This window comes from Centropristis striata, chromosome 9 (genome assembly GCF_030273125.1).
Source record: "Centropristis striata isolate RG_2023a ecotype Rhode Island chromosome 9, C.striata_1.0, whole genome shotgun sequence".
Lineage (NCBI taxonomy): Eukaryota > Metazoa > Chordata > Actinopteri > Perciformes > Serranidae > Centropristis > Centropristis striata.
In genome coordinates, this window is record NC_081525.1 from 23,379,171 (window position 1) to 23,600,682 (window position 221,512).

Sequence of the window (221,512 nt, forward strand, 5' to 3'; positions counted from 1 at the left end):
ATAATTATGCAAGAATTTTCAGTGCATGGTGAGTTTACAATAATCTGCTTGTACTAATACATAAATCCTCATTATCAACACTCTTACATCACAAATCTAAAGTAAGTGAAAGTGCCATAATCCAGTTTACTGTCAATAAATTAGCCCTTTTGCAGGATTGATCTTAACGACTTGTTGCTACAGTTAGATTTTAAAAAAATCATCACATCAAATAATCTGGATAATTTGGTTTATCAAGAGTAAGGGTCACCTCGGCGACGTCAACAGGTGTGGGTCATTAGTTATTCTGACGTCACTGATTGGAGGGCTGCAGGTGCCTTCGACTTTATGCACCTTATTATAATTATTATTTAATACACTTTATTTCGTAAAGCTACATCGTTATTTAGGTGTAGTTACTTTTTAAATAAAAAGAAACTAGCTGTAGCACATAGCTTAACCATAATGATTTTGCTATGACAAGCTAACTTGTTAGCATATCCAGGAGAGGAGGGGGACAAGATTGGAGTCGTGTCAATAAATGTAAATTCAATATTCACTCAGTTTATTCTTTCTCAACCAACTTAAACCTTTTACTTCTAAATTTGCGTTAAATTTGCTTACTTTTTTGGTTAGCTAGCTACTTCGTTTACTTGCTAGCTAACGTAAGTTAGCTACCTTGTTAACAACTTGCTTCTATCATGGCCTTCTGGATAAAAAATGCTGCTTGTTGTAGGCAGGAATGGGTTTTGATAAGATTCATTTACAATGAAAACATTTAGCATTAATGTTAATTAATAACACAAATAATGAAAAGCTCTTGTTATTAGTCCCCTTTTTTGCTGTCATAAGAATGATTACCATTAAGTTAACAATGCTTCATAGATTTTAATGTGCTCAAAGATCTTTTAAAATATGTGATGATTTAGCGTCAGGAAAACAAAGTTAGCTGTAAAGATCAAATGAGATCGCTCCCCATCTGGGGACATCTCATTTGACATCTGGGGCTGCATGCAAATTAGAACATGGCACAGGGGCAGGAATTTATTTATTTACCTAAATCTTTCTTATTGTAATCTTAATGTTAATTAATTTCATTTGCACAGCAAACAGAAGACAGCAGAATCACAATATTTTTAAGGGTGTTTTCAGTTTTGCTGTTCAAATGTAACAAAATTTACCATAGTAATTTGTCTGAACTTAGTTTGATCACATACTGATTAACTGCCCCCCCTCCCCATGGACCTCATTGGACAAGAGCTTCTCTTCTCAGAAATCCCAGTTTGACCCCTGCATGTGGTAAATGTGGCAACTGAGTTGTTAGATAGCTTAAAATAGAAGTGTTTGAACGTAAAGTGCAGCAGCCGAGAAGTAATGATTTACATGATGTTTGACCCACATAGTGAAGCTGAAAAGTTTTTTCCAAGCAATATTTGTCAACCATCAACTAGCTTTGACCAGAAAATGCTGAATTATACCGACCTATAAATAACCTTGTTAGTGTCATTTAGCTGACAATTTATCTCACTTCATTAAGGTTGAAACAAAATTGCTATTGTTCATATCAAGGGCACAAATGTTGCTAATTGTGTTTTTCTATTATCTTTAGGGCCGCTTTGTTCTTGCTGTCGGAGGTCATGGAACAGATCACCCACAAACCGCCTTGCACACAGTAAGCCCGGGAGATTATCTGCAGGGGATTTTGTTTGTGTTGTTTCGATACCTGTCCCAGTAATTACATTTACTGACAGCAGAGTAATACTGTCTGATGCCTCTCCAGCCTGTATTATTCTCTTTTGGTTCACACAGGTACATTTAGGACACAGACACTCCAAAAACACTGCTCTTCAGAGGCTTTTTGGCCTTGTTTGGAGAGCATATTTTTAATGACATGGAGAACTTTCTGCTTCTGGGATATTTGTCTGACCCAGTAGTTGGAGAGACTCATTTTCAACACTGGCATACACTGCTCTGACCATCCTTCTATGATGATTTGAACGGGAATCTACTCTCCTTCAATTTCTATGTTTAGAGCTTTTTGTAGTCATGGAAAAAAATCATGCTTTTTTCCTGTAAATCTAATTTGTTGCTGTCTTGGTAAAACTCAAGAAATCCTCCCAAGTAGGGTAAGGCGATATGGACCAAAAGTCATATCCCGATATATTTAGGCTGAATATCGATATACAATATATCTTGATATTTTTATCCCAAAGTGAGAGCAAATGTTCAGTCAAAGCCAAATATGACATAACCATAGTAAGGTCAGCATTTATATATAAAGAAGGAAAAAAATTGAATTATATCGATATATGCCATAGACAGGTACATCTAAAAAACTTTTGTCAATTATTTCAGAAAGTGTAACTCGTATATTATATAGATTTATTACACATAGAGTGAAATATTTCAAGCCTGTATTTCTGGTAATTTTGATGCTTATGGCTTACAGATAATGAAAACCCAAAACTCAGTGTCTAAGAAAATTAGAATATTACATAAAAAAGGATATTTGAAACACAAATGCTAGGCTTCTGAAAAGTATGTATATTTCTATACACTCAATACTTGGTTGGGCCTCCTTTTGCATGAATTACTGCATTAGGCTAATACAACGTGGCATGGAGGTGATCAGCCTACGGCACCATGTTGCTTTGATATCGTCCTTCAGGTCATCTGTGTCTGGTGTCTCTCACCTTCCTCTTGACAACAGCCCATAGATTCTCTATGGGGTTCAGGTCAGCAGTGTTTGCTTGCCAGTCAAGCCCAGCAACACCATGGTTATTGAACCAGATTTTGGTACATTTGCCAGTGTGGGCAGGTGCCAAGTCCTGCTGGAAAATTAAATCAGCATCTCCAAAGAGCTTGTGGAAGCATGAAGTGCTCTAAAATTTCCTGGTAGATGGCTGCTATGTTGACTGTGGACCTCAGAAAACACTGTGGACCAACACCAGCAGAGGACATGGCCCCAAATCACCACTGACTGTCTGTGGACTCCAATATTGAACTTTTTCACAATGTTCAAATTTTCTGAGACACTGAGTTTTGGGTTTTCATTATTTCTAAGCCATAACCATCAAAATTACAAGAAAAACAGGCTTGAAAATTTACAATTTATGTGAAATTAATCTATATAATGTATGAGTTCACTTTCTGAAATGATTGACAAAAAATATTGAACTTTTTCATGATATTCTAATTTTTTGAGATGCACATGTAGTCTAATTCCATATCACCTTTAAAAATATATCCATATATTTTTATATTGATATATCACCCAGCCCTACTCCCAAGTTAGTTTATTCTTCTTCTTCTTTTTTTTTTTTTTTTTACCCCTGATTCAAAAAATAGGACATCTCATAGTAAAATGGCCTTCAGACATAATCTGCTCTTTGCTCCACAAGAGGGTTTTTCAGTGTGTTTCAAGCTGTTGGCTGTAGGTCATGCCATTTGTGGGTGAATAGTGGTACATACTGCCTGGAAGACCCTATCAGTTATTCATGAGGTCCTTTCTGTACATACAGTGTTTCCTGCCAGGGGACCTCATAAACAACCACAGATGGAGAGAAAACATGGTCACAACAATGTAGCATGAGGCTGCTTTGGTTTTTTTTGGGAGGGAAAGAGCAGTATGTTGTGTTTTAGTGGGGTTTTTTTCTTTTATGAAACAAAACAAAAACCAATAATACAATTTTAAGTTGAAGTTTACATCACTTTCACCTTGTCTGATGATATTCGATATTATTCTGGTCAGAAAATCCCACAAAGAGACCAAAACCAACAATTATCAACATCTAGTGTAGTAAATGCGTTCATTTTTAACAGCTATATAGTTTCGGGAATGTTATAGATCTAATAGATCCAAGATGAAATTGACACGGCAGGACTTGAAAATGTCACAACAACAAACCCACCTGCTACTTGAGCACCACAGACAACGCCGTGGATTAATCCTCAGTGGGCATCTCCCCTTTGGTTACACTATCTATGTTGTCAGATCTCATGAGGGTGTGTTGCTGAGACAGACAAGTCTTGTACAAAGTCAATTTTCTCCTGATTTGTCCATCTGAACGCGTCGCCTGGGAAAAATGTGTCCAGTATTTACTTTGGTAGTCAGAAGTCTCCTAAAGGGGCGTGGCAGTAACTAAACACAAATGACACAGATTTATGTTCTCATTAGGAAGAAAATAAGATTGGGCCTAAGTGCCACAGACAGCCTGGAAGTAGAAAATTATTAATAGAGGAACTTATACATTGTTGGTTTATCTTTTCAGGGTTTTTTTTTTTTTTCAGAAAAACTTGGACTTACTCTATCCACACCGAAAAGTAATGGGCTTATGTATAATTTAATGATCATTGGGACACCGAAATCACTTTGCTGCAGATTTTTGCACATATAATGTGTATAAGGTAGATTCTACATCTATCTATTTAACATAAGGTACATCAAAATGACTAATATGAAACTAGGTTGATTGATTGATTGATTGATTGATTGATTGATTGATTGGTTGGTTTTGTTATACTGGATCACTTTGTGTCTCTGCTACAGTATATGACACAGCCATCAGTGCGGTTAAAAATATTTTATATTCTTATATTGAAAGAGAAACCTAGACTGTTTGTAGCTTATGGAAAAGATTTACTCAGAGAATTAGAGCATCTGCAAAATTGCGAGGCTCTTTCTCTTCTTTGATACTTTTTCATCTCGTCTTTTGAGGTCTCATGTTTTATTTAAATTAATTATAAACTAGGTAAGCATGGTGGTGTATCTCTGTTGTAAGAGAAGGTCATTTAGTGCAGCTACGTAAATTGTTTCTCCGTGAGGTTCAAAGTGAAAATAAAGAGGGGCATGCAGGGCTCTCAGTTTACTGAACATCAGCAGGGAGGTAGATCAGCAATGAGCTGAAGGAGAGAAGGAGCTCTTCCTGCGTCTCTGTCAGTCCGCCTGTCGCCATGGCCCATAAACCTTATCAGTTTGTCTGCATTCACTCATACCTCCCTGACATTTGTCTAATTTTTTTCCACTGTCACTCTATCTCCTCTACTCTCCCTGTTTCTCCCGAGCTGTCTGCTGCTCCCTGCCAGAGAGATGCTGTGAATTAGAGCACTGAGCTCGGTGTCCAAGCACCCTCGGGTCATTTCAGTCATTCTTCGCTCTGCCAACTAGTACAGCAGACATGCACTAGCAGCATATTTTGTGCAGTCCAGAGTCCCAGTTTCCCAAATGCATTTTAGCAGTATACGATCATCTTAAGTCAATTTAAAGCACTTTGAAATCTCTGTGACAGTTCTTTCTAATGGGTTTTTTGCTAAAAAAAAAAAAAAAAAACAATGTGCAAAATGTGTGCAAGAAAGAACACAACTTAAATCTTACAGCAAAATCTGCTAAGGAGAGATTTGAGCAATATGTTCTGGACAACTTTACAGTTTTAATACCCAGTTAACAAAATTAACCTTTAGAGAGATCAAAGCATTTAAAAAAAGTACACGCTTGGGTTGAAAACAGGGTTTATTCATGTTAAAATAGATGCAACTTTCTCATTAGAGATTCACTTGCAGGCCACATAACAATAGCTTTCCTGACTGGTGAAGGGGTAAGCTTATGACCACTCTAATTAGGACAGGAATTGGGTAGGGATCTCTTGTGCATATTGTCCCCGTGTGGTTCAGGTCAGCTGTTTTTAGTAGGTCACATGTCCCTTAATCTCCTCCATGCTTAAAAGAAACAAAGCCACAGCACCGGACTGAATCTGTGATCATTTATGAGAACACAGCAGCAGCTCAAAAATGCAGGGAGAGTCTACAGTCTAGGATTGCAGAGTGAGATATCCATAATCATACAGGAAATGCAAACACGTATGTACTCACCGTCAACTCCCACACGCATTGAACCACTTTGCCATTTAGGGTTCAACCCCCCCTCGTCTCCCATCCTCACGCCTACTGAGCTCATCCCAGGTGCCTGCTTTGCCCGTTCAGCCACTCTGCCTACCCACGCACTCACACTCTCAGTCCCAGCGAGCAGCAGCGAACGTTTTCCCGCTTTCTTCTTCTCCTCTCTACTCCCACCCACTCCAAAAGGCTGTGAATCACTGGCTGACACACTGAAACACCAGAAAGGCTCTTGTGTTTTTACATAGAGAAGGACTAACATCTCTTTCTCCCTTGGTTTGTGAAGCATTATTGTGGGGTTTAACTTGCACATAGGTACAACGCTTTTAAAATATCCAGAGAATGCACACCTGCACTGTAGGCCGACATTAGTTAATGCATGTGCGTGTATGCGTGTCAGAGTGTGTCTGTAAGTGTAATATGGCATGCGTTTTGCCAGTGGGACTGAGAGAACAAATTAATTGTTCTCTCATGGAAACGTTGTTTAGCACTTAGTGGAGTGATTCATGCATCGCCAAAATCAGCCTGTGCAAGTGACAGGCAAGTCCTTGCTGTCTTTTCAGAGAACCACTGCTCAATGATTCATGTCCCCCAATCTGTCAGCAGGCACAGACTATTGTATGAGCTGCAGTTGGATCATAAACTGACTTCTCATGAATGCCTTCTGAACGTGTAAAAAGGTCGTTTCAGCTGATTGCATTAATTGGATATAAAAACATCTCTTGCATATTCATGGAATGAATGCTGGTCAGGAGCATTTCTCACATTTTAATTTGCAAGAGGACATGAGTGTGGGATTTGTATTTCATGTAATGCTATGAGGAGATGACAGAGTCTTAACAGGAAAGAGCCAGCCCCTGTGTGCCCATGTAGCCTCATGTAACAGGAGCCAAGTTAAGCCCTGAGTTTTTCCTGTAAAATGGTGCCCACTGTTTTTTCCGTGACCCTAAGAGGATTTTGCTTTTCTAACAACAAAACTACATTGCCAAATATATTTTGAATGATATTTTCTCCCCGAATATATTTGTTTTTTAACAAAGCACTAAGATGTTTCTATTCAAAGCCTACAATTATACATCCAGAAGAGGTTGGAGTGAATGGACGGGTCAAACAAACACTGAACTCTCAGCCAGGAGACCACTGTTCATGTGAAACCAAAAGTCAACGTTGACTTATTTTAATTACTTGAGTGTAACTCAAGTTTGTGATGTGACAAACATACATACTATTTTTCTAAGCCTGAAACATGTAGTTTTTTTGCCTAAATCTTACCAAACTGCAATAATTTCACAATGTAAAACACGTTAAAAACTAGGACCATATCCCGACTGTAAGAAATGCTTTTCTTTTCAAACATATTTGTTCGGAGGCAGGGTTACCTCACATGTTGTTTTGACACACCAACAGCAAGATTTTATTGGCTATCTGACTCAGTAGAGCAGCAAGTCTTTAACAGAGAATGTCTGGTGTTTTTGCTTGAAAAATGACTAAAATGAACCTACAATCAAAATAGTGAAAGATTTATTTTCTGTTGATAACGTAATTGATGAATCAACTCATGGTTAGAGCTCAATCGTCCATTTCATCAAGTAATCACATTTATTTGCACTGCATCCTGAAATCCTCTTAAAGCTGGCATTGTTGCATTTTGGAGGTAAAGTATGTCCTTGTAAGCTTTTAATTTGCAGCAGGGCATGTGACTTGGACTTCTACTAGATTCTTGAATCTTTCACAGTGGAAAAAAATGCTGTTCATCTGTTTGAAACGACATAAAATGCCCTTTTCCTTGGCCTCTCCGCTCTGGAGTGGACTGAGCGTAAGCTTGATTGAAGTGTTCATCCAAACGGTCCATATACACTCGTAGTGTGTCAGTTACACTGGTTCAGCCACTTGGCAGAGTGAGATCATTTTCACCCACTGACAACTGTGATTGTCTGGACTTGGATCTGCCAAGAAACGCTTCACACAGATGGCAAGAGAGAGAACATGGAGGTTGGATGATGGAGGTTGATTTCACTGTCTCTTACAGGTCTCTGCATAATCACGCTCTAAATATTTCCTTTAGTGGGTTGATGTGTGCGATTGCTGTCATGTTTTGTGGGCCTACATGAGTGTGAATGCATCTTATGAGCGTTAGTTTACGGAGTGTGTGTCTGTCAGCGACTCATACAGCCTGCGGAAGCTACATCGGCATTGTGAGGACTCGGCAGGGAGCTCTGTTCCCTTTGTGTTTGCCAGGAGCAGCTTTCCACCCACGGTGGGCAGGCTTGCAGGCTCGGTTGGCTGCTAGTTTGGCATTCACTGGATGACTTGGGTAGAAAGGAGGGAAGGCACGCAGCCATTCATGGCCACATTATGCACATGGGGAACGGGAAGGCAATGGTGGTTTAGAGATACTCTCCAATGAATGCCTTCCTCTCTCTGTCTTTGACCAAAAAATAGATAAATGTGTTAATTGGGCTGCAGAGCAAAAATAAGAACTGAGTTTCTTTTGTGCTTAAGCTTGTGCATATATTTACCAGCTCACTGCCGTCTGCAATGAACTGTACACAGTTTACAGAGCATCAAACACTCGGCTGACTCAACATGTGGATGATGATCTACTCACTCAAATCAAATAACATTGATGTCATGCAACAAAAAAACCACCCTAAAACAAACAAGCAGCATGCAGTGTAGTTGACCACACTAAAGCTACACCCACTTAACAAACTACAGTACATGTGATGGTCTGCTGTGGATATTGAGGATCTTAATTGGCTTCTATACGTTCAGCAGACAGTTGGGGTCGCCAGGAGTCCACGAGGTGCAGCAGCATGCCGTGCTAGAAACCGTGCGAGCTGCAAACTGCCCATTTAAACAAGTAGTTTCACATATTCGCTACTGCATCATGCTCAGTTTTGCAAATAAATAACGCATGTAATGGAATAAAATCCAGCTAGTTGCAGTTTCGCTGCGCATCATTCAACGAACCAGACCAAAGGGTTTCACAAGTTTAGAGATGGCTATATAAGCGACTATACAAATACATAAAAGTTAAAATAAAATGAATATTTGCTTTAAGTAATAATGCATACGTTTAGGAATAAAGGAGTTGTCTTTAGTCTTTCAAAAGGCCCTTTCTCTGCATTTTACTCGGGATGTTTTACCTTTCACTCGCTCTTTTTCTCTTTCTAACAGACACACCTCCCACCTGCTCTCTCTCTCTCTCTCTCTCTCTCTCTCTCTCTCTCTCTCACTTCCCTCACACTTTTCACTCAGCTACCCAAGATGGCGGCAGCCTCATCCATCCAGCCGCCGAGCGTTCACTCTTCTCTAGCCGGGGAGAGCGCACTTTCCCCGGAGATGGACAGCCCCGAGAGCCGGCAGCCGGAAGACGAGGAGGCGGCGGCGGCAGCGGCAGCGCAGCCCCCCGACTCGGAGATTTGCCTCCGCGACCTGCCGGACCTGGAGCCGGAGGAGATCGAGAGGAGGCTGGCCAAAACTCGCCAGGAGCTGAGCAACAGGAGGAAAATCCTCATTAAGAACCTGCCGCCCGACACCACTAACCAGGTACGCGTTAGTTTGCCAAAACTAAAAAAAAGTAGCGTGGCTCACTCAGTTTTTAGTTTTTACGCATAAAGAGACGCATTGTGCGCAATAGTTTAGTTTGCACTGACTGTCGCACTTTTAGAATATGCGTTGGTTATTGTTTGGTGAAGATAGAGACCCGGTGTCTGATGCTCTACACTGATCAAAGTGACCCCATGTTAGGCCATTTTTTAAATCTCATACAATAAACAAAACCCTCATCTTTATAAGAAATTATAGATAAATAAACTTAGTTTGAATAGTTGTTTAATTGACTGTGGCTCCTGGCAAACAGGCTGTTATTTGTTTTCCAAAATAAATAACAGCCGGTTTGTCATATGTTAAACACCATGTCACTTTTTGTTGTGCCTCATTAATGCAAGGAAAGGGATGTCCAACTAATCTGACATGACATTCAATAATCGCTTGGCCATATTTATAATAACAGCTCTCATTGCTAAATTTACTGTTGTACTTACAACCTTTGTTATATTTGCTAACAAAACTTAAACCATTACTAATGTTTTCTGATTATCTGAATAGTCCCTGTACTCCAAAAACAATATGTTTCGTCGGTTAATGATTGTGTCTGCTGCTTTCCTTATAACAAGAGTACATTCTGCAGATAAAGTCCCTTGTCTCTGTCGTACAGATTTACCCATCGCTGTAACTTATCCATGCACCTGTTCTTACATCGAGAACAAGCGAGTTAAATTAAATTGGTCAAGTCAAAAAGCAGGATTGCTTTTTGTTGATGTGGGTGCTTGGCATTTTAGTTTATCACCACTACTTTATTGAATATTTCTCTGCATGGAGCAGAGCATTGATATGCACATATGTTTTTGCCATTGTCAGGTAGCATCTGTTGTCATTCTGCTTTTTCCTTCTCGAAACTTCTTGCTGCATGAATTTTAGTATAAAGCATACATAATGCAATCCCAATCAACATTGTTAGTTAAAGTCCTCACCCATATCAATTGTTTTAAACAATGTAAACAAGAGTTAAAACTTTTTCAGCTCTGATTATGTTTCGTCATATCTGACTTAACACGTTGTTTGCCATAGTTAGATTCCTCTATAGCAGATCAGTCGGTTTTTCTTTTATATCTAGTTTACATGCATGTATGCATGTTTTTTGTCAAACACCACAGAATGGCTTCATTGTTTATAACCTATAGACCTTTATGGTTTCTCCTACTCCTAAGTGTCATTCATTACTTCAGTCAGCATGCAAGCTTTCATGAGGCAGAGTGTCGTAGGAGCTGACGGTGTATTCCTTCAGGGTTGTAGCACCAAACATTCTTAGAAAGAGGCACACTGCCAAGGAGATCCAGCACTCTGCCTGGTGTGTGTGTCTCTGTGTCTCTGTGTGTGTGTTTTAGGGAGAAATGTAGGGAGAGGGAGTGTGAAAGAGTGCAACTGCATGGTGTTTGTGAGAAACAAGAAACAGGAGAGAGAGAGAGAGAGAGAGAGAGAGAGAGAGAGATATTCCACTTCTGTTGCTTCACCTGATCCAAGTGACTTTTCCTCTCTCTCTCTCTATCTCTCTTTCTCTCTCTCTCTCTGTCTCTCTGTCTCTCTCTCTCTCTCTCTCTCTCTGTATTTTCCACATTATTCATGTGTCAGATTGAGTGTGAGCCTGAGCAGAGCTGCATGAAGCCCGCCCTACTGAACGCGCCACACAAATTTGTCCATTTAAAGGAGTAGTTCAGACTCTTTGACATCACATGCTAGGAGTAACTGACTGGTAGTGAACAGTATATTTGAAGATGAATTAGTCATCCGGCAGCTTGTCAGAAATGAATGATTTACAAAAAGCTTTTTACACACATCACAGCACTGAAATGTATATCAACCATCAGAATAAAACATTGGTGTGGATAGTTAACATTTTTAAAGGTGTTTTGTGGTTAAAAATGTTACAATTGCTGCAGTCATTCCTGTTTGAAGAGTTGAAGATTTGCTGAGAAAATGTATCATCACAGGATCTACATCCTGAGCTGATGACTATATATCTGCATCAGAGCTTAAAGGCTGAATACATCTGCATTCTTTTTTCAAATATAAACGCCCACTCAGCCGTTATCAAAAAGTAGTGACGTTGGTTTCCACAGAAAGCTACTAGATAATGTTACTAATTTCTGATTTTTTGAAGTCATGTTGAAGGTGCTAATTCATAGTAATTTAGATGGCTGTTGGCAAACTCCCAGTTTATTGAAGCGGACCAGAGTATCGGCATGAAGCCAAGCTGCTGTGAACTCCTGTTTTCTGCGGTGCAAAATTACTGTTTATGTCAAAGGAGTCTGGTGGTTTTGAAGAGAATGATATAACTGCTTCAGTTCCCCATCAGAAAGGACAATCTAACGGCAAGGTTAAGGGCCGAAAATATTATAAATATAGTATAAATATCGGTTTAAAGTAACCCTTGAAGAGATGGGCTAATATTCATAAAATCAGCATCACTCAGCTTTGCTGCAATTTCTTGCTAATGATGGTAATTCTGGCACAAATTTAGTGCGTCATCTGTCAGCTGCTTATGCTAACCAGCTAACATCATCATGCAGAAACCTACATCAAGTCATGTGGAAAAACATTTTGGGAGGGCTTGGGGAAATAGCTTTTTGATGCTTAAACATACGATATAAAAACCTCAGAAAACCCTCAAAATGATGGACCTGCCCTGTAAAAGATTAGTTGATTATGTGATTGACAGGAAGAAACTAACATATTGATAATAACGTTTCTTTTCCTACACAAATATGTGAAACATTTTCTCGTTCTAGCTTCAAATGCAAGGCTGACTGCTTTTCTTGGTTTTATAAAGCTGCAAATTAAATATTCTTGATTTTCCAGCATTCGGTCGGACTAAAAAAACTGTTTGAAAACCACACGGGGCTCTGGGAAGTTGCTTGATCCTGTACAGGAATCCAGTGATAATTATAGAGCTGGTGTTGACATTACGGTATCTTTCATAAGGTTATGGATTTATGTTGTAGGAAAGTCCTCGTCACTGTATATATAACCCTGTCTGATGGACTCAACAACACCCAGCAGACTCCATCTTCCATTCCCCTCATACCCTCTGGCCCATTAGTGAACACTATATCGTAGATTGGATATATGTGCGTGTGTGTAGAGTCCATGGTGCACTGTGTCAAATATATGGCCCCGCTGACAGTCTTCATGTCAGAGAGAAGTGGGGGGATGGGAACAACGGACGGAAGAGAGGAATGAGAAAGGAGAGATGGGAATTGGGCAGAGTTGGTTGAGAGGAGAGGAAAGAAGTGAGGAATGAAAGAAGAGCATAAAGGGAAGAGAAAAGAAAGAGGTTGTTGAGGGGAAGGCAGAGAGAGGCATTTAGTGGGGAAAATGTTTGTGCTATCTTCAAATAGGAGCCATTAATGATGCTCATCCTACAGCATTTTGTCAAATCAATAGTTTGCTAAAATGCTTTAAGTAACATTTTACTGAATGAAAAATCTTTTTAATTTATCACAAACTGAACAAATTTATCACAAACTGAACTTATTCATTTTTAGGTTTTCCACATTTTCAAGTAACTCGTCATTAATTTCTAGAAACTCAAAGATTCAATTAAGAAGTGTGATCAGTTTTTTTTGGCTGAGAAGGCAGAAACACTGCAGTTTTCAGTGGCAGTTTAATTCATGTTCATATATGCCTCTCACGCATTAGAGTTACATGTGTAGCATACTAATCATTCACATGTTATATTTCATGAGCTACCTGCTCTAATTCTAAAGGTCCTAATTTAGAACCACTAATTTGATAAGATTAAAATACTGATACTGATGTGCATGAAAGCTGAATTTAGAGATTATACTAAATCGAGACACGATCACCAAGTTTCTAGTGTTCATTGTACTGTGGTGTTACATAGTGATAGTAAGACCATCCTATCACATGAGCTCAACAGTTCTGTTGGCTCTACATGCTCCCATTCGTTTCCAGTGGTTGTTATTGCACCTATTTTAGTAATACATGCAGTTATGGCTACTTTTTTTGTACTAACACTAGCGTTAGCGCTGGTTCCTCTAGGAGCCGCCATTAATGTTTGGCAAGCAGAGGCATTTATTTCAAATCATTATTTACAACTCACTTTCACAACTTTTTTAACTCCTCAACTCCAGATTTGTTTTTCTTGTCTTCAGCTCAATCGCTAACTCAAGTGACAACACATTCTTTAGGCTGCCTCAAAACCACAAAAGAAACAACATTTAAACATTTTAACTGGTGAAAACTGGCATTCATCGGAGCTAAACGGTTTGAAATGAAAATATGATTCCAATTAAGCTTGGAATTGGAATTCATGGAATTACAACTCATTCCTACACATTATCACCGGTTTCTCATATGAAAAATGAAACAAATTGGAAGTAGGATTAGTGAGAGTTGAAACCCCTGTGCCCCCTCTAGGACTCTAGTTGGAATTTGCAAAAGGACAAGCAATAATGTTTATTCAAATCCAAGCACATAGTGTAAAAGCATATTTGAGAGATGCACTGGAGGGTAAAATAAATGTGGGTTGTGTGTCTGTGTGCACGGGGAAGAGGTTAGCTTCCAAGGACTTCTGCTAAGTTCCTGAATTATTCAGAGTTTCTCAGAAACACACAAAACTTCTGCAAGTTGTGCATGTGCACATGTTTATATGTTCTTTGAACACTAGGCACTGGTTAGTGTGTATGCATGTGTGTGTTTGCACAATTGTGTTTGCATATGTACAGGTAAACACAAATACATGTAAATGTCACAAAGCAGCATGTGCCTGAGCTTTTCTCCTCCCACCCACCTCCTCCTCTCGCTTTACATGCTGTGTGTGTTTCTGTGCTTGTGTGTTTGTGTGTGTGTGTCAGTAGCAGATGTTCATGAAATCTGCCTCTTCTGACAGTGGGCAGCCTTCAGCACCTTCGTCACTTACTAGCCAGCGTGCACACGTTGTTGAGATTTAGCTGTTTACTGGAGCATTAGTCACCTCAAAGTTTTGCAGATGTTTGTGCTGCAGGCGTAAAAAAAAACACACCTGCTTGACTGACTACTGTTGGTAAAACCAGGGCATGCAAAACAGTTAATAGTCTATTTATTAGGAGGAATTAAGGCATGATGTAGGTGACTTTATGAAGGTGAGATGATGAAATCGACTTGAGATGAGCTGTGACCTCTAATGCCGAGGCGATGGTGAAGAGTAACCATGTTAAATACAATATTAATAATAGTATTTTTACATACTTTTGTGTGTAGAGGGAGACTTAAACAATATCATATATATATATATATATATATATATATATATATATATATATATATATATATATATATATATATATATATAGTATAGTATAGTAAGTCAATATAAAACTACTGAAAAATCGTCATTGTAACTGCACTTATTTGAGAGGAAGGTCATTGTTGTGTGTGGGTAGTGTGAGACAGAGCAGGTGGAGGGGCGTTTGACCCTGTTCAGGATCCTGCTGGTTTCCCTGTTTACTAGATTTCTGGATCTTTTATGTTCGTTTAGCAGCAGCAAACACAGACAACTGGAGTTCAGTGCTTTTCTTCCACAAATCAAATGAGATGAAGTGAAACCTCAACACCTCATCATTACACAAAAGATGCACATTGAAATTAATAATAAAGTCCTTATAAACATAAAATCCAGGTAGTGGCAGCTCTGTGGGGGCAAACGCCTCAGAAATGATAGAGGTCAAACAGGAATAACAAGAGAAAGTCATGCCAAGTTCCACCCATGAACAAACAGGCACGCAGTAACTACAGGAGGTGATGACTGGTGTGTAAATACTGCTTATGTCTCAGTCTGATGGATTTCAATTTCTCTTGCAAGATGCTGGTGGCAAAGTCAGAGTTATCAGCATGAACCCATCCATCCTCCCTCATGTCAAGGGTTTATTTTCATAAATCACTTTCAGGAGTTTTATTCTACCCACAGGGAACAATGGGATCTGTCATCCTGTTGGGGGAAAAAATAAAAAGGGGCACAAATGTCAGTATTGTAAGCCTTTATGGAATACAAAAAAAGAACCTTTCTTACCCAAAATGACTTTATTAATCGTCCACCTGTCAAAATGCAAAATGGTTCTATATGTATGAAAAGCGCTATATAAATAAAGTTTGATTGATTGATTGATAGCTTGCAATACAGTATGTCATTTTAAAGTATTCGATATTCATATGACATTGACATTGAGTCCAATGAACAGAAACATTTATGTACTTAATGCAGGTCTGCCATGGTTTTCGCGTTCAGTTAACTTATAAGTTATTTTGTCATTTATGGCTCATAAATTACAATAATAAGACAATAATAAATTTCTCCTTGGTTTGATTTAGATGGTGATGATTTAAATATACTGCATTTCATAGTTGTGTTTATAATTATAATGATAATAAAAACTTTATTTATGTAGCACCTTTTAAAAACAGCATTAAAGTGCTTGACAGACATGGCCAAGCAAAAAGAAAAAAAAATTGCAAGTTTAGTTGCAGTCCATTAATGTGACTCTTTGATTGTTAAAATCAGTAATGAAACAAAAGTGTGTAATGCAAGTGCAGAAGAAAACATTAGTCCTCCCATATCCAGCCTGATGATATGCATTTTGCTTTCACTGGCGCCTATGAGTATAAATGACTACAAGAGGCCATTTAGCTTTTACGTCTGAGAGCTTCTCTGCCAGTCTCCACACATCTCTGCAGTTGCAGAGCTGCAGTAAAGTGTAGTTTTCTGACATGAATGCAAAGCCACACTGTGGAGTAAGTGCTGTTACATGCTGTAAATAGATAGAGTGTTCAACACTCAGGTACAATAATCATTTTAGGATGTTTTATCTAGTTTACCCAAAGGCAGGATTTACCACATTTCAAGTGTACACTGCTGATAAATACAGCTCAAATACTTCACTATCATGGTGTAAACACTTGCACACACTTTAATTTATATTCAAGCAGTAACATCTGGGCCTGGAAATTGAAGCCAATGCAGTGCATTAAACCTGTATTCTTTCTAATGACCAGCAGGGGGCGACTCCAGTGGTTGCAAATAGAAGTCCTACTTCTCACTTGATTTATTACCTCAGTTAATATTTTCTTCATGACTTTATAGTCTTAGTTGCTATTTTGAAGTATTGTTCAGTTCAGCAAAATGTTTTTTCTTTGTAAATAGATGAAGCAGGGCATGCTTTTGCTTTCGATTGACAAGCCTCGACCACATAGCTCTTTGACCCTTTCTCAGTGTGTTTTCAGTTCAAAAGAAGTTAATGGAAACACATTGGTTGCCACAAATGCCATCATTTAGTTGTACTAAGACTCGAGGAGACTAGGAGTCGGCTATTGATACCTGAGGTCCACTTTCTTGTTCAAAAATGGTCAGTTCCGGGTCCAAAAACCAACATAGCAATGAACAAAATGCAAAACTCAAGGCTTCAAAACCGTAGAAAATAAACCAAGATGTCATGGTGGCTGTGTCAGCTTCTTTTATACAGTCTATGGTTATTTCATGTGGCAAACCCCACAAGCAAACAAAAATAACAGTATTCTTTAATCATGTTTTGACTTGAAGTCTATAGGATTCTGTTGATATGTAAGGAGGGACTGCTGGCTCAGTTAGGAGAATGACCTCCAATCTGAGCCCTGTGGCTTCAGGGCCAGTGCCAAGCGATGACGGGTGGGTGTGGATGGGGAAGGGAAGTGGGGTCACACTGGGTGCCAGCAGAATCGGTCCTGTCTTAGGGCAAGCCACCTGCTTCCCTCAGCCCTCTGCTTTTATCTGTTCTAAAATCAGATTAAATATGTTCTTAAAATAAGTCAAATGGACAAATAGCGACAGCAATGGTGCTGTCCTTTGAATATTTTCTATCTCTGGCAAAATAGAAGTGACATTGAAAACACTGAACTTCCCAGATGAAATATAAAGAAAAAAAAATTCCCCCACACAACAAATTAAGTCTAAATAGGTTAGTTCATTTCCTCTAATGGGTGTCTTGGTGATTTTTATATTGTTTTATTGAGGCGTTATTAAGGCGTAAAGAGAAGTCTATTTTGTTTTGTTTGACTGAGTTGATCACACTTACGATGATGACTAGCTTGTGCCACCACTGCTCCGACCCACATTTCTCCAATTTTTGTTCCTGAAATTTTATTTTCTGACTCCAGTAACCGATAAGGATGTCACCGTATGCTTTATTGAGCTCCAGGCTTCAAAACATTTACTCAGAAAGTCATGAATAATGGCAGAGATGCTGAGGCCAAGCTCCACTGAAAAAGCATTATGTCAGTTATTTCATAGCATGATGAATCTTGTATATTTTGGTGTACTGTGGACTTAATATATTGACAATGTTTCAGGTTCAAATTATTTATAGGTTTCTGCATATAGTACCAGATCTTTTGCTCCAATTTATGGGGCCTAAAAGGTGCTAAGCATAGCCACTGACCACAGTTTTTCTATTAATTAAATAAGTTAATTAGTCCTGTAGCTTAAAAGTGAAATAGATTACGAACACTGGCAAGTAAGGAAACAGTTCATGTAGATCCTTGAGTACCATTTTATTTGAAGAGGTTTACATAAGACTAACATAACACCATGAACATGTCATTAGGAGTCTTTATGACTTCATAAAACATTCATAAATGTTTCTACATCTTCATGACAGGTGCCATGCAGGTGTATGGTAACTGTCAAATTTAGTGGTGATCTGATCCTTGTACATTCAGGGAGGTCATTCAAGTCAGCTCGCACTGGTTGATGTAGGTGTCACAGTTGTTCCATCTCACCAGGGTGAAAATAATATGAGCTGGTAAACCAAAAAAGTGGCCCAATCACATATGTAAATTCACAGTTATTTGCATAGCATTCCAACCATTTGCACTAAGAGATTCACTGTAAGGTGGTGAATACTGTGAAAAAAATGACAAATTCTGAGCTGAGAGCCTGTGTTTGTAGTGTACTGCTACATTAAACGTGCACAGTGTACCCCTGAGACCCTGTGACGGCCGAGGCTGGATATGGGTTTGAATCCAAGTGGGAAAAAAAAAAAAGACTGAATTAATGTTTATTGATAGAAAACTTCACATCCCTGTTAACCATTAAGTTATGAAAAAAAGAGAAAGAACATCATGCATCTTATTGTGTCCTTTTGTTCCCCGTCACCTCCTAGATGATGGTAACATGAAAATGTAACCAGGCAGCCAGTGTTTAGTCCGGCAATGGAAAAAAAGCAAACGCAGGGGAAAGCAAGAGGAAACAAATGATGGGGAGGAGAAAGGAGTCTTAGGAGAAGGCACAAGGACAGGAGAAAGAGGAAAGGAGGCAGAGAGAAAAGGAGGGAGATACCCTGGATGAACAGATAGCATTATTGAGAACAGAAGAGGAGAGGATTCAAAACAAACTTGTTAAATTCGTCCAGTGGAGGGAGAGGGTGTTAAACTAACATTCAGGGTGTGAAAACTCTGAGACTGTGCATAAGAGAGACAGAAAGAAGGAGAGAAAGGAAAAAACAAAGTCTGCGTATTTATGCTCGTCTGTTCTCAATATGTGAGCGTGCACGTTTTCTAAGAAGCTCTCCTGGTCCTGGCAGGCATTCGATAGGCCAGTGATCAGTGCTGTGCAAGGCTTGAGCCACCTGTCTCACACACACACACACACACACACACACACACACACACACACACACACACACACACACACACACACACAGTCACGCACAAAGCTTGGCTCGGACCAAATATGTAAAACAGTGTTTTTTGAATCTATTAGAGATGCATTGTTGTTATTTCCAATGAATAAGTAGCAAATTGTTAAATTATGTGTGATAACGGCATGCCTCTGTTAGATGTTTTATGTCTGTTTCGAAGCAACCACAAACAGCAACATTTTACACAGTCTGATTGATTCCATTCATGCATTTATTATTGACAACTTAAGCTGTTTTCCATCAAAGTTTGTTTGACAACCACTTGGAAATGGAATGAGTGGAAAAATGTCATCAATTATATTTGCATTCAAGAGGTCGGAATTTTGTTTGTTTGAATCATCATCAAATATCAAAATCTAGGTTTTGTAAATACCAAACAAAGATTTGGGTTTACTTCACTGAAATGCAGCTTACAGTGCTCATAAAAGTACAGGACTAAAATCACTTGTATGAATGCAGTGCTCGTATTACTTCTCTATAAATGTGAACAATAACACCTTTTGTTTTTGGAGTCTATGACTAATGTGGCATCATATTAGTTTGAAGCAAAACAAAGCTGAAGTGGGAAAGGGGAGAATGGCGGACAGTCTGGGGACACAGACCTTTAGCAACTGTAGCATCTGGGTTTCAGCTAGTGCAAGCCCCAGCAGCGGGGCTCTGATTCCAGAACGCTGGATGCTAACAGGTTAAATCCAGTGCTGTCTGGATTCTAATTGCTACTGCTGCTAACTCTGGAGCTTACGCTCACTGTCCTCCACGCAAAGTAGTCTGATCGGTGGGGAGTGAGGCAGAGGGACTGTGGGGTGCACTAGCTTGTTAATTCTTGTCCCATTTGTTGTCTGATAAACGCAGAGAAGGGTCAAGTTCGGGGCAACAAGAGGCTGAACAAATCAAAGCACTGCATGCAACTCTACTGTGATATAAGATATCCTTAAATATTATTTTATCGCCATTTTAAATAGTAAAAATAATAGTGTAGTTGATGTTATGGTGAACAGCGAAAATAAATCAATGGATAGGAGGTCAGCAGTTCGAGTTTACTTCATTCATTATCCTTACTCGAGTCGCGGGGGGTTGGAGCCGATCCCAGCTGACATTGGGTGAGAGGCCGGATACACCCTGGACAGGTCGCCAGACTATCACAGGGCTGACACACATATCGCTCTCATTCACACCTACGGGCAATTTGGAGTCACAAATTTAACCTAAGTGCATGTTTTTGGACCTTGGGAGGAAGCCAGAGAGAACCCATGCTGACACAGGGAGAACATGCAAAGAAGAGCCGGAGTCGAATTGGTGACCCTCTTGCTGTGAGGCAAGAGTGCTAACCACTACACCACTGTGTTTTTGGAAATATGCCTCATAGTCTCTAGAAGTGTATGATTCAACTTTTTTCCCATAGTCTAGTGTTGAAAAAGAAAACAAAATGTGTCGTTATAGTGTCAAATCAGGAGAAAGCATATTGTCCCAGCCCTAGTTTGTGTGTGTGTGAGTGAGACAGACGCAGGCTTCATCCTCTGTTCTCTCTTTGTTGCATACAGTATATCACTCCATCAGTAGGTCAAGGACACAGTTCCTGCCGGTAAGGAGGCCATGCAGAGTGTGTTTGTCCCCTAATCCCCTCCACTCCTCTCCCTCTCGCTCACCCACAGACATATCCACAGAGTTGGAAATGGTAGCTCACTTTCCCATTTTGACCCTGTTTGTGTTTGTAAGCCATCTAATTTATGAGAGCAGGACAAAAGAAGAGAGATAGACAGAGAAAGAGAGTGTAAGTGTGTGTGTGTGTGTGTGTGTTTTTGTAATGGATGAACAGGTGTCAGGATATACACTGTTCTCTCCCCTTTATTTCCTCTTCGCCTGTTGGCTTTCTCACCTTAAATTTGCATCACCTTGTACTCTCTCCACTGCCGAGAATATGATTCACTTTAGAGTGTCTTACAGAGTGCAGCGGAGGAATAAGAAATATCTGAACTGGCAAACCAGCTGACAGATAGAAGGGTCAAAACAACACCAAGACCATCTGAAAGCCAATTTGCTGTCTCTTTGCTCTTTGCAGGAAATTGACTGTAGAAAGTGGAAGCACAGTTGCTGCATGAGATTCGCCATTGCATTGATAGTATATTAATCTAACCATCTGATTTCACATCTATGGGATGTTTGAAATACTTAGACTGCCGCTAAGGATATCTTGTTTAAAGACACTGAAGCAGGGTGGAGGCCAGGTGGATGTCATCTGTTTGAATGAAGGTCTCTAACTGCTGTCATTTGATGCCCATAGCACAGAGCGGATGTGAAAGTGAAAAAAAAGCTGCTTTTCAGGAGCAGAATTCTGGGAAAGTATCTTTTTGTTTTTGTCAGGTTTTTCATCTTGTCAACAAATACACATACAACTCCGCCCCTACATTTTAGCTTAATGGCAGCACTTTAGTCCGAAACAGTGTTGTTGTCTGTTTCAACAACGGCAAATGCAATTTGGTTTGTTTTAATGGTTCTGCTCAAGGCACCTTTCTTGCCCAATTTACATTAGGCAAGACAAAAGATGTAATGTGTAGCTTTTGGGCTAGAACAATGTTCTTGGGCTGCATGAGCACAGATGTCTCTCTGAGATGTTTACGTGACTATGCCTTTAATACTTGTACTAACGTATGAAGTCTTCTCCCAACAGAAAGCTGGATTAAACTGACATTACATTTATTCATTTGGCAGATGCTTTTTTCCAAAGCGGCATACAAATGAGATACAAAGAGAAGCCTTCAAGAATAAGTGCTGCTGCACTCAGTTCCACGTTCCACCTGAAACAAATGCCACAAGGCTGCAAGGTGATTATAAGTGCATGGCAAGCAACAATTCTTTTTAATATCGAGAGAGAGAGAGAAAGGAAGATTGATAGAAATAACATATAAGAGGAGTTAATACTCTCAAAGAGGTAGGTTTCCAAGCATTTTCTTAAGATAGAGAGGGATTCGGCTGACCAAATCAAGTTCATCACAGGAGAACAGTCTGCATTGAGAATTAGTGAATGAGAAGGCTTATAAACCTGGATGAGGGAGTCCAGACGAGCATTCGTGACTTGATATTAATTCAGGCAGCAGCAGGGAGCCAGTGGAGTCATGAAAAGTGGAGTGACAAGCTCTTTTGGCTGGTTGGTTTGAGCGGATTTTGGTTTTGGAGGTGGGTGTGCCGGTGGGTGTGTCATCTCCGAGCCTCTCCAACCTGTAACACCCTTCACTGTATAGACACAAATGGTTGTGTGTAGGTTCTTCTGTACCTACACTTGCTATTTTGAGTGCATGAAGTGTGTTCACACATTCGAAAAGTGAGGTGCAGAAGGCTGGACACTTCTCACCCTCAATGGTCACCATGCATCATTGTTACATACCGGTACCCTTGTGAAAATGGCAGGAATAGCAAATTTAAGTTCTATATGTTTGGGGTTTTTTTTTAATAGTGGGATAGAAGCCATTATTGGGTTAAATTTTCAGTCTGATTTGAATAACTTCTTATGTGCCTGATGTTCGTGGTTTATTATCAACAGCTGATCTCCCAAGCTTCCAGTTAGTAAATAATGGGAGTGAAGGATTTGAGACAACATTAACTTACAGGTAGGGCTGGGCGATATGGCAAAAAAATTATCATAATGTATTTTTTCAAATCGTCCGATCTCGATTATTATCATGTTTTTAAACTGCCAGTTTTAAAGCATCTGTACTTAAAACTAAAGAAACTAGAGATTACTCAACAGTACAACAAATGTAAAAAAATTTATAAAACAGTGGTATGCAAGACCCAAAATAAACAAATTGTGAGCCTAATTTTCTCCTCGTTTTCATATGTCCCACGCTCTTGAATGCACCATAGCCGTTCCGATGCTATTGAATGCACCATACATGTGTCTGAATTGCCATGCTGTGAATGTGAGTTTTCTCTCTATACAGCTGCGGATCTATTGTGATTACTTTTGCTCTTTCACAACATTCACCTGTACCTCCTTGGTTTATTGCTCCAAGTCATGGCTGACATCTATTTCGCTGCCCTCAGCTCCGTATTTAGCTCTACATTCGGTCTTTATGTTTACTTCTCCGGCAACTTACAAACAGTAGTGGAGCAAGAAAAGGTCGACTCTGATTGTCACACATATTTCAGACATGTTTGATCAAGTAAATATGCTCACTATGCTGATCACTGCAATATGAAATTTATCGTGATCACTAATTGCGATCATATAATAGCCCAGGCGATTTTTTTTTCATACTGTCATAACTTCTGACATTTCACTGGGGTATACACTACATGACAGTATTTGTGTTTGTGTGGAAACAATACACAGACTCAAAGATCAGTGTCTGTATTTTTGATGGTATTGAAAATAATTCGTCAGGATGTCTAAATACCATGGTACATGGTAGTACCGCCCAAGCCTTTGTACAGACTACAGTTGGGGCATCACCAAAGGCTGACAGTCATTAACTACTGAGCCCAACATTGTGATTTAAAGTCCCCTGGCCCAGTCCTCAGTCACGACAATTATGCTACTGTAATGCATGAAGTTGGAGGTTTGTTTTTCACATCTGGAGGTTGATTAGCGCATATTTTGTACATTCACATCAATTTTAGGGAGGAAAAATGGCAAAAATAATAATAGTGATTAGTATCCAATAGGGCTGGACGATATATCAATATAAAAAAAATATATTGATATGTTTTTGTTTTTTTTTTCCAAAATATTTTTATTGAAAAATACAATACAAAAAATTCCAATTACAGGAATACAATTATCCTTTTCTTATTTTTTATGTACATGTAAACAGTCACATATACACATACACAAACGAAAATGAACAAAAACACTGATACAATTGTAGAAGAAAAACAAAACTGCGAGTTTGAAAATAGCAAAATAGATGATTACAAGGGAGGCCGTAGCGAGACGACAAATACCCTTGTCACGCCATATTGAAAATGTTGGGTCCGAAAGTGATGGAGGAAATAAATGCTTGTTATTGATAGGACTTGAGGAAGATGCAGCTACAAATTTAAAATGCCGCCTAAATTGAAACCAGATTTTAAGTGTGTTAAGAACTGCTTGATTCTCAATATATAAAGAGGGTTTTATAGGTAAAGATGAATAAAGTAAAGCAGGTATGGAAGATCTCTTACAGGATAATAGTTCCAATTTACACCAAGAGGGTCCAGAAGATTTTAACCAGTAGCAAAGTTTATGGATGTGAGCATTGATATGTTTTTAAATGTGATATGGAATTAGAACATACTGCATATATCAATATAGTTTAAAAAAAAAAGTATTTTATTTTTTTTATAAATGATGCCCTTACTATGTTTGGCATTTTTAGTTATTTTCTAATGTTTGTTATTCCCTTCTCAAATAAATATATTTATTCCAGTAAAGATTGGCCTATTTGATTTCATAGGCTATTTTTATTAAAGATATTTTTCTATTTAAATGTACACTTTATAGAGCTTTGATTTAAAAAAAAAAAAAAGGTACTCCTGTTGTTATACGGTATTTATGTTCACTTAAATAAACGGTTTCAATAAAACTACTTCTGACATGTTGTATTTGGCTTTGACTTTGATATTTGTTCTCACTTTGCGCTAAAAATATCAGGATATATATTGTATATCGATAATTAGCCTAAATATATCAGAATATGACTTTTGGTCCATATTGCCCAGCCCTAGTATCCAACACGCGCACATAAAAGTTTGCAAACAACAACAATATCATCCATCGCAATGTTTCACTGTGGACATCATCATAAGCCTTCAGCAGATAATGCCTTCTCTGTCATAGAGATACAGAAGCTTGACTCAGCTTAAATAAAATGTGTGTGGACAGCAGCAGTAGCTTACAGTTAAGTAAGAAGCTAGGTGAAGGCCGGGGAGGTGGGTGGTGAGTTTGCACCACAGCCACTGGTCAGTGAATAACAGTAGGCAGCAGCAGGGTTCAGCAGGTATGGAACTGAAAGCTCACAGTTCCCAAATGTTGACACCTGTGAAGCTGATAATCGGCTAATTCCACATTCTTTCATAAAACTGCACTATGAGCCCCATGTACTCTTACCAGGTGTCAGACTAGGCTGCTATCACATTCCTTATCAAACCCTTCCTCTCAGGGCAGAATGATTTAATACTACACCATGTGTGTATATGTGCACAAACTGGCCCTGGGCTTGAGGCTGGTGCTGGGGTACTGACTGGACTTGCTGGAAATGTTCTCAAAACACTAGAACACGCAGTGGGACCAGTATAGCACAGCATGGAACAGAATGGAACAGAATGACATGATAAATTAGATTACAGAACAGCTTGACATATAGAGGAGCGTTCAGTTGAACAAGCTTGAACAGGAAACAGCTCGTCCTGCTGTTTCTGCCCACATATTGCCCAGGTTCTGCATCTATTCACTGTCGGTCATGAAGAGTTGCAGAGGGGCAAGACAGATGTCTTTTTAAATGTGTAATGATGTTAAAAGTCTGTCAAGGTTTATTGTAACTGTATCCATCTCAACTGTGGCAAAAGGAAAGAAGTGTTGCTCTATTTTTCTCAAAATATTAAATCAGGGTTTTTCAGTTTGTGGAGTACGAGTGTTTCCTCACACCGTCTTCTTCCTAAGCCCAGTGGCTGTTTGGAAACACTCGTCGCTTTGCTATTATGGCAGTGTTAATTAGGAAGCTGTTGAAATAGCGTAGTGGGAATCTCAATGAAACAAAGTGGAACATCGTAGAACAGCATGAAGGGATGTCATGAAAGTAAAAGAACATTAAAACATGAAATGTAAAAAGGAAATAGGGCGAAACTAACTGGAATATAATAAAAAAAAAACGTGCTGCATGGTGTGCTCAACTGGTAAATTGTGTGACTGAGAAGAGAGGCGGGATTGTTTGAACTCCTAAAAATAGTCTTTAAGTGTCTTGTAATGTGCCAGTGCTGTGAGAGACAAACGTTCAGCTCGATTTGAGTGCAGGATAGCACAGGGACGAGTGATAAAACACCATCAGAGAGAGACTGAACACTGAGTGGTATAATTCAACCTTGTCTAACTGAAAGTACTCTGCATGTCTGTGTCCTGTGCAGTACAGCAATAACTATAATTTAGTGGAGGGAAAATCTGGTAGCAATTTCTTGGGTTTTTGCACACCACTTTACTTGATTTCTCATGTAAATTCTTGTTCTGTCGCTTGTTTGCTTCACTCATTATTTCTTGCATGAAGCTCAGGATCACCCCCACCTTCACTCAGGACAGAGAAAGAAAGCGAGCATGGGGGAAAACCAAAAAATTTCATACAGTAGAAGCACAAAGCATCAAGAGACTAGAAACGTGGATGCACTGAAACAGCGGGATAAGCAGATACTGAGGAAGAAAGGGAGCTTTGGTTGGCAATAACCGTTTAAAGCACTTTGCTTAAATCCTCACACATTAGGTACAGGCATGCTTTGATCTAAATAGTTTAATCCTGTTTTATTCTTGTTGTATTTGCCTTGTTGTTAAATTGTCTACAGCCCTGTATCTTAATGGCATGAATGCGTGGTGGCATTGTAATAGCTGGAAATTCCCTTAAAACTTGTAATTTGGGGAAAAAGTATATTTTTTTAAGTCATTCTTGACTGTAATTGATCCCTTAAGGGATCGTTTTGGAGTTGTATAGTTGTCAAAGTAGGGTTGTATAAGGTACTTATCCATATTCGGTGTATTTCTTACAGTAGATGGCATTCAGCACGCCCCCAGTTTGGAGAAGCTGGCTGGGAGTACCAGCACAGAAGCTATGCAAAGTGCTGCTGTGGTCGGGGGCAGCAGCAAAACGTATTTTACCCACCTAAAAAAAATAGAAATAAAAATACAAGATCAGTGGTGTAATGTCATTTTTAGAGTATTTTCACCACTTGGTCATCAGACAACCCTTTCCAATGGGGAACTGAAGCCCTTAAACCAATCTATTCTCTCTTCAAAGTCAGACTTCTTTGAATCACACAATAACATAACCAAGTAACCGATGGATGCAGCAGTAGAGCAGCAACTTCTGTGAGGTAAAATTATTGTTATTATCATATCGCATGAATAAAATTCAGCTCATATTATCCACAAGAGTCACAATTTTTGCAGTTCCAAGACTGTTAAGTGACAAAAATACTCAAATACAATAGGAGACAATAACACATTTTAACTGCATGGTAAGAGCAAATTTCTCTCCCAAACTTGGATTAGCATGGAGTAAGTGTCTATGTAAAGTGTACTGGGGTACATGGGTACTAATAGAACCAATTTTTATTCAGATATCTTGAAGTCAGAGGGGCACCCATTTTGCCCCTTCCTGGCATTAAGTGTTTCGTACCAATGGATCTTATAGTTTAATATGATACGAACATCTTTTCCATATCGCTAAAACTGAGTCTGCTACAGCCTCTGAAGTTGTGTTTTGATTCTAGTGCAGCAGCCCACTTTATTCCACCAATTTCTGTTAGTTGAAATATTCTCTACTCAGTAATCGCTAATAAATTATATGAAAAACATTTTTTTTCATTGTTTTGGTTTCAGGGACTTTCTTTTCTAATTCTGCTTCTGCTCTTATCGCTTCTCTCTCTCTCTCTCACTCACTCACTCACTCACTCACTCACTCACTCACTCACTCACTCACTCTCTCTCTCTCTCTCTCTCTCTCTCTCTCTCTCTCTCTCTCTCTCTCTCTCTCTCTCTCTCTCTCTCCCTCTCTCCTTCTCTGTCCCTCTCAGGGATTGCAGCTCGCTCTGCTCAGATTTTAAGGGCAAGCGAGCTTGACCCTCTGCGTGGGCTGCCTTGCATGGCCTTCACTGATATAGAACATGCCTGCTCCCTGTGTACATAAGTGGGTCGGATGGCTGTTAGAAAGAAAGGGCGGGAAAAAGAGAGAAAATGTACATATTAGAACACCTGATCACTGTGTGACCACTTGAAATAGATTGAGTCTTTATAAAAATGATGTGACAAATGGGATTGGAAATGTTTCTGTGTAGCATCTGAACACTCAACCTCCTGGAAATGTCAAAGCTGCTTTCACTCTCATGTGAAAGGTGATAATTGTATCACTACGAGTTGTTGCATGACACGACTGCAGAGTTCATTTCTTTGTTTTCATCTATGAATGGAAGCATAAAACATGAGCAGCAAGAGCTAAAAATGAATAAAAGCACAGGATTTTTGGTAACATTCGTTGACAATACCTCCCAAATCCGTAATCAATTCTTTAAAGACTGTTTCATTTTTATTTTATTTTTGTTCACATTCATGCCCATTTATTTGCTTTGTACCAGCTTTATTACCAGAGTTATTTACTGTGTTTCAAAAGTTTTAATGAAATGGATGTTAACATAATGAGACAAAAGATGAAAAGTAAAGAGGGACAAAATGTTCATTGTGAGTTCAGTGTGTCGTCAGCGCAGGATAAACAGTTTGGAAGTCCTGTCTGATGTAGACTGACCATTACATCTTGTCTCTGGCGCCACTTAACAATAATTGCTGTATGCTGAAGTGACCTTTCCAGTGCCACACAGTTTAGACTGTGGCTTGCAGGTTGTTTTAGCGCTTTGGCTGCTGATTTATTTTTTGTTTTGTTGCTCATTGCTCAGTCCTTGCACCTACACTCACTGTGCTCCTATTCAATCTGGAACAGTCGGACAGGTTTCGACTGTGACTGGATCCACAAGGTTGCTCATATCACAGGAGGATATCTGCAAAAACACTTGTTGCCAAGCTCTGAACATTTTGTGCTGTCTTTTACTTGAGTGCAGTAGAGACCCTGTGCGGCTACATAATCAGGATGGTACCAAGGTGAACAGTTAGCAGTGGAGTTCATAACACACTCAGACAGGCTGCGAGGATCTCTTCCTGAGCTGTTGCCTCTCTCACTTCATTATAGACTTTCACTGAAAAGACAATATAAAACGTCTCTTCAGGAGAGTGGACAACACTCTACTTTAAAAAATAAGTTCTATATTTATTACTTTGATATGCAGCTGTGTGTGTTCCCCATGTGGATTGAAGTGAAGTGTGGTGGGCTGATATGATTATGAGCCTGACAGGAGACTGAAAGCTTTTCATCTTAAAAATAGACTTTAAAATAAAAATACGACATAATTACCAGTTAGAGACAAATTACTGCAATTGGGGAAGTCTTTGATCAAAGAGTTTACTGTGAATGTAAAGAGTTCTCTCAAGTGTCGGAAAATAAGGTTTCATCAGTTTGATGAGCAAAACTAATTTTTATAGGATTGATCTAAACTCAAGTTGTCATAGTGAATATATGAATACTTATTATTGAAAGCAGTTTTTAGTCAATAAACACTGTCTTTCAGTTTAAATACTGTCATGAGTCAGACTAAACACCTGACAGTAACTAGAGTTGTATTTACTACTTGTATTTAATTGCACATTTAAGGTAAAAGTGATGCATCGTCTGTTGGTGAACTCATTATTTGATTTTTTTTTTTCATTGAAAATACTATAATTGACAACTTAGATCAAAATTCAGGATATAAATATAAGGACCTCAATTTTTAAATAGTCCAATTTTTTAATAACTTTTTAACTTTTGTGACTAATTACTTACTTTAAAGACTTTAGCTTGGTTACTTGTGGCATTTGTCATTAATTTTGACAAATTAAAAACAATTTTGGATAAAATCCTGGTTTAGACTTTGAATGTGCTTTTGAAGATTTGGTTATTCTGGCGTTTTGATGATCTTGCTCAAGTCTTATGTGTTTCTCTCTTTCTGTCTCTTCACAGGAAGTCCATGAGATTCTGAAAGAATATGAGCTGAAGTACTGCTTTGTTGACCGCAACAAAGGCACAGGTAAAACTCAATCCTCACCCCACATACAAGCACACGCTGGTAATCCTAAACTTGTGAGGACGCTGACCAACATAATACATTTCATAATCCTTACTTAAAATCATCTCAACTAAAGGCCTTACCGTACATTTAACAGTTATTTCTAACCCTAAAATAACCGATTGAAGGATAGAGGACCATCAAAAATGTCCTCACATGGCTTGGATGATATCTGCTTTTTGATCAGGTTACATGGTACATGATGTATGGTGGTGTAACCATTCCCTCCCCATAGTTTCATTTGGGAGATGCATTTGAGTGGCTACTTTTAACAAGTTCTTGCCAAACAAGGAAATATTCTTTCACATTTTCTTAAAACATAGAAAAATACAACTACACACTATCTGAATTCAAGTTTTATCATAGTTTCATACATCTCAGTAATTTAATTCAAACAGAAACTGAAAGAAAACTCACCAAACCAGTCTTGGTTGCTCTTTCCACTCCTCTGACAAAGATGTGAAAATATAGTGGCTTTACATGTTGTTAATGATGATCAGCTGTCCGCTAAACAGCATGCAGTGGCATTTTTTTCTTCTTCTGGGGCAGATCGTAACATTTTTTTAATAAAATGCCAAAATTTGTCCCAAGACAGCTTGGGCTGTGTTGGCAGGCTTAAACCCCAAATACTCCCAATTGGGGCAGAGGCATTTCACTTTCTCAACAGTAACATTACATTATCGCCACCACTTGTAATCGACATCTTTCGCAACTGCCTGTTCCACCGGTACAGACTGACCTCTGGTGGTGCTGTGCACTACAATACAGTGTCTCCCTTTCAGTTTAATTGAAAGAGTAGCGTCTATATTTTTTATATTTATTTAATTGAAGATCATATGGCTGGAACTTCTAAAAACCCTGGTATAGCAAAATACTGTGACAAGGTCCAAGCCTATTATTAGGGTAAAACCCCAAGTTGTCCTCACAATGGTATATACACCAGACACATACACACACATTCAGCTCAAATGATCCTGTAAACCAAACCCTAAACATAGCTAAGTCATATCTGTCATTACAGATTTGTATTTATAGTCATGACAGTAGTGCATTAATAATATCTGCAGTAGGATGCATGATTGAATAACTTACATATACATACTGTAGAAATCGTGGAGAGGTCGGGCTGAAGGATGGGCAGATACTTTGATCCTGGTGACCAAGGTCTGTTTACAGAAGTCATTCAGTGTAGTTTTCTCAACTTTCCGCCTCTTAATTCAAATCTTGGACTTCAAGCTGGTTCTGCAGCGATTCAAGTGACTGCTGGTAGAAGTGACTGCTGAATTGACAGGTGATTTGAGCATTGGAGAACCAATGTGAGGCGTCAGTGAGTCAATTTAAATTGTTTTACAATAAATAACAAAGGTTTTAAAGCATTTGATTGGCAGCTTGGTGCTTGCGTTAAAATGGACAACATTCAAATAGTAAAACCTTTTTTTACAATCTTGACATATTCATAACATGTAATAAGTCATGTAAACATAAAACATTAACATCATCTGTAAATTAGCTGCAGATGAAAGTGAGTGTCTCTTTTTATAGGGTTTTCCACCTCCTACTTATCTTCCTCAGTACATTGGTCTAAGTCTTGAAACACACACACACACACACACACACACACACACACACACACACACACACACACACACACCCCTGGCCCTAGAGTGTGTCCCTTTCCAGGGAAATCTTACATAGTGCCTATATTTAGTTGTTGCCGTCAGCCAAGCACCTGAAACATAACGCTTTCAGAAGGCAGAGGGGAGCTGTAAACAGCTGAGATATCAAAGCACCCGTCTGTCCAAAAGGTTAATGGGGTTTAGGAGCAAATGAGAGCCTGATGAAACACAGGCCCTCATCGGACCGGTAGCTGCGGTACTCTACTAATTAGCCCGTTGTGGTAGCGTTAGGTGTGAGGCTCTGATGTGCTGAGGTGGGTGGAGTGGGATGAGAATCCAGCATGAAGAACATCTAGTTGAACATCATGTTGAAGGAAAAGCACAGTTTTTCCTAACAGACATAGTGATGGAACCACATTCCTTTCTTCTCTCGTTTAATGCTCTTTATCTCTCTCTCAGAGGGAGAGAAGATCAACAGGGAGACACTGAGTAACACAGAGGGAAGCATCGATACAGAGAGCGTTTTCAGATCATATTCCAAAAGCGTGCTGTTCAAGCTCAAGCTCCAAAAATATTGAAATTCAGTGAGTTTCTTCTTCTTCCACTTTCAAAACTGCATTACCTCCATCCTCTGGTTCGAAGTGGGTCGGAATAGATAAGTGTTTTGACAGATGCAGACACTAGGTCTCTGCAGGTTAAGTCTCTGGGGCTTTTTTAAATATCACTGTAGTATGTCTGTCAACCTTCTCAGAAATGCATGTTATCCCATATTGATACAAAATGAGTGAGAGTCAGAGACAACAGAAAGTAATTTTTTTAAAGGAATAGTCTGAAATTTAGGAAAATAGAAAGCTAGCCTGGCTCCGCCCAAAAGTAACACAAAATAAAATAGCATCTTTAAAGCTCACTGATTAACTTGTTATATCTTATTAATTTAATCAGTTAAAGACCTTCATGCAGCACTCTCGCCTGCGGCTCTTCTGTGTGGAGTTTGCATGTGTCAGTGTGGGTTCTCACCAGGTACTCCAGCTTCCTCCCACAGTCCCACAGTCGAAAAACCTGCACATAGGTTTAATTGGTGACTCCAAATTGCCCATAGGTGTGAATGAGAGGGTGATTGTCTGTATCTATGTGTCGGTCCTGTGATAGTCTAGCGACCTGTCCAGGGTGTACCCCGCCTCTCACCCAATGTCAGCTGGGATCGGCTCCAGCCCCCCGCGACCCAAGTGTGGATAAGTGGTTAAGGATAATGAATGAATGAATGAATGAAGACCTTCAGGCTGCAACCCCATGTTAACCATGCAGATATAAGAATTGTGTTGATGTTCTGATCTCACTCTTTACTCAAAAAGCATAAAATCGTATTTCCCAAAATGATGAAGTGTTCCTTACATTACCATCAACCTCAGCAGCAGCCAACTATGTGCCATGAAGAGCCAACAATCTGCACGGTTTTCCTCAGACGGCAACCTCCTGCTCTGAGCAGTGAAGCAAACGCGGAAGTGCCTTAAGCCTGCATCCTTTCATAAGTCCAACAGAGGTCGACAACAGCGGTTGGAAAAAAAAGGTCCGGTCCTATCAATCTCAGTACAAAATGAGACTACTTCTCTACTTAATTACCTCAGAAAGAGTTCTTGTTGCAACAAAATAGATTATATAGCAAGGTATGATTTGTGGCGTGCCCACCTTGTGATTGACAGGCTGACACGACGAGGTATTATCATTAATCGCCTGTTTTTAGATACAACCATAGCTCCACCCCTCTTTTCTCCACAATTCAAATATGGTCTCTCTCGGTTTAATAAAAGGAAAATGGCGATGTAAGTAAAGCAAGATGGTGACAGCCATAACGTCGAACTCAACGATACGAAAGGGCAGTCCACAAACCAGTGGGTCACTACGTACATAATTTATATACATTTATATAATCTATGGTTTTGCTATAACTCAAGAGCTAAGTGGAAAATAATTTGCCAATAAGGACATGAACACTGTTAATTCTTTATGCCACATTGTGGGCCACCCTGGCTGCACTTTATCATTTTACAAAAAGATTTTCTCCTGCTATGCAACACAAGGCCACCATTATGAAATGAACCCACTTTGGAGAGCATTTTCATATATAGAAACATCAAACAAAAGTTTTCAGTATGCTATAACTTATTTTCACTTCAGTCCATTATTGCAGAAAACAACAAGCTAAATCACTGGTACTCATGAAAGAACTGATTATTTTTTAAACCTTTGAATCTTCTGTAGCTGTGCCTTTGGCTGTCTCTTAGTGTTTTCTGTTTAGTCAACGTGGACAAGCTCCTCCTGCAAGAACAGCTAAACTTAGTGACACTGCACATCACCACTTTCACCCTAATGAAACAAGTACAAATGGGATTTTTTAAGGCGAGATGCTGCCTCAGCATGCAGGTTGGACAGTGTGCACTCAGCTGGTACAAGTGTGTGTGTGTTAGTTGTGTGTGTGTGTTAACATGTGGGGTGGGAGATCCCCGACTGCCTCAGTTAGAAGTGCGGAGGATTGATTTCAAGCCTCTGTAGCTTTACACTTTATGTTTGTGTGTCCGTGTGTGTGTTCGAGCTGAAGGGTTGAATATTTTCTTGATCCGGTAACCCTGTGGCTTGTCGCCTCTTTACTTACCCCAAACAGACACACACACACACACACACACCAACACACACACGCACACACACACACACACACACACACACACACACACACTATCAAAACTCATCCTCTGTGTGAATGTTCTGGTTGTGTTTCTGTGCTGATATATACATGCCTGTGTGTGTATGTTTAATTTGTGCCACAACAAATGTAAAGCTGTGTTCCTGTGTGTAAGTACTGTTGGTTGTGTGTGTGTGTGCGTGACACTGCGGTCAGCTGGAACTTGCTTGCCATCGGATCAGTTTTCATGGCAGCTGGATAACATCACCCCAACCAAGTGTTTACAGTCTGACTCACTCTCTCCTTCCTCTCTCTCTCTGTCTCTTTTGTCTCTTTCACCTCTCCTGCGTCTTAAAGTCTCACAGCTTTAAAAGAAATTGCAAGATTTCATGTTTCTGTATTTCTCTGCCACCATGCAACAGCCGAGAAATTTGAAGTGAAGCAGTCTGTGAAATGGTTTTAAATGAATGAGCTGAAATGTGTTAGAGAGTTCAGAAATGAAAGCTTTTAAAGCCCCGACCCTCAGCACTGCTGGGAACACATAGTTGAATATATTTTCCATTGTTTACCAACAGGGAAAGATGTCAAAATTGTATATGGAGATCTGGACAGACTCTGGGCATATTGTTTTGACTATTTCCACTTGGGTAAGGACAGTAAACTCAGCAATTTAAAATTTGTGAACCAGGAAAAAACAAGTGAGGGCAAAAGTAAAATATTCTGCAAAACGTTTTTCGTCATCTGTTAATTTCTGAGAGTGTGAAACAGACTGTTCCTTCACTTCATTATTTGTGCTACTTTCGTATCTCAAAGGCTTCTCCTTGTGTCTCTCCCTCTCTGCTTCATTGATGTTTACTTGAGTAAGACCTTTTTCTGCAAGGTGCTCTCACTGCTGAGGTATTTCTGAGCTGCACTGAGCAGAGATCACTTGTGAATCACACTATGTGCCTTAATCTGCCATCCTTTTCGGTTCAATAATTTTAAGTTCCTGCTGGCGGCTCTCCCCCTTTTGACTGTTAGGGGATGGCTGTTGTTGCTAACGCTAACCACACAGCATTTTCTCTGTTCATTTCAACAAAGTCTATGTTTGTTGTTGCTGCAACTGTGAAACAGAAAATGTCTTCTGGGAAACATGACTTGACACAAGAGCCTTAGAAATCAGGATATAGTCTGAATTGCTTTTGTGTAGTATCAGCTGTTGATAAAGAGTAGCTAAGGATTGCTTCTGAAGCTCCTGCACACTGATATACACAATCTTCCCTCTTCAATAGAAAGACCATTGAGCCGTTATGGGAGTTGAATTAACAATCTACTACTTGATACATCTTCATATCAACAGAATTAGGATAATTATCATGAAATTAATAATGTTATGTTAGCAATTATTGAAAACATATCACATGAGTCGTAAGCTGTGTTTCCATCAACAAATTTCTATGCACATTTTGAAGATTTGCATGTGAAGAGCTTGATGGAAACTCCAAAATTCAATAAAACTTCCGAAAAGGCACAAACGTTTTGACGCTCGTCTGAGGTGATTTTTGTGGTTTTCGGAAAAAAGTGAACTCGCTAAACGGGAGGTGAAAAGGTTTTTTCTAAATAAGTTTTGACTTAGTGAATATTTAACTCACATGACTGATAAGGTTTTCCGCTCTGCCGGTCAAGATGTGCTGACATGAAAGAACAATTATAAGTTGCCCAATTGAATCCAATTCCTGAAGACTTCTCTACATTTTCTCTCGTTAAGTGGCCAAAGTTGTCAGATTAGAAACCTCTTCTCCTGTTTTCTGATGGCTTAGCCTACAGCATCACATTACACTGCCATCTTCTGACCAAAGTATGTTTATGCAGCTTTATTTATTTGCTCTTAACCAGTTGATGGAAACGTCTCAAACTCACATTTTCTTCTTAGATTTAATTTGCTTCGACTGTAATGGAAATAGTTGTGAAATGCAAACAAAATATTCTTTGTTGAATTCATTTAGCTTCTCCTTATTTAAGTGTTTTTCTTGTTGTCTGCATGCAGGATAAAGTATTGTACTGCAGTACAATACTTTATCCTGTAATAAAATGTGCTCATTTATTTTTTGGTAAAAAGACAAGGCAGTCTGATTTCACTGACCAGCTTAGAATATGGACATGTTTTTATTCAAGCCCAAATCTTTTAGGTTCAGTTTACTTGTGTATACAAACAGAAGTTAAGCAGAAGTGGGCTGGTACTCTGGCTCAACAGAAGGTGAGAGCGAGAGACAACAAAACAGAGGGAGTTAAATTAATCTCAGCTCATATTGTCGCTTAGCTCTCAGGAGAGAATTAGTCAGGAATTAGCTTTAGCCGATCCTGGTAATCTGTCCATCCATTTCACAGGACATAGCTGGCTTTAATGTAATTTGTTCATCTTAGACAAGGCAGGGCAGCAACAGGTCAGTGGGTTCACCCACATTTCCCCGCAAGGCTGAATTATAAAAATGTTAAATTTTTTATGAGGTGGAATTATTTGCCTGCAAATTGTGCTGCATGGTTGATACTCTTGTATTAAATTCAAACTGTGCACACTTGAAGAATTTACACAAATATACACAGAAAGATTATTTTGTTATCTTGATATTGAGCGGAAAATGGTCAAAAGAAGGTCTGTTTTGTCATTGTGAGGCAGAACTACAGCAGAACACAGCTGTTATCAGTCAAGTTAGCTTAAAATATGAAATTCGTTTTATATTGGTTTTTTATATCTTTCTGCTGTTGCCCCTAGGCTGTGTAATAAACTCACAATGGGATATTAATCATATGAAGGGAGTGAAAGTTCCCCATGTGAACTTTGTTTTATGATTTTCACACAAGGGGTTTTAGTGTCATCAGATAAATTAATCTTCTGAAACTTTGAAGGATTAATGTTTTATTAAGGGATATGTGGCCCAGTATTGTATTGTTTGGTTTTTGGTAATTCTTAGATAATTGAGTTGTAAAATAGTAGTCTTCTTCATTCTGTCATTCATCAACATGAGCTCATTTAGATCATAAAACTCTTTAAACTTAACCAATATGCTGGTATAAGATGGTATTTAAGCATCCTATATGGTTCAGGCTGTGCTATCGTGAAGGTATAGATCAAAAATGGCAAAACTCCCCCGGGGAACAGATAACGGCTTCGTGATTTTATTGTGTGCAGAGAGGTTTTTATAATTAGTGTGAAATGCTCACATATTCCCTGAGCTGAGTGTATCACATATGCAGACACAAAAACACAGTCAAGCATGCACAGGACTGAAGAATATCCTGAATGCTAACATCGTCACTTGGGAGTGTAAGTGTCTGTGTGTTTGTTTTAAAGGTAAAGTGCGTGTGTGTGTGTGTGTGTGTGTGTGTGTGTGTGCGTAACACAGAAGATTGGAGGATTTTTACATCTGTTTCATTTTCACTTTGAATACATGAAGTGATTATTAGACACATCAGACAAATTCACATAGACTTTAACAGACACTGTGGAAAATACTGCCATACTTCTTAGCTTTCATTTTCATAGATTTTTCCATCATTTGGTTATGAAAACATATTACTGAGATATGATTCCTAATATCCTGGTTGTTAAGTTTCCACTTCTGACAGTTACTAATGATCTGTTTGTCTATGCCTTTTTTCAGTTATTCCTCATTCCATATGAACTGATTTTACACTTTCATGGACAGGTGTCCTGTACAGGTCAACCCGTACTAGCTTAGCCAATACATTAATTTCTTAATGCCTAATACAGTATGTATATTAAGGCTGACCCCTAAAAAACTATGGGTCGTATCTGACAGTGACCCCTAAATCGACTTGAAATTCTTCAAGTTGAGCTGTCTTTCATATTTGTCAGTCAGTGTGCATTAGTTTAGATTTTTCTATTCCGCGGAGCGAGCCAGCATGTGCCTCATTAGTCCAACAAATCCATATGGTTGCACGACATTATATGTCGGCAAATCAGTTGGACTGCAATTTAAATCCTGCATCATATGCAGCTGTCTTTGATTCATTTTTAAATGCTCATAATATGTTTCCCATGGCTACATGTTGCATTTGATTATGTTGATGTGGTCGAAAACACGCCAATGGTAATATGATTGCCAGATGGAAAAGGAGTAAGTATTCAAATCTTTGTATTGTACAGCTAAATCTATTTTGAATAAAACTCTATATATATTAAGGCTCCTCAGGCTCCCTTAAATTAGTTTTTGTAGTAATTGTGACTAGGGATGGGCGTTTGGAAGAAACCTCAATTGATTGATTATGCACTATGCATACATGGGTAAAATAAAATATATTAGATAGTACTGTGCTAAAGCCTGTTTTTACAATGGATGCTTTTATTTTGAAAGGACAAAAAGGGACTTGATCCTGTCAATCGTTAAACAACATAAAGTGAGATTAAACTGTAAAGATTACACCCCACCACATTATTAGTAACTCATGACAGGCCACAGGCTATTATTTGTAAAACTGTGATGATGAGCAGGAGCTTTGTTTAATTGTCTCCTGTAAAGGTTTCATGTACCAGAACTCCTCTCAACCTTCATACTGCTGCTACTTAACATAATCTTAATAAGACTCACCATTGTGTTTTTGTTTATAAATGTGATTGAGTCACTTCAGTGTTGGAGTCCTTTTCCTTGAGGTGTATGTGACTTGCTTTGATATAGGTGTTCATTATACCAGATAATTCTTCCTGTGGATGCATTAGTTAATTTGACCCTGTGGTAATTTTCTCATAGTACACATTTCTAATTGAATTTCCTGAGTGTAACAAAAGAGATTGCCATGATAAACTGTCAGTCTACAACCCTCCACGGTGTTTTTCTCACTGTTTGTGTGGTAACTAGTTAGTGGAACCTCTCCTGGCTCATCTCCGGCCTCTGCTCTGATTGAAACGTACTGTTCGGAACAGCTTTGGCATGAATCTGCACCTCATGACCATATCAGTTCACTGAGCCGGCCTCCACTGTTGGACTTATTAGGTCATACTGATGGGAGTGTTTATGTGTCAGTGTCTGTCAGTGTGTCCTGCAGTGCACATATCTGTGAGTGTGTGTGTGCGCGTTCACTTCCCTCCATGTCTCCATTTGCGGCTTTGCTTCAGGCTGTTGCTTCAGCTCCTCGGATAATGATGATTTTTCCTAAAACACCCACCCTCCGAACACACACACATACATGCCAAACACAAGCAGGGTAGCAGCACCTCTGTTCCTCCTGAGCTCCTGGTGTGTGTGTGTGTGTGTGTGTGTGGTTTTTTTTAACTATAACACTTTTCCTAGCCAAGACATCCCCTCAAAAAGTATCTAATCCTCTCACCGTCCTTTTGATCTATACTTCCTTCCCACATCTTATTGCCTCCAGCCTCTCAATCTCTCCTGCCCTTGCTTCTCTCCTTCCTTGCGTCCTTTCCTCACCATTAGCAAATTGGAGTCACTTCACCAGCAGCTTGTTAGCTGGCCCATGGCCCGTGTTCAAGAAGTTAAGCATCCATCATTATCTGTCTCCGGGCTCACATTACTATGTGGTGGGATTGCCAGCGCTGGATAAAATCTCATTATCAGAGCAGATTATGTGTTGGCTGCACATTTGGCGCATTCAGACTCCAGCTCTGTTGATGTGTGATTACAATTTTTCGGCTTCACATCCCAAATGTTTCAACTCACCTGTTGCCAGACACCTTTAAGAAATTATGTTGTGCGCCTGTCAATAAATCACCCGGTCCACTGTCTTGATTTCAATACAGTAGTTCTGTCGGAACGAGCCACGTGATATTCAAATTCATAGCTTAATGAGTTTTAATTATTTATTTCTCATTATCAAATATCTTACATGATCCATTTACACCGCCAATCACTTCCATGTCCTTAGGCAGTGATCTGTGTCATCAGTTTTAATCAACTAATTATTATTTATTTCCATAACTCTTTGAGATCACAGACCAAAAGAAAATAAGTTTAGCTTCACAATAATTCTTCTCTCAGGAGCAACACATTTGACATTTAAAATGCATATGACTTTTGGGCAAACTTTACTTTTTAAATACTGAATATGGAATACGTTTGTGGCAGGTCTCTGATTCAAGAGATTTAACTCAGCTCTAAATTGAAATCTCAGCCAGAGAGGCAGACGCGCAGCTCGACAGGCACACAGATGCACACATTTACATATGTACCCACAGACAGGCAGATGAAGCTGTCTGCCAGCCTGTTAGGAATCTGCAGGCATCAATCCATCCAATCATTCACCAAGCCAGCCAGCCAGCCAGCCAGCCAGCCAACCAGCTGCTTCCACATGAGGCCACCAGCAGTACAGGTCCAGAGGTATGTGTACTAATTCGGCAGTGCTGCGGAACCAGGGATCTGGGAATACAATGGCGGGGTTTATCCTGGGAATCCCGGCCTTTCAATGGGGGCCTTTGTGTTTGTGGCTGCACTGTCCAGTAATGAAGACAACACATGCTGGCAAAAAGCTCATTGGCCTGTCACTTTGTGTGTCTATGTGTGACGGTTTAGATGAAATGCACAAGCTGAGGGTCAAGTATGGGTTCACTTATCACACGCAGACCGTCACAGAGAAGCTGCATTGCCAGATGTACAATTATTATCAGAATTGTATGATCATTTTGGCCTCTGTACGGTGTAAGAAAATGCCACAAGTAGTTTGTTTCAGTCTGCGCTATCTTTTTGTCAGCTTAATTTCCCGAAATGATCAGGATAGAAATTATGGATCCTGCGTCTGTGTTTATTAGGGATGGGAATAATTAATCGATGATCGATTAATGGTCGTTAAGAATTTGGTCTATCACGTGGAGTATTAATTTGAGCAAAACTAGCTTACTGTATCAAACCTAGCACGCATTACTAGGTTACTAGCTCTCTAAAAGTCTATTCATTTTTTGTATTGTAAAATTGCAAGTTAATTCCTATATGTCCTCGTGGTAATTTACTTTTGTATATGATGGTTTAACATTTCCCATCTGGCAAAGCTGTACCAATATATGTAATTGTAATTGGTCATGTAATTGCAATCAGAAAACTACTGTGATGCAACGGATACCACGATTTGTCAGTTGAGCCGGTAGGCAGAGGAGGAGCAATGTCAGCAGTTCAGAGATTTTTTTAGAATAATCAATGACTACAAATTGTGTTCTGCTGAATTCTCCAGAGTAGCGATGAAAAATAGCTTCTTCTAACACAAGCAATTTCATAAAACATCAAAAGAAAAAACAACACAGAGTTCAAGGAGTTTTCTAATGTTAGCTGCATGATACAGCAACAACAGACTTTACAGCCACTGCTAAAAAAACAAAACAAGAGAAAATGTTTTTAAAATTAAGAGAAGCTCACAAAATGTGGCTCTTGTTAGTTGTACTTCTGTGGTATTGAAATCCACTGAATGAGTTCCAGGTAACATTTAGGTACATGGCAGTGCTGTTACATCATGTTGTATATTTAAATTGTTACAGTAAGAAAGTGAGCAACATCTTATGAGCAGAAAACACATTTTCAAAGTTATTGTTACAACTGTAATACAGTTGCAAGCTTCGGTACTCTGTATCGACAGGTACCTTAATGAAAATAGTTGTAATTGTACCTGGTCTGAAAAGCGAGGTATCAACGCATCCCGACCATCCATCACTTGTTCTGTTCTCAATGTCACTTTGCCATTAAAACACTCATTTAGCTGCTCTTTGTTCTTCTTTTCATACTGCTGCTTTCTTCTTTTCTCTATTAACATTTACATCAATAAGCTATTCTCTTGCCTTATTTTTTCACCACTCGCTACAAAGATAAATGTCTTTGTCTTTGGGTTGCTGTTGCTTTGTGTTTTTCTCTGGTAATGACGCTGCTGAATGGAGAGTTGATTAGCTTGGCAGTTAGTTGTTTGTGATGTCTGGAAGGCTGCATTTTGTTCAGAAAGCACAATGTAGAAGTAGACGGTCAGAGAAATGGCTGTGATTCACTGCCTTGGGGATTTCTGCAAATGTCTGGAAAAGCATTAAGCTCATTACATGCAGCATCACTAGGGTTTGAATGCAGGTTTTGAATTCAAATGAATTGTAACTATATAAGGTATTTTCTATAAGTCTCAATTTTGATCATCCTAAATTTCACTTTTCATTGCAGCTTTGGACCGACCGCACTTCCCTTTACAATGGCAGTTATGTGTGTCTCAAAGTATATTACATAGAATGAACAATTTGTGGCTAAGCTTTACAAAATTTAGAGCTAAGAAGGCAAAATATGATCAGGCACAGAAACCATTTTAAAATATGTCAGACATGGTGAAATGAACAGAATAAGCCTTGCTGCTTTCATGGACCATGACTCTTTTGCACACTTTTGAATTCTGTATGGCAGCATTGAATATTATTTTTTTTTTTTACTGTTTGTTTCAGTTTTCCTACATATGACAACATTATTACATTTCACTTCTTTTAAGATTTAGAACAATAACAAAAAAAGGACGATGAGATGGTAGCAAGGCTGAAAAGATTGCATTTTTTAAATTACAGCTAAAGCAAATTATATTCAAACCTACAAGTTTATCTCACTTATGGTTTATTTCCTTACATGTAATACAGTGTAATAAAGCATTCTAACGTCAACCACAATAAACACATTACACGTTCCTTCATGGTTATGTTAGACAGCTTTTTTAAATGTAGCGCATTTCACACATAGAGGCAATTCAGGAAAAGAAAAGCACTGAAACTATATTGCAAAACATTAAACAATAAAAACCAAGATATTCTTGCAAGTCTTGTGTAAACATCCATAGTTTTGCTCTGTAACAATAACACTAAAGAAGATTTTGCTTGAAACAAAATCTGAAGAGTCTGGAGCATTCATATTCTGCACATTGGGAGTAATTATTCACATAAGGACATTAATAATTGTAGTTAAAGATTTGACCCTTTAGTCAGTGCCTGTGTGTGCTTTTCTTTGTATGTATGTGTGTTTAGGGTTGTCCCCACAGGACTACACAACCATTATGAGATTCAACAATACTCTTTTCTCTTTCTCACTTTTTTGTTCTCCATCTTACTGTTTAAGTGACAGCAGCCGAGTCCGTCTAATTGCTTCCCTGGACAGCAGCTTGTCACTACTCTCTCTCTCTCTCTCTCTCTCTCTCTCTGTCTCTCTCTCTCTGTCTCTCTGTCTCTCTCTCTCTATCTCTTTTTCTCCCTCTCTGTCATCATCTGTCCATCTGTCTCCTTATGAATCACTAAATGTAAATCAGCACAGGCCATGCAAATGTGATCCGGCTGTTATCTTTGATCACACTCAACACACACACACACACACACACACACACACACACATTGCACTCTGTGTTTCTGTACTTCTTGCTGTCAGGCTGACTGAATATGTGAATATGTCATATCATGTTTCATGTTTTTGCGTGTTTTTTCCTTGTGTGTATATGTGTGTGTTCATTATTAAATCCTTCAGAGGTTCATTAGGCCAAGTGCACTGTGGGTAGCTAATGAAGCGATAAGTACCCCCACGCACAAGCCTCAGCTTGTTAAAAAAAACCTCTTCATGTTTCGCACCAAGAAATGGGGAGAAGACGACGAGTGACGATGATGATTGCGATGGTTCTCTTTACTTTGCTGGTTCTCACCAGCATTACTGTTCCCTCATTACACGGCGACTGTCAGTAATGGTGCCCATCACATTTGTGTCTAGGACAAGAAGCTGCCTCATAATTCCTGTTTTTCACACCCACTAGTTGCACTTAACACTTAACACTTCAACTAGAGAGACCACAGAGATGTGCACACTTACAAATGCATTTGTGTATACAGTGGTGTATTGTTACTCATGCTCAAAGACTTCAGACTTGGCCTAATTAAGTCAGGGGACTTTTTTTTTTTTTACAGTATTTATTGATTCCACCACAGTTTAGATATTCATTTAAACATACAGTATTTCCTTTGTGTGGAGCATTGGTTCTTAACCAATGGGACGCAGACTTTACTTTTTATTGGCAGTAATTACTTGCACTGCTTTGATGCATCTTTTGTCATGACTCTTTTCTCATGCTACTATTGCAACTAGGTAGCTTGTATGAGTAAAAAAATAAACAATATTCAGACTACAGTTAGCTTGAGAGGTAGATTGTTAAGACTTCTACTCTCTATAGTAGGGATGGGCATTTGAAAGAAACCTGCCAACTCGATTATCTATAGTAATGATAATGATCAATTAATAGCTGCATGCAAAAATGGGTAAAATAAAAAAAATATATATACAGTTCTATGCAAAAGCCTGTTTTGATAACAGACACTTTTATTATGAAAGGACGAAAAGAGACTTGATCATGTCAACTGAATCAACTGAGATTATACCTTAAAGATAACGTCAAGGAGTTCAATGTTTTGTGTTTTAGCCCCCCAAAAGGCATGAGGTTAGTTTTCACAGTAATCTTGCATATTTAAATGTGTTTTGTGTTTAAATACGTTTTTTTATTCCAATCCCTACTCTCTTGCTTGTAAGTGCTAAATAGGCTAGCCAATCATACATTAAATAGGCAGTAAATCCTGAATGTGAGTGTTTCTTGGATCTGCCTTGCAGCTGCATCATTTGTGTGCTTTCATAGCGCTCTGCAGGAGGCAGCGGTGTCAGGTAGTTGTGATGGATGACTGAGTGGTGATCCACAATGAAGCTTAACAGTGAGCACCCACCTTCTGAACGGCTCCGGTTCTGGAAGTTAATCTCCCATACATTCACTCCATTAATTGACGATTTAGAAAATAGTCATTATAAAGATAGCCTGGAACTAAGACAACCAATTATGAGATAAACTTTGACCAGAAAACATTTGAGTCAGAGCAAAAACAAATAAATGAGAAAAGGGAAAAACTGCAAGACTGCACCGGGGCCTGTGTCCGGAGTCGTACAGTTTAACAATCAGACAATCAGTCGTACAGTTCAGTGGTAACAGTAATGTACTTGTCATTTGCTTTTGTGGTAAGCATTTGTATGGTAACTGCAATCTCCAGCAATCAGAGACTCACTGCTACGCTTAAGGATTGTGGGTAGTATAGTACCTCTCCATGACACTGTAAATAGGGCTGGGCGATATGGACCAAGAGTCACATCCCGATATATTTAGGCTGAATATAGATATATGATATATATATCCTGATATTTTTATCGCAAAGTGATAGCAAATGTTCAGTCAAAATCAAAGCCCAATATGACATGTCACGAGTAGTTTTATTGAAACTGTTTATTTAAGTGAACATAAATGCTGTATAAAGACAGGAGTACCTTTTTAAAAACAAAATCAAAGCTCCTTGAAGTGCACATTTAAATAAAAATAGCCTATGAAATAAAATAGGCCAATCCTTTTCTGAAATAAATATATTTAAATGAGAAAAGAATAACGAACGTTACAAAATAACTAAATATGACAAACCATAGGGCAGCATTTATTTATAAAGAAAGAGAAAAAATTTAACTCTATCAATATATGCAATATGGTCTAATTCCATCAATCAATCAATCAATCAATCAATCAATCAATCAATCAATCAATCAATCAATCAATCAATCAATCAATCAATCAATCAATCAATCAATCAATCAATCAATCAGTTTATTTGTATAGCACTCACATTTAAAAATATGTTGATATATTTTTTTATATCGATTTATCTCCCAGCCCTACTGTGAATAAAACATGGTAAGTTGATATAGTACTGTGGCTTCAACAACAGCAGGTACTGTCGTTTCACACTTTCACACTACCTATCATGGTTTTATGGCTAATCAACAAAATTTTAATTAAAAGATGAATGGGATTTTAAATTCCATAACCACACTGCTCCATGAGCAACAAGTTTGGAACCTGGCAATAGGAGCCGAGATGGCAAAGACCTGCAGCTATTGTGCGCTTCAGCTGCATCCTTATTACTGCCACCTGGACAGATTAGAGCAAAGGGTTCACTGGTGGCTGACAATAAATAAAAAAAGCCTTCTGTCAGCTGGTCTGTGGTGGCCTGTGTCCTCTCCGGACAGAGGCCCCAGTGCAGCTGGACTGGCTGCATCTCATGTCATATATTTATGCCACTGGCAGTGGGTCACATTCAGTTATGGTTTCAAAAATAGTTGGAGTCCATTATGGCCTCCAACCATAGGTCATAAGTCTTTTTCAACTTATATTACCCTGCCAAAGCTTGCTGTGTGGTCAGCAATGGCAGCATATCATTTCAATACAACAACTCTAAACTAGACCTAGAAAAGTACAATTATGGTGTGTGAACAAATTTAAGTGATATGTGGATCTACTGCTGTAGAAATCATGTAAATAACTTGAAACCAGCTGTGGCAAATAAACAGTTTTGTAAGCCTCCCGTTGACAATCAGAAATAATGTTTTTAGAACAATGCAAGCATCTCTGAAATATGTAAAAATATGCAATGTCTCATTAAGTCATGATCACTTACTGTGTGTTAACCCTCAAGTTTCTCTCTTTAGTAACCAGAGTTTGTGTCAGAAGTGTTTGTCTTATCTGTTGTTCACACCAATGCACCTGAGATACGCACACACACGGACACACATGGTCTCACTCTTCTGGTTGCAAGCTTCTGTACGTATCAAGACTGTACACATTGATACACACGTGCACATAATGTTAGTGTCTGAAAGTTCTAGTCACAGTGTTATCACAGCTCTCAGCCTTGCTTTCTATCTTTAAGGAGCACACAAATGCACATAAAAGATAAGAAGAGCTTATGATAGCCAGCTGAAACACACACACACACACACGCAGCTGTTTGTGTGTTGAGCTGTTCTCAAGCCTTCAGAGTGCAGCAAAAGAGGAAGTCTCGCCTCCCTGAGGTATTATCTTAATGCAATTTTGAATAGCATGTTTCCTGATGTCTTCTTGTTTCTCATGCGTGAATGAAAATTAAAGAAATAAGATATAGACAGGAGAGTTAGAGACCAAATGAGCTACAATTGTTTAGGTTATTTTAATGTAATAATTTAAGGACGTTGTCAATTTTTCATTACCAAAGCATCTTTTTTTTTAAATCTTGAATTGATTCACTTTTGTTTTAGTTCTGAGAAAAGACAACTTTCTGATTCCATTGGTGTGAATCTGAGCGCTTTGTTTGTTTTGTCAAACATTTAGTTTCACTAATTGGAGTGAGAAAATGAGATTGAATCATGTTAGGGATGCAACTAATAATTGTTTTCTGTATGGTTTAATATGCCATTTACTTTTCTGATTAATCAAATCATTCTTTGCCAATAGAGAGTCAGAAAAAAAGGGCCCATTGTCATTTGGTCCAGATTTTTTTGTAAAACGTCTCGAATAAAAGCAGGCAGAAAGGAAGGAGAGGCGTGAAAACCACCTGAGGAATGGGTGGTGGTAGGATATTAAGGAACTGAATTGATGGATGGAGGCTGAAGGTTAGGACTGACTGAAAAATGAGTGTTTGACTGATAGTAAAAAAGGAGACAAACAGAGCGAGGGGCGGGACGGAGAGAAAAATGAGAGAAGAGATCTACAGAAAGGATCAATAGATGATGAATTGATGATACAGTGGCCGACGGGGGCGGGATCACAATTAAAACGTATCATCACTGCTATTTTTTTCTATTATCTCAAAGTATTTGGTGAGAAACTTTTTCTTCAAACTGCAACCTGCTTGAATAACTTTTTTTTTTAAATCATTTGTTCCAATTCAGATTTAAATCTTAATCAGGAGGTACTATTATTTATGTACCTGTATAGTTCCACTAGAAATGCAAATTTCCATATATTTATAACAAAAATGCATAAAAGCACGCACGATTACATTTGTGGATATGTTAAAAGATGCATCAATTTATAGAGAGAATTCAAAGAGGGACAGAGTGGCGGAGTGAACAATGTAGCTGTGAGCGGGTGAGTGGGCGGGTGGTTCAAGAGACGCCGAGTGGTAGATCCACTCAGCATTGCCTCTTATGCATCTCATCCCTCCACTTTTTCATCTCTCTGTCCATCTATACATCAAACACCCACCCACCAACCTCCATACACCTTACTTTAATATTTAAATATTGCTGCTACATTGGATATCAACCGTCACTTCTTTGTAGTCATGTTTTCCTGTCAGAAGTTACTTTTTTCAAAGGTGATTTTACATCGTCATACATTTGGCAAATACTGTATTCCTGTTGCAGTCACATTTCAGTTACTGCTGTGCTGCATGACTGCACCTTGCTCCACACTTGTTACATTTCAAGTACCACAGGTGTGTGGTGTTGTTTTGGTCTCTGCACAAATCTGTTTCTGACACTGTGCAGTGTGGAAGTATGAAACGTTGCTGCAAGATTTCAGATTAGTTTAACATATCCTGGCAACGTTAAAGCAAACTGCAGTTTTAGTTAGAGCGTCTAAAATATGACTATACTAATATACACTATGGTTGCGTGTTGAAGAGTCAAATATTTTAAGATTTTTTGTAACACCAGATTTTTTGTAACAGCCAGTTTGACATCAGGTTTGAGAGTTTCTGTTGTTTGAGAATAAACCAGTTGATGCGGATGTTTTAAAAACTCTAACCTTGGTGTAATTTATACTGCAACAACGTAGCCCTCCTATTCAGATCATACCAAACCTAGTCACATTCAGTGTAAAATAAGCTGTATAGGCCAGTTGAATTCATTTATTTGATACAACGGCCATAGCAGAGACCATTTCAGTTGAGTGCAAGACAAGTCAAAGCTAGAGCAGCGTTGAGTCAAAAGGGTCTACGTATATCACATATAACTCACTACAGCCCTTTGTGTTTACAAAAAGTTGCTATACTGTCACATAAAGGCAAAAAGCCCAAAACATTATTGTAAAAAAAAAAAAAAAAGGAATAACATTTTCTTACACAGTGAAATAAGGGTATCATGTTGTAGGGCTAGACTATATGACTAATACTTTCTATTCCCATATAGGTCATTTCAAATCTTGATAAAAATATAGATCATGATATAGCATGTTTTCTGGTTATTCAATAAAGACATTGTCAAGCCAATTTTTTTTTACAAAAATTGCCTCTAAGTTTCCCTCCAGCTTCGCTGCCATGTGCAGATGTCCCAAAAAATATTTTGTCACACAGTTTTTTTTCACTGTTTTTTTTTGACACAACAATAGAAACAATATAGAAAAAGATGTACGATTGAGATTTTTATGTTGTCGTCACAACGCTCAGCTCTATCGTTCCACGCATTTGTGTAAACTATGAAAAACAAGCTTTATCAGTTCTTCCAAATGACAGTGACTGTGATATTTACATTTTTTTTACCTCTTATGGGGAATTGACAGCTGACTGACAGCCGCTCCAGTCTGCAGCAGAAGCAGCCACCAGGCAGGTCCAGACAAATCAAAATTCACCATCACTAAGACAAGTTGAGATAACAGAAAACTGAGTGACCCAGTTTGGACTGGCCTTGCTGGGTTTGTCAAAAATATATATGGCAATGGTACCCATTCAAAGTGCTACATTCAGTTGCATAATCAGTGATATTTTTCAGTAGTTAGAATTATAATTAAATTCTACCGAACCCCTAAATGTTTAAGCCCTAATGTCCCCTCGAGGACTGTAGTGGAAGTGGCAACAGGACTGCTGGGAGGACTGATGGTTGGAAACAATGATAGAGACGAGAAAAAGGGAGCAGAATCAAGAGGAGGTGGTGATGATGAAGAGGAGAGTGTGGGAGGGCTGACGTGTTGAAAGACAAAGGGCTCTGAGGATGAGAGGACCACTGGAGAGAGCGAGGAGAGGATGAGAGAGGAGGATGCAGCTCGTCTGAAGTGTTTACTCATGTAGATGCTGTAACAGAGTGGCAGGGAGGAATATAAAGCTGCAGAGATGCAAAGCAGGATGAGAGTTTATTGGTGCTGCAAAACTAAGAGGCACAATCATGGCTGTGTCATAGCTGTTATAGTGTGTGTGGTGAAACACCAGCAGCAAGTAGGTTGACAGATACAAGCACAACAAACAGTGGAAGGCAAAGGAGCCACTTATCATTTCTCTCCTCTCGTCCAGTTTTTTATCTTTTATTTGTGAAATCTTTATTGTAATGTGTAATGCCTTTCAGACAGTGCAAATGTTTGTGTAGCCTTTCAGAATAAAGCCATGCTGCTTCAGCTCAAAGATGATGTTTGCTGTGATCTCTGGATTTATACACTTTGCAGTTAGCAGTCAAGAATATCCTTGGGGGGGACTTGAATGGTAAGATGATTCAGAGGAGACTCAGTGCTCTTTGCTGGGGTGTATAATCTGTGTGTGAGTTCTTGTACATCCTACAGAGTGAGGACCAGAACAAGTTTTTTTTACCAACTGACGGTCCTCACTTCTTCAAAGGCCTGTTTGAGAGTTAAGTCTTGGTTTTAAAGTTAGGTTAGGTTTAGGATTAAGGTTAAGTGTTGAGGTTAGGCATTTAGTTGTGATGGTTAAGGTTTGGGTGAGGGACAAGGGAATTCATCATCTAAATGAAGGTCCTCACAAAGATAGAAGTGCAAGGATGGATGTGCGTGAGAGAGAGAGAGGAACAGCAGATCCATAGAGATCTCACCCTTCCCGGCCTTCCAGCTCACACTCTCAGATAATCTTACCTTCAGTTCAGGTTGAAATTGCAATGATGATGTAATTTCTAAACACCATCCTCGGATCCCTGGTTCCCTCTTATCCACCTTTCATCTCTAAAGCAAATTGAAATCTTCAACATCATTACTCAAGCAACTTTTCCCCTTAAGCACAGAAGAAGGATCTGTGAAATGGATAAAATTATAATTTTCCCCAGTTGATGCTCTGTTAGGGGATGAAGGTATCATAAATAGATAATAGATGAATTACAGGCTGGTTGTTGGTGAAATTTCTCTTTTAAATTGTTCTGTAATGTTGCCCTTGGAATTTTACACTTTACTGATAAAATGATCTGTCTTGTTAAGTGGAAAACCTTCAGATGAAAAAATTAAATATTAGCTGGTTTATATATTTTTATTGAAGGTCAACATATTTTTTTAAAGTCGTAATTCATTTAAATCCTTGACATAAAAACTTCTGTCACTGTTTTACTGAATGTCAAAAGAAAAGTTCAATAAACTGAAGATATTATTTAAAACAAGACTGACTCCACAGTCACAGTGTCTCTGCCAGACTGCATTTAGTGGAGTGGTAGAAAAAGATAACATTATCAACTGACAAGTAAATATAGTTTTATGATACCTGAGTTGGTTAGTATTTTATAATACTGCTAATTGACACAATTACATAATACACGGTCGCCCATAAAGTTGGAATCATTTTGTTTCCAGACACAATCCTCTGTTTATTTGATGTTTCATTTTCATTGTGATTTGTTTGGAAGAGATTGATTAATACAGTTTTGAGAAGATATACACTATCAAGAAAAAATAACATTATCACAATCATCTCATGGAAAGAGGTTAAAAAATTTTTTTTTCCAACTTTATGGGCGACCGTGAAGCCATTAAATTTGCGTTTAGCTATATTGAATGACAAAGTTTGCCTGACTTCCATATGTAACACTGATATTATATGAAATGGTAAATGGTCTGCATTTATATAGCACCTTTCTACCTTACTGGACAAAGTGCGCCTCTTTTTTTTTTTTTTTCAGCATATCAACATTTTACACATTTTTTATTCATTGCTATAAAGCATTTGTTTAAAAAAAATCCCAAAGCCCTCTTGTTTCCATTCCATTTAGGGCCATTGAGCCCGATAAAGACAATTCTGGATCAAAGCGTTGGAGCCGTAGACCAACTGACATTGCCATCCCCACAGCAACACTGCTTGCATGCCTAAAAATGGGTCCATCTTTACGTGACAAAATAACATTAGGGTTTGCTCATGATCTAAATGGGGGTGAGGGGGAAATGCCATTCAATTGTTTTATACTTATAAATCAATTCAAGGAGTTACCATGCATTTTAAAGTCATCAAGACAGCATTCACATTTTGATTGGACTTGGAGCATTTTCCCCCGCCAGCCCATTTGTTTATTTCCGTGACACTTCTCTCTCCACCTGAGACTTTCATCTAGGCCTTGGGGCTGAGATGAAACAGCAGGACCACCTTTCCTCACAGCATGGCAACCAGCCCCTCGAGTTTCAGGGGTCCGCAGCGGCGTTCCAAACTCCCCTGTTTTTAATTAGCTCCTTCAACATAACCATGGCAGCAGAATTGCAGCCTTCGAGCTGATTTCGACGGAAGATTTTCTTTTCTTTTCCTGTGCCTCTACACACTCATAGGAACATGCAGAATAATCGACATGTTCAGAAGCGGAGACCCATAATTAACACGTAAGCGGTCTTGTGATTTTTTTTGTCTTTCTCTTTTTTTTGTTGACAAAGTTCACTTGGCCCACTCATTGATTGCCAGGTTGTGAATTATAAGATTATTTTGTAAGCTATTTAAGTGTCTTGGAGTTCTCCTTTTCACTGACAGAAAAAGTATTGAGCAGGATTTGACGTCAGCCCCCGATTGTTGGGCTGCACAGTGTCATTAAAGGCAATGGAAAGAGAGAGAGCTTAAGCATAAAGCCCAAACCATATTCTCTCCATCTCCTTGTAATGCCTAATGTTAGGTAGCGTACTTAGCGGGTTAAAACCAGATTAGGCTCTCAGCTTAGTGTAAGAGATCCATTACAGAGTGTGTGAGTGTGTATGTGTGTATGTGTAAGAGTATTAGATGGGGTTTGAGGTAATTGATTTGGGTGGAGGCGGTGTCTGAATACAGACATGGAAATGGAGATAGAGAAACTGGGAGCAAAGTGGTGAGAGAGACCAAAGGACAGACGGGCATAAAGCCAAAAGATATGAAGAATACAGTAGTGAGAGAACAGTAAGGTGGGAAGAAAAGGCACGAAAAGACAAAAACAGATAGATCAATAGAGATACAGATGCAGTAGAGGGAGAAAGAGAAGTACAGGCAGGGTGATAAAGATTCAGAGAGGTGGGGATAGATTTTCTATGTGTTAGACTGATTCTGACCTTGCATTAGATCTGCCTACATTGATGTTTCTGTGAAAACTAAGACGCCTGTGGAGCAGATGTCCCAATTGTTGCTCATTTTTTCCATCCAAGAATCCAGCGCCTACCTTATCTGCACATGCACTGAGTCACAGATGCTTGCACATATAAAGGAGTAGTTTGAACAAGTGTAGCCTTTGCAATGTATTTTTAACCGAACAATGTGTCCCTGCACATCTCTATGTTAAAGGATTGGTCGATGTGCAAATACCAACTGTATATGTAGCTTTGATGTGAGATTAATCTCCTGTCTGCTCTGCTTGTATATTACTGTGAAATACAATTTGATTTTACAGCCTACCTGCTCTGATGTATATCTTCAGATTTCTGAGAAAAGTGACCAAAGTTGTTTTATGTTTTCTTTCATCAAGACATAAAATAATCAACTGATTTTTATTTTTTATGACTTTTTGAGCTGATGTTAGAATTGCAGGAGAAACGCACGACACCTAAGTTTGACACTGTGCAGACCTTCCAGTACTTTAGAAACTGATTTGTCTAAAAGGAATATGATGCCAAAAACTATCTTCTGGAATTAAATATGAACCTTTTTTTAAGGTTTGAAAGGTGGGTCTAAAAGTTAAATGCTCGCTCCTGTGAAGAACGGCTGCTTTAGTTTGTGTGGATTTACAAACTGATTTCACAGCTGTACAGAATACTCTGAACTGTTTGGTCTACAAGAGGAATCTTACTCAGGAGTGGTTTGTGAAGTTTCTGATTGGGCTTCTTCTGCAGGGATAACGTATTTCAGTCGGCCAACCCGGACGTTGGCATCGTTCTGGTTCCCTTGACAGAATGCCAATGGGATTTCTCTACTGAATTTTGGATTATGACTGAAAATAAGCCCTCAACAAAAGTTTATGATACATTTTTTGCTCAGCAAGATAATTTTCACAAATAAATACCACTTTTATGAATTTAAAAGCACAAATGCAGTCGCCAGAAGTAGAAAGCTGAAGTTCAGGCATCTAACCAAAAACAATTCAGACAACCCATTCATTTCCAGACAAGGGAACAGGAAGTGCTAAAATGTTTCCAGGTTTTAGGTCTTTTATTCGGAAAAAATTTCACTTTCTTTGGGATACTCTCAGGCTGTGAAGGAGCTGAACTTGCTTGCTTGAAATCGGAACCACATGGATGAAACTAACTTCCACTGACTAATCGTAGTTTGTGATTGAAGCACCATTTTTTCACACCAAAAATCACTCATCATTCTGATGTTATCTGGCTGTGTTGCTCCCCCTGATGAGTGGCAGAGACACCAGCTGCCAATGTTTTCATTTGAATAATTTAACAAACAATCACTGAGTGATTTGTGGGCCTGGAACCTAAACTCCAGCATTCAACTTTCCATTTCCCGTGTAGCCTGAGTATTTATCGTGCACTTAGGATCAGGCATGGAACTTGGCATTATGTGATTTCACTTTTGTCGCCAAGGTGTGTGTGTGTGTGTGTGTGTGTGTGTGTGTGTGTGTGTGTGTGTGTGTGTGTGTGTGTTAGGTAACCAAAGAGTATACATCTTTTACTGGAGTTCGTTGTAATCATGTGACCACAGAACTTGTACACACTGACACACAGCAGGCTCGAACACAAACACATACACATGCATTAATGCAGATTGGAGAGTGTAGGCGGTTAATGACCTGTTGTCTGGACTTTAGTCTGAAATCGCTAAAAAAACAACTTTATTTGGCCTACTTCGGGAATAGAAGCACATTTGCATACCTTAATTTTTTTTCACTTGTTGTCGCTGAAAATGTGCCAGAGGGGTTGTAGTGGCCTTTACAGTTCAGTCCAAAGACAAAACTTAGCAGTGAAAAATAATCAGTGTAGGCATAGTTTACCTTGTAATTCATGTTCAGGTCACTGGTGATATCTATAATGTTCCAAATGACCCATACAGTCATTTTATACTTGTATATCATATCATTTTGAAGCTGGAAATATGTTTTTTATTTAAGTCCCACTATATACGTTCATCGCGGTCATAGTCTAGGTTTCTAGTTACAGACTCAGCTTCGGTCTGTGTTATTTAAATAAAGACTCAGTATTTGAAGATGAGGCCTCTTTGGTTTTGTCTACCTGAATAATGCCAAATTTGAACTGCCTGCTGTATTTGGCTTTTCTATCTCATCAACAGTAATGGAAGACAAGAGCTACAAGTGATACTCAACTTGTCCTCCACACTACCAGTTATCAGGCTTTTACTTTTGCTTTCAACATGTGGCATCACTACTGGGAACTCAGAAATGGGATACTTCAAAAACCATAAAGATGAAAACATGTCACTGTTTTTAGTTTCCTTTACACAACTTTTTTTTAATAAAAAAGATGACTGTAAAGTTTTATAGTTGGTGGAGCCCACTGATCGGAAGGTCAGTGGTTCGATCCCTGACCATGGCAGCCTACATGTCGAAATATCCTTGAGCAAGATTCTGAACCATGAATTCCCAATTGTGGCAGGTGGCACCATTACGGTAGCCTCGGCCCCCAGTGTATGAATCTGTGTTAAAAGTGAATGAGTGGTATGTGTATTTCTATAAGTGCATTGAGTGGTCGCAAAGACTTGAAAAGCGATATGTAGGTGCAGTCCATTTACCATATACATGTTATCTATAGTGATTTATCAATCACAACAGTTCCAGATGTTGTAAACACCACTTGGGTGGGGTACAGTTAACATTTGACACGATATTGGTACCTGGAATTCAATACAGGTACCCAATACCTTTCTTTGGTACTTTACTCTCTCTGTAAGAAAAAAATCTAATTTCAACTGTAGAAAACAATTCGTAATTAAATCTCTCCCAACCTTCTTCTCCCCTCCTAAAGCAGTTCCTACAACCTCCAGCCCGTCATGGTCTGTAACCAGGGCAGAGCGCGATTGTCTCTCTACTGACAACAGTATTACAACAGCTCCAATCGCAACAGTAAAACACTCGTCAACATGAAATAATCTCTATTGTAGATGAAATTCTCTCCCCCAGCACTAGCCAATTTCTGCATGGTGGGAGCTGGTATGTACAGTGATGAAACACTGTTTTAAAAACAACATGTGCAGGACTTCAGGGTCAGAGTAACAGCAGGTGAGGTTGGGGCTTTGATAGAAGACATTGGGTTGTGTTCAGGTACATGATCACAGGGGCATTGTCCGGAGGCAGTGATATTTTCCTCCAGGTCGAAAGCTCACAGTGCAGGGGCCTGCACCTGTCTAGTGGTTCAATGTGCCCTTTAATGGATTTCTCCAAAATCTTAAAAAAAAATGCTTATCCTGTTTAACTTTGATTAGAAACATTTTGACCACCTCAACCCTGAGCTCCGGTCAAACTGGCACAGTCTTTTTTCAGCATGCTTTTTCTTTTTTTCTTTTTTTGAGTCTTCTTTGGGTACTAAAAAGTGATGAAATTCAGTTGAAGTCTGAACACTGGTTTTGGGAAAAGATGCTCATCACAAAGCATTTTAACTTCATCACCATGGTTACACTGGACCCTCAAAGTTGTTGTTTGGTATCAAATAGCATTTTTAGTTATATGCTTGTTTATTTTGCCCTTACTCATGCCCTGTTTGTTCTCAATACATGGTTTACAATTCAAATGAATTCTCTTTGTCTTTTGACACTTCAGGGTGCGAGAATTCGCTGTAGTTATTTTTTAACTGCTCATTCTCAGCAACGCCTGCTGAGTTTAAATAGTCAAACCTCAGAATTGCATAATGCTATTCCACTTTTATACTGCCAGGCTTTTGAGCAGGTCTAGTGGGGCAGCAGAGACACTGGGCTTCGCTCAGTAGTTTCAACATAACTTGTTTAGGGAGACATTGGAAAGTCTCATCCATATTTTCCTCGCTGTCATGCAAATGAATGAATCTCTGGTCAGAAGTTTCAGCTGATTTCACTGGAAAGTATTACCTGCTGAGAAGTTATTTGACTTTTTGGATATTTAAGTTCGAGTTTAAATCTTACAGCATTGTGTACATTATGGATTGGGTCATTGGTAAATTTCTTGAGTTTATATAGGTCATTCTTGTCCAGCAAATGGGCAGAAATCCCAGTTGAGAATACCAGGGTACTTTGAAAGTCTGATGGAATGATTTCCAACACCATCAACAATACAGACTCTGTCCTTGCATGTATTAATCTGATAGAAATTCTGTTTTTTAATGTATAGTGCACAGACTCCACCAGAGGTTGGTCTCTATAGGTATAAGAAAGAAACACGGCATGTTACAGGACTAAAAAAAATTAAATGTCTCTCCTCGTGTTTTATTTTATATAGCAAATTTAATGGACATAAAATTGCTGTGGTGCTGTTCAGTGGACAGCTGAGGAGGAAGGGGGTTGTTTTCACACAAACACACCATACACCCCAGTGAAATGTCAGAAAAATATGATGGTATGAAAAAACAGATATCTCCCAAGACTAGTGTATATCGGTTTAAATGCTTTGACCCTGTTGTTTTTTATATTTCACATCAACATATAGTATGTTTTTCTTTGTATTATTTTCAGCTATCTTATTAGCACACCTTTTCTCTTAAAAAAAACAAACTTTTCATTGTCAGTCACAATGACACACAAACATGCATTGAGTTTTTAGCTACATATTGCAGATCAATTTATTACCACCTCATTTCACAGCCCATTAATTCGTCCCTGCCTGTTTTCATGTGAAGCTGTTCAAGGCTTTATAGACGTCTAATGTTCTTTACATTCACTCTGTTTCTCGCCTTCCACGTAATAACACAGGTTTCTTTATGTGTATGTGTGTGTGGTTTCATCAATGGGCCTTTTTTAATCATTGAGTTAGGTATCACTTTAATAGGAAATTAAGCCTATTGGGAGTTGTTACCAAGGCTTCACTGACTGAATAAATATCAAAGCCTCCTCAATAGACTTACAGGACATAAAGTAGGCCTTTCTCATTTATAGGAAAAAGCTGAGAGCGTCTATAGGTGAACTTTGTTGCCTGAGAGTGACTTAAATTAAATGGGACTTTAGATACAGCTGACATTTTCAGTTTCAGGAAAGTGAGATGGAATAACTAAAGAAAACATATAAAATGGGCAGAGAGACCACTTGACCTTTGTTTCAAGTCTTTTTGAAGGCTATTCCAATGGGAGTGGAGCACATAAAAGCTTCCCCCAGTTAGGTCCCTTCACTTGGAACAGACATCAGAACATCAGAAGAATCTGACTAAATTTAAAATCATCCTGCATTTGTCCACAGCTTCAGTGAGTAAGGGACAAGCACAATATATCTCTGTATCTTCCACATAAAAATGAATGTTGGCACTATTCACCTTTTGACCTTAACTATTAATATAGATAGAGAATAGCAGTGGACCGAACACATAACCCAGGGGTACACCATGACAAATGTTTAGCCCAATCACCAATGGAGGTGAGCCCATCAAATTGGAGACATTGAGACTTTTCTGAGAGGTAATTCACAACTTTCCCACTGCCTACAAGAGAAAAATAAAAAAATAGCAGTGATGATTGGCAGTAATTGTGATGATAATGTGACATTAAGAAATATTATCACTAACAGGAGGGTAACATTTGTTTTATCACAATTACATTTCTGTAGTATTTTATCTGTATTCGTCAGTTTTATTGTCTCTTTGATGCACATATCAGTTTTCAAATAAGATAAGATGTATATGTGTGTGTGTCACAGTGGATTCCCCCTACATAGTGGCTCCCTATTGGCTTTCTAGCTAATGTGTTGTCTTTCTCTCTGTGTATCTGTCTGTCTGTCTTTATGACTGTCTGTCTGTGATTTTGGTTGTTTGTGCCCAAATTTCCTCTTTCTTTTTTTGTCACATTTGGCCTGTCATTTATTTTCTTTGCTTTTCATGTGAGTTGTTTTGTGCATGTTTTTTTTGACTGTGTGTCTCCATCCTGCATTCTCCACACACTGCTTTCTGCCTGTTTTTGAATGTGTGCTTTAAATGTATGTTTGTGTTTGTCTCTACCTGCTCGTCTCTCATGCGTCCCCGTCTATTTATGTCCGTGCGTCTCTTTCTTTATGTCTGTTCTTGTCTTTGTCCGTCTTTTCCTCTCGTCGCTGTCTCCATAATGTCCCCTCCTCCAGCCTTTGTGACTTTGCTGAACGGGGACCAGGCTCAGGATGCCATCCGCTCCCTCCATCACAGCACTGTCCGGGGACGCTTGATCAACGTCACGCTGCAGCCCACCGACTCACTGCTCTGCCTCACCAACCTGCCCCACACCTTCACTGCCCAGCAGTTTGAGGAGCTGGTACGCGCCTATGGGAACATCGAGCGCTCCTTCCTGGTGTACAGCGAGCTGACGGGTCACTCCAAAGGATATGGGTTTGTTGAGTACATGAAGAAGGATTCTGCTTCACGGGCCCGTTCTGAGCTGCTGGGCCGACCTCTGGTATGTTAGAGTGGTTGTTATAATCATCATGTTTGAGTATTTGATGTTGTTGCTACATTAATCTATAACACTAAATGATGTTGTTACAAAAGGATATAACAAATAATGTTTATTTAAACCCATTTGGATGAGTTCAGAAAATGCATTTTAGTTGGCTGGGCTAAATTGGCTGTACTTTACATTTAAATTTATATGATTTTACTTGATTTAAGTTACCTGATTGTAACAAAGGATTTGATACTGGATTGGACTACTGGCCATCACATAGCAAGTTATATATTTATATAGCGACCAGCTGGCCTGATTTAACTCAAACATAAAAGTGAGCAGAAAAGTTATTTACTTCCACAAATCTCTAAGTTACTGGTCATAAAGAGAACAATGAATCTTCAATAAATCGGCTGACTATCAAATATGAAATTGCTGAACAAAAAAAACATCTCCTCGTCTTCTCAGCGCAGTTTACTTTAAATTGTACAAAAGATTGTCTGACCCCGCATTTCTGATCAGTTCAGTCAGTTAAAAAAAAAAAACTATAGATGAGAGTGTGCAGCTGAAGGGCTGATAGGCTCAAATCGGCACTTTAGAGCCAAGAGGATGATAATCACAAGTAACGATTGTTTACTAACATTTCCTTATAATAAATACAGAATTTAGAGGGTACTAATGCAGTGTAGGAGTGTGAAGCAAGTTCTGCATTCAAAATACCGAACTCTGTACTACTCTGTACTCTTGTTGTGCAGGATGATCGCTCGTTGATGGTGCAATGGATGGATGTCAACCAGCTGAGCCAAGAGGAGAACCTGCACTCCAAGTGTCTGTGTATAAACCGTCTGCCACTGGACCTCTGTGACTCTGAAGAACTGACCCAGCTCTTCTCAGAAACCTACAAACCTGTCTTCTGCCAGGTGAGTGTGTGCATATCCGTGTGTATGTGTGTCTTTGCATTCCAGGTGTATTGTGTAAAAAGCTATAAATTGTTACCATTTCATAGTTTGTTAAAAGCTGAAACGTCTAAACTTGACAGGCAATTTAGCAAGTATAATAACAGCCTTACAAAAAGGTGGCTGGGCCTTTAGTTTTCACATCTCGTTCAAGCAAACTCACATCTGCAAAATTATGTATCCAAGAGGTTACGGCTCATTGAACATGTCTGTGCAGTGAAAACAAGATTTCAGATAAATGTTCCCGAATTCTGTTTTTAATTTTTTCAGAGCCTCATAGTGTAGCAGAAGCTTTAACCCTCACAACCCCAAGCAGTTTGAGGCTTGTTGGTCCTGTCACATTTAACTCACATTGGCCTCATTTTTCACAGCATTATATAAGTTCTGCACATCTAACAGTACAAACACAGCTAGATGTAGGGCGGACACAATTTTAATGCCATGAATCAAGAAAAAAGAAGAAATGCTATTTTAAGTTCTTATATGAAGGATCTTTTTTTCAACACTCATTAAAATAGTTCCCTCCTTCCACACAAATGCCTTTATCAATTGAAACACCACCAGGTTAGAGGTGCTGATATAAAATCCAGGGGTCAGCGTCCCTATTGGCCAATATCGCAGTATCACCAAGCAACTGTTTCCATGGTGAGGTGTGGCTGCTGTGACAGCGCCCCACCCTTCAACTCCCTCCCTCCCTCTCACTCTGCTCTGTTTCAGTTCAGCTGTGTTATAAACCACCCTGCCCCATTACATCCACAGCACCCCCACATTCCCATTTAGACCTCACTCAATGGGTATCTGTCATCCGCTGCATTTCCCGTTTTAGCTCCACCCCTCTGCCCCACTCCCACATAGAAATCAATACACCCACATCATCCTGGTCCCAGGATGCTTTGTGGGTGTTTAGCTCATGTTGCTTCACTGTTGCAGAGCCAGCAGGCTTTGACCTATGGTTCAGCATTTTTTATGTACAGTACAGTATGTGCTTGTGAGTGTGTGTGTGTGTGTGTGTGTGTGTGTGTGTGTGTGTGTGTGTGTGTGTGTGTGTGTGTGTGTGTGTTGCTGCAATTCAGCATGTATGCACTAGAAATACTTAGGCACAAATCTTCTGAAGCCCTCTACATCATTAAACAGGATGCAGAAAAACATGTCCAGGGATGCAAAGACATACAAAGTATCATTCAAATGAGTAGTCACAGAATTATTTTATTAACCTGCCTGTATGGGAGAGTGCTTTAAAGCCATTTTAACTACAGCTGCTGCTTTGCATTCGTTTGAAACAGTATTCCAAAGCTTATCAGCTGGTCAGGTGTGACAGAAACACTGTTCGAAAGTGATGGACCTGTTTTAATGGGCATACCCAGCTGGTTGATGCAGACTGTCTAGTTTACCATTTTCCACCATGCAGAATGATATGTTTGTGCATCCAGGAGGTGTTGTAGATTCTGACTGTATAACTGCAACATCTCCATTTAAATGACATGCAAACCTTGCTATTATATGTTTGCTTCTTTGTTTGCTGCATAACTTATATCATTACCGTATGTCATGCTGTCGTTAGCAGCAGTCTGTCTTACATAAATCATCTTCCTCCTCTGTGCTCATCGGCAGAACTCAGCTGCTGTACTGTTACTTTTCCTCTGTGCAGAGTGCACTTAACCTGTGGCCTTGGCCCTGAGCGCTATAATTCTGCTACCCACGAAAGGGCCCTCCAGGCAGCACTTTAGCTTAAGTCAGCCAGGAGAGATGGAGGGAAGCGAGGGTAAAGAATGTCAACCATATTAGAGGGAAGGACAGCAGGATGGAGACAGGAAGGAGGGTTGGGAAGGAGGGAGGATGCTGCTGAGAATGCCAGACCTATTAGAGAGAGGCAGGAGAGGGCTGACAGTGTCAGGCCTAATAGAGGGAGACGGAGAGGTGGAGAGCTGAAGTGAAATGGTTAGGAGACTGTGACTGTCAGTCACAGTGAGGAGGTTGTTGGCATATTTGTAAATGTAATAATGATGGCTGAGAGCAAGTTAAAAACACATTTACTAGGAGGCAAATTTGGTCAGTAATGTACTAATATCTGTAAAAAAAAAAAATTATGTAAAAGGCTTAACAGACTTGGGGAGAATGGATGGGTGTTACAGAAAAGGGGTTAGGATTGAGACAGGTTAATTAATTCAATACTATCCACTCTTTAAACGCCACAGGGCAAATTAAAGACAGACTGAGCGTAGATGGTTAGTCTTGTCCCACTCTGTAAGGTTGCCCATGTCATGTGACATACAGCACACACACTGGATGACACCCCTCATATATTTGTTTTCTCATTTCCTGCATGTTCTTCAACAACAGCTGGAACCATTTGTTAGTGCAGCAGGTTTCGTATTGCACAGGCAAGCTCTGATAAGAGATTTATTGATGTCGACCTAAATACCCGAGTTAGTTATTGGTGACAATTGGGAGAATCTATTCAGTTCAATTCTATGTTTATATACTATATACATTATATACTGGAATTTTTTATTCCTTTTTAGGTTTTGGCCAATTTTTTGCCACGTTTTCCAGCAAGTTGCTGATGATGATTACGGTACTATTTTAGTAATTAATTACAATTCAGCAACTGATTTATTTTTCTCACTTTCCCACAGCTTATTAATCAAACATTAGTATGTGGTATCACTCAAAGCCCAGGTACAGGTATGGGTATCTGGATTGAAAAGGTTGAATTGGTTTAACCATACTGATAAGAACAGAAATGTAATTCTGGTCAGGAGCTTATAATATTCCAATTATACATAATAACTATGTCTGTATATGATATTGGATATACTGGATATAATGGTACACCTTTACAAAAGTTACAGTAAAGTAGTGGTGGAATCTGTTTTCCTGCAAGTAATACTTCAACTGAGGACAGTATGCGGTTCTTGCTACAGTATACTATCCTGGGTTAATCCAAGTTTTAACATTTGTTGTTTCAACAGCTGGTGCTGTGCAGGACTTTAAAGTCATTCCAGGAGATTCTAGTTTGGGTAAAAAATACAAGATGAAACATTTAGCAGAACTGCCGCCATGGCAGTAATGTACAGTTACTGGCAACAGGTTTTAATTGAAGTAGAGGCAAAAAGCATCACAGCTGCTGAGAAAAAACGGATCCCAACTATATTAAAAACACAAGGTTTTTTGTAGCTCTAAGTAAATCAAAATGAGGTGTACAAGAATGTGAGATGAATCTGTATACATGTAAATATTTGAGGACTATGAGAAGAACGGATCATAAAATAGAGATGGATTGATAAAAGATTAATTAAAAATGTATAATCCACACAATAAATCAGCACTTTTCGACAATAAACTAAAGAGGCTATAATGGGGGAAAATAATATACAATGGGATTTCTTTTGTGGTTGTATTGTTTTATTCAGAAGCAATAGAAAAAGTTAATTTCGAATATAAAAACAAACATATTACTCACAATCATCGGCACTCGCTGCGCAGCTAATTAAAGTCTTTCCAAGTACAATCTTATGATGCTTGACACAATTATTCCCCCCTTTGGTGGAACTTTCAGTGTGTTTGAAGTTTTATTCAAAGAAAGAATAAATCTAAGATTGGTGTCACGTTTAGTTACATATTTCACTGCAAACAAAGATAATGAAAGACCTCAACAAACACTTCTTTTTGGGGGGTATTTTAACTTGGATTTGGTAGAATTGTTTCATGTGAATGAATGACTTCTTGATTGTTTTATCTGGAGTCTTTTACTTCAAAATGTCCTTTTTTTTAAATAATAGCCACACTGTAATCCATTCTGACCCCTCTTCCCTTTATGTACTCACACACAAACACTCACACATCCTCTACTCGACTCCTCCAGCTCTCCTCATAAAGATCTTTACAGTTAAAGAGTAAAAGTTGTCAATGTGATGGGTCATGCACCTTTCTTCACAGACAGCTGTGACAGGGCTGTCATGACCTCATCACTCGGTTCAGACAGCTGATGTGGCCATTTAAACTCTGTCAGACACACACACACACACACACACACACACACACACACACACACACATACACACTTTCAAACACAGTCTTAGCCCTGCTGGTGGCTCAGTCAGCATCTCTTGGCTGGGGACCACGACTGGAGGTCAAGAGCTGTCACACACACTGATAGCTAGCTTAGCATCTTTGGTTTCCGCACTCTTATAGAGACACACACACACACACACACACAAACATGCTGAGATTTACAGTATAAAATGCATTTGGGAAAAGAGCAAAAGAGAGTCTTTTGGGGCATTTTTACACCCATAGTTTATTATCTCTGGCCAAAATTTGATCAGTTAATGAGTTTGTACACTTGGAGCGTTTCCCCCTTATTTTGGTTCCTTTTCACACACCAAGCGCACCAACATGCAACACTACAGCCCATGTGGTAATGTTACGATACATACAATGGTAATTACCTGGGTAACATACTAAACAAATCTATCTCAGCAGAATGTCGAGTGCCTTTCAAGGAAACAGCTTGAAAATACCTCACATCATTCTCTGGCTAGCTTCTAATTCTGCTACTGCTATAGTTTGCGTGTTCTGCTGCATTTTAGATTTAAAGCATACCTGGCTATAGGATCCATTTAGCTCAAATGCAGAGTCACCTTGTGGATGGATCGAGATTGGATCACGTTCGAAAACTAACTTCTTAGTTCATTTGGCATCAGACCAAGAACACCTCCTCTCGAAGTTTTCAGTGAGCTTATTTTTGTCTACAACAAGAAGTGCAATTACTGTGTTCACACCTGCTCAAAGAAATCACACCAAGGTGGAAAACAAACCAGTATATGATTTAACCTGAAACCATGTGAAAACACTCTTTTAGATTTCTGCAATTGAGCCAATTAGAGTTGCTGATTTTACACTAAGGTTTCCTAATGTCAGCTAAGGAACATCTATAATATTCGATGTTTTCTAATGCTAAAATACTAAATTTGACCCAGGCAAATCAAGTTACTGACGTAGGAAAGATGCACACCAGGCTACATGTTAAGGTAACATCCCCCAAAAATCCCCCAGAAAACTTTGCATATAGGGTTTTATATCTCTCTCTAAAAAGTTTCTATGCCAGGTTGCCATAATGTACAAGCAGAAAATGGGGTTGTCATCTGCTGTTAATTATGCCATAATTCAAGTTACGTCTTGAGTACCCCTGCACTTTGACTTGAGTCATTTGGCAGAGGTGTTTGATTATGTTGTCAAAATCAGGGATGGCAAGTAATGTTTCAGTACAAGTCAAGAGAGTCTGATGTTACAAAATACCTTCACGCTATTCTTTGGTGCACACGTAATTAACCCATGATACATCAACATTATGTAACAAGCCGCTTTTGTTACTTTGCAGAGACATGATATTGTTAGATGTACTGACAGGCCTTAGTACAACTCTCTGGATAATTTAGAAAAGATGAAGAATGCAGATAGTACTCATAGGACATATTTAAACAGAACAGAAAGACAAACACTGCTCACTGTTAGCTACAAGCGTCATCACAGAAAAACAGCTGTGATCTACTCATCATATCATTGTCATTCTTATTGTTCAGTGGGTTAGTTTAGTCTGTTTTAACTACCAGTTGGCCAAAGCATGAAAAGCTGCATTTTGTTAATTAGACTGATGCGGTGTAATTACACTTTGCTGGAGATTAATTTCCTCTGGGCCGATCTGTTTTTGATTTACATCAAGGATAATACACAGGATGAAGGATGAAGTGTCAATTAATGCAGTTAATTACTCTTTAATATTTCTAAATCACACCTCGAGGACAAAGCAAAGTAAGCGCCAGACGTTACAATGAGAAGAGAAAAAAAAGGGCTGAAGATTTCAATGCAACATGTGAACAAGAATTTTAAATAACCTTTAACATTTTAAAGAAAGTGTTCAATATTAAGAGACATTTAACTTTCTCATTGGGAGCCCTTCAGTATCACAGACATCTTTGGTTATATTTGTTTTTATTGTCATGTGTCCAACATGTGTGAAATACTGAGAAATGTGCAGACAACTGTACCATACGCTGCCATCATCAAATATGTTGATTATGTCAAGGCTACTTTGTGGTTACAGTAAGTGCGGCAGCTGTAGTTTCCTGCCAGCAGAAATGCATTTATTGTATTTTTTCAAGGATACACATGAACACAAAGAGAGTGAACAACTAGCAAACATGGCTCACATACAAAAATGCATGTAATTGTGCTGATCTAAAAAAAAAAAAAAGATTGAATATTTTATATAGTGTGAGTGCAGTTGAAGAAAAATTTGAGTAAAGAGAGACTCACTCAGTCTTCACATCATTACTCACGCAACACACATAGTTGATGGAAGGTTGAATACCATTTGCACACAAACCAATTGAAATGATATATAATGTATGTTTCGCAATTTACTCACATACACTCCGGTAATATTTGTTGTGTGTGCACACAAAAATAATGATTAGCAAGTTTTTATTTGTTTTCCCTCCTGTCTTTTCTGGCTGATATACTCTCACTCACTTCACTCGTCAGCCACTTAATCAATCACTGATGTTTTTCTCCTTCACTTCTCTTCCTCCTCTCTTTTTCTCGCCACTCTCTCCCCTTCTTCCGTCAATCCATCCATCCATCCATCCCTCAATTGGTAGAGTGGTTCAGGTCATTTCCATACAGTTTGCGTAATGTATGCTGATGATAATAGCCTATCGACCTACTCCTCCACACATACATCCATTTTCCTCCGTTGTTCCCTCCATCTATCCATCCATCCTCTGTTCAGACCGGAGGGAACAGCAGACGAATGAGAGGAGGGGTGGAGGAAGGGAGAAAGTGAAGGGCCACTTGATTGGCTGAGAAAGTACAAATACATTTGTCTCCCACTGAAAGTACAAATACATTTGTCTCCCACTGATTTGTAATCTGCCCATATTTTTTTTTAAAAAGTTTATGATTACAATTATGTCACATGTAAGGGTGATATTGTTATGTTGAAATGCAATCAGAAAACCTTAACGAGCTTACTGTTTGGTTGTTGGTTGCTATATTATTATTATTGAAACAAAACTACAAAAAATGAATTAGTACTAGCTTCTCAGATTCTTCTTCTGCCATTCAAATTAAACATATCTGGACCTTAGGCTGTTGGTTTCAACAAAACTTTTATTGATCCCAGGGGGGCGTGGGGGAGTAGGTGTGTAAATAAAATAAAGATTTAAAAAAGCGTGCTACACTAAATATATAACAATATAAAATACAAATACAGCAAGTCAATAAATAGCGATATGTTTAAATAGATTTAAAATAGAAATATGGAATATAGACACAAACTTGAGGTAGATACTACAGTCTATGGGTAGATATAGATATGTACAAATATGTATAAAAAGGTGCATCTCAATACATTAGAATATTGTGGAAAAGTCAATTTCCAGTAGTTCAAGTCAAATAGCCTCGACCAAGAATTGAGTGCATATAGATGGATATACCATTTAGAGGCCAATATTTCCATATTAAACATACTTTTTAAAATTGGTCTCTTGTAATATTCAATTTTTTTTGAGACACTGAATTTAAGGTCTTCATTTAATGTAAGCCATAATCATTATAATTAGAAGAAATTAAGTAAATTAAGACATGAAAAGTTTCATTCTGTGTGTAATGGATCTATATAATGTGTTGTTTCCACTTTTTGAATTGAATTACTGACATGAATAAACTTTTCTATGGTATTCTAATTTATTGAGATGCACCTGTACACATTACTTTGGCCTTTGGGAAGCTTTATTTTGATGTTAGGTCACAAGTGTGTGAATTTAACATTGGTGAATATTCACCTCCCATTCACTTCAATTCGAGCGGGTGAATTAATCATTCACTTTTGACTTTTGACGAGCAAATCACACCCTAGATATATATAACATAGATAACTGGTGTATGTCCAACAATCTATTATTGTCTGATGTATCAACCAGGTTAAGATGCTCATATAACTGTCCTCTGAATTATCTGTTTGTCCCACAGAATCTACAATTAGTCACTTCAGTAACTTACAAAAAAAAAAGCAAGAATACCAACCATATAAAGATTGCTCAGAGACACTCAAACAGTCGACACATCCCAATAAATCAAGTACTCCTCATGTAGTTTTTCAGTATTTTTTACAGAATTCAGCCACTAACAGCAGTAGGTCAAGTGGTGTGTTTTTTAACCATGAGCCATTAGCTTTTAGCCACTGTCATTATCCAGTATCATCCATTAGCTTTAAGCTATTAGCCAGCCTGCATTATTTAGCTGCTCCTCACACGCTGGAAATGACTGAACCTTCCTGACAGAAGAGTCTATCATCTTTTGGAAGTGATGTTACTGGTCAGCAGTTACCGTCTGGCCTGGAAAGATCCGTTTATTGACCAGTTACCATAAAAATGAATGTGATAACATTGTTCCATTAATGTTGTTCACTTTATGAGGCCATTAAATCAGAAGCAGAAATACAGAAAGACTCACAGAAATGTGTGTGTGTGTGTGTGTGTGTGTGTGTGTGTGTGTGTTTGTGGATGGTTACTCCCTGAAGCAATGCAGGAAGATCAAGAAGGGGATGTATCTCTTACATCATATCTTCTTTTTTTTTATCGGTCCTTTTCGACTAAAGGAGCTGAGATGAGCTCTTTTACCTCCATCAAAACACAGTTATTCTGTCTGTCACACACACATACTTGAAAGTTGTTGTGTATGTTTGAATTTGATGAATAGATGTGTAGTCATCAAATTGCCTAACCATAAAAAATCCTCTGTAAATAGAAATAAGTAGCCTGTAAATAGTCTTTAAATACATTCTCGTAATTACAAAAAGTGCATCTATTGGTCACATTTGATGAAAATTTTGGCTATTTCCGTTAAAGGGTTAGTACCTGTGTACAATCTTAAATAAAAACTCCTCAATTCTATTCAGGATTATATTATATACATATTATGTAATTATGAGGTAAGAAAGATAGTGCTCCATTGTTTTCTACTTAAGTATAACCACCTTTTGCAAGTTTGGACTTGTTGCTGGCTTTGCAGTCTCACTTTTAGTACATCACCATGGTAACTTTGGCTGCTCTGGAGGAGATTGTGTTTTAGCCATTGAATCCAAATATATAAAATATCCCACCAGTCAACTTAATGGATAAATGGTATAACTATTCCTAGATGGGGCCATGAACTTGATGCAGAAATAGTAAAGAGGCTGTTTGCCGGGACCTCCTTTGCTTCCCCTGATGATTTATTAAAAGATAGAATAAATGAAAGTAATGTTTCCAGGCATTTCACCCTCTCTGGCGAGGGAGAAAAGAGAGCTTTTATTAAGCAGTGTGCAGCATATATTAGATTATAGGAATTATCAGCGAGTACATTTCCTCTTGCATATTGAAGAGAAAACCCACTCTAAAACACAGTCACTCCATTAAAACAGCTTTTGGCGATAATGTGTTTTTTTATTGCTGCAGATGTCTGGTGAAGTCTGAAAGCAAAAAATGGGCAGAAGATATTAGGTTGTAGTGTCAGTTAAACAGAAGTAAGGTCATTTGTTAAGAGTCAATAATCATAACTAAAAGATACACCATAAATGAGGCAGGGATACCTTTTTTTTAATCAAAACAGCAGATTCCATGCTTCAAGTTCTTATTTCTTCACTGCTGGCTGCACTATTCATTGGCATTGCTGCATCCATCCACAGTGGTGACAAGTTTTATTTGTTCCATTTGCTCTTAACATCGGATGGACTCCCTCTGTCTGAGAGGCAGCGGTGACAAAACTAAAGGCCACCAGCTGCAGTGGTGCACCAATGCACATTATCTTTTCTTGCTTGTAGGGCAACCTATATGGCATTACATCATGTTTTCTCAATTTCAAATTTTCAGCTTCTCTATTCTCAATTTTAGGGCCAACCTACAGGGCACTTTGTCATGTTCTCTCCACTGGAAGGGCACAGCATCACGTCTTCATCAGTTAAAAACACCCATTAGAGCAAATAATCACATTTACTTAAATAAAAGGGCACCCGAAGGCACTTCATCAGGTTTTCTCCATTGAAGGACATCCATTGGTGCACAGCATCACATTCTCTTCTAAAGGGCATCCTAGAGGGCACTTAACATGTATTATCCATTTACCTAAGGAGAACAGCACTTTATCACGTTTTTTTTTACTGGAAAGGCACCCTGGAATGGAATTTATTATGTTTTATCTACCATAGAGGCCTTCAAAAGGGTACTTTTGCTCTGAATATGGGGCTCGCAGCAGTAGTTGTTCCTCAACCTTTTTGCTGGGGCTGTTCTTATTATAAAGGGATGAAGAGGGGAAACAGCTTGGTACAACTAATGAATTGAACCCAAATGCATATCTCACAGAGGTAAAGAAAATTAAACCGTGGAGGTTTAATTCTACTTTACTTCGAGTAAAGCTAGTGCAGAGGCATTAATAATGTTATTGGTTAAATAAAATGGTCAATAACTGCTCTGAAGCACAAATTGCCCCCAATACATTGTATGTATACTGTGTGTTTATGTCAGAGGTTAAGTCTATACCATTTACTGATATTTCTGTCCTCAAAAGCTCACTTCCCAGCCCTTATTTAATGTTATTTTTTGTCTTCCAGCTCGCTCAGGATGAGGGCAGCCCGGTCCGAGGCTTCGGCGTGGTTGAGTACGAGAGTGCGGAGCAGGCGGAGGCTGTGCTGATAGAGATGGACAGAACACTGGTGGGAGGACAGGAGGTCCGTCTGTCACTCTGTACCCCCGGCACCTCAGGGAGAAGCACCCTGGCTGCACTCATCGCCGCCCAGGGTATGGTGAGTATTGCACGCAACATATATATTTAGAATTTGGGAAATATTCGAAACATTTCCTGAAATCTGGAAGTCCATACTATAGACTGTATAAAAGAAGCAAGCTTAACCACCTTGACGTCAACAATTGGTTTGTAGACAACCATTTGGTTGAGAGGGTGAACGCCGACTTAAAGCTGGAATCTGACTGCATCTGGCCATCAAAGTTAGCTTCTTATATTTCAAGGTAAAGAGGTTTATGCCTATTTAAATGTACACAGTTCCATGGATATGCATCGCTATGCCTCTATCCCAATTGATAAGTATAAGTATAGTATAAATATGACTTTATCATCGAATTTGACTCTAAATGGAACCACCATTTACAGAATTAACATCATGCTGTATTGAAGAAGACTTGCAACTACTGATTCAGACCATAAACTCATTTGGAAAATGTTGTACTGAACTAATAATTCAAGTGAGAAGAAGGGTAATTTTCTCATAGATGTCTATACAATTACAGTGAGGATTCCCCCTGCTGGCCATTTGAAATAATGCAGGTTTAAGGCACTTCCCCAGCACAAACAATACACAAACAAGCTGACATGGTAATTGTGCCAACTGGTCATTGAATATTAAGATATATATATATTTCCAATAACACATATACACATACATATACTCTCGGGCTGGAGTAGTCTTTGTAGCTGTGGTGTCCCTTCTACACTGTACTGTGGTAGCAGAGAGGAACTGACATGATAATTATAGTCCTATAGACTGATTGGGCTCCTCTACTGTCTCCTGCTGCCTAAAATAAAACCAAACTACACAGTATGACACTCATACATATGAACACACAGAGAAATTCAAATAGAAGCAGCAGAATTTCACACACAGGATGTAAATACAACCGATCAGCTGTGGAAAAGGATCAGTTTTCAAATTAAATCTTTATAAATACATGGATTTATATATAACTATTTACTCACACTGCAGGATTTCTATAAAAAAGTTGGTGAGCAAACATTACAGCCTCAAATCCTATGCAATCAAAATCAATATGCTGTATGTACCAGACTTCAATGTCGTGACGCATTGGTAAATTGTCCATCTTTCTGACTCTGTGACTCATAGTCTCTCTAGAGGAGAATAGCGGCCGCCGAGAAGGAAACCAGTAGTTAACAGTATCTTTACTGTTTACAGCTGGTAAATGCATATTATCTCAGTAGATGGTGATATGGTATTTTCTTTAAACCCAGGACACTGTAGTTTGTCATGCTAATTTCATGAACTCAATTAAAAAAAACTTGCATTTGTTTTAATATAATGTTCTTTTTTTAATTTATATTTTATGGATGTATTTCTTGTTCATAGATTTATTGTATTTTATCAAAGAGATGTGAAAATATGATGCGTGGCCTCTTATCTTCGTATTGTGAAAGCAGGGTCTTGTTAATGCGTGTGTGCACTGCAAGTAGGCCTGTCACAATAATAACAAAATTGTGCGCTCTATTTTATTTATGTTATATTTATTTAGAATATTTTAATACCATTTCACATTCCAATTCAAATGCCTGAATATTCTTGAGAACTGAATTCTCTTACAGCCCTGATTCCTAAGAACTTGGGACATTGTGTAAAATGCAAATAAAAACAAAATGCATCAAATTCCGAGTTTACAAAACCAAGCGCATATCAATTCGAACATAAAATATATTGTCTTTATACAGTTTTCAACGGAATATATGTCACAAAGTATTATTAAATTATTACATTCTTTTATCATTATATCATCATCATCATCGTGGCATCTTAAAATGATGATAATATTGTTTATCTCAATTGTTTCTGTGACAATAATTTTTCCAATAAGAAGTTGGTATTGTGACAGACCTAACTGTGAGCCATTACAGTAAATATATACTATACTTAAGATTTAGTAGGTTTTCCTATGTTTTAGTATGCCTTTACATGCAGTCCAATAAACTCTAATAACCCAAAGTTAATAATCATTCACAGTGTCAGTGGTAATTTGGTTGTGTCTTGCACACTGAACAGCCTATAGGCGCAAATTACAACAATATTGCTCCTGCCACATGGAAAGCCTCAATTACACAGTATTTTCACAAGAACTGCAGGTTTATGGTTCATTATTAGTTACCCATAGGCCATGGAAAACCATTACAGCGTGCTGCTTTACTCTCATCTAATGATAAATGTTTTAGATTACACTAATTGAGCTTATGGAAGGCTACAATTAAAAGTCAGAGTTGTTAGCTTTCAAAGACCCGAGCTGCAGCTGTCCTGCACCGACACGTACATTAGCCCAGTAAGGGTGCTGTAATTGGCACATTCTTACATATTGAAAGTGCTACTCTAGTACCATTTTTTTTTCAAGAAATGTGTCTGAATGTTGTATTGTGTTTTTTTCCTGGCGGTCACAGAGCAAGAATTAGGTGCAGCAGGTACAAGGGGTTGCGGCCTTGAGGTGGAAGGGTTGAAAATTACAGGTTGAAAAGCAGAGCAGTAACGGTCACAGAATCTGAATTACAAAGAAGAGGATGAAAAGAGATTGATAGAAAATGTGTCTCCGAATAAATTAGCCGTGGAAGATAAGGCAGACGTGAGGAGAAAGGACATAAACTCAGTGAAAGAAAAGAGGGGACTGGTTGATAGAGACCAGAAGAGGAAATCAGTAGAGAGACAGAAAACATTCAAACCTGTGAGGGTTACATTAGCACCCCAAGGCTCTTTTTTAGGGTTATTGCAGTGAATGTGAGCAGCTAGTAAAAGAAACATCAGACTTTCAGAAGGAGATCAAGACTTACTCCTGGCTACAGTTCTCCTCAGAGGCAATTCTCTCATTCCTCCAGTTAGTGAATGTGAGTGTGAACGCTGAGGACCAGATGGCCTCCTCCTCCCTCCTCCTTTCTTCTCCCTCCATCCCTCTCCTTGCGCGTCACTTCTCGCCTTCCCTTCTTCGCGGCTCCCTTACCTCCCTGGCGTGTGTGTGTTAGTGTGTGGGTGTGTGGCTGGATTTTCTGCCAGTAGCCAAACAGACTGATGCATGCTGACATTTTCTCCAGCAGAAAGAAAAGAAATGAGAGAGCTCTCCTCCTCCTCCTCCTCCTCCTCCTCCTCCTCCTCTTCTCTCTTCCCTTGAAAGACGCTGTCAGCTACGACTGGCCTTGTTCAACACCGGCACACACACACGCACCAATTTCCCCCGCTGTAACACACAAATACACATACTGTATGTGTGCACCAGACTCTCTTGCTGACAGGCTGGAGTCAGACCCGTTCCATCCCCGTCAGTAATGCTCTCTCTTCAGGATGTGACAGGGAGGAAACAAGGTTGACTCGAGCTGAAGTCATGCTGTAGCTCAGGGGCAGACGAGCAGGAAATATCACCATCCTGCTAATGTTGTTTTAAATAGCTGTGTCTTTGGGCCAGACAGCGAGCACTGCCACCACACTGTCACTGCTGAGGAGGATCTACAAGAGCTGCTCCATTCGATTTGACGCAGTCTAATTCAATAGGATTTCATTTGAGTCCGTTGAATTAAATTTCCCAGCGTAATGAGTGATTAAATTATTTGGGGATGTGCCTTACAGTATGTTTTATGATTAAATGCAAGTCAGCAGAGATCTGCTTAGTTCCAGGAAAGTCTGCTCACGTCAAATTAAATATAAGCTTTGCTATTAACAGGGGAAAAGACACAATATGTGAAGAATAGAATTGAATACAACATGCAGCGACAACATTGTGAAACACAAAGTAACTAAATTCTGGGAAAAACCAAGCAGTAACTCTATTAGCAGTTACACTTGACACTTTTTTTACTCCCTACTTGCTGTGCAGTGACATTTTATACACCTCAACCTTCTGGTAGATGAATGGTTCAGACGCAAACCAAATACACACTTAAACTCCATCAGGGACCTTTGTTGGATGTCATATCCAGTTCTCTACTTATTTCCCTAATTGTCTGTCTCTATTGTGTCAGCTTCCTAATAAAGCTGAAAAATGCCAGAAGAATCATCCGATAAAATGTTAATTCAAAACTGAAACTTTGTATTGAAAGTACTGCAAGACTACAGCATTCTTGAACATGACATATTTATACAAAGTTTGTCAATCACAAGAGACAAGATCAAAGACTAAAATGATGCACCTTAATAAGAGATCAATTTCAAATGGCATACTTGACTTCAAAGAAAGACACTTCCAAGCTATATGAGCCACATTACTGTTGTAAGAGTGGAAACTTCTCTGCTGCTCTGTGTCCCCTTTTGAAAAGAGATGCACCGATTAACATTAAAAAAATTAACATCAGCCGATACTTAAAATAACAGCATGGTCAATAGAAGATACCAATGTTTTTCATTGTTGTTTGTGATTTCAGTGTTTCGCCTAGGTTGACTGCATTGTGTTGATGTGTTGCATATTACTAGCTACACTTGTTTAAAAGTAATAAGTTACTTTACAATGTTGTTGCAGTTTATTAAATATCCAGAGGGTGTATGTCAATATAGAGTTTTTCTGTGGCAGTATACTCAACATATGACCACGCTGACTGATGCTGTATGTTTATTTGTTCAAGCTCAATCCTCACGCAGCATTTAGGAGTTGATTTAGAACTTCAATGTCAACTTGATGAATGAAGCCTTTAAAGCTTGAAATTCTTCGGTACAGCACTACGTTTTTTCTCAACTTTATGTTTTTGTTGTTGTGTATTTGGCTACAGGGATTTGATTTTATGAGAAATACAATTCTAAATTAGAACAATGCAGAGCATTTTTCTTGAGATTGCTTTGTACACTATACACTAAAATGTCATATATCAGATTGTTTTTGCCTTTCCTCTGTGTGCTGTCTTTTTGTTCACACCTCCGTCATATTGCAGCAGATTGCCACAACTTTCACAGAAAAAATGTCTCAATGTTTTTTTTTAAACATGACGCCGACATGTTAAATTGGCAGAGAACTTCTGAATAGCTGCCTGAAATGTCTGAAAGGTGGCCTCTGCTGTTTTTAGTTTTCTACTTCTTCTCTCTTTTATTTCACGGCTCCTTTCCTTCGTCCCTTTTGTGTTTCTCATACAGCTCTGTCCTCCTCTCTTTTATCTTTCGGCTCCCAGTTCGACTCCCCTCTGCTGACATTGCAGACATATCCCGGTGATGTAAACTAGTGTAATGATTGCTACAGCCATCAGGGACTCCTAATGACAAGATCAAAACACATACTGTACACCACACACACACACACATACACACACACACAGTCACACTTTTCTTTCTCTAACTTGTGTATGTTTTTTTGTTTCCTAGATTCTGAGTAATAGGAAAGGTCTGCTACCAGAGCCAAACCTAGCCCAGCTGTTGACCAGTATGACTAACCCTGCTGCCCTGCAGATCCTCATGAGGCCGTACCACACTGGGAAAAGAGGAGGTATGTGCTGTTGCGTGGATCAGCTTTTCATTCCCAGAACTTACAGATATACAGATTTCTTTAACACAGTCTGAATGTGTTACCCAACCCATTTGTCCATAGTTTCCTTTACCCACTGAATTATATATAATGACCTTAATCAGCACACAGTATGTCATGTAATGTATAACACCTTGGGCTAGTGGTGTGCATCGACCTTGCGAGAGCTCACAGTGACATACTTTACGAAGAACTGAAAGGATGTGAGTGCACCGTAGAGGAGTGTTGATAGAGATCAACTGGACCAACAGGAGGTGTCACATGTTCCCTTTGCAGTGAAAGGTTTGATTCGGAGAACAGATAACATGTACAATGAAATGACCGCAGTTGGAAAAAAAATTATAATAAGAAAAGGTCCAGGCAAGGTTAAGCCTCTTTCAGCTGCCTTACTGCCATTATTGTCATGCACACACTCACTAAAATGATGATAAAACCTTATTTATACAGTCTATGGGTAAAATACAAATTTACTAAAACAATGAAGCAAGGGACTATAATAAATAGATGTTTCAAAATATAATATATATAATCAGAAAAAATAGTTATCAGTTTGAACATTAAATATCTCCTTTTTTTTTTATACAGTATTCAATTGAATGTAGGTCAAAAATTAGAGCCCGACTGATTTATCACTTGTTCAATTTTCTCAGCAGCTATCGGCCAGACAGACATATCAGAATCTATCAGTATCTGTGCATATGTTTGTCTAATATTAAAAAAAAATTATGGAACATATAATGCACAAACAGATTTAGAAGTTGTGGAAGCTATTTATTTTTACTCATTCTTTATTTTGTTAGTTTTAATTTTCTGGAATTGGTTGACAATGTAGTATATTGTATGTACACGGTTGCTGATAAAGTTGGAATAAAACTTAAATAGTAAACTTTATTAATCAATCTCTTCCAAACATACCACAATGAATATGAAACCAGAATTAACAGAAGATTGTGTCTGAAAACAAAATTATTCCAACTTTATGGGCAGCCGTGTATAATGTATATATTAAAAATCATCTTCGATAAATGTATTTGTTTAAAAAAGCATGCTTCTGAGTACCTTTACATAGTCATATCGGTAAAGAACCACATAGACCAGATCTATTTCTATTCCAGCTTGAAAAATGATCTTGGTAGCTCCAGGAACAAGCTTGTAAATGTACGTTGATGTTAAGACTTTGATTCTGAATTTTCAGCAAGCTAGTGCATTTGCAACGTGACAATAAAAACCTTTAACTTTATAGTAGTTTTGCATTTAGGTTGCAGATTTTTTATATGTTTTGATATTTCAAAACAAAGCAGCATCTTGAACATGTTCCTTTCTTTCTGCTCCTGACGGGTTTTTGGATGATAATCAAAGAGTCTGTCCCCCTGTTAGGCCCTCCCATATACTGTTATCACCTCGTCGACGGCTTCGTTATTTGATGAATGGCTAATCAGGTATTAAAATGAAATCGTGTGACATTAGTGGAACAAATGAGAACAGGAAGAAGGTAAGAAGATGGGGGAGGCGGGGGAAGCTCTCTTTAAAGAAGAGCATGCACAATTAAAGTCTAAAATTAGGACCTTGATTAAATGTTAAACTTTCTCTACCTCATCTGGAGGAAGTTACCATCAGCATTGACGCTTACATTTATTATGAGCAGGCCTTGAGAAGGAACATACACGCACAAAAGCCAAAGAGAGGGGATGTGCGTGGGTGTGGGGTGGCATCGCCTGAAGGTGAGAGAAGCCTTGCTGATATAAATCTCCAACAGAAAAAAACCTGTTCGAGTGTGTGAATGTGGGCAAATCCTGCTAATACTGCAAATCTATACACAGTTTCACATTGAATTAATATCTGTTCTGTAGTTTTTAAACTTTTTAAACTAATTAATGATTGTCAGTCAATGCAAACATATTACTTGTTGTTGCCATGGGGACTCAGTAAGCATGATTTTTTTGTTGTGAAAAATAGAGTGTAACTGCTCATTTTAAAATCAATTCAAATTATTCAGCATTACAAAGAAAACCACGCCGGGTGTTGAAACCATTTTTTAACAAACCAAATTTGGCCGTACATCTTATTCCTCTAGACTGGACCAGCAGAAGAAAACTGTTGTTTATTCATTACTTGGCTTATTTTTGGAAGGAAAGACAATTGTTGGTGCACAAATATGCACAGCTGTAGCAGCCAGGTTGTCTTCATCACAGCTACATGTATGTAGCATGCTAAACACTCTCTTTCAGACAGCAGTTTGCCTTTGAGGTCTTGTAGTTGAAGCAGATGTGAAACCGTGAAAATGGTATTGAACAATAAAGATAAAGATACAGATCAGAATATATAAATATAAATGTTATATAAAGATATAAGATACAGATACAGATAACATTAACAAGAGATGGACCAAAAAAATAATAAAAACTTTTGCAAGAAAACAGGATACAAATAGAATAACTGTAAAATTAGTTACATTTGCCGTGCTTTCAATGCAACTTGGTTGAACTCACTTTTGGTATTGTGTCCTTTTCTCTATTTAATTTCCCCACCTGCGGGATTCTCAGCTATTTGTAGTAGTGTTGCAGCCTGAAAATGAATCGGCATCTAATCTGCAACTCAAAAATTCTTTCTTTGGCATAGTTTTCTAAGATTATTAAAAAAATCTTTAATCTGATTCAAGTGAATGAAGAAATTACACGGTGACTTGGCTATTCAAAAATTGTGGGTTTGTGCATGATGTCCAATGACAGACTTGTTGCAGTTCTCTCAGACCAATCACTGGCTTGGACTGTTTTAACTCCATCTTCAATTATCGGTTAAGTTCTCTTGGAATCTTGACCGAGGTAGTGCCAAAAAAATTACCAGGTCCAAAGGCTTCATTCATGCATTCATCAACACAAAGACAGCTGAAAATAAACAAAGCTTCCCCTGAATGAATTTGAACTCATCCACATTATTACTTAGAAGGGGTTTTGAGCACTTTGCCAGGTGTTTCGTTGTGTTTGTTGGTTTTTGCGATAACACACAACCACCTACTGGCCCGATCAGTGTGGATGGAGATATTTTGTAAATCGAAGGTCGTGTGGCACCATCTCATAGTTCAGCACATTTCCCAGTAATATAGATCTTTATTTTATAGGAAAATAGGTTTTAATTTTCTTTTTACAAGTTAAATTTCCTCTTGAATTTTTGCATTTCACAAATTTAGATAGCTCCTGTCTGAATTGTGAAAATAACCATTGAGAAGCAGAAGCTGGAGTCTGTTTTCATTGTTTATGAGGAAACTGTCAGTACAATTAATAAAGACAGACAGTTTCAAGTTTGAATTTTCTGCTTTTCTTCTTTGAATTGTTTATTTTGTTGTTGTTGCTTTGTATGAGTTTCTTTTCGCCTGCATTTTCAACATCAAAGTAAAGTCTGGACTTAGAAAAACGTTTTGAGGGAGGCAATTTCCCCGTGCCAACCCAACAATATTATCTACATATCTCAATATTGCATTATAAAACAGAAGGCTGTGTTATTGTTTGAAATTTGCTCTAAATGACTTATGTATAGCTTGTCTTGCTGACGCTTTATAATTGTAATTAATAGTTAATTAGGTTAATAGCTTAGGTTAATAGTTATTTCACCTTTAACAAGCACTGAAATTATAATAATGTTTAAAAATGTTTATTAATCATATGATTTGTTATTTAACCATTTATTGTCACAAACATATGAAGTATTTGTAATAATTAATGAAGGATTTTTAAACCAACGATAAACATAATTATAAACTTGCAACTGTAATGATAATATTGACTTTTTTAAATGGTTAATAAATATTTTGTGAAGCTTCTATAAATATTATTCAGGTAGATATTTTCAGTGCACAAATAATCGCTTTATATGGACAACCATTATAAGAACAAAGTGTTATTGATTAAGTTGAACTTTATAATAGCCATCCAAATGATGTTTTATTATACCAATTAACAAAGTCAAGCTACCTATGAAATTTTTATTAGAAAAACATTAAATTATTTCTTTAAGATTTTGAAATAATTTGGTCATCATTATATAATGAATGAGTTAATTAATTAATTAATAATAATTTAATTTATTATTTTGATGTATAATATTATATTTTAGATATAGTATATAAAGGTTATAATGTGTGCAACTATGAGTCAACATTTTTATTTATCATTTTATAATTATTTAATAATAATGAAATAACTATTAACTCAAGTTTAATTGTGTATTCTCATTTAATCATTTTCTAAAGTGCAGTCTGAAAATCACAAGCGAAGCACTGATGTTTTTTTATTTGTGTTTTCAGGAAAGTACGGGCGTCACACCAGCCCGCCGTTCCTCAGACCTCCTCTCACCACAGCTCTGCTCACACTGGGAAAAGCACACCAGGTCACAATAATATCTGTGAGGTTTTTTTTTTAAGTGTGTGTATATGTGTGTGTTTATCACAATAATGGGTATTTTTCTTTACTTGCAGAATGCTATGCTCGGTAATGGACTGGTCCTCCAGAACCTCTTGCATATGCAGCTCGCACAGCAACAGCTTCTTCACATCAAAGACAAACGCATCAGCAGCGTAAGACACCTGTTCGTGTTTGTGTGTGTGAGAATTTGCATAGGTTAGAGGTGAGGGTTAGACGTAGTTGTGGGCATGTGCATATGTGCTCTTACATTTTCATCTTCAGCACTTAATGCATAATGAAACTAAACAACCCCCCAAAAGCATGCAACCTAATTGCTTCTTTTCTGTTTCAAAGGAAGACCTTTAGGTGTTGGAAGTTTCCCTCCGCAGTTTGATTTGCATATTTTAAAATGTCTCTGGTGTTTTCTTTAATTGTTGGAGTGAAAGTTAAAAGTCACAGTGACTGATGTTTGGAATATTTGATGTTGTAGAAACTGGATGACCACAATTCATATTCCAGAGAAGAAGAATCCTGTTTATATTTTTCCTTCTTTCTTTTTTGACCCTCCACCACCTCACATTTTTCATTAAATATACCTGCTCGGCTTTTACTTTCCCACTGTTTTTCTCATCATTTTCTCTGCCAGTTGTAGAAGTGCAGAGGAAAAGGATAAAAAAGTAGTATGATGATATATGCTGTATATATTTAACATACAGATCTGACTTCTGTAAGACAAGGCAAGTTTATTATTATTTAGCACATTTCAGCAACAAGTCAATTCAAAATGCTTTGCATAAAACAAAACAAAAGCAACACATAAAACCAGAAGAATCAAAATATGAACAAGTGAAAATACAATAAAACAGGTATAATAACAAGAATAGAAGTTACAGTGCAGTATAAGAACTGACTCATTGATTTAATCAAAGGCAACGGCAAGCAAAAAAGTCTTCAGTCCTGATTTACATGAACTAAGAGTCGCAGCAGACCTGCTTTTTACGATAGTTATATGCCAGTACCAGTTATATGCTGCATTAAAATCCAACACTGCTTCTCCATGTTTAGTTTAGACCTTGAGGATGAAAAATAAACCTTGGACGACCTGAGAGCCCATACTGTATCAGAAGATTAGAAATGTATTCTGCCTCCAAACCATTCAGCGCTCTATAAACAAACAATAGTATTTTAAAATTCTGTATTGTCATCAATACTGTATGCAAGATACTGTGTTTTCCTTTTCTCTGCCTCATCTTGTCTCTGTTCTTTCTCAACCATCTCTCTTTTTTCTTTTGATAACTTTTCTCTTCTTTCTCCTTCTTTCTTAACATAATCTCCACCTTACTTATTTCCTGCCCTGCTCTCTCTCCCACAGGTCTCCAGTCTGCTCGGGGATCCGTCCAGGCTGCTGATGCAGAAAGCTTTGTCTCTGCGGCCCCCAGGCCTTGTGCCGCTGGGGAAGGGCCTCCTGGGAGACTCCCCTACAGGTGAGCAGGGCCGGGTATCAGTACGCCCTCATTAAATCACTTGGTGTTATTACTGCAAAGTATTGAGACCATAGTGAGATCGACAGTACATATCATCAGTTGGTTAATTTTCTTCTTTCACTTCTGCAGTTGTTTGCCATTGTAAAAGCATCAGAACATTTATTTATTGTTCTGTAAAAGAGAGAAGCACATACAGTACAGCTTCTTGTAATGGGATGAGGTTGCACATACAATAATGTCAGATAAAGGCTGCTTGTGGCGTTGCAGCTCCTTAATGATGCTCCTAGTTTTTATTTATACTGAGGTTTTAGAGTTTATTGTCAATCCTCTGCTCACAGGTTATGCAAAAAGCAGGGATGAAATATTAATCCCCTAGGGCCATAGTGCAATGCATAAAAACATCGAATTAAAAAGGAAAACAATAAAAACAAGCTAAATTAATGTGGAAATGATTCATTAATATTGAAATTTAGGTTTGTTTTTCTTAGGTTCATGCCCCTTAAAATGTCTGAACTTGACTATACCGACTCGTACCTGTGCAAAGTTTGTCACTAGAGAGGTGTTTTCACATTTCTCGACTGAAGGGGGAGATAAAACCTGTGAAGTCCAAAAAATCTGAGACTATACTAAGTATGTCACTACTTCCAAAAGCTGTTAAAGAAACCTGAAACCTCCAGTGCACTTGTTAGTATAAAGAGTAAAAACATGCTGTAACAACGAAGTGGATATGATTGTACATTTTACAACTACTAACAATGTGTCAAACAACATAAACAAGCTAAAAGATGCAAATTACACCTAATATTCTGCTACGTCGCCGATTTTAGTGCACAAAAGAGTCCCCGTCTGTGCATGCTCACCGATGTTTCCTCTAAGGGAGAAAGTAGATCACACCCTGACGCAGCCGCCACAGTCTAGGGATCGCAAGCTGCAACCAGCACACACTGCTCTTTCACAGGTTAACCTAGCACTCATACCACAGCTTTCAGCTCTTCTTTGATTGGGAGAGGAGAGTGCCTGGCAGACTGGTTTTAAAAAGCAATTAACCTTTTCACCTCCACCAATAACAAAAATTTTACCTCTTAAATTGACAGTCATAATAAAATCTTTACAGCCACTGTCAGTTGAACGTGCCTCAATTTAAGTGCTGCATAGGCATGTGACTTCATACACCAACACAAATCCAAATATTTCTTCAAAAATAAGGTTATATATACTGTAAATCCAGACTAAGACCGCTTGTTTCAGGAGTACAAATATCTCAGTATCCCAAAGAGTATTTATATTTTTTCAGGTATTTCTCACTGACTTGAAATGTCTTATTTGACATTTAGCAGCTGGGGTTATTTTTATACAATAAAATGATGTAAACACAGAAGAAGAGGGTGATACACATGTAAACTCATATGTAAATACGCTTAGATCATAATATGTTAATGTGAAGTGTCTGGGTCGGCCCTCTGCGGATTCCTAAATGCCTCACAGTTGCACATTACTGTACAACACATAACTTAGAAAACTGCAGTGCATTTACAATTCAGATCTCCAGCTGAGAAAAGCTGCGTTGTTATAAATGGAAATGATACATCACAGACACAAGCAGTTGTGTGCATGCCTGCTGATGCATTTGTGTGTCCCTCGATGATTGTGTGTATGAGTTTGTGTGAGTGTGTGTAATGTGAGGCTTTTATCAGTGCATGTGTCTGCTGGGATTGTTAGCTTAAGGCTTGTTAGAGCTGATTTTATATTGTGCCGTGGAGGCCATTTGTCACAGCAATATTGGATTTATAATAAGTGCGATTGTGTGAGTATGTGTGTGTTCACCTTTAGTGTGTGTGTACATCTTTAAATTATGTGTGATTTTATGTCTGTGTATGTTCATTTTGTGCTTGTGTGTACATATTTGTGTTTATTAAACCCTCGAGTGAGTGAAATATTGGGAGTGTGGAGCAAAGTGCTGCGCTGTAAATAAACATGATAAGTGATGATGTATGACCGGGAAACCCATTCTCAAATATTACAACCGGCTCTGCAGAGACGGTCGGGCTGAGCGCTCAGTTTCCAGCCTGTCTGAGTGATGTGTCTGTCTACAGGAAACGCTGATGGTCATCAGTAAAAAAAGAAAAACATTTCACATGTTTATCTGGCATTTATCTCTCCTCATCTTGCTTTCATTTCCCTTCACTTCATTTCCTTTACATTGTTCCTCTATGCTGTGCTACACATTCTTCCTATCTTTTGCTTTCCTTAACTTTCCCTATGTTTCTTCTTGTTTAATTTTTTCTTTTCTCCCTTTATTTTTATTTTATATGTTGTTTTTCGTCTTTCCTTATTTTTTCCTGTCCTTAACTTTTCCTTTTTTCCTTTCCTTTTGTTGCCTTGCCTTTCTTTTTCCATGTTTCCTTTGCATGACTTTACTTTGTTTCCTGTCCTTTCCTTTCCTTTTCTTATTGTTGTGTTTCCTTTTCTTTCCTTAACTTTACCTTATTTCTTTTATTCTACATTTTTCTTTCTATTTCCTTTCCTTTCTTTCTTTGCCTGTCCTTTTTTTGGAGTATTTTGCTTTCCATAACTTGACTTGCTTTCCTTTCCTTCTCTTTCCTTTCCTCTCCTCTTGCAGAGTTGGGCCAGGAGTCAGTTCCAGTGTCTACCCACAATGCCACAGTAGTGGTTTCAGCAGCAGGTGTGATGCCATACCTCCAGGGTCGAGCTGGAGGGGGAGAAATAAACAGCACCTATTCTATCTCCACAAACCCTTCTGCTTCCTCCTCTTCTTCCTCCTCCATCTCCTGTGACAGGCAGCCAGCTCCTCCTGGGACCATGGTGAGCTCCCATCCACAGGAACAGAATTATTCCTTGGGTATAAGTACCTCAGGCCTCGGCCCACCTCCACCTAAACCCCCTGGAGGAGTTTATACATCAACGGGCCAGCACAACAGCTCGGATGGCTGTCCCCTGGCTAGCATGGTGAGCACAAATCCACACCCACAAATCCACACCATACGTGCCATATAACCCCCCTGCCTCTCTCCATCTGCATATCATATTATTCTCTGTCACTTCTGAATCTCTCTGTGTGTCGTTGTTGTCGCCTGTGGATGTCTTTGGTTTGACAGAAAATGAAACTATTCAAACAATCAGTTATTTTAGTTTTTTCTCATTTTAAAACATACTTAATCAGTGACTGTTGCTAAGCCTGTCAAGCTTTCCATTTCACTCTTTAAATAAAATGTATAATAATGACAGTAACAGACTTTCCGCTCTAAATTCTAGGTAATCTTTCAAACAATGGGGCCTTTTTATTTCAGATAGAGGAAGACAAAATATAAAATTTGTAGCCAGATCTTCGATTTTGCTATCTGACATGACAACCCAATGACAATAGATTCATCAGTAATTTAAAGAATTGTTTGTTGCACTCATTGCTGCACTGCTTTCTCTTTCTACCCATCTGTCTTTTGAGGACGGGTATTTATTCCTGATTTAGCCTCATCAGGGCTTCAAAACACACAATTACACACAGTGAGTGAGTGTATGAATAACAGCCTCAGTCCCGCTAGGGCTGCTCCGTGGGGAAATTCCCATCGTCATTTCTTTCTCTCCCTTATTTACTGATACAGTTTTGAGGCCTTCTGTCAGACCATCTACCTACATGCTCGCCTGCACACTTTTCTGCACACATTGAATACCTGTCTGCTTTTGTGTTCCTCTACATGTCTTTGACTCAGCTCGGTTTAAGCAAAGCGCTGCTACGCTGACATCATCATCTGTAATAAGTCAGTGTACAGAGATAATCATAGTGCTGCAGTTCTTCGGGGAACTGCCTCCAGTCCCATCGCTGTCTTCTCTAAAGTGTCTTTAATGGAGGGAAAGTGTAATTAAACTAAGAGAGTACAATCCTCCCAGGTTTCCACAGCCTCTTCGGCACTTCAGCAGAATATTTGTAATTATGAAATATCTCACTTTGAGCTTGTTTGTGTGGTTGAAAATCTAAGTTAAGAGTGATAATAGAAAAGATGCCAAGTGGTGGATCAGAGATTCAAGGGCAGACTGACCAATAACTCCCTGTGTTGTAAAACCTACAGACTTAAGTTTGGCTCTTTAACTAATAACATTTCAATCGATTTCTCTCTCGTTAGGTAAGCAGTGGTCAGGGCTCTCTGTTGGGCGATCCTCCTAAAGAAGTCAGACTGCCCTCCAATCCTTACCTGAACCTGGCCAGTGTGATGCCAGGGGTGGTCCTGCAAGGTGAGCACAATAATACACAACAACTGAAGGCATATGCTTTATATCTTATCCTATGTGCAATCAGCTGCAACACAGTAGCTTATTAAGCACATTGATTCATCTCAGTTGTATAAGCAGTATAAAGATGTTCTTTAAGTTCAATTTGCTTGGACATTGACTGATACTGTATATTCCTCTCAAAAGAAATACTGCCTCTAGGGCTGAAAGGTGTCTCTACAAGGTTTATAGCCTCCTGCTTCATGTAAGGAGGCTGCTGAGGTCAGCTTGGATTCACAGCAGTTAATTCCAACAGCAAGCCAGAAAATGTCAAGTGCGTGTCAAATTGTATCAAATGTGCATAGAAGCTTTTTTATTGCATTGTCGTTCTTACTGTTTGGTTTTTATTAAACAAAAAATACACAACATGCTAATAAGTGAGCTTTAGATGTGCACCCTTTTTCTGCCTTCTGACTGAGTCATTCAACTGTTTCCATCTGTTTTCAGTATTTATATAACCTACAGACGTGAGAGTCTCCCTCTGGATAAAAAACATCCAGTAACATTTACCTTTTGTCTTTATTGGGAGGGGTTACAATCAGCATTTATTCCCAGAATGAGTACAATTTTCACCCCATTTTCAGCTCTAGGACATCGTTCCAAAATAATTGGCCACCGTGATGACTAACTTAACATTTTCACTGGCCTTCATGCTGCTTTCAACCCTGTTTTCTTGCAGGTTTGTGACGTCAAACATGACACACCATACAGCAAAAAATAAAATCAAAAAGGCAAACTCATCTACTGGCAGTGGAGAGGGAGTCTATCGTTTATTTGTTGCAGGTTTCCCTGCATTAAAAAAAACAAAAAACTGCATATTTGCTCTAATTAGCAAGAAAGCAAATTAGCATATTTTCCCAAATTGTTAAACAATTCTTTTATAACCCTCCTGGAGTACAATCACTCATCCGTTGTTTGTCTGTACAGTATGCTAAATATGTTAAACACTCCTCAACAGTGCTGCTAATGCACTGCTTCTTTGTCGCAACAACACCTCTTCACAGCTCCGACAGCTCTTCACAAGCAGAGCGAGGATTGTTCGGTGCAAACTGAAGATCCAGGTCAACTCTGGAAAAGGGGATGATGCTTGAGAAGTGGTTAACTCTTATCAATCTAAACAGACTGCAGCTGTCGTCCTCTGTGAAGGAGCAAGCTACAGACTTTTTAGTAGCACAAACAGATGGAGTTATGTTGGAGTATTCCTTTGTGACATTTTGCTGTTGCGTATATGCAGTAAGTGTGATTAAACACAGCATCATCTAGCTCACTGTGCCTCCTCCTCTGCTGCTCAGGGTCAGTGGGGAGTAAAGTCCAGGGAGGACAGCCTTGCTCCGGGGTGTACGGCAGCTCGGTTGCTCCCGTCGTCTCCCAGGCCTCCGGCTCCTTCCCCCACAGCGTGGCAGCTACAACCACAGCCCAATACAGCACTGATACCTCCACTGACTACAGCCAATACAACCAGGCCTACACACAGGTACCGCAGCTCATGCAGACTCACAGAACAGAGTTGGAAATGAAGAAATAGGGTGATAGATGGATGGATGTGGGTCTGCCTGTTCACAATTGTGTTACTTGGCCTGAAATGTGAGAGAGAAGGATGGCGGTTGAAGAGATGATCGATGGATGGATATATAATGTGTGGATGGATGGGAGCAGCAGTGACAGAGTGAGCTGTAATTACTGGAGAGAGGGAGGTGGAAGAGATGACAATGGGTATGAATATTTGGACAGACAGTATGAGAGAGGATTTGGCACAGAGCGCTCTGTCTTTCCATCTGTCCCCGCTTCTTTCGTCTCTCTTAACACTCCACACTGAACAAGTCATGAAACCTCCCTACTGGTTCTATGTCTGCGTCTCTTTCTTTCTTCCCCTGCTCTCGTCATAGTTGTGCCTCCTGCAGCAGCAAGTGGCATATCTGATATTTGCTGCGCGGTGAAAACACAATTTTAAATGTTAATTACAATCTACTCATCCAAACAAATGAATCATGATTAGATAACCAATAAAACGGTCGGTTTAATTTGTCTGGAAAGCCGAGAGAAAGGAGAAGAACAGGTAGAGCCTTCGGCAGGAACAATAGTTAATGGATGGCAAAGAAAGGGAAAGAGACTGAAATAAAGAAGCAGGTGGAAAAAATCAGCAACGACAAGAAAATGACTGAGCAAACATTCATCTGTTTGCACCTGATGTTTGCATGTGTGTGTGTGTGTGTGTCATAGGAGGCCATGCAGCAGTGGTACCAGCACTACCAAGCACAAGCTCACACATACAGCACTGCTGCTCCACAGGACAACACGGCCACCGACTACAACAAGGAGCACACACAGGTAACACACACACACATACACTCATTTGTAACCTTGTGGGTTTCAGTGTGTGCAAAATTAACATTTTTAGAATTTGTTTTCTCCCCAAAAAGGAGCAGATTAGTTTAAATGCCTTTTTTTCTGCAGTCTTCCCATACCTCAAAGTTAAGACACTGTTCACTTCAAATCACAAAAAAAAAACAGCTCTGGGGTTGTAGGCAGTCCAGAATATGTTCTCACGTACAGAAAGTGACGAGATAGTGCAGATCAATCAAAATTTCATAAAAGAGTCACAAAAAATGACCACTGAAACTCCAGAAAGAATGTTAACAAATTTTTCCACTTTTGGTTTCAATTTTTATTCTTTTTATTATTATAACAGATATGAAATTCATGAATCTTTACTAAAAGATGGGGCAGGCCGTTTTTTTTTTGCATCATTGAGCAAAAATTCCATAATAACCTTTCAGCATATTGTTGATTCAAGTAGTCAGAGAGGAAAACTAGACTCCTGCACCTCATCTTGGCTCTATTTTCATGCTTTAAAAAATCTAGACCATCCTGGAGACTTTGGTCAATCACAGGTCATTTCAGAGAGAGAGAGGGTGTTCCTTTTGGCTGCAGATGTGGACACTCGTCTTTTTATATGGTGAAAGCCTGATTTAATGGCCAAAAATCCTGCAGAAAAGTTGCTATTTAACCTTCAATAACAACTGCAGAGCAACCCAAAAAAAGGAAGACAGACTCACAGTAAACCCAATAAAAGGTGTCAGTATCGGTATAGCATTTCAGAAATGGAAAAAAATGTTCACAGTTTACTGCAGCTAATTTGATTTCACGACTATCAAATTACAGTCAGTTATCTCAATGAGCTTTATAGGTCGCAAGTTTACAAAGAAAACATGATGTAATTCTCATAGAATTGCCTCTTTATAACAGTATCAAGATCACAAATATGATCAAGACTTACATGAGTGGCTAGTACTTGTATGAAGCATTTACATATATCTTGGGGCTTAGGTTAGAGAGGGAAAAGGGGAAAACTGCAGGAAGAGTGCAGTGTTTTTGTCTCATCCAGAAAATGGCCTATTCCAGCTTTAAAAGATGAAATAGAAAAGTTAAACATTGATAGTTTGTAAATGAACCTTCTTGTGTTCCAGCCTCCACCGGTGACCACCTATGGGGATTACAATTCCTACATGCAGGCGGTCACTCAGTACTACTCCCAGCCCGCAACAGCCAACCAGGCCTACGCCAGCAAGGTACACACACACACACACACACACTCACACACACTAACACTCACACAGACACTTGACTCCAACTGATACATGATTCTAACCATAACCTGCAGGACCAAAAATCCAAATAACAAAATGTTCTCACTGTCAAGGTCAGGCACAGACACTCGTCAGCTAGAGCTCTGCATGTTCCATGGAGGAAAGTTTAATCCAAATTAATCATTTGTTTCCTCGAGTTAGTAAGTAGCGAGTAATATCATTTTGGGAGAAATTTCAAGGCCACAGAATTATTAGTTTCAGACAATACATTACTAATTCATCGTCACAAGTTATTAATTCCAGCATACAAATTACTGATTATTTCTGTAGAAATGATCCCCAAAATTTGATGCATGATAAATGTTCTCCTAGATCTCTCAAAGCTCTTTAAATCAAGTCAAACAACATCCTGTCCTGGCGACGCCGTGTAAATAATCTGAGCTGAGGCCCTCAGAGCAGCATGCTGGTATTTACATGCAGTTTGTCTGTGACCTCTCCTAAAGACACTGATACCCTGTTAGAGGGAACGCATCACTCTGCACCCAGCAGCTGATACCAGACGTCTCCACACACCCTGAGCAGCCAGGTTTAGGCTTATCTGCTACTGCTTGAGGCCACGCGCGCGCGCGTGTGAGCGTGAAGTGTTTGCTTGAAGATGCAGCCAGAGTTGCATTCTGCTCTACTGAGCTCACTGTTAGTGGAGAAAATGATACGATGGGTTTTTATAACATGAGGTTTCTTCCTGGTATTAAACTGAACTAGCAATATGCTTACATGAGACCGTGGCATTTTATTTTGCTGGTTTTCTTTAAGAAAAAGAGCAAGTCCAATACAAAAGAAAACTGAAAGTGAGCAGGTGATCTAACCTGAGTCATGTTAAGACATCACCACGTCTCATAATTGCCACTAGGGGGCAGAAAAGCTAACATGAATTAATAAATGAATAAATAAAAGAGTGTGAGTGAGTTACCGTGTCTCCAAATTGACACTTAAAATGGAAGGGCTTTGGGGAATATTGTTTTTATTGTGTTTTCCTGCAATCTTAGACAGTCAACCACCTGTCGTGTGTGTGTCTCTTCTAGGAGGTAGATGTGTGTAAGCCTCTTGGAGTCTCTCTGCACGCAGTCAGTAACGGCGCCGCTCCTCCACCGGCCGTCCTGCCAGCTGCCGCCGTGCTCCCAGCCTACAGCACTCTGCCTTTAATGCCCGGCTTCCTCGGGGCGCCACACCCGGCGGCAGCCACACCAAGCGCCGTCACACACACACACACTGCCGCCACAGACTGGAACACATACTACTACGTGAGTAGAATTAATGTACACTTTAATACAGGTCGGACAATATTAGTACATCTGTGAGCACTGATGTAAAGAAACTAAATACATTTAAACAAGTACTGTATTTACGTATACATTTTAAGTATCTTATTTTGGTATTTCTATCTTATGCTACTTTATACTTCTAAAGCTCTGCATTTCAGGGGGGAAATATTTTACATTTTGTGGAGAAAAAAAAATTTGTTAAGTTAAGATAATTGTAGATTCAGATTATTATTACAAAATATAAATAAACTGATACATTATATGTACTCAGCAGTATATGAAGCATTTAAAATCAGCCCCAACTTAACCAGCTGCAACATTAAAGTTAAAGTTACATTTAGAAAGATTTTGAATGCAGGACTTGTAACAGAGTATTTTTACATTTCCACTTTATCTTAAAACATCCAAAACACACCAAGCAGCAGTAAAATGTAGCCTGAAGCAAGCTGCTATGCAAGGTACAGGTGCGTCTCAATACATTACAATATCATGGAAAAGTCAATTTCCAGTAGTTCAAGTCAATTAGCCCCAACCAAGTATTGAATGCATATATATGTACATACTTTTCAGGGGCCAACATTTCCATATTAAACATACTTTTTAAAATTGGTCTTTTGTAATATTAACATTTTTTGAGACTGAATTTTAGGTCTTCATTAAATGTAAGCCATAATCATTATAATTAGAAGAAATTAAATAAATTAAGACATGAAATGTTTCATTCTGTGTGTAATGGATCTTAATAATGTGTTATTTCATTTTTTTAAATTGAATTACTGACATAAATAAATTTTCTATGATGTTCTAATTAATTGAGATGTACCTGTATATGGAAAGTAATAGATGGGACTCTGAGCTTAGAAAGTTACAGCCAAACTAAAATTTGAGCAATCGTAGTGTCTTTGGGCGGTGGATTGTGGCCAGAGAGTACCTTCAGCCAATCAGTAAACAGAGTACCTGTGACATGTTGACTCCCTGCCTGCAACACATGAACACATCTCCCACCTGCAAAAAAAATGTAATTATTGCAGCAAGTACACTTGGCTGCTGCTTGCTGTATTTTGTCATCTGAACACCTCTTCCACCACAGTCTCTATTACAGGATGAGAACATCTGTGAGTGGAGCTGGAGACCTTTTTCATTGTGCTTTTTCCTTTCCTCTTTGCTTTCCCCATTTTGAAGTACTACTTCACTGTTTCCTCTCTGACTTCTGATATTAGTGGGCAGTATTAGTTATTGACTGTGGGGAGCTGAACGATCAGTGTTCAGCTCATTGAATTTAAAGTAATGTTTCAGAATAACCACCACTGGGTGGGTCTGTGTGGAATAAACTAATCTTTAAACAAAGGCCAAAACAATATAATAAGTACTTTTATTTTACACCTTGATAAATCTGTAGTATATGAGTGGTCAGCAGCCGTCATAACACTTTTGTTTGAATTACAAAAATGAGTTCTTGAAGCTCAGCGAGAGTATCAGGATCATTCTTTATTTTACTGCAGCTGCCTCCCAATAAAAGCAAACAGAAAAGTCAATAAAAAGGATTTTCATATGAAGCAGCAACAGGAAGTGTTCATTGCATTACTTGCTGCTGTAAATGCATGTGGTGTGGATTTGTCTCGACTGCAGACAGAAACGAATCCTACTTAAGAAAAGGATACATGTCTGGTGTTTCCCGTTTTTCTAAGTATATTGGATCACATTTCAATAGGATTTATCGCTGTGTACGTCATCACTGTTTTCTGATATGTCTCCGTTTTCGTCTGCTGTTCATGATGATGTTGTTACTGCAGATACTTCCTCTGTGTTATATTCAGTGCAGCAACCACAATATTATCAGTACAACAACATGCTCATGTCATATTTAGCACTCTGGTGTGTGAGAGGTTGAGAGATGATGATGATGATGAGATAAGAAAGGGTAAGAAAGCAGACAGACAGAAACATTTGTTTTTTTCCACCAAGGCTTGCTTGTTTTGTCGTCAATTATTGGACGTTGTGACCTTTTCAAGTGTCTGAAAATTAGTCTTACTTAATTACCCCTTGATTAAACTGCTCACAACCTGGCAAGTACACTTTGCTGTGTTGTCAGGCATCACAAGCTGTTCTATTACATGTTTGTCGTGGCTTTTTCCCCCCTTGAGATGTGGCAATAGAGCTCCAGCACAGCGTTCATTTTGTCCTCCTAGTTTAAAGCTGTGAAATGTATTGAGAGAAGAAGCAGAAAAGGACTAAAGTACTCTGAGAGCCTGATGACGTGTGCAGACAGGATCCAGACGCCCGAGTTAAGCCTCATCTTTAGAAAGATTTACATTTGTTTGTACAGACAGCCTCTGTGGCCCTCGCTCACTGTAGACAGCCACCTTAGGCACAAACACAGGATGTTTGAGTTGTTGTCAAACTCCATAACTAGTCACAATTATTTCCACTTTCTTTTTCTAATCTCTTCCTTTAGAACCTCAGTTTAAGGTGTTTCATATGATTTCCTACAAAAACTTTTACAGTGCAATCCATATATCCTACGAAATGTAACATGAAACACGATTAAGAAATATAATTAAGATATATAATGGACACATTACATTCTGGGGAGAGAAAACACAGATGGATTGACCTTTTCTCGTCACACATTACAGAGGTCATTCACTATTTATGTTTACATCAAACTTAAATAGTAAAAAAGCACCTTTTCATAAAGTTTCCCAGTCATCACCCTACACCTACTGCAAAGTCCTCCTTACATGCAACAAAGTGTTTTATGTATCTTTCTCATGCTTGCATAAGACACCTCATCTTATGGTGCAGTCACATGGAGTCAGGCAAGCAAACCGCATCATTTCCCAGAACAGGGTAGGAAAATTAGGTGAGACCAGCAGAGAAAACTGGCAACTGTAACGTCAGACAGCATTGCAATCCAAAGTTAAAATTTTTTAACTTTTTTCCATCCATCCGGATGCTACATAGCTCCCTCAAACAAGGGGAAAACATGGGCTATCTGGAATAATAATTTAATGACATAATTTTATGAACAATTAAAGCACCAGTCAAAAGTTTGGACACACCTTTTCATTCAATGGTTTTTCTTTATTTTTATTTTATTTTCAACATTGTAGATTAATACAGAAGACAACAAAACTATGAAAGAACACATATGGAAATATGTAGTAAAAAACAAAGTGTTAAACAAATGAGAATATGTATATTTTAGATTCTTGGAAGTAGCCACCACTTCTGTTATTCTCTCAGTCAGCATCATGAGATGTCACCTGGAATGGTTTGCAGTTAACAGGTGCATAAAGAATTAATTTGTTGAATTTCTTGCCTGCTAAATGTGTTCAGTTCTTTCTTCTTGTACTTGAGACCATCAAAGCAAAATGTTAAAGGCTATTTCAAAGAATCTAGAATATAAAACATATTCCGTTTAGGTTTTTTTTTGTAATTCAACTTTTTATTTAGTTTTCATATTTAAAAAAAAATCAACAACAATAGAGTAGACAGCATTTGTATTATACAGTACAGTAATATGTCCCAAAGTTTCCAAAAGAAAAAAAATGTGAAAAAAAGGAAAAGAAAACTAGCGAACACAAAACCAGAGTAGAATAATATTTCAGGCACCACAGCAGCATATTTGCCTCATCACTATACATTCACATTACAATAGGCAAAAAAAGGTATATTCTGGTTGTTTCAACACTTTTTTGTTTACTACATAATTCTTATGATTGTGTTACTTCATAGTTTTAATGTGTTCAGTATTTATCTACAGTGTAGGAAAAAATAAAGAAAAAACATTGAATGAGAAGGTGTGTCAAACTTCTGAGTGTAACTGTACATAAAATTATACACAATATTTTTAGGGCCACGGGGCAATCGCACCGAGCACTATTGTTATACTTTGGATTTTTTTCTTCTTCCTCTTCCGGACGCAATTTCGTCCCGCTACTAGTCCTACAACTTGAAGAGTTGCAGGACAAATTATATATCAAAACGTGCGGTTTGATCGAGATCGGTGTGCTATTACTTTTCTCTACGGAATACGAATTTTTCGTGACGTAAGTCGCGAAAAACTGCCCAAAATTTTGCATTGAAATGAATGGGACAGCTGAAAAAAATGAGCGAAAATGAACAATAATTGGAGATTTTCAAACGTCTACTTCTCCAGCATAATTTCACCTAGAGACTCCATTTAAACTTTAAACAGTAGACACAAGTCTTGTGTATCGGTGTATTAATCCACGTTTTGATAGGTCTTATAGTTTTTTATCAATCCCTGTTTAATGACCATGATCATTTTTGGAGAAATTCTGAGATTATAATGGGTGTGTATTGCACGGAATGTTCGTGTCACAGTGTGTGACATCATCGCCAGAGTGTAGAGGGAGAGATAAAATTGTCAAAAAATAAATTTGAAAACTGCGCTCCAGGCCACAAATTCCACTCTACAGAAATAATTTATACATAGAAACGTAGGAAAATTTGTCTTCTCACTCACAATCCTCTGGTAAAGCTGTCAGAATTATCGTTTTGGCACACACACACACACAGGTAACTTTATGCGATTTTCGCTACACACACACACACACACACACACAGACATTTTGAGGTTAAAGGGCATAGTTTGAAATTTCTGAAGAATCTCATCATAGTGTACACACACCGGCAGTAGCCCCCGTGGCCCTTTCAGAATTTCCCCAGAGGAAATTTTCTAGTTTAGTATTGCCATCCTGACCTTCTGTTGGACTGTGTGTTGTCCAGAAGGTTTTGTCCATCTGCCAGGTTGTTAGTGCAGCAAAACCTTTGCTGTCTTTTTAACAGTTACAGGGTCATGTTCTACTTTCTGCTCACACACAAACATCATGACACCAACAGAAGCCTTCTTCTTAGGAGAGCATAAATGATGATTAAATAATGTTTTTCTTTTCTCCACACTCTTCAGAACCAAACGAGAGGCCATAAGAGGGAGTACCCTCAGCTTGCAGTGCAGGAAGTGACATCATCAGATGGCGCCTACATTGGGCAACACTCCCAGGGCTTGGGAGGGCAGTACGCTGACTACTTTAAGAGGAAGAGGCTCTAGTATGAACCAAACCACCTTAAAGCCTAAAAGCTTATGGAGGGAGGTGCACACACACACACACACACACACACACACACACACACAAACACAAACACACACGGCGTCGGATGTCACAGCTCCCTCTAGTGGCCTTTCTGTGGCTGCCGTTTTGCATCCCTACAGTAGGTATCGCGTTTAATATAATTTGGGGGTTGCAAATGGCTCAAGTGAAAGCAAGCCATAGTGCTCTTTGATCATGGCACTTGTGTACACACACAAACACACAAACACACACACACACACACACACACACACACACACACACACACATACACACACGGTGTTGCTTTTGTCCTGTTCAAGCCTTAAACTCTTTAACTTAAACTGTTGTTTCTCAGTCAGTGTGTCAACTGTACTCAACTAATATTATCTTGTACATTTTTTTCTATTATACTGTAAACTAAAGTATACTGTATCCGTACGTATAAGCTGCTTTTGTATCCGCAGCCAGGCGACCTGTCTGTGTGTCTGCCTGCTGAAACTGTCTTAGGACTGGTCTTCCAGTCAGGTGTCTCCTTTTAAACTCATGCTTCAATTCGTCAGTCAAACTGACGTCTGTTTGTTCCTGCTTCAGTGTCTTTTCTCTTTTCCCTGTATTGCCCAGGTTTCCTCTTTTATATCTCCCCCTTGCGGAGAATTACAGTGTGTGTGTGTGTGTGTGTGTGTGTGTGCGCGTGCGCGCGGTCACGTGTGTGCGCTCACGTGTGTGTTTATGTTTTTATGCGTGTTGATATATGCTGTTTCTGTAGGAAGTGTCAGCCATTTCAATCCCAATGTGTTTGGGAGCACATCAGGAAAAAAAAGGGCCTGAACTGATCAAAGCCCTTAGTTGTGGTGACTTTTACAATAGCTTCCCTCAATGAATGGACCTTTGTTTATAATGACACAGAATAAAAGGCTGGTGTATAGACAGTGTGTAATACAGAATATATAAAGCCATGCGTAACAGACAATATCACAGTTAGTGGACGTTTCCCGGCTCTCTTGCGAGCACATTGTTCTACATGAATGAAAGGAAAACATTTACTGATTTTTTTTCTTCAATCTATACTGTTAGATATTTGTAATATAATATAATAATATTCCAAGGCAATTTATTAATATTGAATCAAATTGTGTTGACTTAAATGTAGTTTTCTGGTTTGGTTTTTAACATTTAAGCCAAATATTAGGGCACAGTCCTTTCTCTACTCTCTTCTATCTGTTGTTACACATTAGGGTGTTTTCAGGAAGATCTGCAGCTTTACTTCCATTTCCAGCTTAAAACATAAAGGCTTCAGACTGTACTTTTGTCCCCAATCCATACTACATACTAGCCGGGTTTCCATCAAGATTTATCGCATGAATTTTGAGAAAATCACCAAAAGAAACAGGAATGAAGGCTTTCATTCCATCCACAACTGTTTTGCGGTTATGCGGATCTTTTTTTACAACAAAAAGAAAACCCAGTATACTATAAACATTAGTTTATATTGTGTTGGTGTGTAGTATGAGATTGGGAAACAGTCCCTCATTTGAGGGACGGTACGATCTTCAGCATGTGTTTTTTTAATTGCCGCCGGTAGAATTGCTGCACCTTGATTTGAAGTTTTTAGGGGAGGAAAAAAAAAAGCAATCTGTTGATGTTAATTTCCGCAACTGTTTTTACAAATGAACAGATAAAGAAGACTTTTTTAGGTTGTTGTTGTTTTATTAGAGCAAAGGCTGTGAGGTGAATTTAACTTCATGTCCAGAAGGTTTGTTTGTTGCTCATTTCTATGGAAGCCTGCTTCTGCCAATTTGATGAGGCAAAAAAAGATCCAATGAGTCATTTTAATTAGAAATGTTCTCGAAAGAATGAGTTGGTATGTTTTGAAGAAGCTTCACATTATTTTGAGGAAGTTTGTCATTATAATGACTTACAGGATGTGGGTTTTTGTTTTTCATCACAACAATTTTCATGTTATTTTTTACTTTTAGTGTCAGAAATAGGCTTCCGTACCTTGTTAAGGAGAGGGCTTGGTATTTTAATATTACAGCGTGCCCATTAGGATTTTTATGTGCACAAACTGGCAATAACTAATGCTCCTACTACTGTAGAAAGTTGAATGTAAATGTTTATTTTCTAGTGTAAATGTGATTTGCCATTTCACACACAGCATTATATATACTCCTACGTAACAGCTCCTACGCTTGTTAAAAGCTTTTTTTTCTTTTCCCGGTTAGTACGTGTCTTTGTATTCTGCTCATAGGTATCTGATTATATATCACGGAGCAGAATATTACTTGCATCGCCATGGCAACCGCGCTCACACACTGTGAAACCCAATAGCAGGTGAGATCAGATAATGCCCATACATCAGTTTAGTTCAGATATCTCATCAGAGGGATTACAGCTCTCTGTGAGCAGGATGTACAGGATGCACAGACACAATAATGACGGAAGAGTTGAGTATCAGTGGTGGTGCAATGTGCAGCGAATTAAATGGCTTAACCTTAAACTAAAGGGAAATACATATCCCTCTGTTCTTTGTATAGTTGACTCTCGTGCTGTCCACTCTTCATCCACTTACATATCTTCGACACATTTTACTGAGGATATGGACAACACAAAGAAAATGGGAGGAAAGTTTCAGAATGCAAAGGAAGTGAGAAAATGTAATTTATTCAGCTAAATATTTGAACAAAGATGGGTTGAAAGAGGATCAGGCGAAGTAGCTGTCAATCAAAGCCTGTTTCGTGTTCTTTGTTTCCATCGAGTGCCTGCATATTTTTAGTTTTAGTTTTTTTCTTTTTTTGCATTCACCCCCCCCCCCCCCCCCCCCCCCCGCCCTGCCCATTTATTTTGCAGATACCATAACCTTTCTATTTAGCATGCATTTATGTAAGTGTCTTTAATTTATATTTAATTTCCATTTCCCAAACCTGTCTTTGCACTAATGTGACTTATTGTCCTGAATGTTTCCTGTTTGACTCCGACTCTGACTTACCTTGACGGCTGTGCTAGTTTAAAATGCGTTTATTTGGGTGAGTTTCGTCTTCTTCAGGCCTTCAGAGTACTATTAAAATAGGATCAACGTATATTTAATGTAACTATACAGTTAAGACATATTTCCAAATCAACACCTTACAACATTTCCCATTCAAATTAGATCTAAATCTTTCTTTGCACCTGGTTTCCTTCAATAATGGACTTAAAAGTGCTGCACAGGTGGACAGCACAGGTGTCTTACTTAAGTTCAGTATATTAGATGAACTATGTTGCTGTCTTTATATTACAGAAAGAGCATGGAACAAAAATGATGTGACTTAAAAAGCAGCTGGAACCTCAGCTCGTCTTTATAATATAACCTCTAGGCCATTTTGTTCCTTTTTCATTGGCCCATGACTCACGACCATGAAAAAAGTTGTTTTTGTATGATCCACCCACATAATTATATAGTTTAAAGAACATTAGAGATCCAAGGGCAGAGAGAACATTGGTGATAAATGTATGTGCTACTTCAGCACCATGGGTTTATCAATACACAGTTAGTTTACTGATGTCTCAGGGCCATAGTCGGGGCCATAGATTCTAACTTGCACAAAGCTTGGATAAAGAATCAATGAGTCGGGCAGACTAGACTAACATATTAAAAGACAACAACCCCTCTGCCTCTGTATCGCTCTGCTGCTTGGGGATTTAGAGCAGGGATGGCGGGTTAACAAGGGGGAAGCATTTGCTCACAAACAGGATGGTATTCCCCTCAAATCTGCTGTTTTTTGTGAATTTATCACGTCATATTGCAGCAGGCAATTTTAGGACAAATTGTCAATATATATTTGTGTAGCTCTGTCATTTAAATATATTTTAAGCCCTCTCCTCACCATCTGTGCTGAGCTGCTCTAACACCTGAGCTGTCTGTTTAAAACTGCAAATGAAACTCATTGAAAGAACAGTCAAGAGCTTCAGTTAGTCAGCCTGCTAACACTTACAGTTGGGGAGAAGAGCCCGAGGTGCCCCTTAGAGTCTCTGTCTACTTTATCTCCATCTGTGGCTGTTTGTACTGCAGAAGCCATTTTGCCATTTCCCCTCTGAAGCAGTTCTTTTAATAGATTTTTCCCCCTTAGACACATTTTATGGTGGCGTTTTTCCCTGGACTCTGTCTGGCTCGGAGCCTCGGACTCCAGGTGATCACTCTCACCTCCACCTCTCTAAAAGACAGGACAGAAAAGTCTGCTTGTGTGTTAAGTGTGTGTTCGGACCGGAGACGGGGCCTCTGTGTTTGTGTATGTGAACAGCTGAGGCAGCAGAAACACTGTCTGTCTTCCTGACTGTCTGTTTTCCAGTCTGACTGTCTGCCACAATAGATTCAGGTATTAAAGTCAGCCATGTCTGAATTATTTTAATGGTGTCAGCTTTTTCTCTGCATTATGTGCTCTAAAGCCATGACTGTATACACTACAGAGGTGTATGTGTTGGTGTGGATTTCAGGACAAAACAAATCCGAGCTCTGATCTTGCAAATCCAGATGTGAGAGCACAAAGGGACAAATTCCTAAACATCTAGAACAAGTATTTTGAGTCTGTGAGGACAGAATCTGGAGTGTAACTGAACTTGAATGCAGGACTTTCTCTGCTCAACATTTTCAAGGTTTTAAACATGCAGTAACAGACGGAGAGCAGAACTAACTTGGACTTGACAAAGAAGTGACTCTGTTACAGTCTGTCCTCCACCTGCTTTTACTTTCATTCATACATGTAATTTTAAGGTACAGGAAACTCTGAACAAATTTTTAAATGCCTAAAAATGCTTCAAATGGCCCAGTAATACTCTGTTGATACATGTGGTAGTATAGTTTGTCCGAAAATAGCGAAAAACATACTTATGACATAACATATTATGGGGTGTCTGAAAATAACCCCCTAAAAAAAGTCATGTCGATTTTTGTCAAAAATGGTCAAATTTTTAAATGCCTAAAAATGCTGAAAATGACTTTATTATAGTCTTTTGATACATATTAGTTGTATATTTTGTCCATTAATGACAGAAAACACCATATTATGTGATGTCCAAAAATTGGACAAAAAAAGTCACACTATAGTATGTCCATTTTTGTCAAAAAAAGGTCAAATTTTAAAATGCCTAACATTTTTTTAAATTCTGTGTTGATGTTGGCGGCCCCTGTGGACACAAGCGGTAGTGTTTCCATGAGCACCGGCCCCTTGTCTTCTTGTCTTCCTCTTGATCTTGATCTGGCTGCCGTGTGTATTTGTCTTGGATGCATATAAAAGAGAAGACGCAACTTATTGTTAACAATATTTATCTCTTTAAACACAGCTTTGATGAAGCGATGTATCTGTTTGTAGCTTTGTAAGATTATTAACTGCAATATGACGATGGTGAAACAAAGTAAGCTTTGTTGTAGCCACCAACAATACCACAGTTGACAGAGCATGTGTCTGAAAACAAAATAATTCCAATTTTATCGGCAACCGTGTATATTGATGTAAAACCATGCCTTGTAATATTTTTCATAAATAAAAATAGACATATTACACATCTGTTCTAGGAGGAACAAGGTCAATTAATAATTGGTTTTGAAGCCTTTCAAATCTGTCAAATGACTGACCAAGGTTCACTTGTGTTTCTGTCCTTGCCCTTAATTACTTCTTTTTTTTTTTTTAGTTCTTCGGTCGATTATTTTCTTTCTCTCTGTACTGTATCATCCATAACCACAAAATATCACATCATAAATAAATTTCTGTAAAGAAAAATCTCCAATCTCTTTGTGGGGAATAGAAACCGGGGACAGGTATTTATATATTATAGAGGCATCAATATTAAACTGAGACTGTTTCATAACCAGTTCAAAACTCCTTGTAGTTGATTTCATAAAATTGGCTTAAGTTAAAGTTAAGAGTTGCGTTATTGTTATTATTAAGCAACTTATACAAAGTGAAAAAAGAAATAAGTGTGCAGCTTGAAATTGTTTTATCCATCGTCCTACTCATACATCAGCTGCTCAGCTCAGGTGGGTTAAAGTTAATCTTCTAAAGCAGGAATCTTTTGTTGTACTCTGATGTGTTGCCATGACAACCTACAATAAACCATGTTGATTTGTTTTTGTTTGTGTGACCTTGAAGTTGTTTGCATTTCCCTGACTCGTATTGATTCTATTCACACCTATTCACGCGTTTTCTTGAATTCAGTTTCCTGTACCTGTTTTTTTTTTTACCTTTGAGAATGCTGTGACAGCAGGTAATATGCATGGCCTGCTTAAGCCTCCACATCTACTAGTTTTGAGTTGAGATTATACACAAAATACACAACATTTGTGCTCTTAACACGCTTTCAAAAGCAGACCCTGTTTGCTCTCACATCTTGACTTGCAGATTGATTAAAGCTTCTATTTGTTGTGCGTTCACTCTTTGGTTCTGCAGAAAACAAGAGTTGAACGGGTGTTTACTTCAACTGATGATCTGTGTGTGCTGGAAGCAGTAATTGCAGGTGTGTGTGTGTTTCTTTGGGTGTAGCTCTCTTAAAAATGTGCTCTTGGCAGGTAATGGGGAGACAGGCTGAAAGAGAGAGAGGAATGGAAAAACAACTCCAGCTGCCTTCAGCCGCTCGGCCTGCAGGGATTTCTTTTTTTACTTTTTTTTTGTGTGTGTGCTCCTGTGTCTGCTCGCTCAGTGAAGAGTGTTGCTTATGTCTGCCAGACTCCTGCATGTTGCACGCACCTGTAGAGCTGTCACACTCACTGGAAACGTCTCGTCTCTGCTCTGGTATTTGTATCAGCCGGCCTCCCTCACACTGCTCTCCCAGTGTGTTCCGAATCTATACGAATACAATATCGTCCTTGTGTTTTTGTGCTTATCATCGTCTCTCCTGTGGAGTCAATCGCCAAGCCTCTTCAGCATCAACAGAGAAAACAATCACAGTTTGCATTTTTCGCTGTAGGCCAACTGACAAACCTCATTCCTCCTCCCCGGTGAGCAGATATCTGACAGCAGTCTTAAATATAGACACTCATGTAAGGTCACAGTTGGCATCAAGCTTACAAATCTGTCAGTCATGTGCAAATGCAGCGGCTCAAAGCAGAATAACGACATAATTGACAATCACATTAAAACAAAAAGGCCAAAACCAACAAAGCAATCTATGCGTCAATATATACTACATTTTAGATTGGGTTTTTTTTACATTTTAGATTTTGTTCAGATCTTATGTATATGCAGTTTGAGACCAAAAATATAAGTTTTGTCAAATATTTTGGCTGAATTTCAACAATTTCATCATTTCAACAATATTGCCACTAAGAATGTTATTTTTGCCCTCTGAGAAATGTCTTTGACAGGAAGACATTTTTAGAGTTCAATATCTTCAGAAATGTAACTCCTACAGCCATGACATTTGGCAGGAGAACAGAAAAAACAATATGGAACAGATCCAAATGATTAAAAGGGACAAGAAAAAGTATATATTTTTTTTAATATTGGCTCTTGAAAATGGATGAAAAAGTGGAAAATCGGTACTTTTGGAGCCCCCAGCAGAAGTATAAACATATTAAGGTTTCTATGCTTCCGGCTTGATATACTTTGAGTGTTAAGTTATGAGTTACTTCCATGTTGTCTTCATGTTTAAATTTAACAAGATATGAGGCTTATCATGGCCAATCGACTTCCCCAAAACCACTTTTTTCCCACAGTTTTATATGTGTACTTTCCAATAATTTGGACCTGATAAACATTTTGTCTGTGCCCCAGCTAAAAATCATGACTCTAAAAGTCAACTTCACAGAAGATGAAGACATTAAATCCCAAAAATGGCTTTCAATCTTTTTTTTTTAGGGGGCAAAAATTAAGATAATCCCAGCGGCAAAAAAATTCTGCAATTATCAAAATCTAACAGTAACACTGTGTCAGACTTTATTTTTTGTTCTCAAATAGCATATACATAAAGTTTGAACAAAATCCAACAAGAAAAAACTTGATTGGACACAGACTGAGATGTAAATCTTTAGATTGTGGTCACACATATGTTTCTGTTTCGAATCTCTTAATCCAGAAATTTCTGCCTTAGATAAGATCCATATTACATAATCATCAATTTAAAGAAGATATAAATGTTAAACTGTTTGAAAACATGAGGTCTTCAACTCCAACTAGGTCTTAGGAAGTTGTTTTTTTTTCCTACAGGCAACTTATAATAAATCTGTTTTTACGAGTGGTTCTTGTATGAGGCACATTTTTTTGGGTTAAGAACTAATTTTGAGATTTAGCATTGTCGAATATTTAAAGTTTTCAATCAACCCTGTCAAAAGAAAAATCTCCTGCTTCCTCTTCACTATAAAACATACTACTCACTGCCAGATTTGCCTGTAAATGTAACTAATGGGCTGCATGCTGCAAATCATTTAATTTGATTGGGCTTGCTGACAGGCATTCTTTTTTTTCTCTGTTAAAAGTGTATCCTGTACACTCTAAAATTTGTGATTCTGGGCTCTATAAATGGTCAGTCGTCCTGCTGATGGTTTTGTTTGCTTAAGACTGTTTTCTAATCATTTTATAGAGCTGTTCATATATATTTTCATTTAATCTGGCACATTTATGGCAACATATCAACATAAAGTTGTGGTTTGAGATTAATTTGTTGTTTATAAGTTGGCGAGGGCGGCCTAAAGCATCACTAGATTTGGTCTTCAGTCTTAATACTGTCATAAGCTACATCCTGTTGGGACAGTAAGGTCATATGAGAAGGAAGTCTTGAAGCTTTTTGTGTCGTTTCAGTACATCGCTTTTAGTTGCTTTGTTTGGTTTCACAGGTCATTCTGTACCTGAACTGCAAGTCCTAATTCATCAGCTTTTCGTAATGCATGTCTGGTTCTCTGCCTTTGAATAGAGTCTACGACTTCCTTGGATTTATCACGATTCATATATCTTTGATTTAACTGATGTTGCAATATTATCTATAAAACTGCCTCCCAGTGTCAGTGTGATCGTATAAAATAATTTTTTATATCTGTTGGAAATGCAGGATATCAGCCTCTTACTTTACGGGGGAATGTTGGGACTAATGGAGAAAAAAGTTATATCTCTATTATTTTTCTGTGCCTCTCTGTGCCACAAAATAGACGTGAAGTCCTCATGATGATTGTACACAAAAAGGGGCGCAGCTCCCTGAAATTATCACAGCACAAATAAAGCCTGCGTGCGCACGCGGCGGAGGATGTCCATGAATCTTAACCTGTCCGTGAGCCGGCTGCAGTTCAGGATATTCTGTCTCTGTGTAAATGCAGCCTCAGCTTGTGTCTTTTAGTTAAAATAAATATATTGACATAAAAATACAATCAGTTTTATTTTTAGTATTCATTTACATCAGAACAGAAAATCTTATTTGTAGTCTTGTGTAGTTTAGTTGTTTTTTTTCCCCCAATAGCTTGAATAATTTTAGGTTAAAATCCAGATTTTCTGTTCTTGTGTAAACAGCCTCCTCTCAGCTTCAGTGCGTCACGATTGTACCAGTATGTATTCTGTATATTACACAGGGTCAGTGGTGAGGCTGAACTTTGCAATAGTGAATGACTGTGTGTGTGTGTGTGTGTTGATCACAAAGCTTTGCAATACTGAAGTATTTCTGATTTTCTGACACATTTTAATGGCTGTAGATAAATCTAGATTTGCTGTGCTTGTTGCTTTGTAAACAGTTTTTTTCTTTTTACGTATGTGGAATTTTTTTCTGACCTGAAATATATACTGTAGATTTTGCAAAAATTTTATATCACACTGATATTGCTATTGTTTTACTGTGAATAAGGTATTTCTAGAGCAATTTTAGCATGCCTACTTACAACTGTAATATATAGAACAAACTGTTTTCAATAGGTAATAATATATTGCATTTGGACTGACACAGACAGAACACAACATTGATTTTATTTATTTTTTCATTGTGTACTTATGGATACTTTTACCTTCCATAATTCATACTTGCGTCTTATTTTTTGAAAAATATATATATTTCTTTTCTCTTATTTTGAGCAGAAGGAATTGTCTTTTACATTCCTAAATAAAATGTGGACTGAAGCCAACTTTGTCCTCTTTTTTTTGCCTTTCTGCTAACATTCACAGTAAAAGCTTTACAGTTACATGATGAACTGACCATTGGAAGCTATAATCTATGACTGAGCTAAATTTAAAAACAGAAAAATCCCTCTGCTCAAACTGTTTCACATATTTGCAATTAAAATACACTTTCATTAATGTTCTGGCATATTGGAGGATTAAAAAGAAAACATTACAAATAAAATGCACATACATAATTATGAATGTCACTAATCTTTAACTGAAAATAAACATAAAATGCCATGTTGATAGTCCTTTCAATTCAAACTGTGTACCACCTCAAATCCTTTCATTTACAACCTGAAACAATGGCAGTTGGCTCGTTTTTTTTTTTGTTTTTTTTGCAGTATGCTGTCTATTATAGAGACATCTCACAAAGCTACATGAACAGAGAGGAAAAGTGATGTGATGCTGCCCTCAAGTGTCTTTTACAGGTATCTCTCTTAAAGTGTCACTCCTCAAATAACAAGTGCTGTATATTTGGCATAGGCGACTTATAAAATGCATACAGCTTGAACCACTTCAAACACCTTAACACAGTGCAGAAGATGACTCCTGATGATTTGAAAAAGAAAAAAAAAACATGGCAGATGTTAGAGAGCCACAAGCCATAAAAGAGAAAAAGGTAGATTTTCTGTTTTCTGTGCAGCTGCAGCACAAACTTCTCGTTTATAAAGAACTATCCTCATTTCTGTGTGGTTATTGTGGGTAAGACAGGCATGTATTATTAAGTCATGCATTTCCCTCCTAATGTGTGAATACTCTCTTATACTATTGGACCGATCAGCCTTAGATTTGTTTTGAACATTTATGATTGCATGTTGAAGTAGCGTTCATGGTAGCAGTTATTTATAATTTTTGATTAACCGTTTTTTATATCATCATCAGCCAGTAGGAACGCAAGTCATCAACAACTGCTGAGTTACAAGGCAGAGGGGTTTAAAGCAATTGGCTCAGCTAGAAATGTATAATAATAAATAAGGTTCAGCTCGTCTGTGGCAGGCCATTTATTGGCCTATAATACAGCTCATGCTTTTCATTTCAGTGCCCTGTGAGTTTGATCACAGGTTCACATTTGTGTTCATTCATGTTATAGAAGTATAAAAGTAGAAACAACACGGCCATTAATTTAACTTTACTTTCCGTATTCAACCTTTGCTGAAGTAACCATTATTGCTGCTATGTAGCTGCTATAAACATTCTTAAACCAAACATGGTTTGGTCATGTCTTTAAAAGAGATCATCCACATTTCTCCAGGAACTGCGTCTGGAGGCAGCATTAATACATTAGTATGTACCCAAAATAAATGGATTTTGTCATGATTCAATTGTTAGACAGATCGAAAGTATGTAAATTCTGGATTCAAGCTTTGCTTGTTGCTTGCAGGCAGACCAGACAAATGTTTTAACATGTTAGTAATTTGCGCAGAGTTCGGATCGATTAAAGCTTTTCTTTGCAGGAGAACTGCACTTAAATTGCAAGATGATAATCTGTAATAGCAGTGGATTACTTTCGCAAAGCACTTGTCCTATATGTGTCAAACGTAAAATGCCTTCAATTTGCTTGTTGAGTCTGACAAACAGTCTAAAATGAAGAAAATCAGATATTCATCACAATTAAAAAACCAATACCTGTTTGGCATTAAGTTCTTCTTCTTTGTTTAAAGGTAAAATGCCAAAGGAGCATTGCAGGCTCTAATGAAAGCCAGTTCTTGCATCAGCACATCATAAACAGAAAATCTATCACAGATCACTTTGTGGCTCTCTAACCAAAAGAAAATACAAACCAGGTAATTTTCTTGCAAACGCCAGTGCATGAGACAAACAGCAGTGGTACTATGTGTTGGTAAAACCACATCTTCAGTATCTGCGTTTGTACATCCAAGCAGTTCTCAACATGATTCATCAGTAATCCACTCGGTGTCCATCATACAAAACCTCCACACCACCGTTTAACTGTGTGAAAGTGGGCGTCAAACAGTTCCTTTCTCCACTCCGTCTCCATCTTTCAATTGTCCATCAGTGAAAGAGATTATAAAGACCTTCGGTGCATTTTATAAGAGCAGCGAGTCCTCGTGAGTTTGAAGTTTCTGGCGATGGAAACGGTTATATCCCTTAGATACACTTGGAAGTCCTTAGTAAGATATAAGGTCACATTTAGCATGGGCGAAGGCTACAAGTTCTGATAGGATTTAATTATTTCATCTAAAATACATATAAGTCGCGTTAGGAAATATAGGAATAGTACAACAAATAAAAAAAATATGGCAGACAAACATGATTGACAGGACTAAATGTCTTCTCATGGTTGTGGAAGGTTTATATGCGAGTATGACGGAGCACGGCTCAGATGCTTCAGGACTGTCTCTCAGCACGATGAAGCTGCACAAGCAGATGCTGATCTGGGGTCAGTTTTGCTGTTTGCAACTGGTCCAGACTCTGTGCGCAGGTCAACTTCACTCCTAGAGCCTCAAACAGGTTAAAGGTCATTTTGGGGTTGGAGCTGCTGCTGCAGCTCCTCCACCAGGCGCTTAAAGGTGATTCTGTTCTCAGGCGCGTGCTCCCAGCACTTGCGCATCAGCCCGTACACCTGTCCAACAGGAAGTGTGTTAGAAATACAACTTTGATTTGTAACTTGTTTCTCTGCTGGTGGGAGGAGCATTCAACATGTTGAGATATGAACTGCTTCCTATAGGTGGTTCAGGTTAGTTCAATGTGGTGTTTACACCTAATAAGATAAGCTGATTCTCCACATATAAAATCTGTATGCCCTTATTGTTGCTAACAAAAATTGAGTCAGGAGAAATTTTGTTTTGTTATCTTGAAATACAACTACTACTGACAATGTTAATATGGATATTTTAAAATATAATTGTGACTAGTCAATGAATCCTTGTTATGTTAAAAGGGCTTCCCATCTACCCCTCAACAGATCTCCCATGCATTGTTTCCCGTCATAATTGTGGAGGAATTAAACTACAGATATCTGAACTGCATATCCAGTCTAGCAATGAAATGTTAAAGATAGCTTGCCATGGACATAATGTTAGACTTAATGGTTACTTTCTCACCTGAAAAATTGTAATAAAACACACTTTTTTGGCGAGTAAAGGATGTTAAGGCTAGCAGCATGAAGCAAAGTAATATTACAAAATTAAGCAATATGGAAGCACCATAGATCAGGGAAACAATAATATCCGGCCAGTGACTCAATTTAAACAACAATAATGTTCATTAAAAAATATGATATCCCAAGAGTTCCATACAATCAGGGTATACAGATTTTTAACTTGAGAATTAGCAAATCTCTACTGTTAATATTGGAACTAACCTGAACCACCTATAGGAAGCAGTTCATACTTAAAACATGTTGCTGTCTCCTCCTGCAGGCAAAGACGGTAAAATCTGCAGCTTCAAACATAACGTAACTTTCATCATTTTGATTACGAAAAAAATGCTTTTGTGAATATCTTAAATGTAAGTACAGAAAGGAGTGTGGTTTGATTAAATGTTAGTATAATTATCTATATAGAGGTAGATCTCTGTATCTTGAGATACACAAAACATGTTTTGAAAAATAAAAGTAACCTTTTCTCAAAATATAGAGGGTGAGGGGTGACATTTGTCTGTGTATCTCGATATCTCCAGATATCTCTAGCTTGAGAGATTGTAGATGTTTGACATTGTTTCACTGATTATATAGCAGAGTATATGTGGCAGTTAATAAACATACTTGCATATACTCTCAATAAGTTTGAAATTGAACTACTCACTCACCCTATGCTACATGCGTATTCAACATTTCATTAATCTGTGTTGAACTTTATAATGATCTACACATTTAAACTAATTAGTTTAGTAAACCATTTCATTTATTGCATTGTTCATGTAGTGCATAACCAGTTAGCATCTACAGAGTTTCAACTGGATTACCTATGTAAAATGAAAACTAGGGAAGAATCTACAGGATAGTTATTTCCACACAATCTGCACTAGAACTTTAATGGGACAAAGGAAGTTGACTGGAAATCACTGGACTCTCTAGTTTTAGTTTTTTTTAAGTCCAGGTGAAAATCTACAGATACTAAGTGGTTATACATGAGTTAATCAACTTTGTGTTTACACATATTTGGTTGAAAGTTAAAGTGTGTTTAGAAACCACTAAGTGATAATATGTTTTTATTCATATTTTGGGTTCCCTGATCTTTTCTGGAACCTGCTTTTTTCCCTTTTTCCTCTCAAAAGGATTTGTCTTTTTTCAACATCAACACCCACCAAGAAGGTGCCAAACATTTTTACCTATTGTTGGCATTGCTTTGCATTCATTTTGTAAATAAAGACTTGATATCACATCTTTTTGAAAAATGCCTGTGCTATTATTGTGTTGTGTTGGTATGAGGAAAGACTTACAGGTTCAGGACAGCCCTCGGGACGTGGCAGCCTCCTCCCTTCTGACAACACCTTCACCAATCGGATGATAGTCATCTGACCATGAGTCCGACCAATCATACCGAGGAAGAGCTGCGTGGGTGAGGACAAGGACAGGTTACTTTTTAATACTGGCCCTAATTTTATTTAGGAACACGAAGATGAGCAAAGACTTTGTGGTCCAGATGAAATAGCTTTTACTTTAAGCTTCTGTCTCCTCTTTCACTTGACCTCGGGGCAGGTCTTTATTACTAATTGCCTTCCAGTAACAGTGACCGGTCAATCAGGATAACAGTGGCAGTTAAGAGTCGGATGTAAATGAAAGATCTTCATGATAAACTAAGCTCTTAGTGTTGGCACAGACACAGCTCCTGGTGGAGTCCATCAGCTGTCGCTTTGGCCAGAGACTGACACCATCTGCTACATACAAATGATATGTGTGTGTAACACAGTGATACATTCAGTTCACTGCAAGACTGGTACTGAGTGTGTGATATGTATTTAATGGGGTATCATTACCCAAAAGTCCAAAAATACAGCAAAGAGGATTAGAAGTATTTCTTGAACGCCTTTGTGAGATTGAAGATAATAAGGAGAGCGTTGCATACTGACCGACATCGGGCTCTTGGTGGAATCACAATAGGTGATGAGTTCATACATCGTCACCCCAAAAGACCAAACGTCTGATGCAAGGTAGAACTTGCAGTGAGTCAGGCACTCTGGAGCATACCTGGAAAATAAAAAATGAAGAGTGTAAGAGCATGAATAATTGACCATTGCTGTTTTTTCTTTGTGTTAATGTGACCATGCATGTCTCTTATCTGTACAAAGAGTATATTGTTATTAAATTGTATAGCTTTAATAAATGTTTTTATGCAGTATATCATATACAGCTTCATAGAGAAAGGGTAACTACAATACATGTCAGATGCCCTCTTAAAGATGAACTTCTGCAAAGGTATTGGTTGTAATATTTACCTTTTTTTTTTTTTTTACAAAAAAGCCCCCCTCCAGACATGTTTTAAATATGTAGAAATGCTCTATGTTTAATATTTTGTTTAACATGGTTTTTCTATGTAAAAGTAAACAAAACAGAGAATAGGCTGGAACAGCATCTGCTCCTCCTCCCTCGCTGAGAATATCTGGATGTGGGAATGAAGTGACGCTTCCTTCATGTGTGATGGTTGTTGACAACAAACAATAAAGAATTGTTGTGTTAGCTGGTGCGTGTTAGGAAGAGTAGATTGGGATTGAGAATAGCAGTGAGCAGGTATTTTTTCATAATTTTATGGAGATTATTGTTTCCCAGCACCTACTAATAACCAATTGATGTATGATTTTATTACTAATGTTCCTTAAAACAAACACACACAAGTATCTGAAATTTAACAAAGGCTTTGTCTTATGTCCTAGATGCTTTTAGAAAACCAGTGTCATAAAGGAAGGGGTGGGGCGACGCATCGACATAATCTACTTCATAGATACATCGATTAATGTCGATGCGTCGCAAAGAAAGTAAGAGAGAAAGTTAGATGGGCACCAGAGAGCAAGCTGAAGCGAAAAAACCTCGCCAAAGTGTATCCAAAGTGTGGCAGTATTTTGTGCAGAGACCGAATAACATGGTGCTCTGCACCCTCTGCAATTTAGAAATGGCATATCACAGCAGTACGACGGCAATGCAGCAGCACTTGAAGCGGAAGCATCCCGCAGTGATTCTGCAAAACATCGGCAGCGGCACGATCAAGACGGACGGCACCGTCAGTCCGATTTACTGTTTGTCTCCACTCAAATGTAATATATATTACGATTATTTTGATTATATGCAGAACTGTGAGACAAGATAAGACAGTTATTTGTATTCAGAGATTTTATGCTGAACTGTGAAACCAGTTAAGCAATTATTCATATTAAGATATTTTTTGATACAGAAAGAATGTACCGTAATTGTTACAATCATTTCTGTTAAGAGAAAAGTTAGGTGTTATTCAAATTGCACAATTTTTACTGTAAGATGTTCTGTTCTGTTGTTACTAGAAATTAAAGTGACTTGAATTGTACATTGTGTTATTATTTTGCTGTAGTATTGCTAGATGTAGATTGCATTACATTCCTTTAGTTAAATGGAACAAGCTCTTGCATTAACTTTGTTTTGGAGGGACTTTATATTGGAGTGTAAAACACAGATTACCAGTTAAGACAGTTGGGGAATAATGCCGTATGTAGTGCATACTTCGTTTTTCATATTTGTTTGCTTTAAGAGAAGATTACTGAATAAAATATTGAAATATAAATGACAAGTTTTTAACATTTTATTTTTGGTAAAATTGTTATATTTATAAATAGATTAGTTGATTTAACAAAAAGGTGCAGCCCTACTTAAAGACTCTTCAAACCAAGAGTCAGTGAGCCAGGATGGATTACAATTTATTCTACATATTGACTTTCTACTTCAACTATAATATAACCCCTTAAAAGTATTCCAGCTCTGTTAATACCTGCAAAATATCAGCCGACACTGAATTTAATACCAGATGGATGAAAAGGACTTTAGACTGAAATCCCATCACCCTTTGCTTGAATGGACGGACATTTTGGCTGGTCCTTCCTATTTAATTTACTATTCACTGCTCTTTATCCTCTCCTTACTTAACAATGCCTCTCTTTTAACAATCAGATCTCAGACTCACCAGAAAACAGGGCTGTCATTCTCGTCTTTGACGGTGTAATATCCCTCGTTGTCCTTGATGCTCTTGGTGAGGCCGAAATCTCCGATCTTCACTGTCCTCTCATTCTCCACCAGCACGTTTCGGGCAGCCAGATCCCTGTGGATGTAATTTCGAGATCCCAGATAGTCCATTCCCTGAAAGAACAACAACAAAACAAAACAAAAAAGAGACACTGTTCAACAGGTTCAGAGTTATTTCAATGCAGTCCATCGCTTTGTGTGTTTGGAATATGCAGACAAATGAAACTACGTCTGGTGGAAGAGGACTCAATGATGCATATGTGACGCATTATTTAATAAAACACTTGAAGCACCGTCAGCCATGTTGGTTGCACTGTTGGTTACACTTGCACTGTTTCCACAATATATCTGTCATATTTGTTGCAAAACAGCAACCCCTTATCTATGAGTTTTTATTTTTAAATGAGCAGTTTGACGAGGGTTAAAAGGACCAGTGTGAGGATTTAGGGCGATCTATTGTCAGTAATGGAATATAACATTCACAAATATATATTCATTAGAGTATTATTACCTGACACTAAGAATCACAGTGGTACAACATGGAGGACCCATTCCCTGTGTATATATTAAGGGTTCATTCTAAGCATAGAAAATACAATGTTTCTGTATAAGCCCAGAACAGACACTGGCTCCTGATAGGGCATTTAGCATTTTAACATTACCGAAGGCCACCATTTGTTCTACTAAACATTTGTAAAGGAAGGGGTGAGTGAAGAAGTATTTAGTTGGTTTGGAAATTATGCAACCTCACCACAAGATGTCACTAAATCAAACACACTGGCCCTTTGAATGGACTTTTCTGAGGTGTTTTTAGCCAATAAGTAATAAATCTCTAACAGCAAACAACTAATAACACCATTAAACTCACAACAACCATGTTAGGGTTCTTTTTCAGTCTTATCTGTTCATGCTGATCATATGAAAATGAGTATTTGGAAAGCAGTTTACCAGCATTATCTAAACAGGAAGTGTTAAAACATTTCGAAACAGTTTAAACATTGCTGAAATTAAACAGTGACCAGGTGTTAGTTGCTGAAAGCTGACGGATGGTACTGTTTTACCACCAGCCTGATTTGAACAAAGAAACTGCATTACCTTGCAGATCTGGATAGAGTAGTTGAGCAGGGTGCTGACGCTGGTCTTGTTTTTGTTTCTGGGTAGATATTCCTTCAAACTGCCCAGTGGGAGATACTCCATGATCAGCTTAATGGCCTGACCACCTACAAATGGATTTACACACAAATGCATTTAGAGGCAGGCAGAAACCCATCAGCCAAAATTGTGCTTTAATATACAGAGAGGTTGTGTGTCTGTGCATACATGCTAATCCCAGTGAAAGCCTCTCATGTATTACCATGACAGAGTTAGGTGCCCAATATCCCCCCAAAAAATAAGCAGAGACTCTAAACATCTGGATAAAGGAAAAAATATATTTAACAGATTTTTAGTAGTTCACTTTTGTTAAGTTAATTAAAAATATATAAGGTAAAATAAATTATTGCATAAGTGTTCATCCGCTTCAAAGTAACTGAACTAATTCAACAAATTTCCACCTAGTTGATGCCAGCAGTGTCACAGTTAATGAAATGGAGATCACTTGAGTGCAGTTGATGTGTGTCAAGTGATCGTAGTATAAAAACATGTGTCTGGGAGGTCCAGTCTCTGATACATCACTATTCCTGCTACAATTCTACCATAAAGACAAAAAAACACTCCTAGCAACTCAGAGAAAAGATCATTGAAAAGTATATGTCAGGAGATGGCTATATATATATATATATATATATATATATATATATATATATATATATATATATATATATATATATATATATATATATATATACACACTTGTTTGGACAAATATAATGATAACAACAATAGCTCATAAGAGTTTAATTTAAGAGCTGATATTTAGCCATTTTCCATGGTTTTCTTGATGATAAGCAAAATCATTATTAAGAAAACCATGGAAAATGGCTAGAAATGGCTTAAATTAAACTCTTATGAGCTATTTTTGTTGTTATCATTATATTTGTCCTAACAAGTGTACCTTTAGTTGTACCAGGCATTAAGATGAACAAGTAATTGAAGAAAACAATGGTCTAATATTTTTTTCCATGACTGTATATTACCACTCACTAGTTATCACTCTAGATCATTTTGGTGTCAGTTTTGCAGCTATTGGTTGTAGAGATGTCTGCATTTTCTCAAATAAAATTAAACTATATGGCACTTTGCTTGAGGTGCTCAAAGCTATGAAAAACAAAAAAGAATATACATTTGTTAGTGGGGGTTTTCTTTGCATGCATATCTCACCTTCTTCCTGGCAGATGCCCTTGTACTTTACAATGTTTTCATGGTAGAGTGCTTTCAAGATGTTGATCTCACTCGAGAGGTTGTTGCTCTGCTCCTCACGGTTCTCAGGCTTCAGGGACTTCACTGCCACCAGCTCGCCTGTTTTGTCTCCCCGGGGGTCATAGCGACACAGCTCCACTTTACCAAAGTGACCCTGCATGAAGAACATGAGACAGGCAAGTTATTCAGATGGTCATGAACAAGTTCTGGTCCGCTTTCTGTGTGGGACCAGTTGTTTCTCATTATTACCTTCAGTTCTGAATCCGCTCTCCCTTATCTTTGGTCTGAAGATAATATGGTCTTCTGTATTAGTTTTTACATCCCTATAGCTTGTTTTAGGTTGTGAATGATCACAACAATGCCAAAAAATACTCCATATGGCCTTTATTAGTAGTAAGCTGATATGAATCATTTAAGTCCATACTCACTAATTTACTATTAGGTCATTTTAAATTGAATGAAAAAATGTAACCCATGTATGTGAACTAAATGGCTAAGTAGTTTTATTTTTTCATTCTTATAAATAGCAAGATCTGGTATATAGAGATCAATACAAAAGCATAAATACATCAGGGACAGTTTACCTCTCCCAGATCTCTGATCTTTTTCAGGAATCTCTTTTCAAACATAGTTGGGTCCACCACTGGTGTCTGCTTGGGTATGATGGATGGGTCTGAAGATGGAAAAAAAAACAAGTGCATTAAACGTACTGGGTAAAATATATCTGTTCTTCAACATAAGCATGCTTGCGTCATAGGAAGTCTATTGTGGTTGACAGTGTCAAAGTTTTCATCAGAATTTGCTGTGGTTATGTAACTGTTTGCGTGCTCTGGTTTCCACACATACGGCCGCTTTTAGTAGAAAAATGAATTACTCAAGAGACTCACTCTATCTCCATTATCAATACTTTAAAATAGTTTATTTAACAAAAAAGTGTTTCAAAACGAATTTTAAGCTTTTTAGGTGCAATGTATTGCAGATTTATATTGTGGTTCAGGTGATTTTGTTGCCATTTTAGGATTTTAATTTAAGGTTTAAGCTTTAGTAAGACTGACTGCAGTATCCAATTCTGGACAGCAGGTGGAACAAAAGAGTCGATGATGTTTCCATGGGGCCCAGCAAAGGGGCTGATCTGTGATAATGCACCCAGTGAACTTCCTCATGAACATCTGAATTGAGTAAACAACTCTCTCTCTCTCTTTGCACTGCTTACTGGTCTGCTGCTAGGTGAGATATAAAACATGCAAAACATTCAGATCATATTCCAACTGTCGACAACCGCCTGAACCTGTACCTGCTTTTAGCCTGTTTTGTGGTGTCAGCTCAATTCTATTGCACTTCAATATGGTTTTGGGGGGCAGCAAAGCCTGACAGAATGGCATTACAACTGCTTAAACTGCAGTCTGCATTTGCACCCACCCCAACATTTAATGCACACACAATCCCCTCATACATACTCTTCTCTTCTAGCATGTCTATGTCTCGGACGATTGCCCTGAAGAAAGATCTCTTCTTGGGGTCGTAGTTCATGCAGTGGGTCATCAGTTCAGCCAGCTCCTTGCAGTCTGGTGTGGCCAGTGGGCACTCAGTTTCATAAAACCTCTCCTTCTGCTCCGCACAAAGACATAGATATGAATGAGAAGGTGCATAAAAAACAGAGTTATTGTAATCATTGATGTGTGGACAGAGGAGGTGAAAAGAAGTGAGAAAATGAACCGGAATAAAAGGAAAGTATGATAACCATGAGATTTGATATAAAGTTATATTAGATAAAGATGTGTGATTATCTACATCGTCACACGAAGTTCTTGTGTGCGCCCCTACCTCTGTGAGTTTCTTGTCTTTGAGGGGAACTTCTCCATCATAGCAGATCTCCCACAGGGTGGTACCAAAGCCCCACTTGTCAGCGGCAACGCTCAGAGAGGACACGCTCTTCACACACTCGGGAGCAATCCATGGGATACGGTGCACACACTCTGCAGGGGCAAACAAAGTCAGCTTTTAGCAATAGTGACTCAATTAAGCACACATTTGTTTCAGTCCCCTGGTGCCTTTCTAAAAAAAAATACAGAGCATGAGAATACTGAACTGTAATGACATTTGACAGAGCTGATAGTGATGACACACTCAAAGGCAACCCTTGCCCCCTTTAAGACACAATAACGACGATGGAAACGTTTCCTCAGATATAACCATGTGTGAAATCCTGACTTAACCTTTAAAACAAGAGAAGAGACCACATGTACTCACCGACCTTCTTACACACAAACACTTTCAACAAACTGAAGAACTGCATTATAACCATACTGGCCCTGTCCCCATCAGGCAGTAACGATCACATTTTTACCCACATTTTTGTGTGCTCCAGGTTATATTGCACAAAGTGGCTGTTCAAAGTTCTGTGAGCACTTTTTATACAAAACATTCAGTTTTGTTTTCTTTTACTTGCAATGAATGCCTCAACTTCACTGTGCTAGGACTAACTTTATTCATGGTAAAGTATGTGATTTGTTTTTCATACAAAGTTCATTGTGTCTTGTTAAAAGTATTCTACTTTGAAAACTGACTGATGATATGGAAATGTATGTTGTTGATTTAATTTGATCGACTTGGAGGTAGACTATAGGACGTGATTTAGACTTTGAATGTAATTAAAACCCCCTGCTATATACGATCAATATTCTCACTTCAACCTAATGCTAACATAATCTCCATGCGTATAACTAAAAATATAATTTGGAAGTAATAGTTTGAGTGTGACCTCATGGATCTGAGCCAACTGACTGGGTAGCTAGCAGGCTTAAAATGTTGACTGACTGCATCCACTGAATCTAAAAAGCCTCTGCTTTGGCTGACTGAAATATATTACCCTGACTGGAAGAAAGGCTAAATGATTGGCTGACCTCCACGGTTGTTTTTTTTGTCTCCACAAATCCATAACATCAGATGAGGGGTGAATGTTAGTGGGTGCATTCAGCTCAAACTGGAATACAGGAGGAGTGGTTGGAGGGAAAGAGGAGGAGGAGTGAAGAGGGGAAGAAGCAGTGGAGGGGCTGAATGGAGCAAAGGGGGAAGATGGAGACAGAAATGGTAGCAGGGATGAAGATAATTGAGTGTAAGGACAAAGGAAAGAGAAAAAATACAGAAAGTGATGAATGGATTTGAGGGCTTAAGTAAAGCGATCAGAGATTGCTGGGAAGAGAGGAAGAGCGCTCCCAGTGGGTTTCTCAGCACTTTACCCACCATGTGTACAATCAAATCTATACACAAGGACATCGATGTGTAACTGGAAGACTGTTTGTTCTGCAAAGTGATGGAGGCAGAAGAAGAAATGTAAAGAGTTCTGGGAACAAAGAGGGAGGGAGGAGCATTCCCAGGGGCGTGCTGCGATGGACATTTGCAGAGAAACATTTCCAGTCTGTCCTGTGGTTTAGAGATCCATCTGTGCAGCCACACTGTTATATCACACAAGTTCAAGCTCTAATAGACAAACAGAAACATGAGGTGGCCATTTGAGGGGAACTGTGCAATCTGAGAAATGTCCTTATTATTGTGCCATCTTCCCTGAATCAAGATCTAGCTTTTACAAAACAAATTAGAGTCTGAGAGGAAAATGCACTGAATGTAATGTGTATTGATTATGTGACCAATATAAGTCCTATTGCTTCTGCTTGACTGGAAATTTCCTGTATTTTGTGGTTAGAAATTAGGGTACAGAAGACAAAACAAGACAAAAACAAAAATCTAACAGTGCATAGAAGAAGCTACACCATCATACTAATGAGCTCAAGTCTCTCCAGGTGATGTGATTGGCCACAACAGCATGACGCCGGGTTGCGTTTTTTCCAATAGTTCAACTTTATTGCTGCAGGGCAACTGCGTTTTTTCTACTCTGTATCCCCTGCAGAAACACCCTGCTGCAGCCTCAACACATTACTCACATTCAAAGGAACGGCAGGAAGGAATCAGTGCCTGATTTGTTCTGAATTCCTTAATATGTGTTCCTGCTTAGATAAAGTGTGTGTCAGTGTCAAACTGTATGACTCTGTGCATCTTATTTGTTTGTTCTTATTTTGGTTTCACTCTAATTCATAGCTGACTGGGAAAGAAAAGGGAAGTTATTGTGAATTTTTCCATGGTCGCTATTTTGTAACCATTTAGGTTTCACTTTTAGTAACCTAGAGAAAGAGAAAGAGAGAGAGAGGCAGGCAGAGAGAGACAGAGAGAGAGAGTATGTGTTTACTTTGTACTCACCCTCTCTGGTGAGCACTGTGATTGGTATTCCTGGGTCGCTGAGCTTGATGAAGGGCCCTCCTTCATCAGTGCCCTGTCCGTCTCTGGCCAGCAGGATGTTTTTAGCACAAACAAAGCCATGAACCAGCTTTTTGTCCTCCTACAAACACACAAGTTACAACAACTTTGTTGGTCTAAAAACAATATCGCAAATGCAAGGATTATCTTGATAAAAATGGGTCTAACCTGGTGCAAGTACTCTCATTCATTCATACATACAACCAAGACTTACATGCTTGCATTCCTATAGTCTGTGTGTGTGTGTGTGTGTGTGTGTGTGTGGGTGGGTGGGTGTTTTCCTGTCTCACCAAGTAGCTGAGAGCTGAAGCCAGCTGCTTGGCCACCTGGAACTTCCACGGTGTACTGAGCGGACTCTGTTGTCTCCTCATAAATAAGTCCAGTGGTCCTAGCTGGACAAACTCCTCCACCATAATATCTGTTCCACAAAAACACAAAGATGTTAGAAACAGCACCAAACTTTCATACAAGTGTACACACACACATAGTTCTTAAGATGAACTTACTCTCCTGGTGGCGGACACACACTCCATACAGCAGCACTATGTGTTTATGGGACACCTGTCTCATCATGCTGGCTGTTTCGAAGAAGGCCTGTCAACAGAAAGACAGAGACTAGATTTTTGAAACAGTTTCCTGCTAATGAGTAATAGCTTTCAGTATCGTAAGAGATGGTTACACAATGCATGTGGTTCTCAAAGGAGCAGGATATACAGGATCTGTGACTGTGTCTTACCAGAGAGATGTCCCTGTGTCCAGAACCCAGAACCTTCAGGACCACCTTGACCTCCTGGAAGGATGAATAACCTGCATCCTCTTCCTCCTCCTCACTCTTCACCTTCAGTGTGCCTGAATAAATATTGGTTCTTGTGCCCCTGCCAAGGTGCTCCTCCTTGTTAACACAATAAAGAAAAAAATGTTAAATACAGTGTTCAAACCATGGCTACTGGAGGAACCCATTAAATGAACACACTTGTACTTTAAGGTATAAATAAATAAATTAAACTGTGTGCTCAGTGAGGAAGATATGTAAATATGTAATCTGAGATTTATAAATATATGCACAAAATACACAAGTTCACCAAGTCAAGATGTCTGCATAGATCTAATGAATGTCTTCATATTCGAGGAATCCTTCATCTCTTATCTTCAAGTTTGTTTGTTTTTTTGTATGAATAAAAAAAAATGAAGATTAAATCAGTTGTTAAGGGCATTAACTCATATGTGTAGATTAATGCAAATTTAAAGGGGGGAAGGGGACACTGTACACTGTCAGAAGCAGAAACACCTCGATCACACAAATGCTGTGGCCTGCAAAAGCGTCATGAATTTAGTTGTTTGTGTGTTGACTAAAATGCGGTTTATTTAAAGGCTGTACTTAGTGGTGGTCTTGTATATCACCATTCTATTTAAAGTGTGTTTCTAATACTTACAAATTTTACAAATATAACATGCAGTACACTAGAAGCTTGAACTGAATTGTAAAGAAAATGCATTCCAATTATTCAAAGAAAAATTCAAATTCATCATTTGGACTTGCATGTTGATGTTTTACTTGAAGAGTTTTACATCTTACACCTCTAGATCTGTTTGCATTGTCATCATAACATGGGAAACAGACATGAAGATGGAAAGGTGTACCTGTTCAATCTCTTCCTTGAGAATGCGATGGAAGCTTAGCTGACTCTCCTGCATGGGTGTCTGAGGGGCCGGCGCTCTTTCTTTAGTGACCACCAGCAAGTTAGAAACCTCTGCAAAAACACACACAGACATTTAGAGAGTCATACCAGTTTTTTTTTGGTATGAAGTTGTACATACTACAAAGTACAACAAGTTTCATAAAGCCATATTCAAATGTATTAACATATTTTAGATTCTTCTTAGTTAAGGGGACATTTTATGCTCATTTTCAGTTTCAAACTTGTATTTCTACTAGGACATGTTTACATGCTTTAATGTTTAAAAAATATATTTTGTTTTCTTATACTGTCCATCTAAATACGCATTAGACATGTTTTAATGCTTGTCTCTCTACCAAAAAGCCCAGTCTCCTCTTGCAAGAAAAATATGGCGCACCTTTGCAAATTATTTCTCAAGCTATGGGTGGAGATACTCAGATGGGGGTTGTATTCTAATGAGTATTCTAATGTATTCTATGAACCGAGTTGTCTCATTTCACAGTATGTGGGTTGGTAGGAACATCAGAAAAACCAAATCAATGTGCACAAGCACTGAAAAAGTTAGCTTTTCATTTAAAAAAAAACAACTTTAAAATCAAGCTGCAGAGGTTTGGTAATTGTTTGTTAGGTAATCCCTCACAAAGAATGTCATGTCTGCTTCTATTGTTTTCAAGGTCATGGTATTGTGTTATTGTATGCCTGAAAAGCAGAAGTGATGCTCACAGTGAAATAAACTGTCTTTCACAGCACCCATGAATGCTACAAATATATAAGCGCTCATATATGCACTGATATTCAGCATGAAAGCAAAACTGTGTTCACATGTGGTAAAACAAGCTCTCAACAATTAAGTCAACGTGGCAATGATGTGAATAGCTATTCAGGTTGGGTTGTCATACTGATTCAGTTTATTTTTTGTATATACACAGAGCTGTGTGTGGGAGGATGAAGTGAAAATGTGTCTTTGTGCCTGTTACCATACTATGCGTGCGTGTCTGCATGTATGTGTCTGTGGGTGTCTAATCTTGTGACAAAAGCAGCGCACTGTGGTTTAAGGGAGGAAAAAACATATCACCCTACATTCACAGTCAAAGATTGTTAAGAGCACTGTTCTGTAACATACAATGTGGGATTTTATGCAAAGCCCAAATACAACAGGCACCTACGTAATACACAGCTCCCACCACTTAACCCCTTGACCTAATCCAGGCATTACCTTTATCAATTACTAACAACAGTTCAGCAAGGTCTTATTCAAACTTGCATATGTGTAAAATGACAGACACATGTTTCTTCTTTCACCCATCTGCATTAAAGACAACAGTTAAAAACCATACATAAACCACACTAGTAAGTAAACCGTATTATATTGTCAGGATGTGGGGTTACCAGTGTGTTATTGTCATAGCAAGGATGTTGTATAATACATCATAAATATTTTAACATGGACGAGAACACAGCACTCCAGCCTTTTATCTTCCTCTAAAGCATAGGCAGCTACAAACCCTGACCTAAAGCAGTCATGCTTATTATTATGATTAAAAATAATAGCAAACAACCAAGAGAAACAAAAACAGCTCTGCACATCCATGCACATATGCTTACATGGCTCCACCTTTCCCTAAGTGAAGTAAACATAAGAGTGCGAGTTTGGCTCCGGAAACCCACATTTACAACTCTCTTCCTCCCTGCCACCATTTCACACAGACACACATTGTTCATGCCAGCTTCAGTTGCCCACACTTAGCAAGAAACACAGAGAGAGAGAGAGAGAGAGACAGACAGACAGACAGACAGACAGACAGACAGACAGACAGATAGACAGAGAGAGAGAGAGAGAGAGAGACAGACAGAGAGAGAGACAGACAGACAGACAGACAGACAGACAGAGACAGAGACAGAGACAGAGACAGAGACAGAGACAGAGACAGACAGACAGACTTTCTGTAAAGGGAAACTTCACTCCAAATCTTTCTTTGGGATGAAACTTTACTTCCTTGACCTCTGTGGGTTAAAGGCTTCAAATCTGTCACACTTGTGACCCCACCCGACATCACAGCTGGGTGGGGTCTGTTGTACATGTTACCACACCCAGCTGTGATGCAGCATTGCATAGAGAAGTGTTGTACTTAGACAGGGTGTGGACTGAGGATGCAGAAATTGCTAGCAGGATTTTCAGTCTGATGTAGCATTGATGTTTGAACAGTGCAAACTATTCAAAGCCTTTTCTCTAGCATTTGTTGTTGCTTTTTGCAAAGAGGACCTTGGAAACAAAGGATGAATTAACCTTAGCCACAACTTCGAAATATGGTTTGTAGGAATATGGTATTTTCAAAATCATAGACAGATTTCTCATTTACAATAAATCAAGGGTGCACATGCTGCAGAAAGAAAACGTCTTGCCACACTGTCCTATAGCTTTATAAGGACATTTTCAGTATTTATTAATGAAGCAACAAACTGTAAACCAGTCAAAACATTACTTAAAAGTGAATTTGTATGTGGCACTCGTCGTCGCACTTCCAGCATTGGCAGAAATTAAATTCCTCTTATTTATAAACATAGGTTCACAATTATACTAGTCCCCCGATGTGCACACATCGCACCAGTCTTTTATCACATCCATCAAACTTTTAACCACAACCACTTTAAATAGGTTTAAATCTTTTCATGATGAAAAAAAATTAACTAGAGTCACATTAACAGTTTTTTCCTTAGATGTAAAGTGGTGTTTCACTCTCCTTCTGAGTCCTTGACACTTCATATATATATATTGATTTTTTAAAAGACTATTTTTCTGGCTTTTTGCCTTTATTTGATGGTATAGCTGAAGAATGACATGAAAGGGGGAAAGAGAGAGAGGCAAGGGACTGCAGGTCAGAGTCAAACCCGGGCCACTGCAAAATGGATTCAGCCTTGCTACATGAGGCATGTGACCATGTGAACTCCCAGGGCACCCCTCACATCCCAATTTTTAGGAGTCTTATCTTCTATAACCTACATTATTGCTGTAAGTATGAGATATCATGTAATACACAATGCAAATAGATTGATAGATTTTTATTTGAAACGTAGCTGGGCTTTCTCTAATCTTGTTTTTATGTTGCTGGTATTGTATTTGGTGTAATTCTTACAGTCAGCCCTTTTACATTACATTATTTAAAATTCCTTAAAAGCTCAGTTTACTTGAGAATAAAGGCCTGTGTTCAGTCTTTCCTAACTAAGTGAATTTCTGTATTTCTTTTATTCTGTACTAGATAGATCACCATGTCGTTTTCTATGTCTGTGGCAGGACTGAGCCTACCTCTAGGCTGTGGAGGGCAGCAGCGCAGCAGCTGGAAGTGGAGGTTGTCGGTGCGAAGGCTTTGGCCTTCCAGGTGCTCCAGCAGCTCAACAAGAGTGGTCCGACACGTCTCAGTGCCATACAGCCGGTATCCATCGGAGGTCACTTCAATCTGGAAGTTCTTATACTGGCGCACAGGACGAGACTCCCTCAGGTCGATCTGGATGCAAAATGAGAACATTTTAAACTGGAAAATAAAAAAAATGATAAACACAGAGGGACAGGAGACTGAGCAATAAGTGAAGAGGGCAATTTTAGATTAAAGGGAAAAAATAAAATAAAATTGAAAATTACATCAAACTAGGAGGAGCAGCAGGGAAATAAGGAATCCCATTTAAGTCAATATCAAATAATTAAAGAAAGAAAGAAATATACCTACAAAATAAATATGCCTAAGAAAAAATCCTGGAATAAATACATTTGGCGATAAATATAAAAATAAATGAAAATTGTCAGCATAGTTAATTTTTTAAAAAAAAGAGGTTTTTATTAAAACCATTTTATTTTACAAAAGGTTTCAGAGTGTTTTCTTTTTAGAAACTAAAAGCTATATTGTATTTTTTTGTAAATAGTTTATTTTGTCTCCCATACTGACTCATGAAGCTTAAGTGTCCTGTCATTATCCAAGCATCCTGAAATCCAATATAAGGTAAACAAGACAGTATTTGGTTAAGTGCTTCTGGCTGTTTTTGTGTCATGCCATATGGTTTTTGTGTGTAGACTGGCACTTGATTATGAATAAGTCTACACTACCTCACTGCAGACCACGGTGATGATGATGTACTGGTAGTCAGTGCAGCTCCAGCGCAGGATGTAGGTGCCCTCCTCGTTGCCCTCCTGGCGCAGCTTGTGGATGGCATACTCCGTACTGGAGAGGAGAAAATCACATAGCTTTAATTATCTAAAAACACCAGACACTAAAATACATGTGCACAAGCACTGAAAAGGTGAGTTTTTCACAAAATGTCCCCTTGAAAGTTAGTAAAAGATGGTTTATGATGAATCTGTGTAATAAAACTGAGGAGGAGGCACACATATTAGCACCAATAAAACTGTCAGTACAAACCAGATGGGTCCGTGGCAGCCGTTGTTGATGTTATGCACCACTGAAGCAGGGGCCACCTCCTTGCACAGGAAATGGTGGGCATCCACTGTCAGCCTGAAGTACCCATCCACGAGGGCTGCAAAGGACAGAGCCTCAGACCTAGAAGCCATTTGCAACTCCTGAAAAGAGAAGAAACAGTGAGAGGGATAAAGAGAATGAGCAAGGGGAGGGGTGATCAGAATAGGAGTTAATGAAGCTACAATACTACAGAAGGCTATCTAAAAGATCTGTGATGCATTATAAAATTCAAATTCCATCTTCACAAAGAAGCATGATATCACCATTAGTCTCAGTGAATAGCATGTATCGAGAATCAAAACAAATGTTGCCATTGGTCACATTAACTATGAAAACAAGTGGAGGCAGTAGTCCAGGTTACTAAAGTATGTGAGTATGAATGGAATGGAATTTACCTTAACGCGATAGTTTGAGGCCATTAAAATACCGCAAACATTTTGTACAATAAATCCTTTAAAACTTTAAGAAATAATTTGTGGAATAATGATTGCGAATTCTGGTGTCAATGATGAATGAACAAAGAAATGATTCATCTTTAGAATTATAAGCAGGCTTCAGAATAAAACAGACATCATAGAATATCTAATGCAAACACAGTCAAAAATATCAGCATGTGAAGTAACAGGTGGGGTTGTTATAAACAGATCTGGTCAAGTGCTAATACACCGCGTTCCAAATTATTACGCAAATTGTTTTTAAGTGTCATAAAGATTACATGTTTTGTTTTTCAATTAAACTCATGGATGGTATTGTGTCTCAGGGCTCTTTGGATCACTGAAATCAATCTCAGACACCTGTGATAATTAGTTTGCGAGGTGAGCCCAATTAAGGAAAAACTACTTAAGAAGGGCGTTCCACATTATTAAGCAGATGACCATTTCCAAGCAATATGGGAAAGAATAAGGATCTCTCTGCTGCCGAAAAGCGTGAAATAGTTCAATGCCTTGGACAAGGTATGAAAACCTTAGATATTTCACGAAAACTTAATCGTGATCATCGTACTGTTAAGAGATTTGTGGCTGATTCAGAGCACACACGGGTTTGTGCAGATAAAGGCACAATGAGGAAGGTTGCTGTCAGACAAAAACATCGGATTAAGAGAACAGCTGCTAAAATGCCATTACAAAGTAGCAAACAGATATTTGAAGCTGCTGGTGCCACTGGAGTCCCATGAACATCAAGGTGTAGGATCCTCCAGAGGCTTGCAGTTATGCGTTATTCCATCAGTTATTCTATTCAGCCACCCCTAACCAATGCTCACAAGCAGAAACGGCTGCAGTGGGCCCAGAAATACATGAAGACTAATTGATAAACAGTCTTGTTCACTGATGAGTGCCGTGCAACCCTGGATGGTCCAGATGGATGGAGTGGTGGATGGTTGGTGGACGGCCACCATGTCCCAGCAAGGCTGCGACATCAGCAAGGAGGTGGCGAGGCATGTTTTGGGCTGGAATTATGGGGAGAGAGCTGGTCGGCCCCTTTAGGGTCCCTGAAGGTGTGAAAATGACCTCTGTAAAGTATGTGGAGTTTCTGACTGACCACTGTCTCCCATGGTACAAAAAGAAGAACCGTGCTTTCAGTAACAAAATCATCTTCATGCATGACAATGCACCATCTCATGCTGCAAGGAATACCTCTGCATCATTGGCTGCTATGGGCATAAAAGGAGAGAAACTCATGGTGTGGCCCCCATCCTCCCCTGACCTCAACCCTATTGAGAACCTTTGGAGCATCCTCAAGCGAAAGATCTATGAGGGTGGGAGGCAGTTCACATCCTAACAGCAGCTCTGGGAGGCTATTCTGACATCCTGCAAAGAAATTCAAGCAGAAACTCCCCAAACACTCACAAGGTCAATGGATGCAAGAATTGTGAAGCTGCTATCAAATAAGGGGTCCTATGTTAAAATGTAACTTGACCTGTTAAGATGCTTTTGATTGAAATAGCTTTTGATTTCAGTAAATATGACCTCCGAATGCTGGAAAATCCGAAAATGTTTCAGTTTCAGTTCTTAAAAACCTATAAAATGTTATAAAACTCTGTCGTGCGTAATAATGTGGAACAGTGCATTTTAAGTTTTTTATTTTTGAAAAAATACTGTTATCATTGGGAGGTTTGTCCAATCACATTAGAATTAATGAAACTAACGGTTGATGACTTAAATTATGCTGACTGTCATTTGCATCGACTATTTAGGAAAATCAGAGAAAAAACTCAGTTGCATAATAATTTGGAACACAGTGTATGAAAGGTTGATCTGCACATGAAACACAGTAATCTTTGATTAGTTTGCCTCACCATCCTCTTGTTGTCCTGTCTAAAGACAATGACTGTCGCCTCTTTGATGACAGCGTGTGTGATCTCATGGAAGTCAGAGAACACGACCCAGCCGTCATTCGCTTCTTTCTTTTTGTTGTTTTTCTGTTTTCCATCCAATTTGTTCTTCTTTGATTTGGCCTTTTCTTTAGCAATCACAGGTGTCTATTTAAAAAAATAAACAAAGCAGACAGGCACAAATTATGAAAGAAAATAAAGCACCACTGTTTTCAAATATAGTCATCTGAAAATACTGCAATGACCTTTGCTAGGTTTGTCCTACATAATATGCAGCCCCATCACATTTGAACAGGTGACATTAAATCCAATCCAATAAAAAAAACTGTACTACTCATTGGAAAAAAACATTTTGTCTGTCATCATTAAAATAATATAAAGTATGTCTTATTTCTCTTACATCTTATTTTGTGAGTGGTCTTACTGAAATATTTTTATTTTTTTTAAATGAACTTGAAATGTTCTTCTCGTTGTTGACTGGACATAGCAAACAAGCACTAAAACAGCAAAAAGTGAGCACTAGTTTGCTTTCTCTTATTTTTAATATTCCTATTATAGGCCTGTAGGGACTACAGACTCCATTTATTGATTTTGTAGTGAGAGTAAAATATTCTACATTACATACATGCCATTTCTGTTTCAGTACCCTAAACATCATTAACTTGGATATTGATATTCTGGTGACTTTGCCTTAATCATAATTTCTCATATAGAAACATCGGTACGGAAGCTTCTCAACAAAGGATTCATTAGAATTTTCTTTTTTGATGTTTTTCCCTGCCAGTTTATCTGAAACTGGTGAAACCATCAGCTATTGTCTCTTTAATGCCTTGTTCTCACAAAGAGTTTTACTTACTGCAGCAGGCTTCTTTCTCCAAGAAATCCCAGTGGTGCCGGTAACCAGGACTTGCATGTCATGGCAAGTCTCCATGTTCTCACTCTGGCTCTGCCCTTGACCTTGGTTGTAGTATGCTAGAAACAGCAAGCAAAATTTATATTGCAGCAGTTACACATGGAGCCTCAATATTTAAATTCTGCATTTAAAGTTATAGTACACATGGACTGTAGACACATTGACCGCTGGAAAAACATTTTTATGTAAAGTGGTTTGTCAATATTGTTTTTGGAAAATATTGCCGTGCTTACACAGCCAGGGAAATGTGTTATTGGCTACTGTATGTTTACATGAAAAAAAGCAGGCAGCTCAAAGCATCCAGGTCTGCATTAGTGCTTGAAAACTTCACACATTGGTTAGAATCATCCATGGTCTGGTTTACTCTGTGATAAGTGGGTTAATGTGACATGTAAACATCTTGTTCCTTTCACTTTTGGTTTTCACCAGCTACACAAACTCACAGTGTTTTTAGGTATATTTGGATGTCAACAAAGTTGTGGCCAGTACGCCACAGGCACTCTGCATGTAAACACACCAAACTAACCACTGTCTTATAACCACAATAATCCAGTACAGCTACCGGTATAAGATTTTGCAATAGGGCTTTAAAAACAAATTATTATCAGTTTATCTGTATTATTATGTCAGTTTTGTGGTAGAATAGCAACTTTTTTTTGTCTCATCATAGTTAATAATTATAATAATGGCTTTATCAATCTCCCTCTCTTAAGACAGTTGTATTATCACATCCCACAGGGTTTACTTTGGAAAACAAATACTTCTCTTTCTTTGGTAATCTCCTGTAATACGAGTAAAATTACATAACAAACTGACACTGAGCTGTTGCACCCTACAAACCTGGCATGGTGCCTGAGAGCTTTAAAATCATGCCTCATCATGTTCATGAAATCTTACCATTGTAGCCTCCATTGCAGAGATCTCCTTCCTGCATTACACTGAGTGAGATGGGCTCAAGCAGCTCGCTGCCCAGGCCGCTGGTCAGGCCCTCCAGCGTTGCCAGGTACTTGATCTTCAGGTCGTATGGCGTGATGTTGCTGTCCTTCATTGTGCGGCGGTTGAATTCACTGAGGAATTTTTTGAAGACGTTGTTGATACGGATGCGTGTCAGGAAGTTGCGCTGCTTAATGTTGCGGTTCAGCAATTCTGGGATGAAACGTTTGTAGCTGGTAGAGAGAAAGATGGAAAGTTATGAACAGCTTTGTAACGACTTCTTAATAATTCTCAAAATTAAGCTTTTTATTATTGCTAGCACTGTGTTGTATTTCTAACATGTCTTATCCATTTAACTTTTATCATTTTTGAATTATTGTTGGGTATTTTATATTTAATACTATTTTATTTTTTTATTATTTTAAATTGTGTTTGTTGTCTTTTGTAATGTTTTAAACCTAATTCAACAATGTAAAGTTCTTTGTAACTTTGTTACAAGTGCAGTGTAAATAAAGTTTTTCTTATTTATAATTAATCTACATTCTCTCAGTACATACTTCCTGTTCTTTGTGCAAGTGTTTTGAAGGTAAGGAAAAAACATTTGTGACTTCTTAGAATCTACTGATTAAAGAGTAGCAATCAACTTGTAGTCATGTTACTTCCTGTGATATGTGTCATATGTGTCTACAAGCTCTCCAAGACTCACATTTGGGGAGGATTATAACATGAAAGATATGAACAAGTTGTGAGGTGTAGCTGAAAGAAGGGATGATAATGTATGGACGAACCAAATGCATGTGTAGTCCGCCCTGGAAACTGATTTAAATAAAGTTGCAGTTTCATTTATTATTTTTCTTAAAGGGTACCTGATTTTGGGGACAACTTGTGCATGTGGGTACTTATCTGTTAAAAGACACTTGGAATGAGCAGGTATATTTAATAGAAATTCTCAGGATGGCATTGGAAGGGTGCTGCCACCAACATTCTTAAATGTGGGCGGTGTTTTAAGATCTAAATCAAAAGTCTTTTCAAGTAGCACCATCCTGACTTGTTAAGCAAAACATATTTCTAAGTTTGTTTTTCTTATCTAGATGAATGTGGGGAAGGATGAGTAACTCACTCAACTAATCTAGCACTTTCGTGTGATCTAGCACTCTTTAACATTGGCAAATCAACAAAGGTTTTACCTGATTTCATGGGAAGCAGTCGGCTGGGGCATATCCATGTTCATGGTATAATGAGTGATGGCAAGCACAGCCATGCCCAAACACTCATTTTCTATGTCATGTTGCTCTGCCTCTGACAGGGCCATCCTCAGTGGAACCACACCTGTTTGAAAGTCATGCTGGCCCTGCACAGCAAAGATATTTATATCTATATTTAACATAGAGAGACAGCAAATGCATATAAACAAAAACACCAAAAGAGCTCTAATGGCAATTGGAGATTGTAAGATATACAGTGCGATTTGGTTCTTTATGGCACACAAATCCTAACATACTTTACTCTAAGGTGTTATCTGAAGGGTGGAAACATCCATTACTACGGAGTTAAAAGAATGAGAGTGGCAACAAACTACTGTGACACAGTATGCTTTCTGCTTTCTTTTGCTGACCTTAAAGCTTCACTTCCTTGTATTGTTACATTTCCTCTGAGCTGTTGATGTTTTGAAACTCATCTGTGAACTGTGTTTGAGCTTTTTTTTAAAGAAAGAAATAACTAATACAAATCTTTAAAACCTTTTTAGGTGTTCTGCCCAAATTCAGGAGAGCAACAAAGAGAGAGAGAGCAAAGCCTAAAACACTCCCATGACAAGTCATTAGTAATTTTAATTCAGTAATATTTTAACCTGGGCAAACAGGTAGTCAAGTGAGGCAGCATCTAGTAGGGGAGTCCCTTCAGGTGTTTTCTGTGGGCTGGATCCTCCTCCTCTGAGTTTACTGATGCAGTGTCTCCAAACTGGAGACTCTCCTTCGGTGGTGCCATGCCAGTTTCTGAAATAAAACCTGGCAGAAGAGAGAAAAAAACAAGTTAACAGAACAAATACAGGATGTGTATGTAAGAGTGTATGCATTGCTTTGAAACAAGATACCACAGAGTAGTTTTATGTCCAATGCATTCCAGAAACCTATTCTAAATTCTTCAATGCACAGATTTAGTTTAATATCCAGGAACCCACTCCTAGGTTCTTTTAATTATTCCCAGAGGAGAAACAGGATGTTAGTCTATAAACAACAAGGTAAGAGTTGAGTTTGCATTGATGGGTTTTTGTGGTCTTTGGTGAAAAAGACTTTCTAAGTGAAAAGAAGAGCTGAGCTCTGATTTATTTAATATGATGGGGAAACAAATGGTTTGCATCCAACAAAATGTCCAGAAGAGTCTGAAGCAGTAACATACATTAGCTTTGTCTGAGAAACAATACAACATGAAGTGTTCTAGTGTTGCCTCCTGTCTCAACATTGTATATGCAGTGATTAATGTGTTAAAAAAATGTCCATGACTAATGCTTGCCCATGCCCATTTTTCCTAACTTCGTCATCTCCACCTCCACTTTTCTTGCAAAGATCATGCGGCCAGTTAGAATTTCAATGCTGGACAACGTATATAAATTTTTTAGCTAGTCTGTGCTTTTCAAAAGAAATATATCATTTTCTGTCTGTTCTGTGAAAACATTGGGCAGTGCACAGGGAAACAAATGAGGACAACATTTGTAAAACATGCAAAAAAAAATATACAAAGTGGACATGCATGAACTGATTCAGGGATTGGTGAAATGTTGTTGGCCAGAGAGAAACATCCAGCAAGGTCACAGAAATATGATGCTTTTTATACAGATAGGACTCCTTAAAACGATGTGGCGCACAGAAGCCAGAAGCTAATTTGAGGCAACAATGATACTCTCAAGAAGCCATCTTGCTGTTTTTTTTGTCTTTTTAAGCCAAGCTAGCAGCATGGATGGTAATGTTGGTGCCTGTCAGTTGGCCCACCGCTTTGGTTGAGACTAGGGTTGCAAAGGGGTGAAAATTTCCAGTAAATTTCCAGAAACTTTCCATGGGAACTTAGCCGGCAGATTTTGGAAATATTCAAAATTTAAAAATAAAAAAAAAAACATTTCAACAGATTTATTTGTAAGTAAAACTTCATCAAGTTTTAATTATTCTATTGAACAATACATTATTTCAACTGCAAAAACATGAATATTGACTTAAATATTACACCCCCCCCTCCAAAAATACCCCCAAAAATACCATTCAAAATGTTAAATGAGAAGAGCCCCACTTCCTGAACAAAAGTCCCATTCAACATGTAAATGTTGAATCGAACATGTGATGTAGGAATGCACAGTGCATGTAGGGGGCTTGACCTCAGTAGCCCTGCAGTAAGCAGTAAGCAGGGCTACTAAGTGCAAGTGATTGGGGAATAGCATAGATATTCAAGTGCACAAGATTTTGGTAAAAACATATTTTCCCCAACTATATTTAAGTTCCCTGTTGAAGGTCAACCTTCAATTTAGTAAATTCCCTGTTTATTCCTGTTTATTCCCATAAATTCCCATGGAAAGTTTCCAACTTTCAAGAATTTTGCAACCCTAGTTGAGACCGATATATTTACATCCATGGTCTGTAGCGGATATTTTTCTCTTCCAGTGAAACCTCTCAACATCTAGATTAGCAAAGTTTTGTATTAGACATTATTGTTCCCCAGCACATTAAAGATTATACATAAACATCAGCATGTTAAAAAGCATGCAAATAAAAAATTACTGCTGAGCTTAAGTGGAGACTCACAGACCTGTCCATACTGGTGGCACTTAAATCCCTGTATCTGTGTTTGTGTTGAACATTTGTTTATGCTACAGATTGTATGTACTTCCAGACTTGACCACAATATTCTGCCTTGTTTGGCACTACAGAACACAAAGCAGCCTGCAACACACACACACACACACACACACACACACACACACACACACACACACACACACACACAACACACACAACACACAGTTATCAAAGCAGACTCTCTTTTCTCTCCACTAGTGACTGAGCACACAGAAAGAGGAAGTGCAACTGACATGACAGTAATGTCTTTTTCCCTCTTTGCACGAAATGCTACCCAACTTGTTGAAAGGATTATCTGAAAAGGACTTTAACCTCTCATATGAACCCAATCAGTCGCAAATATCACATTGCTGGTCTGTCTTATAAAAGCTTTCACTCCAGACTTTTCACAACTCTTATAAAAAACATTTTCCCTCAAAAGCAGGATATAATGAGTAATTTAGTTTCTTATCATTGGGTCAAGTATTAAGTCCGACTCCACTCCTAGCATCATTTAGAAAGGTTGTAAGAAGTCAGGGACTAACTGCAATATATTCCTTTTCTAATAGCCTTCTTTCTTTATGGCCAAAGGCCTTGTCTGGTGTAGTGCTGACCATTATCTTTGGCAGAATTGCAAGACTTTTTTGAGATATCTTTGGCTTCTTTGCTTCACTTTCCTCTTATTAAGCCAAGTTGAGAATCAAAAGCTAGTGGGCTCTTGAAGAACATTGAACATCCAGAACATTCATCAGTGTTTTCAGAGAAGGTTTTTATGGTGTTAGGAAATTGTCCACAGCTAAGTAATATTCCCTCCAGATTCATCTAAAGGCAGTAAGAAGCATCTGTAATTCACAACCTTTTAAACTGACAGTTATAGTAATAATAAAAACTTTAATTATGAAGCTTTTTAACAAAGTTTGAGGTTATGACTGTGTTTTATTCATTATACATTCCCAAGTACCCTGAACGTTCTTTTTGATTATATGTTTTCTGCTCCATTTGAAAACAATTTGAAAAACAGAGGACTTGAGGGATTGGTGATGTATGGGCAGGTATGTGCTTGAAAGGGGCAGTAAGTCACCGACATCTTACAAATATAACAAGTCATATGTATTTTCTCCTACTCAATTAATTCATTTCTGGTTAGAAAACAGTGAGTGCAGGTGTACATGTTTTTAGTATGCAAAGTAAGTATTTATTCCCATGGGAAACTTTTAGAAAAAGGTGAATTGACAAAGTTGCCAGCTGCATACAACTGAAGGGGATGTATAGATAGAATGATAGCAGTTTTTAAATATTATTAACAAATTAGGCTAAACTGTAATTGATTCTGTCTGCGACATGTTTAAGTATCCTCAGAAATGGATAAATAACTTTCTTGACTTAATGTATGCAACACACATTCACGATGGCAGTAGCATAAACAAAGTACCCCATCCTGTCTTTCAGCTTATTTGGGGGACATAGCACAGGATATTATGCAATGCCCCTGGTGTATTCACAACAAGTCCCACAGTCTCCTCAAATTTAGACATGGCCCTTCATACCACAAAAAAAGAGGCCAACGGGGACCATCCTGATCCAATTTGGATCCTTTCAACATGGAATAACAGCACTCCAAGCAAACATATTTGAACCACTTGAATACCAGATTTTATCCTTTGGTCACTGCCCAGCAATCCTGGACCAAAGATAAGGGTTGGAATGTAGATCAACTAGCAAACAAAAAGTTTTGCCTTCAGGCCTGGCTCTCTACATTAATTTAACTGTCACACTTACATATCATGTTATACTTAAACGCTGTCACTCAATGCCACAACTTGCTCCCACTTGCGAGGAAATTTGGTTTGGTTATTTATATACATATACATATATATATATATAATGTATATAATATATATTATATATATATAATATATATTATATACATTATATATATATACATTATATATATATACATTTTATATATATATATATATATATATACATTATGTATGTGTATATATATATATATATATACATATACATATATAATGGTAGAAAAACAGCATAATATACAGACTTAAGGGACTACTCCAGATATTTGTGATACAGTATCATTGCCTCTGGCTTGGACGTCCTGGCTATTATCCCAGTTTGTTTTAAAACCATGTCACCAAACAACATAATCCACTCTGTGACTACACTGAAGACAACAGAACAACTGCATCAGGGATGCAATCCTGAGATCACCAAACCAAAAACTATATATAAGGCAGCCTGTGTTTCCCAAACACTCCCTCCCTTATTTTTATTGCTCTTTTTTTTTTTTACGTCATCCATATGACCATTTCAGTCCCCGTAGTGTCCTCAGGAAGGACCCTCTCCAGGAACCAACAGTGAGAATCCAAAAAGGCCAGATACTCTTAATTGCTGTTCAGAGCACAGGTAGAAACAACAATGAAAGCCTAGGAGTGGAGCTCTTACACATCATGCACATCAAAGTGCTTGTTCACACTCATCTACATGTCCTATCCCTCCATATCTAGGAGATTTGCTTCAGAGCCTAAAAGTGAGCTTCACTATATCTTCTGCAGCAAGCTGTTTGGCAATGGCACATGGTTTGTTAGGTGTCACTCCACCTCCTGCTCCTTCCCACCAGAAAGACACATTCCACGTCCCAGAAGCCAGTTTTCACAGTCAGGAGTCGGCATTCAAAGGTTTTCTGCCATTGTCTGCTGCTCAACTGGCAATACAGAGATCCCTGAATATAATCTTGAAGGCTGGGTGTAGGGGATTGTGGAAGGCGACCCAATATCTAATAAAGTTTGGACTTTATGAGGATAATGACAACTAGTAAACTCCAATGTAGTCTTACCTCATGCGATAGTGCAACTTCATACTCGTTTCATCTGTGATCTTGAACTCATGGTTGGGGGGGTACCACGTGTCAGTTGTCTCATCATACAGGGCAAATAGGTTATGGCACAAGGGAGAGATAGCTGAGAAGGGAAGGAGAAAAGAGGAAAAAAGATCAAATCAAAATCAAAAATCAATCAAAATTACTTTATTCATCCCTGAGGGGAAATTCAGTAATATCAATATCAATATTTATACCAATCACTGAACTGGGAGGGAGGCTGATTTGCAAGCATTTATCCAAAGAGAGCTAGCTATAGATAATAGATAGTGTGTTAAAATTACAAATGATTGCAGAAAAGGTTGTGAGTCCTCTTTAAAGAGTCTTCAAGGTGGTAATTAGTCTAGTTCTAGAGTTACTGCTTTATGGCTTTTGAACTGTGGTTGAAATTGATTTGCAGTAGTGGCTTGATGTACTTACTACTTCGAATCGAATACATTTCATTTCACAAATGGACAGCTGACCACCAGCAATTAGAGGTAAGTATTTATCTGGATTTGAGAATAGTAACAGCCATTGAGATGTTCTCCTCTGTGAGAATGTAGTGTATTACTAAAGCGTGAATTACTTATCATTTCCTGCATTGCCACATTTCATGAAGTCAATCCGAAATAAAAAGCCACAAGGACTGAAAATTACTTTTTTCTATTTTTTATTTCATTACGTGATAACCACAGGAATCATACAATTCCCATTGGTTTATTATCAGGAATACTCAATAATCAACAACACATTGATTAAAACTCAAAGGAAATACAATTCCAGTATATAATGTATATAGTACAGAAATATAGAATTTAATTGAAATGATCAGCCCCATTGTCACGATACTCAATCCAGCTATATGAGTCAGCATATCAGATATCCCGATGGTACATCCATAATTTAAGAATGGGGATCTAAGATGTAAACCTGTTTATTTTGTAATCTCCAATTGATTTGCCACTGACGATCTTCACAATAAAATCTACAATACAACCTTCATTGCTGGTAATAAACAGAGACTATATCAATAAGCACCGAAGGCAATTTTCTGCCAACTGGCCAACAGATCAGTCACTCACAGCATTTCTTGGCAGCATCCACACACAGCTCTGACGTGGAGTAGCAGCCTTTGAAGTATTCGAGCTGGTGCTCCTCCGGTGTGTAAAAGTGAATCTCTAGGCCCCGAATGGAAGTAGGAGAAGATGAGAGTTGGGTCCTTTTACTGGACTTCCTCATCTTCCCACAGAGTTGCCTGCTCAACTCCATCACCCACGGAGTTGACATTCAGACACTGGAGATGTAAAGTGAAAAAGAGAAATGAGAGAGTGAGAATGTTGGATTAAAGTTTTTGGCTTTTATATTGTGTACGCCAAAGTAAGCTTTGCATGATATACAATTTCAGGAGAAGTGAATGTGAAAATGCAAACATGGGTAAAAAAAACCCAATTCATACTTCTTTTACACATAACAGAGCAACAATTTTGATGGTCAGTGTAATGTTAATTCAAGTAATTGCAACTTATGACATGAGATTTTTGAGACTGATTAATGAATTTTCAGGCAATATAGTGATTTTTTTTTTTAGCTAGAATGAAAATAGACCTTTTCATGTGGATTGTGCATCGATTTTGCACAAATATAATAATGCAAAGACAAATAAACTATATGCTCAGTATCAATTATAACTAAAAAAAAAAAGAAGAAATAAAAATAAAATAAATAGCTCACACCATTTCTACAACACCCTAAGCATTGTTTTCTGAATGATACCTTTTGTAAAAGAAAACAAAAACCATATAAGCAAAACATACAGCGATACAGAATCAGATCGATATCAATATGTCTGATAGGCAAATAGGTGATAGTGATAGGCAAATAGGCTGTGATATCTGAAAATTGGTCGATGATATAATCAGTCGGCCGATATTATCAGGCTCTACTACTACGTAGAAGTAATATAATTGATAATTAACTTACAAATTCAATTAAAGTCTTAGGGCTGTTTTGAACGTACTGAAGAAAGCTTGTCCCATCCTTATATTCTTATATAATTAACACTTTCTGAGGAATTGGGTTTACATAGCCTATCAAGTGTGTTAAAGGTGTCTGTCTGCATGTGTGTTACAGTAAGACAAAGTATTGATTACAGCTCAGCAAACAGCAGCAAATACTCAGAGTTCAATGTTCATTACCCTGATGACTCATATTAAAACAGTGCAGAGCCCTGACACACAAAGGCACACAGAACACAGTGATATCTAACTAAAGTGGAAGTGAGATGACGTCAACCTCCTGACTGAGCAATGACATCAACATGGAGGACAGTTCGTTGCTGCGCAGAGGCTGCGACGAGTCTGGGCTTTACTACGGCATGAGTCAAACAGCCTGTCTGCACCAGGCTGCATAACAAAAGCAGCAGCACCGAGTCCTTGTGTTGACTGCACTTACAGCTAAAATCCAGCATAAATAGAGACAAACATTGATAATCATTGCAAAGGCATCTATTCACCCTTGATGTCACTCAGATAGGCACATAGACGAACATTAAAAGAGGAGAAAGCAGAGAATGAGGTAGAGACTGTACAGTAAGTGACAGAAGAGTATTTGTCAGTTTTATCTTTCTTGTAGTAACTCCTGTTAACTTCCTATTAAGATGACAAATAAGTTCTATTAAATTTCCGTGACTCGGTCAGAAAATGATTCTACTATCACAACTACTCCTGCTTAGCTCATCCTGTTTGACACTAAGCTTAAAATGGTCATATTTCAATAGAAAAATAAGCCAAGTGGTTAGCCTGGCAAGTGGCTTGTCAGTGGCTTAACAGTCATCATTCTTCTCTCAAGTAATTACAGCTGAATTTCTTGAGAAGAGATTTTCAGTGAGTCATCTGCCTTTTACATTGTGCGAGTCAGCCAGTGTGTTATTGCCCCATGCGCTTCCTCTTCCTACCCAAATTCAACTTAATACCTCCAAATGTCCCTACAGTTAAATGTAAAAATATCTCATTTTGGGTTGGTATATTAAGAAATCTATTTTTAACAAAGGGCATGACTGAAACAGGTTGAGACTTTAGAACAGTAGTATTGTAGTATATAGTATTATATAGTAGTATTGAACTAACACCAGTTTTACTAGAGTTTCACAATCATTAGACCACTTTCCCCCCTTTTTTCCCCTTTTACTTAGGTTGAAAAAGATTATGACAATTCTTCCCACTCACCCTCTGTGACGTTGCTCTGCCTAATCTGCATGCCTTTGTTTCAAAGCTTTGTTTCTGCCAAACAAAAACAAGATCTTGGATCTGCTTATAAAGTAACTAGTGATAGACAGCAAAGTCCGACAGGTGTGGAGGTGATTCAGGTGTGGGTAAAATTAAATCTACACAAAAGACTGCCAAATACTGCCTCCGTATGTGTATAAAATACCACATTGGTATGGCAATATGTACTGTCATTTTCATGTAAACTGACTTATTTTAAATCAAATAGTTGATTGGTCTTACATATGTCAAGAAAAAGCAAAAAATGCCCCCATCACAAAGCTGGAACCAAAGAATTTCTTACATTAGTTCTTAAAAATGATAAAATGATTAAGGAATTGTCAAAATTGTTGGTAGTTAAAATGATGATAAAGGAATCGATTAATTATCTATTCGTGTCAGCTCTATTACCTGTAATCTTGAAAGATGCATGTTGTTGCTTAGATCAATCAAGGAATGTTTAGCAGGGTTTGGTAGCTAGGGTAGACTGTCATTGACCTTTTATCAAAGCATTATCTGGTGTCAGTTAAATAAAAATAAAAATGTATACGTTATGATGGTTGGTTGGTGGTCCAAAACAAGATTAATGAAAAAATACTACACCAGCAAAAAAAGAAGCTCATGTGAATCATCAACCATTGACTTAGATTACCCCGTCTATTTAAACACCTGACCACAAGCATCATGAGGACAAAATGCTACTGAAGATCAAGAAACTGAAAATAAAATTAGCCTTGTTTCCCACGACACCCTTCTCTTATTGATTCAAAACTTCCCGTACCTCTTTTCACAGCCATCAGACGTCACCCATTGATTTGTGGACTGCCCGTTGGAAGCATTGAGTTCAGCGTTACACTCGTCGGCATCTTGTTTCCGATACGGGGAGCCGACCATATTTGGACTGATCTGACAACACTGAAATGAATGGACAGATTTTTTTTGCAGCCAAACTTAGCACCCCCTGCTAGAATTTTCAGTAGAATGCAGCTTAAGGCACTTCCTGGTTTGCCTCCATGCTCAGAACTGGAGATTGCCACCTGGCCAGGTCCGCCAGGAAGTGCCTTAAGCCTGCATTCTACCGAAAATTCCCAGTTAATGCTCCAGTTAATGCTAACATGAATTAGCAGCGGCTTTGCTCAGTCAGGTTGAGGTGTAAAGAGATGTGTAGTCAGTGTGGTCAGATCCCTCTCGCTCCTCCACAGTCCAAATATGGTCTGCTCCCCGTATCTGAAACAAGATGGCCACGCAAGATGGTGACGAGTGTAACGCTGAACTCAATGCTTCCAACGGGCAGTCCACAAACCAATGGGTGACGTCACGGTGACTACGTCCATTATTTATGTACAGTCTATGGTCAGGACACAGCCACTAAAGCGCTGAGACTTTTTTTATAGGATGTTGATTAAATTGGCTCTGTTGCACTATTTAGCAGCAAGAAAATGAAACTAATACAAGCATGATGACAAGCATTGATGATCAGGGAGTTTTTAAGGCAAAAAAAATCTAATTCTGTATATTATTATTATTATTATATCACTATTAACATTTGATACTAGATGTGAACCTGGTGTGATTTAGCTTCACTATAACCACCATATCAATAATTTAAATCATTTTTATTAAATTAAAATGACTTCTAGTGTTGTTGTGACACTAATTAACAGACTTTGAAACAACAGTACATTCAGTGAAATTGGCTAGTTAAGTATATATTAATGACATTTTAGAAGACAGAATAGATACTATCAATTCAATATGTATGCCACTGAATTTTAAGTAGTAATATGTTTTATTTGTTACAGTTCCAATTACATGAAAGCAAAATGTGCTATGCCATGTCTCACTTTTTGAAAGTTGTAAAACGTGTGCCTAAGTGAAAACACAGTGGGCAGGCAGTAGGCTAGAAAAGCAATAATGTCACAGAGGCCACTTGCTTATAACAAGGTCAAGAGGGTGTTAAATCTAAGGCTCTTTGATGTTAAATATCATATATATCCAATTTAACAATCATTTCAGTTTATCATTTAGCATTTTAAATGTCAATGTCACTCCATTAACTAATTCAATTTCAAATTAGCCAACCCTACATTTGAGTCAAAACTACCCTTACAAGTATGTCAATTGATTATAAAGTTCAAAGGGTAAAAAAAAAAAGACATTTCAAGTGTTAATAGTTAAAGGAGCTCTGCAATTGAGTAATTATGCCTGCCACTTGTTCATTCTGGAAATAAATTGCAGATCAAATACAACTATGTGGTTCAAGAGCTTTAAATGTTCTAAGTCTCACAGTTTAAGTTCCTGTCAAGTGGAGAGCTGCAAGAAACCACGTTCTTTCATTGTTTGATAGAAATTTGAGTCAGTGGTGGTAAGGCCAGGAACTGTCTCTGTGTTTTCGTGCGTGTTGGGCCCAGGAAGAGGCGCCTACTTTTGTCAACCTCAATGTGTGAAGCCACTTTTCCTTCGTTGACAGGATTTATGTGATTTAGTACAATATTTGCATTACATGTTTTCATTGTTATCAATAAATATATGACCATTTGTCTGTTTTATATTACAAAATGTCATGAATTTGTGAGACATTAGTCATAAGTAAAAGCTGATGTCTTCAAAATGTCTTGTTCAGTCAACCAACAATCAAAAACCCAGGACCCAAGATGTTGTGGAATATGCCCATAATAAGTCCAAGGGGATGGCTTTAAAATATCTTGTTTAGTCAAACAAACAATTAAAAATGCAATAGTAGTATTAGAGTTTCAGTGTATTATTACTAAGGGGTAAGAAAACAAGGATATATTCACATTTAAGAAGATGGAAACAGTGAATTGTTGTCAGGTTTGCCTGAAAAAGTAGAACTTCTTAAATATCACTTTTTTTTCTAATTAAATGCTGTTTACTTTTCTGTTTGAGGGCGAATGGATTAATGGGCTCATCAGCACAGCCTTAATTGCAGGACACAAAAGTGACACCAGTGATCATCCTCTTCTTATGCTGTTAATGGGTTAAATTAAAGTTAACAGAAGATCTTAGCATTTTACTTGAATGCGTCTTTATAGTGTTGAAGCAGGGTCCTGTAATTACCATTGGTCAAAATAAAACCTTAATTAGGTTTCACTTTTCTTTTACACACTTTAAGCACAATTCAATAAGAATATAGGCGACTTACTGTTTTATAAAGACATTTTGCTCTCTCCAATTTCAATTTTCGATAGTCGGAACAGTTCGGCTTATAGTAGACACGTTTTCAATGTGATTCAATTCATAACAGACTACATTTGTCAGTCTTGTAAACCAGACGTTGTTAAACTAATTATTTAATAGTAGGCCCTAGTTTGCGATGGCGCTGCTGTATTGGATTGCATCATTTTATATCATCTTCCTACTATTTTGCCCTCAGTCTGTACACTGTATGTTCAGTATGCTTAATTATTCTACATTTTAATCAAACTGTCCGAGAAGCGTCATTGGAGCCCTGCTGAAAATTTACCTCTAAAGTTCTGGCTGTAAACTCCATGAGGCCAGTTTCAGTTTGATGATGATATACCAAGTAAAACTGGAGACAAGGTCAAATATATTTTGTATAAAATTATAGAACTGGATGTAACCCTCGTTTATGTTATATTTGCAACCTTTGTTCACATATACAACATTTAAAATTCTTTATTGAGCATGATCGTGTTTTGAAAGTAAAAAAAGATTCAAAATCACATTTTATGTTCGATAAAGGACTAAAAAAGACACAAAATGACCAAAAAGACACAAAATTACTTTTAAAAAAAGACACAAAAGACATAAAATGACCAAAAAGACACAAAATTACAAAAAATAAATAAATTTAAAAAAAGACACAAAATGAGAAGACAGAATGACAAAAAAACCCAAAGAAGACACAAAATGACTAAAAAAGACAAAACAACAGACACAAAATGACCAAAAACACTTACAAAGACACGAAAAGACATGAAAAGGATTAAAAAATGGACAAAATAGCCCCAGACTCCATAGAGTTAGCGTTAGCTTGTTAGCCAGTGTTAGTTGACATAGCTAGACGGTCAAAGCGAACTCCAGCAGGAGGTTTCCCTACTTGACAACAACGGGGAAAGATGACAAACAAGTGGAGGTGTCAAATGGACCACAAGACAGACATGTTTCTCCATGGAAACATGTTTATAACGGTTAATTACTCACCTGGCGAGCTTGGCCAGACAGCTGGCAAGTTACTTCCGTTTCGTTCAGTACATTAGACGCTCCAACCAAGTTGTAGCTCCTCTCCAGGCGGATTTTAAGCGTATTTGGTCGGCTATTTAATTCCAAAACTTTCCCGAGAAAAATATCCAGTATACCGATATAAAGAAATATCGCGTTTATTCCACTGAATGTGTTGATAATTGGAGCTTGAGTGGAGACGGAGTCCTCCTCTGCTCTTGCTAACCCTTCCTGACAAGTGACAGCCCCTTCCCGAAAACAACGCAATGGCCTTCTGTAGAATTCGGCAGCTGATTGGCTCTTTGGCCCGTCACTCAAGATGACGACATTAACCCTTTGTTGTCGTCAAACTAGACAGTGTGATTGTTAATCCTGGTCTATGATCAGCGTGATCAGATAATGTGGCTTTTCTCAAAGCGCTGTAACGTGGAACGCTGCTGTCGACTTTACTCCAAATTACAATCTTGAAACTTTCTCCAGTTTTTTGTTTGACGTTCCGAGGTCAAGTAAAACCAAAGATATGATTGTTTTAATTTCATAGTACAAAAATATTTATTCAAGTGTAAAAGTAGGATGGGACGAGGCAGGCGTGGCATTCTGTAAAAATGGGGGGGAAAAGGGGTCTAATCATCTAAAACTGTTCCTATAAATAAACTTGTTTTTATGGTAATGTTTTTTGTATAGTTTTATTTTACCTTTATATGTTCATATTTGCAACCTATGTTTTACATTTTTCAGGTCTGAAAAAGTTCATTGAGCATATGTGTGGTTTTTATTGTTATAAAAAGTATAATTTTATTTCAGATTTCATGATTTTTGTGTATTTTTGGGCCCAATGTGTTAATAAAGTGGGTTAAATTGAAAAAATAATTGTCAGATCATGTTGAAGTTTTGTTGAGAAAATTCCAAATATCAAACATGGGTATAGTAAATATTATGTGGTATATAAAGAGCAAATAGGCTCAGTCCCCAGAGGGTTAATCTGTTTCTGTTCTTTTTTAAATGATAAACAATAGTGGAAAACCATGAAAAATTGTGATAAATACTGTATCAGTAACAAGATTAAGGAAGCAAATTTAAAAAAGCAATTCAAACTTTTACATTATAAAACAATTATAACATGATGCACAAAAAAGAAGCCCTTTAAAATGTTAATATATTATTTTTTTATGGTTTTGTCTTATTTCTTTGTTATTGGTGGTAATGCTGGAGGCTTTTAAATATTATCTCCTTCCACATTTTTCATCTTTTACATTTTCTTCAAGCATCAAAATATTCCGGTCAATTAGGACACTTGTGGGTGTATTTTTCCTCATTCATCACTTTTATAATTTCAAAAATATTCCACATATTCCAAATATACTTCCTCCATTCAAATGAAAAGGGAATGTGACAAAAATGTAACTCTTTTGCCACTTTTTCATGCATTAATTACACATTCATGCTTTCAGCTAGATACTCAATCAAAACCATAAAATGTCCCCCATCTATTCAACATTCTACGTGTCATTCAACTTTCAAATCACATTAAAACTTAATTTAAAATATTTTGTCTTATTTAAACGTTAGTAAAAAATGAATAAAAAGAATAATAGTTTTTTCACAATATATGCCTTCAGCTGCAGTGAGCAGCTAATGTTATGGACATTTCATTCTTTTTCTTTGCTACTCCTTGTTATGGCCGATGTTAGCTTCTAATATTAACATTGTGCATGTAGTTGACATTTACCTTGTTATGGTCAAAGAGAGCAGCTAATAACAACATAGTACTACAGTGTGAGACGGACTACAAAATCAGTCATGATGCCAAGATATTGATCTATTTAATATCTTCAGACCTAACCGTAATCTTAGAGCTCCTTCTCCTTCTTCTATGGAGCATGTCCTAGTAAAATACTAGTAAAAAACTAGTATAAAGACTAAAGAAAGCAACTAATATTGTTGACATTGTTTAATTTTAACTTCACGTTACTTTTGTCATGGACAAATCAGCAGCTTATTTTAACATTGTATAATTGGTTGACAAAGACTTGTTGTGGCCAAATTTAGCAGCCAATTTTAGTGTTGTACATTTGGTTAACAGACCTTGTCATGGCCTATGGATGGACAAATTAGCAGCTTATATTAACATTGTATGTTTTGTTAATAAAGCCATTGTTTTGGCCAAAGTTAGCAGCAAATATTAACTGAGTATATTCGGTTTGCATAGACCTTATTCTATAGTAAGTCTAAAAAAAAGGAAACAACTAATATATTAGCAACTGATTGTTTTAACCAGTTCTACCCAACCAGGACTTAGACAACCACCTACATTACATCAGTTTCTCTCTATTTCTGATTGGTGTATTGCTCTAAAGCTGTCTTTGTGCCTTTATGGATTGGATTTTGGAATATGATGCATTGCTGTCTATTAAATTACCAACTATATACAAGTTTGTGACAATTAGCACAATTTCAATAATCTACAGCAGTAAAATGCTACATTCATGCACAGGCAATATGAACCCCAAAACAGCATATATAATAGTAAAACACAAGTAACAAGTTTTTGCAGAATAATTACTTTTGATACTTTAAGTACATGCTGATAATTCTACATGTTTTTGCTGAAGTCAGATTATGAATTCAGGACTTTTACTTGTAGTGGAATATGTTCACTGTGGGGTATTAGTACTTTAAGTTAAATGTCCACCTTCCCATGACAATTAAGTCTGATAAAGGACTGAGAACTGATTGAAAGCTCTAGAGAAGCCACTGAATGGACTTTTGTAAGAATCTGCTACAATAATAGTTTTTGTCTGATAGTTTGATAGTTTTTCTACAGAAAACCCTATATATATATATATATATATATATATATATATATATATATATATATATATATATATATATATATATATATATATATATATATATATATATATATATATATATATATATATATATAATATATATAATATATATAAATATAAGTATTTCCTTCCAGGTCTTTGTTCGGAGTATCTTGGTGATTGTGTTTCCTAAAACATTGTTGCCTTTGCTCCCATGCGCCTCGTCTCTTGCTAATTTGAATAACTGCCCTGGCGGATGGGATTTGTTTACTGGAAACTGTATGAAAGTATTCCAGTGGTGAAGCATTGCCAATGTCCTTACTGTGTTTAGGTATACCACACTTCATGTCTTGCATCATGGCGAGACACTATTGCATGTCATGTAATTAATCAGTTTCTGCTTTTAAAGAGACATTGTTTTAACAGAGGAAATGAAGAACTTTGGACAAATAAGTTGAGTAAAACTAGTAGTCAGCAGACTGTCTCGGGGGTGTCACCACAAAACAAATAATGGAGTTTCCCCACTGACTGAAAACTAAAGATCAAACACAGACATTGTACAATGTTGTTTTGGTATTTCTTACTTTAATTTACAGTATTTGTCAGCAATTATAACTTTTCCAATTTAGACATATTCTATGTTATTACAATGTTTAACTTACATTTTCTGTGCATATACCAGCCACGCCCACAGGAGGTGTTACATGCTTTAATAAACACCTTTATCTGCTCACAACTACATTTAAATGTGTTATTAACCATCCATTAAATGTTTAAATGCTAAATATATTGCTCCAGCAGGTTATAGTGAATAAACTGTGTGAGGGAAAGGGAATCCTTCCTGCAACAAAAGAATGAGGATGTGAAAGTTTTGTCAGACAAAAAAATGGGTGGTTCATTTTAAGGGAGGGATTTTCCATGCCACATCCCAGTCAACACGTTAAAGGAAGTGTGACAGAAATTCACCGTAATCATGGCCATCAGTGACAGGAAGAGTCTTGGTCTTCAGTGTCCTATAGTTGAACATTTATCATGACATTTAATAGGTTTGAATGCTAAATATAATTTAGAAAATGCCTCTTTCATGAAATGTAAGCCTCACTCGAATATAGGGTTAGGGTTATTGAGTTATTATCGAGTTGAGCAGATTGAGGTAAGAGTGAGACAAAAACAAAATATTTATCATGACTTTGGGGATTTCCACAGAAGCGTGAGTTAAACATTGTAAGGACAGGTGCAGTGACCTGTGGTTTATCAGACGTGACTCAAACAGTACATTCAAAACAGGCGTCTGAAAAATATGATTCATCGCAGCGTGTTGACATCACAGATCTCAGAACACATTTGTTTTGATATCTGAAAAATATCACATACTGAACACTACCTAACATTCTCTGAAACAAAGATTTAGCATTTTATACCAAAATGGAGACTTTAGCTGTCATTGATGTGAGTCATAAATTAGTCTCTTGGATCATGTACAACTGCTTTATGTGGGGAAAAAATATTTTGTAAATAGTAATGGAACAATGAATCAGAAGTTATTTTTGTGTTTTCAAAACTGGATACGGCCAAATCTTAACACCATATTTAACATGAATTGTGATCAATGATAACTTATTTGTTTCATCATTATTTATTTCATCAACTTTGTCATTATACTTATTATTAAGGTTACAGAAACAGTAGAACAGAGGTGTAGGCCTTGTTATTTAGGCCACAAAGTACATCAATAATAGGTCTTTAGCTCCCCCTGTTGACAACAATGTAGAACAACCATTTAAAACTACCTTCAGCCTGCAGACGTGCAGTCTGGTCCATAAAGCCAGTCTACCATATAAACCAGGATTGTTTCATTTAGTCCGCTGATTCAGCTGATTCAGTTTCCGGAAGCAGATTCAACATACTTCCCAGAATAAGTTCACATTGTAACTGAAATATGCCTTCCTTTTGTTGGTACATTCTCTTCATGGAAAAAGCCCCATTGCACCCAGTGAGGACAGCTCACTGTGGATCCAATAGATTAGTCAGGAAAATACTTGAAGAACATGCTTTTATTCTTAATATGCTATCTATAAGGTGTTGAGGTTTATGTTGCAATACAAGGTACATCAGCATTAAAGAAACCTGGCAGACAATTTTCTTCCTCAAGTTTGCCTGATGTACATTAGTTTTAATGCTAGATGAACTGCAGAGAGAGCGGTCAGTATTCTATGTAATCCTAAAAAACTGGAAAAAGCAGAGATGAATAAAAGAATGTACACATTTGAATTTTAAATCATCCACTTTATTCCTTATAGTTAAGCAGAAGCCTCATAAGTCATAAGGATAATACACATTTCTTACTTTAAGGTTTCTTATACATAAATAGCCAAAAACAGCCTGAAAGAGTTTGCATTGAGCGTGCCACAATCTACAGACAATGAGGCAAAACATTTTTGCCAATCAAAACACATGGACCTTTGGATATTACATTAAACTATACAATCAATGTTTTTTTGTTAACATACTCACAATTGTCCACCTTCTCTGTGGTCTTCTGCCGCCTTAGCCGAACGTACTTGAATTCACTGCACGCGTGTCAAGTTGGCAGCCATCCTTCAGTTATCACAGTACTGTACCTTCGATGGGGACAGCATCAGCACTGTGATAACTGAACCAGGGCAGCCTGACAAATCTAGCAGTCCAGAGCTGAACTCCATTCGTCATCCTCCCACAATACCTGTCCTCCAGTTCATGAGGTGCAAATATAACAACGTTTACTTTTTAATTTTTGCAGCAAACATGCATTTCATTTGTCTCAATATAAATACATTTTGAGTAATATACACCAATGTAACAGATGCATCAACAGATACATATATATTTGTACATGAAACCTAACAATCCCTTTTTTGTATAAGCTTGTTTTTGCAATATCATTCCTAACAGGAAGTATTTTGCCCTCTAACAATGGGAATTGAATATTTCCAAATTCTTACAACTGCAAAAAAAGGTACAAAACATAAACTATATAGTTTGATTAGAAGAATAGAAACAAATGAGTCTACTATTTTAGTGAAATTGGCCCAGCAGTGAGTCTTTGAAGTTAAAGGAGTAAGCTCACAAATGCACTTAAATCAGGACTATGCTGTTGTATTTTATTATCTTATTCAGGCCTTTGATGTATGATTTTTGTTATTTTTCTTCTGTCCTGCAAAGGGCTGACTCTGTTGTACATTACATGATGAAACGTTTGCCTGTGAAGGGCAGACGGTTAATAATGCACAACCCTGCACATGCAATTTGAACTCTGTGAACTACTACTGGCTGCAAGTCTGTGATTAAAAACAACACTGTAGAACTCTTGTAAATGGGAGGAGGAAGTCGTACGTATTTTACAATGCTTAGTTTTTTTGCAATCCCTTCCCACATGGACATTTTTTTTCCTATTAGTTTCCATTCTGCTGGTGCACGGAGGGCTCGTTAATGTTTCATCTCATAAAACAATTACGGATACAAAGACTTTTTTTCCAGACCTCTTTTCTGCTAGGAGTTGGTCGAGACAAACTACTGTATATTATTCATACCAACCACAAGCCCGAGTGACGTCAGACTTGTTATGATTCTCCTCGCGGGCTCCGCCCCCTCTCGGCGCGAGCAGGCAGCCTCCTCTCGAGCAGTCCGGTGGCGTCTCTGGCCGACGTAGCGGCTCCTCCTACTCGTCAGTCCGCCCTCTGCACTTCATGTAAACAACTCCATTAGCCCCACTGCTCAGGGCACTGGCCAAAAAATGTTCATGTCTAAAAAAGCAAAGCAACATGTGCAAAAAACTAAACATGGCAGAGGGGTAAACGCATAGTCAGGGCTAAATGCTCCGTCTGTTTTTCCCAAAAAGGTCCCTGTGAAGAAAGCGCGTCCATATTGCATAAACCCTCAATGTAAATAACATGAGGAATGGCTTGTAACCTACTAACCGTGAAGGTAACACACATATTGACGGCTCCGTGATTAATGCGAGAGAATAAAGCCAAGAGCGACGACTAAAATAAGCGCTTGTTGCTGTTTTCTATAAATAAACAAAAGTTGTCCAAATCTAAACACCGCTGTTATTAATGTCATTACATCATAACATGCATATGTGCTGTAGTAATGCTAAATATGTTCTTTAAAAAGCGACCAAAGGCGAAATATAAATGCAATGTTCGTATTGAATATTGTGCAGCCAAACGTTAACGCCCAGCATTACATACACACCCCTTTTCTGGGCAAAAACAAACAGCATGCTGTAGGATTCATATATAATCATTTATTCTTAATTACAGTCAGTCCAAGTATCAGTAATACAAATATTTGGCTCACTTACCTGCAAATTTCCCGTTGAATCCCCCGTGTTTACATGAATATTTTTAATGACGCAGCAAGACCACACAGAGCAACGTGATTGTCGCCATTTTTTGTTGTTATTGAATTCTCCCAAAGCCATGTGACAAAAAAATGATCGCGAAATTAAAAACAGGCTTCCGGGTGTGTGGAGGCGAAAAGTAGGCTACTTTCGCGAGGCTTAAAAAAGGTTAATCTTCCGAGTTGTTTGTCTGATGGATTAGTCTGGTTACTCCACTGACTGAAGACTGAAGGCTGTGCGCAATATCTGACAGCTCCGGGACGCTGCCGCCGCCGTATGGCTCGCAACAAGTACTCACTAGATTCCGCCAGTCCGCAAACGCTGCGCGGAATGACAGCGACTCATGTGCTTCTCTGCGCCTGCTGCCAGCAGTATAACAACCCCATGAACCAGAATGAATATTAAAAGCTCTGATTTGAAAGAATAAAAGATTTTAAAAAATGCTGTCAATAAGTGCTGGAGTCCAAAAATAGCCCACTTTACTAATTAGTAGGATAACATGCATGATATCAGTAATTCTTATTTATTTATTTATTGCACATCTGAGTCTGCTTTTGGATTTTCTTAAATCATTTGACAAGTTTAGTACTGTTGAGGAATGTTTTGGAATTTTCATCTACAGCTTACTGTAATCATATTATACGTTTCTATTGTAAATGTAAGTATTTCTTATCGGATCAGGTGACATTAATTTGGCTGACACGCCCTTTGGCTTGTAATAAATGACTGCAGCTTCTCTCCATAACACATTTGTAACAAGCCTCAACATGATTTAGAGGTGTGATCATTTAATTTCCCCTTAGCAGTTGCAGATCAAATAATAAGTTTGGCTTCTCAAACAGGCTGCAATAGGACACGTTTGTTCCTAACCTAAAGGCTCTTCCTTAATGAACTTAACTTTAGATACTCCTTTATATATATATATATATATACATACATACATACATATATATATATATATATATATATATATATATATACATATATATATATATATATATATATATATGTAGACACACAAACACACACACACACACACACACACACACTTTGCATGTAAGTAATGTATGTTTTAGTATGAAGGAAGACATTATGCTCTCTTTATTCATGAGTTAAAACTATATTCATTGTCAAAAACGCCTCTTCCTCTTAGATAGATAGACAGATAGATAGATAGATAGATAGATAGATAGATAGATAGATAGATAGATAGATAGATCTCTATCATATGGGATAGTGGTGACTTAAAGCCACAGACGACAATTTCTGCTGTTGTTGTTGTGCGTCGCTTGTATATAAAAACTACAGTAACCAGTTTACCCCGTAAAGTTCGTGCGAGTCAGTCATCCGCATTTTTTCCGGATGATGTGCGCAGGAAAATAGGGCGTTGTGGAGACTCCCTCATTCATTCGCAGAGAAAAGTCTGTGTCCGTAAAGACGTGGTGACGAGTGTAATGTATCCTTAAGAGACCTGAAAAAGGAAACGGGCGTTTTGACTTGGTCGGAGCAGGATAGTTCCAATGTGCGCACAGACTAGGCTCTGCGTAAAGAATCGTAGACTCCGGAGATAAGCTAAAATTTACACTTAAAAGACAAGTTTAGAAGCTCATCTGCAGGCTTTGGACCAGTTTGATCGCTCATGCGCACAACAGACTAGGAGTTTAATTAAGGGGTGATTTACTTCCTCATTTTGCGCACAAAGAGGATAAACTAACATTTGTGCATCCCAGAGGTGTTCAGCCTGTGTTCGAGGAAGACATGGCCAAGTTATTTCGAGCTGCTATCATGGGTCCACCAGGATCAGGGAAAGGAACGATATCCAAAAGGATTGCGGAAAGCTTTGGCCTGCACTATCTTTCCAGTGGCCACTATCTGCGAGAGAGCATAGCTGCAAATACAGGTAGGAAACATCTGCCCCTGTGCTGGAGCCCAAAAGTCAATACTTGTGGTGTCAACAGGAAGAACCAGTCTGCAGAAAAATCTGCGGTCTATATGCTTATGCATGTGTGAATCTTTCTCTTAATATATCATAATGGTTGTGACAAAATGTAATCATAGCTGGAAAAAGATAAGAAGTTTGCAGAATGAAGTGAGATGTGCGCCAAATTCAGAGTAAAGCTACAAAACACGAGACAACTGGATTTTTCTCCATCTGATTTTAATCAAAAACTCGCAACGTCACAATGACTCAGTGTTTACTCCCCTTTACTCCTTTTTTTAATGACAATATCCCCCCAAAGTTACACCATACTCCACTGATTGTGTCTCTCTAAACTTCCTCATTAAAGCTACCCAACTGGAGTTAATCTAATTCTTAGCATGTGCCAAACCAAGTATACTGATAATATAAAATTGGAGTTCAGTGCAGAGAGTTTAAGTAAAACCATGTGTGCTTGGTTGCCATTACTGAAACAGTTCAGTGAAGTTGTGACTTGTTGGATTGGGTAGCTAAGCCTTTTTGCTTTTTGCTAAAACAAGTCTCAGGATTCAGCTCGTTCAATATGTATGTTTGTTTAATGAACCCACAGCAGGCCCCAGAATTCAATGACATTTTTAAATGAGTAAGAAAGGGGAGGTTCTAGACAGGAGTTTGCAGTGAGAGCTTTAACTATTTACTGGTCAGATAGTTACATTAAAATATGCACTTAAGTGGAACAAGTGTGTTTCTTTTTCTTTTTTTACAGTGTGTACATATTCAACAGGCCCTATCCTTTTTTTAATCTTTAGATGCAGGAAGCAGACATGCATTGACTATGTTTACATATCTGTTTTGTATCAGAGGCAGGTTTGATGGTGATGAGCTATGTAGAGAGAAGCATGCTAGTCCCTGACCATGTGATGACCAGACTGATGCTGCCTAGACTGGAACAGCTGATCGGCCACAGCTGGCTGCTGGACGGTATGACAAGTTTTTGTGTTTATACAATCAGTGTGCTTGATACGTACTCTATTGTACTTTATCGAAAGGCAGCCCACCACCATTTGCATTGATCATCTGTAGTGAGAGAGTATGTTCATAATGCAAAGTCATGGCCAGTAATGGAAACTGCCAGCCATCCCTTAAATCTGATTGGTCTCACAGGGTGCCACCCCCCCAAATCCCCACACTGATGGCCATGTTTGAAGCCATAACATTTGTCTTCACCGCTGCATTCCAAGAAACATGCACTGTCCCAAAATGATAATATCCAATGCATCCCTTAAACGAAGGAGTAAGTTAGTAGAAAAATTATGCTCAACATGATCCTACATCTGTAGGTTATTTGTATAGCGAGATATAGAATCCAATGTCTGCAGGTCTGTACATGATCTGTAATTTAACTTACAGCTGTGATATATCTGCTTCAAATTCTAACCAAAGATCTTTTAGATATTTGGTGTTAATATCAGGAGAGTCCTCCAACTTTCCTGTGTTTTTCTGGTATCTATTGCAAGTTTCACAATATGTTATTTATCCACAGTCAACTCCAAGTGACCTTTGTTCCAACATTGAAAAAAACAGGTTTATATGTCTCTACTTAATTTGGAGATCAGCTGTAGTGATGACATTGCATGACATTACATTCTACATGTCAGTTTTTGTAAAATGTGGTTGTGATACGTCATGAGTCAAATTACAAAAGTACAAAAAGTTCTGGTTGGAAATGGCCTCAGAAGTGTGTTAGGTCAGGGAGTTATCTAGTAACATATTTGGTTTGAGTTGCTGTTAATGGAGATGGAGATGACAAACTCAACAAATGTTGTTTTTTTTGTTAAATATTATTCACTACAGTTAAAAGAGATGCCAAAACTGATCCTCAGAAAAAAAACAGTTGTTCTTGTTTAAACCTTGAAACATGATCAGTAAACAATACTTTTTTTAGGAAGAGAAAAGTGCAAACAAATCAAGGGCACACAAGGGCACACAAGGGCACACACACACACACACACACACACACACACACACACACACGCCTGCATGTATCTCAGCTCATCATGTTTATGATCTGATATAAACTGAGGCCTCGTCCACGAGTACAGGGACAGGGTGTTTTGCTTGGTGTTTCATCCCCCCAAAAACTGAAGCGGACCTTTTGTAAAACTCCTTCCAGGGTGAAGATGTTCATATAGTCCCTTTTCAGTGTTGACAGGGAAAACAGAGAGAGGGCATTACAAATTAGGTTATATTTTGTACAGTGTAGGATGGTTCTCCTCCTGCTAGTTTTCACCTTGTAAACAGGGTTTTATCTATGTTTATACATAAATGTACAGTTACTCTTACACTATATTGTTGTATTGCATAGCCACACCCATCTCAACAGTTAGTTTTTAGTGCTTTAACAGCACTGGAGAAAGGTCTGGCTGAACCCATTGAAATTTTGCACGAAGGGAAAAATAAATGCTCCAGGTTGATCGTCAGCACTTCAGTTTGGTTTTTGCATTATTATTTTTTTGCATTTCCATTTTGGACAGACTTTTTAAATAATGCCTGTGTGGACAGAATTTTTTTTGAGAAGGATGGAAAATAAAATAAAATACTGGTGTTTGCGGGACCGCGGCCTGACATGAATCCCCTGCCCCTCCCCCTCCAACTCACAAACATGTACTCATATTCGTACACCCTCCGAAAATATAATGTCTCTGTCCCTCTTGTAATCTTTGATTGCTGGTTTCCTGTCACTCATTTGTTGGCAGCTTTCTCTAGTTGCTGGAGAGATTTAATTGTTTTTTTATTGATTGCCAGTTTCCGCTCTAACGCATATGGAAGCAATAAACTAAAGACAAGCTCACGAGCATTCATACCGTATCACAGAAAACAAAGACAAAAACAAGAGAGAGATAATGGCCTTAAAGCTAATGGATCTTGTTTACAGTAAGCCTGCAATATGAACACTCAGCATGCTGAAGTTGTTTTGAGCAAAGCACTGTAGGCCTACACGCTATACTCGAAACTAACTAGGAACTAATGTTGGAGTGAATTTTCTTGCCATGTGTTTAGTTAAATAGGGATAATATGGCCATGCGTTATTACTGTATTTTATACAAACTATGGTTACTAGGAGAAAATGGTGTGAGCAAACTGTGAGCAATGGTTAGAATGCTAACAAACTAAACTAAGATGGTGACCATAGTAAACATTACACCTGCTAAACATCAGCATGTTAGCATTTGTCATTGTGAGCATGTTAGCATGCTAATGTTAGCATTACCTTCACCATTCTGCCTCAGTACAACCTCACAGAGCAGTTAGTGTGACTCTAATCTTTTCATTACTGCTGGTGGTTCTTTAAGGTCATGTAACTGAGAGCCTTGGGTTTTTTTCCAGTACGTCCATTCATGTGCACATATCACAGTTACAGAATATCTCGCTGGAAGATCGGAAATGGCGTTAGCCCAAGTCTACTTGCTGTCAGCTACTGATAAAAGCAAACACTGAATCAGAAAATAAACTGTATGTAACTGTGTGTGAAAAAAATACATACAACATAAACTTGTGTTTTTCACTTGCAATGATAGACATAACTTCCAAATTGCACCTTAGCACCATAGTCTTTCTTTTGCATTTACATAAGCAATCACATAGTGTTATTATTCAAGCAAATTCAAGCTATATCGACCTATCTATTTTTTTCTGGCTCTGCTCCTAGAAGCAATAGGACATAGATGTCCATTTAACCTAATTTAAAAGAAATATGCATCATTTATATGTTTAAAAAGAAAATTTGTCATATGGCTCTTGAAATTACAGAAGATAATGTTGTGGAAAGTATTTTTTTCCCTCATGAGCGTATAGTCAAATCTTTATACATGGCTCAAGAAACAGGGCTTTACGGACAGCACCATTCCAGCTATTCTGTCCTTAACCAGTCTCGGTAATTGTAAAAAAAAGTCCACTTCATTTTGAAAGTCCTTGGTCTCACCTAGTATAAAGTCTGCTTGCTCTTGTCATGCCCAATGCCAATCATCCCACATTCTCTTCAATGTATTTCGGAGGTGGTGTTGGATCTCCATGAGAGGAGTCCTAAATACTATCATTTAAGTTTTTTATTCAGACTCCCTCCAGGTGGGAGTGCTAGTTAGCTTGTGACCTTTGACACATCTGTGAGACAAATATTAATTTCTAATTTCCATTTTTGTTTTGTTTCCTGTTACATTATTTGAAGCCATTTGTATAAATGTTTTTTTATCACATACTCCATAATCAATATGAAGATCCTTTCTAAATTAAATGGTAGCTAACATATCTGTTCGGAATCTGCATGTGTCTGCAGACAGTATCACATGTGAGGAAATCTAAAAAATCCATCTCTGACAAACCAAAATCCTGCACCACTGTCTTAAATGTAGTTTACAGATAAATAAATGTCATACATTTACTCCTGGTGGACAATGCCTCAGACATTCCTCTGTCTCTCTGTCTAGGTTTTCCCCGGACTCTAACACAGGCCAAAGCCCTGAACAATTTGTGTCAGATGGACTTGGTCATCAGCCTCAACATCCCCTACGAGACTCTGAGGGAGAGACTGAGCGACCGCTGGATCCATCCAAGCAGCGGTCGAGTCTACAATATGGGCTTCAACCCGCCACGAGTGCAGGTCTCAATGTCTTAAAGTGAAAAGAGAGATAAAGTGCTTGAACTATTCTGTTAAGCATTTAAATACATTTTTTGGCATTTGATTTTTGACAGTTTAGTCATTTCAGTATCTTCCTCATGAGACTGGTGTCGGTGTGTTTTGGAGCTGGTAGGAATTTAATTTCTGGCTTCAGTTGGGTGGAAAATGTGAGATTGGAACCAGATGAAGGACAATAACCTCAACCTGCAAAAAACAACACTTTTGCTTTTTATTCAACTTTACCAGGTCTCACAACAACTAAATTACTATTTCAGATTGTTATTATTCTTAACCTTATTCATATAAAAACAGGTTTGCAAAGTGCTTCACAGAAACCAGAACTAATAAAACAATCAACACACTTACAATAGCATGTAAGATATACAGGATAAACATTTGAATGTCCAATATGCATTAGGAGACAACTTGTGTCACATAGTTTAAGTAATACAATTATTATTTCCTCATTGATTTCTTAACTTTTTAATTGAAGTTTTTTTTTGTGGGAAAAAAGACATTAGGCACAAGTTACTATTCAAAGCAGTGCGTGTAAATGTAATTATTTTTGTGAAATTTGTGAAAACAAGTCTTCAGTGGAACTTTTTTTACTCTTTTTACACTTTTCCTGCCCTAATGGCAGAAGCCCTCTGTCTTCAGTACACCACTTGTTTTGGCATTGGTTTTCATTGCCTCAACCCAGGAAATTAGTTACATAATAAAGCTGTTTTGTTGTTAAACAGAATGTAGAAATAAAAAAAGGAAGAGGAAGGATAAAGGATAAAAATTTGCAGCATACAAAACTGTAGGAGACATTTGAAACTAAGATATTATATTGACATTATGCTGACTATAACATTTTTGTATTAAGAATGGGTAGAAAGGTCAAGATTCATAGCCAGTGATAATGACTGTCGATATGTGTTTTCTTGTATCCCCTTAGCTTTGAGATTTCAATGCATTTTCTTGAGTTCACCTTTGTTGTATGTTTGACCTTGTGTTGCACTCCTCAGGGTAAGGATGATGTCACCGGGGAGCCACTGATTCAGCACGACGACGACAAACCAGAAGCCCTGATGTCCCGACTGAGGCACTACAAAGATGTGGCCAAGCCTGTCATAGACTTATACAAGTAAGTAATACTTCCCTTTCATAGGACAATCCTCACTCAGCATTACTCAACATTAAGAGCTCTTTTTAGTTTTAGTATCACAGTCACATTATTTTTACATAGAATTATTAAGATTTGGACATTGAAAAGAAATCCAGTCACATGCAAATTTTGCACGCAGAAAATCAAACCCAGATGTCAAACAATAACAAAACACGGAGGCCATGAAAGGGCTCGTTTGAATTTAATAGTTACGGGCATTTAATCAGGTTTATTCAGCGGTCACTATAAAGTCTCAGATTTTTTTTGTGACTAATGGTTTATTATTTATAACTTCAAATAAATTGAAACAATGGTCAGCAGAGTACACCCTTTTCTTGGCCTTTTTGGATGGTTGGATCTGTTGGTAAATGATTTAACTTTAGTTTTGATAACTGTCCTTTAAGCGGAACTCCACTAATTTTACACATCAAAATAGGGATGGGAGATATGGTGTAAAATTAAAAATCACAATTTTATTTATTTTTTTTTTTTTCTTTGAACACCAGCTTCAAAAGACAATGGAATTACTTAAATACACTTTAAAATCAGAAAATTATAAACAAAAGCTAACCAACAAGGATGAAGAGACAAAGCATTGTGGGTCATTTAGGGAATAAGAATGTGTGGATGCATGAATTTAGAATTTTTATTTTATTAACTTGTCCAGTGTTAGTCCAACAATGTGACAGGAGAACAATGATAAGTCAATGTAGTTCTCCTTTACCACTGAAAGACTAATAAGCCACATTCTGCGATTCAATCAATATTTTATTTTTACCAAGCTTTCCTTCTTATTTTATTCTCCTATTTATCTGCTCAGGTCACAGGGAATCCTGCACTCATTTTCCGGTACAGAGACGGACCGGATTTGGCCTTATATCAACTCCCTCCTCAGCACCAAGATGCACACGCAGCCGTCAGACGCCTTCCAAACCCGGACGCCCTGACATTTCTCTAAATGAAAGCAACACAGGGAAACATCCTGAAGCAGCCAGAGGAAGTGGGGTGATGTTTCCATATGCTGGCCTCAGCTTGCCGATCCTTAATAGTGAGCTTTAGAGAGACGGATCAGGACACAGATCAAAACTGTAGTCATCCAACATGTTTGTGATTCAATCACCAGTTGTTTATTTTCAAATGAATGGTTGTATGAAAACATTTCTAGGGGTTTATTGGTTGTGTTGATTTCTCCATTATCACAGTGAAATGTTCACATCCTTCAAGGCAATATAAAAAGTGTAATTTTACACAAGCACTCACCATCAAGCAACATTTTTGTCTTTTTGCGTGCAAGTGTTCCAGTTTCAACAAATTGAATTTAAATCATAACTCATTCAGGGAAGCGGAAACTAAAGGTTAAAAGCAAAAGAGAAGTACAGGAAAGAAGAATTCCTTGCACCAAACAAACCAAAATATTTAGTGTCTCACTCTAACATTAAATATGTGATACAAAACTCTTTAAAATGATTGTGAAAACAAGGCTTTAATGAAAGTAAACATATGGGATATTACTTAAATGGTCTGTTATCTTTACAGAATTGTTTAATTACGCTTTAAGCGCACAATATATAATTTTCTGCCGATAGCAGTATCTTAATCAAAACAGTAACAAAAAGGACAGTTTGGTGACATCATGAAGCAGCTGCTGCTGTCGAGCTGAATTATTGGCAGAGGTGTGCTCATCTCCAAAAAAACAAACAGACTGAATATTGTTGTTCCAATGCTGTTCCACACACACAGGACGCTCTGGGGGTTTGCGAGTGACGTTTTCTCAGCTTGTTTCCCGATAAGTTCAGAGCCAGACATCTGATTACTAAAATCCTTCATCTGGTAAGTTAAAAACTACCAAGATCTCTTGTAAAAATTTGGCTTAAAACAGGATTAAAAGTCAATTTATGACGGCTTCGGACTGTCAGCTTCTGATACATGTGTAAAGGGGATATGACGCCATTGACAGGTGACTAAATTAAATGGATTAAATTAAATTAGGGATTTCTCAAATATTGAAGATTGTTGGAAACATTTTGAGATAATGGGCATACATAACCCAACAAAATATATGACATAGGTCTAGTTGTTTTTGGACATTTTAATGAGGGAAAATTTAAATATAAATCCTTTCAATTTTACTTCATAAACCAAGCAAATGTTACACAGGTGCATCTCAATACATTATAATATCACGGAAAAGTCAATTTCCTGTCGTTCAAGTCAAATAGCCCCAACCAAGGATTGAGTGCATATAGATGGATATGCTTTTCAGAGGCCAACATTTCCATATTAAACATACTTTTTAAAATTGGTCTTTTGTAATATAATTTTTTTGAGACACTGAATTTTAGGCCTTCAATAAATGTAAGCCATCATTATAATAATAAGAAAAAGTTAAATTAAGACAGCAAATGTTTCATTTGGTGTGTAATTGACTTAATGTGTTATTTCCACTTTTTGAATTGAATTAATAACATAAATACACTTTCTATGGTATTCTAATTCATTGAGATGCACCTGTATGTATGTATATACCTTATACAATTTTGGAGTGAAACCTTTAATTACCCTTACATATCAAAGTAAGAGAGGAATTTTAGGATTCATTGAGTACACAACCATATATTCTTATTAAATTCAGCCTCACCACAGCCTTAACTAAAAGATGCACTGAGGGCAAAACTGACATTCTTCATTTTGTCACATCTAAACAGAAGAGTGTTGTGTTTTACGCTGCTGTACATAATGCCTACATGTCAGATGTTACATATACAACAACCCTGCAGAACCAGCTTTGAATTGTTGTGAATATATCCATCAATTTCATTAAAACAATATGCACTGTATAATTGGCTATTCTCTACTTTGGTACTGAAATGCTGCAGAATCTTATGCAAACTGCGGGACAACCTACTGGGCTGGTGCTAGACTTGTACAAGATGCAAGGAGCCGTCGCAGTCACTCTAGAGCACACTCTGTGGCTGGGATGAAGACCAATGCACAGAACATAGAGTGCCTTAAATGCTGTTACATTCCTTTAAATATAAAATGTTGTCTTGTCTTTAATCCTTAAAATGTCACAGATTGTTGTTTGTAAAATGTTAAGTTTTGCAGTGTTTGTTCAACTTTAAGATAATTCTGCGTATAACTTTAGGAGGTCACTTTTATGATTCGGGGGGCATGACAAGGTCACATATGTAAAGGTCTTGTCTTTGAATGATTGAATTTAAGTACTGTTGCAGGATGAACAACTTTTTTCTGTTTATTTTGTTTGATTTGCAAGTCATTGGTTAAGGTTTGTAATCATTTATCACTGTACAGAATAGCTTCTTGTCACTTGAAGTAAAAAAAAAAAAAAAAGTCAGATTTTCAACAATTGGCACAATGTGAGTTTTAGTTCAGCATAGTGACTAACCTGTCCAATCAAGACAACAAATGGGTTTAATTGTATTTGAGGCTTTGTGTTAATGTTGGCTCTGCAGCTTTAAATTAACAATTTATCAACATACACAAATACATATATATATTTAATCATTTCTTTTGTGAGGTCAAACTGCCTTGTATCAAGTTTTTTTTTGGGTGGCACTTTTTGTTTTTCATAGAGTCTATAAATAGTGGGTGTTGTACGGATGGAAGGCCTTCAAGATGACACCAAATATACAAGAAAAGAAACTTTTACTCAATCATATTTTTTACTTGAGTTACAAGAGGAAACGAGGTCTTTAATTAAGCGGGTAGTGGGATGTGTTGGCTTCTGATTTCTGCTTAGGTTTCATGTTGGTGAACTCAGTATGCCAGTCTGTTGTTGAATGAAAGGGCGTGGTGTAAAAGTGTTATGTTGTACGTGACTACACCCCACTGCTGTTGCGAAACACTAGGATTGTGGGATTTTTTTCTTTCCCATTTTCTTTTCAAACCATGCTGCCTAAACATGTTACATTCTGAAAACAATTAAAATATTTTCTCAAGGCTGCGTTCACTGTCTTTGCTGGATCTTATGCAACAAAATATAATTTGTCGTGTCATTTACTGTATCTTGTTTGTGGGAGACAAACTTCGTGGGTGGATACATGTTTCTTTTTTGATGCTTTTAAGGTTTAAAGGGTGATAGAAGTACTCCAGTAAAACTAGTGTAGAAATACTCTTTCACAAGTAAAACTAATCTAAAGTGAAGGTTTTACTTGAGTATAAGTACAAAAATATTTACATCAAAGTATAAATAAAAGTAATAAGTAAAAGTACTCATTAGGCAGAATGGTCCATTTAAGAATAACACATATCAGTGATGGAAGTGCTTTTACTTAGTAAAGTGAATAGTACTACACTGTACAAATAGTCCTTTAAAAGTATATATAAGTCCTGCATTAAAAAAAGTTTAAGTAAAAAATATACAAGAATATTGGCATCAAAATGTCTAAAGTACCAAAACTAAAAGTGCTCATGATGATTAATATAAAATATATACATTACATTAATTTGTTTCTCACTTTAATGTTGTAGATGATACATGTGGAGACATTTTTGAATTATTTCTATATTTTATATATTACTTCACATACTACTACAGCTTGTGGATCTCCACCTGGGGACCACAGCCTGACATAAAAATATTTTTCATTAAATTTTTTTGCATTGTTTATCTCAATCTGCAAAGTAACTTAAGCTGCTAAATAAATGTAGTGACATAAAAAGTAAAAATATTTTCCTCTGAGTGTTTATTAAGTAGCATAACATATAAATACTCAGGTAAAGTACAAGTATCTCACATTTAAGTACAGTACCTGAGTAAATGTATTTAGTTACTTTAAATAGTGTATATTCATTAAATCTTTCTTTCTTACTTTCTTTTTTTCTTTCCAGCACACACAAAAAGAATAGAGGCTCTACTCCTCCCCTCTTTGCTCCTTGATCTTTCATATCATGTGAGAAAAACAGGAAGCAGCAGGAGGGTGTGCTAACTTGCGACAACACACAAAAGCTTCGGTAGCTATTTAAAACACGTACTGAAAAAAACAAACACACATGCCCAGTGCGAGCACGTAGAAATACGCTCTGTGTCTTCTCCACTCGTGTCTAATCCTCTCAGATCTTTAAATAAACCCCATGTGCACTAGAGCCTGGTTGGTAGTCGTGCTACACTGTCACGGATTACAATCTGATGCTGCTGCTGTGTTTACCTTTGACAGAAGGTGTGGAGCTGTAGTTTGTGTATACATGTAGCATCATGCAGATCTTACTCTAAATATGGTCAAAAATCTGAAATGCATCACAATAAGTCGGGTTTTTTTTACTCTGAAGTCCAAGAGATTTTGGTTCAACTTTGTCAAGTTCCAATGCATTAATTTCTGTCTGTGTTTATTATCTTTCAGTCTGTTCTTACATCACATACATGGCTCATTTCTCTCCACAAACACTTGGCTATCAGGCCGATTTTTAATTTTTTCAAATTAACAAAGTATAAAGCTGCCAGGAACCCAAAATACAAACAAAAGACACAGGTTACTATGGAAATGTACCTTTTATTTTTATTTTTTATTTATTTATTTTTTACTATTTTTACACACAAAAACAACAGAAAAAATAATAGATAAACAAAACTATAAAATAGTCTATTTGCATGTAAATCAAAAATAGTAATAGTTTTCATTGTAGAAAGAAAATTCACATTTTAAAAATGGTCTACAAACATAAATGGCACTTTAACTGGCTTTCTCAGCTTGTCTGTTACATAAATAAAGTTATTATTGTAAATAAAACATGCTCAGTGTATTTTCAATGAATAGATGGACTCCAGAAGGTTAATCACCTTATTATCACTGCTATTATAGGGACATCTAGTGCATGAAAGTGTGTCTTTAAATATGGTTGCATATAATGTTGTATTGTAGGTGCATATCACCAGTATTGGGTTGTACATTACAAACCAGGCTAGTACATTACTGCAGCTAAGATATTTCCAGCAACAAATACCCATGCAGTCTGTTTCTGAGGTCCACCCCATGTTTTTTTTTTCTTTTCTTTTTTACCAAGCTGAGTCAGCTACACTGACAACTCAGGCAGTGCTCGCTCAGCGGCGCAGTTTCTCCTCCACAGATCCCCACACAAACATCCTCTCTGCCGCTTACTTCCTCGTTTACGCGCATCCACATCTTCTGCAGATCTACCAATCGCCATCGCTGGACTCTCTGTTGCTCACATGCCAAAGTGTGATTATATGATGATGCTGTAGCCTTGCTGCTGAGTCTGTGCATTGACTGACACGTTCACCTGGGAGATACAGTGGGGGGATCCTTGAATGGGCAGCACGCAAGTCTCACAGGACGCTTTGACCTTTGACTGGCAGCGAATGACAAATCAAAGGTCGGTGTGTGTGCGCGGAGCCGGGGTTCAAAGCGCATCTCCACCACGGCACAAGACGGCGCTCCCGGGAGAATGGTAGAAAACGCTCAGAAAGGTAAAGTCATATGTTTCTGTTAATTTCATGTGATAAATGTATTTTCTGGCGTAGCGTCTAAACCAGGCAAAGAAGAAGAGAGCATCATGATCTGTGTGTGGTTGTTACATAATACCAGGCTGCCTCTGGAAATTCACACCACTTCCCCCCTACATCTCTGCTCGAGAGGTTATCACCAACATGCACCTGCTTCATGGGAAATACTCCCGTTTGTTCCCACAAATTCATCGAAAATTACAAACTGAGGGCCTCTATGTCGTTTGATGCGCACGCGAGCATCATAAATGACATCATTTGGGTTATTTTTGTCCGGCAGGTGTTGTTTTTTTTCCCACATAGGTGATGAGACTATTATTTTTTCTTGTATGAGAATTTTTGCTACGGATGTTTTACCCTCTTTATAATTGACATCACATCACCAGATTGAATGAACAGTGTGAAGGTTTGATATCAACTGGATTATTTTGTCAGCTGATGCTGTCGGTAGCGGCATTTCAGGACACCAGTTAAAGACACACAACACTCAAGCCGATTTGAATAGGACAGGTTTTTTATTATTATTATTATTATTATTATTATTATTATTATTATTATTAACGCATCGGTATAACAGGGATTTGGACGTGACTTTTGTCTCTTGTGTGTTTAATATTATCAGTATTATGAGAATCACCATCTTCATTATCCAGGGCTGCTCTGTGCTGAGAGGACAGCTCCTCTCTTGTCCAATAGTCTTCACGGTCACAACGCAGCGTCACGCACGTCACGTGAGCAGCTTAACGCAGCCTGGTGCGGTTTCATGCTGTGGTCAGCAGCCACCTGAATCCATACAGTGAGTAGTGTAAGAAAAAAAGGGAGGACAGAAATAGAAATACCACATTGTAGAAATAGTCTGTTACAAGTAAGACTATTTTTTTCGCATTTCATTTTTTTACTTAAGTATAAGTCATTATGCAGAATGGCCAATTATCAGAAAAATATATAATTTGATTCTAATTAACGATACAGTGCATCACTTTAATGTTGCAGCTGTTGGGGTTAATGTATCATTTTTTATACTGCTGGCAAGCTTGTGCATTTCCTCCTGGAATAGTATTACCTTATTTTTTTCTTAATATAGGCCTAATTAAGTGCTTAAGTAAATGTATTAAGATTAAGACATTTCTTAAATGTTTTACAGGACAGGAAAATATATTGATTTTGATCGACTGGGCCTTTGAATCCATCAACTCCAACAATCTACGCCACGGCATTTCTTCTTAATATTACCCGACATCATAGTTTGCTTTTACCTTGCTCTGCTTAAAGCTACTGAAAAAGTATGTTGGCATGACTACTCATCACCGTCACCTTAAAATGATGTTAGAATTAGGTGGATAATGTTGGTCTCTTGTGATTGGTGAGGAGAACTGTAACTCCCCTACAGAAATTGGTTAGAGAAGAGGCAACCTCAGACTGAAGAAATACAGGTGCATCTCAATAAATTAGAATATCATGGAAAAATCTATTTCCAGTAGTTCAAGTCAAAGAGCCCCAACCAAGTATTGAGTCATATAGATGGACATACTTTTCAGAGGCCAACATTTCCATATTAAACATACTTTTTAAAATTGGTCTTTTTGTATTATTAATTTTTTTGAAGGCATTGCATTTTTGCTCTTCATTAAATGTAAGCCATAATTATTACAATTAGAAGAAATTAAATAAATTAAGACATGAGATGTTTCATCTGTGCGTAATGGATCTATATCATGTGTTATTTCCACTTTTTGAATTGAATTACTGACATAAATAAACATTTCTATGATATTCTAATTTATTGAGATGCACCTGTATATGTATAAAAAAGTTGGGATGTTGCCTACATATGTAAATAAAACAGATTGTTGTCATCTTTTAATACTTTTGACAATATCTTTCACATCTGAAAACCCACTCATGCAGGTAAAGGTCGGTGTAGGCCAGAAACTGTTAAGTTTTTTTGAACTGGTATAGTTTCAGTTGTGTTTTAGCCACATGTTAAACAAGTACAGCTGCAGAAACTAGAAGATGTTACCTTTGAAGTGAAGCTTCATAAATGCATTTATCTTTAAAACTCTTCTGATATAACCTTTGACTCAAATTTGTCTGTGGTATAATCCTAACCCTTCCACTACCCCAAACCTAGCTGGGAAGGTGGGTTTTTAAGAGGTTAATGTTCAAAGGGATAAACCTTTGTTTTGTTAATATAAACTCTGAATTGGGAATTTCATACATTTTGTTTTTATTAACATTTTACACAGTGTCCAAACCACTGTCGAATCAGGGTTTTATTTAGCAGTTAACGAGATAAATGAATACACTTATAAACATAAGATTTTACACCAAGATCAGAAGGGCAGGTATAAAAAGGGTTTAAGACTTTTTATGGTTGCAGGCAGATACTTGGGAGTTAGTAATTAAGTATACAGGGCAAGGCACCCCTGTCTTTGTGCTCAGAAGCAGTTCAGCAGAATAGATACTTTTGACAAACTGTGATCTTCCAGTCTTCAGTTCCCAAAGTAGGCCAGCTCAGTGGGTGTGGCAAACCAGGGCAGCAGTGATGCCATTATGTTTCTATGAAGACATGTAGCTTCCAATGCTGATCTATCATGATTCAGTTGTTTTTTTTTACCGCAGCAGAACAAGAATCCTTGGATTACATGATGTAAAGTCTCACAGACTTAACCAGAGATTCAAGTCCACCATCTGTCTTGTCAAGTGAGTCCTACAGCTGATCCAGCAGATTCCTGGTTTCTGCTTTAACAGTTACAAGGATAATCATTAATCCTCAATCTACACTGGAGCGTGATGGTAAAAACCAACATAGAGATACAAGGCCGTTGTCTGTGTCACGTTACAGCAGTGTCGTTAAACTGTCAAAAAGGCACTAAGCTTTACACTAAAAGGCCTTTAAGGAATTCTTAAAAGTGGGATTAAAGCAATGTCTCAAACTTCATCATAAATTCTCTTTAAAATACATCACATGAATTGTTTTCCATATTTATTCAGTGGTTGCTCAGTAAGGTTAGACAACATAACCATTATTCAAAGCCTTGAGATTAAGATTTTTTATGCAAAGTCTGGCAGTGGAAGTAGATATCAATTTTCATATTTTGCTTCCAAGCTACGTTACTTTCATTATTGATAAATCAGTTGATTATTATTCCCCTGCATTGGTGACAGCTGTGGAATTATGTTTTCTGTGCACCTTTCCCATTCTCGCAAATATATCTCAGCACTGCGTGGAGGCAATTCCTTCAAATTTGACACAAAAGCACACTTAGACTCAAGGATGAACTGATTAGATTTTGTAGGCCAAAGGTCAAGGTTTCTCTGACCTCACTTAGCCATATCTCAAGAAATGATATGCTAATAATTACAAAATATCACATGATGTTTAATAGGATAAAACAATCTGGTAAATTACATTTTATAATCCAAAAGATTAAAGGTCAATTTCTCTGTGACATCATAATGTTCTGAGACTTTTGGGGCCCACCTTGAAACTGTGGTGACTGTATGAATCAGGGGTGTCAAATTTATCCATGGGGGGCCCCGAGTGGGTGCAGGTTTTTGTTCCAACTAAGCAGGAGCACACCTGATGCAACAAATTAACTGAGTGAAGATACTTCAGGTGATTGAATGAGTTGAGTCAGGTGTGCACTGGGCCTTTCGTGGATCTGTTTGAGACCCCTGGTATAGATCTTCTGAACTTGTGTTCAGAAGAAGTTGTGCAGCTTCTTTGCAGCAACATCCATATTTGAAGCATCTTCTACTGTCATGGCGATATATACGAGTCTGGACATGGTTGTAAACTGCAATATGGCTGGCTGGTGGAGGCATACAAAGGGATAATTCTAGTTTTCTTGGTTTTTAGTTTTCTTTCTATCTTTTTGTCTATAAAATTCCCATTATGACTCCCTAGATGATATTCCCATTGCTTGTTTTGTCTAACCAACATTCCAAAACCAAATGTATTCACATTCTTATCATATACAACAAAGACAAGCTGTCTTTCCTATGGAGCAAACAAAGAATATACACATTTTTTTCAGCTATATTTGTTTTTGATTTGGTTTAGTCATGTTTTCCTTTGATCGTGACCGAGATTGTGATGTCCATACTGCACCTGCCTGCTGCATCCTGAACAGTCGCACTCTAAGGGTATTGAGGGGTAAATATTGGTAGGCATGGCCGGGACAGGAAGCTCCATGGCAACAATGGAACGGTAGCACTTTGTGTCCGGTGATGGCGGGGGTATCTTTCCTCCCTTTTGGACATTCCGTTCCCGCTGTGCTTTGAGCTCCCGTCTGCTCTCCTAAAAAGAGTTTCCCAGGCTCATGTCCTCTTTTCAGAACCATGCAGGGTTTCCGTTGCCAGGGGACAAGGCCAAGGAAGGAAGCATGCCATCACTGGTCACTCTTTTGTCCTTCATGGATCCAGGGTCATTGCACAAAAAAATTGGAGCTAAAATGACAAATTTGGAGCTGAAATGACAAATCGGTCGAATTTTAATTATATTGCAAAGAGCTTGTTAACATTCAAGGCTGCTGTCAGTTGAGTGGTGAGAAAATTCCCTGTGATGCAGAGTGAGTTTCCTTTTTCTGACAAAGCATGGTGCTGTTGTCTTACAATGCAGACTACGATACTCCTCTCATTTTAATCCTTTATTATGACAAAGCCAGGGGTCCTTGTTCATTTTCAGCACAGGACTGAAATAAGAAATTACTCTATTATGAGCCCAGACTCATTTGCTCCTTATTTATACCCAAGAAAGCAGGTCACAGCGAGAGAAGTCTTAAACACTTTCTCCCTGAGGACATCTGTTATTTTAATGGATGACACTGCAGTTTTAACTGTTTCTCTTTTCTCTCTTTTTTTAAAAACAGTTTATACCATTATCACCTGTTCCTTTTTACCATGTACAGTCATGGTTACAGCCAACATCATCACACATCTATACTGCATTTGTCTTACATTTAAGTAGAGCAGTTACTTTGGCAACTAGTTTGATAACCGATAAGTAATTTTATTTACTTTTAAACCTAAAATGTCAAACAGTTGCTTGCCTTAGTGAATAGTTTCTGCTTTTCTCTGCCTTATATCGCTGTAAATTTATATATATCTTTTTGTTGATTGACAAAATTAGGAATTTAAAGACCTGAACTCGAGCGTGCCTCAAAATTGTCTGAAATTTTTATATGATAATCAAGAAGCGGATAACTCTATAATGAAAATAACTGTCATAGCCCACGTAATTCTTTACATTTTTTATATAATGCAGACGGAAAAAGTGCCAGCTACCATTCCTACACAGGACAATCATAACTGGCTGTGAGCCTGCAGAGATTTTGAAAGGGAATTCCACCAAGAATATGAACTGTGACACTGTACGGAGAATTGGAGTCCGACTAATTTGACATAAGGGCATGTAAGCAAATTTAATGTGTGAGTCTTCACAACCAAAGACAACTATAATATTCCCATTATACTGATAAGGAATTGGGCTTTAATATGTCATTGGCAGTTAATTGAGTTAACTGGGACATTTTCTTACCTTCATGATGCCATAATATACTTCTACAGGACCTTATATATTTTGTATTTTTTGTTGCATAATATTGTTGTGTATTGATGAACTTAAGGGAAAATATTCTCATAGGCATATTCACACTTATTTTACATAATGAGAAAAAACATCACATGTTCGAGTCTTATCTTCACAACCAAAGACAACTATTATTTTCTTTTTCTCATACATCTGCTGTGCTGTTTATGGCATGTTTATATTGACATCATTAAGATATCCCAGTTATACATTGATGGCAATTTTTTGTAGTTTTGTTGCATGACAATGTATTGATGAGCTTAAGGGAAAACATGCCTATAGGCATATCCACAGTATTCCTTCAAAAACAAAAACTATAATATTTCTATTATTATTATCTTGCTGATATTAATGTGTCTTTTGTTCTAGGCTATTTCAAGGCATTTTTGTATTAATATTAGACCTACTGTGATTTTACCATAATACACAGTATGTCAATGGTGCCCAATAGGTGATATTTATAAACATATACATTTTGATATCTTATCTTTATTATCATTATTATATGGTTTGTTTGGCACATTTCCACAAAATGCCCTGTATTGATAAGCGTTAGGGTAAATAAGCCTATAGGCGTACTCACATCCAGCCTATACTGATTAGATTAGAGTTTGTGAATAATACATGCAGCAATAACATGGGAGGGCTGGAGGATTTTGCGTTGGGGTGGATTTCCCTTTTACTCAGTCGGGGACTACAGCGACAGCAGCAGCAGCAGAAGGAGAAGCGTCGTAGTAAAATGCGGTGCTGCTGAGAAAAGAGAGGGCAGTAGACCGAAACAGAGAGAGAGAGAGAGAGAGAGAGAGAGAGAGAGAGAGAGAGAGAGACCGGCAGAATATTTCTTTCCGGAGAAAAGAGAGGAGACTGGCCGTCCTCTCTCCTCCCCGGACATGTGGTGCACCCAGCAGCAGCAGCAGTAGCGGCGGTGGCGGCGACGGCGCGGCGTAGCCTACTACGTCTTTGGAGCTTCTTTTGTCTTTAATTTTTATATCTTTTTGTGTGCTTCTGTAATGAGCTTGCTGGGGGCCTACAAGAAAAAGACCAGTTACGATGGCTATGAATCTTTGCAGTTGGTTGATAGCGGCGGAGATAGCTTCAGCGTCGGCAGAGGGAGCAGCAGCGGCGGCGGCGGAGGCGGCGGCGGCACACTCGCAGGCTCCATAGCGGCCACCCTTGGACCGAAGGCAGGCCCGCTGAGAGAGGAGGACTGCAGCACCATGGACAGCTCAGGTAAGAGTCTCCCCCCTCACCGCCCCCGGCAGCTGGGATGGCGATTGTACGCTGACGTGAGGAGTGCTAGAGTAAGATGTGAGGAGTTTACGCAGTGTTAACGTGGCCTGTAACTGTCCGGGTGTAGGGGTAGCAGGAGACAACACAATGGCTAACAAGAGTGAAAGTATACAATGATGATAGGCACCTCCTGGATCTTTCTACAGGGCTCATAGTGGCTCCCAGATCCCTAGCTGAAAGGCTATATCTGGCTAGTATATGCAGACCAGATTAATACATGTCCTACTGTCCTTGATTTTTGTGGAAAATTTCAAAAATAGTCTGCATTATGTGTTATTGCACGAGGAGCTAACCAGTCCTGTGTAGCTTCTCATTCAGACTTGTATGTTTTACATATGTTAAAAAGTGTTTGCACAAGTGATCCTAATATTTTAGACAATATGCACACATATATTAGCACATGCCACCCTGTTTCTAGTGTCCCTAATGTATTTAAATATGTCAAATATAAAAGCATAGGTACACAAACCAAATTTCAGTAATAGAAAACCATATTTCATAACGTATTTACATTTTTCATATAGGCTTTTAATGTGAAATTCTACTTGTTATCAAACTAATTTAGACAATAAATCCTCTTTGCACATAATACTGTATTCTAGTGTCCATAATGTATTTAAATATGCAAAAAAAGCATATGTATACACACTAAATTCCCAGACAGTTTTGCAGTCACATAAACTACATTTTTATAGCCTATTTACTTTTTTTATATTCACTTTTATTGTAAAACTCTGCTTGTAATCTCAGTAGGTCAGACAAAAAAATCATATTTGCACGGAACACTCTATTCTAGTGCCCATAATGTATTTAAATACGTAAAATATAAAAGCATATGTAGACACAGTAAATTTCCGATACATTTTTCATTGATGTAAACTAAATGTCATAGCATATTTACTTTTTTATATGGGCTTTTAATGTGAAATTCTGCTTGTAATTTCAATAGTTCAGACAATAAATCATACTTGCACATAATAATTTATTCTACTGTCCATAACGTATTTAAACACAGACAAATATGGAATCATATGTATACACACACTATATTTTAAGACAAGTTATTCAGTGATATAAACCACATTTCATAGTTTATTTACTTTTTCTTATGGGCTTTTAATGTGAAATTCTGCTTGTGTTCTCAGTAGTTAAGTCAGTAAATGCTGTTTCAGTTTGAGGCAGCAGAAGAACAAAATGCAATCGGTTTAGAAGTTTATTCAACTGGCCATGAATGATGGATTATAAGCCTAATGTATCCAATTAAAACTAAAATCTGTTTATCATTAATCTGATGACAAATCCTCTTCATGCTTTATTGAATTCAGTCATAATAGCTCATTTGTTTTGATACTTTATCCACACTGAGATCAATTCTATCATCTGTAAAAGGGCCTCTTGAGAGGAATAAAGTTTTATGATGTTAGTACTGTTACTGTGACTATAGTGGCCGTTCCTTTGCACACTTTACACATATTAGGCTATCCACACTGTACATAGACTTAAATAATATCAGACCTTATGCAATATGTCATGCCAATGTAAAAACATTTTTACCTAATATAAAGATGTGATTAAGTGGCTCTTACAGTGACCTTTGCTGCTGCTGCTGCTACTATACAATTACTATTACAACTGTTCTTTTCTTTTATAAGACACCACTATTTATCAAACATCAACATAAATACATGAATCAATCATTATTACAACCACAATACGTGCTATATAGTTTCCAAATAACATTTCTATGTGGATTTATTTTAGTGAAACTCTACACTGAATAGCAGAAGAAAGAAAGTAAATAAAAGCCTAATATTGTCCTGACACTATGTATTATTGTATGCTCTGAGGCTATCTCCAAGTAACTAATGTAAATGTTTCATGACAGAAAATTACAGGTTGTATCTGTAAATGTATATAATGGCAGTTGACAGTTGCCCAACACCGTCAAAATACAGTTACAAATAGTTAGTTTCCTTATAAATAAATATATATTAATTTAAAATACAGATATTTACTGTACAATATCTGTATCTCTGCAGTCTTGGTGTGGGGTTTTGGGGGTCCTTTTTTGCATTACATTTTTCAATTACAAAATATCCAATTTCACATTGTTTTGGGCCAATAGTATTATCATATCTGTGTACAAAATGTTGTAAAAGCTACTTAAATTAATAATTAAGCAACATCCAAAGAGCTTAAAGACAAAGCCTGCTAAATAAGTTGAATGAGGACCAAATACAACCATTAAAGTTTTTTAATTAATTTTGATTCTTTCCGCAGTTTACATTATGATGATACATTAATTTGGCTTGGATGCTGCATCTAAGCCTTATGATGGTAGAAAGGACCCAGGGACAGCTGATTCATCATATTAACACATTGTGCAGTTTACTTAGAAAAAAAAAAAAATTACCACTACTCCGACTATCACTGCTAATATAACAACATAATCACATGATTTATAGTATTATAATAAATACAGACTAATAGAGAAGTCTCTTACTCTGTGTTTAAAGTTAAAGTCTGCCGAGCCTCACTGCAGTGCTCTGTGGAGTCATCCAGCCTCCAGGGACGAACATTTGTGTGAAACAAAAGAAGCTGGATGAGGAGGGTGGGAGGGTCAGCGAGGAGAGGGGATTGGGGTTGGTGTTGGGGGAGGGTGGGGGGTTGGAGGAGGGGGGCTCCAGTGTCAGATGTCTGTCTAGCCTGCCAGGCCTTACGGATGGCCTCTTTCATGTGCGTGAGCCTGCGTCTGTCTGTGTGTGTGTCTATGTGTCCATCTGTCCCACTCACACACAGCCTGATACTGAGGGGTAAAGGTTGGCACTCTAGAAGAAGGGAGACACGTTCATTGATCTTTCTGGCAACGGTGCGAGAGACAGCTCTCTGTTCTGTCGGTGTCCCGCTCTCTCTCACTGCGAGAGATTGGCCTCTCTGCTGCTGCTGTTATTACCTGATGGAGCCTGTATCAGAGCCTCCCTCTGGTGCCTGTATTAGCAAGGTTTGTCACTGTAACTGGCTCACAAGTCTGCACACACCCACATCCATCTGGTCACAGACAGAGAGGCACATAGAGCGGCTAAAAGATTCACACAGCAGAGAAATAGATTCAACATAACATAGAAGCAAAGCATTTGATATACAGGGGAGCAAAGGCATTAATCCCCTAAACAACACATGGAGGGAATAAAGACATGACAACATAGAAGATCAGTTGGACAATAAAAAGGAAATAAACCAACAAATAAATACATGTTTATTATTGTTTAGAGAAGATTTAATAGAGTTATTCTAAATGTTCAAATCCATTTCTTTGATATAGTAAAAGAAAAGAAATTTGGAATAAATTGTGGATTCTTATTAGTTTAAATAATATGAAATTATAAAAAAATATATGATACAAAAACATATTATGTATAAAATATAAATAATGTAAAATGTCTTTAAAAACATGAACAAATAGCAATAATTGGCTTAGCCTGGAACTTGAATATGATAAGCCTATAAAATAGCTTGTGTAAATAATTAATGACTGATAGAAGTGTATTCATAAAATAAATGCAGGCTATAACAAACTTTATATTTATATAACACAATGCATACATTTCATCTGAAAACTTTTCAGGGATCCAGTGAGTGAACCCCTGAAAGTAACTGGACTATACGACCTGATTTTAGTCTAATGCTAGTAAGCTAACTGTTTTTTTTGTTTTTTTCATATTACTGATTTATATTCAACTCTTGGGGTCAGCACTCCTCAAGGAGATGCAAGATAGATCTGAGGGGTCATGAGATGATTAATTGGAAAGGAATAGGGTATCCATTAAAAATGACAATACCAGTACCCTTAAAGTGATACAGATACCAATAGAGTACTTCATTTGATGCCTTGTTTTCCTATACGTCATTTGATACCCATCATAAGAATGTAAGCATTCAGTTGTGTAAAATACTACCACCACCCCTTTCCATTAAAATGATGATTTATACAGGAATAAATTACACAGTGAACTGCCAATTCTGACAAATACACCATGCTCTACATCACAGCCCTGCAGACAGGCTGGGTTGTAGCTGCTGTGGTAGTGGGCCAAACAGAGGTTGCATTAGATTGATAACTGCTTGTGATGATTGGCTGTGAGAAAAACCAATATCAATCCCTAGACAGGAAAGAGGAAAAGTATCATGCAAATTTAGATTTTACTGCCTGACTTAAAATATTTGCTTCTTTTTTTGTGTGAAATACTGGAAACTTTGACCTCCTTTGGTCTCTAACGAGGATTCTAAGAAAACAATCTCACTTATCGTGGACATATTTATCCTTTGAGTAAGGGTCACAAGTAGTCACTGATTCATTTTAAGGGGTCACTCGCCAATAAGTGAGTCACAAACAATATATTAATTTGGTGTAGCGCTCAGGATTAATGGCCTATAATAGTATCGTAACATTTTAAAGATTGAAGCTGACGATATATATAGTTAGGAATAGTTTTTGGCACCAAAAATGAAAAGGGGAAACATTGTGATCTTCATAACAGCAGCTTTTTTAGCCCAGGCTCATCCTCCAATTACAAAAATGAGAACAACATCAGTGTTCAACATGATCTCTAACACTTTTTTATATATTTTAACAATATAATTTGCTGTGAATAAGAGAGGCATCTCTCTCTCTTTGAACTTCTTTATATTTAGATTGATAGTAGTAAAACCAGCAAATATGTCAAAGTGTTATGCAGCGATTAATATACATCCTGACTGCAGTTTGGGGGCACCCTAACCAGGAAGCATAACATTCCAGATCTGAGTCAATCAAGGAACCCTTTTTTTGCATGTTGGTCTACCATTTCTCCCTCCCTTATTCCCTGTCATCTCACTACTGTCAGTTTGTCAACACAAATTAATTTGACCGCAAGAACTATTAACATAATATTTACTCAGATTGTAAACACAGCTTGTTTGGACACTGCAGGTTCAGGACACAACTTATATAAAGGACGATCATAGATGGCTTCAATTAGGCTAATTAAGTCTTCTGTTTTGCAAATTGTAATGTTTAGGTTTCAACCTATTGTTATTATGAGTTAATGGAATGTTCTCTTGCTTTAGGATCCAAGGTTATTCCTGACATATATTTGCTTTTCCACAGTGTAAAAGTAGACCAGGCATTTCGCAATGAATGATAACATTTACATGCAAACTAATATTCCACTGTTATTCCGAGTATTACAATATTTCAAATATGATATGGATCATGCAAACTGCAATTTTTTTTTATATTCTGAAGTAGACCTCATTCAGAATGCAACATTTTCTGATTAAGTTGGAGGGCTGGGCGATATGGCCAAAATCTTATATCTTTGTATAGGTCATTTCATATCTCAATAATGATATAAATCAGGATATAGCATGTTTTCTGGTTATTCGGTTTATACATTGTCTATATGAAATAACTACATGGTAAAGCCCTGCATGCTTCATACAGCACCTCTAAGGTTCGCTCCAGCTTTGTCCCCAACTGCAAGGATCAGAACGTAAATCGTAATCTAAATAACATATACCTTGCCGTAACGCAATTCAGCCTCTGGTTTTTGATATTGTGATATAAACATTATAGAAAATATATACAACAGCAATTTAGTATTTTTTTTCCGGTGATATATATTATCATATCGGCCAGCTCTACTGCTTCTTATTATCAAATTAGACAATTTAATTTTGTATGACGATATCTCTGTATTTGTTTTTATCACAATAATGCCAAGGAAAGTTGATAAATTGTATTGAATTATTGCCCAGCCCTATTAAGATGTGGGATATGGATAAGTATTTATCAAGGATTTTGGCATGTGTAAAGTGTGTTCATAATTTGCATCTCAATTGAGGTTTTCACTGCAGTTTTTGCCTGTAAACCGAGATATTATGTGCATGTGAACATAGATAGTCATTATGAGGGTACAGAGGAAGTTAATGATTTTAAAATTTTTAGACAAAATCTAGTTTGACAGCTTGCACCTGCAGTTCTTCAAGTCTGTACCTGTATCATGCGTTCAGCAGCCTGTAGGAGCTTTCTTGCCATTCAAAGCAGTGGAATTCTCCTCTGGTTAAGCTGAATGGTAGATGATTAATCATACAGTCCTTGTCTCATCAGCAGCATCTATAATTAAGCAGATTAGAGTCCGGGGGTTGACGCCGCAGTCATCAGGGTCCATCACTGCGATAGAGAGCTGTGTGTTTGCTGGTCAAGCTTTATTGTCATGCATGTGCATCCATTTGTGTCATTCACACTGATCTGGAGATTGAGGGAGAAATGTTTGTGGCTGTAGGAGGAGGGAGACATATTCAGACAGCCCACTGATCCCTCTGGACATAACAACTGTTTTTTTCTTTTCTTTTCCTCTCCCTCAGCCATCTATTTCTCTCCCTCACTCTTTTTCTATTGGTTGACTCTGTGAGAGTGATAGGAGGTAGCTGAGGAGGGCTGAGCTATTGGCCTGGTCCTGTTTTTCTGTGTGGAGCAGCTTTCTGTGTAGTGAGATTTATTTGAAGCATGTTTTTTTCTTCATCACAACAGATGCCTCTTTACCTGTGCAGGTATCTGAACATGATTGGCAGATCTGGGGCGAGCTCATATACTGTAACTCTTGATTACAAGGCGGAGCAGGATCCAGGTTTTCCTAATACATCCTGTCATGCTCAACGACTGGGAAATTTGCATAGTAAGGAGGTTAAAAAAAAATCCAAAACTTACAGGTGAAATCACAGTGTTGGGAGCACTTCAGGTTTATTAATCAGTATAAACATACCCAATATGGCTGTAAAATTAAAAGAATAGTTTGAGGAAATACTCCTTTTCTTGTTGTAGAAATGTCTGTACGGTAAAGATGAAGCAGCCGGTTAGCTTAGCTTAGCATTTTGGTTGGAAACAAAGGCAAACAACTATCCTAACTCTGTCCATAGACAACAACAGCTGCCTTTATTCTTGTATAGATTAAACAAACACAATATAACTTTTTAAGTAGTGAAAATCAGCTGCTGCTGTAGCTTCATATTAATAAACAGACCTGAGAGTGATATTGATCTACTGACCTAACCCTCTGCAGATGAAGGTTAAATGGTGATTGTATCGTACAAGCCCAGGATGCAATCAACAGATTAAATGAATTAGAAGTTAACTTCAGTCAGCAGCAGAGTTAACATGGTTATTTTCCGTATATTCAGCATTAGAAAACAAATAACATGGTTTTAATTAGGAAGCTTAGCCTTTGCTGCATGCTATCATCCCTTTCTTCCTTTTTTTTTACCAAATGTTGAGCCTCTCTGCTCTACAGATAAATAAAGATGAAATGCCCGAAGCACGCACAAAAAAAAATTCACCTCAAAAAGCCGAGGACAGTACATCTGTGCAACACAGCTTCACAGGATGTGAAAAATGAGGCCTGCTGTCAGCTAAAGGTTTCAAGGTTTTAAGGCACAGATGTGATAATGTCAGTAGCGCAGTGCTACAATATGCTTTAGTTCTTCTTTTGGTACTTTTTTTTTATTGTTCTTCCATGGTCATGTTTCCATGTAAAAATCTCATACTGTAACTCCTGTTGGGCTAAAGGCAGGAACACATATTACAACGGTTGAGTCGGATATTTGTTGTTACAGGCAGAAATTCCAGTCTTGACCACTTGTTCAATGCTTGTTTTATGCTCCTTTCTGGCTGTCAAATACTAAACAACCATGTCTTTATAGGTTTGTCCCAAGCTTTAATAAACCCTTTCAGATCTAAATGTATACATAAAAATATATAATAAATAACTATTAAATAACCAGTAAGGTTAAAATAAGGTGAACATTTGTATTGTTTACTTGTTCTCCTAGTGTAATACCCTTTAATGTATCTATTAAAGTGGTGCTGCAGTATTAAGGCATTAAACTTTTATCAACACAAAAGCTGCAGAGGCTGAAATATATTGACTTTGAGCCTGTAGTATCGGTAAAGCTCCAAAAACAATTTTTTTCGGTAAAGCTCCAAAAACACAGTTAGATCCTACAATTCCCATGATGCCTACATTAGACCCTTCCTGTCTGGTTAATTTCCCATATCTTTCTTTCAAACTCCACATGCCTGTATAGGTTTTTCAACACAGGTCTCTTGTTTAATCTTTAAAGCCTTAAGCTGAGTTGTTTTGATGTGCTTTAAAAAAAAACTTCCGTAATGCAGCCATTACGCTGTGTAGTTAACAGTGGTATTCTTGTTTGCCATAGACAAAGGTTTTTTTGAGTTTTGGAAATTTCTGATCATCAGATGCTGTATGAGCTACACAAGCATAGCTTTATTTTTCAAAAATAAATAAATAAAAACTACCAATCACGGTGCCTGTTCTGTCAGAGATAACTGTCAGAGATTTATTTTAAAGAGGTTACTGTTTAGGATTAATTAGGAAACATTGTCTGAGCAGCCGGCAGATTGCCTCAGAGACAGTGTTTGTAATGTGTTTATGAAAATAAGTGTGAAAGTCTGCTGTAAAAATCAATCAGAAGTGTGCCCCTCTACTGCACTACAAATCTTATCTAGTAAAGGCAAATCTCAGAGGATTCCAGTAGGTGAGAAGGTTAACAATAAGTGTGATAACATCGGCACTGTAACACAGGATACACTATGTATGGCATTGACGGATTGCAGATAATTCTATAGGACCAGAGCTTGACTATATTGATTATACTGTGGCTATTTCTTCATTGCCTTGGACATACAGAATGACTTTCTCACAACACAATATGAAGAACCTCTCATGTGAAAGTGGCCATAATATAACTAATGGGTCCGCACAGAAAAAGGCGCAGCAGTCCACCAGCAAAACACACAAGTGGCCTCTAATAGCCGATTAGCATTCCTCTTCAGTAATGTTTTTAGTGGCAATAATATCAGACAAATTGCAGCTAGCTACCAGGTAATGACACTTTAAAAACTCATCAGAATGAACCATCTGCTTCACCTTAATATCATACTCAGCTTAACAGTATTGCATGGATGAACATGGGTGGTTCACTCACAACTACTTTCCCAGCTGAACTAACTGTGGATTTTGAAAAACACTCATTACTGACTTGTTGTTCATTAAGGGGTAATGGTGCAGAAAGAAGCCTGCTCACATACTATGGTCAGCATGGGTTGCTTGAGTTTTCTCCTCAAAGCTTCTGGTGAGAATTTTAATTATTGATAGTGCATACAACATGACCAGAGGCATTATAATGTTACTTTATTAATTTAGGGACCTTTGTGTCACTAGGCCCCGGGGCTATGGACATTTTGGAGGTCCTTCCCTCCCTTCACGATCTGCCACAGCAACATTAATTCTTAACCCCTGTCAATGAACAAAGCAGAATATTAAACTCATTCATATGAAAGAATATGTTAACAACATGTCAAGGTTATCAGACAAGTGTGCACAGAAGCAGCCTTTTCAATTAAAAACATGACAGACAAATTTGTTTTTTGTGTATGTTGTTAGCTATAATTAGCGTTGAGGAGAGTAAAAATATTGGATCTTTTTCAATGTATAGGTGTATCTCATTAAATTAGAATAATGGAAAAGTTTATTTATGTAGTTCAATTCAAAAAGTGGAAATAAGACATTATATAGACCTATTACACACAGAATTAAACATTTAATGTCTTAATTTATTTGATTTCTTCTAATTATAATGATTATGGCTTACATTTAATGAAGACCTAAAATTCAATGTCTCAAAAAAAACTGTAAGTAAGTTTATTATGGAAATGTTGGCCTCTGGAAAGTATGTCCATCTATATCAATGGAAATTGACTTTTCGCTGATATTCTAATGTATTGAGATGCACCTGTATGTTTAGCTGTCGTAGTCTGGCTTGTTTGATGTGTGGTGCTGTCCGTGGTGCTGATCATACCACCGTCATCATCTTGACTACTGTCGGTGATTTAGTGAATTTGTTTCGCACTAATAACTGACTCATGCCTCTGTCTGATTGTGTTTGAATTGTACGATTTATTAGTGGGATGAGACTACACAACTTTAGGATACTTTGGCATTCCTATAAATATTGGTAATAATGATCACTGAACTGAATTCAAAAGTGTCATCATTAAAATATGCAGGAGATAAGCACATTTTCATGGTAGTCGTTTAACATATAAACCAGCATAATATTGAACTTTTTAATATGAATATGCTGTTGCATTAAAATAATCTGAAAAAATATGACACCCATAAAAACCAAATGCCCGGTCAGCTAATGTGTGTGCAATTATACAAGGTGATCATTTATGATATACTGTATATATCTAGACATATTTTAAGATCATTTCTTGTGCTGCCCTGTATTTGGTTGGAGGCCGTTGAAACCCGGTAAGCCTGTGCAATATCAAACAAAAAGCAAGTTTAAAAAAAGGCTATTTTTCAGTAGCACACATCTACCAAAACCATCTGCATGTGAAACTGTCTGTTCATGGTGAACATTTCTGAAAATATGTAATTACATCGTACATTTTAAGCCTGAAAAGGTTTCATTTTTTAGTCATGAAACAAGGCCGACCTTCCAAACATAACACTAAATGAAACTAAATGAAATTAAATAAACACATTTACTGCAGAGAATACAATTAAAGCATGTTACAGTCCGATCACGTACGATACATCAGTCTAGTGGTGCTATCAGCAAGTGAAATCTGACGCTGAACGATAAATCAAAAGACTTAAACCCTTCCATAGATTATAAATCTAGTTTATTCTCTCCAGGCTAAAGTAACATAGATTAAACTCTGTGTCTCTTTATCTTTTGGCATATCTGACTTTCACACAAATAGATGTAGACAGACTTCTTAATTAATTATGTTACGAAATAACTGAATCCAAACTCCATCTGAGCCAACAGCTGTTTCTAACTGAAAGGTCCGGGCCCAGCCCATAACATGCCTCATGTTTAATATCTGTAGATTTGTGAACACTGCCAAGTTAAATCTCGAAAGTTGCCACTGTGGTTGCTATGTGCTATATTAGAGACAGAGCAGGAAAATCACCAGAGAGGTGCTGACTAAGATGACACTTGGGGCTGTTTTAACACTTGCTTACTTTTTGCAGTGGAATCACGCACGCACACACACACACACACACACACACACACACATAAACACACACAGCTCCAGATGGTATGCATTTTATTGTGTGTATTGTCTCTTGTGTCCTTGTCCATCATTCCTTAACACCTACACACATGTTTTGCAATGACTCATCTCTGAATTCAAATAAAAACCTTTCAACTCCACTTTGTAATGGAAGGATGCATCAACAGTCATTACACAAAACAGTCATTATTTTTCTGCTGAAAAAGTAAGATAGCAGGTTTTTATCCAACAATCGCATCTGTGCTTTCACATGGAAGTGTGCCTCTTTTTTGAAGTAAGTGTGTGTGTGTGTGTGTGTGTGTGCCCTCATAAACAACTCAACTATCATGGTCCTCACATTGTAATAAAGACATGTTTGAGTGTTTGTGTGTGTGTGTGTGTGTGTGTGTGTGTGTGTGTGTGTTTGTGTGTTCGTGTGTATCTGTTTCCCTCTGGACTCTGATTGGCTAAAAAAGTCCTCTTTCCCCAGATATGGACGCCAACTATGGCGGCGGACTGTTGGATATGGTGAAGGGAGGAGCCGGGAAGTTCTTCAGCAACTTCAAGGACAACTTGAAGGACACGCTGAAGGACACGTCCACCAAGGTCATGCATCAGGTTGCCACGTAAGTTGAAGCTGCATTCACACATGGCATACTGCACTATAGCATCGCACCCACTGTTACTTGCATGTTTGTTGCACTTCAGCTACAATATTCACTACTGCCTTTCAGTTTGGTTTGAATGACAGAGGTTTGGAGACATTCTTTGCATAATTTGGGATAACTAAGTCCTGCTTGGCACTTGGCATGTTATAGCGTTCCTACTAACACGATGTGACCAAAAGAGTTTGTTCTGACATTTTTAATCTGACAAACTGCCAGGATTTTCAATAGCATAAGTACAAACTCCCGACAGACTTGCTCTTCTCTTTGCTCTATAAATGTGCTATGTGCACTGCTCTTGGCTGCAAAAAGCTGAGCCAGAAAACTTATCAAATATCCAGCAAAGAGTCACATTTGTAGTTGTGATACTTGTAAACTAAGCATGGTATTTAGAAATATTTGACTTCAACAGTCTTTCTTTTCTGTGTCAAACTGCATCGTCTTTTATTTTTTATTTTCCTTAGATCTCTGCATCCCTACCCCCTTTTTTCTCCAGATTAATAAAATGTGGTCACAAGCTCCCTCCTTTCACCCTTTCTCTTCCAAATGAATCAGGGCAGTCTTAGAGGACAAACAACACAGTTTTGGTGGAGCAAGTGCTATCACCTGCAATTTGCTTGCCTGTATGGTGCAGACTGGAAAGTATGTATAGGCCTGAAATGCATATGCCACAGCTCTGTAACAAGATGCAATGGTTGGGCCTTCTTCATATTGAAAAAATGAAATTGGAATAAAGATAGAAAAGTCTTTGGCGAAAACAAGCCTCTTTATGCTATGCGATTGTGTGCTGTCTCGCTGACATTTGTGAGAGATAATGTCATGAAATCTTTGGTTGTCATTTGGAAAGGATAGTTTTAGATTGCACTGTGAGAGTGAAGCTTCTGTGACCAAACACATAATCAAAATTTGAATTTTTCTATATTGTTTCCATCTCAGTGTAAAAAAACAGCCAAACAGCCAAACTACATAGTTTTACAGTATCTTTATGTTCTGATGCCTGAGAAAATATACAAAAGTTTTTATTTGTCAATAATTTAACTCACACAGGAATATATAAAAATTGGCTTGTCTATTTGGCTATGTCATAAAGGCCATATATCTATAGAATAACCCAAAATGGCAAAAACTTGTTTAGTTTTTGCAGGTTTGTACATTAAATGGTTTGATTATAACTTAATACCTGCATCTTTTGCATATGTAATATTAACAAAAAAATAAATAAGAAGTACCCAAAAACATAACATCATATGTCAAACAGTTCATCATGGCAGCATAATTCACACTGCAGGGACGACACTGGATATTTCAACACCACCTGACTCTTACTTTGGAAATCCCTAACAACAGATTACTATAATCAATAATTATGATCAATGATGAATGCTAGACAAATATTGAAATAGATGAATGTAGCACATGCTCGTCTAATTTCTATGAACGGTAGAGATTACATTTGATTATTTGAATGTTGTTTCAGATGTTGACTACAATGTAAAGTGAGTGTCCAGCAACTTTAGAGGAGAAACAGAGCAGTGAGGATGGAGGGAGGAAGGGGGGAGGCGGCGGAGTCTGGCACGGCTCGGTCGTCCCAGTGTGTTTGTGCACAGGCATCTGCACAGGGCAGCACAAAGGGGCCTCTGTATTGTCAGAAACACACACAGCTCCTCTCTCACTATTGACTCAGCAAGTTTGATCGTTGTGTCTCCCCTCCTCTGCTGCTCACGTCTTGGCAAACTCCCACTCTCCTGTCCTGTCCTGTCCTGTCGCTCCCCCCGGTGTTTTTCAGCCACCTCTCGCCTCTCATCTCGGCTCCACCTTTTCCTCCTCTCCTCTCCTCTCCTCTCCTCTCCTCTCCTCTCCTCTCCTCTCCTCTCCTCTCCTCTCCTCTCCTCGCTTTGCCTTCTCCTCTCCTGGCTGAATTATTCATGGCGGTTCATTGTGCCAAACGGCCAGTGCATTGCTGATACAGAAGGATTCATTTCATTCGAGCCCTGTGTGTGCTGGTGTGTGTTTGTGTGTGGACTGTATATGTGTGAGTGGGTGGTTTGGATAATGGGGCGGTGGGAGGCAGGCTACTGTGGCAACCGGCTGAAAGCCTCAGAAAGGAAAGGTAGAGGTACAATAATGTGCCACAGTTTAGTGCAGTTCACTTTAAAAGTGGACGCGTTTCTTTGATCATCCTATATGACAAGTGTCAACAGTAGCTATCCTGCTGTGATCTGACACCGGAGAGTTTATTTTGCTGTATGCATAACATTTAATCACTGTATTTAGAGAGGGAACGGCAGAAAAGATGGCTTTGACAACACAAGTGATTTCCCAAGGTTGAGGATGTACTCTATGGTTTATTGCCTTCATAAATAAATAAACATATTGTGAGCTGAGCTATAGGCCTCACTATCAAGCAGATCAACAGAGCACTTTTCTAGCTTGATGGTAGGATTATATAGATGTAGTATCATGATATTCTGCTCCTTGACTGTCATCGCTGGCATCCCTGTGTGACTTTGTAACACTTTGGAGCCAGCAGTTAATTAGAGAGATATAATAAAGAGCTGCATCATCTAATGATGTATTCCTGAGAGGCTTACAGCTCTCTCTCACCTTGCAACAATAGATTGCTCCGTATCTTTTTCTTTCACTGGTCTTTGCGAGCATATTTAAAATTTTTGTTTCTCATTTGTCCACATTTCATTCACATTACACCTGGCTGACATCTCTATTTGTCTCTGTAATTGTTTTCCCACTGAACAACTATTTTCTTCTTTATTTCATAATAAAAATCTGAAAAGCAATGTCACTGAATAATATCATATTTTTCCTGTCAAGCATCATTTACTTTACATCAGCAAACATGTCTTAAAGTAACTGATTTTTTCAAAAATAAGATATTCAATAAGATATATATCCTACCCAAGACTCTCTAGATTGCTTATTTAATGAAAATATCATTCTAAAATTTAAGAAAGACAAAACAATACTAATACTAATGCAAATACTAAAGGATGTTCTCATCAACGGGCCGCATGATTTCCTATGAAAAGTTTGACCAGTGGGGAAGTAACTTAGGGCCTGTTTAGATGGAGACGATCTGGAGAGAAAACGAAAAAGTTCTACAGTGTGCGTGCATACGGTAATGCAAAAGTCTGTGAAATTCGATGTAGTATGCACGCCAGGTGGCTAGCCGCCGGTACTGTGAAACACTGCCACACAACACCACCAAGAGCTTGCGAAAGCATAGACACTTCTCTTCCTAGTAGCGCAAAATAGCCTACAGTCGAAAACCAAAACATGGCGAAGAAACGAAGTAAGACAGACAATTTTGTCTGGACAGACGAGAAGGCCATAATGGAGGAGGTCAATAGTAATGCGCCTTCTCTGTTCTGTCATATTATCTGTGATAATTCTGCTTAACTGCTGAAATGACTCTGATAGTTATCAGAGCTGCTAGGGCAACTTGAATGTCTGACTGATGGAGAATAGTCCGACATGTTTGTTGTTGTTTGCCTGGACTGCACATGGATGTTAGGTAAACACGTACACGACCAGAGTCAGTGTGAGCTGATCAGAGCACACTTTTGCTTTTTTTTAGAATGGAAATGCAAAGGTGGAGCGTTTTTAGGATTTCCACTTTTGCGTTTTTAAGTCCTAAAAATGCATTCACCGTCTAAACGAAAGGCACATCTGATCTATGTCTCATCTTTTTCCCCCCATTTTTGTTCAATTGAGAAAATATAAAGTCACCAAACCATTCAAAAATTATTATCAGACTTTCAGATCTTACAGTTAATTGGTTTGGTTTGGAGGATTTAACATCTTTTAACAAGAGTTTGCTACAAAAAGTCATGTACTAAATGTAGCTATATCCCACAAAATTGTGTCTTTTTGTGTGGCACACAAACTGACTGGCATTTGTGTTCTTTTGGAAACTATTTTACTCTTGTTCTTTTCTGATTGATGTAACTGCGTGCAGTAGTTCTGAATATGAATTTTATCCTCACCTTAGACAAGTGTTGCCTGACCATAAGCAGTTTGTATTTTGTTGGATAGCAAAAAGTTTAGTACAAAATAATTTGAACCTGTTCGTGAGAATACGTTGTTAGCTAACACATTCACCATCAACAAAGGAAGAAGTGTCAATGTTGTGTTTGTGGCCTTTTGTGCTGCTCCAATGTGGCCACAATGAAATCAGCTAACGCATGTTTAAATCAGACATAAAGACACAGCAAAATATCACCTTCTAAAACTTTTGCTATCGAGTATTGTTTTGTGGTGGCCTAATTTTTACTCTTGTTTCAAGAAATCCTTTGTAATCTTTGTTTACCCCTATGGTAGAAATTTCTCTAGATTACACAACATTCTGCTTTTAGGCTTTCTAGGTTAGCAGACTCTCTGCCAGAGGTTGAGAATGTGTATCTTAAGAAAACTGTTTCATCTGAGTTTACTAGCGTTAGAAGACAGTAGAAATCCCCCTGAGCATGCATCATACAAAGCAAAACCCCTGTGAGCTCAGTTGTTAACCAGGACCTCTTTTAAAGGCCCAACAAGACCTGATTGGTTCTTCTCTGCTTCTGTCTCATCTATATTCCAGGCAAAAGGCTGTTGCTGAATTATTTAAAGCGGCCTGCTTGTTTGTTTACCTGGCTGAAGAGAATTTTTGCAGGGAAACCCATCTGTCAACTCTGCTCAGCTGTGTGTTCTTCTGTCTGCAAGAAACACAACAGTGATGAGGTCTGCAGAGCCGATCTGGTTTTGTGAAAGGCGCAGTGTCTTTAGTCAGCAGCCAGACACACATTAATCTCTCTCTCTCATTTTCATTCATCATTTGTCCTCATTACATTAACACATTAACGCTCGGCTTATATCCCCCACTGTCTCTCTCCACTAAACAACTGTTTTGTCTGTTTCTAATGACCAAAACATATCAATCGTAACATCAAAGCATCTAGATTAGGATCATTTAGGTCAAGCAAGTTAAGCAAGAGAATTGCGATGAAATGAATGTTTTTTTCAACTAGAAAAATATGTGGTGTAGCATGTAGTTTTGCATTCAGTCTGGATGTATCACACTATTGAATGGGTGTTTATCAGTAGGGGCCTACTCTACTTTCTACTAGGTACAATAGGTTGTTATCTGGCCATTCAAAGGCCGAACTCTTTCTTGGCACTTTCAGGAACCGAAAAAGGCTGCAGATCGTTTTCAGTTTGTACATAGACTGTATATAAATAATGGACATAGTCACCGTGACACCCCATTGGTTTGTGGACTGCCCTTTTTGAAGCATCGAGTTTGGCGTTACGGCTGAAAACACACAGTGAAAGGGTCAAAGTTCTGAGACTTAAACACGGCAAACAAGGTCACGGCTCTTTAGCTGTACAAAGTGCAGTTACATTAGTTATGTAAAAACATGAGGCACTGAAGTAAAGTGGCTTACCTTAAAAAAACATTGTTTACTTCTCGTGTTTTAAACTACATTCCCTTACTTGGTTATCTTGTGATACATAATTGCTACGTCACTAGAGGGTACAGCCAAACTATACATGTTAGCAGCCCATTCAATGAGCTGATAACTACCCGCTCTACCTACTGAAAGGTAGAGTATGCGCCCATTCAATAGTGTAGCAAGATCAAAAGGGCTGGTGTAGCATGTCGTTTTGGCAGCATTTTTTGTTCAGCATGAAAGACGTTAAATCAGGCCCTGGGGTCATTATCATACAGTATGACCAGTGCTTTTCTGCTATAATAACAATGCTGTTAAAAAGACAAAACGCTGTAAAATAGATACTTTTGAAGAGAAGCATGGAAGGAATGTAGAAAATCCAAATGTAATATCCATTGGGATCTAGCCCACTTACACTGTTTGTTTGAGTGTGTGAGAGTGTGTGTATAGTCACTAGAGAGTCAGTAAGAGCACCTCTCCATCGCTGTAATCAGGCCTAAAATGGCTTTTCAGCTCCTGATGTTTACTTTCCTGTAGGAAACATAAACAAGAGGCACTGTGCTGCTGGCACTTGTGGATACCTGTGTGTGTGTGTGTGTGTGTGCGCGCGCGCATGCGTGCGTGCGTGCGTGTGTGTGTTTGCTGTCACTCTTCTGCCCTCACTTTGTGCGTAATTACACTGATATGCTGCAAGCTAAACACATTTCCAATTAAGGTTAAAAGCAATTGTGAAACTGTGAAAACAATATTGGACAACAAATTGAATTAAACTGATTTTAAAAACAGAAAAAGATGATATGCCACAAACAAGAGAGAATAATAGCAGTTAGTACAGTAGCAAGAAATCTACATTAACAACCACATTTTATTTAACCTTTATTTAACCAGGAAATATCCCATTGACATTAAGAACCTCTTTTTCAAGGGAGCCCTGGCCAAGAGGCAGCAAACACAAAATACAGTTACATATTTACATAAGACACTGAACTTAAACGCATTATGCGAAACAAGTGCATATTGTGGAATTGGCCTCAATAACTCTCAGATTGGATTTAAAAGTACTCAAAGAAATTAAGTCAGTTAGTTTCCAGTCTTTCTGTAGCATATTCCATGCATAAGGTACAAAGTAAACAAATGCTCTTTTACTCAACTCCGTACAAGCAGAAGGGACAGAAAGCAATAATTCATCTTGTGAACGAAGAGAATAAGATCCAGCATTTCTTAGAGTAATTAAGGTGCAAATGTATGAAGGCAGGGCTACACGGTGGTGTAGTTAGCGATCTCGCCTCAGAGCAAGAGGGTCGCTAGTTTTCCTCTCTGCCGGCTCTTCTGTGTGGAGTTTGCATGTTCTCCCCGTGTCAGCGTGGGTTCTCTCCGGGTACTCCGGCTTCCTCCCACAGTCCAAAAACATGCACTTAGGTTTATTTGGTGACTCTAAATTGCCCGTAGGTGTGAATGAGAGTGTGATTGTCTCTATGTGTCAGCCCTGTGATAGTTTGGTGACCTGTCCAGGGTGTAACCCGCCTCTCGCCCAATGTCAGCTGGGGTGGCTCCAGCCCCCCCGACCTGAGTGCGGATAAGCGGTTAAGGATAATGAATGAATGTATGAAGGCAGCAGTCCCAATACTGAATGATGAATGAAAGTATACCAATGACTAGCCCTTCGAGTGGCCAGAGTAGGCCATCCTAAGCGGGAGTATAATTCACAATGGTGAGTGGATTAACCTCAAAGAAGCATGATAAACAGTATCAATCATTCTAAGACACATGTACAAAAGATCTCCGTAATCCAACACAGACAGAAACACACATAAATTAGTTCCAGGTGGAAACAACAGGAGGAAACAAACCAGCACAGTTGATGCAGTAAACATACACGTACAGTCCACAACAGTAAAATTAAAAAGAATCAAATACACAGAGTCATCCTAACATTAATCAACAACATCAAGAATGTCAGACAGCTTGTTAGCTTGTCCATCAATAAACTCATTGAAGAAAAAATAAATTCTAATTAATCCACAGACAGAAAACTTAGGGAGTAGGCCTCCATACAGATCATCATCCAAAAGGGCATTTGGAGATTAAAATAAATGTGATTGTCAATATCACACAAACTTCACTGAAGTTTAATGATAATAAAATATGGTCAACCCTTGAAAGGGGTTTACACTTGAAGTTCAACTATCATTATGCTCATTTGGAGATTAATTTGAAATGGTGCGGTAAATTATCTGTATGATAAAGAAATATTCCTACATTTGAAAGTTTATCCATTGACATTGAGATACACAGCCTGCAGTCTACATGTAGTAACAACACTGCATTGTACTAAACAAACTGAAGGTGGACAGCATTTACTGAAAACAAAGGAAAAGAAAACCCCCAGTGTCAGCTTTGTCCTTCTTTCTCTTCTTCCTGTCCTTCCCCTCTACTCCTTCTCTGTGCCACACCTTGCACTTTATTTTAATTGGCTGCAGCTCGAACCCCAAGGGGTCAGGGAGTCTGCTTATTTGCATACTCCATGGCTATTGGCCATGTCCATTAAAACCTGACACCTGACCTGCTTCTCTCCTTTAATAGCCAATGAGCTATTTCAGGAGAGAGGCAGGAAAATCTGCACATTCAAGGAAGATATTTTTCTGGGACAAAAACAAAGGACAAGATAAATTGGTGGAAATAAATGCATTTTTCAGTTTGTTGAAATATATTTTTAAAAAATCTTCAAATATTCCTATCTTTCCAAGGAAATAACAATTTATGTTCTAGCAATCTCACATTAAGGTCATGCAAAGTAATCTGTATCCTGATATGGGAATATACAGTGCAAATATTTACCTTTTTATGTCACTGTAAAACTCTGCATTTTCACTCTGGGATAAACTTGCATGATTAGATGAAAATAGAAACCTGAACTGTGGTCCAATTACTTCATTATGGAGGGCTTACAGACACAACAGCTCATCTCTGGGTTTACCTCAGGTTGTTTGTTTGTTATAGTAGCAACTGAGAGATAAGATAAGATATGACTTTCGTTATCCCGCAGTGGGGAAATCTATACACATTATTTGCTATTTGGCATTTCGAATTAATATATATTGAGTGTGTTTGTTTGTTTTCTTGGAGAGCACTTAGCATTTTGCAGATATTGCACATTGGAGAAAATATAATTTTAGCATGTTAAATAGGTGAAATAGGCTGTTGCATGTAATGATATGAACATCAATAAATACATATATTTAAAATACACACACACACACACACACACACACACACACACACACACACACACACACACACACACACACACACACACACACACATATATATATATATATATACATATATATACAGTATAGTATAAGTGGTATATGACATATTAAATGATATAGAAAAAATACGGAAGGCCTATATGGTCGGATGGAAACAGAGATAATAAATAAACAAACAAATAAATAAACCAGTAAAGTGACCTGGTGGAAAGAACAGTGCTGTATTGTGTGGATCTGCTGACTATATGATGCTGTAAGAAGACTCATGATATCCAAATACATGTATGAAGAACACCTAGAAAATCCCAAGACCCACTCAAGGTGCTCTCACTCCAAAGGAGACTATTTGAGTAGCACTGCATTACATAACCAGGTCTAGGATTGCATCAGGGCCATATGGCACTCCTCCATGACCACACAGAGGTGATTGGCCCAGATCAGCCCTGCTTGGGGGATATTCACAGTAGGCAACAAGTCAACTCAATCTGATGCACATTAGCCTGCTAATGTGTTTTGCAGTGCTGCTGCTGGGGAAAGACATTTTTGTGCGACTCCTGAAATTAACTCTTCAATTACAAGAAATAAAACATTTTTTGTGAGTCTGTACAAAACGAATGCCACTCCTCTCTGCACCTGCTTCATAGTGTTTCATAAGCAGTCAATAGTTTCCCGTCACTTCCATGATGCAGCAGTAGTGGATTGCTTGTATGTGTGTGCACTGCAGCTGCTCTCAGAGCTTTGATAAAAAAAAAAAACTCCATATGGAATAGCTAAATTTAGCAATGAAAGGCAATGATGCTCGATTGAAGAATTCACATATGGCGCTCCTTTGATCCCGGGCAGTTCAGCCTTGTGTGTTGAGCCTGAAAAAGACAACTTCCCCACAGCCAGAGACAAGGAAGCTTCTGCTCTCAGGCCTGTTGAGTCTAATTACTTGGATATGCATGACATGCAGCCTGATGCACTTGACAGCAGAGAGGCACAGAGGTGGATCAACCTTTTGGGTGCTGGTCATGCATTGATCTCCTCTTTCTAATGACTTGGTATTTTTCAAGAATAGGGCACCTTTTGACTCTCCTGTCTAAACCCCTGAAAACCATCAACACACGTGTCTGCTTTATTATAGTACACCTCCAATAAAACACAAAGGTGTCAGATGTCAGGTGTTTTGGTGTCAGATACTTTGCACTTTGCTGAAGGTCATCATTGTTTTTTCTTGTAATAATCTCTTGAACTGCATGAAAAAAAATTACTAAATAATCTTCAAATGTTTCTTTTTTTGTTACAGGTACACTAAAGGGGAGCTGGACATTGCCTACATCACATCACGGATCATAGGTAAAGACATTTATTTGTAGCAAATGGACTTGGTGTGCATGTGTCAGTTGTGTATGCTCTCTCTAACATTTTCAATTAGTGTCATAAAGTTAGTCCCAAATCTTAAGTTGGTTTTTATTACATGAATAAAACCACCCATGACTTCATGAGTAACAATCAAAGGACTATACTGAATTTACCACTCAAAAACACAGATGATCAACTTTCTTTCGGAGTGGGTGGGTTTGGTACAGGCGGCAACCTGTCTGAGCAGTGAGGCAAACCAGGAAGTGCCTTAAGCTGCATTCTACCACAAATTCCAACAGTGGTTGCTGACGGCAGCTGCAGAAGCATTTTGGTCCATTCATTTCACTACAAAATGAGAAAACTTCTCACTTGATTTATTGCCTCAATCATGAGTAAAAAATCTTCTTCAAGACAATATGATGTTAATTGTGTAAATAATACATGTGTTAGCCCTGCGATAGTCTGGCGACCTGTCCAGGGTGTACCCCGCCTCTCGCCCAATGACAGCTGGGATCGGCTCCAGCCCCCCGCGACCCGATTGCGGATAAGCAGTTAATGGTAATGAATGAATGAATGTGTAAATAATGGCCCCATTTGGAAGAACAAAAGACAAAGAATCGTATGATTTGGGGCGTGGCTACCTTTAATTGACAGGTGGCTTACACGACGAGCTGTCATCTGGAGAGAAGAAAAACAATGTGTATCCACAGCACTGTTTACTTTTAAACAGCCGTGAAATGATTTGACGTTGTCCGAGTTTTCGTCCGGTTTCGTCTCAGAACTTTGACCCTTTCACAGTGTATTTTCACCTAACTATAGTTTATTTGAATACTTTGTTCATTTAAAATGTCTTGTTCAGAGTTTGGTTGTACTAGTAGACACTCCAAGAATGTTAATCGCTGAATCGCTGTTAATTTTTTTTAGGTAAGTAACGTACATTTAGTTTTTTGTTTTTTTGCTAGCCAAAACATCCCAGTTAATGCTACAGTTAATGTTAGCATGTTGTTTAATGTTAACAGCAGCGACTTCGCTCAGTCAGGTTGCCCGTGTAGAGGGCTTGTACTTCAGTGTCATCAAATCCTTCTTGCACCTCCACAGTCCAAATATGGTCTGCTCCCAGTTTCCGAAAACATAGATGGCGACATACGAAAAGAAAGATAGCGACGAGTGTAACGCCGAACTGATGCTTCAAACAGGCAGTCCACAAACGTCACGGCCACTACATCAATTATTTATATAAGGTTTATGGTTTGGTTTGATCAGATTTGAAAAAGAGTGACCAAACAGCCCAACAACTACCATTGGCTTTAAAATTCAAATGTTGCTTAATCCTGATTGGTGCATGGAAATACACAGCTGAAAATAGTGTATTCCTGTATTCATACACAATCCCAATGCTGTATGATGTGTACAGTATTCACACACACCTATAAACACATATGGATAAATGGACACTTTCACCCTCAGCTTCCCTTCTGTCCACATATCTCGTTCTCACACTGCATCCGGCTTCACATGCTCATGAGTGTGGAGCAGCCATGTGTCCTTTAGAGAACATAGTCAGCTGGACATTTGTCACCTCGGGGCTTCTGTCCCACAATGCTTTGTGTGCAGCCGCTGATAGTCATGCTTGAATGTGGGCCTCCTCTCCATACTTCAAATTTCACTTATTACAGAATAGCTGTAGAGAAGGACAAAAGATGAAGGAGAATGTCAGAGAGAGAGTCTATCATTTACACTACTGCTCAAAAGTTTGGGGTCACTTAACAAAGTCCTTGTTTTTGAAAGAAAAGCACAATTTTTAAACTTAAAATAACAGACATGCAGTCTAGACAAATGTGGTAAATGACTATTAAAGCTGGAAACGGCTGATTTTCTTATGAAAAATCTATTAAATATTGTCCACAACCATCACCACTGTGTTCCAGTGGCACATTGTGTTAATCCATGTTTACAGTGTTGAAAGGCTGATTGATCATTAAAACACCTGTGCATTATGTTAGAACTGTTTTGTGCTGATTTGAGAAGCAATAAAATGATCCTTCCTCAGGCTAGTTGAGTATCTAGAGGTAAAGTTGGAGATTTGTACAGGTTAAAATTATTATTTCTACCCACGTCAATGTCTTTACTATATTTTCGATTCATTTTGCAACTCACTTCATGAATAAAACATTTTGTTTTCATGGAAAACAACACAGACCTTTTTCTGGGTGACCCCAAACTTTTGAGTGCTAGTGTACATTATATTGTTTGTTTCATCTGTGCATGAGAACATTCTGATTTTATTTCCAGTGATGACCTACCCAGCCGAGTCAGTGCAGATTGGTTACCAGAATCACGTAGAGGACATTCGCTCCTTCCTCGACAGTCGCCATGCTGACCACTACACTGTCTTTAACCTATCACAGCGCAACTACCGCGGCGCCAAATTCTCCAACAGGGTGAGTGTGATGTTGCCTCATGAAGCTACAGATGAAGCTGTTACAGATTTATTAGTTTGTACCTAGTTGTTAGTGGCTGCCGCAGCATTTTCACTCCCTGGATTATTACAACACCACAGTGAGATATGAGGACTTACTTACAGTATGGAGGCTATTTTCGGTCTGCCAGCATTTTAAGTGGGGACGGTCGCTACATCTGCTCATGAGGAGCTTCTAATTAGATTTGGGCCTATCATTGCTCACCACTCCTCTGTCATTTAAGCCACAATACCAATCCAACAACAAGAATTCCCCTGGGGAGTTAAGCCGTGAAGCGAGCTTGCAGTTATAAACCCACAGAAAAGTATCACCCAACACCTCTACAAGCATCTGTCTTATTGTTTTGGTTTTACTTCCTACAATTTTAGTTTTGGTTCCCCCTCGTTGCTGTAATCAATGTCACAGCTCTTTTCAGAAACCCAGATAAAGCTGTGATAAACCCATCTGTCCAACACCAAACAGCAGACAGATAAAGTTAGCAACTAGCTTGTCAACATATAGCTACGAGCCACATGTTGGTGAAGATCAAAAACAGAGCTAAAAGCACAGCACACAGCTCCAAATCAATGCCATTGTTGCTCTATGTCTGCCAAATGTTCAGTGTTGTTTATAGCAGTTCAGAATTAATGTGAATGTAAATGTAAACCTAAAAGGTGATACTTTTAATATTATGCTGTCTTTAAAACTTGCTTTCCCCCTAGTGGCCAAAATCCACTTAATGTAGGTGTTTTGTTGACCGCTTGCTTACTTTACCTTTTTGTCCTGAAGTGTTTAGAAGTTTGCTGGCTACTTTTACGCACATAGTTTTTGGTAAAACTCACTGGGTGGCCAACATACAGAGCAGAGAACTAAAATAATACGTAAAAGCGATGGCAAACTTCATAGAGCTGCCGAGTCAAGTGTTGATTCTCAATGTGATTAGCAGTATGAGCAACTGTTAAATTAGAGAGAGTGATTTTTATATTAAAAAAAAAGGTTTAATTAAGAGAGACACCATCTTAACTCATGACTGTACAATGCCTAATGCTGAATCAGATAATCACATACAGCACTAACTTTTCATGCACTACATGATTTAATTAAAAAAGCCCCAAAGAATCCACAGTTAACAAAACTCTCACAAACTGTGAACTGGAAGGACATATATGATTTCAGGATGGTCTTGAGTGATATAGCCAGATTGTGAGTGTATTTTTGTGCAAATAATACATATTTACTTTGATATTTTTAATCTTCCAGACATGCAACATAGCATTGATTCAATATGCATCTTTTACATGCTTCACCACAGCAATAACTATATGTGACCAGAGATGTTTCTAATTTCCCATCTCAGTTAGATTACAATTTAAAAAGCAGGATTTAAGTTTGAATGCTCTATTTATTCTATTTTCTTCTATCTTTATGGCTATGACTAATCTCATCAGGGAGTCTTCGCTGCTGTCATTCAGCACTTTTGCACAGCTGGATTTGGATTGAAGTGGGAGCGTATGTGGGATCTCTTTAGATAAAAGTCTGCCACCCTCCGGCAAAAACATCCAAGAAGCTAAAGAGTCAAGCTGAGGAGTTAACATGGCCAAGATGGCCCCCTGTCTGCTTGTGGAGGTTGCTGTATCTCCAGCAGATGAGTCATCATGGCAACTGGTGTGTTGTGTTGCTCTGCTGCTGCAGTGCTGTTGCTAACCTCCATCTCTCCTTTCTCCTCCTCTCCTGGTTTTATGTCTTTTTCTTTGGTTTCTTCACCTTTCTTCTTCTCTCTGCTGTCTTTTGCTCTTTTTCATTTGCCCTCTGCCTCTTCCCTGCTCTTTTTTTCTGTGTCTTGATCTCTCTTTTCTTGTGTCTCTCTCCCTGTTTTTCTCCCTCATTCCTTCTCCTCCTCTTATTTCCTGCACCAACTCCGTTCCAGGTTTCAGAGTGTAACTGGCCTTCTCGCCAGGCTCCCAGCCTCCACAACCTGTTTGCAGTGTGTAAAAACATGCACAACTGGCTCAAACAGAATCCCAAGAATGTGTGTGTCATCACCTGTTCGGTAAGAGTACGCTCAATATAAAGAACCCGAAAAAAATATCCCTATCCTCCAGTAATTATCCTTTGTTGTTTTTATTTCAAATCCAATAAAATGTAGTTAAAGAAGTCTTCTACTCTAAAAAACATGTATTTTGCTTGCCAGAGATGAGTTCCTCAGCAACCAGTTACAGCTTTGACAATGCCAGGCATGCTTAAAGCATAAGTACAATCCTTAAATGTTTTGCAATATAATCTCTCATGTAGTATTCTGTGCAACAGGCCTTTCTGTCTGCTCTTATTCAATGACAGCCTGACAGCCACACTGTACACTGGCATGTGGTGGGGCATGTTATTGCCAGCTCACTGCGGTTTGGCTGTGGCTTGGCAAAACGGCTCCATCTTGCATAACCTCCATCAAACACTTCCTTTCTTTTAAAAAAAAGAGAAATTTTTCTCTGCTTCGGATCACAAGGAATGTTTTTGTTTCCCCGTAACCTGAAATGAGCTCTGAATAAATTTATTACAGTGAATTAATTCAGTAAGCTAAAGATCTCTTTAGTGTTGGCCTGTTTGGGCAGATGACTTCATTGTCAGGCATTTCTACAATTGTATATATTAAATTAACTTTAATTAAGTTAAGTTATTAAGTTAGGGCGCTTCTGGCTACTTTAACAGTTCCTCTTAGGGCAAGAGTTTGAGTCACTGTGTTCACACTTGATACTGTCATTAGTCACTAATGAATGGAAGCAAAGGTTAACATACATGCCAGACAAGACTAAAAAGTATATTAATAAAGCTTTAAATTATAATAATTACAGAGCTTTATGTCTATGTACGTGTCTCAGTGACTGCTTTGCTGTGTGTTTTTAGGATGGTCGTGCTCCCTCGGGTGTTTTGGTTTGTGCCATGTTCTGCTTCTGCCACCTCTTCAACAACCCGGTTCCTGCCATGCAGCTGCTCAGCGCCAAGAGACCAGGCTCCGGCCTCTGGCCCTCACACCGCAGGTATGTAACCCTGAAAATGTGCGTGTGTGTCTGCATGTGACAGAGAAAGAAAGTAGGGGAAGTGAGGGAGAAATAAAGGATGGGTCTAAGGCCTCTTTGTATATTAATTTATGTGTTTTCTATGCCGTTAAATCCCATTATTTACCAAGAAGTAGAACTGCCGGAATTAACATAAAAACGAAATAAAAGTCAGGCAGAAATAGAGAGGATTGCCTTTCACTGGGAGACTGGATTCAAACTGATTTGCTGAGGTTAGAAACACATTTACATCATCAGCATGTTCCAGCATCAGTCATGTTTATTCTACTATCTGCCCCTTTAGAAGGCAATGCATTTTTTAGATTGTAGCATGATAGCATAATTTCAGGCCATTTGCTGCTGTAGTGGATAGGCTAATCAAAACATAAATAGTGCAGCCGACAGTCCCCAGTTTCCTCAGGCTGCAGAGCTGGCAGACCCTCAAGGATGGACATTTTATTACCCTTCCAGCCAGTACCTGTAATATTTATCCGTCCATGCCTGAGCAAGATCTTCCTCATGATGAGTCAGAGTTTTAGCACAAGTTGACTTAGAGTTTATGAAAACGGCAGCAATGACGTTGTCATAATAATTAACAAATTTGCCTAACGCAAAGAGAGGCATGCATTTGACATTGAAAAACTAAAGCTAGGCCTGTCACGATACTTACAATACCGACTTATCGAGCTCAGCAAAGTTATCAAGGTCATGTCCATACCTTGATACAATATCACAATATTATACAATATTACCCGTTTTGTTTCAATAAGAATGTTTTCAATAAGAATGTCACCAATACATTAATAAATATGATACCAGAAAAACAGCAGAATAAGCCTGAAATATATTTTGCTGTAATTTCTGGTAGCGCTGCTCTCATCTGCTTTCTGTGTCACACGATAAAAGGTTATGGCTTTGCAAAACGGCCGTACTTGCATTATTATGCTATTATATTATCATTATATCAGTGGCATTAAATTGATCATCACTGGGATTTAAATTATAATGACAATAATATTGTTTATCGCTATTATTTCAGGTACAACATATCGTAAAAACTAAATATGGTCGTCACAGGCCTAAAAGTGATGACCTTTTCTTCTCTCCATGCAGGTACATAGGCTATGTGTGTAGCATGGTATCAGAGAAGCCCAGTCTACCCCACACTAAGCCCTTGATGATCAAGGGTCTCACTATGACTCCGGTCCCCTGCTTCAACAAGCAGCGCAGTGGCTGTCGGCCCTTCTGCGACGTCCTCATTGGAGAGACAAAGATCTTCACCACTGCACAGGAATACGAGAGGATGAGGTAGGAGCAGCAATATCTTATTTGAAATGTGTGAGCCTCAAATAGAATTTGAGATTTTATGCAGCATATGATATTTATATGAAGGTATGATCAAAGAGGTGAAACAAATCATGCTTTTTCTCTACTCATCCTCCATTCTCATTCTCTCTCTCTGCAACGTTTCCTCTTAATTATTTTTCTCCCAATCGCTGCTCCATTTATTCTTTCCTCCTCTGCCCTCATTTCGTTTCATTTCTCCCTCCCACACACTCTGCATGTCCAGAGAGCACAGGGTCCAAGAGGGTAAGGTAGTTTTCCATCTGGGTGTAAGTGTGCAAGGAGACGTGGTTGTTTCAGTCTACCACATGAGGTCGACCATCGGTGGACGTCTGCAGGCCAAGGTAAACCGTCCTGTGCTTCATGCTGTATTCTACAAAGTCTTTTTACTGTCGGGGCCAAAATCCGTCAAAGAACTACAAACCATTTCTATGTATTGATAAAGTTAAGTTGATAAAGTTACCATTTCAATCAAACTTGACAAAAACAAGATGTTGCGCAATGATAATATTGAAATAATTTTGTTGACATAAGATCATGTTGAACTCATCAGGATGTGGCTAATTTGAATACTTGTGTATCACAAATCCACAAAATGTCAGAAGGAAAGAAATAGCAAGAAGTGACATGTTGGAGGCTGGTTTTTAACTTCCTCAAGTGCCTAGTTTATGGGAATATGTGGTTTTCCTTAAACGGCAGTACTGGGATATTTATAGTACAAGTAGACATTTTATAGTTAACAATAAAATGAAAACTCTTTTTTTAAAACTTGGGTATCGTTCTAACCATTGTTTCTTGTGGTTATTGTATCATTTAACAGTATATTTGCTGATATATATTGGTTTAAAGGTGTACGTCCCCCAACATTTCCTTTATAGGTTTTAATGGCATTTTAATCAGACTACAGCTTTAGGTAGGCCTAGGTCAAAGGAAGAAGCCACTAAAATCTAACTGACTTATGTAATTACTTAGCAGCACAGGTTCTTTTTCAATTAGAAATCTATTCAGATAAATGGGTTAAAGTGGACATGTTTGAAACCTGTCTCTTTACAGACTGACTACTGATCCCCCTTAAATCCAACTAAATCTGTTGAGTAGAGTTTGTATTCAGACAGCTGATAGAGCCCTACAGTATTGTCATAGGAATTTTAGCAAAAAATATAAAAGCAGACAGTGGTATACTCATAAGACAAATAAACATTTAATTTATCTTTGACTGAACATCATATAGTCCAACATGAAGTTGGGGTAAGAAGAGTTACAACAGGACTTTTGACTACTGATGCATTTTGGTAAAACAAAATGTGACTAAATCAACACATGGTCCAAACAGGTATCCAACACCCAGATCTTCCAGATCCAGTTCCACACTGGCTTCATTTCTCCGGGTACCACCATGTTGAAGTTCAACAAGTAAGGAAATGTATTCTATTTAATTACTAGTACATGAGTATGTATAAGAACAAAGCCTAGAGATCCCTTTACAATAAGTGTATACTGTCCCCTAAAATGAATACAGTTGAAGTAACTGGTTGAATAAGTGGACTGAAATCAGAAAAATATTTTAAACAATCCTGCTGATTTGGGTTTTTCCCTCTCTTTGCCTCTCACTATAACATAAATACATTTTTCCTTCCTAGACCAGAGCTAGATGCTTGCGACTCTCCTGAGAAGTATCCGCAGCTGTTCCATGTGATACTGGACGTGGAGGTGGAGGGGATGGACAAGCAAAAAGACCTGACGCCACCGTGGGAGCAGTTCCCCTGTAAAGACTTGAACCCCAGCGTGCTCTTCTCCTGCCACCAGGAGCATCAGGATGCCCTAGCTATTGCTGGTACTGTGGGGTCGGGGACACTAGGGACACACATAACACAAACTGCCTCTGCTAATGTGCACACAAGTTTCTTCCTGCAGGCTGTCACTATAACCAACAGTTAACATCAAACCACCAAACCTTATAACACTAAGCATCCGTGTTAACAGTAAATTATATACCTCATAGTTTAAACGTGATCATCAAGTGATCAATATAAATACTATTAATTGTGCCATATTTATTCCAGCACCCTTTGCTCTCTCCACTATTGTACAGCTGTATTATTGTTTACAAATTTTTGTGCGTTTCTTTTTTTTTAAGTTAGCTTGCCGACGGTCCAATTAGTAGGGGTCTCCACTCAATACACTATCCCTATGTCTGAAATCACATATGATGCTCTAGATACTCAATATTTGTACTATCTTTCAACATACTATTGAGTATATCACTTGTATATTTATTTTCAGACACACTTAACTACAATTAACATGTCAACACGGCTTTACTTCCACTATATCTGACAGCTAGCGTTAGCATGATTTTTTGGCTTTCCTCCTTTCTTCGGTTGCTAGAAAATGCAACCAAAGTTGGTCGCTACACAGTGCCTAATGTTATCGAACAGAAATATTTAAGCTCACAATGGCAAAAATACATAAAAAGAGGAACAAAGATTGTCGACTACCTTGGCTCGTTTGGCGGACATCGATTACTTAAACATCTTTAAAAGTTTTGTGTCTTTAAATGTTTGATTTTAAAATGAAAACAGCGATAGGACATTTTTCATCTTAGGTTGGAGCTTCAATAACCTGCATGTGATGTAGCCTTAAAGTGAAACTGGTTAATTGTTAACTGTTGATAGCTGTCACACATTTCTTTAAGTACGACTTAAAACTAACCCTAAATCTAAAGTAACCCATTACCTAAGTCCTAACGTCCTAACCGTCCTAACCCTACACTAAAATTTTAGAAGTGAAGGCTAGCCAAAAAGCCAAACAATCTACAAACAAGTAGATAATTCACATCTGCATACACATTTATATATACTCTCATACACAAATGTATGTGCACAAATGTGTAAGATGGTGCACAGGTACAGTAGGTCACTGATAAGGTAGGCTTATGTATGCAAAAAACACATTCACATGCATTTACATGTAGACACAGAAACACACGAATGAACTAACTTTCATTTTTGTCCCAACAAGATGAGATGGAGGGATTGGATCTGGAGGGTAAGACAGATGAGAAGACCACAGACCTGTTAGAGAAACTGTTCAGTACAGTGACATTAATTAACCCGGGATAGGTTCAATTCAATCATACTCATTGACTCTATAAACAATTATATATCTTGTTATTGGAAAACGACTTGGTTGTTTCCATTTTCTGATTGGTTGAATTGAAATTAGCCCCATCCTTGTTATGCAGTGATATATCTTTTTGGTAGAACATTTTAATCTGTTTGTCACATAAAAATCAATTATCTAGAGAGCTGAGTTAATTACTTGTGTGAAAATATTAGTGAATTTGGAGGGGGTAAAAATGTATGTTTTCAGTGACAATAGCTATAGGAAATAAGGGTAAAAAAACTGACCAGCTAAAAGAGAAAGAGATTAAAAATGTTCTACCAAAGTGAAATACTGCTCTAGATTGATACTAGTTTAGCATTATACTCATACTGTAGACCCTATCCCAGATTTAAAACCACACTATGTGTTTTATTGATTAAATCCTTGTAGATAAAGATTTATTTGAGAAATTAGCTCCTTTCCTATTAGTGTAAGAGCAGCTACCTGGCAAACTGCAAAGTGTGCAGCTTAGTGTTTTATAGCAAACGGTTCACAGTATCAGGAAAATAGCTGGCGCTTGTAGCAGAGATGACCTATAGCTGCACCTTATTCCTTCCTTTTTCTCTGAACCTGCTCTGTCCTTCTGTCTTCTTTGCCCCAATTTATTTCTTTTGTCTGCAACTTTATTTCTCTCTACTTTCTCCACTTGGCTGTCTCTGTCTCATATTCTAATTCACTACATGTCTCTCTCTTGCTCCCTCTTTCCTTTTATTTCTGTGTCATCCACCTGCAGAGCCAAGCCGGCCCCATGGAGGTCCAGACGGTCGGGGTCACGGTGAGGAGAGCGAGCCTTCCGACGATGAGATGCTCTCTCTCTCAAGCCAGCAAAGCAACGCCAGTACGGCCCCCCAGCGACCCGACCCCCCTACTCCGATGCCTGCCGCCCCTGCACCCGCTGCGGAAGTGGATCTTCTTGGCCTCGATGGGGACATCAGCCGTCCTTCATCTCAGGCCCCCTCTGCTGCAGCTGCAACCACTGACCTCCTAGGGGACTTGTTTGGGGCCTCAGCCCAGCCAGCCAGTGGGGCGTCATCTGCCCATTCCACACCACATAAAGTAGTCCCAAACACTGCCTCGCCGTGTCCCTCTCCTGCACCAACAGGTGAGATCCAAAGATTGAGATTTGATTTAAAACACAACCCTTAAACAAATGTCCGAATGTGATATTGCACAAAGCTTTTAGACTGCTTGAATCACAGTTAGGGTTTCTGTGTAGAACACTGATTTAGTTAATTTAGCATGAAATTTCCTTGTAACAATGGTGGGTATGTTTGTTTCCCTCAGCGTTTGATCCCTTTGGGACGGGTCCCATGCCTAAGCCTCAGGACATGATGGGTTCATTCCTTGGACCAGGTAATGTGGGGCAGCCAGACCCCTTCCTGCATGCTGCTCGCTCTCCATCACCCACCCTGCAGCCTACAAGCTTGGGTAAGGCATGCTTCTGCTGCTCTGCTACACATACTCACAGCATTTTGGATCTATTAAGTCCATATTAGGGTAAGGCACATTATACAGTATCTGCAAGTCTGCTTCTGTGGCTTAACACACATGCATCATGCCCCCCCCAAGATTCATTAGACTGCACTACTTTTTAATATCTTTTCCCACTCTCATATTTCTGCTCTACTTATTGCTTACTCACACGCTGGCTTTTGGATGTTTGGAAATGAATGAGTTTGCATGGCGTCTGATGAGTATTTGAAGCCTGTCTGATTAATATTGCATAGTTACTGCACAGGCTTGATATTTCACTTCCAGCACGACTCATTCCCCATCAACAAACAACATTTTCAGCCTGAAGACATTTCTGTACACTTTATACCTTTATACAGCATTGTGTGCATGGTGAAGCAAGAAAACAACAGAGTTGCAATTATGCCCATTCATTAAAATTGACAGTTTGACAATTAAATGTATATAGCTGGCGTGAACCCAACCTGAACATGTAGTAATACTAAACAGGTATGAACAGGCCTGATACATTTGTTGCAGAGGTTGTAGACCTCTTTGTCAACTATTTCATGACCTGCATTGTATGGTATGTGCCTTGTAAGAAAGGGAATATCAGTACTTTCAATACCTGACAACCAGATCCCTTTAGACACCAAAAAGCACCCTAATAATGCCTCATTGACACACAACCCTGCTATTATTTTCTTTGGCTCTACGGGTTCATGTTCATGTCGCATCACTTCTCATTCACTGTGTGCTCACCCTGTGACAAAACTTTATGTGCTTGACTAGGCCGGAGTTCCCCTGTCCCGCCCTCGACCCCAACCGTCAACATTCAGCAGCAAAATGCAAAAGGAGGATGGGACTGGAACAGACCCGCTACTACAAGCACAGGTAGAAAACAGTAACCGCATACATGCACTTATATTAACACAAAAAGCACTAAATGATCATCTAATAATTTCATAGGGAAATCTGACTTTTTTTTTTTACATGAACAGTATGTTTTTACATGAGGAGTATTAATATTAAAAGAACATGTTAGGCTCAAAAATATATATGCATTGTCACCTTGTTTCCATGTAAATTAACTTGAAAAAGATTATGAAATGAACAATTAATTGCAATGGTACAGTACTCCCCCCCCCCCCCCCATGTATGTATGCGTGTCTTGTGGTTTGTTATGTCTGATCTATTATACTGTGGTTGTTTGTGGTTGTATTGTGTCTATCTTATGTTGTATAATAATTAAAATGTTAAAAAATAAAAAATAAAATAAAAAATAAATAAAAAATATATGCATTGTTTGTTGATTGATCCAGGAGCAGGCTTTGGTATGGGCAGTCGATCAGCAACTACTAGCCCCACAGGCTCGGTCCATAGCACCCCCACCCACCAAACCAAGCCAAACACCCTGGACCCGTTCGCTGATTTAGGCAACCTTGGGGGAAGCCTTGGAGGTCAGTTACTGGAAATTTTCTGAAGCACATGCACTGGGTTTTTATTATTTTCATCTCATGATTTCATCTCCATCCTTCCCTTCACAGGTTCTGGCTTCTCCAGCAAACCTACCACTCCTACTGGAACTGCCCCTTCACAGCCCCCAATGGGCTCCCCATCTCGACCTCCTCCGTCTCCCCAGCACGTAGAAGGGTGGCAGTCCCACGCAGGAGGCGGCTTCCCCTCATGGCAGCCAGGTGCCGGAGGTGGTGCAGCATGGCAACCCCAAGGACAGAGCCCTGCCCCACAGCCAAAGCCCAGCCCCAGCCACACCCCCATGCCTCACACATCGCCCCAGAACCGACCCAATTACAATGTCAGCTTCTCTGCAATGGGAGGGGGCTCGCCGAGCGCAGGGGTCAAAGCACAGCCTAGCATGGGTGAGCAGGAGACGTGGAAGTAGATTTAATGTTTTTTGTTAGAATGCAAATGTTGTTCAATTCTTGTCTGTACAGTTGATTTTTTTAAAATAATTTATAGTTTTCAAGTCTGTTTTATCTAATTGTTTAGTTGTTTTAACCTGAATATATGTAATGGCTTTTTACCCTAATGAGATCCTAATTCTTATTACCACAAATAAGAAGTAATATGGCCCCATAACTGACTGAGTAACTTAATTAAAGTATGTTTTATCTCCCTGTGTTTACATCCCTCTCTGTCAGGTACTAAGCCCAAAGCTTCAGATGCCAACTTCGATGACCTGCTGTCAGGTCAGGGCTTTGCAGGGACCAAAGAGAAAAAAGGGCCCAGGACTATTGCAGAGATGAGGAAGGAGGAGCTGGCCAAAGAGATGGATCCTGAGAAAATAAAGGCAGGGTTTTTTTTTTTACATGATATGTGATGTTGATATAGAGTAACATCTGTAAAGTATTGAAAATAAGGTGTACTTTGTTGTTCTTATTTGCTGTTGAAGGTCTTCCACCACTATATCTAAGTAAAATTATGGTTTGACACAAGTGCACTGGGTTTCTATCATCTGTTTATCCAGTGTAGCACAATAGAAGCAATTCAATGATTCCCAAAAGTAGGATAGTGGACTCCAAACCCTTTGGCTGTTAAAGCAGATTTAATGAAGCGACCAATGTAGGTCTCCCATGACCAAACTTTGTTTCCTCTAATTACTAAAAAATTTCACCAGAGCCAAAATCACTGAAAGCATTTTTGCTAATAATTGTTCCAAATCTGGTAGCTAGCTGATGGCCACCCCTCTCTCCCTCTCCTGTTTGTGACCCAGATTCTGGACTGGATCGAGGGGAAGGAGCGTAACATCCGCGCTCTGCTGTCCACCATGCACACTGTGCTGTGGGAGGGAGAGACGCGCTGGAAGCCTGTGGGCATGGCTGACCTGGTTACTCCAGAACAGGTCAAGAAGGTCTACCGCAAAGCAGTCCTGGTCGTCCACCCTGATAAGGTGAGGCATATGATAACTGGTGGATTTAAAAAATAGTAATAACATAAGATAAAAAACGAGGATTTTTACCTCTATTGATTAGATAAAACAAGACTTCTGTCCGTTACAAAACTTAAATAACAGATGGGCAGTGTAGCGCAAAAAGTTCTGTCAACACCAATCACGAGACAGAACAAATTAAATCCATTGTATTTATTCATCCATAGTATTTATGTTTTACAGCTGTGGTCTCAGAGATCCCAAACAGAAGTAATGTTGCAAACGTCTAAAACATGGCATCTGTTAAAAAAGCATCTATATAAGAAATTTTTCATTAAAAAAAAGGAAAATTCATGAAGTATCAAGCTGATAAACCAAAGTTAATTTACAATGTGATTTGACATTTTTACAGATTTACTGTAATCCAAGTGACATAGCATCTAAGGATTAGTAATACTGACAAAGTTAAAATGACTTTAATCCCACTATACTGATCACCATATCCCAGTATCCCAATCATTCTACTCTAAGACATTGGGTAAAATGTAACCTTGTGAGTCTGTGCATATGTGTATGTGTGTCATAATGCTGTGTCACATCTGTCTGTCTGGTACCTGCTTGGTGAAGTTCACTAAAGTACTGTAAATGGCTAAACAAATACAGTAAATTCCACACTAAATTCAAAATGCCTGACTTCCTGTTTGCGTTGAGAGCATGGCTGAAGACACTTTCACCACGTTACACCATATCACATTCTTTTTCTTTTCACTTGCTACTTACTAAGTATACATACAATTGGGACTTACTACTTCATCATAACATTGAGCTTTGACTCTCTGGCTCACATATATCCTGCAGGGAGGATTGTGGGTCAGAATACCAAGATAAGCATGCTGGCTTACAGACTGCAAAATGCAGGCAGATAAAGTAGGACATCCTGGTATTTTTGGTACGCTGCATTTGACATACTATGCATTTCGAAGTATATTATATATATATATATATATATATATATATATATATATATATATATATATATATATATATATATATATATTTGATGTAAATATTTTTCTGGCATACTAAATGGGCGCACAGTTTTTACCTAAAACTAATTTTCACTCAAACTCATTTTGTGTTCCGTTGCACCATACACACCAATTTGGCATCGCGGCTTGTGTAATCTCATCCTGGCATTGTCTGTAGTGTTGCAGATACATTTCGCACATGATATTAAGATGCACAGCAATAAAATGAAAACAATGAAAACGGCCAAAATAATCATCACTTCAAAAACACGATAACTAATTGAATTCCAAGCTGTTTTAAACCAGTCAAATAAAGAACTATTTTCCTGCTGAACAGCGTTAGCAGTATCATGAAGGTGGTTAACTATATCAACAATTGTAGCATTATATTCAGGCACAAAGGTACAACACTCAGAACCGATAATAGCACACGTTCCTCCCTGGGCTGCTAAAAGAAAATCCAAAGCTGCTCTGTTTTGCAAAGCTACCAGTCTAACAGAGGCAAGTTCACTCGACAGAAGCATGAGAGCTTTACCAGTTTGATTCGCTATAACTTCTATTGCATGAGACAGATCGGCGATTTGATCCAGCGCAGACATAATTCCGTAAAAAGGAATAAGGGGACCAAGAACATTCTTGAAGCTTGATTGGTGATGTGTCCCAAAGATGTCTGAAAGTCCGCGTCGTGCCCGTTTAGGAGTTTTCTTGGGCAGGGACTGAGCCACTCTCATTGCCGGAATGACATACGCCAAGCCACAGCGCCCCCTGTAATCCACGGGGAGATACGGGTATGCCAGGTTTCCACAAACCCAGTACATTCCTTCAGGAGAGGAGATGGAACAGCTAGCAGTGCGCCGAGCTAGAGCAGTGAACCGAGCTGGGCCGGCTGCTTTCAAACAGTGAGGTGCAGAACCCAGAGATTCAACTTCAATATTAGTTTGTTTTGGGTCCCATTTGAATGTTTGAAGACAGTCCGATTGTCCTACAGGTGTCTCGCCCTCATTCTGGAGACACCAAGGAAACTTCTGAGGGATGAGCTGTATGGGAACAGGTTTGGGGGTTTTGAGACATCTGTAGCAGTTTGAATGTCCTTTAGAACAGTTAAGTGGCCTCATTTTGGAGGGACTGGAACAATCAGGGCGAGAATAAGACTGAGGTTTGGGAATATGCAGCAGATGGCAGGTGTCGCAGTCAGAGGCAGGTAAGGCCATCAGAGGTAAACCTTCTCCAGCTGTGTAGGGCATCAGGCCACAGATATAACAGCTGGAATTAGGGCGTACGTAGTTGGCCACTTGCCATGCCATAGTTAGAAAAATATTGATATCATCTACTCTTACGTCCGGTAGTTTCATGACCTGTGGAGCTCCCATGGTGGCTTCCACCAATATCAGTGTTAGGAAGTGCAGGATCAGGGGCATTATTGCAATGGATTTACAAAATCTGGCACCGGGTCTTCACAGTTTGAGTCACAATCTTTAACTTCAGGAGTGTGGAAAGCAGTCTGGACCTGTGAATACATACAATGGACAGAATGAGTTACAGCACAACACATCCTCACTCACTCTTCAACTCTTCAAATACTGAAAGCCCTCTGCTTTAAAATATAACACTCAGTGCACAGTGAATTTTCAAAATTAACTTTAGGCACCAAAGCAACTTGTTTAAGTTTAGGCAGCAATGCTACTTGGTTAAAGTTAGGAAAAAGAAGTGTGGGGGTTAAAATAAGTACTTCTGTACATCAATGCTTTATGCAGTTTTATAGGCAATATATGTGTTGTATGAACACTGGTCCTACCCACCCTAAATTAACTTTTGCCCTCTTTATATTGCATTGGTTGCTCTTCGCATCTAATAATGTTGAAATGTTGAAAGTTCGGGTAAAACAGATTAAACAGATAAAACCATATTTTACAAGTTGGAAGTGAAAAATGTTTTTGCACAGCAAAACTTGGTTCCTCATAAAATTCTTTACATATGAAATAAAACGACCATAAAATGACCTTACCTGTGGTTGCAGTCCTTTTCCTTTTTACTGTCAGGAATACTCAGAGGATTCAGGTTATGGCTCCGTGCTCTGTTGTGAGATTATGGCAGGTGGACATGACCAGTATGCAAGCAAAGAGAAAATACTTCTGACCCCTCTATTTATCCTCTCCTATATCTGAGCAAGAGCACAGGGACAACACAAAATGTACCCAATCACAGGAGTCTAGTGAGTGATCACAAAATCAATATTTACTTATCATTAATTACAAAACGGAAGGATTTGAACCAATCAAAACAGGGCAGACTTAGAGGCTGCTTTTGTCAGATGTGATTTGGTTGAATAAGCCCACAGACAAATGAGCACATTTATTTAGCACAACAAAAAGTAAATCAGTCACCAGTAGCTTCAAAATAAAAGCAATAAAAGGAAGACAAGAGATATGAACACGCTATAAAATGAATAAATGCAAGACAAAATAAATCATAAATAATAAAAAAAAATAAAGACAATAAAACTTAAAATAAAATGAGCCTATAAAATGGGTTTTTAGAAGTAATTTGAAAGAGGCCGGTAATTCTGTAAGCCTTAACTACTCAGGCAGGTCGTTCCAAAGTCATGGGATCATCTTTAGATTTAAGCCCCAACTTAGAAATGCTGCTGAAGATCTGAGGCAGTGGACTGGGGTCAACATTTCTGCTATATACCTTGGGGCCAGACCCAGACGAGCTTTAAAAGTGATCAGTAAAATCTTAAAATCCATTCAAAATTGAACAGGGAGCTGGAGTGATGTGATGTTGTCTAAATACTGTTAATAAACAGTATATTTATTTATACAAGTAAATAACTTATCTAAATCTTTTTTTATAAAAAACATGTGTTTGGTGAAAGAATATCTTTGTTATGTGCATTTAAAAAAAAAAAAGTGTAATTCAACTTTTTATTTAGTTCATGTAAAAAAATAAACAACAACAATAGAGAAGACAGCATTGGTATTATACAGTACAATAATATGTCCCAAGATTGATCACAAGTGAGTTTCTAACCCAAAACAAATAGCTAAAAAAGGAAAACAAAACAAGGAAACACGAAACCAGAGTAGAATAATAATCTAATTAAATTGAGTATAATGAGTATATCGGATTTTTACGTTTTGATACTGATATTGTGCATGTTTGTGTACTGTTACAATTACTGGCCTGCAGCTATGGAGTCACATATGGCTTGATATTGAAGCTCTTTTTAAAAAAAATAATTTTCTAGTTGTGTCAAAGCAGGTATTTTATATCCAGATGTTTTCAGATGCAAAACACCTGCTTTGCATCACTCTTAGATATGGCCAGAAGACGAATATGTTTCTAGGTGATTTACTTGTGGATTTAACTGTTTTTCTGTCTTCCCTCACAGGCGACAGGACAGCCCTATGAACAATATGCCAAGATGATTTTCATGGAACTAAATGACGCCTGGTCAGAATTTGAAAGCCAAGGACAAAAACCCCTCTACTGAACGAATATTGCCAGAATGTGAGCGAGGATAGGATGTCCTTCCCGATTCTGTCATCTAATCCTAAAAATGTGTCACCACCTCTGGTCAACATACTACAGCCGCACCCTACAACATCTGCCTTTATACCTGTGCTTCGACCCGTACTTCTCTTCTCACCGCACACAAACACAGAATATTCAGTTGATCTGCAAAGATGGCAAAACACCACAGAACTCCAGTGACTAACAGTGTAACTGAACAAATTACTTCAAGTAGCTCAGACGTACCTACCTACAGTACTGTATGTGTGTGGTGCAGCTTTGTCCTTCCTTGTTGAGCGTCCTTAGCCCTGAAACCAACCCACCAATCAAAGCAGTCACCGGGACGTCTAGAAAAACAAAACAAACGTTTCACAGGAGACAGATCAAAAGATAGCGGTCAACACACGAGATAAGAGAAGAACAGATCAGGGAGTAAACTGAACAAGCATTTTAACAGACTGCTCTAAATAAGGCTGGCAGAGCGTTGGATAGTCTGTAAGGCACAAATAAGCATTTAACAGCAATCAAGTCATTTACTATGTAATCTGTGTCAACACTGGATCCATCATCAGTTCTGTCATATCAAATCTGTAATTTTTAATACAATTTAATGTTCTTAAAAGTACGGAAAAGGAACAGTGTTATCTAGTTATATATATTTGTTTTTACCTACAAAGTTGCTTTCCATCCAAAACAGGCTGTTTGGAGGTACGGATCTGATTTAAAAAGTGTTGTGAAAGTGCAAAAGGAATGAAAGCAAACTGCTATTACAGCTTTTGACAGTCACTCTGATTACAGGTTGGCTTCCATATCCATTAGCCTTATGTATTTGGGATAATTGAAAATGAAAAATGATGGGACTCTACAATAAAAACAGGTCAGGCGGCTGCTACAAATTCAGTTCCTGACTTAATATTAATGTGACAGATTAACAAAAAGGTGTATGTACTGTAGGAGAATGGTTTATTATCGGTGTGTCTGATATAATCAAGCTGTGCGTGTTTGGGAATTGAGGATTGTAAACTGTATTTTAGGATTAGCACATGTACAGTTCCAAACATGAAGCACCTTGAGGCCTCATGGATACTCATACAGTAACGTGTATTTTTGCAGGAGAGCTCTGTGAATGCACAAACTTTACTCGGTGCAGCTTTGAAGGAAGCCATTGTTATTTATTTATTAGTTCATTTTAATTTTTGTTTTGTTTTTGTTTGTAACAGACCTGCTGCATTATTGTGATTTAATTGAACTGAACATGTCGTCAGCTAATGTATGTAAAGGACATGTCCAGCATATTTTAGGCCATTATAGTTTAACTCATCGACTGGCTGACAACCGAGCAAAACCATGGAATAATTTGTAAGGCTATATGATATTTTGTGTGTGTGTGTGTGTGTGTGTGTGTGTGTGTGTATAACCTTACTAGTTTGTTTTAAACATTATTGTCCACAATGTGGAAAATTGAATTAGAATATGAATTACAAGTCAGTACTAAGAAACAGTAAAAACATCTGGAGAGCTGCAGTCATATGTGCAGTAGCCCTGAGAGAAAAGAGAAGAAGAAAGTCTGATCTAAATTGTTTTCTCCACAGTCATAATCACAGGAAAGTAAATGGAAAAAACATGGTGTGAAAACAGGATTTGCCAGGAGAAAAAAAAGTTTTGCCAGGATCTTTTTCACATTTGTAAAAACTAGTGCAAACATTGTGTTTAGAGTGCATGATGAAATTAAAACTCACCTAGAAAAAAACATGAATGCTTTTTCGACCCATTTAAAACATGTGGTGGTGGTGTACTCCACCCTCTTGTGGCCGGAATGAGTATTACAACAACAAACACTGAAAACATTTTGTTGCTTTCATGGATGAAGAATTCCTTGGAAAATGTTCATGTTCATGAACTACTCTTCAATGTTTTTTCACCTGGCAAAACTTTTCAAACCTGTCACAGATTATTTTTAAAGAAGATTATCCTGGTATAAACCTGGATAAAATTGTTTTTATTTAGATCAGCATTGAAAATGGATTTTAAAAAAATGACTTGCCTTTCAAGGCTTCTTTACAAATGCAAAGTACAGAATTTCACAAACAAGACAAATGTGCACATTCAGTGAGGGGGGGTGGGGGGCTGTACTATTGACTATGTTTTTGATAAGCTTTTATAGTCTGCAATAACTTTTTCCACACTACAAAAAGCTGCACTTCTGTGCTGCTCATGTAACATCTCTATTGATCAGACAAAATCCCTACAATACAAGAGTTGTTGGTTGATTTTGCAGAGATGGAAAATGTTCTCATGCTGTAAGATGATACGTAAACTGTCTGATGAATTAATTAATTTGCTTTACTGTATCTCACTTCCTCATATCTAAAAATCCTCATTACACTCAGATTCTAAATGTATCTGCCGTTATTACAAGACTTATCAAAGCACTGATGTGCTGCATTATTACTTTGACTTCGTTTGTTTACATTTGAGATATTTTCCTCAAAGCACTGACACTTTTGTTTCTAATTATCATGCAGCTTCTTGTCTGGATTTGTGACACAATTTCCTTATCAAGTGAGGTACAACACTCATGGCTGTACATGTCGCAGGTTTTTAAAAGAACAGATTTAAATTCTCCCCATGTAATTTCATTCATGCTGGTGTGATTGTTGCTCTGTATGGCAGAAACTGACATTGTCTCCTTGTGTAAAAAGTATTTCATAGTCCTGAAATGAAGTCCATGGGCCAATGAAAGACATTCTCAATTTAATTTTCCACAAATATGATCCTATATTATCTTCCCACTTAGAGTTCTACTATAAAACCATGTATAGCTTTTTAAAAAATCTGTTATCATTTCAAAAATGTGTTTTGCCTTCTCATATTCATGAACTATTCATCTCTCTCTTTCTCTTTCTCTCTCTCTGTTTTGGAGATGTAGATGAAGGATTAGATCATTTTTTGTTTGTCTTTAAGCAATGTTAACTATCATAATGTTTTTTTTTCCTTTCTTGGACTTCATTATTACCCAGGATTCCCAGTTTGTTGACTGAATACTGACCAGTGGAAAAAGACTGCTATATAAAGTGTTGTTTCTTCAACTGGGTTTGGGACCCAGAATGGATCACATAGCAGGGCATCTTGGCTGAAATGGGTCCCTGAACAAGACTCTTGTTCTCAGGCTGAACATGCTGAACACTGATCTTGAGGCTACTGCTTTCTTTGGTGACTTTCCGGACACAGGAGGTGTGTAGTATGTGCTTCTGTGCTCTATTTACACTGAGGACCTACATGTGAAATAACCCTCATAAATCTCCCTCGCTGACTGAATTCTCTATCTGCAATCTTACAGCTATGTTAAAAAGCTAACCTCTATATTGTAGTCAATGGATGTGTGTTGTTTGAAGTTGTGGTACGTATGGAAGTGATCAGATTTGGATACAGACTACTGTATGTTATGTGTTTGCCTGTCTGCTGTTCAAGTATTACTAAAAACTGTGTAAAAAATTCTGTTCATGTGTTTCTTTTCAGGTCTGTTTACTGTTACAGGATGTACATAATGATCAAGTGCAGTGCACAAAAATAAATAGTAAACAGAAAACTAAAAGCAGCATTTATGTGTCTTTTGGTGTATCGCTTTTTTTAAACACAAGAGGGCAGCAGCGTGCAACACATGAACTACATGTGTACACTTATGTACTATACACTTTTTGTTTGCATAAGACAAGGAAGATTTATTGGTGTTGCTTCACAAGTACGAGTACAATTTCATCCGGAGCCAAACTCGTTTCCGGTTGAATTAAAGTCCTGACTTTTTGTTGCACTTTTGTCAGTACACTCACAGAAGTAGACATAAAGCTAAAAACAAGGACAACAAAACTGAACAAAGGTAAACATTAACATTTGACTAACAGTTACTGTAAACATTTGATTACAATGTGCAGATATACATTCGTGGAAAAAAAGTATTAGTCTACTATCTAGCCATTTTCCATGGTTTTCTTGATAATAACCAAAATCATTATCAAGAAAACCATGGAAAATGGCTAGATATCAGCTCTTAAATTAAACTTGTATGAGCTATATGTACCTTTAGTTGTACCAGGCATTAAATGATTAATGAACAATTTCAATTGTTCATTAATGAACCAGAAATTGAAGAAAACAAGGTGGTCTAATATTTTTTTCCATTACTGTACATATAAAAACATCTTTATGCAGTCTGTATAAAAGCAACAACACTGCAACTTGTAAGCAATGATACAGTAGTGCAATGGTGCAGAAATAAGGATTGAATAATTAATTTAACAGGTTGCATTATACACATGAGGTAGGTGGATGTCACAGTATATACAGCTATGCTTGTATTTATGTTGATATTGATGATAATTTTTGAACTATGAAGTATATCATTTCCTGGTAAACTGAATTTTTGGTGTTATAGGGTTATTGCACAGGGGTTTGATGTTAACTGTTGGTCATAGTGGTGTACTTCAGGGAGCAACTTTTTGTTTCTGGTAGCCTACAGTATTCTGTGGACAAGTTTGATTTGAACTGACACTTACTTTACTTTTGTAGCTTTAAGATTATATGAAATCTAGGGTGAGGTTTTCCTTATATCTACATCCTGAAATGGACTGTAAATCCACATTTTATAGCTGATAAACCCCCTTACACTCCTGGAAAGTTCAGTTAACATCTTGTCATCTTTTTCACGTCTGCACTGTTGATGAGCACAAGTTTCTCACAGCAATTTTATAAGAACTGAAATAGGACCACACTTCAGACTTAAGTTGTATATAGTCACACATCTGCGAATGCAGGTGAATAACCAAAGCCTACCGAGGCAAAATGTGGGCTGGTTTATAGTCCAAGTGTGGTCAGCCACTTATGTCATTTTAATTGGTTGAGGCTGCGAACCAGGGTTGAACTCCATGCGATGCAAAGATGCAAATTTGCTTTACAACCAGACACAAATGTTTTATTCACCCCTTTGGCTGCTTATGGAAGTAGACGGAGGGGTGAATTTTCACAAATCTGCAACCTTAAGAAAGACTGTTGTGTCACCCTGATTGGTCAAGAGACAATATGCAGCAAGCTGCTCTCAATTCTTAATTAGGATAAAATGTCTCCCAGTTGGGGAAAAAAATATCAGTTTTGTCAATCTGACATTTGACGCTAATGAAAACCGACTGCAACAATAAGCTGCATTACAATGCTGCTGTTCACCACTTCATCTTGTCTCAAATGTGACCGGTTATGGGGTTGATAAGTTTTCCTTTGGGGCTCAGATCCACAAAAAAAACAGGACTGTGGTGTCAGTGTTTGACTATCCAGAGGGAAATTTAGGGTAATTGAACAATCAGTGATCCATTGTGAAATAAGTTTTCTGTTGCACTCTTCAGTTTTTCCCTCCTCGACCCTGCTCTGCTGACGCACTCTCTGAGACACTTGGGCTCTGATAGATGGAGACAATTAGCATTTTTCGTGATATCCTACACCATTAGGCACAAGTCTCATCGAGATGTCAAGCTGTTACACACCCACACACACACACACACACACACACACACACACACACACACACACAAACACAAAGAGTTTCATCTTGATACCAACAGGGACATGGATGCCCTTTCATGAATGTAGACATATTAATGGATGTTAGAGCAAAGGGGTAAGGGTGCTGCTGCTTTTCACCACTAGATTAAACATAAAAAGAAAGAAAATAAAATATCAATAATTATGAAATGCAATGGAAGAAATATGAAATTTTACCAGTAAATCTAGTTATTTGAGCTGTTTTTCTATATTTTACATATATGTACTACCACATGTTTAATATTGACTCTATGTGCCCGATTGTGTTTAATTAAATAATAATTACTCCTGTCCTGTTTAATATAGGTTTGACTGAAATTTCCAATCACTTAGCGTTTATTCTAAACTGTAGTGGTATATGTGCATCTGAGGCTGATTATTACTATCTGGGAAAAAAAGTGCCCATATTTCTGCTCAAATAGATGACAGGCAAATATAACTACTGTATTCTCACATGATGTGTTCAAATATAGTTCTCGTGACTCTACTAATCAGTTCTACAAAAAGTTTGAGCTTGTTATGCTGCTGCGTTAAAGGAAAATATGTACAAAAAATGAGCAGAAATTACTGTACACTTCTATTTGGAATATTATATTACGTTAAAGATGAGAAAAAAATGTGATCAATAGTTTGACTTCAAGACAGGAAGCTCTTACACTGGTTGATCACTTAAAAAAAGTTTTGCCATTGATTATAGCTGAATTAAACCATATGTTTCTCACAGTATGACTAAGTTATTTATCATCCCATAGAGAATAAGAGCATTCAAAACATTAGACCACAAATATGATACCCAAAAAGACTTTTCCCCAAGGACTTCACTTGGGAAAGAGATGTCTGTAAATCTAAAGTATGTAAATCTGAAGTTTTTTGAACATCACAACCCCAGTGAAATTACTGGGTTTTTTTTTTTCTGGTCTGATAACATTTGGAAAGTCTATTAAAGCTGCACAAATCAGTATATTCCCATACGGAAGTAACATTATTGACGTCCTGCCATTCCGTTGGACTGTTAGTTTGTTGATCGTGCCATCCAGAAGGTTTTGTCAGTTGAATTCTGTGCAAAGTCACTATTTTAAAAGAATGACTCACTGCAAACCTTCCCATTTTGTGGTGTGTATGATACATAATTGAAAAGTTGACCCATCTGACACGGACAAATCATATTTTTCTGCCTGC

General features: G+C 38.1%; 4 protein-coding genes across 6 annotated transcripts; 3 read left to right on the forward strand and 1 right to left on the reverse strand.

Annotated features, from left to right (window-relative positions):
- Window positions 1-9,123: 9,123 nt before the first annotated feature.
- On the forward strand, window positions 9,124-97,269 carry raver2 (ribonucleoprotein, PTB-binding 2; the record flags this gene model as incomplete). The annotated part of the gene is made up of 16 exons (XM_059341429.1): window positions 9,124-9,423; window positions 29,945-30,011; window positions 59,500-59,807; window positions 60,551-60,715; window positions 71,403-71,594; window positions 76,905-77,025; window positions 81,365-81,447; window positions 81,536-81,634; window positions 82,834-82,945; window positions 85,566-85,912; window positions 87,085-87,193; window positions 88,522-88,703; window positions 89,450-89,557; window positions 90,697-90,798; window positions 91,899-92,117; window positions 97,075-97,269. Coding segments are annotated over 16 exons (2,655 nt in total), but the record flags the coding sequence as incomplete, so codon positions are not given.
- Window positions 97,270-105,890: 8,621 nt separating this feature from the next.
- jak1 (Janus kinase 1) lies at window positions 105,891-145,904 on the reverse strand. The gene is made up of 25 exons (XM_059341430.1): window positions 145,654-145,904; window positions 139,288-139,499; window positions 138,182-138,305; window positions 133,353-133,509; window positions 132,691-132,854; window positions 131,468-131,736; window positions 130,514-130,629; window positions 129,622-129,804; window positions 127,269-127,426; window positions 126,956-127,070; window positions 126,164-126,362; window positions 122,822-122,931; window positions 121,917-122,072; window positions 121,687-121,774; window positions 121,471-121,598; window positions 121,124-121,262; window positions 118,694-118,845; window positions 118,327-118,477; window positions 117,454-117,542; window positions 116,831-117,023; window positions 115,607-115,731; window positions 114,453-114,625; window positions 112,378-112,495; window positions 111,748-111,858; window positions 105,891-109,927 (listed from the first exon to the last, which is right to left on the reverse strand). Exons 2-25 carry the CDS (start codon window positions 139,490-139,492, stop codon window positions 109,817-109,819), a joined length of 3,534 nt encoding a protein of 1,177 aa, XP_059197413.1. The 5' UTR covers window positions 139,493-139,499; window positions 145,654-145,904; the 3' UTR covers window positions 105,891-109,816.
- Window positions 145,905-154,198: 8,294 nt separating this feature from the next.
- Window positions 154,199-164,589, forward strand: ak4 (adenylate kinase 4). Its single transcript, XM_059341270.1, has 5 exons — window positions 154,199-154,786; window positions 155,666-155,785; window positions 159,289-159,461; window positions 160,490-160,608; window positions 161,450-164,589. Exons 1-5 carry the CDS (start codon window positions 154,645-154,647, stop codon window positions 161,574-161,576), a joined length of 681 nt encoding a protein of 226 aa, XP_059197253.1. The 5' UTR covers window positions 154,199-154,644; the 3' UTR covers window positions 161,577-164,589.
- An 8,976-nt stretch (window positions 164,590-173,565) lies between these two features.
- dnajc6 (DnaJ (Hsp40) homolog, subfamily C, member 6) lies at window positions 173,566-218,076 on the forward strand. 3 transcript variants are annotated; one of them, XM_059340913.1, is made up of 18 exons: window positions 173,566-173,933; window positions 185,612-185,747; window positions 195,788-195,837; window positions 198,136-198,284; window positions 200,230-200,352; window positions 201,201-201,334; window positions 202,466-202,660; window positions 202,923-203,040; window positions 204,030-204,109; window positions 204,337-204,530; window positions 206,595-206,963; window positions 207,146-207,289; window positions 208,106-208,207; window positions 208,636-208,773; window positions 208,861-209,193; window positions 209,476-209,624; window positions 210,048-210,224; window positions 214,623-218,076. In XM_059340913.1, the coding sequence occupies exons 1-18, from the start codon at window positions 173,714-173,716 to the stop codon at window positions 214,722-214,724; spliced, it is 2,913 nt and encodes a 970-aa protein (XP_059196896.1). In that variant the 5' UTR covers window positions 173,566-173,713; the 3' UTR covers window positions 214,725-218,076. The 3 variants fall into 3 exon arrangements, with proteins under 3 accessions (XP_059196896.1, XP_059196898.1, XP_059196897.1); XM_059340915.1 differs by having other exon boundaries at window positions 208,861-209,010; window positions 209,575-209,624; XM_059340914.1 differs by having other exon boundaries at window positions 207,146-207,214.
- Window positions 218,077-221,512: the final 3,436 nt, after the last annotated feature.

Excerpts from the sequence above, each read along its gene's own strand:
- ak4 (XM_059341270.1), top strand. The coding sequence starts at position 154,645 with ATGGCCAAGTTATTTCGAGCTGCTATCATGGGTCCACCAGGATCAGGG. Across the intron at positions 155,786-159,288 it reads CCACAGCTGGCTGCTGGACG|GTTTTCCCCGGACTCTAACA; the intron begins GTATGACAAGTT and ends CTCTCTGTCTAG. Across the intron at positions 159,462-160,489 it reads TCAACCCGCCACGAGTGCAG|GGTAAGGATGATGTCACCGG; the intron begins GTCTCAATGTCT and ends TGCACTCCTCAG.
- dnajc6 (XM_059340913.1), top strand. The coding sequence starts at position 173,714 with ATGAGCTTGCTGGGGGCCTACAAGAAAAAGACCAGTTACGATGGCTAT. Across the intron at positions 200,353-201,200 it reads TGTGTGTCATCACCTGTTCG|GATGGTCGTGCTCCCTCGGG; the intron begins GTAAGAGTACGC and ends GTGTGTTTTTAG. Across the intron at positions 202,661-202,922 it reads CAGGAATACGAGAGGATGAG|AGAGCACAGGGTCCAAGAGG; the intron begins GTAGGAGCAGCA and ends CTGCATGTCCAG.
- jak1 (XM_059341430.1), bottom strand. The coding sequence starts at position 139,492 with ATGTCAACTCCGTGGGTGATGGAGTTGAGCAGGCAACTCTGTGGGAAG. Across the intron at positions 117,024-117,453 it reads AGATCAGAGATCTGGGAGAG|GGTCACTTTGGTAAAGTGGA; the intron begins GTAAACTGTCCC and ends TTCTTCATGCAG. Across the intron at positions 111,859-112,377 it reads CCACCAAGAGCCCGATGTCG|CTCTTCCTCGGTATGATTGG; the intron begins GTCAGTATGCAA and ends TCACCCACGCAG.